Below are 211,258 nucleotides of genomic sequence, written 5' to 3'. Positions count from 1 at the left end.
GTATATACTGTACTCGATACCATCTACTGTATCTTGCCTATGCTGCTCTGTACCATCACTCATTCATATATCCTTATGTACATATTCTTTATCCCCTTACACTGTGTATAAGACAGTAGATTAGGAATTGTTAGTTAGATTACTTGTTGGTTATTACTGCATTGTCGGAACTAGAAGCACAAGCATTTCGCTACACTCGCATTAACATCTGCTAACCATGTGTATGTGACAAATAAAATTTGATTTGATTTGCTATATCTAAACAAGTGCAGACACAAGCAACTAACCATAGACAATAACCCACAAAATACCCAAGGAATATGGCTGCCTAAATATGGTTCCCAATCAGAGACAACGATAAACAGCTGCCTCTAATTGAGAAGCATTTTGTAGCTCTGTGTATCTGCTTTTATCCAATGTAAAAATCACCATTTCAAATGTTGCTACATACGACCAAATCAAGGCGGTCGGTCACATTAATCCGACCCTCTCTGCCTAGTCAACGCCATTTTACCTGCTGTTGTTGTGCTAGCTGATTAGCTGTTGTCTCACCTACTGTTTTAGCTAGCTCTCCCAATCAACAACTGTGATTACTGTATGCCTCGCTGTATGTCTCTCTCAAATGTCAATATGCCTTGTATACTGTTGTTCAGGTTAGTTATCATTGTTTTAGTTTACAATGGAGCCCCTAGTTCCACACTTCATACCCCTGATACCTCCTTTGTCCCACCTCCCACACATGCGGTGACCTCACCCATTACAACCAGCATGTCCAGAGATACAACCTCTCTTATCATCACCCAGTGCCTGGGCTTACCTCCGCTGTACCCGCACCCCACCATACCCCTGTCTGCGCATTATGCCCTGAATATATTCTACCATGCCCAGAAATCTGCTCCTTTTATTCTTTGTCCCCAACGCTCTAGGCGACCAGTTTTGATAGCCTTTAGCCACACCCTCATACTACTCCTCCTCTGTTCCGCGGGTGATGTGGAGGTAAACCCAGGCCCTGCATGTACCCAGGCACCCTCATTTGTTGACTTCTGTGATCAAAAAAGCCTTGGTTTCATGCATGTCAACATCAGAAGCCTCCTCCCTAAATTTGTTTTACTCACTGCTTTAGCACACTCTGCTAACCCTGATGTCCTTGCCGTGTCTGAATCCTGGCTCAGGAAGGCCACCAAAAATTCTGAGATTTCCATACCCAACTATAACATTTTCCGTCAAGATAGAACTGCCAAAGGGGGAGGAGTTGCAGTCTACTGCAGAGATAGCCTGCAAAGTAATGTCATACTTTCCAGGTCCATACCCAAACAGTTCGAACTACTAATTTTAAAAATTACTCTCTCCAGAAATAAGTCTCTCACTGTTACCGCCTGCTACCGACCCCCCCTCAGCTCCCAGCTGTGCCCTGGACACCATTTGTGAATTGATCGCCCCCCATCTAGCTTCAGAGTTTGTTCTGTTAGGTGACCTAAACTGGGATATGCTTAACACCCCGGCAGTCCTACAATCTAAGCTCGATGCCCTCAATATCACACAAATCATCAAGGAACCCACCAGGTACAACCCTTAATCTGTAAACAAGGGCACCCTCATAGACGTCATCCTGACCAACTGGCCCTCCAAATACACCTCCGCTGTCTTCAACCAGGATCTCAGCGATCACTGCCTCATTGCCTGTATCCGCTACGGATCCGCAGTCAAACGACCACACCTCATCACTGTCAAACGCTCCCTAAAACACTTCTGTGAGCAGGCTTTTCTAATCGACCTGGCCCGGGTATCCTGGAAGGACATTGACCTCATCCCGTCAGTTGAGGATGCCTGGTCATTCTTTAAAAGTAACTTCGTCACCATTTTAGATAAGCATGTTCCGTTCAAAAAATGCAGAACTAAGAACAGATATAGCCCTTGGTTCACTCCAGACCTGACTGCCCTCGACCAGCAGAAAAACATCATGTGGCGGACTGAAATAGCATCGAATAGTCCCCGCGATATGCAACTGTTCAGGTAAGTCACGAACCAATACACGCAGTCAGTCGGGAAAGCTAAGGCCAGCTTCTTCAGGCAGAAATTTGCATCCTGTAGCTCCAACTCCAAAAAGTTCTGGGACACTGTGAAGTCCATGGAGAACAAGAGCACCTCCTCCCAGCTGCCCACTGCACTGAGGCTAGGTAACACGGTCACCACCAATAAATCCATAAAAAACATATGAACTCTACCTCAGTAAAATCTTTGAAATTGTTGCAGGTTGCGTTAAAATGTTTGTTCAGTGTAATTTAATTCCATACTCAAAAGATAACAAAAAGAGCAAAGTATTTTTTTAAGTGTTGAACAGAAATAGAACACTTCTTTTTGTTTAGTACTTAAATTTGAGCGCCTCTCGACTCACGGTTGGTCACCTGGTCAGATAAAACAAACCTCTGGAGTCACCCCGAAGGGGGAAGGCAGATAGCCAGGGGCCTCATCTATAACTGTTGCTTGAGTTTTACACAAAATAGGCCTATCTGTGAGTTTTTTCTGTAAAGACTGAGCACCGACAAAAATATTGAGATTCATCAACTTGGCGCACAGCGTACATATGCATGTTTCTTGTTGTAAATAAGACCTGTCGTAAAACTGATTGTGCGAGCGGGTATTATAACTCCGCCTAAATAACATCCATCACTCAGCTATTTTGGTGACAATAACACTCTTTTTTTTCTGTAGCCTATACTTTGGAAGTATTGGAATTAGGCTAATACATTATACCAAAGGAAACAACAATGGCAGAATGTTGTTGTTTTTGCAGTGATATTTGCTGTATCTGACCATTTCTGAAACACAAAAACAATTGCAAATCGTTGTGGACCTGTAAACAGATCTTTTGAATTCAATAATGGTTTGCATTTAGCCTACCTTCTCCCGAACCTAAATATGGCAGTGAATTCTGAAACATTGTCTACTCTGTTAAATCTACTGTATGTCATAGACCACGTTCCCTTTCGGATGTGTAGGGCAAAAACGCTGTATGGTTACTTTGGGAATATGAACTCATCATGGCCAGAAAAGGTGCAATGGTTATGATTTATGTATTATATTTATAAATATTTTCTAGTCTACTCGAGAAACGCGATATTACAGTGTTCAGACCAATTGGCGATTTTAGAATGTAAATCTTGGTGGGGCAAACTCAACTTTTTTTTAGATGCATGCCAGCAAAGCCACTACATTACACAACACGAAACAATACAACAATTGCACGATATCAGTGACAAACGGTGCCTACAAACTGTTAGGGCCTACATAAAGCTGTCCCAAAAGCGGAGCTTTCTTTTCAGCACCACTGAATGAATCCTTACCACAGCTACACCTGGCTATTAGCAGAGCCACGTCTGGCAGCGAAACGGTTCATTCAGCCTCATTTACTGCCTTTTTAAAAACCATAGGATCGAGCCCTTTTTTTCCCAAATTTCTGCCTGTAGCTCAAGAACAGAAGCAAGGATATGCATATTCTTGATAACATTTGAAAGGAAACACTTTGAAGTTTGTGGAAATGTGAAATTAATGGAGGAGAATATAACACATTAGATCTGGTAAAAGATAATACAAAGAAAAAAACATGCACATTTATTTTTTTCATCTTTGAAATGCAAGAGAAAGGCCAAAATGTATAACACCAGGTTAGGCACAATTTAGATTTTGGCCACTAGACGGCAGCAGTGTATGTGCAAAGTTTTAGACTGATTAAATGAAACATTGCATTTATGTTCAAAATGTTATCAAGATTGCCCAAATGTGCCTAATTGGTTTATTAATAAATGTTCAACTTCATAACTGTGCACTCTCCTCAAACAATAGCATTGTATTATTTCAATGTAATACCTACTGTAAATTGGACAGTGCAGTTAGATTAACAAAAATGTAAGTTTTCTGCCAATAGCAGATATGCCTATGTCCTGGGAATGTTCTTGTTACTTACAACCTCTTGCTAATCACATTAGCCTACGTTAGCTCAACCGTCCCACGGGGGGACCAATCCTGTAGAGGTTTAAAAAAAATATGTGACTCTGGTGACTCTTTGTGGATTTCTGTAACTCGATAAGAACCACATTCTCCTTCAATAATAACAAACGCAGACATGAGTTTTGACTTTTGAACCATACGCAAACATTATTACATTTACTGTAAATTCATAAGGTTTGCTCTTACATCATTAACACTTACCCCTATGTATAAGAAAGTGCAAGCAAACGAACTGCAACGAGGGAGGCCTTTGTTCAGCACTTTCAAAATGGACACTGACAGAAATTCAGATCGATCTTAGTTCAGAGGCATTAACTTTGCTCTTCTTAAGTCAGCACACACAGAGAGAGAGAGAGAGAAAGAGACACAGTTAGCCGACCATTTTAAGTATTTTATTTAGCCAATGTGGTTTAAAAAGGAAGGAAAATACAATCACTAGACCACTACAAGGGGCCATTCCCATATTATAAAACTGCATTTTTATCATTGCACTGTGATGCTAAAAGCGGCATGTGTGTGCTTCAGGACCATGCGGACACCTCAGAATGGTGAAGTATGCTGTTTGGCAGTTTCAGCTGGATGAATTTAGAACCACATGGACACCACAGAGCGTGTGAACAGGCTGTGTGAAGGCAAAGCTTCTGAAAGGCACAGACAGTGCTGCTGTCTGGAGCTGCTGTTTCTGTGTGTGTTGTTTCTCAGTTTCAACAGAAGTAATTTAACTTGGCTAGTCAGTTGTTGTACCATTAGAGCTAGCCAAAAGTTGACTAACATTAGCTAGCTAGCTCACTAATTTTAGCTTTTACTTTTGCCTCAATCACACTAGACCTGAATCAAACGATGAAACCATTGGCTAAACGATTGAAGACCAATATTCTGACGTTCTTTGACAGCGCAATGTGAATTTTTATTAGAGTCAGTATAGCAATGTAATGTTATTGATCGGCTAATTTCCTACTTTTCACACTGACACAGTTTAAGAAGCTCAACAGGCCACACTGTCATGGTGCACAGTCAGTACACAACACTATGCTCATCATGTCTTAGCAGGATCAGATGGTGACAGATGTCCCAGCAGGGTCAAACAGCCAGGGAAGACCAGTCTACGCAGCTCAGGTGAATCTTGCAGTATATTATAACAATCAGTGAATGGATAGAAAATTCCATCTTGAGTTGATGGGTAGGCTACAGTCTAGGATCTGTCAATTATGGTCATTTACATTTTTTAACCATTGATTCTATTCTTGGATAATTAAATGTACACCATGGGAATTCTTTGTCATGCCTCATCTGAGCAGGATCAGATGGTGATAGGTCTCAGCAGGGTCAGGCAGCCAGGGAAGACCAGTCTGTGATGGAACTGAGGTGACCTTTTGCAGATGCAACACTTTATTCTCTCTGTGTAGCAAACACTGGACAAGCCAGATGCTTCAAAGATTGAAACTATTTTAAAGCAGTCTGACAAACCTGACGTTGATTTCCAAACTGTATCAAAGGCTGATAAAGGCTTTTCCCAATGACACAAAACATGTCAAACAAAAGTGTGAGGAAGACCTGGGAGACACTATTGATGATGAATGGATACAGATGTGTTTGAATGCCCAGACATGTTCATGTCATTTCAGACATAAATTACTGCAGTTTAAGACCATCCATAGAACATACCTTATGCCAGTGAAACTGAATATCATGCACTCAGAAATGTAATTCCTTTGCTGGAGGTGTAAAACACAAAAGGGAACATATTTGCATGTTATGATCTTGTGAAGGCTGGCTGAATTATGTTATTTTATCTCAGCATGTCTACATTCTCTGATTCTCTGTTCTCCCTGTTTTTGTTTGTTTGGAAATGTTGATACTGGAGACTGTTATATGAAAAAACTGTGTAACCTAGGATTTATAGCAGCTAAGAAATGCACTGCCATTAATTGGAAGGTTGGTTATCCTCCCACAATGGATGGAAGAAATGTCAAGTTGTGTATTTGATTCATTAAAAGATGATGGGTATAGTGTGCAACTTTCATTTGGAATACTATATGACAAAAGGGGTCTGTACTGAAAACATTAGATTTTTTTAGTCCAGCAGTTGCAAATAGTTACATTTTTTTGTGGAATTACATGTCTATTGCTGAACTTTTTGTTGAAAAAATAATAACTGAAAGGGAAGAGTCACTGACAAACATGGTTACAGACCCAACAACATTGTAGGCCTGTAGTATCCCCTCCTCGTATAGAAAAGCATGAGCTAATAATAATACACAAGGGAAGCAAAACAATGAAATAATATAATTCCATAATAACATAATTCCAACATTGTCTAAAATGATGATTAAGATACTAATGAGATATAACTATATTAGCAATATAACCTATGAGATGTACAAACAATGACAAACAATGACATGTACAAACAATGACATGTACATGTCCCTGTACACCAAGTCAGAACTGTTGGATAAATAATGGGGGCATATAAGCAGAAAATGAAATATTCAATGACATTTCAATATTCAATGACATTTCAGGGACGAAATTCTTATGGTGAAACATGTGCTACTACCTAACAGTTTACTACTACACAACATACATGTAGTATTGGTTTCTTAGCTACACAATACATATCCTGGTATATAGCAGCATACAATACATTGTTGGACTCAACGTTGTGCTGTGCTCACATGAACAGGAAGGTGGAGCGGGGGTCTTTCTTGTGGGCAAACTTTGTCATCAACCTTTGTCATCAAAGTCTGGCATTCTCTGGATTTATGGTTCTTTCAAGACAACTGGGAACTCAAAAGAAATGATCATGACATCAGTGATCTTCAAGTCAAAGCTTTAGAAAGAGGACATAGTTCCCAACTTGATATTCCGAGTTGGATGACCGTTCGAAACGTATTTTCCCAGTTGGAGCATGTTTTCCTCCGAGTACCAAGTTGTCTTGAACTCACTGAAGTCAGACGTTGGAAGTTTCCAAGTTCCCGAGTTGTTTTGAATGTGGCACGAGTCATGCTGGATTGATAGAGTGGCCAACGTATTCAACCCTTTCTGGCCCATGGTGTTGTGTGTGAATTATCCTTTCAAGCTTGGAAAAGAGACCCTTTCAGACAGATGTTTTACATTTTTAGACTTAGACCACACACCCTCTCCACCGAAGAGCAAGCAAAATAGTGATTGCTTTGCAACTCTTGCAGTTAACCACTGATTCCTTCCATACCAATCATGGTTGAATTTAGGATTTTGTACATGTGCAATTTTCATGTCCAATGGCCAATGAGCAGCGTTACATTTTATCTATAATTTATCTTCATATTACAAGGATAGAAAAGGATTTGCCAATAGATTGTCGACATAATTAATGATGATGACTGTTCGTCTAGCTAGCTAGCTTGCATGCTAAGATTTTCAAATTATGACGTTGACATGATCAGTCCAATCAAAGCTACAGTAGATATAATGTCCTTTTATCTGTGGCCAATGACCTTGAGCCTTCTTGGACGAGCACTTCTAATGTAAATCTATAGCAGAACCCAAGGGGGCTTGAACTGCCAAGCTCTCATGGTCGATTCTGTGGTGACAGAACCCTGAGCCAATCACAGCGCAACTAGAGCAGATTGCCTACACTCTGAGCTTTCTCTAGCTGCCCCTCCAACACAGAAAGCATTGATCACTGAAACACTTGCATTTTGTAGCAGCCTTACTCAAGAAAGCAAGAGACCATGTTTGTATGCAGATTAATTTTTTAAATACATTGTTTGATACATACTGATACAAACTGATACATACCTTGAATTAATCTAAAAAAAACATGCAGGGTCGCTACTGATTGAGACATAGCATACAAACGTTAATGGAAAAGGTAGAGCAAAATACCGGTAGTTTATCTAGCCTATTCACTAGCGTGAAGTGGGTCCAACCCTAACTTGTAGGCCTATTTGCTATTTCATGAGTATGACACCATCACACCCAGAAAATATGAGGAATGTATTATGCAATGATTATGGAAATGAAATAATCTTATTTTAGAACGCAAAGAAAATAGAGTTTCGCTCTTCTCACTAAGAGCAAATGATTGCATCTTTGCACTGGGACTTTGTAGACTTTTGAGTATGGATTTTAATTGAGACCCCTTTTGTTTCTCATTTTTATGGTTTGTGTGCAAGTACCTGCTGAAATCTATAATTAAATTACAGTTGAAGTCGGAAGTTTACATACACTTAGTTTGGAGTCATTAAAACTAGTTTTTCGACCACAAATTTCTTGTTCAACTATAGTTTTGGCAAGTCGGTAAGGGCATCTACTTTGTGCATGACACAATTTTTCCAACAATTGTTTACAGATTATTCACTTATGATTCACTATATCACAATTCCAGTGGGGCAGAAGTTTACATACACTAAATTGACTGTGCCTTTAAACAGCTTGGAAAATTCCAGAAAATGATGTCATGGCTTTAGAAGCTTCTGATAGGATAACTGACATTATTTGAGTCAATTGGAGGTGTACCTGTGGATGTATTTCAATGCCTGCCTTGCCTCTTTGCTTGACATCATGGGGAAATCAAAAGAAATCAGCCAAAACCTCAGAAAAATAATTGTAGACCTCCACAATTCTGGTTCATCATTGGGAGCCATTTCCAAATGCATGAAGGTACCATGTTCATCTGCACAAACAATAGTACACAAGTATAAACACCATGGGACCACGCAGCCGCCATACCGCTCTGTCTCCTTGAGATGAACGTACTTTGGTGCGAAAAGTGAAAATCAATCCCAAAACAACAGCAAAGTACCTTGTGAAGATGCTGGAGGAAACAGGTACAAAAGTATCTCTATCCACAGTAAAAACGAGTCCTATATCAACATAACCTGAAAGGCCGCTCAGCAAGGAAGAAGCCACTGCTCCAAAACCGCCATAAAAAAGCCAGAATATGGTTAGCAACTGCACATGGGAACAACGATGGTACTTTTTGGAGAAATGTCCTCTGGTCTGATGAAACAAAAATAGAGCTGTTTGGCTATAATGATCATCGTTATGTTTGAAAAAAAAGGGGGAGGCTTGCAAGCCGAAGAACACCATCCCAACCGTGAAGCACGGGGATGGCAGCATCATGTTGTGGGGGTGCTTTGCTGCAGGAGGGACTGGTGAACTTCACAAAATAGATGGCATCATGAGGGAGGAAAATTATGTGGATATATTGAGGCAACATCTCAAGACATCAGTCAGGAAGTTAAAGCTTGGTCGCAAATGGGTCTTCCAAATGGACAATGACCCCAGGCATATTTCCAAAGTTGTGGCAAAATGGCTTAAGGACAACAAAGTCAAGGTATTGGAGTGGCCATCACAAAGCCCTGGCCTCAATCCCATAGAACATTTGTGGGAAGAACTGAAAACACGTGTGTGAGCAAGGAAGCCTACAAACCTGACTCAGTTACACCTGCTCTGTCAAGGAGGAATGGGACAAAATTCACACAACTTATTGTGGGAAGTTTGTGGAAGGCCACCTGAAACGTTTGACCCAAGTTAAACAATGTAAAGGCAATGCTAACAAATACTCATTGAGTGTATATAAACTTCTGACCCACTGGGAATGTGATGAAATTAATAAAAGCTGAAATAAATCATTCTCTCTACTATTATTCTGACATTTCACATTCTTAAAATAAAGTGGTGTTCCTAACTGACCTAAGACTGGGAATTTGTACTAGCATTAAATGTCAGGAATTGTGAAAAACTGAGGGTAAATGTATTTGGCTAAGGTGTATGTAAACTTACGACTTTGCTTATAAATTCACCTGAATTATATTAAGGAAATCCAGAACACAATTGAACAATTCCTTTAAACATGATCAAAAAGTCAAGGCAAAATAAACATTCACAATAATGTAGTGCTTTTTATTAAAAAAAAAAAAAAACCCAAATAGAATATAAAACAAAAAGTAAAAACCAACAGAATTTTCATGACTTTAGAATCATAATTACAAACTTTTAACGAGTGGAAGAAGTTGACAAACTGTACACATCACAAAATGTCTGCCAGTCTGCCCATTTACAATTGCTTGCATCTTATTTTGTGATTGTCTAAAAAATAACTAAACAAATCACACAAAACACACAAATAGCCTACAAGCACAAGCATCATATTTATGACTGCTATCACAAAAACAGAACCAAAAAGGAAGAACTTATTTCGCTGACAGTTATACTTTTGTTTCTGTCATCTTTCATAATATCATAACATTTTTATGTTGGTTTGTTTTTTTAGTGTTCAACACTTTGCAGCAAAAACAAGGAGCATATTTTCTCCTCAAAAGTAAAATTATTGATATTAATTATTACAGCGACAGATGTAATTTCAGAGTCACTTATGTCCCAATGCCTTTTATGAAGTTCGTTTGACATTCTTCCCGCTCATGCAGTACATAGATGAATTTCATTTTTAGGGAACATAAATTCAGTTAAAATTCTTGTCATTCATTTAGGACAGTTGTGGTACATTTTACTGGACAAAAACACCTCTTCTTTCTCCTTCAAGCTTAAGTGTCTCGATTATAGTAATACAAATGGCAGACAATCATTATAATAATACATATGGGTCTGAGTTCTGTACAATACAATAATACACAAAATCTGTTATCAAGATATTGCTTTTGGAGACACTTCTCACATAATCCCAGTCTGTATATACATAACTTGGCACTGTACAACTTTCTGTCCTCTTTCTGTCAGTTTCTTTACTCTCTCGTCCTGTCAGTCCATCTTGATAGGACATTTCGGTCAAAGTCCCATTTTAAACAGAAGTGTTTGGAAAAAAGAAATCTCATCAAATCACACAAATTATTTAAAAGTATTCTCCATGGCAACCAGAACACATTTGAAGAATAAAATGTACAGCTAGAATTCCTCCCTCCCAACAAATACCCCTCACAGAATATATGAAAATATGACCACCACGATACATTTTATGTTTCCATAATTTCCCATAAAATGTTAATTGCCATCAAGCCCTTAATTTTTTTCTTTTTTTCTTCAAGAATTCTGGCAGATTACTGACACATAAATGTGCATACACATACGCACACACTCACGCAAGGCAGTCAGGGATCACGGCGTTCTAAGGCGTTACAGTAAGAGCCAGTGTTCCGCCACCTGACTTAGTTAAGCTGGTGAATCAGGTACTTCAGAAAGAGGGGTGAAGTGGACTGCCTCACAAACCAAACAAGACACTTGACTGACCAAAAGCGCACACTCCATCTTCTCAAAGACCACCAGCCATTCTCCCGTCCTTTCTTCTCTGTTCCTATATATATATATATATAAGATAATATACTTATTAAGTTGCTTTTCAGACTGGATCATCCAATACTGTGTGTTAGTGTGTCTCGTTGATACATTATAGAGCGCCAACAATATCCATGGTACCAAAGTGCAGTTGACCAACCTCGTTCCTGCTGCTTCTCTCCAAGTTCATCGTCAACAGTGTATGCTTACTGTACACTGCATAGCCTCTGAGGATAGTCCTGGTACATTAACCCTACGTTTAGCTTGTCATCACCACTTAGTCCCACTAGGGTGCGCCAGTCTCCAGTGTTCTCATTACCATTTGATGTTGTTTAAAAAATCGAAGTCAATATGAGTCTGTGGCTGCATGCCACAGCCATGTTCAGTACCACTTTGTTCCTTTATTTTGCTCATCAAAAATAATTGACTCAAGGTTGCACTGATGAGCCATGTATGGATAATGTGACACCTATGTAATTGTCTCTCTGTCCCAAGTAACAGGGCTGTCTTTGATGAATATATGTTCAATGCGCATTTTTAAGTGCATGGGGTACATTTTCCTATGTAAAAAAATTAAAAATAAAATATGCATTTGCATCGTACTTCAATAAGTCTGGGTCCACCCTCCTGAGAAGTCCTTGAGTCCCCTACAAAACTGTTATCAATGATCACGACTGCTGAGTGCACTGCTTCAAACCATTCATTTGTTGAGTTGTTTCATCACTTGAGATGAAAGGTTGGGGAAGAGGGGACACCACCTGAAGGGGAGCTAAGAGAAGGGGACCAACCTTTTCACTTTGTGGTGACCTTCTCTTTGTAAATGTCGTCTTCCCTCTTTCCATTTCCCCCCCACCTCTCCCAAGTAAATGAAAGGGGAATGTGCTTGCCAGGTAAGTGGCAACATCATTTTCTACCCACAAAGTCTCCGAATCCAAGTGTCCGTCTACGTAATCGCCGTCCTGACCCCTCCTCTAGAAGATAAGTGACATCTATGGCTGTTGGAAGAAGAGAGAGAAGTTACCAAACACCAATGACACGTTCAGTTAACTGTCTGATATTTCCCCTTCATCAACTCAACAGTTTCCATTCTTCATCAAACCACCCCTCTGTCGTAATACCCATTTCCTCATTGCCTGCTCACCGTTCTTATTGGGTGTTCTGTGTAGCAGATCCAGCAGAATCTTGTTTAGCCGATCCCTTTGCGCCTCCCTCCTGCCCAGTCCGGAGTGATGGAGGGGTGAGGAAGACATGGAGGGGAGGAGCTCCAGCACGTCAACTCCTCTCTCTGCCGTACCTTCCTCCAGCTCCCTATGCTTCTCTACCTCCTGCCCCGCCTCCTCCTCTTCTCCATCCCTTGGCCCATCTGGTCGCGTGGGTTGGACAGCGGTAGGGAGTGTGGGTTCTTCATGGGCAGTGTCCATGTCCCCCTCCACCAGTCTTCGGTTGCCACTCTCCGGACGGAAGTCGTCACCCTGGTCGCATGGGGAAGCGTCGTCCTCACAGGCCTCTCCAACTCCTTTGGGCCGCTCGCTCTTCCAGGCCGAACGCCCTCCGTTCCTCTTGTAGTTGTCAGGAACGTAGTGCGGCTGTGGCGAGGTTGGAAAGGAACAAAGGCTCTTTAAATTGACTTACAAGTTGCTCATACAGGACTTCATTTTTGGGATTATTAACAATTTGTTTTACTAACTGTGTATAAAGCTGGATCCCAATCTTCTCTCTTAGGATAACTAACGGTTTGCAAAAACACCCACGAAAAGTACGGTGAGCACATATCAGTCGTCACTGATGCCCAATCTACCTCTTTGACAAAACAAATTTGATACACTTCTCTAATTGCACTCAATTCAAGCCCATAACGGAACCTTATATCAATACTACCTCATCAAACTAGCCTCACTAAAACTACATACGGACACTTCAATACAAACAACCCCCACCCCTCCTCTTGGACCCTCTTACTGAGAAGTCTCTCTTGGGGGCCAGCCTCTTGGGGAAGTGGTTGAAGGCGTAGGGCTTAGTGCACACGGGGAAGCGGTTGCGGTGGATCTTGTAGAAGAGGTGCGCCGACTTGTCCAGGCGGTAGTCGCAGATGTACACGTCCTGCTCCTTCACTCCTTTCGGCCGCCCTGAGAAAAAAACAAACGCACCACAGGTCAGGTTAGGTAATTATGTGTGTTAGCTCAGTGTGTTTGTTTTGAACTCCCTTACAAAGTGTGTGTGTGTGCGTGCGTGAGTCTCACCTTTGCAGTAGGTGTAGAGATCGAGGACGCAGCAGGTCCCGACCACGGCCTCCAGAGGGATGATCTCGTAGAGTGGCACACGGAACAGCTCGTTGTGGTAGAAGCGGCGCGAGGGCGAGTGGTGCGTCTCGTGGGGCCTGAAGTAATGATGGCCAAAGGCAAACCTCTCACCCCTACAGGGCACCCACACAAAGAGACAAGAGCGTGTCAGAGGCAAAAATACAGCAATGAAATCGCTGAAGTTGCTCAGCGCTGGCTCAATGGGGCGTTCCCTTTTCCCCCTCCCTTACTTTTCACTCTTCCAGAGTTTCTCGATGCGGAAGATGTCTAGCTTGTCTCTGTTGACATGGGACAGGAGACGGTAGGACTGCCTGACTGGCTGGCCCTCTGGGGTGCGTCTGCTGTCCCTCATCAGGTACACACAGTCACCTGGTCAGACAGGTTACATAACATTATCATGATTTTTATTTATACATTTTTTTTTTTTTAAATTACCCTTTTTTTCTCCCCAATTTCGGGATTACGATCTTGTCTCATCGTTGCAACTCCCCAACGGGCTCGGGAAAGGTTGAGTCATGCGTCCTCTGAAACATGACCGACCAAGCCGCACTTCAAGCCGAACACTCGCTCGCTTTACCCGGAAGCCAGCTGCACCAATGTGTCGGAGGAAATACTGTTCAACTGACGACCGAAGTTAGCCTGCCCGCCACAAGGAGTTGCTAGAGCGCGATGGGCCAAGTAAAGCCCCCCCCCCCCCCCTGGGCAAAAGCCTCGCCAAACACGGACAACGCTGGGTCACGGCCGGCTGTGATACAGCCTGCGATCGAACCCCAGGCTGTAGTGATGCCGCAACACTGTGATATAGAGACTTATAGAGTGCTGCGCCACTCGGGAAGCCGGTACAAGGAACATTTATCACACCCCAAGTTGCTATACAACAATTATTCCTCAAGGCAAGCTGTGCAACTGACAAAAAAACTCGTCCGAAATGGCATGCTATTACCTATATAATGCACTACTTTTGACCAGAGCCCTGTACTTCTGAGCAGGGCCCGTTCAAAAGTAGTGCACTATATAGGGCATAGGCTGCCATGGTTATAGTCCCCTTCCATACCTTGGTGCAGCAGCAGTTCGTCTCGCAGCAGACAGATGTAGTAGATTGAGCCAGACTGGGCGTAGCTGGGCTGGGGCAGCATTGGCACCTCCTGGAGCACCAACGGGACAGGATATGACATCAGATCAAACAAGAAGATAAAACAAAAGACAAAGCATTCCTTTGAAATAACCACCTGTAAGGAGTGGAGTATCTGAAACAACAATGGCTATGTCCCAAATGGCACCCTATTCCCTGATACATTTTACAAGGAGCAATCTGCGATTGGTACATCCATTTTTGGACTTGTAAATTACTGATTATATATACCCATTGTTTCTTGAAGAATATAACTTATGAAATGCCTTATGAGCTTAGTTCAACTGTCATTCCCTATCAGAAACCAAAATATAACATTGTCTTACTCCATTGTTGGTAAGCAATGTAATTGTAAACAAATACTGTGTAGCCTCAAAACATGGTTAATACTGTACATTTGATATCATGGATGGTCAGTCCTTGAATCCATAGCTCTGTGTATACATTTGAGATTGGTTGTACACCCCCATCCCTCCACTGTTTTCCAAATCAGTGGCAGGGTGACGCTTTGTTAGTTTCAACTGCATATTGCCCCTTTATTGACACTTTCGGTAAAGTGTGTTGTGACTGTTAAATGCACTTTAAAAAAAAGTGATTTGATTATCTTAGTTTTGGGATGTGCATATCACCTTTTTCGTCACTGACTGAACACATCTCTCATGGGCTGTTTCGCAATATGCATACTACCGTGCTATGAGCACGCAAATTGATGCACAGGAGGGTAGGAGAATGAGTTCCAAATCAAAGATTGAGGCGCAAACGTTTATTGAAATTAATGGCGGACATTATTTGAGCTCAAGAGGAGAAAATAAACTCAGACTTTGGAATGAAATGTTGCCCATTCACATCTCATATGTTGCCTGATTGCAATATTTTATCTTGATACATTAATAAATACATACAGTACTCATTTTGGCATGTTTACCTGCCTACAATACCCACTTTAGTGTGCGTAGATCGCAAGCCCATTGTAAGTCAATAGAGCAAACTGGATCTCAAATGTAATATTTTATCCACACTCGTCCTCACAAGAACGCACTCAAGAGAGCGTCCATAAAGAATGCACTCGGAACATGAGTGTGGAGAATAGTAGTACGCATATTGAGAAACACCCATCGTCTGATAACCCACCTGTGACCTTCCAGTTTCTTTGAGGGGTTGGAATGGAAATAATTTTCCAATTGTTTCATTCTGAATCATTTCGTTTCATTCCATTGTTCTGACCAGCAAAATAAAGTTAGAACCGGTTTGAACACAAAAATAAACTTACGGTTTTATATCATTCCTTTCTGTTCCTTTTTAAACCAAATCATATATATTTTTCAAACATTTAGCTCGACATTGAATTACTTCACCAATCAGTGCAGATAGAGCAGCTTGCTATGGAGTGAGCAAGCTATAGCTGTTAACACACATTGGACAGACAAGGGTGGGGAGCAAGAGAGGGTGGAGGAAGAGGCTTGGCTTGAAGTGCTGGGCATCTTGTTATGACTTGCATTATCTGAATCAGGCCTCTCAGAATTATACCTACGCAGGAGTGGCTTTTATGAAGGAACTTTGAATGTCTTTGGCCTTCCGAGAGTTGGCTTAATTGTTGGACCAGAGCTAGTTAGCTAGCTAACTTGTGTGTGTGCAGAGAGGCACCAGAAATAAAAACATATCTTACCTTTTTGTAGTTAATAAATTCAATGTGAAATGTGATAACTATAGTATCCTTAACTATCATTGAAAAGGTTCATCTCTAATTAAAAATGTCTCTCCCTAATTTCAGAATCACGCTTGTAACGTCAGTAGGCTTACAGTTGTCTATGCTCCGGCGAGGGAGGGGCTGGTAGCCTACACACACACACAGTAGCAAAGATTTTTTGCTGGCAGCAGACACTGGAATTACGTTTCTGAGTGACATAGTGAGGGCTTTGCATAGGTGCTTTGTTTCATTTTTGGTGGGACTTGAAAATGCCCGGAACGTAAAATAACATTATTAACCAGATCCCATGCTTTTAAAATAACGGTTATGTTCCAGAATAGTATAGATCGCTTTCGTTCCCAGTTCTGATTCTGCCCCCCACCCCCTCCCAAAAATTTAGTTTTCTGTTCTGTTCCCTGAACTGGTTCCAACTTCTGGTTCCTATAGACCATGGGGTGTGATTGAGATTAGGTTAAGGGGGACAACACTCACCCTGTCCACAGGTCGGGGGTCGCACTGCTCACACAGGTAGTGTTCCACCTCCGCCTCCAGCCGCATGCAGTCGAAGTGCTGCCACACCTGAGAGACAGACGCATCACCGTTTACCCTGACACTACAATCACAGCCAAAACTAACGCTAACAATATATTAGACTACCACACTTAGTCATCTTTCCCACAATCAACTCGTGCTCTCAAAAACATTTCTTCCACTGACAGGAACACTCACCAGTCACTCAGAATCAACAGGCAGGTATTTGGAATCCAAACTGTATATTGCCTCATGGATTCAGTAAGGAACTGATATTCAGTTATATCCATATTCAGTTAGGCTAACATTCAACAACAGGTTAAACTCGGAGCCTGCAATGTTAGGCTGTGTCCCACGCTTTCTCACCATGCACTTCTCACACTGGATCATCAGGCCCTCGTCCTTGTACATGCCGCAGATGCAGCGGATGATGTCATCGTCCTTGTCGTGAGAGCCCGGCCAGCCCCCTCCGTGGTGGTGGTGATGATGGGCGTGGTCTCGCTCCAGTGAATCCGAACTGTCCGCTTCGCTGGCTGTTTCTCCGACAATTTCGTCAATCTGGACAGCGGCTTCGTGGCGCGCGCCGTAGTAGGCCTTCCTCAGCCGGCACACGTCCCTCCCTACTGACGACTTCCTCCCGTAGTATTTCTGCTAGGATGAAGGGAGCATAGGGCAATGACGTTGAGAATTTGGAAAATACAGTTTGTGTTTTGTAAAGCGAAGTAAAAGACCAGCTTACACCACAGCAACCTAAACAAGTTTGACCAGGCTTCCAGAATCCCACTTAGAATTCTAAACCCCTGCAAAATGATACATTTTCAGACAGATAGCAACTATGGCAAGAAGCTGCCATGTGGGGAATCGTGGCTCGTTTCAGCTTGTTGTTTCTTGTTATTGATACCGTGTCTTCTTTTGAGGCATTTTGATTCATCACGTCGATGCTAATATGGCTAAAATTTGGTAGCTAGCTAACCACCAACTGTAATGGTGTATTTGGGAGACAAGTGCTCATTGTACAAATGTATGTATATTTTCAATAATGATTTGGAGAGGAAATATAGTTTACATGTTGTCAACAATCCTTTGATTGTAAAGCCAAACCCGCCTGTTTTGATCTATGGTTGTGCACACATTGAATTTTGTTGCTAAATAACCCACCTGTCTATAGGGTTGACTACCCTTCAAAGGATTTGAGTGGCACTCACACAAGCCTCCACACAACACAAATGTAAATAAGAGTCCTCTGTGTGTAGGTGTGTGTGTAAAAAAGAGTCCACTGTGTGTAGGTGTGTGTGTAAAAAAGAGTCCTCTGTGTTTAGGTGTGTGTGTAAAAAACAGTCCTCTGTGTTTAGGTGTGTGTGTAAAAAAGAGTCCTCTGTGTTTAGGTGTGTGTGTAAGAAAAGAGTCCTCTGTGTTTAGGTGTGTGTGTAAAAAACAGTCCTCTGTGTGTAGGTGTGTGTGTAAAAAAGAGTCCACTGTGTGTAGGTGTGTGTGTAAAAAAGAGTCCTCTGTGTTTAGGTGTGTGTGTAAAAAACAGTCCTCTGTGTTTAGGTGTGTGTGTAAAAAAGAGTCCTCTGTGTTTAGGTGTGTGTGTAAGAAAAGAGTCCTCTGTGTTTAGGTGTGTGTGTAAAAAACAGTCCTCTGTGTGTAGGTGTGTGTGTAAAAAAGAGTCCTCTGTGTTTAGGTGTGTGTGTAAAAAACAGTCCTCTGTGTTTAGGTGTGTGTGTAAAAAAGAGTCCTCTGTGTGTAGGTGTGTGTGTAAAAAACAGTCCTCTGTGTTTAGGCGTGTGTGTAAAAAAGAGTCCTCTGTGTGAAGGTGTGTGTGTAAAAAACAGTCCTCTGTGTTTAGGTGTGTGTGTAAAGGAACAGTGGCTATGTATATCCAATAAGGAGGAGGGTTGAGGGAGACCCACCTCTGCGTTGCGGAACACTTTGAGCATGTCAGTGTCAAATGCCTCCACGGTCTTGTAGTGCCCTGTGGTGATTTGCTTCTCAATGGTACTCAGGTCCAGCGGGTCTGACACCTTCTCATAGTACTGCGTGTTCCTGGACACACACGCACGCACGCACGCACGCACGCACGCACGCACGCACGCACGCACGCACACACACACACACACACACACACACACACACACACACACACACACACACACACACACACACACACACACACACACACACACACACACACACACACACACACACACACACACACACACACACACACACACACACACACACACACACGAGTCATGGGGTGAGAGTCAAAACTGTGCCTCTTGTCTCATGAATCCAAACATGATCGTAATGGTCGCAAGAAGCGATAAGAACACTGAGGGTGTTGGATAACACACAAAGCGTTGCACAACACACCTACATACAGTAAACATCGGTGAAAGAGCAAGCATGCACACACAAACAAACAAGCAAAAACATACCGCTTTCTTGAGGGTAGGTTTACCAGTGGAGCTGCAAGGGTCTGACCAGCTGAGTCTATGGAAAGAGAGATGTTTCATTATCTTCAGCAGAGTACCTTCTACTTTTATAGTGCATCAATATACTCAGGGAAAAATGAGTCTGCACACTTTAATCAGATCTACAACAGCAGATGTTTGTAGAAGCAAAAGCCAAACAGGTAAGCCAGTAGTAGTGGTCAGTACACGCACATGGACTGAGTCCTGTTGAGACTGTGTTGCGTAACACAGAAGTGTTGACTTTGTCAAGTCTTTGCCATTTGACCCCAGTTTCTCTGAAGGCACCAGGGATGTTTAGAGACTAGGAAGTTCATGGGAAGTGTAACATCTGCGCCCAACTCACACTCCCAACTCACACTTAGATCCCCAGAACGCTGATCGATCACTTTCCAGCTCACTGTCCAGATCCCAATCACCGGAATTCTAATCACTTGTTCACACACCTGCATGTCATCATCCCAGAATATTTAGTTCAGTTCCTTGCACCCCATCACTGTGAGGTATTGTTTGTTTTGAGACACTTCTCTCAGAGCACTGTTTTTTCCCGTCCTTCACTCCTGCCGTGTAGGATAGTTGTTGCCTGCCTCACTCAACACTTTTTGCCAATTCCCTGCCTGTACTGTTGCCATCTTGGACCTACCGTGTATGACCTTCTGCCTGCCCCTGGACCCAGCTACCTGCCTTCTCCCAAGGTCCCTTCCAATAAACACCTGCTGCGCTCTGTGCTTGAAACCAGCTCTCTGTCTCCTATCGTGTTCATTACAGGAAGGAGTTCAGTGTGTGCGCAAGTTTGTGAGTGAGTAATCGAGAGAGTGTGAGTATGCTGGAGGGGTGGTTGGTGTTTACAGGGAAGGCTCACACACCCACACCCGTGTACACACAAAGCTCTGCCATCCCTTACAGCTGGGTTCCCCAACTGGCGGCCCGTGGGCCAAGTCTGCCCCGCCTGCAATATTATTTGGCCACACAAAGCCCCCCAAAATAATGATTAATATTTTTTTCATTTAAAATGATAATAAAAACATCTCGGGCCCGACATGCAAAAATTCCAAAATGCAATGTTCCAAGAAGGAAGTTACACCACCTAAATAATGCAAAAGTTACATATTAACTTAATTCATGAGGAGAGAGAATGCAGGAGACTAATAACTAATAAAGCAGGCAGCGGGCCATTTTGTAGGGAGCCGCTGAAACGCAATTAACAGGAGGTGAACAGCGCCTGGTGCTGAAAATATACAGTACCAGTCAAAAGTTTGGACACACCTACTCGTTTAAGGGTTTTTATTTGTAGAATAATAGTGAAGACGTCAGAACCATGAAAAAACACATATGAAATCATGTAGTAACCAGAAGTGTTAAACAAATCATAATATATTTGAAATTCTTCAAAGTAGCCACCCTTTGCCTTGATGACAGCTTTGCACACTCTTGGCATTCTCTCAACCAGCTTCATGAGGTAGTCACCTGGAATGCATTCCAATTAACAGGATGTGCCTTGTTAAAAATTAATTTGTGAAATTTCTTTCCTTCATAATGCGTTTGAGCCCATCAGTTGTGTTGCGACAAGGTATGGGTAGTATAAAGAAAATCACCCTATTTGGTAAAAGACCAAGTCCATATTATGGCAAGAACAGCTCAAATAAGCAAAGAGAAACAACAGTCCATCATTACTTTAAGACATGAAGGTCAGTAAATCTGGAAAATTTTAAACTTTTAAAGTTTCTACAAGTGCAGTCGCAAAAACCATCAAGCGCAATGATGAAACTGGCTCTCATGAAGACCGGCACAGGAAAGGAAGACCCAGAGTTACCTCTGCGGCTAAGCATAAGTTCACTAGAGTTACCAGCCTCAGAAATTGCAGCCCACATAAATGCTTCACAGAGTTCAAGTAACACACACATCTCAACATCAACTGTTCAGAGGAGACTGCGTGAATCAGGCCTTCATGGTTGAATCGCTGCAAAGAAACCACTACTAAAGGACACCGATAAGAAGAAGTGACTTGCTTGGGCCAAGAAACACGCGCAATGGACATTAGACTGGTGGATATCTGTCCTTTGGTCTGATGAGTCCAAATTTGAGATTTTTGGTTCCAACTGCTGTGTCTTTGTGAAACAGAGTAAGTGAACAGATGATATCTGCATGTGTGGTTCCCACCGCGAAGCATGGAGGAGGAGGTGTGATGGTGTGGAGGTGCTTTGCTGGTGATACTGTCAGTGATTCATTTAGAATTCAAGGCACACTTAACCAGCATGGCTACCACAGCATTCTGCAGCGATACACCATCCCATCTGGTTTGCGCTTAGTTGGACTATCATTTGTTTTTCAACAGGATAATGACCCAACACTCCTCCAGGATGTGTAAGGGCTATTTGACCAAGAAGGAGAGTGATCATCAGAAGACCTGGCCCCCACAATCACCTGACCTCAACCCAATTGAGATGGTTAGGGATGAGTTGGATTGCAGAGTGAAGGAAATGCAGCCAACAAGCGCTCAACATATGCGGAAACTAGTGATGCACCGGTATGACATTGTTTGTACAGTTAAATAGTTAACACACACACACGGACGCAGCGGTCTAAGGCACTGCATCTCAGTGCAAGAGGCATCACTACAGTCCCTGGTTCGAATCCAGGCTGTATCATATCCGGCTGTGATTGGGAGTCCCATAGGGCGGCGCACAATTGGACCAGCGTCGTCCAGGTTTGACCGGGGTAGGTCGTCATTGTAAATAAGAATTTGTTCTTAACTGACTTGCCTAGTTAAATAAAGGTCACACACACACACGCACATACACAATGGCCAAAAAGTTTGTCCCCATTATCAGTCAAATCAAAACCTATTTATTTCACTTACTTGCTCATTGTTAATTTGTTCAGTCGTTTCATTCTCAACCAGGATTTCTATGGAATGCATTTTGGGTCTTTGCGTGTCAAAAAAGATACACATCAAATAACACTATTTGATGTGTGAAATAGATTGGTCAACAATCAGGACCTGAATATGACCTTACGTCACGTAATCATTTTACATAGTTATTACACATTGATTACACTATCCCTCATATTTCATATGCCACAATGATTCATCGATACGTATACTACGATGCTGATAAAGTTGTCTCGCGCACCTTCAGTGCTGGTCATGAATAAATGCCAGCTAGCTCATGGATCCAAACAATGTTCTATGTGAAGCTAGCCATAATATGGATTAGCCACAATAGCAGACTTAGCAGTTAGCCTTCAAAATAAAAAGTATGTAATTGACAGTGAGGCAAATCAATACAAATAGTAGAATTATACCATAATTTAATAGATCATGCTAAACGAGGTTGGAATGTTGTTATATAAAATCAACAAAAGACAATAATTTGTTAATTTGACAAAAATCTGTTGAAATCACACTGGATCTATTATACTTTAAAATTGCATTGGGGACATACTTATTTAACTGTACAGCCTTACCTATGGATTGTGGATCACTGACATGGGGTATCAGTCTACTTAGTGACACCCAGAGAACTTTAACGCCGTAGCTATTATTGCTTGACTCTGAAACAACTGTGAATTGAGCCACATTTATTGTCAACCTATGTGTATTGAACACTATTCCCGAGGAAAAACAATACTGCGTGGATGTTTTGGAGTCTGATAAATATCTTGGGTATTGAGTAGACTGGTACCCCATTTCATTGATCCCCAATCCTTAGGTAAAGCTGTACAGTGCCATATGAATGTCAATACACACAATAGGCTGATTGGGGAGGTGATTTCACACAGTCGCAGTCCCGCGATAACAGCTACAATGTTAATATTTACGTAAACTCTTCAGAGTTGTGTTCTGTAGGTGTCACCGAGTAGACTGATACCTCATTTCATTGCTTCCCATTCCAACCTGGTTTAACATTATCTAGTCTAAATATGGCATGATTCCACCAATTGTAAACTTCTGCATCACGTTCAAAAATGTGATTCAGAAATTAAATTTGTCACTGACCCTTGTAGCTGGTGATCATGTCACAGATCTCCTTGAAGATGTGCGCCAGGCGGGCGGTGCGGGTGACCTCCGTGTTCTCCTCGGCCGCCGCCAGCCTCCGCGTGCGCACCGACCGGGACGTCTGTAGCGCCGAGAACTGTGTCAGGAACACGTCTGCGGAGACAAAGGGACACACGCACAGGGCGATTGAGTCGACAAACACTCCCCTCGACGCCACATACAAAAAACAGCATTCATATTCCGGATTTAACTGGGGTTTCTCCGAAAAGCTTTGTAGCACTAACGTCATCATAAGTCTATTGTAGGGAAGGGATTAAATATTATCTTAGTGCTACAAAGCTTTTGGGAAAACTTACCCCTGGCACATTCCTGCATATAGAAATATACTGAGCAAAAATATAAACGCAACAATTTCAACAATTTTACTGAGTTATATGAACTGTAGGGAAATCAGCCAATTGAAATACATTCATTCGGCCCTAATCTCTGGATTTCACATGATTCGGCATGGGCCAATCAGAATGAGTTACCCCACAAAAGGGCTTTATTACAGACAGAAATACTCCTCAGTTTCATCAGCTGTCCGGGCGGCTGGTCTCAGACGAGCCCACAGGTAATGTGGAGGTCTGATGTGGAGGTCCTGGGCTGGCGTGGTTACACGTGTTCTGTGGTTGTGAGGTTGGTTGGACATACTGCCAAATTCTCAAAAACAATGTTGGAGGCGGCTTATAGTAGAGAAATGAACATTCAATTCTCTGGCAACCACTCTGGTGGACATTCCTGCAGTTAGCATGCCAATTACATGCTCCCTCAACTTGAGGCATCTGTGGCATTGGGTTGTGTGTCAACAGTACAAGGTGCACCTGTGTAATGATCATGCTGTTTAATCAGCTTCTTGATATGCCACACCTGTCAGGTGGATGGATTATCTTGGCAAGGGAGATATGCTCACTAACCGGGATGTAAACTAATTTCTGCACAAAATGTTTAAAATTTTGAGGATCTTTTATTTCAGCTCATGAAACATGGGACCAACACTTTACCTGTTACGTTCATATTTCTGTTCAGTATAGAATGATTATTCTATTCATTCTAGTTCTGTTTTCCTGCACATGTGGGGTCTCACACACCCTTGACGCCTCACACACACACACACACACACACACACACACACACACACACACACACACACACACACACACACACACACACACACACACACACACACACACACACACACACCTGACTTGATGTTTCCATCGTCGCGGATGACTCCTCCCCAGCGTGTGTAGATGGACAGGCCACCACTGGCCTCCCTCTCGCCCTCCCTCTTCAACAGCTCCTGCTTCTCCCTCATCTTCTCCCAGTTCCTCAGTAGGAACACACAGTGCTTCAGCACAAAGTTCCTGAGCCACAGGGAGAGAGTGGTGAGTGTGTGTGTTCTGTTTGCGTGGGTATGTGTGCGTGAAGGGCGGATGGGGTGCGTTTGGCACGTGTGCTGTGTGTGTACCTCTCTCTGTTGGACATGGGTTTCATAAGAAGGTGGGGATAAAACTTGCTGCTGTCACTTGAATCCTCCTCCTTGGGAAAAGAGAAGAGGGAGAGAGTTAGAGATAAAGGAGTACTGATCCTATGCTGTCACTTGAATCCTCCTCCTTGGGAAAGGAGAAGAGGGGGAGAGTTAGAGATAGAGGAGTACTGATCCTATGCTGATGTCACTTGAATCCTTCTCCTTGGGAAAAGAGAAGAGGGGGAGTTAGAGATAAAGGACTACTGATCCTATGCTGCTGTCACTTGAATCCTCCTCCTTGGGAAAGGAGAAGAGGGGGAGAGTGAGAGATAAAGGAGTACTGATCCTATGCTGCTGTTCAGTCCAGCCCTCTCACTATTCAAGTCCATGTCATTTTTTTAATCGAACCTTCCACCCCAGAAAAAGCTCCTTTGAAACAAAGAACTACTCTGTTCTACATGCACAGTGCCCCTTAAAATAAACTTAGCCGCTCTCTAGGTTACAGAGCTAAAGACATGGCAAAATATTGACTGATTTAGGAACAGAATACAATGTCTTTGCTTTTAGGCTCCATAAAAACGCTGTGTTAAAACGTTTGATGACGGTAAATATCAAAGACCCATTGCAGTGGCAGTAGCAAGACACCTGATATAACATTTCTTCTAGTCTCTCTCCCTTACACGCACTCGTTTTTTCAGCTGGTGCTTGGACTTGCGTTTCTCCTTGAGTCGACCCAGCCGCCGTGCCCCGCCTGTCTTTCCAGGCATCCCGTTGATTCGCTGGCTTTTCCCTCCGATGATGCCCCGGCAGCCCTCTGAGCCACATTTACACACTTGCTGTAGAGAGAGTGAGAGCGAGAGAGAGCGAGGGGAGTAGAGAGAGAGAGGGGAGTAGAGAGAGAGAGGGGAGTAGAGAAAGAGAGGGGAGGAGAGAGAGAGAGGGTAGTAGAGAGAGAGTGAGTGGAGTAGAGAAAGAGAGGGGAGTAGAGAGAGAGAGGGGAGTAGAGAGAGAGAGGGGAGTAGAGAGAGAGAGGGGAGTAGAGAAAGAGAGGGGAGGAGAGAGAGAGAGTGGAGTAGAGAGAGAGAGCGAGTGGAGTAGAGAAAGAGAGGCGAGTAGAGAGAGAGAGAGAGAGGGGAGTAGAGAAAGAGAGGGGAGTAGAGAGAGAGGGAGTAGAGGGGAGTAGAGAGAGGGGAATAGAGAAAGAGAGAGACGGAAGTAGAGAGAGAGGGGAGTAGAGAGAGAGAGGGGAGTAAAGAGAGAGAGAGATGGGAGTAGAGAGAGACGGAAGTAGAGAGAGAGGGGAGTAGAGAGAGAGAGAGGGGATTAGAGAGAGAGGGGGGAGTAGAGAGAGCGAGAGAGAGAGGGGAGAGAGCGAGGGGAGTAGAGAGAACAAGGGGAGTAAAGAAAAAGAGGAGGAGAGAGAGAGAGAGGGGAGTAGAGAGAGAGGGGAGTAGAGAGAGAGCGGGGAGGAGAGAGAGAGAGCGAGAGAGAAGAAAAGAAAGAGATGGGAGTAGAGAGAGAGAGGGGAGTAGAGAGAGAGAGGGAGAGATGGGAGTAGAGAGCGGGGAAGACAGAGAGAGATGGGAGTAGAGAGAGAGGGAGAGCGAGAGAGGGAAAGCGAGAGAGAGAGGAGAGTAGAGAGAGAGAGGGGAGTAGAGAGAGGGGGAGAGATGGGAGTAGAGAGCGGGGAGGAGAGAGAGAGGGGAGTAGAGAGAAAGGTGGAGTAGAGAGAGAGAGGGGAGTAGAGAGAGAGAGGGAGAGCGAGAGAGGGAAAGCGAGAGAGAGAGGAGAGTAGAGAGAGAGAGGGAGTAGAGAGAGGGGGAGAGATGGGAGTAGAGAGCGGGGAGGAGAGAGAGAGGGGAGTAGAGAGAAAGGTGGAGTAGAGAGAGAGAGGGGAGTAGAGAGAGAGAGGGAGAGCGAGAGGGGAGTAGGGAGAGAGAGGGAAGTAGAGAGAGACAGGAGTAGAGAGAGAGAGAGGAGTAGAGAGAGAGGGGGAGTAGAGAGAGAGGGGAGTAGAGAGAGACGGAGAGCGAGAGGGGAGCAGAGAGAGAGGGGGAGTAGAAAGAGAAGGGAGTAGAGAGAGGGGAGTAGAGAGAGAGAGAGAGAGAGAGAGGGAGAGGGGAGTATAGTGAGAGAGGGGAGTAGAGAGAGGGGAGTAGAGAGAGGGAGAGCGAGAGGGGAGTAGAGAGAGAGAGAGGGAGAGCGAGAGGGGAGTAGAGAGGGGAGTAGAGAGCGGGGAGTAGAGAGGGGAGTAGCGAGACGGGAGTAGAGAGAGGAGAGTAGAGAGAAGGGAGTAGAGATAGGGGAGTAGAAAGAAGTAAGCAGCAGTAGGAGGGAGAATGTAAGGGGAGAGAAGTTCAAGGTAAGAGGTGACACAGGTAAAGGAATGTGAAGTGTGTGCCAAAAACAGGAAAAGGGAACGGTGTGGAGAGTGGGCTCTTGGATGCTAAAACAACCCAGATAAATTTTTTGCCGCGGCACAAACAGATCTGGAACAAGGCTAAATTGGGGCTGTAACTGGGAGTGGATCAGGGAAAATGGTTGATGTGCCGCCACACCCACCTGCTCTTCAGTGTTGAAGGAGTGGAAGTTGTAGTCGTAGGTGAGCTCCGTGCCACTGCTCATGTCCTTGAGGGCAAAGAGGCCGATCCTGTACACTCCATTCACCGACCTGCAGGAGCAACAGACACAAGGGAAGAAGAGTGAGGGAGAACTCAGATTTGCCCAGGCAGGCTATGAAATGGCTACCCGGACTATTTGCATTGTGTGCCCCCCCCACCCCTCTTTTTACGCTGCTGCTACTCTCCTTTTAGCATATATGCATAGTCACTTTAACTATATCTACTTGTACATGCTACCTCAATTGGACCGACCAACCAGTGCTCCCGCACATTGACTGACCGGGCTATCTGCATTGTGTCCCACCACCTCCCAACCCCTCTTTTTTACGCTACTGCTACTCTCTGTTCATCATATATGCATAGTCACTTTAACCATATCTACTTGTACATACTACCTCAATGAGCCTGATTAACCGGTGTTTTATTTCTTTACTTACCTAATTGTTCACCTAATACCTTTTTTGAACTATTGGTTAGAGCCTGTAAGTAAGCATTTCACTGTAAGGTCTATTCGGCGCATGTGACAAATATACTTTGATTTGAACTTGAGCCTAGGGCACAGCCAGAGCATAGGGCACAGCCAGAGCATAGGACACAGCCAGAGCATAGGGCACAGCCAAAGCATAGGGCACAGTCAGAGCATAGGGCACAGCCAGAGCATAGGGCACAGTCAGAGCATAGGGCACAGTCAGAGCATAGGGCACAGCCAGAGCATAGGGCACAGCCAGAGCATAGGGCACAGCCAAAGCATAGGGCACAGTCAGAGCATAGGACACAGCCAGAGCATAGGGCACAGCCAAAGCATAGGGCACAGTCAGAGCATAGGGCACAGTCAGAGCATAGGGCACAGTCAGAGCATAGGGCATAGTCAGAGCATAGGGCACAGTCAGAGCATAGGGCACAGTCAGAGCATAGGGCAGTCAGAGCATAGGGCACAGTCAGAGCATAGAGCACAGTCAGAGCGTAGGGCACAGTCAGAGCATAGGGCACAGCCAGAGCATAGGGCAGTCAGAGCATAGGGCACAGCCAGTGCATAGGGCACAGTCAGAGCATAGGGTATAGCCAGAGCATAGGGCACAGTCAGAGCATAGGGCTCAGCCAGAGCATAGGGCTCAGCCAGAGCATAGGGCACAGTCAGAGCATAGGGCACAGTCAGAGCATAGGGTTCTGGTAAAAAGTGCACTATACAGGGAATAGGATGCCATTTCGGGAGCAGACTTTTTTAATCTCCCTGCACAGCACAACCGTGTAGGCTGCACTTTGCTGTCTAATGTACTCATTCTGGGAGGACAAAAAGCATTTTCAGCACATTGTCTAGGGGCACTAATACAGCTGTGTCCAAGGCCCCAGCTACAACGTTGTATAATCACTATTCTGTGACAAGATGGAGGACTGGCTTCACGCTGGAAATGCTCTATCCCTGTAGAATGTCTTATTCGAGGCCCACTCCACAACACCCCACAGCACTACAGAGAGACAGTTGTTAGATCGGTGTGTCCTAGTTAACTCACTAGACCTTCAAGAAGGAAAACAGGTATTTTCTCAAAGGTCCTTAACCGTTTTTACGGTCTGTGTTCAGGCCCTTTTGGGGTTAACAAAACCTTAAACAATGGAGAAGCTATTTTATTAACTTCAACTGTCCACCAAGAGTTACTGAAATGCCTCTTAACATTTTAAACACACCGTTTAAGTGGAGGTCCTCCTGTTTTAATTACTTTCAATATCGTAACCTTGGTTTAACTTGTGTTCTACCTTTCATGTATTATTCCTTGTAAAAAATAACAAGCTTTATAGACACTTAGTAAATCGTACCATTGTGTGTTATTAACAGACTGTCTTCTGTACTAGAGGGGGTGTCCTGGACATTAGCCTAATGACTTTCAATGGAGAATATCCATTGAACATGCTTTTTAGTAAGTAGCAAGTGTGCAAACATGTCGGTTGGCTTGGTCTGTGTCCAAGAAACCATTCCTAGGTGAACCTCAAACACTACTAAAGTTGAACTGTGTGGCTAAAGTGATAGAGCATGGTGCTTTCAATGCCAAGGATCGCAGGTTCTATTCCCACTCAGACGGTCTGGATAAAAGCGTCTGTGAAATGGCATGTTGTTGTAGTAGATCGCAGGTTCTATTCCCACTCAGACGGTCTGGATAAAAGCGTCTGTGAAATGGCATGTTGTTGTAGTAGATCGCAGGTTCTATTCCCACTCAGACGGTCTGGATAAAAGCGTCTGTGAAATGGCATGTTGTTGTAGTAGATCGCAGGTTCTATTCCCACTCAGACGGCCTGGATAAAAGCGTCTGTGAAATGGCATGTTGTTGTAGTAGTAGTACTAACTCACCACTTCTGCATCTCACAGTTGGGTTCACAGCTGTGGTTGATGAAGCGGGCCTCGTTGCCCATCCGGTAGCTGTCGATCACCATGCCGCTGTCCAGGTTCAGACAGTATTGGCCGCTGTGGGAGAAGTACTGCTCCATCATGCGACTTCTACAGGACACACAGAGGGGGGAGAGAGAGGGACATTAGAAGACATGGATATGAGAATACAAAGCAGAGTTTAGGAAAACAGATGAACACCACAGAACCATTCAAAAGGCCCACAAAAATAATAATGATTTAACATGAAAGAACAATAGATTTGGTGGCGAATCCTTGCTAACTTCCACTTAAGGGTGTGTTTGTAAATTCGCTCTGGCTATCTACTCCGATTTCAGAGCACTCTCGTCTAAGTGTGCCAGAGCGTAGAATAGCTGATGAATTTACGAACGCTCAACACCCGATGAATATGGCCGGTGTCAGTAAACCTCTGCAAAAAAAGCGTCATTAAATTGTTGCCAGCAGCACAGTTGCAGTCACCAACGCTCTGGATAACATAAAAACTGCCTAACCAGCTCTGCTAGCGTGAGAAAAATGGCCAGAGTGAGGTGTTACGAATGGACAATCTGACAATGCTCTGAATTTACTAATGCCTAGAGCGCACTCTTGCACTCAAGAGTGAATTTACGAACGCACCCTAGTTATAAATTGATGTCAATGGGAGACTAAGGGCTCTATTTTCAACTGGCACTAGGGAGGTGCAAGTGTCAAACGCATGTTACCTGACTTGTCTAAGATCAGTGATCTTGCGTTGAAGTGGGAGGGGTGCCAATATCCTCCTAACAATTCAGTCCTCCACCATATCAACAACAGATTCTTTATAGAGAATGTGTGTGTGTGTGTGGGGGGGGGGGGGGGGGTTAATGGGGGTCTATCAGTCTATATTATATATATAGATGTTTTTTTAAGACACTGCATACAACTGACAGGAGACTCCTATTCTGTATAGAAGTGTGAACATTATGTGTTTAAAAGACATTCAGGCCTACATGTGCACACAGTGCCATGGAAAGCCCAGCCTATCAATAATGGGTTTGGCTCATGAGATTGCTTTGAAATACATATGAATCACCAAAGCTTTATCGAAAGATCAACTTAGGGAGGAGCAAAACAATGAGCCAATATCCCCCTTTTAATTATTATTTTAGCCAACTTCCATTATTATTTTGGATGTGTGTAAAACCCTCCATAGTCTACCTTAATATTATATGCCCACGGGGAGCAATTATGGTGCCTGTAACTGTATTTAAACAGAGCCTATTTAAATCCAGTTGTTTAGTTGTTATTAGAATTTCTGTCACATCTACTCCCGCCACTGGTCCTGGGATCCATCATTACACGCACCTGGCATCATTCATTACGCGGACCTGCACATCATCATCATCAGACACACCTGGACTCCAGTACCTCACTTATACTAGGGATGCACGATATATCGGTGAACATATCGGAATCAGCCGATATTAGCTAAAAATGCAAATATTTAAAGCTGATGTGCAAAACCGATGTCAAAGCTGATGTGCATACTTATATAACGTGCAGTAATGGCGGCACGTAAAATTTGCGCTACACGTGAAACACAGCATTCATAACTTAGCCCACAATGTCTGCTGTGTGGATCGAGCAGTCAACAAGTCGATCAGTCATTTCTGTTGTGGGTGATATTGGCTTTCGCCGACTGGTCAAGCACAGGTACACAATCTCAAGCACGCTATGTTTCAGATGTTGCCCTACCGGAGTTACACAGTAATGGCGTCACTGCTATTAGCTTCAAGACATACATACTATGGAACACTGTTTGAGTCTTTGAGTGTCAAAAAAGATACAGTAGCACTGTCAAAGCTGTACAAAAAAGTCTGCAAACAAACAAACGAACAATGTGTTTATAATACCGCATTGGTAATAAAGCATTATTTATTTGACAACAACTTCTGGGGTAGCTAGCTTTAGCTTGGTACCTAGCTAGCACCAATACAACCAGCCTGAAAACAATGACCAATAGAAACTGCAGTCATTTTCATTCTTAGCAATGATTTAGGAATTCTTGTAGGTAAGTATTAGCTAGGTAACCACTTGTTGTTTGCCGATTTGAAATTGAACTTCAGTTCATGAAAATAAATAGCTATCCAGTTACTTATCCCTGTTGCCCAAAGCTAATGTTATAAGCAGCCAGCTAGCTTCACCTGGCTAGTGAGGCTCCACCGAACCGGGTTATATGTTGTGAAGCTAGCCACAATAAGGATTAGACACAATAGTGGACTTTGCGGTTTGCCTTAAAAAAAAAAATTTCATTTCTGAATCACATTTTTGAACGTGATGTAGACGTTTACAATTGGTGGAATCATGCCATATTTAGACTAGATAATGTTAAACCAGGTTGGAATGTGAAGCAATGAAATGGGGTATCAGTCTACTCGGTGACACCTACAGAACACAACTCTGAAGAGTTTACGTAAATATTAACATTGTGACTGTGTGAAATCACCTCCCCAGTAAGCCTATTGTGTGTATTGACATTCATACAGCTTTACCTAAGGATTGGGGATCAATGAAATGGGGTATCGGTCTACTCAATTAGTCTACTCAATACCCAATATATTTATCAGTATAGTTTTTCCTCAGGAATAGTGTTCAATATACATAGGTTGACAATAAATGTGGCTCAATTCACAGTTGTTTCAGAGTCCAGCAATAAGAGCTACGACGCTGTTCTCTGGGTGTCACTAAGTAGACTGATACCCCATGTCATTGATCCACAATCCATAGGTAGGGCTGTACAGTTAAATAAGTATGCCCCCAATGCAATTCAAAAGTATAATCCATCCAGTGTGATTTCAACAGATTTTTGTCAAATGAACAAATTATTGTCTTTTGTTGATTTTATATAACAACATTCCAACATCGTTCAGCATGATCTGTTAAATTATGGCATAATTCTACTATTTGCATTGATTTGCCTCACAGTCAATGACATACTTTTAATTTTGAAGGCTAACCGCAAAGTCCACTATTGTGGCTAAATCGTTATTGTGGCTAGTCAAATAGTGTTATCTACTGGTCATTGTTTTCTTTTTTGACATGCAAAGACCCAAACGGTGTTCATAGAAATCCTGATGCGACTGAACAACAAAACAGCACAGCAAGTAAATGAGAGAAATAGGTTTTGATTATGTTTTACTGGTAATGGGGACATAATAATAATTTTTGATCAGTGTGGTGTGTGTGTGTGTAACCATTATTTAACTAGGCAAGTTAAGAACAAATTCTTATTTACAATGATGGCCTACCCCGGCCAAACCCGGACGACGCTGGGCCACTTGTGCGCCACCCTATGGGACTCCCAATCACTGCCGGATGTGATACAGCCTGGATTCGAAACAGGGACTGTAGTGACGCCTCTTGCATTGAGATGTCGTGCCTTAGGCCGCTGCGTCCATGTGTGTGTTAAATAGTTAACTGTACTGGAATGCTTAAAAGGCCGCTAAAATGATAAATATCGGTATAGTTTTTTTGTTGTCAAGGAAAATAGCAGATATCGATATCGGCTAAAAATGTCACATCAGTGCATCACTCATTACCATCCCTATATCTGGCACTCCCTTAGGTTCTTTCCCCAGTCAGTATTGTTTATGTTTCATGTCTATACGTTACTTGTGCTTGTTATATTGTTCGAAGTTCCGTTTATTATTAAACTCACCACCTGTACTTGTTTGACTCCCAGCGTATACGTAACTATTTGATTAGAGTTATAGTCTTTTTAAAAATTTGCCATGGATGTAAAGCACTCCGCACATCATCATTGTTAACGGTTGGAAAAATGGCAGAGAGTGAGACAGGGAATTGAGCTAATGGCAGTACAGTTGCAATGCTTAGTCATCTAAACAGAGGCACCGTGAGACTCAAACCGTTGCTGGCAGCAGCGCAGGTCCCTGAAAACAGACATCTGACAGGCTCTTCACACAAAAGAAGTGCAATAATGGACGGTGTGAGAAAATGACACAGTGCTGATTATAGAAATGATTGCAGTTGATATGCAGCGGATGGAGAAATTGTGCAATGACTGCTCTGCAAGTACAAAGCGTGTGCTCTCAAACAGCCCATATGCGACCTTAAACAATAGGGCTGAGACGGTCATGGAATTTTGGATGGCGGTAATTGGCCAGCAAAATGACTGCAGTCACCATAATAACCATTTAAATGGCAACAACAAAACTAACGGGGGAGTTTACGCACATTTTCTCCCCTCCTCTGCTCCTGACTGGATGCGCTGGCATAGAAATAGAATGAATAGAACGAACGCCTCCATTCAAGACAGTGACGGCATAATGGGTGGATTGGCGGCCATTGCAAGTGTACCCATAGGAGCAAAGCAGGAAATAAAATATGTGCTATGATTTGTTAATTCAACAAAAAATACATTCCATTGCATGAGCCACATCAGTTAACATGATTTGAATTACCATTCTACATTACCATGGAAATTATTGCACCACAATACCAGGCAACCATTGTGAGTGTACCCATGAGTTTACCAGTCAAATTGCTATGATTAGAGGTTCCAAGCACGTTCTATTCATTGTATTCCTATGTGCGCTGCTGTTGCATTGTGGGGGGTGTTGCCTAAGCAACCGAATACTTATTTGCTTGTATCAGCAAGGAGCAACAAAGTTTCATCACGTTGTTAAGATTCCATTTTACAGGAGAAATGGACCCAACTGCACAAATGCACAGCAGTCCCATCTTCAGTCAGCTGTTTGTTCCAAACACACACAACAACAAAAATATTTAAAGGGTTATGACAATTATTTTATTTTCATGATGGTCTTCATCCATAACCGTGGGTTACGCGGTTATACAGTAATTGTGCCTGCCCAGGTTAAAAACAGATTGTTAATGTCTATGGACACGCTGTCATACATCCACTGCAAAGAGCCATCACATTGATGAGAAGTGGGACATGAAGACCCATGTACTGACCAATGAGAACATGGAGAGGTGCAACACAGAGACAGCAGTAACGTGAGTGCCGTCTGGTAGTCATGACAGCGGTAGAGTGAACTGCATTGCCCCTAGAGGTTATACGCAGGACCATATCTGCATTGTGAATTCACATGCAACTTTATGATTTTTCTCTCTCTAAATGCACAATTTGAAGCAACCACATTTTTTGCCATGGAGCACGTTCTGATTAGCCAGTGAGGGGGTCAAGCCTCGACACACCTACAACTTGTTTAGTCATCAAAACCCAGCCCTTTCAGGCCACCAACAGCTACTGAGCCCATAATTCCGGTTATGAAAATAACAAAAACATTTCTGACACACCCCCTAACCTATAGCGCTATCGCCAGCGCTAAGATTTACCATTGCGTTAGGTTTGCTAAAATAGAGCCCTAAGTGAAAATGTGACTTATGTTTTGCCCCTTGGTGCATTAAACTCTGCAAAAAAAGAAACGGCCCCTTTTCTGGACCCTGTCTTTCAAAGATAATTAGTAAAAATCCAAATAACTTCACAGATCTTCATTGGAAAGGGTTGAAACACTGTTTCCCATGCTTGTTCAATGAAACATAATCAATTAATGAACATGCACCTGTGGAACGGTCGATAAGACACTAACAGCAGACGGTAGGCAATTAAGGTCACAGTTATGAAAACTTAGGACACCAAAGAAGCCTTTCTACTGATTCTGAAAAACACCAAAAGAAAGATGCCCAGGGTCCCTGCTCATCTGCATGAACGTGTCTTAGGCATACTTGAAGGAGGCATAAGGACTGCAGATGTGGTCAGGGCAATAAATTGCAATGTCCGTACTGTGAGACGCCTAAGACAGCGCTGCAGGGAGACAGGACGGACAGCTGATCGTCCTCGCAATTGCAGACCATGTGTAACAACACCTGAACAAGATCGGTACATCCGAACATCACACCTGCGGGACAGATACAGGATGGCAACAACAACTGCCCAAGTTACACCAGGAACGCACATCCCTCCATCAGTGCTCAGACTGTCCGCAATAGCCTGAGAGAGGCTGGACTGAGGGCTTGTAGGCCCGTTGTAAGGCTGGTCCTCACCAGACATCACCGGCTACAATGTCGCCTATGGGCACAAACCCACCGTAGCTGGACTAGACAGGACTGGCAAAAAGTGCTCTTCACTGACACGTCGCGTTTTTGTCTCACCTGGAGTGAGGGTCGGATTTGCGTTTATCGTCGAAGGAATGAGCATTCCACCGAGGCCTGTACTCTGGAGTGGGATTGATTTGGAGGTGGAGGATCCATCATGGTCTGGGGCGGTGTGTCACAGCATCATCGGACTGAGCTTGTTGTTATTGCAGGCAATGTCAACGCTCTGCGTTACAGGGAAGACATCCTCCTTCCTCATGTGGTACCCTTCCTGCAGGCTCATCCTGAGATGACCCTGGGAACTTGCAGGTGCCTTGGTGGAAGAGTGGGGTAACGTCTCACAGCAAGAACAGGCAAATCTGGTGCAGTCCATGAGGAGATGCACTGTAGCACTTAATGCAGCTGGTGGCCACACCAGATACTGACTGTTACTTTTGATTTTGACCTCCCTTTGTTCAGGGACACATTATTCCATTTCTGTTAGTCACATGTCTGTGGAACTTGTTCAGTTTATGTCTCAGTTGGTGAATCTTGTTATGTTCATACAAATATTTACACATGTTAAGTTTGCTGAAAATAAACACAGTTGTCAGTGAGAGGATGTTTCTTTTTTTGCTGAGTTTATGTAATGTTGTATGAATAACCCACACATCAATACATGCATTCAAATCTATCTCACCTGAACTCGTGCTCGCTGACGACCTCTCCCAGGTACTCGATGATGAACTGGCCTGAGCGGAGGGGCTCCTTGGTGCGGATGCCCCAGCCCTTGCCCTCGGCACGGAAGCGCTCCAGGCACTGCACCCACTCATGCCTCTGGATGTGCTGGTTGTCACACTGCTCCCCGCACGGACAAGTGCCGGGGGAGCACTCGGCAAAGCTCATCCTGAGGGAGTGGGAAAAAAATACTTATATTGCAGCCAAGTGGGAGACACCAAGATGATTTATTCATGTTAAATTAAATTCACATCTTGAGATGCTATTCCAAGGCAGATTTCTGAACATTTATGTAGAATTGAAGACCCAAGCAGGGTCGAAAGCGTTTTCCTTGTAGATAAACATTGCACGCCTGGGAGCATATACCAGTGTGTCGGTCTATTTTAGTCTCCAACACCAGTGTTTATACCTGTTGAGGCATTCGTCAAGGCAGCCTCTGTCGATGGCTTCCCCGGAAGGCCTGCAGTTACAGGTGGTGGCTTCATAACCCGAGACAGGCTTCACATCCACATAGACGTCTACAGTTACACAAGGCAAGGACATATACACAATAGCTTGACCAGACCATGGCAGCTTCCCAAATGGCACCCTGTTCCCTATATAATGCACAACTTTTGACCAGGGGCCAATAGGGCTCTGGTCTAAAGTCGTGCATTATATAGGGAACAGGGTGCCATTTGGGACACAGCATTAAATAGCGTTTGGTTACATTATAATTTAAGCGACTGGATCTTAAGACTGTGTACTCACTTGATCTGATCTTTTTATAAAGGGGGACATCAGGCTTCTCGTAGAGCTAAAACCACCAAGAAATGTAGGTTATTACATCATAAGTAAGTAGCCTTGTCCGAGCTAGAACTGCTCATAGTCCAGATCGCTAGTCTATCGCAGGCCTTACATCATAAAAGAGACAAATCCTTATATAAATTGGACAAATCCCTATTAAAGCTATTATAGCTTGTCGACTCTGAGGGGGAAAACACTTAGCAGTGATCACCTGGTCATGTTTCCACAGCCACAAGATGTCGTAAGGCAACTGAAAATCAATGCGCTTCTGTCTTAGGTACTTTCCTGAAAGGGGGAGAGAGAAATGAAGTAACAAGTCATGACAAAGTGTGTGTGTGTGTGTGTGTGTGTGTATGTGTGTGTGCTTGCAGGCAAGAACACTCACCAACATGGATAGGTGCAGGAAAAAGCCCATACTCGTGTTCCCCAGGTGTGTACTCCAGTTTCTCTTTCTTCATCTGCAGGAGCTGACTACGAGGACTGAAAGAAAAACAGGAACAAAACGAGAGTGAGATGTCCATATATGCCCTTAAATATTCCTGGTTTGACCTTTGGTAAGCAAACGGGTATATCCAGATTTGACATGTCTGTGTTTCTCTCTTATGGGACTCACTCTGCCGTCTTGTACACATCAGAGTAGAGCCCCGCCTTTTGGAACTTCTTCTTTGGAGGCCTGGCTGCTCTCTTTTCCCGTTGGCTGGTTATAGGCATGGGTGGAGCTTGTTCCATGGAGACGGTGCCCGGACATTCCGGGGAGGAGGGGCCATCTGGTTTCCCCTCCAGAGCACTGAAATAGAGCAAAGAGTCAGTTTATAGTGATGACTGGCTTGATAGTCTCTCTCTCTATATATATATATACACACAGCTGCTAAAATCTAAGATTAGCGCTGCCTATGGAAGTAAACTGCAACATAATCACGGTTCTCTACTCTCATCGTTGAGGCTACAATCACGTGTTGGCCTGTAGTGGTGGTGGTTTTACCTGCGAAAGCGGTGCAGCTCCTCTTGGGTGAGCCAACCACTTCCTCCCTCAGCACTGGCCCTCATCCCCAAGCCACCCAGGTTCTCCTCCCTGTCCAGAGCTCGTTCCTCCACCTCCCCACCTTCCTCCTCCTCCTCCTCCCTATCTCTCTCCCAGTGCTTCCTCTTCTGGCCTTTCCTGAACTGGCCCTGGACCACCGACTCGATCGCGTCCGTCACAGTGTCCCCCTTCCACGCTCCTCCTCCACGTTCCCGGTGCCTGGTCTGGGTCACTTCGGCCAGAGGGGGCGGCGACGGGGGCGGGGAGGGCAAGGGATGCTTTCTGGGGCGCCCGGGGCCTCTCTTCTTAACCATGTTGTTGCCTGTCCTCGCCTGTCTCTGAAGCTTCTTTGCACGGAGGATCTTGTTGACGTGGTGCAGGCTGTGTTTAGAGGGCTGGGCCCGGTGGGAGTGGTGTGGCGGGGAGGCATCATCGTCCAGGCAGCAGCCCTGGGAAGGCGAGTTGTGACCACAGTGAGAGAGGCAGGCGGAGGAGGAAGAGTGGAACAGAGGAGGGTGATGGTGGTGCTGCCTGAGGTGGTCCTCAGGGGTAGAGTGGTCGGCTCGGGTCTGGACACTTGATGTACCGCCTGCAAAGAAACAGACAAATAGAGAGAAGAGAGGGGAATTAGATGATGAACATAGGAATAAGCTGCAGCGTGACACTTATGAACGTATATTTATTATCCATTCTAAGCCCTAGCTTAGTTCCACTGTTAGGCCAACATATTTCCTCTGTCGGTCTTGTAATGCTATCTAATAATTATCAAGGCTTAACCTTAAATTGAAAGGAAATTACTACATTTGCCATTGATATCCACTGCCACCAAAATGCATCTCATTATGGATAAACATATAGGCTAAGCCCACCGCAGCAAACTGAAATACTATGTCACGTAATGAACAATGACTTCATACTTTTCAGCTTTTCCTTTCAAGCCATAAAGTATTGCATTAAGTCCATCACATTAGTGAACGGTCCTACTATAAGTAAAGACACCAAGCCACTCCAGCATCCCCCCTGCTGCCTCTCGACTCTTCTGGTTCACACTCCTGTGTGTGGTTTATCCCACCCTCTGCCTCCCTGCCTACTAGGCTACCTCCATGGTGGTGGTGACCGCAGAACGACCCTGTGTCCTGAGCTCTAATCCTGGATTACCCTGGCTGGGTTCAAACTACACCATGCCGCCTCACCAGGAGCCTTCCACCGAGCGAACCTGGCCTTCTCACACATAGAATACATACACACTTATCTCAGTCAATGGCAGCCAGGCAGCTTGATGGAGCTGAATCATTACCCAAATCACCCAGTCTTCCCTGTTCATCTATATTAGCTGAGAGCAGGTGTAGGGTTTACACATTGATCTAAGACAGAGATGCACGCAGTCTTTCAGTTTGATAGCTTTTGATGGGGAAGCCTACCAAATATAGCCTGTAACAAAACGCCCAGCTCAACTATCACGGCGAGTCAACTATTCTTATGGAAATAAAACATCTCGCTGGACATCCTACAAGGATACAATGACAATCACACAAAAGCAGGGCCAGTTTAAGTAATTATGGGGGTTTTGCTGCCAAGCCCTTAATCACTGGCTAGGGCTATCTAATGTCAGGGCCGGTGGAGGGTAGATGTACATACAGGGGATGGCATTGTGTTCCTCCAAGGGATTTCTAAAGGATAAATTTAACCAATGAGGCACAGGGGGGTGTGGTATATGGTCAATATACGACGGCTAAGGACTGTTCTTGGGCACGCCGCAACACAGAGTGCCTGGATACAGCAGTCAGCTGTGGTATATTGGCCATATACAACGAACCCCCGAGGTGCCTAATTGCTATTATAAACTGGTTGCCAACGTAATTAAAACAGTAAAAAGTCATTTTTGGTCCTACCCGTGGTATACGGTCTAATATACAATGGCTTTCAGCCAAATCAGCATTCAGGGCTCGAACCACCCCGTTTATAATGAGTCACTGAACACTGAGATTCAGCAGGGATATCTTGAAATTGGCCTGGTATGCATAACCATGAGTGACAGTATTGATTCCAGGGTTTTGTTTCCATGCAGTGACCACTTTACAAACCACCATATGGCATAGTGAGCACTGAACACGGTGTGTGTCCCAAATGGCACCCTATACCCTTTATAGTGCATTACTTCTGACCAGAGCCCTGGTTAAAAGTAGTGTGCTTTATGGGGAATAGGGTGCCATTTGGGACGCACACCGTGTTCAATGCTCACTATGCCATATGGTGGTTTGTAAAGTGGTCACTGCATGGAAACAAAACCCTGGAATCAATACTGTCACTCATGGTTATGCATACCAGGCCAATTTCACTACTTATTGCCAAGAAATGAAGCTAAGCGGACATCATCCAAACAAAATAGAAAGCTGAATTCTTGAGGCACTAGCAGCAGAACTTTTTTTTAAAGTAAATTTGGTACACAATTCAATAACCTTCACAATGTCAGGTTCAATTTGGGTTCACTTAAAAAGAAGTACAAATAAATATTTTGGTGCAGAAATCACATTCAGAGCAATAGAACAGGGATTTTAATTTGAGGGTATTTTGATCCATATCGGACGAACCGTTAATAAATGACAGTAGTTTCTGTACATCATCCCCCCCATTTTGGGAAAAATTCACTTATATGTGTATTAAAGTAGTCAAGTGTAGTATTTGGTCCCATATTCCTAGCATGCAATTATTACATTGTGACTACAAACTTGTTGGATGCATTTGCTGTTTGTTTTGGTTGTGTTTCAGATTATTTTGTGCCCAACAGAAATTAATAATGTAGTGTCATTTTTAATGTATATTGAACAAAAATAAAATGTAACATGCAACAATTTCAAAGTTTTTACTGAGTTAGAATTCATATAAGGACATAAGTCAATTGGAATGAATTCATTAGGCCCTAATCTATGGATTTCACATGACTGGGCAGGGGAACTTGGTAGCCAGGTCAACCTGGCTATTAATGTGCCCGCAGGTGAAGAAGATGGATGTGGAGGTCCTCGGCTGGCGTGGTTACACGTGGTCTTCGGTTGATGCCAGTTGGACGTACTGCCAAATTTTCTAAAACGACGTTGGAGGTGACTTACGGTAGAGAAATTAACATTAAATTATCTAGCAATAACTCTGGTAGATATTCCTGCAGTCAGCATGCCAATTGCATGCTCTTTCAAAACTTGAGAAATCTGTGGCACTGTGTTGTGTGACAAAAATGCACATTTTACAGTGGTCTTTAATTGTCCCCAGCACAAGCTGCACCTGTGTAATGATCATGCTGATTAATCTGCCTGTCAGGTGGATGGATTATCTTGGCAATGGAAAAATCCTCAATAACAGGGATGTAAACAAATTTGTGCACAAAATTTGAGAGAAATAAGCTTTTGGTGCATATGGAAAATTACTGGGATTTTTCCATTCAGCTCATGAAACATGGGATCCAACACTTTATATGCTGCGTTTATATTTCTGTAAATATAGAGAAATATGCAACACTTTACATGCTGCGTTTATATTTCTGTAAATATACAAAAATATGCAACACTTTACATGCTGCGTTTATATTTCTGTAAATATACAAAAATACGCAACACTTCACATGTTGCGTTTATATTTTTGTTCAGTGTAAATAAGAATAGAGTAGGTTTCTAAACATTTTTACATGAATGTGGATGCTACCATTATGATGGATAATCCTGAATGAATCGTGAATAATGATGAGTGAGAAAGTTATAAAAGTGACTCCAAAATGACACAATACATTATTTACCATTAATTTCTATTGGGAACAAAATAATCTAAAACACAACCAAAACAAACAGAAAATGCATCCAACAAGTTTGTAAATGAAAGCTGACAGTCTACACTAACCTTTAGTCATTGTATCATTTAAAATCCAAAGTGCTGGAGTACAGAGTCAAAACAAACTAAACATTTTCACTGTCCTCATACTTTTGGAGCTCACTGTATTTCAGTATATCGCTCTCTAACAGAAAGCCCTGTCACAATGACTCACCCATCTCTCTCCTCTCTGCTAACGTGGAGTGCTCCTTTCTCAGCATCCGCTCCATCCGGGTGAAGTTAGAACTCTCTGCCGCCCCTCCCTTCCTGACTCGGCCTCCTCTCAGCAAGGTAGGGGTCAGGGCAGTGGCGAAGAGGTTGGTGTGGTGAGGGGGATCCTGGGACTTGGGATCCACCTCGTCTGTGGGTGTGAGGGGCTCCTCGTCTTCCTCCTCGCTGTCTGAGCAGCCAGCTGGATCTTCTCCCTGACCGTCTGTGAACGGACCCTGGCCGACAGCTGTGGGGTTCCGGGAGAGCTTAGCGTAGTCTGCCTCGGAGCTGCCCATCCTGAACCAGGACTCGACGTGTTGGTGGCCCCTGGGCCTGGCACTGCCCTGGGCCAGGCGAGAGGGCCCCAGGAAAGACAGGGATGTCTCCTTGCGCTTGTACCTCTCGGCTGAGGAAGAGGAAGACGAGGAAGGAGAGTTGGCCGAGGTGGCCGTGGCTTGTTTGTTGGCACTGGTGGTAGTAGGGGTGGAGTCTCTTCCAAACCGACAGCGCTGCAGAGATTCGGCCATTCCGGCCCCGCGTTCTCCCCTTCCTGACCCCGGGCTCTCGGAAATTTCGGCTCCGCCTCGGCTCTCACCTCCTCCCTCTTCCCCGTCGTCCTCTGCGCAGCGCTCTTGATGTTTGTGTCTGTGTTTGTGTTTGTGATGCCAGCCGAACGACAGCTCTGAGGACATTGCCGGGTAGAGCACGGGAGACCGGCCCCCGCCCAAGAACTCCTGTCTCAGCAGCTTGTGTTTCTTCTTGTGAAATTTGGAGGGGTTGAGCAGGAGGTGTGACGGGTGGTGGTGGTGCACGTAGGACGGGGGAGGTGGTGGGGGGAAGGAGGGGGAGTGATGGGAGTGGTGGGATGGAGCAGAGTGGGAGTTCTGGTGATGGGGGTACAGGGCACTGGCTGGGGGTATCCTCTGTAGTAGCCCAGACCAAGGGGACCAGAGGAGTATGGAACACTGTAGGATGGGTGGTAGAACCCACCGCTAGATAGCGGGAACCCCAGCCCATGAACAAATGGTACGTCTGACATGGACTCCCGCAGCTTGGGAGGGCGCCCACGTTTCTTCTTCAGGTCTGGCTTGCGGACGTAGTGCAGAGAGTCACAGGGGTACGAGGGGTGGGGGGAGTAGTAGCCGCTGAAGTTTATCCTGAAGATTGTTGGAAGCAGGTCTCTGTGCAGGTAGTGATGCGGAGGGGGGCCGCCAGCGCCTCCTATGGCCCCAGTGGCCCTGCCTACCGACCCTGGTACTCTGCCCGCCCCCGCAGCTCCCGGGGGCATCCCCAGCCCACTGCCCAGCCTGAGCGCAGGGGTGCGGTGCGCTATCCTGATCTCACTCAGCCTCACCACAATCTCATCCAGCTCTGCCAGGAAGTCGGGGTCCTGGCGCCGGGAGCGCAGCTGCAGGTACTTCTTCTTGCGTTTGCGCTTCTGCCTCTTTAGCTTGTCGTAACCCGGGCAGCCGTGGCTCCGGCGCTTGCATTTGTGCTTGTGTTTCTCTTTGTGGCCCACTAGTGCAGAGGGAGGGGTCGCCAGTAGGGGCCTGCGGGGGTCTGGTGAGGACCTCGCCCCCAGTGGTGACGGAGAGGGTGAGGGGTGCTCCAGCAGCACTGACGACGAGTGTCTTAGTCCACTGCGAGGGTTTATCCCAACCCCTACCCCCACGGCTGAGCCCATCACCCCTGGCATTAGCAGTCCACTGGCTATGCCAGGTGGTATCCCCACGCTACCTAGGCCACTTGCCCCACCGGCCTTCTCACCCCGGTCAGAAGTGCTGTTGTTGTCTGTTCCTATGCCACTGTCGCTGGGTACAGTCTCCTCACTGTGAGACTCACTGACAGGAGAGGGGGTGGCTTCCTTCAGCTCACTCAGAGGTGCAGGGGAGGTGGGGTGGAGGGGCCTAGGAGGGGATAGCTTACGGTAGTGGTAGTGCTGCCTGTAATGATGGTGGTGGTGATGGTAGCCACGGCACGACTTCTTCTGGGAGGCCACGGCAGCCGAGGAGCCCAGAGGGCCCAGAGTGCGAGGGGAGGGGGCTGAGAACGTCGGGGGAGGGAAGGGGAATGAGTGGTGGCCGTGGCTGTGGAAGTGCGGGTGCGTCAGGAAGTGCACTGCCCCTGGCGCCACAAAGCAGGAGTCACTGATGGGGCTCTGGCCTCCGCTGGACTGGGAGAGCGAGGGGGAGGGGAACACCTCGGCAGACGGGAGCTGGTGCTGCGGCTGAGACTGATGGTGGTGGAGGGGCGACGTGGTGTTTGGGGACAGGAAAGGCCCCTCAGTGGGTGATGTTGGAGCTGCCAACGAGGGATTTGTTGGCGCTTTAGGTTTGCGCCCTCTCCTTTTCCCCATGTATATCGTCCCCTTTTTGCTAACGTTGATCTGGGGTCCCAGTTTGCCTCCGAAAGAAGCAGCCAAGGAGGATAGAGACTGGGTTGCAGCTGCTACCTGGCCCACCACCCCACTGGCAGTTCCTCTGGGGGGCTCCTGCTCTGGTCCGGACCCTGGTCCTAATAGGATCTGGCTAAGGAACCGTTTGCGTTTGACACTCTTCATCTTATTGATCTTGCCTATGATAGTCTTCATGATGAGCTGCCCGTTGCCCTTGGTCCGGAACTGTTTCCCATCCCCCGCTTCCGGTGCCAGAGTGGGGGGCTGACCCTCCTGCGGCAAGGTCGGGGGCAGGCGTTTGGGTCGCCCCCGCTTCCTGGGCATAGGTTTGGGAGGATTCAGATCTACCTCTGGGTGGAGAACAGGGGGGTCCTGCTCCTCTTTTGACCTGTGTAAAGAAAATACCTTAGAGGGGGCCAGCTTGTGAGGGGGACGTCCCCGAGTGGGGGCATCCAGCCTTGGCATTTTAGACTTGGGCCGTCCCCTTTTCCTGGCTGGCTGAGGAAAGAGTTGAGACATGGCAAGAGGCTTGACCTTATTGGGGTTAGGAGGCCGTCCTACAGGCCTGCGTATGGGCGGGGGAGTATCAAGGCCTGAGGAGGACAAAGGCATGATGGTTTCGCACTGGTCAATGGGGCTGTACTGGCCCACCCTCTGTGTCCGGTTCACTACTCTGGTCCAGCGGGGCTTTCTGCCTCGCCGCTTCTTCAGGGGTTTGTTCTCATGCTCTGGGGGCGAGCCCGGTGACTCGTCTCCAGGGGACTCGTCTCTGAGAGGAGGGGGTGAATGGTTGCCGGCGGGCTCTGGTGGCGAGGCAGTCCGTCTCACAGACTCCGGGGGACTGGAGGTACCACTGGTGTGACCATCTCTTTCCCTGTTGGGACTGCGTTTATTTGGGTTGGGATTGCATTTAATGGGGTTGGGACTGCGTTTACTGGGGCTCAAGCTCTTGCCTCTCTCCCCTCTGAGTGACTGATTAGCCCCCTTGTCCTTGGCCTCCTGCTTGCCTAATGCTGAAGGAAGGGAGCATTTGGTTAAGTCTCTGGGGCCGACCCGGTCACGCTCCTGCTCCCTCTCACTGCTCTCCCTCTCCTCTGCCTGGGAGGGACTGTCTCGGTCTCGGGAGTGGTGTCCTTGAGAGGCAGGGGAGCCCTGGCGACTTGGCCCGCTCCCCGTCCTCTTCTCTGAAGAGGAGCAGGATGACAAACGAGGTGGTGATGAGGAAGAGGAGGAGACAGAGTGAAGCGGTGGGCAGTGAGTAAGACGTGACTGTAGTGGCTTCGCGCCATTACTGTTGCTGTCGTTGTTGTCCTTTGAAATTGTTGCCAGGCGGTTATTGCCGCCACCGTAAGTTAATGTAGGGCTGCTGCTGCGACTGCTGTTGCTGTTGTTGCTGCTGCCAGACTTGCTGGCCCCATCTGCCTCCTCTTTCCCAGGCGGGGTGGATGACTTCTCCAAAACATTGTCTTTATTGTTCCGGGAGCCATAGGGGCGGCCAGGAGGGCGCGAGACGGGAGGGGGTGGAGCTAGGTGGACCGCTCTAGAATAGGTCGCCCTGTTGGCCATAGCGCGGTCTCGCTGCTTTGGGGTGGGGGCCATAAAGTTAGAAGTGGTGTGGGTGGTGGGAGAGGAAGTCGTTTTGGGGGGTTTCACCTTGGTGGACTTTGAGGGAGGGCAGGTGGCGATGAGTTGCGCTAGTTTCTCAGTGACAGTAGGAGCCCCCCAACTTGAAACACCCCGGTCCTTCTCCCTCAAACCCTCACTGCTGTAAGTGTACCCAGGAGGTTTAGTAGCGGCTTCCACGCTGGGTTCCGGTGATGGGGGCGCAGGAGGGGAGGGCGAGGAGGTAGGAGACTTGGTTTGGGGCATGGGCGTCTTCTTCCCAGAGGCATGGTGCGTTTTGCCGTCTGCCAAAGGACGATGAAGATTCAGCGGTCTCTCCATAGAGGCAGCGGATTTCCCGTCCGACTTCGCCTCAGATTTGTCCGACTTGCAGGCCAGTTTTGGAGGACCCTGCGAAAAGAGAATACAAATATTAAAATCTAAAAGGCCATTGATTGCAGATAAGGCCTACCCATTTCCCAGAAAGGTAGTTCCCAGAAAGTTATTGTTGTGTTTCACTAAAAAGCATTTATTTTTTATTTTATTTTTTTTAATGTCTGACTATTTTGACATTTGTAATCTTCTGATATGTATCCAAACCCAGGCAATGCTTTCTGGTAATTATATAAAAGTGAAAACCTAATCGAAACAATTTTGCTCAGAAAGTAGCATTTGAAAACCACATAAAGCATGCTAAAAGCCAACCCTGTCAATAAGGCAACCTAGACAGTCTATATGAAATCCAATCAGGTTAACCCTATGTAAACTGTAGTTCATTGATTTGAATTTCCTGTCCTCTACTGCTTCTCAGTTCTGGCCAGAGGGGAAGATCCTCTAGACCAGGGCTCTCCAACCCTGTTTCTAGAGAGCTACCGTCCTGTAGGTTTTTGCTCTAATCCTAATCTAGCCCACTTCATTCTAATAATTAGCTGGTTGAATAGTTAAATCAGGTTAGCTATAGCTGAGGCTGGATCAAAAACCTACAGGAGGGTAGCTCTCCAGGAACAGAGTTGGAGAGCACTGCTCTAAACTCAAAACGTATTCGGGACAGACAAGGACAGAGCAGAGCAGAAAGAAGAGAAGCAGGGATTGATTGGAAGGGGAGACAAGCCAGAATGGGACACAAAGTGAATACATTCAAAGAAACTGAGATGATTGTTTAAATTATGAAGCAAATCGACTTTACAAGTAACAAATATAATTTGTGAATTCAAACCAGTGAAACAGTGTTGGAAGAATTGGAAATGTTCTCATATGTGTGAACTGGCTGTCAGTATTGCTTTGCCTATTTTTGGCACAGTCCAAAGCCAGACACGTTTTGTGCAATTTCTAATAGTCTCTTTGGATAGGATTCCTTGTTTGACAGGGATATGTTTTTTTTTAATCAACGTCCTAGCATAATACATGCTTTCCTTGCTTACCCGTTTAGCTGGAGTACTCCCATTCACTGGACTGGGTGAAGTGGTGGAAGGAGCAGGAACAGGTAGAGGAGAAGTAGGGGCAGCAGCAGAGGGAGATGAAGACAATGGGATGGATCGGTTCATGCCAGGACTCTGCTCTCTCTCCCTGCCATGTGGAGGACTCTGGGTCTGGTTGCCCCCGTCGCCTGTCCCGACTCCTCCGCGGCTCCCCCGGCCAACTCCGCGCCCGCTTGGTCTCACGGTAGCCCTGAAGGCCGGCCGACACACGTAGTTCTCCAGAATCTTGGGCGGCTTCTTCATGCGTTTTGCCTGCAGGCCAATCTTGAGTTTGACATTGCCCTCATGGAGGCTAGTCTCTTTGACAGAGAACTGTGGTGGCTGCTGCTCACCGGAGCCCCCTCCTCCACCTGCAGCAGAACAGGAGTCCCTCTGCGACCCCTCTCTCTCCTCCTTCTTCTCCTCCTCCTCATCTTTCTTCCCACCTCCTCCTTCATTCTCTCGCTCTCCTGGGGGAGCAGTGGCGAGGAGGGGGGGTGGAGTAGCAGGCCCCCCCTGAGTCCTCTGATCCATCAGAGATTTAGGGGGTGAGGGGTGATTAGGGAGGGATGTTTGGGACGCCAGGTACAGTTTCTAGGGAAAAGCCGTGGTGCAGAAGGAGATGGGATAGGGGTGAAGGGGGATATTGGGGAAGCTGAAAAGCAATCCTTGTTTGGTGGCTTTGCTCCTTTCCTGGCTGCCCAGCCCTCTTTCTCTGTCCTTCAAGCTGTAGAGAGAAAGACGAGTAGAGATGGGAGGGGGTAGGACAGGGTGGGGAATAGTAAAGACAAGAGTTTGATATTAGTCAACAGATAACAGAAGAGATTTTATCAAAAACAAAATACATATCTAAGCACTGCAAGGCATCCTTTACCATAGTGAGGAAGACGAGACAAAGGTGAAATATTTGTATCATCTATATGCTTAGTGGCTGTCCTTCATCTCTAGGTGACTTTTTATGGATGTGTTCGTCCTTACAGCTTACCTCTATCTGTGACCTATTTAGACAAATGGGCATCTATTTGACAAGAGAGGTGTAGTTCTGATGCTCAAGAACTAAATAACTGCCATCCTCCTGTGAACTACAACTCCCAACAGCCCTCCAGGTATGTATGCCACTATCAAGCGTATCAGACTAGGAGTGCTGGTTTAGGATCAGTTTTTACATGGACAGTGGGGACCTGATCCTAGAGCAGCACTGACTTCTGCATTCTGACCCTCAGATATAGTTACAGAGTATTATGGATACTGTAGTACATCATGCTACAGACCACACCACCAGTACCCAGGTTATTTGTGATAAGCTGCTAAATTAACCATCCCCCATGGATCTCTTGTTTGATCGAAAATGTGTCTCATAACGCTCACAGTGTAGTGCTGCGGCAAAGTTCCCATTTGGAGGAGGGAAGTGTCCGTATGAAAGAAATGGTCTGCTACGGCTCCCTACGTCCACTGAGTGATTTAATGCGGGCTCGCCCAAAGCAGGTGCTTTCTCCGAGTGAAGTCATTTGGAGGCGATTCATAACTGTGACCTCAGCACATTGGGCTCTCTGGGGGACAGTGGATGCGGCCGGTGTTCCCAACCACTCTGGAGCAGCCAATGAGAGAGAGCGGGAGAGAGCAGCATGCTAACAGTTTCTGTGTGCCTGCCCTACTGTGGCAGAAAGCACTAACAAATTCACTTAGTGGAGCCAGAGCGTGCGTCGGGTAAGTCATCCGATAAAGCAGTCAGAGAGCTAAAATCGACAATGTTCAGAAGCTTGCGAGACTACTTGTTCTGGATTGTTTTACTAGTAGCTAGTAGGGCTTGGGGGAGACAGACGTTTTCTGCAGAATCACAATAACTGTGGTCCAGAACTTGGAGTCTTGCCTGTGTTTCCCCACACCCACTTCTCTATGTTTACTTCAATTACTCAGTCCATTTCGCCTCAAACTTCCACCACATACACTGCTGCTACTCGCTGTTTATTATCTATGCATAGTCACTTTACCCCTACCTACATGTACAAATTACCTCGACTAACCTGTATTTTGTCTTAACTTTTTATTTTATTTTTTACTTTAGTTTTAGTAAATATTTTCTTAACTCTATTTCTTGAACTGCATTGTTGGTTAAGGGCTTGTAAGTAAGAATTTGTATCAACACGTGACAAATACAATTTGATTTGACATACATTACTCAAATCACACCTCCCTCCTGAGGGCTCCCGAGTGGTGCAGCGGTCTAAGGCACTACATGTCAGTGCTAGAGGGAGGTGTATAATTGGCCCAGCATCGTCCGGGTTTGGCCATCACAGTAAATAAGAATTTGTTCTTAACTGACTTGCCTAGTTAAATAAAGGCTAAATGTCAAAAATAAAACCTTGCTCCCTTTCACTCTAGGAACAGCAGACAAACTTGAGTTGCTGTTTTCCTACTAATCGAAAACACATCTCTTCCCTTTCCCCATGTCCTCTGTGACAATCATTCCCCTTTTTCTTCGATACTCGCTGCTTCAAGAAGTGTTAGTGTGTGTTCACATTCATTTTGCAGCTTCCGCTGATCTGACTGCTGGTATGCCAAAAATAAGCTGCTGTAGTAGCAAGGGATGTAAATGGCTATTGACAAGACTAGAGTAAAGCCTGACAAGTTAGTCAAAACATCTCTCTCACTCAGTCATACAAGGTGTTTTGTTTGAACAGAACTACACTATGCCCATTACCTAGTTTAATATTTCCAAACAGACTGACCAAAGATCATACTTTTTCTCTCTTTCTGCAAATTAGGCCTACATCGCAATATATCAAAATGCTGATGGAGAGCAGCTCTAATGTGTCCTTCTCTGCCCCTACACTAATGGTCATTCTCTGGTCAGTGGGACAGTTATTCTCAGGACAGTGAAATTATGTATTAGCCTACTACTCTAGAGATACAATTAACATTCAGAAAGATTACGTCTACTGATGTTACAGAAGGAAATGTCACATTCTTTCTATTAAGGTACATTTCAACGTAGAGCTAATGTCATATGCACATAGAGATTTAGTAAAGTGATGTGGGGAATATTCATTTTCCTACAAAAAAAAGGAGAAGTTGGAGACCAAAAAATAATTTCCAAACCAGGAAACAGCAGGTGACAAGAGAGCAAAGGGGAGGAATTACAGAATTCACAGGAGAAACTCTTCATAGAATGACAACGACCGAGAAATTTGGTGAAATGGGAACATAGTAAACCATTTGGAAAGCCCCCTCCCCTCCCCTCTCTCCTTCCCTTCTTTAGCACACGTTAATAACTTCTGATTTCCCAATGGCGTAGTATTGAAAGCAGCCCCGATAGCATTCTCAGGACAGGTCCGATCTCTAAAGGTTTTCAATTTGAAATCATCATTGGCCGTTGACTCAGTCAATTATTATACATCTTTCCACACTGTTATTAGTTATTACAATAAATGAGACCAAAGCCTCAACAACAACAGCAGGTGATGTGATCTTTACCTATGTGTTGTTGATAATAGACAGAGTAGCTAGACTGCTTACTTCCTAAATTCACAACAAAACGACGTGACATAACCAAAAAGGCCATGGTTTCTGATTTTTCAGAAGATTCATGATAAATTGGGGTCCCATACCACTGTATCATCATTAGCCTAAAACAAGTTCACTCAAATTATTTTGCCCGAGGTCCTTTGGGTTAGGCAGCGTGCCCCCTATGCCAATCATCCTGTTGGATGCATTTGTTGTAAGTAGCCTACAATAGAAGTGCAGTAAACCATGAATAAAATAAGGCTAACTGAGGATGATACTCTGACTGAATATGTCCAGGTTATGTGAAAAAGTGTGCCTGTATAACATTGTGGACAGGAGCAAATAATAAAGTTGGACAATAGTCTGTAAATCTTTCAGATGATGCATTCACTCACCTCCGTAGGAGTCCAAAAAGTGAGCAGCCTACATCCTTATCTCTTTACAATATGTCCACGTTTTGTACTATACTTCAGCACCCCTAATAACAGACTCTTATTTCATTAAATTAAAAGGAAAGTTCACCACGTTTCAATCTCATTTTCTTTATCTCCAGCACAATACCAGTGTCAACATATGTGCACATTTCAATATTTTGTAGGAAAAAATAATCCACCCTATGATGTAACATAAGCATATTTTTTGGGACCTTTTATATTTTTTTACCACAGATCCGTGCTGTTTTGACATGTAGGCACTGGCTTGGTGCTGGAGATGATGAATTGGAGGTTGAAAGGTTGCGGAATTACCCTTTAACCTCCTAGTAAACTATAGCCTTGCTACACATACTGTAACGGAGTTAAAATTATTAAGATTGTACATTTTCAACATCGCTTGGCCATATCAACACATCCACATCGCAAATGGTCCTTGCTATCCGGGATCATTGAGACTTCCCAACCCCGCTGAAGTTGAAAATGGTTAGGGTTAGATACGGGTTATGGTTCGGGTACGAACGTCCCAAGGATTCTGGATAACATTAATCCTTCGCAAATAGCCCAACACGGTTTCAAAACATATCCTTGTGACGATGTATATCAATTTGATTTACAAATACGTATAATGTAAAAGGGCCGAACACCTCTTTACAATATCAAATCACCTCGTGCAATAACGTTTGATCGTTATGCGCTGTAACGATGGGTGTGGGGGAATTGTGAGCCCAAGAGCTATCCTTCAAAACACATATTGCATAATAAAGATTGACCATATGGATTGACAATATCAACATCTACAATACTCGCTAAATCTTTCACATTATGCATCCACTCACCTCCGTAGGAGTACAACAGTGTTCACATTATGTGGATCAAAATCCTCCCTTCGTGCGTATCAACATGGTCGCCACAGTATTTATGTTCCCAACTGCTGATTTGTCAAAAACGCAGATGACAGAAATGTCAAAATTATACCTCCATTCCGATTTTGGGAGATCAATTATGAATTCAGACATGTACCCATTTCAAACTCTTTGGCATCAACTGCGAACGTTTCGACTTGATAATAGCACTGCTATTACTAAATAGCTAACAAGCTAATATTGTAGTTATAGTTTAGCAGTGACCCCAACCGACGTCCTAACGCATGAGAATGTTGCTTACAAGAGAAAAATAACCAAAAACAGAAAGTTATTAGACAGACGCCAAAAGAAGATACATTATTACCAATTCTAGAAAAAAAAACGTTTTGGAACGAGGTAACAAAATATTGCCGTGCGGTACAGACTTGATACAATGTATACATTCAAAGAGAACGATGTAAATGTTGTAACAAGCTATCTATCGGTCGTCCAATAATAACCTATGTTACATTATACCAATGGTGCTCACTAGCAAGCCATCATCTGGGCTGCCTTGCTATAACTTGGATTTCTAGCAACGTGGCCGTACTTGTTGGAAATGTATCCATCTGACAGTGTTACATCATTTGATAGTCTCCGTTTTGTTTCATAAAGTTCACGAATAAGGAAAAACAAACTAAACCAAATAACTGAATAACCTGTCATTTTCGCTTAGCCACTCGTGCTAGCTTTGTAGCTGAAGCTAAACTATGACGGCTAACGATGCAATTACATTTTGATAACAAGCTAGCAAGTCAGCTAGTTAAGACATGCCTTAGAATAGTAGTCTTCTATCGAAGGAGTAAAGACAAATCCAATAGCAAAGAGGCTAGCAATATTTAAGGAAGCAGATAGATTTAAATAAAATAGATGCAGCGCTGTGTACGTTATAAAAAAAACACGAACTGTCAACAAAATGGCGGCTGCGTTGAATCAAGAGACCCGAAATGGATCTCCCTCTATTTCTTCCCCCTCGACGTTTTTTTTTCCTCACACAGCAATTGGTATCTTTGATATCCCCAAACACGACTGGACTCTTCTCCAACACAACGTTAGCTGAGCCGAGACGTGTCGGAATGGGCCTCGGTCATTAATCGGGCCTCCATGTCTGCTAAGCCCGTATAGTTTATGTCAGTACAACACGGGCATTCTCAGTCACACATGGAGGGAGGGAAGGAGACGGGCAGCGGGGTGAGGGTCGTCACTAGTTAAGACAGACATAAAGTCATGAACCCCGCCAAAAATATAAATTTCTACAATTTATCTTTTTAAAATCGGATTTTAAACCTAAGCCTAACCACACTGCTAGCCTTATGACTAACCCGAAATGAAGACCAAAAAGCACATTTTTGTTTTCAAAGATTTTTACAATATAGCCAATTTACTTTGTGCCTGTGTTATCTAATGCGAACCTGGGAGGGAGGAGGCAGAGGTCGTATGGTAGGCTACTAGACACTTTCTCCAGGCGGTGTTACACAAAATGCCCCTATTATTATTTTATTTTTGTCTTTTGATTCTGAAAGTGAAATGAAGAACTGCTGCAACAACGGCGTATCAATGCACTACGTGAACTGGAAGAAGAGATTCAACTTTCATGTTGTCTCTGTGGAATATAACCTAATTGGCCTATTATTATGCATAATTGACAACCTTGCACGAGAAAACGAAATGCAGTGTTTGTGTGCGCTCTTGGATATGTTTATCCAAAATTAAGCGTCTAGACTCCCGTGGGACTCAAATTTAGAGGCGGGAAGTAAATCTGTCTATTTAGAATTATAATCCAGTTGCCTTTGTTAAAAATTCAGAAAGCGTTTAATCCAATTTTAATTTGTCAATTTAGTTCGATCATGCAAACTCTTGCATATCATTGGTCATTGTCTTAAAATAAGCGGGGCTGGGAGATGGCCTTTACGGACCCTGAGCAAAAGTTGTGCACTGTGTAGAGAATAAAGTGCCATTTGGGACATTATCTGGGACTAGGCGCTCAATGGGTAGAGTGAAGGACGTGTGGTATTCAATGACACTGCTTTTCACTCCTGCTTTATGAATTTGAATTTATTATCTTCAATCTTATCACCTCATTGCCAGTCGGATGTATTCATTAACAAACATATACAGTACCAGTCAAAAGTTTGGACACACCTACTCATTCAAAGAGTTTTCTTTATTTTTTACTATTTTCTACATTGTAAAATAATAGTAAAGACATCCAAACTATGGAATAACACATGGAGTCATGTAGTAACCAAAAACGTGTTAAACAAAGCAACATATATTTTAGATTCTTCAAAGTTGCCATCCTTTGCCTTGATGACAGTTTTGTACACTCTTGGCATTATCTCAACCAGCTTCACATGGAATGATTTTCCAACAGTCTTGAAGGAGTTCCCACATATGCTGAGCACTTGTTGGATGCTTTACCTTCACTCTGTGGTCCAACTCATCCCAAACCATCTCAATTGGGTTGAGGTCAGATGATTGTGGAGGCCAGGTCATCTGATGCAGCACTCCATCACTCTTCTTCTTGGTCAAATAGCCCTTACACAACCTGGAGGTGTGTTGGGTCATTGTCCTGTTGAAAAATAAATGATAGTCCAACTAAGTGAAAACAAGATGGAATGGTGTATCGCTGCAGAATGCTGTGGAAGCCATGGTGGTTAAGTGTGCATTGAATTCTAAATACATCACAGACAGTGTCACCAGCAAAGCAGCCCCACACCATCACACCTCCTCCTCCATGCTTCACGGTGGGAACCACACATGCGGAGATCATCCATTCACCTACTCTGCGTTTCACAAAGACATGGCGGTTGGATCCAATCATTTCAAATTTGAACTCATCAGACCAAGGACAGATTTCCACCAGTTTAATGTCCATTGCTTGTGTTTCTTGGCCCAAGCAAGTCTCTTCTTATTATTGGTGTCCTTTATTAGTGCTTTCTTTGCAGCAATTCAACCATGAAGGCTTGATTAACACAGTTTCCCCTGAACAGTTGATGTTTAGATGTGTCTGTTACTTGAACTCTGTGAAACATTTATTTGAGCTGCAATTTCTGAGGCTGGTAACTCTAATGAACTTATCCTCTGCAGCAGAGGTAACTCTGGATCTTCCTTTCCTGTGGCGGTCCTCATGAGAGCCAGTTTCATCATAGCGCTTGATGGTTTTTGTGACTGCACTTGGAGCTTTTGAAACTTTCAAAGTTGGACTGATGGACTGTCGTTTCTCTTTGTTTATTTGAGCTGTTCTTGCAATAATATGGACTTGGTCTTTTAACAAATAGGTCTATCTTCTGTATATCACCCATAACTTGTCACAACACAACTGATTGGCTTAAACACCAATTTTGAAGGAAAAAAGGTTCCACAAATTAACAAGGCACGCCTGTTAATTGAAATGCATTCCAGGTGACTACCTCATGAAGCTGGTTGAGAGAATGCCAAGGGTGTGCAAAGCTGTCATCAAGGCAAAGGGTGGCTACTTTGAAGAATGTCAAATCTAAAATATATTTGGATTTGTTTAACACTTCTTGGTTACTACTGTCAGGATTTGGCCAGGGTTGTTCCTGTTTTTGGTCACTAGATGCCCCCATTGTGCTTTTTGACCTTTTGCTTTCCCTTGATCCCCATTATTATTTGCACCTGTGCCTCGTTTCCCCTGATTGTATTTAAACCCTTTGTTTCCCTCAGTTCTTTGCTCTGTGTTTGTATGTTAGCACCCAGCCCTAGTATTCTGTGTACTCTTGTTGATCCCGGTGGACGCTCTTGTGGAATTCTGTTTTTTTGTTCTTGTTTATTTTTGAGTATCTTTTGAGGCTTTTTATGCTTTACCTACCACCTTGTGGATTTACCTTTTTGTCTTGGAGGATTACCTTGTGGATTACCTTGTTCTTGTGGAATTCCTTTTGAGGTTGTGGAGTTACATGTTTTCCTGAAGGACTTCACTTTTTACTTTATTAAATACACCGTCTCAAGTACTGCTGTGTCTGCCTCATCTTCTGGGTTCTGCTGACTATTCGTGGCTCAGTTGGTTAAGTGACCGGGTTCGTAACCGGGTCCTGACAACTACATAATTACATGTGTTATTTCATAGTTTTGATGTCTTCACTATTATTCCTAAATGTAGAAAATAGTCAAAATAAAGAAAAACCCTTAAATGAGTAGGTGTGTCCAAACTTTTGACTGGTACTCTACATGTATATATACATATATCATATATACATAGCACCAACTGTCAGAGCAGCTCACAGATTACTGCACCTGTACATAGCCCACCTATATTTTAGCCCAAACAACTACCTCTTTCCCTACTGTATTTAATTTATTTATTTTGCTCCTTTGCACCCCATTATTTTTATTTCTACTTTGCACATTCTTCCGTTGCAAATCTACCATTCCAGTGTTTTACTTGCTATATTGTATTTACTTTGCCACCATGGCCTTTTTTTGCCTTTACCTCCCTTATCTCACCTCATTTGCTCACATCGTATATAGACTTGTTTATACTGTATTATTGACTGTATTTTTGTTTTGCTCCATGTGTAACTCTGTCGTTGTATGTGTCGAACTGCTTTGCTTTATCTTGGCCAGGTCGCAATTGTAAATGAGAACTTGTTCTCAACTTGCCTACCTGGTTAAATAAAGGTGAAATAAAAAAATAAAAACATATATATATATATAGGCCCATTATAATATGTCAAATACTAAAAACATATTTATTATTTTGCTGTGACTTGTACGTATTAAAAACAGAATGATTGAAAGAGGCAAGATACTAATGCATTAGAAAAGTGCATAAAGTTAGAACATGAAGGAGGTGGATAGTGTAAAGGACAAAGTATTAGGGTTTAATAGGGGCCATAAAGAGAGGTGGACATTATTAACAAATACTGCATGTGAGATTAAGAGGAAGCGGGAGACGGGAGAATTTGAATTTCTTCCTACGGAAGTGTGTACTCATTCACTACTCCCCACAAATGTGAAAGCATTGGATTGGTGTAGCATGCATGGACTGGAAGGAGTTTCCATATACCAGTCATTTCCTTTCAAATCCATGAAGTGAACAAGTGTACCCTTCAGGAGAAAGGAGAGATTATTGGGATGCAACCAAAGATGTCGGCGAGAACAGTGGGCAAATGATCTAACCCAGAGCATCAACGCAAGAGAGTGAGTTTAGCTCACCTTTTAGGATTTTCCCCAATTTATCTAATTTCATCACATTTGTCACTTCTCTGTGGCTCAAGGATGTCAGTTCATGTGGTTTGAATACAAAATGAGAGCCAATCAGAACACTGGGGGAAATACCACTACGAAGGGACAAATTGAATCCATAACATTTTGTCAGAAAACAGTTGGAACCATTTGCAGGTGAGGTGATACTGCAGGCATATTGCAACTTTCTAAAGTCAAACAAAGTTCCCTAGTAAATGCATTGTGAAGTGAATTTTTGAGGAGAGTTGAATTTTGACAATGAGGCACAGTTGAATTGAAATATGTCTCTTCAATAAACGCATGGTCAAAGACGAGGCATGAGGATAGAGATGAGCCTCGTTCAGGAGTAAAGGGAAGAAGAGATGCCAGACAGGTCGAAGAGAGGGAGGCCTAATCCTCAAATAGCCTGTCTCTCCTCCTGAGGGTCTGTCCTGATGGAGAGGGGCTCTGGGGTTTCTGGTGGGGGCTGGATGCTCTGGTCGATGCCGTCAAGACTTTTACGACACACAGGACAGGTATCGTGCTGTGGGAGAGATACAAAAACGTAAGACGTGACAAAACATGCTTAACATTACAAGTCAAGTCTCAATACTTCTGGGCACTGTGGGACAGTTTCCCGGACACAGATTAAGCCTTATCCTGGACTAAAAAGTGCTTTCAATGGAGATTTTCCATTGATTTTGCATTTTAGTCCAGGATTAGGCTTAATCTGGGTCCAGGAAACCACCCCTTTGTGTGTGGCACACGGTTACCCCCAGAACAATATAACCAAATACCCTACCTCAAGACAGTATATGTGACCCAAGTGACACTCACTAACCTTCCATGACAAATGAAATACAGTGGTGTTGTAAACCCCACCAGTCAACCATTCCCCTGCTTACCAGTTCAAGCCATGGCACTATGCAGTCACTGTGGAAATAATGGAGGCAGGGCAGCTGTTTGACAGACTCTCCCATGGAGTACTCCTCCCTACATACTGGACACTCCAGTCTGCTATCTGAGAAAGAGGCATGAGGGGGGTTCATTCATTGTGTTCATTTTAGAATAAAGAGAATGAACATTGACTAGTAGTGCCGGCACTACTAAAAGGCTTCTGAATGGGGTGCTTATCTGGGTAAAGACCACCTCACCTTTTATTTTTCAGAATAAAACAAAATATTGTCACAATTTTGAGAATCTATTTTGCAGGTGGTATACTGTACACGACTACTGAGCAAGATCCACACCCTCCATTCCCATAAATGCTGTGAGTGGTAGCCTATGGGTTTGGTGTTGCAGCTTGGTTGGAACACACCTGTCTGTTCTTGAGAGACGTTGACTGTGGGGAGGGATGAGATCATCTCCTTCTCTGCAGGAGGTGGACCTGTGCCCTCAAACTGACCTAACAACTAGAGTGGAGGAATGAAGTTGAGAAATGAAATTGAGAAATGAAGAAACAGAGACAGATTGTGACTCAGCGTGCTGCCATGAATAAAGCATGGATTTTGCGCCTGGTTAGAGCACTGACCTCTGTGATAACTGCGTCTAGACCTCCCTGACCCCAGGCATAGTCCCCTGGATTTGAATGGAGCATGCCAGACCTGAGAGTGAGTGAGTGAGTGAGTGAGTGAGTGAGTGAGTGAGTGAGTGAGTGAGTGAGTGAGTGAGTGAGAGATAGACAGAGAGAGAGAGAGAGATGCTTAACATGCCTTGAAAGAGTCAAAGTAATTAAAATAATAATTATGAGATTTAAAAAATACTTATTTACAGTGCAGCTGGTGCGATGCCTGGATTTCCATTGTTGGCAAACAGACCAGCCAAAAACTGCTGCACAATACTAAAGAAATAGGCAGAGAGATTAAATCTATTTTGCACATACAGTGCCTTAAGAAAGTATTAACACCCCAAGACATTTTCCACATTTTGTGTTACAGACTGAATTTAAAATGGATTAAATTGAGATTGTGTCACTGGACTACAGACAATACCCCATAATGTCAAAGTGGAATTATGTTTTTTTAAATTATTTAAAAATGAAAAGATGAAATGTCTTGATTCAATAAGTATTCAACCCCTTTGTTATGGCAAGCCTAAATAAGCTCAGGAGTAAAAATGTGCTTAACAAGTCACATAAGTTGCATGGACTCACTCTGTGTGCAATAATAGTTTGACATGATTTTTGAATGACTACCTCATCTCTGTACAAATCTAACACATCACTGAGTACCACTCTTCATATTTTCAATATTGGAGGTGCCTGCGTCACGTTATCAAGGACTAGGGAGTTGTTTTTAAATAAAAATAGAGCGAAGCACAAGTAAATTCCTAGAGGAAAACCTGGTTCAGACAATAGGAGACAAATTCACCTTTCAGCAGGGTAATAACCTAAAACACAAGGTCAAATATAGACTGGAGTTGCTTACCAAGACGACATTGAATGTTCCTGAGTGGCCTAGTTGTCGTTTTTATTCAAATCGGCTTGAAACTGTATGGTAAGACTTGAAAATGGCTGTCCAGCAATGATCCACAACCAACTTGACAGAGCTTGAAGAATTTAAAAAAAGAATAATGTGCAAATAAGTCTTAGAGACTTACACAGAAAGGCTCACAGATGTAATCGCTGCCAAAGGTGATTCTAACATGTATTGGCAGGGGTGTGAATACCTATATAAATGAGATACAATAGTTCTGTATTTCATTACAATTGCAAACATTTCTAAAAACATGTTTTCACGGATGGGTTTTGTGTTTAGATGGGTGAGAAAAAAAATCTATATTTAATCCATTTTGAATTCAGGCTGTAACACAACAAAATGGGGAATAATTAAAGGGGTATGAATACTTTCTGAAGGCCCTGTAGAAAGAGAATACCTACTTGATTGTAATAACAATGTAATATAATGTAATAGAATTATGCAGTTACAGTGAAATAACATAATAGCTTCTAGGACCAAATAGTTTAATAATGTTTGAAATATATTGTTGTTAATATGTGAAATGATATTCTGTGATAAACTGAAGGGAAATACTTAATTTTGGACCACTTTGATTATATAACACCATTAGTCTAATCATGTTATAGGATGTTATTATACAACAGTACAATGTCTCAATATCAATACAGGCTCTTGAGTCGAGTGAGAATAGCTTCCTAAAAACTGACATGGAGAGCTAGATAACATTGCAAAATCAGTGGTCGTTGCCACTAAGGTGGCTTGACGTCCAAGTGAAATAAAAGCCATCAGCTATACCTGCCTGGACCTTTTGGCATGGGGCAAACCATGAAAGGTAGCTAATAGAGAGTGAGTGGATAAAGGTAATGACATTAAACTGTAGACAGATCAAGATCAGTGATGAGTAATTGGTCATCTCCACTAACCCCTCCACTGCTGGCGTGTGGGACTGTCGCCTCCCCTGGCTAGGCGGACGAGAGGGGCGTTCCGGTTCAGGCACTAAAGGATCTGTGCCTCCCACAGAGGCCACAGGCACTTCAGAAGGGCCCTCTACGTCTCCCTCCACTGCGGCAGCCTGTAGATGGCTCTGGTCAGACTCAGACTCAGAGGTGGAGGGGTCCGAGAGAAGAGCAGAGTGTTCCATAAACAGCAGCTGCCACAGCTTGGAGGAAGGAGAGCAGATCAGTACATTCAGATTCAAGTTGAAGACAGGGGAAAAGAATAGAAAAAGACAAAGAGATTTTGGGATGACATTCAGGTACCTCTGAAAAGAGTGTGCCTGCATCATCATTGGCCTCTGCAGTGCTGCTGTTCTCCAAGAGACTGAAAGACAAATATATTTCAATTATTGGAAATCAATACATTAAGAGAAATGCAAATACAATATTTTTTTAAGTAAAACTATTTTCATTTAATAAGTCTCATGTACTGTATATTATTATATCAGATATATCAGAAACTGAAATTGCACATAATACTGTACCTAAAATAGTACGATATTGCAAGTCCAGTATAGGCCCCTATACTATAGGCTCCTATAAGCAGAACAGCACGCAAACAAACAGCACAGATTTGAACACTTTACCTGGAGCCTTCTGTCACCTCCTCAATGAAATCGGACTCACACCTGGGGCATGTGAATTCCTTGAGAGAAAAAATGCAATTTATATTTGCCCTATATACACTGGCCACTTTAATAATCACTGGCCACTTTAATAATGGAACACTGGTCACTTTAATAATGTTCAAATAATGTGTACAATACTGCTTTGCTCATCTCATGTTTATTTTCTGATTTCTATTCTACTGTATTTTAGTCAATGCCACTTCGACATTGCTCGCTCTAATATTTATTTATTTATGAATTACATTATTTGACTTTTAGATTTGTGTGTATTGTTGTGAAGCATTTTTAGATACTACTGCACTGTTAAGATACTACCACATTGTTGGATCTAGGAACACAAGCATTTCGCTACACCTGCAATAACATCTGCTAAATATGTGTATGTGACCAATAACATTTGATTCGATATTTTATTTATTTCAAATCATGATGACATAACACAGGGGTGCAACTTTGGTTTTGGAAGTGGGGAGGGCATAATAATTATTATACATTTTTTATCCAGTCGCTCAGGAGCGTCCGCATGGTACTAAAGCACACCATTGTCACGTTTTGTATCACATTCCAATAATAAAACTGGGTGGGACAAAAATGCAATTTCAGAATTTGGGGGGGACATGTCCCCATCCCCAGTTAAAGTTGCGCCCCTTACATAACATGAGAATACAAAAGGAACACACTTGGCGGTATCAAGTGCACTACGTCAAGATGCGCGTTCATGCCAATGTAAAAAAAAAAACACTGTGTCAGCTGCTCGACAAACGCGCTGGTGCGCCTGGTGGTGTGCTGAAAAGAGACACCCTGCTTGCCACAGCACCATCCCCTTCCATGCAAATGTCGCGTTCACATGCTAGTCAGAACTAGAAAAATTAGAAATATCAGACTTGCTAACTGTTTGTAGTAGCCTACATGAGCTGAGTTCAACCAGTTGGCGAATTGGAAATTTCCGAGTTTCATATTTCCGACTATTACTTGAACGCGGCAATAATGTTTTTCGCATGCAGTTGACACTTGCGACTACGAACTGGTGACACAGTAGTGCTTCTAAATATGGCAACGAAGCAAACCCAAAACTTGGATCACCAGATTTCTTCGCAACAATCAATCTATCTAAAGGCGCGCACTCCATGCAACAACACTTATAGCGTTGTATTTTAGTAATGACAATATTATATCAATCACATTCAGTTTCAGATACAAAATGTTTATTTTCTTAGAATGTATATCGGGAGGCGTTGCTAGCTAATACTGATACAGAAACGTCGGTCCAGACCCGGACGGGAAAGGAAGGAAGAAAATCACTTCTGTCAACTCACCGGGAGTTTCGGGTCGATTTCACCTTTACAACAGTGACAGAAAAAACGGTTTTGTGGTGCCGCCGCAGCCTCCGCCATCTTCACGGTAGCATACAGTCACTGACGTCTGTATGGTAGCTCAAGCCGACGGAAGGCGTAGGGACATTTGTCAGAAGGGTCATGTCAGTCCAGTCCATAGGATAGTTTATTTTTTATTTTTTACTATAGGCTACCATTTGTTCAAGGTATTTTCCTAAATTAACATTTGCTAGTGAACATGTTGTTCTGACTGCTCCAATCGTATTTCCCTGAGGTGATACATATCAAATGTATACTGCTCAAATCTCAACCAAGTGTTGTTTATTTGAGATTATTGCAGCTATCTTCGAACCAATGTTGCAATAACCTAGGTTATACATAGGGCTAAGGGTCCCGTCAACATTTACAACCCAAAAATTGTGCCAATAAACACGACATGTTAACTGCTCTAATACAGAACCGATTTCACTTGTTGCACCAATGACCACAAGACTGATTATCGAAAGAAATAGCTGAAGCAAAATCTGCAGTTGTATGCTACATGACAGGCCAACCAATGAGACTATCCAAAACAACAGAATATACTGGTAAAATAAAAACAGTTTTTAACGGTCACAGTTGAAGTTTAGTAGTCGTGGACTAAAAAAAAAAGATTTCAATGAAAATTGTCCATTGAGCATGCTTTTTAGTCCAGGATTTGGTTTCAGGTAAACTGGCCCTTAAAGTACTCTGAACAAAAATAAATGCAACATGCAACAATTTTAAAGATTTGACTGAGTTGCAGTTAATAAGGAAATCAGTTAATTAAAATAAATAAATTAGGCCCTAATCTATGGAATTCACATGACTGGGAATACAGATATGTATACCTTTAAAAAAAGGTAGGGGCATGGATCAGAAAACCAGTCAGTATCTGGTGACCACCATTTGCCTCATGCAGCAAGACATCTCCTTTGAATAGAGTTCATCAGGCTGTTTGTGGCCTGTGGAATTTTGTTCCACTCCTTTTCAATGGCTGTTCGAAGTTTCTGGATATTGGCGGGAACTGGATTATGTTGTAGTACACGTTGATTCAGAGCATCCCTAACATGCTCAATGGATGACATGTCTGGTGATTTCTTCATGGAAGAAATGTTACTTTTTCAGCTTCCAGGAATTGTGTACAGATTCTTGCTACATGAGGTGATGGTCGACGGATGAATGGCAGGACAATGGGTCTCAGGATCTCATCATGGTATCGCTGCATTCAAATTGCCATTGATAAAATGCAATTGTGTTCGTTGTCCGTAGCTTATGACTGCCGATACCATCACCCCACAGGGCACTGTTCACAGCGTTGACATCAGTAAATCACTCGCCCAAATGACGCCATACACGCTGTCTGACATCTGTCCGGTACAGTTGAAACCAGGATTAATCCGTGAAGAACACACTTCTCCAGCATGCCAGTGGCTATCGAAGATCAGCATTTGCCCACTTAAGTTGGTTACTATGCGGGACTGTAGTTAAGTCAAAACCCTGATGAGGAAGACGAGCACACAGATGAGCTTCCATGAGACGGTTTCTGACCGTTTGTGCAGAAATTCTTTGGTTGTGCAAACCCAGTTTCATCAGCTGTCCGGGTGGCTGGTCACAGTCCAAGAAGAAGCCGGATGTGGAGGTCCAGGGCTGGCGTGGTTACACGTGGTCTGCTGTTGTGTGGCCAGGTTGGACGTACTGCCAAAATCTCTAAAATGACATTGGATACAGTTTATGGTAGAGAAATTAACATTAGATTCTGTGGCAACAGCCCTGGTGGACATTCCTGCAGTCAACATGCCAATTGCACACTCCTTCAAAACTGGGAGACATCTGTGGCATTGTGTTACAAGACAAAACTGCACATTTTAGAGTGGCCTTTTTTCCCCACCACAAGGAACACCTATGTAATGATCATGCTGTGTAATCAGCTTCTTGATATGCCACACCTGTCAGGTGGATGGATTGTCTTGGCAAAGGAGAAATGCTCACTTACAGGGATGTAAACAAATGTGCACATTTTAGAGAAATAAGCTTTTTGTGCGAATGGAACATATCTGGAATCTTTTATTTCAGCTCAAGAAACATGGGACCAACAATTTACATGTTGCGTTTATATTTTTGCTCAGTATATTAAACACAAGTTACAGAAATAACAGAAGTGATGACTAAAAGCAAGAAATGCATCATTGATGTAGTTTCCCAGGAGTTTGTAGGGAAGACTAAAGTACATCTTTTAACAGTCCATTGAAGAGGTTTTCAGAAACTCTACATTATATACAACACTGAAAAACCCGCTCTGCCTTTATTAGTCTTAGACGTAATAGGCCTACACAATACACTATTTTAGGTTAGGCTGCTGACATGACTAATGATACTGTATTGGTGAAGTGACCAAAGGGAAGTAGAAAATATTGAGCATATCAACTGATTTTTATTAAAACCAAGAAAGAACAATGGTGACCATGACAACCAAATACAGCATCAACATAATATAATAATAGCAATAATATTACAACCCAAAACATCGTGTTTTTCTCATTTACAGTTGTGATTTTGGGAAAGATAGTGTGTGTAAATAGGTAGGCATTCTCATTTGGGATATCAAGACAATTGACTTTTTAGAGCTCACGTTAGCAACCATAATAGCATTGGCCACAGATAACCGTTCGGCTGTTAAATATGGAGCATCACTTCTGTGCATCCATCACAAACTCAAGTCCCACCCCTTTCCCCTACTTTGACAAAACAATTTATCAAAACACCTGAGTCTTGCCTACTTCTTTTGTACTATACACCCTTATACATGCTGTACCTACCCCTCTCTCGCTCTATAATAGCTCCCTTGCCCTACTTGCTTGCCTTCCCTCTCTCTACCGAGCTGCACCAGTAAAGGCCCCCTGAGCTGCAGAAGCAGTGGCGTTGGCAGCTGCCTGGCGTACAGCCTGATTGGACATCACTCCAGTGGCAAACTCAGCCTGAGCCTTCACGAAGCTAGCACCGGTCTGCCTGTACAGAGAGTGGACCTGGAGGGGAGAGGAAGACAGGCTTTAATACATGATACATATGGGCAATTCCACAGTAACAAGAGTGACACTGAGACTCAGTTTTTCACTTTAATATGTATGTCAAACTAAAGACAATGATTGCAAAGTTAAACAAACCATACTATGAACAAGGACTAGTTTTAACAATTTCCACTAAACATTTTACAAGAACAGCGCAGATGAAAAGTTTGGTAACAGAATGACGGAACAAACAGCTATATTGTTACCAAACTTTGCATCTACACAGTGTTTTATTCAGTGGAAATTGTTAAAAGTAGTCCTAGTGCATATAGTTCCATGGTTGGTTTAACTTTGCAATCATTGTTTTTTGTTTGACATTCCTTTTTAGAGTGAAGAATCGTAGTCTCAGTATCACTGTTGCCGTGGAATTGCCCATACCTCAACATACTACTCACCATCAATCTTAAAACAATACTGTAAATAATACTCTTAAAATTCAAAACAATTACTCTAAGTTCTGTGGACAATTCTAAATGTTCATTGACATACTGGGTCAAGATGAAAAAGATGTGAGAAGCTAGATGTATATGTTGTAGCCTTTTTACCCCCATCCTTTTCCTTGCTCCCCCATGTTGTACCTAATTCCAAGCCATTTTCTACCTACTGTAATTACTCCACACGGTCCTGATTTGCCCTAGCATACAATACCCTTTAGTCTGGTTAAAACTGTCTAAATTCCCCTCCCTCGCCTTCATTTTCATTACCCGCTTGAGCAAGACGACCCCCATGGCAGCCTGGGCAGTGAATAGGATGGCATTGAGCATCATGATCACACCAACAGGCACGCTAGTCTTCAGAGCAGCCAGACTCACAATCCAGCCACTGAGTGGAACAGAGACAGGGAGGGAAGAAGAGAGAGACAGTCACAAAGAAAGAAGACAAATAGAGACAGGGGGAGTGTGAAGGATAGGTGTATGAGGAATGTACTGTATAGGAGATGTAATACAGTAAAGATCTAGTAATTGTAATATGGTTGGCTTGTTTGTGGCACATACCTGAAACCCCAACCAGGAATGCCAATGGTCATGATGACGTAGAAGATCACTTGGACGAAAAAAATGAAGAAGAAGGCGAAGAAGTTGAAGGAGCTGTCACTCCTGAAAGAAAAAAAATGCATTCATAGGTTCACTGTAACCTGATGTCAAGAGGGAACCTAAATATATCATGTCTGTTTTGTAATGACAAGCCCCTAAATTGGAAATGTGCAATAGTACGCACCTGAAGGCTTTGTACACAGGCCTGTACCAGCAGACAAAGGAGCAGGGGGTGAAAAGGAGGACCCAGAGGATGGCCAGGCCCAGCCCAACACCACCAGAAGGCTCCACACAGAACAGACTCAGGCAGGAAATTAAGTTAAACGCCAGTGTGCAGGCTGTGACTAGGAGAGGGGGAGAGAAAGAAGACAAAAGGAAGAGTGTAGGATGGGTGAAGTGAGGGAGTGAGAGAGGGGAGTGGATGAGAGCATGAAAAGTGATGGGGAGAAAGAAAGTGAAGGGGGAAAGGATGAGAAAAGGGGGTAAAGAGAAATGAGAGGGGAGGTGACAGAGATGAAGGGATGGAGATGAAGGGATGGATAGGTATGTAGGCAAAATAAGAAGAGAAAGATAGGGAGGTCAGAACTGTAGTTTGGATACTAGAGCACTTTAGAGTTGCATTGGAAGGGAAAGGGATAAAGAGATAGTTACAATGGTACAATGAACGCACACAGGTACACCTTGTGATTAATGTATCACTTCCAAATTGGTGTAAATTAATTTGAGAAATCTCTACGTTTTAACAGTGTCATTAAGTATTAGATAACATTTTTAAAGTGCTTAACATTGTCATAAAACATTTAATCTAAGCATTATTCTAATCATCATTCTTTCATGGAAGTGTTACAGATGACTTCACCAGACAGACAGCCAGGCACAGACAGGGAAACTTACACATCCAGTAGTAATACATGATGGAGACAGTGTGTTGGAAGCTCTGGCTGATCTCCATGTTGATGTCTTGGTAGAAGCAGGGTCCCACAGGGCAGAAAGTGGGCAGGGGAGGCCAGTTATTCTGACGAGCTGACAGAGAGATGGGGGAAGAGAGTGTTACTTCAAATGATTCAGCAATGGGAGCAGTCTTTGTTTCCCAATGAGACATGTGCAGTTAGGAACCAGTATACAGTAATCTAATCCTTGCTTTATTAACACCCTCCCCCCACCCATCAATCATTTCATATCAGACTCATGGATCCACTTTTTTTTCTCTCAAACCAATCTCTATCATCATCACGACAACCATCTCCCTCTCTTACTGGCTCCAGGGCCGAGGGCGTGTGAGTCCAGCTCCTCTCCCTCCTCTCCAGCTCGCGGGCTTTCTTCTCAAGCTCTTCCTGCTTTCTCAGGAGCTCTGCTGTGGTGGCGTTGACCGCGGTCTGCTAAAGAGAGAGAGAGAGAGAAGGAAAATGTCAGGCTTTAATGCAGAGCTGAATATAGCTCCATGTACCTTAGTAGAAATACAGAAGTTGAACTTGATTTCGTAGAAATTAGTCTGATAAGTTCAGGTGCTCCATGTCAAGCTGGTAAATAAACATCAGGAAATGTAATTATCATACAGAAATATGAGTTGCTTGTCTATGAGTATTATTTCTAGCTGTATGAAGTTAATTCTATAACCTGCACAGGTGACTCCTGATAATTGTCTAATACATATGGAACAAGTACCTGGGGGGTGAAGGAGGTGCCATAGTTGCGGGGCTCTGTGGGTGTAGTCCTGCTGGGTGGGGTTGTTGCAGGAACAACAGGTTGGGGGGCGGATGGTGCAGTTGCTGCATAGGCTGGTGGTGGGGGCTAGAGAGTGGATTACAACAAGAAATCAACCTATATCATTACCAATAACGTTTATAATGACCACAAGCAAAGAGTGGCTATAGAGCCATATATGTCCAAACAACTCTGTATGGGAGTGGAGCATCGTGGCATGTTACCATGTCCAATTATTTGGAATGTAGTGGCATTCCTGCTACTCTAACAAAGCACATCTATGCGGAAAGATGCCACACAGCTAGCCTATATACTCCTGTATGCATTATTACCATACTGCACTGCTATTACTGCATATACTGAATCTCCAAAGCATTCATATTCTGACACAAACACAAAGCTAACTACACATTTCTTACCCCATTTTTATTGTCAAATGGGTTGTAAAGATCCAGTGTGGCATACTCAGTGTTGCTGCTGTGTTGAGTCACTGCAGGATCCTGACATACAGACAAGATAAACATCACTAACAGAACATCATAAAATAAATGCCAGAGATCCTATTACAATTCATATATTAATATTTAATTATAATTTCTAATTATATAGTTGACGTCCTAAATGGCCCTATATGGTGCACTACATTGAACCGTAGAATCAAAATAGTGCTCTACTAGGGAATAGGGGCCCATTTGGGACGTAGTCTTGACCACGTAAGTATCAATATGTTCTATTTCATTCAATGAGCCCTTCGTACACAAAAACATTTTCAGCTACTAGATATATCATTAGAATAGCCTGGGTTAGAGCATGGAGAAAGCAGCAACATCACATGTAATGAGTAACAGCACGTCTGTTACAGTGCAACAGGCGAAACATCATGCATTTTTTCAGCAACATTGTAACGTTAGCTAAAAAATGAATACAATAACACTAGCCAAGTAAAGTATTTTACGATCCCATATATCATATCACCTGGAAAGGGTTGTGGTCGTCGCCTGGTTCCGGAAAACTTGTGTATTTTGACATTTTTCTTTACAGCAATTCTGTATGTCCTGCTTAGTTCAAATAGAAAACCTTTCTACTGACACAACAGTTTGCCAACAACTTGTGTCCCGTTATTGCGGAGGCTGTCTAGCTAACGTTAGCTATATTCTGCGGACTTGGTTCGCTACTAGTAGCAAGCTACAGTAGCTTCCTAGCAACAAAAAAAACAACTGTTATTTATTATGTCTGTATCGGGGTTGTCATTGTCTAGCTAGCCAGTTGTTTATATATTTCAGTTATAGATTTATCGCCAAATATAACACACATGCAACCAGCTAGCAAGCTAATAACGACATAGATAACCGGATATTTATCTGTTATCGACGGAAGACGTTGCCGCAATCTGTCAAGATATTGGCGAAAATGTATATCTATTGATTTAATTGACTTGTCTAGCTATATCCTTGTATTTTATTTAACGCCGTTTCTCCTTCAGTCATATTTTGCTGGAAGACTCCGTTTGTTATTGCCTGCAATAACAATAAAACATGTTTTTGGCCGCTGCACAAACAAACGTGATCCAGGAAGTAATGTCATGTGACTGCGGCTACAGAAGAAGCACGTGCGTAGTTGGGCAGAACCCCTCGAGCAGTGCAGGACAGGACTATATTTTTTTATTTACCAATTCATTTGATGATATCCATGCCACTTTAATAATCACGAAACCGTTGATTTCCCCCGCTTTTAATTATGCCCAATGTGGTAGCCACACATGGGGGTAGCGTAGCAATGAACAGGTCCGTGCGCTCCTCTGATACTGCCCCACAGCCATCATTTTCTCCCCTCTGTATTCCACGCAACTACTCTATTTATTATATAGTTTGAATCATGATAGTGGGAAGGGGAAAATATGGCAGAGGTGAAAAAAGATAGGAGGTAGATTTCCATCCAGGAGAAATTAAGAAAAATGTCTACCACGGGGTGTCACTGTCGCTCCTTGAATTAATAGGTCAGTTCTTGCAGTTCTTTCTCGAGAGTTTTTCCTAGCCACCGTGCATTGCTTGCTGTTTGGGGTTTTAGGCTGTGTTTCTGTACATCACTTGGAGATATCATCTTATGTAAGAAGGGCTATATAAATAAATTTGATTTGATGTTGATGATTTGCCTTAGCCCTGGGGCAAAAGAAAACCACTGTGGGTTCACTCAGAATTGAGCTGGAGCTACCTGGACCCGGGCTCCTGCACCTTGGGTCAAAGAAAGAGGAGTAGGATAAAATTACTAACCCTAATCCTATAGTTGAAATTAGTGCTTGATTTAAAAAAAAGGTGAAATAGGTGCCTTTACTCATGTTGGGTGCCGGTGTGGTGATATTACTTGCGCTCCTAGAACAAGATGTTATAAGTGCAGTTTGCAAAGACGCTCTGTAAAATTTATTTTTTTAAAGCCAATTTATGCGATCTTGAGGCTCCATATGGTGTTTGACGCTATTGTAGATCCTCTGGAGGCTTGCAGAGGCCAAATCGAGCTCTGCAACGCATCGCCTTGCGCCCCCCAGTGTTGTAATAATGTGGAGGGCTCCGCATTGACATGATTGGTTGACTGTAGGTGGGTGCGGGAGGTCCTGTATAAACAAAGTCACTTCCCTGACAACTTCCTTCATAACAGCTGTGCTCCGCTAAGTGCAAGAAGTATGAATGATCAAACTTCTGTGAATGCTGCATCACAATGAATGCTGTATAGCCACTGCAGATGTTGGATTGACCATGCAGAGCCTTTTATGCTTGATCTAGCAATGCGATCCGGAGGGTATGACTCAATTGCAGAGCCTTGTCTTGCAGATGCCAAATCAAGCTCTGTATGGTGATGCCTTGCGCCTCCCAAACGTTGTAAAAACGCGCTGCATGATCAACCTGGGGTCTGCATTGGCCGTGCAGCATTTATAGTGATACAGCCTCTGCAGAATTCAGGGCATTCATACTTCTTGCGCTTCATGCAGTAGCACAGGGCTGTTGTCAAGGGAGCAACATTTGTGTTTATATAGGCTATACAGAGCCCTCCACATTGTTACAACATTTGAGAGACGCAAAGCGATGCAGTTGTGCCTCTGTAGGCTCTGCAATTGCGGCAATGCAGTAGTGCATCAGGAGACTCTGCAATTGCATCACACCCTCCTCCAGATCAAGTATAAATTGGCTTTAACAATGCAGAGAGATCCGCATAGCTCCGCATTGACATGTTTGGTTGACGGTAGGTGTGGGGATGTACATCCTGTATAAACACAATTTCACTTAATTGACAACAAACATGGAGAACGTTGACAAAATCAAATTGTATTTGTCACATACACATGTTTAGCAGATGTTATTGCGGGTGTAGTGAAATGCTTGTGTTTCTAGCTCCAACAGTGCAGTAATATCTAATAATACACACAACCTAAAAGTAAAAGAATGGAATTAAGGAATATATAAATATTAGCATGAGCAATGTCGGAGTGGCATAGGCTAAAATACCGTAGAATAGAATACAGTATATGCATATGAGATGAGTAAAGCAAAAATATGTAAACATTATTAACGTGACTTGTGATTTCAAGTCTATGTATATGGGGCCGCATCCTCTAAGGTGCAGGGTTACGTAACTGTGTGGAAGCCGCCTAGTGATGGCTATTTAACAGTCTGATGGCCTTCAGATAGAAGCTGTTTTTCAGTCTCTCGGTCCCAGCTTTGATGCACCTGTACTGACCTCGCCTTCTGGATGATAGCGGGGTGAACAGGCAGTGGCTCGGGTGGTTGTTGTCCTTGAGGGCCACCATCGTTCCTGTTCCCAAGAAAGCTAAGGTAACTGAGCTAAACGACTACCGCCCCGTAGCACTCACTTCCGTCATCATGAAGTGCTTTGAGAGGCTAGTCAAGGACCATATCACCTCCACCCTACCTGACTCCCTAGACCCACTCCAATTTGCTTACCGCTCAAATAGGTCCACAGACGATGCAATCTCAACCACACTGCACACTGCCCTAACCCATCTGGACAAGAGGAATACCTATGTGAGAATGCTGTTCATCGACTACAGCTCGGCATTCAACACCATAGTACCCTCCAAGCTCGTCATCAAGCTCGAGACCCTGGGTCTCGACCCCGCCCTGTGCAACTGGGTACTGGACTTTCTGACAGGCCGCCCCCAGGTGGTGAGGGTAGGTAACAACATCTCCCCGCTGATCCTCAACACTGGGGCCCCACAAGGGTGCGTTCTGAGCCCTCTCCTGTACTCCCTGTTCACCCACAACTGCGTGGCCACGCACGCCTCCAACTCAATCATCAAGTTTGCGGACGACACAACAGTGGTAGGCTTGATTACCAACAACGACGAGACGGCCTACAGGGAGGAGGTGAGGGCCCTCGGAGTGTGGTGTCAGGAAAATAACCTCACACTCAACGTCAACAAAACTAAGGAGATGATTGTGGACTTCAGGAAACAGCAGAGGGAACACCCCCCTATCCACATCGATGGAACAGTAGTGGAGAGAGTAGCAAGTTTTAAGTTCCTCGGCATACACATCACAGACAAACTGAATTGGTCCACTCACACAGACAGCATCGTGAAGAAGGCGCAGCAACGCCTCTTCAACCTCAGGAGGCTGAAGAAATTCGGCTTGTCACCAAAAGCACTCACAAACTTCTACAGAGGCACAATCGAGAGCATCCTGGCGGGCTGTATCACCGCCTGGTACGGCAACTGCTCCGCCCTCAACCGTAAGGCTCTCCAGAGGGTAGTGAGGTCTGCACAACGCATCATCGGGGGCAAACTACCTGCCCTCCAGGACACCTACACAACCCGATGTTACAGGAAGGCCATAAAGATCATCAAGGACATCTACCACCCGAGCCACTGCCTGTTCACCGCGCTATCATCCAGAAGGCGAGGTCAGTACAGGTGCATCAAAGCTGGGACCGAGAGACTGAAAAACAGCTTCTATCTCAAGGCCATCAGACTGTTAAACAGCCACCACTAACATTGAGTGGCTGCTGCCTACACACTGACACTGACTCAACTCCAGCCACTTTAATAATGGGAATTGATGGGAAATGTTGTAAATATATCACTAGCCACTTTAAACAATGCTACCTTATATAATGTTACTTACCCTACATTATTCATCTCATATGTATACCTATATACTGTACTCTATATCATCGACTGCATCCTTATGTAATACATGTATCACTAGCCTCTTTAACTATGCCACTTTGTTTACATACTCATCTCACATGTATATACTGTACTCGATACCATCTACTGTATCTTGCCTATGCTGCTCTGTACCATCACTCACTCATATATCCTTATGTACATATTCTTTATCCCCTTACACTGTGTATAAGACAGTAGATTAGGAATTGTTAGTTAGATTACTTGTTGGTTATTACTGCATTATCGGAACTAGAAGCACAAGCATTTCGCTTAACTCGCATTAACATCTGCTAACCATGTGTATGTGACAAATAAAATTTGATTTGATTTTTGATTTGATGATCTTTTTGGCCTTCCTCCGCTCTGGAGAGCCATGCAGTTGTGGGCGGTGCAGTTTCTGTACCAGGTGGTGATACAGCCCGACAGAGTGCTCTCAATATTGTGCATCTGAAAACGTTTGTGAGGGTTTTAGGTGCCAAGCAAAATTTCTTCCGCCTCCTGAGATTGAAGAGGCGCTATTGCACCTTATTCACCACACTGTCTGTGTGGGTGGACCATTTCAGATTGTCAGTGATGTGTACACCGATGAACTTGAAGTTTTCCTCCTGCTCTACTGCAGCTATCAGAACAAGTATAAACACAAATATTAACATCTTTATGATACCTCATGTAGGGATTTCGAAGACATGAAAACTAGTTTGAACTCCTGGAAAGAGATTGGGGAGGTAATGGGGATAAATGTGGTAAAGAGGTTAATGGAATGCACACCGTGGGGGATAGAAGGACGCTGGATTGGCGCACATTCAACAAATCTGATCTAACAAAGTGGATATTTATCCAATATGTCATGGCTGATGTATTGTAACAGGTCCACAATGTGGTTACTAAAATCCGATTTTGATATATTTGGCTGTTTTCGCTGCATAACATTTAGAAATTGTCCCTTTTCAGGTTTTGAAAAAGAGACAGCTAAATACTAACTCATGTTCATATGAGATGGTAGCATAGCATAGCAAAAATCACCGAAGCTGGAGACTCATATCTATAGCCCATCCAACTACCTCATCCCCATACTGTTATTTATTGTATTTATTTTGCTCCTTTGCACCCCAGTATCTCTACTTGCACATTCATCTTCTGCACATCTATCACTCCAGTGTTTAATTGCTATATTGTAATTATTTCGCCACTATGGCCTATTTATTGCCTTACCTCCTTTATCCTACCTCATTTGCACACACTGTATATAGACTTTTTCTATTTTATTATTGACTGTATGTTTGTTTATTCCATGTTGCACTGCTTTGCTTTATCTTGGCCAGGTCGCAGTTGTAAATGAGAACTTGTTCTCAACTAGCCTACCTGGTTAAATAAAGGTGAAATAAAATCAAATAAATATATATATTAAAATAGCTAGCATACAGAAACCGGTGGTGGTAGTCAAAGTAGTTTTTAACTGTAACTAATGCATTTGATCATGACATGAACACATATTGGGGTTGACATCCATACAAGCATTATACTCTGACTTTTACCTCAACATAGTGTGAAATACACATATAAACAATATTCTAAATGCAGGCTAATTTTGCTGGGGAGCAATGGGGAGACTCGTGATGGAGATGCAGATGGGAAAATGGTGCAGGCTTTTTACTTCATTCCATCTTGGCAGGGCTCCTATGTCAAGCATTGGGTAATGGACTTGAGCACCTCAGAAGAGGTTGCTTGGTCAGTTGCTTGTGCAAGTGAGCTGGATGGCTATAGCGATTAGCCCTGAATCACTACGAGTGGTGCGGTGTAGACCAATTTATTAGATGCGTGTGACAGCTCCCTGAAGCGCAAGAAGTATGAATGCTCTGACTTCTGTGGAGGCCGCATCACAGTAAATGCTGTATGGCCACTGCAGATATCGGATTGACCATGCAGAGCCTTTTAGCCAGGGTGGAGCGGAGGCATGTTGCTTGTGCAACGGGAAACATTTTAATAGGGAGATGGGCCTCTCATTTTCCGCTGGTCTGTGGTTCTGTGTAGTTATGCACTGAGCATACAAAACGTTAACAACACCTGCGCTTTCCATGACAGACTGACCAGGTGAAAGCTATGATCTCTTAGCAAAGTCACTTGTTAAATTCACTTTAGTCTGTGTAGATGAAGGGGAGGAGACAGGTAAATACATTATTTTTAAGCCTTGAGACAATTGAGACATGGATTGTGTTTGTGTGCCATTCAGAGCGTGAATGGGCAAGACAAAATATTGAAATGCCTTTGAACGGGGTATGGTAGTAGGTGACAGGCGCACTGGTTTGTATCATGAACTGTAACACTGCTGTGTTTTTCACACTCAACAGTTTCCCATGTGTATCAAGAATGGTACACCACCCAGAGGACATCCAGCCAATTTGACACAACTTTGGGAAGCTTTGGAGTCAACATGGGACAGCATCCCCATGGAACGCTTTCGACACCTTGTGGAGTCCATGCAACTTAATATTAGTAAGGTGTTCCTAATGTTTGGTATACTAAGTGCATTTGTAAGTTTATTGCAGGGAATTTGATATGACCTAATGAGTTATCATTGAGTAGCAGCCAGCCAGGGACATGAGTCCCACTCCTTAATATAACACTTTCTGCTTGATGGGGGCATTGTTTACCTGGTGGCATTCGATTATCTAGTAACCAGAGTCACAGATTATCTGTTATATTGGCCAGACACTCAAGTGGCCGCTGTAATAATGAAGATACATGTAATCAAAAATGGAAGGCAGTCGGGAGGAGGCAAGATCAGGTTGGACCATTCTAGCCAATGGGAGGTCAGATACGGGTGTTAACAGGCACAACTCCGATATAAAGTGTTTTTTTTTCTCAAGGGAGTGTACGGTATTTATAATCAGGGTTATATGGACAAAATCGGACCTCTGAAATTAAAATGGATGGCCCTCCCTTCAGCAAAATATATTTGACCTGAACCCTCCCTGAAAACTTTTTTAAAAAGTGACTCTCCCCTATACACAAAATAATAATAAAAATAATAAAAAAGTGGATAGCAGAGAACATGTCTACATGTCTACGTTTACTATCACTTCTTGGACAGACTAGAGCCTTAGATATGCAGGAATAGAAACTGTTCTTCATCTTGTGAGCATTACACGGCAACACGGTATGGCAACGCCGTAATTTTACTAGCACACATGGCTGCGGGCCAGAAGCTTGTGAGTGCACAGACCACCTGGACCAAAGTATGTGAGCGGAGTTTGGAGCAGAGTGAGGAGCTGAGCTTGGCCAATTTGACTGAATCATGGAGCGAGATTCCCAAAGGCTGGAGCTTCGGCCTTCTCGCCCGCTCCAATTTTAGTCCTGTTCGTCTCACTTTAGGAACTCAGGGCATTCCCTCCCCAGCATGCATTTGTAGTCTACTTGTGTGCTACTAATAGCTCCATGCTTTAGCAACTGTCATAGAGTTTGCTAAATATTTTCATAAAGAAACTGATAAAACACACAGGTGCTAAATCAAGGTGACTTACAAAGATGAGGATCAACAGCAAGAGAGGGAGTGCAGTGATGTCGTGTCCACTGTTATGTGTAAGGTTTGGATGCCACCTGCTGGTATGGTACTAAACTGTTAGGTTATAGACCGGATGGCATTGTTCTTACACGCAGGAAATGGCAGTTGTTACACACTGGCGACATAAAAAATCCACAACTAAAGAATCAATGTGAAATCTGAAAATACACTTATCCCAAAAAGTATGATGGTGTACTTACTACGTGCACATGCTAAAAGTAAGGAACGAGGTGGGTAGATGACTAAATGTGTCATCGCAGCAAAGTGTTTATAAACAACAAATCAGATCTCTTAAACGTTTCGTTCATTTTTGTTATATTATCTTTAAAATAGTCCATAATTGATTTTGGCCAAATAGGCCTGCCATATTCCCATGTTCAAGGAGCTTTCCGTTTTGATTGGGTTATTTTGCCAGAAAACCTTTAGGCCTACCTATAGAAAAATAAAAAAAACTACTTTGCATTACTGCCCAGCCTGGCAAGAGTGGCCAAATGCATGTTTAGCATCCCCAGTGGCTCTGCAAGTGTGGAGAGGATATTCTCCACTGCTGGCCTGCTCTTCAGGCCATCTCCAGCTAGCACATTGCATCTGGCCCGATTCCAGCTGAGAGTCGGGGCACTCGGCTGAGAGTCAGACTCAGCTGACATCATGTGGCCCGAGTCTGGGTCGCCTTCGGAGGTATTACTTATGGAAGGGTTTAGGGGAAGGGGATGTCCTTGTCTCATCGCGCTGTAACGACTCCTGTGGCGGGCCAGACACGCTGACACGGTCACCAGGTGTATTGTATTTCCTCCGACACAAAATGTTTTTTTGTGGATGGGTATAATTTGTATGTATAAAATGTATAATAGTAATATTTTAAAATACTAAATAGGGTAATTTTGTATACATTTATTTAAATTTGCATTGGGCCACTTCTGGGGGGATTCTGGTAAGATGCCGGCAAAGTCGGCTGAATTCTGGTAGACTGAAACGGCCCGATGTATTTAGGCCGATTCTGGACAGTTAATCATTTTTATTATCTCGTGCTCGCAAATGCTTCAATGTATTTCTTTGTAGGCTCTAGCCTTGAAATAATATAAATAATATAGCCTAAATAATTCATTTTCGTTCTTTGTTAGGCTCCCTGTCTGGTTCCTGACCTAGTTAGAGTGTTTATATGCTGTTTAATATGACATGTAGTCTGAAATTATGTTCGCTTCTTACATTAACCATTTCATGTTTATTCAAATACTTTTCATTCAAATCCATATGGTTTCGTTTCAATACTTTAAAACCAATTGGCAGGTCCAGGTAGTCACAAAAATAGATGGATGTTGATTCAATTGTGATTTTAATGAATGTAGCGAATTTGGAGCAGGAGTATTGTTCCTGTGAGCTTGGAGTGTTTTTTTTTTATCAGAGTGGTAGTAAAAACATGGAGCACTGGAGCTAAGCACAGCTCCGTGAGTGATGAGAGGGATTTCCAGCCGCTCACATACTCTGCCGTGGACAAGAGCAGTGGAGGAAAGATCTCCTATATAATAAAGGCATTGCATGAAACTATCATCATCTTTTTAGCTTTTTATGAAAATGTCATGCAATTCTACGTAATTCTACATATTAGCGGAATCTCTTTTTAATACATTACCAAAATTAAAGGCTAACAATGGATGGATAAATAGATATGCCTATGTGTTCATCTTAACATATTTCTCCAATGCCAAATCAGTGTGTCTTGTTTGCATCTAAACTGTCCCTGATTGCAAATAATTAAAGACCTCATTAGGAATCTGATCATGGTACTTTCATAAATTAGGCCAACCTTTCCACCCCAGACAGAGTAGGCCAACCAACACAGAAAAATGTCAGCTTTAACTGCTGGCTACTCTTCTTCAATGGCTTACCCCAATGGGGGTAGGTCACAAGTGTTTCACTAAAAGCTGTGTCACACCCTGATCAGTTTCACCTGTCGTTGTTATTGTCTCCACCCCCTCCAGGTGTCACTTGTTATCCCTGGTGTATTTATCGCTGTTTCCTGTCTCTCGGTGCCAGTTCGTCTTGTTTGTTCCAAGTCAACCAGCGTGTTTTTCCCCATGCTCCTGCCTTTTTTCTATTTTCTTTTACTAGTCCTCCTGGTTTTGACCCTTACCTGTTTTCTGGACTCTGTGCCTGCCTGACCATTCTGCATCTAGGTCTCACCTTGTGCCCTTATAAGCTGTCTGGGTTTAAACATCTTCTATTGTACAGAAATTGAATAGCTTAATCAATTGATTTCTGCCCAAGCAAAGTCAGCCTTGGAATATCAAAGAAATTAAACAATGATATCCCCATATCCATCCGAGTCACGTCTTTCCTGGGTATTTTACACTGTGTTTCTAGCATAAAGCATTGCTGACCAAAGCATTGTTATAGATCAATTGATATAATCAGATCCATTTTATTTTTTTCAAAATCTTCTAAGCTAACAAGGGGTAGGCATCTGCTTTTTGTAATTTTCTTTAATAAAAGGAAGGCCTATGGTATACCCCCTCAATTCGAGTTATATTTAACAGCCCTTCACTGACACGGAGGTAGGCTATTTAAAGATTGCATGGTGGGTGGAGGAATTTACCAACAAATCTATGGATACAGCACCCTATAGCCTAATTTCGTCTGTCTAACAGGTAGGCCTACCTCTTATTTCTTAAGTAGGAAGAAATAGGCTACAACACAAAGCCCTCTTGTTGTTAGTAAAGTCTAATTAAAAAGAAGACTGTTCAAATTTTATTAGGCAAGTCAGTTAAGAACAAATTCTTATTTTCAATGACGGCATAGGAACAGTGGGTTAACTGCCTGTTCAGGGGCAGAACGACAGATTTTGTACCTTGTCAGCTCGGGGGATTTGAACTTGCAACCTTTTGGTTACTAGTCCAATGCTCTAACCACTAGGCTACCCTGCTGAATTAGCCTACTCGAATTTGCACACTTTCAGTAGCCTACTATGAGCTGTCCATATCCGATTGATTGTGCGTGGCTGCTCCATCAAGTTTCAGCACCACAATGTAAGTTACTCGAATCTGGCTTATTGTTAAGTTAAACTCTGTTAAATACATCATGGGCAAGAAACATTGTTTTTAATCAATTCAATTATAGTAGTAGCAAGCTATCAAAGTTGACCTCTGGTCCTCCTTATCATCTTTACGCTCTCCTTCTCAAACTTAACCTTTTTTGAACCAGGCCTAATCAAAAATTGTTGCCAAGAAAGCTTTGACTCTCCTCCTGAACTGCCACCATACCCCTACACAGCACAGGCATTGATTAAGCCGCACACAAACACGTTTTTGATCAGGAAGAGCAGAGCAGGAAGGAGCCCAGGGTTGGAATATCCATTGAGCGTGTAATGCAGCCTAGTTTTATTTACATCACTCCAGCAGCTATCTTAGAAATATAACTTTGCTCTGTGCTTCTCCGAGCATGCACTTCATAGCTTATAGGCTATGGATCATTTGATTGAGACCACACTAAATAGCCTATAGGCGCCATTGATATTGGGCGCCCAGTGGAGAATCAGATGGGCTGCATTGGGAACAAATCTATATACAGTTGAAGTAGAAAGTTTACATACACCTTAACCAAATACATTTAAACTCAGTTTTTCACAATTCCTGACATTTAATTCTAGTACAAATTCCCTGTCTTAGGTCAGTTAGGATCACCACTTTATTTTAAGAATGTGAAATGTCAGAATAATAGCAGAGAGAATGATTTATTTCAGATTTTTCTTTCTTTCATCACATTCCCAGTGGGTCAGAAGTTAACATACACTCAATTAGTATTTGGTAGCTGTCACGATCGTTTAGAGATGGATTAGACCAAGGTGCAGAGTGGTAAGCGTACATGATTTTATTAGATGAACGCAAAACAAAAATAACAAACTACAACCAGCTGTGAAGCTACATGCAGTGCAGAAAGTAACTCCACACAAACAAGATCCCACAACTAAAGGTGGAAAAAAGGCTGCTTAAGTGTGATCCCCAATCAGAGACAACGATAGACAGCTGCCTCTGACTGGGAACCATACCCGGCAAACAAAGAAATAGAAAAACTAGAATGCCCACCCAAATCATGACAGTAGCATTGCCTTTACATTGTTTTACTTGGGTCAAACGTTTCAGGTAGCCTTCCACAAGCTTCCCACAATAAGTTGAGTGAATTTTGGCCCATTCCTCCTGACAGAGCTGGTGTAACTGAGTCAGGTTTGTAGGCCTCCTTGCTCGCACACGCTTTTTCAGTTCTGCCCACATATTTTTTACAGGATTGAGGTCAGGGCTTTGTGATGGCCACTCCAATACCTTGACTTTGTTGTCCTTAAGCCATTTTGTCACAACTTTGGAAGTATGTTTGAGTTCATTGTCCATTTGGAAGACCCATTTGCGATCAAGCTTTAACTTCCTGACTGATGTCTTGAGATGTTGCTTCAACATATCCACATAATTTTCCTTCCTTCATGATGCCATCTATTTTGTGAAGTGCACCAATCCCTCCTGCAGCAAAGCACCCCCACAACATGATGCTACCACCCTCGTGCTTCACGGTTGGGATGGTGTTCTTCGGCTTGCAAGCCTCCCCCTTTTTCCTCCAAACATAACAATGGTAATTACGGCCAAACAGTTATAATTTTGTTTCATCAGACCAGAGGTAATTTCTCCAAAAAGTACCATCTTTGTCCCCATGTGCAGTCGTAAACCGTAGTCTGGCTTTTTTATGACGTTTTTGGAGCAGTGGCTTCTTCCTTGTCGAGCGGCCTTTCGGGTTATGTCAATATAGGACTCGGTTTACTGTGGATATAGATACTTTTGTACCTGTTTCCTCCAGCATTTTCACAAGGTCCTTTGCTGTTGTTCTGGGATTGATTTGCACTTTTCTCACCAAAGTACATTAATCTCTAGGAGACAGAAAGCGTCTCCTTCCTGAGTGGTTTGACGGCTGCGTGGTCCCATGGTGTTTATACTTGTGTACTATTGTTGTACAGATGAACGTGGTACCTTCAGACATTTGGAAATTGCTCTCAAGGATGAACCAGACTTGTGGAGGTCTACAATTTTTTTCTGAGGTCTTGGCTGATTTCTTTTGATTTCCCCATGATGTCAAGCAAAGAGACACTGAGTTTGAAGGCAAGCCTTGAAATACATCCACAGGTACACATCCAATTGACTCAAATTATGTCAATTAGCCTATCAGAAGCTTCTAAAGCTATGACATAATTTTCTGGAATTTTCCAAGCTGTTTAAAGGCCCAGTCAATGTATTTATTGTATGTACACTTCTGAACCACTGGAATTGTGACACAGTTAAAAGTGAAATAATCTGTCTGTCCAACAATTGTTGGAAAAATGACTTGTGTCATGCACAAAGTAGATGTCCTAACCGACTTGCCAAAACTGGTTGAAAAACAAGTTTTAATGATTCCAACCTAGTGTATGTAAACGTCCGACTTCAACTGTACATGCAAGGCTATTCCACCAAATTATGTAGGGTGGCAGCAGGTCAAGAAATGCTAGCAAAGACATCATAGGCAATGTCCCAAAAAATATTTAAAAAATCATACATTACTTTATATCTTTCAACACTTTGTGTTTCATAAATTTCCTTCGATTCGCAAGAGGCTGAATGCATCCAGAAAGTATTCAGACCCCTTGACTTTTTCCACATTTTGATACGTTACAGTCTTATTCTAAAATGGATTAAATAAAAAAAATGTCCTCATCCATCTACACACCATAACTGCAAATGTATAAAAAGAATATACCTTATTTACTTAACTATTCAGACACTTTGCTATGAGACTTGAAATTGAGCTCAGGTGCATCCTGTTTCCATTGATCATCCTTGAGATGTTTCTACAACTTGATTCTCGTCCACCTGTAGTAAATTCAATTGATTGGACATGATTTGGAAAGGCACACACCTGTCTATATAAGGCCCCACTATTGACAGTGCATGAGCAAAAACCAAGCCAGGAGGTCAAAATAAATGTTCGTAGAGCTCCGAGACAGGATTGTGTTGAGGAACAGATCTAGGGAAGAGTACCAAAAAAAATCTGCAGCATTGAAGGTCCCCAAGAGCACAGTGGCCTCCATCATTCTTAAATGGAAGAAGTTTGGAATCACCAAGACTCTTCCTAAACCTGGCCGCCCGGCTAAACTGAGCAATTGGAGAAGAAGGGTCTTGGTCGGGGAGGTGACAAAGAACCCGATGGTCACTCTGACAGAGCTACAGAGTACCTCTTTTGAGATGGGAGAACCTTACAGAAGAACAACCATCTCTGCAGCACTCCACTAATCAGTATTTTATGGTAGAGTGGCCAGACGGAAGCCACTCCTCAGTAAAAGGCACATGACAGCCCGCTTGGAGTTTGCCAAAAGGCACCTAAAGGACTCTCAGACCATGAGAAAAAAGATTGAAATCTTTGGCCTGAATGCCAAGCATCAAGTCTGAAGGAAACCTGGCACCATCCTTATGGTCATGGCAGCATCATGCTGTGTGGATGTTTTTCAGCGGCAGGGACTGGGAGACTAGTCAGGATCGAGGGAAAGATAGTCTGCTCCAGAGAGCTCAGGAACTCAGACTGAGGCAAAGGTTCACCTTCCAACAGGACAACGAGCCTAAACACACAGCCAAGACAGCTCACATTGTAAAGGCTTCGGAACAAGTCTCTGAATGTCCTTCAGTGACCCAGCCATATCCAGGACTTGCACCCGATCGAGCATCTCTGGAGAGACCTGAAAATAGCTGTGCAGCGATGCTCCCCATCCAGCCTGACAGAGCTTGAAAGGATCTGCAAAGAAAAATGGAAGAAACTACCCAAAATCAGGTGTACTAAGCTTATCGCATCATACCCAAGAATACTCGAGGTTGTAGTCACTGCCCAAGGTGCTTCAACAAAGTACTGAGTAAAGGGTCTGAATACTTATTTAAATGTGTTTTTTTTTAAAGAAAAAAATACAAAAAAAATAATGTTTTTGCTTTGCCGTTATGAGGTATTTTTGCCCTTATGGGGTATTGTGTGTAGATAGATTGATGAGAGAAAAAAAATATTGAATCCATTTTAGAATAAGGCTGTAAAGTAATAAAATGTGGAAAAAGTCAAGGGGTCTGAATACTTTTCCGAATGCACTGTATCTCACCAGTGAAAGCATCCAAGCGATCAAAAAAGCTGTCTCTGTATGTGTAGCCCATCCTGCTGGTCAAAAAGAGTATGACATTGTTGCCGCCCGTAACATTGAATGCAAGGGAAGCCAGTGAGCATTTGGCCTCCCTTGATAAAACAAATATATAAAATAATAGCCAATCAGCGTTGAGCTAATCTGAGTGAATTCAGCTGTGAATTGTCCTGGCGTACCAAATAAAAGTCAAGGGGAGGCAGTTTGGATTTGGCTTCAGACCAATCACATCACATTAGAAGCCAAACGTCATTGACAGAAAAAACTGAATAGTTGCATCCTATTGTGTCCTTGTCCTCCGGTGGCTAGCTAGCGAGCTAAAATTGTCCCTTTCCTAAATTAGCCATGGATGGAGAGAGGGTTTTGGACTTTTACTGGAATTTTACTTAATTCTCCGCACTGGCCAATGACTATAACGATGATTTTGATCCAACCATAAATTCATACATTGTGCCCCTGGCCTTAGAGGATGGAAATTCAACATTAGGCTAATGTTAAATAGCTGGCCTGTTAACTAATTGACTAGCGAGCTATCATTTTGGGTAGCCGAAGACAACAAAAACTAAAAGCGTGTATTAGAGAATCCGAGACCATTTAGACAACATGAAAGAGGATGGCATTGGCATTTTGTGGGGTGAGTCAACATGTTTTTCCACTTGCACACACACACACACACATACATACATACATACATACATACATAAAGCATCACCATGGACAGCTACATCATGTTTAGCTTATGCTGATTGAACTAAATAGTTTTTGGTATATTTTAGTTGTCACTGTATTAGACTAAGCATAGGTGATTAGATAATGTTGAAATGGTGCTGGAATAGTGGAGGCACTGCCAGTTTTTCCTTTGCGAATTTCGTTAACTCTCCGTGGTTCTAAATCAATAGTAGTTTTGTAGTCCGAAAATGTCTGAAACATTAACTTCCTTGACCATACTGTAGGTCATGTAACTGTTTGTTATATGCAATATGTTTTGTGGACTTCACCGGACTGATGTTGCTCTCCGGTTTTGTGATGAAACAAAGGTGTTGCTGAATTTGTTCTGCCACTGTGTCTTCTTATGGTCTTGGCCTTAGGCCTATATATCACGGTGTCAAGGCATATGAACTAACAGGTTATAAAGCAAACAACGCAATTATCACAACACAGGTTGTAATATGGCTTTTTTTCCCTGGCTTGGCTTCCCCAGTGATTTTACCCACTACTGCCCTATTCCCTATTTAGTGCACTACTTTTGACCAGGACCCATAAGGCTTCCCACTGGGCACACTGGTTGAATCAAAGTTGTTTCAACGTAATTTCAATGAAATGATGTTGGACCAAAATGGAATAGATGTTGAATTTACGTCTGTGCCCAGTGGGTTTAGTTAAAAGTAATGCATTATGTAGGGAATAGGGTGCTATTTTGGACACAGATTTTACAGCGTTAGATCTGTAATTGCTTGTTTGATTCTACTCCCATGTTAATATCCAGTACCTCTGTGTTTGTCCATAGTGATTCATTTGTAATAGTTTGTATGAGTGGTCCAGATGGCTTGTCTAGAGTTGGGACCTATCCCAAATGGCACCCTACTCCCTATATGGTGCACTACTATTGACCAGAGCCTATGGAGTTAGTCAAAGTGCGCTACTAGGGAATAGAGTGCTATTTGGGATGCTGCCTTGGAGTCGGGTGCCTCCAGCCTGGTCTTAAAACCACTGCATTCCATGGTGAATCAAGAGATTTGTGGCTCCATGACATCATAGCCTATGGAATGAGCTGACACAATCGTTGTGTGGAAAGTGACCTCGGTAATGAGGAGAGATTGAGTGATTGAGTGAATTTCTGGTTCCAAAATGGTACTCTATTCCCTACATAGTGCATTACTTTTGGGACCCTTAGCACACCGTCTGCTAATCTGGACAGCAAAATCACTTCCTATTGATCGAGTAAGTGCTCTCTCTCATTGGGAAGTGCATGAGAGACCATGCACTGTATTCTGGAGCTGGATTCTGGAGTCTGTTCAATCCATTCCTCAATCCATTATTTTCTAACACCATCCGTCCTCCCAAGTATGAGTGCTAATTTAGGTGTGACCGTTTGTTTTGGCTGTCCAGTTCAGAGGTGTGTGGGAAAGCAAATTGTCCTCACACAAATCAGAGGCAGTAATTTTACCCTTTGTAAATGGGTGCGGGCCGAGTCCAGGGAAGAGGGGGTGGGGAACCTTTTATTGAGCTCATACTGTAATTAGGTACAGCTGGGAAGGAAAGCTGAGGAAATAGTACCGTTCTCAATATGAAATGGTTTTCTTATAGTCCCTCACTCACTCTTTCCCTACCACTCCCAGTTTTTCCCCTTGTTCTTGCCAAATGTCTTTCAGACACAGTGGTGTTCATAAAATATGGATTCTCTTTGGGAGTTTTAAAATTCTAAATGGATAAATGGTGAGGGATGAGGAAAGAGAGCACATAGAGGACAAGGAGGATTGAGAGGAAAGGGTGTGGAGGAGAGAAGGAGAGGTGGCAAGTTGCCGAGAGGGACGAAAAACAAGGGAGGGATGCATACAAAGATCATAGGCAGGGGGAAAGGAGAAGTAGGAAGGGGGTGGTATGGAGAGAGAAAGCCAGAACAGCGGTGAGGGACAAGGTCTTGGTTTAAATCCGTTTCACAAAGCTAATAAAATCAGGTTTTGGAAATACATGGTCAATTTTAACAACACAGTTTGAGGATGGTTTACAGTTGCTTCGGTAAGACATTTTGAAGATAAATACAGATAGGGTTTTCATGCGGTATACTGAGAATAAATACAGCTTTAGTTGTGGAGGAACAATGATAACATCACAAAGCCATTACATGCTATTACGAGAACATTATACATGAAAATAAACTGGCACAAGGCTTTCACAACAATCAAACTCTGTCTGACAAGACACATACAACTGACGTCTTGTTAACCACAATCTGAATGACTGGAAGATTAAATAAGCAAAAGGAGCAGGTAGAAATATGGGAATGTTTGACAGTCTTAAGTCTTTCATTCTCGTTGATATACTCTGGTGCACACAACATCCCCAGCGCTCATTGTCTGAAAGAAAATTACAACAAAATTAATACAAAACTCAGATATATCAAACACATACTTTCCCCCCAAACACAGTTAAAGGATCACTGTTTGTAGGCAATAAAAATGTATGCTTTACCAAAATGAGTTCACCATCATTGGTCACTTCACGGGTCCAGGCGGTCTTAGGGCCCTCCCCTTTCTGCAAGGTCTGCTCACAGCTGATCTTGCTATCTGTCTCCCAGCGAGGGGTACTCTAGAGGACATAAGAAGAAGGCCATGCAAGGATTTAATAAGTGACACTGCATGTTGTAGTGAAGTGGTTAGATAAACACAGTAGATCTGTGTGTGACCCTGAGGCTTCTCATTTGGTACTAAGTACTGTTGCGGCATGTTACTGCTTCTTCAAGTCTGTTAGGCGTTATGTTTGCTGGCCTCCACAAACCATAAAGAAAATGAGAATACTAAACCATCATATAGAACAAATATCAAGTTACACACTGACTCACACTGAGTCCTAGCAAAATATGCACGTACAGTAATAACCAAAATATTTCATGCAACACATGTAGAGATGAAGAATGTGGAAATGGAGTGTTACGGTGCAAGGGCGTCCGTCCACTGTGTCCTCATTGAAGGGCTGTCCCACGGTGAAGGAGACATGGGTGGTGCGTACGCTGGTGGAGGTCTGGATGGAGAGGCTCTCTCCCTGCTGGGTGATCTCTACTGCAGGTCTGGAGGCTGCAGCCACGGCTATCTTCCTGACAAACACGTTCACACCTGGTCATAGGGATCAATAAGGTATCATGTAGATTGAGAATGGAGACCTTGGGTGTGTCCTAAATGGCACCCTATTCACTCCATAGTGCACTAGTTTTGAACAGGGCCCTATGGGGATTTTGAAAAGTTGTGCATTATATAGGGAATACGGTTCCATTTGGGATGCATCCATTGTGATGAAAAGCCATATCACAGCCATCATTCATAACCATTGATTTATGGTTAGTGGGAACGACATCAGCGGAGAGGGAGGGTTTGATCTCAGACAGAACTCTCATTCATTCAACTTCAAGGGATGATTAGCGTAGACCTGACATACAAATAACAGTATGTTACATCAGACTGACTTTCATTCCTCTCGCCTATTCAAAGTAAAATTCTTATCCTTAAATAAAAATCAGACAAACATTCTCATTGGAGCAAAATGTATCTTTGAAGAGAAATATTGCTGTTGCCCACAGAGAAACCCCTGGAGCGAGTTAGTTGAGGAGTCCCAGGGTACTGAGGGAATGTTAGTCTCACTACCGGCTGACTGAGGGGGCCCATTTTAGGGTTTAGTTCCGTTTATACTGGCTTTAATTACAATCTCATGAGGTTTTGGTTTGAAATGAGGGAAAATATAACATTCCTCCACGGGATATTTGTCTTTACATTTTAATAGATGCCATTGACTGGCCCTCTGGCCTTTCTCTGTGTGTGTGTGTGTGTGTGTTTAGGTGACTGAATGTGTAGGTGGATGGGTGCCTCAAAAAGGGGAACAAAGGACTTTTAAAACAATAAATCAAGCAAGAAAATTAATGAATGAATTCCCCATTAAAACCAAACATGTGCACAGAGAAGTAGAAACACTTGAGTGGTGTCTGTGGCCACAGACCAAGCTGGTTTAACATTTCAACCCATAGCCCAGAGTGGGATGCTTCTCGGGACGCTTTGGTCTTTTCGTGCCTTTGCTCCTTTTTGCAAAATTTCTGACACATTTTTGACATATCCTTGACAAAGGCTAGGGCTCCGTAGATTGAAAAAAGGTCAAATGCATTAATAAGTGTAACTGTGATTTGCAGAATGTATGATGATCTGAGTCTACATCACAGAATCGATATATTTACAGACATGTCTACTACAAACATATTTCTCAATCGGTTGCATTAATATATTCCAATGTTAGTTGTAATACCCAAAATGCTATGTCCATGTTCAAATAGTATGAAAATATATAGCCGCGGGAAGTAGTTTGGGGGTGGGGATGCAGAATTTGTATTTTGCCCGTGCTGATGACGTCTATATGGGTCTGCGAATACAGGACTAGGGGGGGTGTTCAAACTAAATGTATTTCAGTGTTTACCAGCATTTGTAACTTGAGTCTGATAATTATCTGTACAAAATAGTTGATAGTACTTGTGGAATATAAAAATACTTGCTTGATATCAGTGGCGGTCAGTGCCGTTTCAGACTAGGGTGGTACATTTTTTTTAATGAACATGGCCATATTTCTATTACAGCATATTGGATGACTGTCATTCATATTCTACTCACCCTGTTAAATGTAGCAGCGATAGGTTTAGGCTGCAACATGAAACTCAAATTTTCCCGATTCCCATCATGAGGTTGCTACAACCTAGCCTATGAATGAAAGTTTACAACGTAGGTGCACACAGGTCGAGAGACAAATTTGATGTGACAGACAGCGACATTCAATACCGCCTTGCACATTCTTGCCTGCATCTAGCTGATAGTGGGTGTGATCATTACTCCAACAGTTGCAAACAAAAGTTTCTATCGGGTATGTTTATCCCTGTTTTGTTCTGTTTAGTTCTGTTTAAGAAACGTTTTTCAACAGAATCAACGGGCCCGTGGCAATAAATTAGTAAAACCAAAGGCTTACCTTGACTTGGAAGAGTTCCGGGGTTGTGTTGGATAGACATAGCCAGCTAGTGTTTCAGTACTAGATTAATTCTCTGATCTTTTGATTGGGTAGACAACATGTCAGTTCATGCTGCAAGAGCTCTGATAGGTTGGAGGACGTCCTCCGAAAGTTGCCACAGTTACTGTGTAAGTCTATGGAGGACAGAAGGTAGTTGTCCTCTGGCTACACCATGGTGCTACCCTACAGAGTGCTGTTGAGGCGTGCTGTAGGAGTGCTGTAGACCTTCTTTGCAACATAATGTGTTTTAATCAATTATTTGGTGCCGTAATTTTATTTAGGACAGTTAAAAAAAATGAAATGTTTTATTTTTATGAAATTCACTGAGGAGGATGGTCCTCCCCTTCTTTCCCCTTCCTTCTCCGAGGAGCCGCCACTGCTTGATATACACTACTGTTCAAAAGTTTGGAGTCACTTAGAAATGTCCTTGTTTTTGAAAGAAGAGGCTATTTTCTCTGGGATGTGGAAAATGAAGACTTCAGACTAGGTGAATATCTGATGCTCCAGATACTCCCCTAGTCTAAAGAAGGCCAGTTTTATTGCTTCTTTATTCAGGACAACCGTTTTCAGCTATGCTAACATAATTGAAAAAGGGTTTTCTAATGATCAATTAGCCTTTTAAATTATAAACTTGGAATAGCTAACACAACGTGTCATTGGAACACAGGAGTGATGGTTGCTGATAATGGGCCTCTGTACGCCCATGTAGATATTCCATACAAAATCTGCCATTTCCAGCTACAATAGTCATTTACAACATTAACAATGTCTACACTGTATTTCTGATCAATTTGATGTTATTTTAATGGACAAAACAATGTGCCTTTCTCTCAAAAACAAGGGCATTTCTAAGTGACCCCAAACTTTTCAACGGTAGTGTATATTTTCAATTTTCTTGAAATACGTTGCAAATGAAACTTATTTCTATGTGAAAACTGAAATGGTCGATTAATTCCTTTTCAGTAGACACTCTTATCCAGAGCAATTTACAGTAGTGAGTGCATACATTTTCATACTGGTCCCCCATTGGACCCACAATCCTAGCATTGCAAGCTCCATGCTCTACCAACTGAGCCACATCATCACAAACCACTTCATGTCTCAATGTACTCAGTTACTGTTTTGTGCAGTGTTTTTCCTCATTGTGATGGAAAGTATACAGGTACAAGGCTAGATGACCTTTGTACAATACAGTAATGTACAGTACAATTCCATTAAGTGGTTTCTAAGGATGGTAAATTAATACTGCACAAAAAGTGGTTGTTTTCCATGTTATTTGGTCAAGAAAAATATTTAATCTGATGTGGATATTTTGTGTCTTTGCCCATAACTTTGCACCTTTTGATGTAAATGTTTGAGGACAGGGTTTTGTTCTTTCTGGATTCCATTAAATGATAATCGCAGAGAAAGGGACAGGGAAACAACTCTGACAATTCCAGCTATTGAATCCTGCAAGATACTGTCCTTAATTATACAACTACCTTTTTTGCCACAGCCAGATGCTGAATGTTTTTTTTATATCGGTCTGCTAATACTACTAAAAGGCCCAGTGCACTACTTTTGTGATTTTCATTTTATTTTTTAATAACACATTTCATTTTTATTTGTATTTTTAGGCCTAATTCCGATTTTTCAGGGGGTTCTGCAGCACTCTCAGCACCCCTACTTCCCGTGGCTGTGTGAAAATACTCACCCAGCGCTTTCAGGAGTTCTTCAAAGTTTTCAGAAGTCTTCATTTTCCACAACCCAGAGAAGTTTGCAACTTTACGGTCCATTTCCGGTGTAAATAGTTTGTTATAGTAGTCGATCGTTACAGAAAAAAGATATTCAACATGATTATTTTGTTCTCTGCAGACCCATAAAATAAATTGTTTGCAGTTCTTCAGATTTTTTCTGTGTTTTGTCTCTCAGATTGGGCACTGTTGCTTGGTGCTCTCTGTTTGCTCCCTCTGCCTCCTCTCTCTCTCTCATTCAGAGGTTGATTCAATCTGGTCGGCACACTCCCTTTTTTGGCTCATGTTTTGTTTGGCGTAATCGCGACGCCAAACAAGCAAGAATAGCAAGAATCCCACCATGGAACCAAAGACCATGGAACCAATGAGCACGCTCCACCCTGTTCCTTCTTCTCAAGCATTGGTGGAAGAATCTAGAATTTTGACTGTATATTAACGTAAAATAGGTACTGAAATATGTAGACGCTAGATCTATTACTATTACATTTTATAATATTGCTTTTTGTAAGCTAGGTTACATACATTTTTAGTAGGTGTAACCTTTTATATCATGCAAGTTCAATAGAGTGGGCTTTATTGCCAAACAAACTGCAAGAAGATGCCTTATTAAGAAAGTATGCTTGCACTTTGAAGTTGAATGGCGCCATCTGGGTAAATCTGGTTGTGGACCTCAAATCAAGAATTTGGGCAATTGAGTAATGAGATAAGAAAGGAATATAGTAGCTCCTATTAAAAAGGACAAGTTTGTTAAAGAGGATCCCTGTAAAGGGGTGCATAACTGGTGGCAGGGAGGTCAGATGCAGGAGAGCAGAACTAGGTAGTAGCTGGAGCAGTTTAATCCAAAACCCAACGGCATAAAAATACAACAGAATATGGGTACAAAAACCCGACGCGCACCAGTAAACATAGCGTACAAGCACTTACAACAAACAATTCGACACAAAGACATGGGGGGAACAGAGGGTTAAATACACAACAATTAATGAGGGAATTGGAAACCAGGTGTGTAGGAAAACAAGACAAACAAATGGAAAATGAAAAGTGGACCGACAATGCCTAGAAGACCGGTGACGCTGACCGCTACCTGAACAAGGAGAGGAAACGATTTCGGTGGAAGTCGTGACAATCCCATCCTAAAGAAGATTAAGATTTTGGAATGTGAAATCACATGGATTGGGTTGGGTTAGCTCCTGGGTTGGGTTAGCTTCTGTAGAAAGAGGAGAGAAGTGTAGAGGGCAATGAGATGACACCAAGATAAGAAATCCGGAGTTGGGTGATGTCAATCAATGACCCATGGTAATCATCCATATGAGGATATTTCCTATCATGGACTGTCTCTTATCAATGAGCACATTAGAAAAAATGTATATTGACAATAGATCAATAAATCAATCAAAAAATAATATTCTCAAAAATGTTTATGCAATATAGAGCCAATGCGGTACAACTCCTTCACTCCCTTTTACTGATTTAAATATAAATAATAATAAAAACATTTTTTATAAATATTTGTAAACATTACACTCACAAAAAAAATCCTAAAGACTAAAGACATTTCAAATGTCATTTTATGTCTATATACAGTGTTGTAACGATGTGTGCAAATAGTTAAAGTACAAAAGGGAAAATAAATAAAGATAAATATAGGTTGTATATACAATGGTGTTTTCTTCTCTCTCACCCCCCACCCCATCCCTATCCAAATGTCCAGAGGTAATTATGAGACGCCCATTTCTCTCTCTAAATGTCAAGAGATAATTACCAACCAATTCTGTCCCACTGGTTCCTTCTCCTCCACAGCCTCTTACAACCACTCTCCCTCTCCTCTTCTCTTCCTCTCCCTCCTGCCAAGAACATTTCAACAAGTCTGCATCAAAACTGATACCCCTGGAAACCTAACACTGTATATTCAACCAACCAATTAAACCCAAAACATGTGGCTATGTTGTTTGCAGAATATTCTAGTGGTAAATATTCTAGTAAACATCCCTCATGCCCATGTAATTTACTTCTGATTTCCCATTAGAGCAGCTCAATAACATATTATTAGAATTCAAATGAGATGTAAGCACACCCCCCCCCCCTTTTATCTCTACCTCAAGAATACTGTTGAGCCTAAAATCACATAGTGCACTACTTTTAACCACAGCCCTTTGGACACAGTCTATGAAGCTAAGAGGCCCAGCTGAGAAATTAGAGAAAGGAGGTCCTCTGGTAAAAGGGAAATGTGAGGACGTCTAGTCATTGTTGTTATGACGACTGGTATCATTTCAAACTCTTGATTGTTCATGTTTCCCCTGAATGTTGTCTCATTTTACAGGAAATAATCACTGAGGAGCAATTGAGGGAAACAGGCATTCCCAATGTATGATTGTGTGTTTGTGTCCTCATAGGGAAAATTCCATTTAATTTCAGATGACGTGATGATTGACATTCAATTCAAGAGTAAATAAATAAAAGGCAATAAAAAAACGTTTTTTCATAAACTCTAAGGATTTTCATTTGTTCATTAATTTCAGATGGCCGTAACTGATGGAATTAAAACAGAGCTGAGTGTAATGAATATTGTTACATTAATGCACTCCATATTGCCATTTTGAGTTGTGTTGGAAACACAGGTAAGAAATGTAATGGAATAAAAACAACATGATCTAGTACCACCACATTGATATGACTTTTATAAAAACAGAGCTACCTGATTTGTAGTAATTCAATATTTGTTGACATGATTATGAAATATGAATATGGTTCTGTCCAATAAAATAAAGAACATGTATGTTGAGTGCATGATAAATGGAAAGCTTCACCACAGGATAGGATGTTGATGTATTGCCATCTAGTGTTGAATGCGAATCCCACTTTGCCCTTTGAGACTGGGAGAAACGGCCGAGGCCAGGGAAGGGTGTGTCAGGGGTCCTGCCGGGGCCCTCCTCTCTGGCGCACCGAGTGCAGGCACGTCCCTATAGTGGTGACGGCTGACAGGTTGTTGCTCCACCGCAAGCTGTGCCCCTCCCCACTGTTGTCCCTCAGCAAGAAGCGCTGGGGCAAGAGAGGGACCTCACCGTCGTTCGGGTGCAGGTGGGTGGCGACGTCTGTCTGCTTTTTGCCCAGGGCCTGGGGAGGCGGCATGAACCGTCTCAGGGTCGCCCAATCCCTACGAACCTTATTGGTCTAATCCAGAATGTCATCAATCCCTAGGCCAAACATCAGCCCTGGGGTGATGGGGTAGTGGCATATGTGCTCTGGAGAGGAGCTGGCAGATGGGATTGGGCCAGCCAGAGATGGCACCGGGAGGAAACCACCTGCGCCATGGCCCGTCCATTGGTGCGGGCCACATCCCTCTGGAGTAGGGAAAGCAGGCGAGACAACTCCATCGCTTCCCGAAAGAGTTCCTCTGTGCCCTCTTGCAGCCGGGGCAACAGAGTCTGCAGGTAGGCCTGCAGCAGCATGGTCACATTGGTAAGGCGGCCAAGAGAGCAGAGGGACCCATATGTGGCTTTGAAGTCTGCATCAAAGACTCGGGGAGGGGGGGGGTCCTGGCTTCAGTCGCGGATTCTGGCCTAAAATCTCTCAGTCTGGGAGGACCATGGCAGCTGTCATGGTGTCCATGGTCCAGTCTCTGCTGGAAGCGCCCACTGGCAGAGGCCCAGCTCTGCTGCAAGGTCTTGCGGAACTCAGTAGAGATGGGGACAGATGGAGAGTCATCACTGTCCACCAGTTTGATGTCCAGTGCAGTTGCTATCCAACTGAGTAGGCTCCTCATAGCCTCTCGAGCCACTGGGGGGCGATGAAGCCCCGCTGCCAGCTTCTGATGGCCTTTCAGCCTGGTAGCCCCACTCACGGTGGTGAACAGTACCAGCATTGTCCCCCAGGAACAGCCTATCACTGGCCAACGGGGAACAGCTGTCGTCGCCATAGAAGCTATAAACCTCCTGACGCAGGGCATGTGCTCTCCGTTCAAGGCGATTCCAGCGGTCCGACTCATGCCCCCGTTCAGCACTGGCAGCAGATGGGCTCTGCCTAGGGTGGCTCCAGCCACGCTTCCTGGGAAGGGTACTAGGCCCAGTAGAGGGTCTAACAGCTCGCTGGCACACCCCTCCTGAGGGAGGGAGCTCGTCCCCAGCCTGAGCCCGAGCCTGGTCGACCCAGTTGGGCTTGGCCTCCAAATGCACCAGGTGTAGGCGTTCTGAGAACACCACAAAAAAAAACAGGCATCATGTAAGGTGCTCCAACGCCCTGGCAGGCTTTTCTGATGGCGGCTGACCACCTCCAACATAGAAGTGGCGTAAGTCAGAATCAATGATTTTTGAAAGCGGGCAACATATACACAGCCACAGCAAAGTTTGATACTAGCCTACATGAGATTTCATAACGTTTAAAACCATGACCAGAGAAAGACTGTCAAAGAATACAGCAAAGAGATGCTGTTTTTTTGTTTGAGTGACGTCTAATTTTTACTTAGCACTGTCAAGACTGTTTTTATTCAACACTATTACAAAACATAAAACACGCTTCTCTCTACTTCTACTTGCGCTGCAGCTGCAATGAATGAGTAGCCAAGTGTATCAATAGCCCTGCGTTTTTAAAATTATTAGCAGGTCGTCGTGTCTATTTTAATATCAAAGAGTATTTCACTTTCTCTAGTCATAGATACAAATTCATGTAGTTCATGAGGCAGATGTGGTGCGACTCAAGTTTCGCCATCAGGTGGAAGACTATGACCCTCTCTCTGGTCAGTCTCACCAGAGGAAATGAAGGAGAAAGCAGGGACGGTGAGAGGCGCACCCTCTGCTATTCCCTCTCTCCGCTGAGAATAATGCTGTGTTGAAAATCACTGGGAACTCGCGATTCTCCAACTTCCGAGCGTACAAGACAACTGGGAACTCTGAAAAAAAAACTAGATCCGACTGGGGAAAATCGTTTTGAGCGGTCACCCAACTCAGAAAACCTGACAACTTTCTAGAACTGCAACTTTCTGACTTGAAGTTCACTGACGTCATGATTTGACCTTATTTTTTCACAGTACCCTGTTGTCTTGAAAGCACAATGACCATCAGATGCAGGTACACTATATATACAAAAGTATGTGGACACCCCTTAGTGGATTAGGCTATTTACACACTGACAGGTGTATAAAATAGCGCACACAGCCATGCAATCTACGTAGACAAACAGTAGCAGTAGAATGACCCGTACTGAAGAGCTCAGTGACTTTCAATGTGCCACCTTTCCAAGTGCTGTTATTGTGAAGTGGAAACGTCTAGGAGCAACAAGGGCTCAGCCGCGAAGTGGTAGGCCACACAAGCTCACAGGACGGGCCCGCCGAGTGCTGAAGCACGTAGCGTGTAAAAATAGTCTGTCCTCAGTTGCAACACTTACTACGAGTTCCAAACTGCTTCTGGAAGCAACGTCAAAGGGTACAGGAACAATAATTGACATCTTGAAGCAAGTGGGGACACCAGACTGGGGATATGGAGAGATTGAATATGTTCCTAAACACTTTGTAAGAACATTGGAGAAGGACCTCCCAATGAAAATGTAATTGCCTGATTAATTAGGCCTGCTAATTTATAGAGCAAATGATACATGTTTTAGGAATGGTTGGATCATACAAAAAATATCAATAAATGGAAATTATAGGGAATAATTTATCTACACGAATAAAAAAAGATGCACAAAATTCTACATTTTGGGGAGCAATAAGTGCATGGCAGTTTTGGACAAATGCAGAATATGCATGCCCCACTAGAACAACATTGTATTTACTGTCAAGTAGTTGGTCGTCAGCCTAGAACTCTACCATAATCCAGTTATGAATTGTCCCAGTATACATATAGCTTTGGTGCATCAGGCTGATCCAAGTTGATGACATCAGTTGTTGTCCGGTGTTCCCCACGTGGGGTCGAAACCGTTAGCACCTAGACTAGTGACTAGCCAGTCCTACATTACGATAATGCAGGACAAGACACATCAGCCACACTGTATAACCGGTGTCGTTACTGCCTCGTGTTTTTCCTTGTTGACAACTGTAGTATACAGCCACAGCCCTCCACACGTATCACACGTGACAGTGAGAGAGGCATGACAAGTAACAGTTACTGGCCAATCAGTATTTATGTAGTCACTGTGTGGTTATATTCTAAAGCAATGAGAGCGCTTTGTACCATCTGCCAACCAACCACGGCCGAGCACACAGTTCAGCACGTGCAGCGCATGGTAGCGATTCACATGTTACCCCTCGCTGTACTGAGGACTTTGAAAGGTAAACGGAATCTAAAACGAGGGAAAGGAGGAAACAGTACTGAGACGTTGCGAGCAGAGGACTCTACAACTATAGCGCGCCATCAACATCAGTGTTGGTCATTGGTGTTTGAATAAGATCTTCTTACAATTGCAATTGGAGATGAGACGTTGCGAATAGAGGACTCTACAACTATAGCGCGCCATCAACATCCGTGTTGATCATTGGTTTTTGAATAAGATCTTCTTGCAATTGAGAAGGAATACCGGTTGTTCAACTAGTTATCAATTTTACTGTTTTATTGAATTGTCTTCGCATCGACTTCATCCTAAAAGGTAATATATATATCATAGGCTATAGACAACTGTAACGTATGTTTTTCTATACATATCTGCTTCCCCAGATCTATTTTAACTAGCTTTGAACTTTCAACCTGCACTCTTGGCTACAATAATTAAGCCAAAAGTCTAATCATTATTGGTTGTTCCTTATTAAGTATGCGCTGGTTCAGTGTCAGCTTTCCCTGCTCTAGTCTGAAACTTCCATCATGGCTAACGCCTCAAACCTGGAATCAGTTAATGTCTTTACAGTTGTTTCTGTGTATGTTATATATATATGTATATAAGCGCTTCATACAGTATAGACTAAAATTGAAAGTAAAAGCATAGCGAGTTTATGAGAAGCATTCAATGAACATACATAACTTTGTAATGCGTGAAACAATGTAGTGTATAAGGCAGCCGCTGTCATTTTGTTTTAGGATAATCAGTTAGTTTGATGTTACAGTGGTCAGATAAGATGTTTGAAATGTAACTAAGAGCTGATAAAATCCTAGAGCCATACAGTAAAACCCCACATGACCTTCTACGTCACACCCCCACACAGCACATGTTCACATGTATAGCAAAGCAACAGCTGGTGGAGTTTATCCCAAGATCAGTGACTAACAGCATTCCTTCTTGAATATTTATTAGAGGACACACCTACTAGTTTTCTGGAGCATGGTGTGAAAACCATACATTTGCATTGTTATTGTTTTGTATTCATAGTTGTAATTTAAATTGTGATAGATATGACTGTCACTTTGTTAAAGTTTTTTTTCTTTCTACATACAGCACTTGTTATAATGCCTAGGTCAGCATTAACTCTACATCAGTTACTCTGAGGTATTTCTGATATTCCTTGTGACTGATCTCTCTCACTTTCTCTAGGGATGCATTTGTTGAGCATGTCCACCAAATGGCCGACCTATGATTCCCGCTCCTCCACACCCAGCTTCCTCCTCAGCGAGAGCGACGTGACTGAGGATGAGGCAGACATTGATGTCTTCACCTCCGAAAGTGAGGGAGATAGCTCAGGGGGTGGCAAGACCTGCTCAGTACCTAGGTTACACTGGTCCATGGCTGGGAGTGGACAAGCAAAATGCTTTCCTCACACCACCGCCTACCCATCCACGATGGCTTCCCCTGGCAGTGCTGCGTTAAGCACAAAGGGAAGCACAGAGGAGACCATGCAAGGAGACCTGGCCTTCGCTCAGAAAGTGAGTTTTGTTGTTTAAAGACTGCTTTGACTGATTTGAAAATACTGAGTTATTGATTTTTGCATCCAGAGACATTATCAGAGAGTGGATATGTATGTTTTCTGTTTCCTTTCTCTCCTAGTGTTCAGAGCTGCAAAGGTTTATCAGACCCCTGTTGGAGCTTCTGAATGGACTCAAGACAGGGAGATTTGAGAGAGGTCTTAGCAGTTTCCAGTCGAGCGTTGCCATCGATAGACTCCAGAGGATCCTGGGTATTCTTCAGAAACCTGAAATGGGGTAAGCAAACCAAACCATCTTGTGTACGTCTAGCAAAGAGTAATTTATGGCGTAGTTAAAATGTTATTAATGACAGTACTCTTTCCACAGAGAGAAATTCCTCCACACCCTTCTTCAGGTAGAGATGATGCTGAAGATGTGGTTCCCCCATGTGACCCCTGTCGCTGCCACCCAGAACCCCACACCTAGTCTTCCGCCACGATGGCACCAAAATCAGCTGTGCATGCCAGTCAAGGTGGGTCTCTTACTGCTCTAGTTATCGCTGTTTAATATTTTATTGTTATAATGATTCTCACACCATCTATAATATGTAAGACTTGTATTTCATTTGTTTTTCTTCACTTTTGCTCCATCAGAAGCGCAAGCTTAGCTGGTTGGACTCTGACTTCCCAAATGCCGCCCCACCCAGCTGCAAGCGCCTGCAGCGCGAGGACAACTACCAGGAAATGACCTCACAAGACTCTTGCCCATTGAGCACAGACACCTATTACCCATCATGTCTGACTGTCAGCAAGAGAAGAAAGGGAAATAAGAGGCTTGACATTTCACCTTGCTCAGCATGTAGTAGCCAAGCCACACAAGACAGCCGTGTCTCCTCCACCCTCCTGGTCTTTCACTCACATCAGCTCTCCCTCCATGGACATCAGCCACAGAGGTACCACAGCAGGCCTGGAACAGTGAAGACAGAGACAGATACTGCATCAGTGGAAACCCAAAAGAGGGGTCAGTCTATCCCCATATTACTGAGGTCTATGAAACAAGAGCCGGAGTAGTGGATATAAAACTGAACTCGGAAGTCATTGCACCGTTTGACCATCTTTTGTCAGCGTTGGAGAGTTATATAAAAAAAAATGAAATGTACCTGGGAATATTTTTTTATGTTTCATGTGATAAAGCAGTGGTTTAATTTTTCATTTTTTTATTTATTTTTTTATACTGGTTTGAAACAAGATCATTTTGTATTTCTGAATTATCAACAAAAATACAATCACATGAAATACACTATGCAGAAATATAAAAGAAAGTAACATAGGTTAAAAGAGCTAACATAAACTCAGTTAGTTATGATAAAGTTATCAATAGTAGTGAAGCATAAAACATTGACAATACAATTACAAGACCTGTTAATCCTTTAGCGGATCCAGCACAGGGAACAGTGAAATGGGCAGCTGATACAAGTGGCACTATGCTTTCTAACTTCAATGATTTATTTGATAGAATACATTTATCATGCTTTATTTTTTTGTCAGTTTTCTATGGTGTGCCAAAACTATTTTGCACATGAGTATTTTACATTTGATAACAAAGGAAATTGTACCTTATAAATGTTACTATTGTGACGACGCAAAACATAAATAATTTTGAATCTTCTAGGAGTGTTTCTATTGTATTGGGAGAAAATACATAAAAACCTTTCATTAGGTCATTGGGTATTTGAACCACAATGTTTTTGCTTAGCAATTATCATTCATGTTGAATGACTCTATCCCTGGCCACTTTCAGAGAGTCTCTTGAGCTGTAACTACCTAGATGGGGTTAGGGGGAAACCAAGAATAGCTGGATACTGATTTGATCTACAGACTTATGAGATTTATGTTTTAAACGACAATAGTTAAGCCTAATACAAGACAACTGAAACATCATGATCAAAATCAAATCAACATTTTATGAATGTGTGTGGGTTTTGGATGGGTGTCAATGTTGTGTATGTGTGAGTTAGTGTTTGTATGTATAGTCTAGTGAGTGTGCGTAGGGTCAGTGCAGATAGACCTCACGAGTGTCATTAATTGACTATTTAGCAGTCTTAAGGCTTGGGGGTGATTTACCATACTGGTAGTATATGTTATTGTTCTTTATCATGCCAAGGAAAAGCCCAGGTAGAGGACAACCGAGAGATCACTGCAGCAGTAAATATAGGTAACTGTGTTGAGGCAATGCACAACCCTTCCTAAAAACTGTTCAAACAGCCCTTTGGGGAGTTGTTTATTTTTATATTTCCTGTGAGGAAATATTGTAATTTCATGTCATGTTTTTGGTGTATGTAGGGCCTATGTTTTGCACATTTTCTCTGTTTATCAAAAGAGGACAAATGTTTGAGGTAAGAAGGATATTTTGCTGTTTAATGTTGTCTTCCTTTATTCAATCCATTTCCTTTGCCTCCTCTTCCCAACTTTTACTCAACACCCTCCATCACATTTTTGGGTTGGGCATAATATAATAGTGTTTTGGTCATACACCATGTACTTGTGCTTAATATTTTATATATAATTGTTTCAGACCTAAATTGTTTTTGATAAATTGTACCCTTTTTGCTAAAATAAAGTAATGTTTTTGTTAATCAGATCTTGAAATCTGCCACATAAATTCAAATGATTGACTTGACTGTGGCCCTGCGACATGCAAATTCATGTAGGCCTCCAGGCTACAGCAAGAAAGAAGGGGTTATCGACAACGATGACAAAAATCCAACAAAATGGCTTACCAAGAAAAACATTCAAAAGGACTACCGGTAATTCGAGGCAGAAATGAGTTGGCGCACTCAACAAAAAAGGCAGAGATTAATTTCTTATTTGCTCAAGATTTATTCCATTGTTAGGATGAGTACAGGTGACTGATGTCAAGCTGGCAGTCACCTGTACTTGTATTACTTTTTTCAGATGAAGACATCAGCCACCTCTACTCTCATCCTAACAATGGATTAAAGGGGTAATATGCAGATGCTACAATTAATTTAGAATTTACAAGTTAATGATGTATTCGATTCTTGAACAATATAACTTTTCAATGCCTCATGGACTTAGTTCCATTGTCACACTCCCATTGGAACCTATAAAATATAAGCTTGTTTTACTCCAATGTTAGTAAACATTATACATGTATACAAACACTGTATACGGTATATTGTTTCAACTGTGGATATGCCCATTAAAGCCTGAGCAAATATATATTATAACCCACTTGGTTGGAGCCCTGAATGCTGATTGGCTGAAAGCTGTGGTATACCACGAATATGACAAAACATTTATTTTTACAGTTCTAATTATGTTGGTAACCAGTTGATAATAGTAATAAGTCACCTTGGGAGTTTGTGGTATATGGCCAATATACAATGGCTAAGGGCTGTATCCAGGCACATTGCGAACAGTCCTTATCCTTGGTATGGTATATTGGCCATATACCACACCCTCTGGCCTTATTGCTTAAGTATCCAGCTGCAGTCCTATAGCATGGCCTGTCACCAAAAGTGGCCTTTCACAAAAAACGTATACTATACCATCTCATTTCCTTTCCTCCTTTCCTAGTTCCCTTTCCTCCTTTCCCTTCCTAGCTGAATTTCCTCCTTTCCTTTCCTATCTCCTTTCTGATGTTCAATTCCTCCTTTCTTAACTCCCTTTCCTTGCTGCCTTTCCTTTCCTCTTTTCCTAGCTTCCTTTCCTAGTCAATTTTATTCTTTCCTAACTCAATTTTTTTCATTTCCTAGACCTATTTTCCTATGTAAATGTTGTTGTTCCTTTCCTAGCTCCCTCACCTCCTTTCCTAGATTAATTTCCTCTTCTCCTAGCCCCTTTTCCATCTTTCCTTTCCATCTAGCTCATTTCCCTCCTTTCCTAGCTCCCTTTCCTTTCCTAACGTTTTGTTTTGATTTTAAACACAATACAACCACACGTGGATACAGTACAATGCCTTTAAAATCATCGAGGATGACACAAACACTTTCATTTCCATTGTGGTCCTCTTGAAAATAAATGAAAACAAAATATACACAAGATTATAACATAAAAACAAAATACTCGGAAAAGAGCTAGGAAAAGAGGAAAGGAAGCCAGGAATGGAACAAGTCAAAGGCAGTTAGGAAAGGATAGGTGGGAAGGGAGCTAGGAAAGCAAAGGAGGGGAGGAAAGGAAGAAAAGGGATCAAGCAAAGCATGCTAGAATTTTTTTTAAAGGAGGAAAGGAAGATAGGAAAGAAGGAAATGGAGCTAGGATAGGAGGAAAGGAAAGGGAGTGAGGAAAGTGATCTTGGAATGTAAAGGAGGGGAAGAAAGAAAGATGCATGATTTTAGTGACAGGCCATGCTGAGCTGCAGCTATTTAGCCACATAGTGGCGCTACATTCACATTAAATTGTCTGTTTTGAATGAGTTTTCTAGTAACGACCAACCAACTCTATAATAATTACATTCCTTTGTTGCAGAAGTTGTTGAAATAAAACCAATGACATAATATACATAATCGTTAGCAAATACAGTAATAACTGAATGTACTGTTAAAACAATGGCAATTTACTAATGTGTACAGCCAGCGCGGCACCATAACGCACAAGTGCACTCTTGACTAGGTTGATCACAACGCGCGACAGGCAAGAACCAGCTAGCTTGTCAGTGCAAGGCCTGGAAAATGGCTGCAGGATCTGGCGCGTCAAGCGGTCACGGTCCGCCTGCGGCCCTTGAGTCAACTTTGGACCGACGGTTTCAAGGAGTGTCGAACACAATGGAATCAATTCAAGGACTATCAAATTGGTGTATCGAGAACAAGAAATACCACAGTCTTATCGTGCGTTACTGGATGAAATGGTTGAGGAAATGTGAGTTGCTAATCTTAGCTAGCTAACGTTAGCTGGTTTGCCTGGCTAGCTTAGCCTACTTTAGCTAGATAACTGTTAGCTATTTGTTAGTTAACCCTGGTGTGCGCAAAGTAGTACCCTGGAGCTTCTTAAAATCAAATCAAATTTAATTTGTCACATACACATGGTTAGCAGATGTTAATGCGAGTGTAGCGAAATGCTTGTGCATCTAGTTCCGAAAATGCAGTAATAACCAACAAGTAATCTAACTAACAATTCCAAAACTACTGTCTTATACACACAAGTGTAAGGGGATAAAGAATATGTACATAAAGATATATGAATGCGTGATGGTACAGAGCAGTATTAGGCAAGATACAGTAGATGGTATCGAGTACAGTATATACATACATAGCAAGCTAGGTAAATGCTGCCTTGCTAGCTAGGACTTGGAGTCCCAGCAAGACAATGCTGTCACTACAAGCTGTTGACATCTAACTAGCAAATGTTTGTTACAACGTATCTGGTCAGTTGTTGACAAACAATGGCTTTAGTGAACGAGTATTCTCCGCATAGATGTAACGTTAGTGCAAAGCTGTTCGCTATAAATCCTACCCTGGAATAGGTTCTCCTGTTCAGACTATCACATTCCTTGAAGCCATTGCCATCTCTGGTTTTTGTCTGGATGGATGGATGGCTACCTTTCTCTGTTCTTAGTGGTCTTGATGGGATGAAATTAGAATCACAATAATCAGTTTGATTTAGAAGATGTGTCCAAAACAGTAAAATAATCAAGATACATGTTAACCATTTCTCGAGCTAGTTAACTAGTTAGCCTAGCTACATGTTTATAAAAGTTACTAAGTGGTAACGTAACAAGTCGAACACTAGTTAACGATATTGATGTTATTGCTACTGTAACTTACTGTTTACTACATAGTAGTTATTACGCACTAAACATAGGAATGTGTGAGGAGCAGACATGAGTAGGCTAACCTCTCATTTTGGGAGCTTCAGTTGTTGTAGGCCTATAGGGAGTGTATAATGCTTGTGTATAGTACTAGCAATTATTATTGCCAATAATTGAAGATGCCTGGATGTATTGTGTTCTCCCAGAAACTGAAACACGCTGTGCTGCTGCTATAAAGCCCAACAGTGAAGGTATCATAAAACCTAGCGGTCAAACAGGGAAATGTTTCCAATCGTTTTTTCCACCATTCATTTTTCCCATAGGGGATTTTAGAAACACTTAAAATAAGGACTGTGTTTCGTGTAGGCTTACCCTGGCGTAACGTTTTGATAAGCATGTAAATCTCTTGGACAAGGTGACATTTGTCAATATATTCTTCTCTATTTACTCTCTGATTTGAATAGCTAACTAACATCAAAGTAGACATAATGCAAAACTACAAATCCCTGCAAGCTCATCTCTAGCTAAATAAATTTACCCAACTTATTCATTAGTAACTACATTTAGCTAGCATTAGATAGTTAATCGAGAGATTCTTAGCTTTGCCTCGATTCTGCAGTCTTGTCCATATCATGGCATTTGGAGTTCTTTACGATAGCCACCTTAGCAGCTAATTAGCGTTGCATTTTAGTGGGGTAAATGCAGGCAAATATATTGATAAAAGTCACCTTGTCCTAGAGAGATTTACACGGTTATCAAAACATCACGCTAGTGTAAGCCTACATGAAACATAGCCTTTATTTGAAGTGATTCTAAAATCCCCTATGGGAAAAATTAATGGTGAAAAAATTATTGGATTTTTTTTTCTGTTTAACCCGCTAGGTTTTATTGGGTATTATGACTCATAATGTGGTATTATATATGTTTTCCTCTGCATTTTTGTTAATGAGCTTTGGTAGTCCATATTGATCATTTCACTATGTGCCGTGTTTTAGAAACCATGTGTGATTATTGTTGTAGTACTGCTAAAGTATGCCGAACTGTAAATTACTGTTTGATGCTGCTCATGTTTTAGTCCTTAAAGTGGCCAACAGCAGTTGAAACAATAACAAAGCGATCTCCAAGCCTATGTTTCTGTAAAAAGCTGAGAGACGGGGCTGGAGAAATGTAACCACTATCAAATGCATAGACAAAGCTAAGGATGCAAATACTCACCATCCATGATATCAAAATTGTAGTTTCAACTACAGTACCAGTCAAAGGTTTGTACACACATACTCATTCAAGGGTTTTTCTTTATTTTCTACATTGTAGAATAATAGGGAAGACATCAAAACTATGCAATAACACATATGGCATCATGTAGTAACCAAAAAAGTGTTTAATAAATCAAAATATATATTATATTTGAGATTCTTCAAAGTAGCCACCCTTTGCCTTTATGACAGCTTTAAACACTCTTGGCATACTCGAAACCAGTTTCATGAATAATGCTTTTCCAACAGTCTTGAAGGAGTTCCCACATATGCTGAGCACTTGTTGGCTGCTTTTCCTTCACTCTGCGGTCCAACTCATCCCAAACCATCTCAATTGGGTTGAGGTCTGGTGATTGTGGAGGCCAGGTCATCTGATGCAGCACTCCATCACTCTTCTTCTTGGTCAAATAGCCCTTACATGCTGACCACACCGCTCGCATCGCGTGTGGGAGCTTTGCAACATAAATGTACACATACATGTTATTCAATCATTGCAACCAAACTGCTCGTGCGCCTCAGCGAGCATCTGCGTGGCCATGAGCTAAAATAGAAATTGATTCTATTTGTGACGCTCAACACGCTGCAAGTCTGCCTCTTCCATCTCCTCATTGGTTTTTCGAAGCATATACCCACGTGGGAGATTGAAAAATGAACTGACGTCCACACTCCAGTCGGTTGTGGTAATAAAGTTGGTAACACCGGTTGCGAACCGCCATATAAAGTCCAAAGAAGTAAAAAAGAAGCCTGAGGAAGGAGGAGAGATGACATAACGGTAAACCAAATTCCTTTCATCTGTGGATTAATTGTCAGAGTAGAGATTGTCAGAGTAAAGGACCTTGTGTATTTCAACAACAACCCAATGTTTATATCCCAGGATAAATTAGCTAGCATCAGCAAGGTAGATAGCTAAATTGCCATAAATGTTTAATGCTTTTTGACCTGTCCCCAAATGAATATAATTGGTTCAGAGTTTGTTTTGATATTTCAAGCTGCGTGTCCTGATCATGTCTGGTGTGTGAGTACAAAATCAACATGCGTGTGATGGCGCACGCGTGCGTTAGGTTTGGTCAGCATGTTACACAGCCTGGAGGTGTGTTGGGTCATTGTCCTGTTGAAAAACAAATTAAAGTCCCCCTAAGCGCAAACCAGATGGGATGGCTTTCATTGCAGAATGCTGTGGAATCCATGCTCGTTAAGTGTGCCTTGATTCTAAATAAATTACTACATATTCATCCACCAGCAAAGCACCCCAACACCATCACACCTCCTCCTTCACGGCTTCACGGTGGGAACCACACATGCGGAGATCATCCGTTTTCCTGCAAAGCATCTCACAAAGGCACGGCGATTGGAACCAAAAATATTACATTTGGACTCATCACACCAAAGGACAGATTTCCACCTGTCTAATGTCCATTGCTTGTGTTTCTTGGCCCAAGCAAGTCTCTTCTTCTTATTGGTGTCCTTTAGTAGTGGTTTCTTTGCAGCAATTCAACCATGAAGGCCTGATCAGTCATGCAATCTCCGAACAGTCTCTGAACAGTTGATGTGTCTGTTACTTGAACTCAGTGAAGCATTTATTTGGGCTGCAAGTTTTGAGGTTGGTAACTCTAATGAACGTATCCTCTGCAGCAGCGGTAACTCTGGGTCTTCCTTTCCTGTGGCGGTCCTCATGAGAGCCAGTTTCATCACAGCGCTTGATGGTTTTTGTGACTGCAAGTTATTGACATTTTCAAGATTGACTGATCTCCATGTCTTTAGTAGTGGTTTCCTTGCAGCAATTTGACCATAAACACTTTAAAAGTTATAGAAATTTTCCAGATTGACTGACCTTCATATCTTAAAGTAATGATGGACTGTCATTTCTCTTTGCTTATTTGAGCTGTTCTTGCAATAATATGTACTTGGTCTTTTACCAAACAGGGCTATCTTCTGTATACCCCCCTACCTTGTCACAACACAACTGATTGGCTCAAATGCATTAAGAAGGAAATAAATTCCACAAATTATCTTTTTACAATGCACACCTGTTAATTGAAATGCATTCCAGGTGACTACCTCATGAAGCTGTTTGAGAGAATGCCAAGAGTGTGCAAAGCTGTCATCAAGGTAAAGGATGGCTACTTAGAATCTCAAATATAAAATATATTCAGATTTGTTCAACACTTTTTTTTGATTAATACATGATTCCGTATGTGTTATTTCATAGTTGTGCTGTCTTCACTATTATTCAACAATGTAGAAAATAGTAAAAATTAAGAAAAACCCTTGAATGAGTAGGCTTGTCCAAACCTTTGACTGGTACTGTATGTTTTGAAGATGTATAGTGTTTGTTTACATATATAAACATTGGAGCTTATAGGTTTTATTCTTCCAGAGTCAATGGATAGGCCTACATATCATGAATTTATAAGTCCCAACATGGATGTAACAACTGCAGATTGCCCTTTTTAAGGTCATTTTCTGTGAGTGGGAAATTCAGTGATTGTGGTGAAAGAGAGCGGGGAGTGAGAGTGAAAGGCTGGGGGGGGGACAATGACATGCCTGATAATATTGAAATATGTTGTTGGTTGTGAAGGATCCAATGGATGGGTTGGGTCATTATGCTTCATATTTGTCCACATTACTGCACCTCTGTCAATGCTTATATGACTTCTATTCATGCACAGAACTGCACTACACATGCACTATGTTTAAGTATCACTGAAATTCAATGATTGAATTTTCAGTCAGTTGGCAGGCCCTGTGTTTGCAGTGTCAGATGTGACTTTCATTGCTGTGTAATAGCCTAATTAGGCTTATTCTGTGTATGTTGTTGTAAAACAAATGCTGATGGAACCTCAATCGACAGTGATGGGCTTTTATTACGCTGAGTGATCATCCATAGGCTACACTGAAGGGCCAAGCAACAGCTGAGATGTACTAAAGGTGTATTGCCATGCAGCTTGGTGAACGGGTCCATTTACATGATGCCTTTACAGAGCTAGTTTTGGAACAAGTGGTTGCTTTGAAGGCAGAGCTGTCTTAGGTTTTTCAGAAAACCATGACTGTTTGCTGGTGCTCTAGTGTGAGCCCCTGCCTTTCAGCACCAGAAGCTGATGTAGGATATGCTTAAAAATGGTATGATGTAGGCCTTATGTAGAGGTCAAACAATTATGATTTTTCAACGTCGATACCGATTATTGGAGGACCAAAAAAACGCAGATTTTATATATATATATATATATATATATATATATATTTGTAATAATGACAATTACTGAAAGAACACTTATTTTAATTTAATACATCAATAAAATCAATTTAGTAACAAATAATAAAACATGTTCAATTTGGTTTAAATTATATCAAAAACAAAGTGTTGGAGAAGAAAGTATAATTGCAATATGTGCCATGTAAAAAAGCTAACGTTTATGTTCCTTGCTCAGAACATATGAAAGCTGGTGGTTCCTTTAAACATGAGTCTCCAATATTCCCAGGTGAGAAGTTTTAGGTTGTAGTTATAGGAATTATAGGACTATATCTCTCTACCATTTGTATTTCATATACATTTGGCTATTGGATGTTCTTATAGGCACTATAGTATTGCCAGTGTAACAGTATAGCTTCCGTCCCTCTCCTCGCCCCTACCTGGGCTCGAACCAGGGACACATCGACAACAGCTACCCTCGATGCATCGTTACCCATCGCTCCACAAAAGCCGCGGCAAGGGGAACAACTACTTCAAGGTCTCAGAGCGAGTGGCGTCACCGATTGAAACACTATTAGCGCGCACCCCGCTAACTAGCTAGCCATTTCACATTGGTTACACCAGCCTAATCTCGGGAGTTGATAGGCTTGAAAGTCATAAACAGCTCAATGCTTGAAGCACAGCGAAGAGCTGCTGGCAAATGCACGAAAGTGCTGTTTGAATGAATGCTTACGAGCCTGCTGCTGCTTACCACCGCTCAGTCCGACTTCTCTATCAAATATCAAATCATAGATTTAATTATAACATAATTACACAAAGAAATTCGAGCCCTAGGTCATGAAGGGCAAATTTGTTTTTCATGGCCCATTTCCCCGGGTGGGTGAAGATTTCACTTAAGGACTGATGATCTAAAATGTACAAATTTCACCCACCTGGGGCACTGAGCCATGCAAAACGAACTTGCCCAATGTAGGCCTGAAACCTTCTTAGAGTTAGTGTCTGCCTTTTATGGTGTGACATCAGAATAACCGTCTTTATAATGTAGGCTAATGGTGGTTAACTGCCTACCTCTTTAGCCTATATGACTTTCGAACAACTGTGTTGGTGATGTTATAGTGCAGGGGTGTCAAACTCATTCCATGCAGGGCCTAGTGTTGGCAGGTTTTTGTTTTTTCCTTTCAATTAAGCCCTAGGCAACCAGCTGTGGGGAGTTCTTTATTAATTAGTGACCTTAATTCATCAATCAAGTACAAGGGATGAGTGAAAACCCGCAGACATTATCTAGTTAAGCAAAGGTGTCATTTAGCTTGCTTCATCAGAGATTAGGCTTTTGGAAAGGGCTTGACATCGGCAAGTTTTCACCCTGGTAAAGTTGTCAGTATGACTACTGTCGTCACTAAACACTGAGTGTACAAAACATTAAGAATACCTGTTCTTTCCCTGACAGATTGACCAGGTCAATTGAGTTGAAAGCTATGATCCCTTATTGATGACACTTGTTAAATCCACTTCAATCAGTGGAGACAAAGGGGAGGAGACAACTTTTACAAAGGATTTTTAAGCCTTGAGACAATTGAGACATGGATTGTGTATGTGTGCCATTCAATGGGTAAATCAATACTAGGAGGGTGTTTAATGTTTTGTACACTGTTTATCCCCTGAAAGTTAGCTAGTTAACTAGCTAGCCATATTGACGTGATCAGTTATTAGCTAGTTAGCCAATTTGACGTGGTCCATGAATCATGTCTGTCAGCAGCAATCGTGATTAAACACTGTTGAAAAGGGGATACTGTTAGCTTACTTTGCTAGGTAGGCAGGCCTATGTTGGTTGGAGAAAAAAGCATGTTAGGTCTACTTACCACTATGTTTAGCCAACTGTACAAAGTTTCTACCGGTAGCTTACAAATGCACTGTTAGCTGATAATGTTTCATATCGGCAAATGCTTCTGCTGCTTGACAAGCAGAGCCCACAAAGGATGGGGAAATGAACCTAAACCACTCATACTTGTCTGGTATAGTTCACTTTTATATCACTCAAATATCCAATTAATGGTGGCCAATATTGAGAGATATTGTAAGGCTACTCTAACGTATCTGAAAGTACATGATCAATTGATGTTTACTGATCATGAAAAGCATGCAATTACCTGCTGTATAACTCTGATAGAGATAAATGTGTGCAATTGTTTTGTATGGAATAATCAGAAATGTGTAGTTCTGACTATGCTCTTCAAGAGGTGATATTACAATAAATTAACAAATGTATTTATAAAGCCCATTTTACATCAGCCGATGTCACAAAGTGCTGTACAAGAAACCCAGCCTAAAACCCCAAACATCAAGCAATGCAGGTGTAGAAGCACGGTGGCTCGGAAAAACTCCCTAGAAAGGCCAAGAACCTAGGAAGAATATGAGGGGTGGCTATGAGGGGTGGCCAGTCCTCTTCTGGCTCTGCCGAGTGAAGATTATAACAGTACATGACCAAGATTTTCATAGATGACCAGCATGGTCAGATGATAATAATCACAGTGGTTGTAGAGGGTGCAACAGGTCAGCACCTCAGGAGTAAATGTCAGTTGGCTTTTCATAGTTAACATCTATTTAACAATCCCTTAAATGGCATGCAGTTGTCAATGGTTTTAGCGAAGCTGGGGGTGTCCTTGCCCCCCAGCAGGCAAATCGAACTCTGCACCTTATTGTGACTTTTATTGATAATGACCTAGATGTTTTTTATTTTTATTCTTCAATAAAAATATATATATATATATATTTGTTCCCCCCAATTTCGTGGTATCCAATTGTTCGTAATTACAATCTTGTCTCATCGCTACAACTCCCGTACGGGCTCGGGAGAGACGAAGGTCGAAAGCCATGCGTCCTCCGAAACACAACCCAACCAAGCCGCACTGCTTCTTAACACAGCACGCCTCCAACCCGGAAGCCAGCCGCACCAATGTGTCAGAGGAAACACCGTGCACCTGGCTACCTTGGTTAGCGCGCACTGCACCCGGCCCGCCACAGGAGTCGCTGGTGCGTGATGAGACAAGGATATCCCTACCGGCCAAACCCTCCCTAACCCGGGCGACGCTAGGCCAATTGTGCATTGCCCCACGGACCTCCCGGTCACGGCCGGCTGCGACAGAGCCTGGGCGCGAACCCAGAGTCTCCCAGAGTCTCTGGTGGCACCCAGAGCGCCACCAGGGAGGCCGAGAATAACAATGTTGATGTCATAGTGGCTAATAGGGCTGGGAATTGCCAAGGACCTCATGATATGATATTTTCACAATACTTAGGTGCTGATACGATATGTATTACAATTCTATATTTATTGCGATTCAAAACTGTGATTACATTGTGATTTCCATGGTCCAAACATATTGCTCACCATATGCTTGCTGCAGAGGGACAAGAGAGAGCATAAGTAAGCTAGTTTTGATCAGTCAATGGAAATGTGTCCTGAAAACAATTTGGCACCCTATTTAAAAATAAAATGGGGAACAAACTAAACTCAGCAAAAGAAAGAAACATCCTCTCACTGTCAACTGCGTTTATTTTCCGCAAACTTAACATGTGTAATTATTTGTATGAACATAACAAGATTCAACAACTGAGACCTAAACTGAACAAGTTCCACAGACATGTGACGAACAGAAATGGAATAATGTGTCCCTGAACAAAGGAGGGGTCAAAATCAAAAGTAACAGTCAGTATCTGATGTGGCCACCAGCTGCATTAAGTACTGCAGTGCATCTTCTCCTCATGGACTGCACCAGATTTGCCAGTTCTTGCTGTGAGATGTTACCCCACTCTTCCACCAAGGCACCTGCAAGTTCCCGGACATTTCTGGGGGGAATGGCCCTAGCCCTCACCCTCCTATACATCAGGTCCCAGACGTGCTCAATGGAATTGAGATCCGGGCTCTTTGCTGGCCATTGCAGAACACTGACATTCCTGTCTTGCAGGAAATCACACACAGAACGAGCAGTATGGCTGGTGGCATTGTCATGTTGGAGAGTCATGTCAGGATGAGCCTGCAGGAAGGGTACCACATGAGGGAGGAGGATGTCTTCCCTGTAACACACAGCATTGAGATTGCCTGCAATGACAACAAGCTCAGTCCGATGATGCTGTGACCTATCGCTCCAGACCATGATGGACCCTCCACCTCCAAATCGCTCCAGAGTACAGGCCTCGGTGTAATGCTCATTCCTTCGACGATAAACGCAAATCCGACCCTCACCCCTGGTGAGACAAAACCGCGACGCATCAGTGAAGAGCAATTTTTGCCAGTCCTGTCTGGTCCAGCGACGGTGGGTTTGTGCCCATAGGCGACATTGTTGCCGTTGATGTCTGGTGAGGACCTGCCTTACAACAGGCCTACAAGCCCTCAGACCAGCCTCTCAGCCTATTGTGGACAGTCTGGGCACTGATGGAGGGATTGTGCGTTCCTGGTGTAACTCAGGCAGTTGTTGTTGCCATCCTGTAACTGTCCCGCAGGTGTGATGTTCAGGTGTACCGATCCTGTGCAGGTGTTGTTACACATGGTCTGCCACTGCGAGGATGATCAGCTGTGCGTCCTGTCTCCCTGTAGTTCTGTCTTAGGCATCTCACAGTACGGGCATTGCAATTTATTGCCCTGGCCACATCTGCAGTCCTCATGCCTCCTTGTAGCATGCCTAAGGCACATTCATGCAGATGAGCAGGGACCCCGGGACCCTTTCTTTTGGTGTTTTTCAGTGTCCTAAGTTTTCATAACTGTGACCTTAATTGCCTACTGTCTGTAAGCTGTTAGTGTCTTAAAACCAGTTAAGCATTAGGGGGCGCTATTAACATTTTTGGATGAAAAACGTTCCCGTTTTAAACAAGATATCTTGTCACGAAAAGATGCTCGACTATGCATATAATTGACAGCTTTGGAAAGAACACTGACATTTCCAAAACTGCAAAGATATTGTCTGTGGGTGCAACAGAACTGATGTTACAAGCGAAACCCAGATACAAATCCAATCAGGAAGTGCCACATTTTTTGAAACCGCCTCATGCCAATGACTCCTTTATATGGCTGTGAATGAGCTACGAATGAGCTTACGTTTTCCACGTATTCCCCAAGGTGTCTACAGCATTGTGACGTCTTTTTACGCATTTCCATTGAAGAATAGCCGTAAAGGAGCATATTTAGCAAGTGGTCACATGGTGTCTCCCGCAGAAAATCTTGCATAAAATACTGAGGTAGCCATTTTTCCAATCGCTTCTTATGAGAAACCAATTGCCTCGACGGATATATTATCGAAAATATATGTCAAAAACACATCGAGGATGGATCCTAAACGTTTGCCGTGTTTCTGTCGATTATTATGTAGCTAATTTTGAAAAAAGTTTGGCTTTGTAGTGGTAGCATTTTCCGGTCGATTTCTCAGCCAAGCATGATGAACAAACGGGAGCTATTTTGCCTACAAAAATAATATTTTTGGAAAAAAGGAACATTTGCTATCTAACTGGGAGTCTCCTGAGTGAAAGCATCCGAAGTTCTAAAAGGTAAATCATTTAATTTGGTTGCTTTTCTTATTTTGGTGAAAATGTTGCCCGCTGCCAGCAGAACCTAGCATAGCATTATGCCATGATAAACTTACACAAATGCTTGTCTAGCGTTGGCTGTGACGCATATTTTGAAAATCTGAGATGACAGTGGTGTTGTTAACAAAAGGCTAAGCTTGTGTTTGAATATATTTCATTCATTTCATTTGCGATTTTCATGAATAGGAAAAGTTTCTAGGGGTATTTATGTCCGCTGCGTTATGCTAATTCGTTTGAGGCTATGATTACGATCCCGGATCCGGGATTGCTAGTCGCAAAAGGTTAACGTCAGTTCCACAGTTGCATGTTCATTAATTGTTTATGGTTAATTAAACAAGCATGGGAAACAGTGTTTAAACCCTTTACAATGAAAATATGTGAAGTTATTTGAATTATCTTTGAAAGACAGTGTCCTGAAAAGGTGACATTTCTTTTTTTGCAGAGTCTATAAAAGAACTACTGGAGTTAGGTACAGCTAACTAGCGCAAAAATAATATTGTCAAATTGTCAAATATCATCCAAAATTTCCGATATATGACTATCAACCCCCCCCCCCCCCCCTAAAGCCGGGCTTTATAATGTTACTGGACGGGCTTAAGCATCATTGATCACCGCCATTGACCACCGCCTTTCAATTTGTGTTGCATTATGGGTAAACAAATTGTCCGACTTGCGACTACTATACGTCAACTGCATGAGCTTTACCAAAATCGATGCATCACCAAATGCACCATGCTGCCATGACCTGCATTGTGGGAGGTACCATTTGTTTAACCACTCATTAAGGTGTCCAAAGAAGTGGCTGAAACAGGAACCAACTCTGCCATGATTCTAAACAGTCCCTCAAGGATTTCGCAGACATTTTTTTGTGATATGTGCGGGTAAAAATGCTTGATTTTGCAGCTTTTTTTATTTTTTATTTTATTTCACCTTTATTTAACCAGGTAGGCAAGTTGAGAACAAGTTCTCATTTACAATTGCGACCTGGCCAAGATAAAGCAAAGCAGTTCGACACATACAACGACACAGAGTTACACATGGAGTAAAACAAACATACGGTCAATAATACAGTATAAACAAGTCTATATACGATGTTAGCAAATGAGGTCAGATAAGGGAGGTAAAGGCAAAAAAAAGGCCATGGTGGCAAAGTAAATACAATATAGCAAGTAAAACACTGGAATGGTAGATTTGCAGTGGAAGAATGTGCAAAGTAGAAATAAAAAATAATGGGGTGCAAAGGAACAAAATAAATAAAATAAATACAGTAGGGAAAGTTGTTTGTTTGGGCTAAATTATAGGTGGGCTATGTACAGGTGCAGTAATCTGTGAGCTGCTCTGACAGTTGGTGCTTAAAGCTAGTGAGGGAGATAAGTGTTTCCAGTTTCAGAGATTTTTGTAGTTCGTTCCAGTCATTGGCAGCAGAGAACTGGAAGGAGAGGCGGCCAAAGATAGAATTGGTTTTGGGGGTGACCAGTGAGATATACCTGCTGGAGCGCGTGCTACTGGTGGGTGATGCTATGGTGACCAGCGAGCTGAGATAAGGGGGGACTTTACCTAGCAGTGTCTTGTAGATGACATGGAGCCAGTGGGTTTGGCGACGAGTATGAAGCGAGGGCCAGACAACGAGAGCGTGCAGGTCACAATGGTGGGTAGTATATGGGGCTTTGGTGACAAAACGGATTGCACTGTGATAGACTGCATCCAATTTGTTGAGTAGGGTATTGGAGGCTATTTTGTAAATGACTTCGCCGAAGTCGAGGATTGGTAGGATGGTCAGTTTTACAAGGATATGTTTGGCAGCATGAGTGAAGGATGCTTTGTTACGAAATAGGAAGCCAATTCTAGATTTAACTTTGGATTGGAGATGTTTGATGTGGGTCTGGAAGGAGAGTTTACAGTCTAACCAGACACCTAGGTATTTGTAGTTGTCCACGTATTCCAAGTCAGAGCCGTCCAGAGTAGTGATGTTGGACAGGCGGGCAGGTGCAGGCAGCGATCGGTTGAAGAGCATGCATTTAGTTTTACTTGTATTGGAGGGAGCAATTGGAGTCCACGGAAGGAGTGTTGTATGGCATTGAAGCTTGCCTGGAGGGTTGTTAACACAGTTTCCAAAGAAGGTCCAGACGTATACAGAATGGTGTCGTCTGCGTAGAGGTGGATCAGAGACTCACCAGCAGCAAGAGCGACATCATTGATGTATACAGAGAAGAGAGTCGGTCCAAGAATTGAACCCTGTGGCACCTCCATAGACACTGCCAGAGGTCCGGACAGCAGACCCTCCAATTTGACACACTGAACTCTATCAGAGAAGTAGTTGGTGAACCAGGCGAGGCAATCATTTGAGAAACCAAGGCTGTCGAGTCTGCCGATGAGGATGTGGTGATTGACAGAGTCGAAAGCCTTGGCCAGATCAATGAATACGGCTGCACAGTAATGTTTCTTATCGATGGCGGTTAAGATATAATTTAGGACCTTGAGCGTGGCTGAGGTGCACTCATGACCAGCTCTGAAACCAGATTGCATAGCAGAGAAGGTATGGTGAGATTTGAAATGGTCAGTAATCTGTTTGTTGACTTGGCTTTCGAAGACTTTAGAAAGGCAGGGTAGGATAGATATAGGTCTGTCGCAGTTTGGGTCAAGAGTGTCCCCCCCTTTGAAGAGGGGGATGACTGCAGCTGCTTTCCAATCTTTGGGAATCTCAGACAACACGAAAGAGAGGTTGAACAGGCTAGTAATAGGGGTGGCAACAATTTCGGCAGATAATTTTTAGAAAGAAAGGGTCCAGATTGTCTAGCCCGGCTGATTTGTATGGGTCCAGATTTTGCAGCTCTTTCAGAACATCAGCTGACTGGATTTGGGAGAAGGAGAAATGGGGAAGGCTTGGGTGAGTTGCTGTGGGGGGTGCAGTGCTGTTGACCGGGGTAGGGGTAGCCAGGTGGAAAGCATGGCCAGCCTTAATAAAATGCTTATTGAAATTCTCAATTATAGTGGATTTATCAGTGGTGACAGTGTTTCCTATCTTCAGTGCAGTGGGGAGCTGGGAGGAGGTGTTCTTATTCTCCATGGACTTTACAGTGTCCCAGAACTTTTTTGAGTTAGTGTTGCAGGAAGCAAATTTCTGCTTGAAAAAGCTAGCCTTGGCTTTTCTAACTGCCTGTGTATAATGGTTTCTAGCTTCCCTGAACAGCTGCATATCACGGGGGCTGTTCGATGCTAATGCAGAACGCCATAGGGTGTTTTTGTGTTGGTTAAGGGCAGTCAGGTCTGGGGAGAACCAAGGGCTATATCTGTTCCTGGTTCTAAATTTCTTGAATGGGGCATGCTTATTTAAGATGGTTAGGAAGGCATTTAAAAAAACAGGCATCCTCTACTGACGGGATGAGATCAATATCCTTCCAGGATACCCCGGCCAGGTCGATTAGAAAGGCCTGCTCGCTGAAGTGTTTCAGGGAGCATTTGACAGTGATGAGTGCAGGTCGTTTGACCGCTGACCCATTACGGATGCAGGCAATGAGGCAGTGATTGCTGAGATCTTGGTTCAAGACAGCAAAGGTGTATTTAGAGGGCAAGTTGGTTTGGATGATATCTATGAGGGTGCCCGTGTTTAAGGCTTTGGGGAGGTACCTGGTAGGTTCATTGATAATTTGTGTGAGATTGAGGGCATCAAGCTTAGATTGTAGGATGGCTGGGGTGTTAAGCATGTTCCAGTTTAGGTCGCCTAGCAGCACGAGCTCTGAAGATAGATGGGGGGGCAATCAGTTCACATATGGTGTCCAGAGCACAGCTGGGGGCAGAGAGTGGTCTATAGCAGGTGGCAACGGTGAGAGACTTGTTTTTAGAGAGGTGGATTTTTAAAAGTAGAAGTTCAAATTGTTTGGGTACAGACCTGGATAGTAGGACAGAACTCTGCAGGCTATCTTTGCAGTAGATTGTAACACCGCCCCCTTTGGCAGTTCTATCTTGTCTGAAAATGTTGTAGTTTGGGATGAAAATTTCAGAATTTTTGGTGGTCTTCCTAAGCCAGGATTCAGACACAGCTAGAACATCCAGGTTGGCAGAGTGCGCTAAAGCAGTGAATAAAACAAACTTAGGGAGGAGACTTCTAATGTTAACATGCATGAAACCAAGGCTATTACGGTTACAGAAGTCATCAAAAGAGAGCGCCTGGGGAATAGGAGTGGAGCTAGGCACTGCAGGGCCTGGATTCACCTCTACATCGCCAGAGGAACACAGGAGGAGTAGGATAAGGGTACGGCTAAAAGCAATAAGAATTGGTCGTCTAGAACGTCTGGAACAGAGAGTAAAAGGAAGTTTCTGGGGGCAATAAAATAGCTTCAAGGTATAATGTACAGACAAAGGTATGGTAGGATGTGAATACAGTGGAGGTAAACCTAGGTATTGAGTGATGATAAGAGAGATATTGTCTCTAGAAACATCATTGAAACCAGGAGATGTCATCGCATGTGTGGGTGGTGGAACTAATAGGTTGGATAAGGTATAGTGAGCAGGACTAGAGGCTCTACAGTGAAATAAGCTAATAAACACTAACCAGAACAACAATGGACAAGGCATATTGACATTAAGGAGAGGCATGCTTAGTCGAGTGATAGAAAGGGTCCAGTGAGTAGTGAGGTTGGTTGGAGTCACGTCGATTCAGACAGCTAGCCGGACCATCGGTAGCAGGCCAGCATCGGATGGAGGTCTGTTTTTAGCCACCTCGTGTGTTTCCGTCGGTAGGATTAGTGGGGTTCCGCGTGGTAGAGGGGATCAATCCAATTCGCAAAAAAAAACAATAGATAGTTATAGAGGCCCAAGAAAAAATAAATAAATAATTGTTCGATAGGTCTATTCAGATAGCAGCCGACAAGACAGCTAACGATTAGCGGACCGCAGATGCGCGTTCAGGTAACGTCGCGACGGAGGAGCCAGCCGGATAACTCCCTCGGGCAGATAACGTCGGTAGTCCAGTTGTGAAAGCCCGGTGGGGCTCCACGTTGGCAGTAAAACGGGTCCGGATAGGTGATTGTAGCCCAGGAGTTACTGATGGAACTCTTCAGCTGTTCTGTTACCGAAATTTGTATGGCAATATGCAATGATTTTGTCTAATTTGTCACGCATTCACTGAGGGGAAAAGTTTGACATGTGGCTTGTAGTAAATGTGCGGTTATTGGTTGAAATTACAAGCCCTCTTTATATAAGGCGGGAGTGGGTTTTATGCAATAATATTAGGGCTGTCCCTGACAAAAACAAATATTTGCCCGAGAGTCGTCTTTTCCAGCAACCAATCGTTCAATGTTTAAACATATATTTTTCGTTATTAAAGGAAAGGGAAAGGGGGATACCTAGTCAGTTGTACAACTGAATGCATTCTGCTGAAATGCGTCTTCCGCATATAACCCAACCCCTCTGAATCCGAGAGGTGCGGGAAGCTGCCATAATCGACATCCATGTCTTCGGCGCCCGGGAAACAGTGGGTTAACTGCCTTGCTCAGAACGACAGCTCGGGATTCGATTCAGCAACCTTTCGGTTACTGGTCTAACGTTCTAACTATTAGGATGTGTGGCAGCAGATAGCCTATGTGTCTTAATCAAATCAACTATATGCACTGAGCTTGTCTGATACTTTAAGCGCAATGTTTGATTAAATAAATAACACACAAATTATTACACCACAGAACATCACAAATGACACCACAGAACATCAGTGTTTATCGCATTGTCCATGTTGCTGAAGCTGAAAAATAATTAAATCATAATTTCTGACAAAGTTCTGTTACCAAAATTTGTTTAGGAAATCATGCACTCTTTTCGAGATCGGGCCTGAACCCCATAATCGCATCAATCAATTGTTTTAACAAACTCCGAACACCATATCACATGACAGCAAAATGGATGCAAAAGACGTGACACATTAACTTGAATTGGGGGAATGTTTACTGGTTGCTCACGAGGTAAAGGAAGTCAGATGTGTTTTAATACATTTGGCTAGTTGTGTAAAATACTGGAGCTCAAGAAAAATAAGGTAAGGAGCTAGCGCTGCGTGAATATTATGTGTGCCAAACAGGTGCCGTTAGATTACAATATCCTTTTTATGACCGTTTGGGACAAACTACGCTAAATAAATTACAGGCTTACCATAGAGTCTGTTGCAATGTTTTTTAATAAATACTTTATTATAGCAAATAGTAAAAACAGTTGCATTCATTCGGGAATGCAATTTCCAAAATGGATCAGTTTATTTGTTTACCCTAATTATTCAAGGATTGCTTGGTTAGTTTATTTTAAAACTAAAATGCTTGATTGCATTTCAAATCATGAATGACTCGTATGCTGTGTGATGACATGAACAAATTAATGATTGACTGATACTGTAGCGTATATAACTAATGAAATATAGGGCTAAGTAAGTTAGGCTATTATGACTAAATAGGATGCACTCTTAGGCCTACAGCTTGTTGGTGGTTATACAAGACTCCTATACTAAGCCAACTAATGTTAATGACATTACTTATTATTATAATGATGGTTGTAATAATAACAATAAGGAGATCAAGAAAAATGAGGATTTTTCTAAGTATAATTTCTCTGACAATTTGGAACAGTGTAAACAACACTATATCAGTTATAATTACAACCAGAGAGGCTGAGCTAATGAAAAAAAGTGTAAAGCCATTATTACAGCATAGCCAAATTTGTGAAATTCTTTATCCAACGGGTTATGGTTGCGTGCTCACGCAATCAGTAGGCTATTGAACACTCAAACAGGCAACAGAAGCAGGATCTATCTTATATAGATATATGTATGGTTTATAAAGCCAAGAAAATGTAACAGTTAGGCTATTGATTAACCTGTTGCGTCGCGCAATCCCGGATCCGGGATTCTATTTATAGCCTCAAGCTCATTAGCATAACGCAACGTTGACTATTCATGAAAATCGCAAATGAAATGAAATAAATATATTTGCTCTCAAGCTTAGACTTTTGTTAACAACACTGTCATCTCAGATTTTCAAAATACGCTTTTTGATTGCTAACATAGCTATAAGCCTAGAATTCAGCCAGCAACATTTTCACAAAAACAAGAAAATAATTCAAATAAAATCATTTACCTTTGAAGAACTTCAGATGTTTTCAATGAGGAGACTCTCAGTTAGATAGCAAATGTTCAGTTTTTCAAAAAAATATTATTTGTGTAGGACAAATCGCTCCGTTTTGTTCACGTTTGGCTATGAAAAAAACCTGTATACAGTTATAACCTCAAGCTCATTAGCATAATGTAACGTTAACGATTTCTGAAAATCGCAAATAAAATGAAAATAATGCGCCTGCTCTAAAGCTTAGCCTTTTCTTAACAACACTGTCATCTCAGATTTTCAAAATATGCTTTTGAACCATCGCTATTCACTAATTTGTGTAAGAGTATGCTAAGCTAGCTTAGCATTTTGAGTAGCATTTAGCACGCAACATTTTCACAAAAACCAGATCACCAAATAAATAAAATCATTTACCTTTGAAGAGCTTCGGATGTTTTCAATGAGGAGACTCTCAGTTAGATAGCAAATGTTCAGTTTTTCAAAAAAATATTATTTGTGTAGGACAAATCGCTCCGTTTTGTTCACGTTTGGCTATGAAAAAAACCTGTATACAGTTATAACCTCAAGCTCATTAGCATAATGTAACGTTAACGATTTCTGAAAATCGCAAATAAAATGAAAATAATGCGCCTGCTCTAAAGCTTAGCCTTTTCTTAACAACACTGTCATCTCAGATTTTCAAAATATGCTTTTGAACCATCGCTATTCACTAATTTGTGTAAGAGTATGCTAAGCTAGCTTAGCATTTTGAGTAGCATTTAGCACGCAACATTTTCACAAAAACCAGATCACCAAATAAATAAAATCATTTACCTTTGAAGAGCTTCGGATGTTTTCAATGAGGAGACTCTCAGTTACATAGCAAATGTTCAGTTTTTCCTGAAAGCATCTTTGTGTAGGAGAAATCGCTCCGTTTTGTACATCACATTTGGCTACCGAAACTAACCGAAAATTCAGTCACAAACAACGTCAAACTTTTTCCGAATTAACTCCATAATATCGACCGAAACATGGCAAACGTTGTTTGGAATCAATCCTCAAGGTGTTTTTTCACATATCTCTTCATTGATATATCATTCGTGGAAGCCTGCTTTCTTCTCTGAATTCCATGGAAAAATACTTGCAGCTGAGGTTTGCGCACCAATTTCGGCGCAGGACACCTGGCGGACACCTGGTAAATGTGGTCTCTTATGGTCAATCTTCCAATGATATGCCTACAAATACGTCACAATGCTGCAGACACCTTGGGGAAATGACAGAAAGGGCAGACTCATTCCTCTTGCATTCACAGCCATATAAGGAGACAATGGAAAACGGAGCCTCAAAAATCCTGCTCATTTCCTGGATGCCGTTTCATCTTGGTTTTGCCTGTAGCTCACGTTCTAGGGCACGCACAGAAAATATCTTTGCAGTTCTGGAAACGTCAGAGTGTTTTCTTTCCAAAGCTACCAATTATATGCATAGTCGAGCATCTTTTTGTGACAAAATATTGCGCTTAAAACGGGCACGTCTTTTTATCCAAAAATGATATAGCGCCCCTAGAGTTTCAAGAGGTAGACCTAATGAAATTGGGGTTCTCTTTTCTTAGACAATAAGGCAACAGCTTTTTTCTCGTCTCCTAACTCCGCTGCTGCCTGATCTGTGCTGAAATAGTGCGGTGATTGGTCAAATTTGCAAGCGCTCACATAATATGCGGGGAATGCAAAAGAATTGTGATCGCGGAATCCTGAAGGATCAATACCCCTGCCTGTTTAGCTTTTATTTTGGTGCATTAGCATCAAATAGCCACCGCGATATGTAACTTTTCAGGGAAGTCAGGAACCAATATTCTCAGTCAGTTAGGAAAGCTAAGGCTATCTTTTTCAAACAGAAATTGGCTTCCTGTAGCACTAATTCCCAAAAGTTTTGGGACACTGTAAAGTCCATGGAGAATAAGAGCACTTCCTCCCAGCTGCCCGCTGCACTGAGGATAGGAAACACTGTCACCACCGACAAATCTACTATAATCCATCATTTCAATAGGCATTTTTCCACGGCTGGCTATGCTTTCCACCTGGTTACCCCTACCCCGTCCAACATCTCAGCACCCCCTGCAGAAACTTGCCCAACCCCCCCTGCTTCTCCTTCACCCAAATCCAGTCAGCTGATGTTCTGAAAGAGCTGTTAAAAATGTGGATCCCTACAAATCAACTGGGCTAGACAATCTGGACCCTCTCTTTCTAAAATTATCAGCCAACATTTTTGCAACCCCCATTACTAACCTATTCAACCTCTTTTTTGTATCGTCTGAGATCCCCAAAGATTGGAAAGCTGCCTCTTCAAAGGGGGAGAAACTCTAGACCCAAACTGTTATAGACCTTTATCCATTCTGCCCTGCCTTTCTAAAATCTTAGAAAGCCAAGTTAACAAACAGTTCACCGACCATTTTGAATCTCACCGCACTTTCTCCACTATGGAGTCTGGTTTCCTAGCTGGTCATGGGTGCACCGCAGCCACGCTCAAGGTCTTAAAACCTGTTATGGCTAACGTTCCCCTAGGGGACCCCCCCCCCATTCAGCTGAAAAGGTGGCGCGGGAAATTCAAAAAATAAAGATATTCTTGAGAAATATTTAACTTTCACACATTAACAAGTCCAATACAGCAAATGAAAGATAAACATCTTGTTAATCTACCCATCATGTCCGATTTTTAAAATGTTTTACAGCGGAAACACAACATATATTTATGTTAGACCACCACCAAATCCCCCAAAAAACACAGCCATTTTTCCCAGCCACAGATAGTCACAAAAGCAGAATTAAAGATAAAATGAATCACTAACCTTTGATAATCTTCATCAGATGACACTCATATCAGATCATGTTACACAATACATTTATGTTTAGTTCGATAATAGGCATATTTATATCCACAAATCTCGGTTTACATTGACGCCATGTTCAGAAATGCCTCCAAAATATCCGGAGTAATTACAGATAGCTACGCCAGATAACAGAAATACTCATCATAAACTTTGACGAAAGATACATGTTTTACATATAATTAAAGATACAATGGGTCTTAATGCAACCACTGTGTCAGATTGTTTTTAAACGTTATGAAAAAAGCCTACCATGCAATAATCTGAGACGGCGCTAAGACGTAAATATATTTGTCCGCCATGTTGGAGTCAACAGAAATATGAGATTACATCATAAATATTCCCTTACTTTTGATGATCTTTCATCAGAATGCAGTGCAAGGAGTCCTAGTTCCACAATAAATCATTGTTTTGTTCCATAATGTCCATTACTAGTGTCCAATTAGCTGCATTTGCTACCACTTTCAGCTCACGTGCCCAAAAGCTGACGCTGGTCCAGGCGAACTCGGACGAAAACTTCAAAAATATATATTTCAGGTCGAATAAACTGGTCAAACTCAGTAGAGAATCTATCTTCAGGATGTTATTTTCATATATATCCAATAACGTTCCAACCGGAGTATACGTTTTCATCTGCAGCCAAATGGAATGATGGTGATATCAACAGACAAATGCGCAACAGGGAAATTGCATTCTGCCAGGACAGTGACTCATTCCCCTCCCACTCGGTCAAAGTTCTACTAATTCTACTGAATTAAGACATCTAGTGGAAGGCGTAGGAAGTGCTAATAGATCCATATCTTGTTTGGAAGTGAAGAGGCGATGACTTAAAATTAGACCCGCATTCAGAATTTCACTTCCTGTTTGGAAGATTGCCTGCCCTATGAGTTCTGTTATACTCGCAGACATAATTCAAACAGTTTTATAAACTTCAGAGTGTTTTCTATCCAATAGTAATAATAATATGCATATATTAGCAATCTAGGACAGAGTAGGATGCAGTTCACTATGGGCACGCAATTCATCCAAAGTGAAAATACTGCCCCCTATCCCCAACAAGTACGGTATCATAACCGCCATCGATAAAAGACCGTACTGTGCAGCCGTCTTCATCGACCTTGCCAAGACTTTCGACTCTGTCAATCACCACATTCTTATCAGCAGCCTCAATAGCCTTGGCTTCTCAAATGACTGCCTAGCCTGGATCACCAACTACTTCTCAGATGGAGTTCGGTGTGTCAAATCGGAGGGCCTGTTGTCCGTACCTCTGGCAGTCTATGGGGGTGCCACAGGGTTCAATTGTCGAGCCGACTCTTTTCTCTGTATACATCAATTATGTCGCTTGCTCTTGCTGCTGGTGATTCTCTGATCCACCTCTACTTAGACGACATCATTCTGTATACATCTGGCCCTTCTTTGGACATTGTGCTAACAAACCTCCAAACGAGCTTCGATGCCATACAACACTCCTTCCGTGGTCTCCAACTGCTTTTAAATTCTAGTAAAACTAAGTGCATCCTCTTCAACCGATTGCTGTCAGCACCCTCCTGCCGACGAGCATCACTACTCTGGACGGTTCTGACCTAGAATATGTGGACAACTGCAAATACATAGGTGTCTGGGTAGACTGTAAACTCTCCTTCCAGACTCACATTAAGCATCTCCAATCCAAAATAAAATCTAGAATCGGCTTCCTATTTTGCAACAAAGCCTCCTTCACTCATGCTGCCAAACATACCCTCGTAAAACTGACTCTCCTGCCGATACTGGACTTCCGCGATGTCATTTACAAAATAGCCCCCAAACCTCTACTCAGCAAACTTAATTTAGTCTATCACATTGCCATCCGTTTTGTCACCAAAGCCCCATATACTACCCACCACTGCGACCTGTATGCTCTCGTTGGCTGGCCGTCACTACATATCCGTCGCCAAACTCACTGGCTCCACGTCATCTATAAATCTTTGCTATGTAAATCCCTGCCTTATCTCAGCTCACTGGTCACCATTGCAACACCAACCCGTAGCACACGCTGCAGCAGGTATATTTCACTGGTCATCCCCAAAGCCAACACTTCCTTTTCCTTCTTTTCCTTCCAGTACTCTGCTGCCAATGACTGGAACTAATTGCCCCCCCCCCGCAACAGCCAGTGAAAGTGCAGGGCGCCAAATTCAAAACAACAAAAATCTCATAATTAAAATTCCTCAAGCATACAAGTATTTAACACCATTTTAAAGATAAAAGTCTCGTTAATCCAGCCACAGTGGCTGACTTCGAAAAAAGATTTACAGCAACAGCACCACAAATGATTGTTAGGTCATCACCAAGCCACAGAAAAACACAGCCATTTTTCCAGCCAAAGAGATCACTAACCTTTGATGATCTTCATCAGATGACACTTACATGTATTGTGTAACATGAAGTCCTATATGTTTTTTAAAGTTCATATTTATATAAAGAAATCTGAGTTTACATTGGTAGTTCTAAAACATGCGTTGATATTGCAGAGAGCCACATCAATTTACAGAATTACTCTTAAAAAACATTGATAAAGATACGACTATTATACATGGAACTTTAGATAAACCTCTCCTTAACCTCTCTGGGCAACCCGACGCGCTAGCGTCCCACCTTGCCAACAATAAATGCAAATGCGCTACGCCAAATGCTAATAGCACTCGTTAAAACTCAAATGTTCATTAAAACACACATGCAGGGTACTCAACTCAAGCTACACTCGTTGTGAATCTAGCCAACAAGTCAGATTTTTAAAATGCTTTTCGGCAAAAGCATGAGAAGCTATTATCTGATAGCATGCAACACCCCAAAATACCTGAAGGGGATGTAAACAAAAGAATTAGCGTAGCCGGCGCTACACAAAACGCAGAAATAAAATATAAAACATTCATTACCTTTGACGAGCTTCTTTGTTGGCACTCCTATATGTCCCATAAACATCACAATTGGGTCTTTTTTTTGATTAAATTGGTCCTTGTATACCCAAAATGTCCATTTATGAAGACTGTGTGATCCAGGAAAAACACAGTTTATAAACGCAACGTTATTTTTTTAAATTAAAAAAGTTGCCTGTAAACTTTGACAAAACACTTCAAACTACTTCTGTAATCCAACTTTAGGTATTAGTAAACGTTAATAAACGATCAAATTGATCACGGAGCGATCTGTATTCAATAGCAACAAGTTTGGAAAACGTAGTCCACTTTCCCCCTTCCATTTCTTCCTGCTGTGTACCCGACGAAAGGCTGTGCCCATTACTCATATAGCCAAGGATTTAGCTGCATAGAATTCACAACACTGGCGACATCGTGTGGAAGCTGTAGGAACTGTAAGCCCATCGTTATCTATTATACCTTGCAATAGACAATACAGAGACTGGCGGATTGATTTTTTCTTCGTCGATTTTGTGATCAGGTTTCCTTGCGATTTTGACCACGAAACACGTTCTGTTATAGTCACAGACATAATTTAACCAGTTTTAGAAACTTCAGAGTGTTTTCTATGCACACGTACTAATCATATGCATATACTATATTCCTGGCATGAGTAGCAGGACGTTGAAATGTTGCGCGATTTTTAACAGAATGTTGAAAAAAGTAGCCCGATCTCTAACAGGATTTATGCAACTGCTGTGTCAGATTTCAAAAAACTTTACGGAGAAAGCAAACCATGCAATAATCTGAGTACAGCCTTTAGACAACAAAGCAGCAAAAAAGATACCTGACATATTGGGTAGTCAACATTACTCAGAAATAGCATTTTAAATATTCACTTACCTTTGAGGATCTTCATCAGAATGCACTCCCAGGAATCCCAGTTCCACCATAAATGTTTTGATTTGTTCGATAATGTCCATCAGTTATGTCCAAATATCTTCTTTTGTTAGGGCGTTTGGTCAACAAATCCAAAAGCACGTTCAGGTCGCACCGAACGTCTGTCGAAAAGTCCAAAAAGTTCCGTTACAGCCCGCAGAAACATGTCGACCTAAGTATGGAATCAATCTTTAGGATGTTTTTAACATAAAACTTCATTAATGTTCCAACCGGACGATTCCTTTGTCTGTACAAATGAAGTGGAACGTAGCTACCTTTCACGTGAGCGCGCCAGACCAGTCACTCAAAGCGCTCTTTTGAGCCCCTCCTTTGGAGATGAATCCTCAAAACAGGTTCTAAATACTGTTGACGTCTAGTGGAAGCCTTGGGAAGTGAAACATAACTAGTATCACCTTGTATCTTCAATGGGGGGAGTTGAAAAACTACAAACCTCAGATTTCCCACTTCCTGGTTGGATTTGTCTCAGGTTTTCGCCTGCCATATTAGTTCTGTTATACTCACAGACATCATTCAAACAGTTTTAGAAACTCCACAGAGTGGAGAACATCCAATAGTCAAAGGTATATGAAATACAAATGGTATAGAGAGAAATAGTTCTATAATTCCTATAATAACTACAACCTAAAACTTCTTACCTGGGAATACTGAAGACTCATGCTAAAAGGATCCACCAGCTTTCGTATGTTCTCATCCCAGTTGTGAAAGCCCGGTGGGGCTCCATGTTGGCAGTAAAACGGGTCCGGATAGGTGATTGTAGCCCAGGAGTTACTGATGGAACTCTTCAGCTGTTCTGTTACCGAAATTTGTATGGCAATATGCAATGATTTTGTCTAATTTGTCACGCATTCACTGAGGGGAAAAGTTTGACATGTGGCTTGTAGTAAATGTGCGGTTATTGGTTGAAATTACAAGCCCTCTTTATATAAGGCGGGAGTGGGTTTTATGCAATAATATTAGGGCTGTCCCTGACAAAAACAAATATTTGCCCGAGAGTCGTCTTTTCCAGCAACCAATCGTTCAATGTTTAAACATATATTTTTCGTTATTAAAGGAAAGGGAAAGGGGGATACCTAGTCAGTTGTACAACTGAATGCATTCTGCTGAAATGCGTCTTCCGCATATAACCCAACCCCTCTGAATCCGAGAGGTGCGGGAAGCTGCCATAATCGACATCCATGTCTTCGGCGCCCGGGAAACAGTGGGTTAACTGCCTTGCTCAGAACGACAGCTCGGGGATTCGATTCAGCAACCTTTCGGTTACTGGTCTAACGTTCTAACTATTAGGATGTGTGGCAGCAGATAGCCTATGTGTCTTAATCAAATCAACTATATGCACTGAGCTTGTCTGATACTTTAAGCGCAATGTTTGATTAAATAAATAACACACAAATTATTACACCACAGAACATCACAAATGACACCACAGAACATCAGTGTTTATCGCATTGTCCATGTTGCTGAAGCTGAAAAATAATTAAATCATAATTTCTGACAAAGTTCTGTTACCAAAATTTGTTTAGGAAATCATGCACTCTTTTCGAGATCGGGCCTGAACCCCATAATCGCATCAATCAATTGTTTTAACAAACTCCGAACACCATATCACATGACAGCAAAATGGATGCAAAAGACGTGACACATTAACTTGAATTGGGGGAATGTTTACTGGTTGCTCACGAGGTAAAGGAAGTCAGATGTGTTTTAATACATTTGGCTAGTTGTGTAAAATACTGGAGCTCAAGAAAAATAAGGTAAGGAGCTAGCGCTGCGTGAATATTATGTGTGCCAAACAGGTGCCGTTAGATTACAATATCCTTTTTATGACCGTTTGGGACAAACTACGCTAAATAAATTACAGGCTTACCATAGAGTCTGTTGCAATGTTTTTTAATAAATACTTTATTATAGCAAATAGTAAAAACAGTTGCATTCATTCGGGAATGCAATTTCCAAAATGGATCAGTTTATTTGTTTACCCTAATTATTCAAGGATTGCTTGGTTAGTTTATTTTAAAACTAAAATGCTTGATTGCATTTCAAATCATGAATGACTCGTATGCTGTGTGATGACATGAACAAATTAATGATTGACTGATACTGTAGCGTATATAACTAATGAAATATAGGGCTAAGTAAGTTAGGCTATTATGACTAAATAGGATGCACTCTTAGGCCTACAGCTTGTTGGTGGTTATACAAGACTCCTATACTAAGCCAACTAATGTTAATGACATTACTTATTATTATAATGATGGTTGTAATAATAACAATAAGGAGATCAAGAAAAATGAGGATTTTTCTAAGTATAATTTCTCTGACAATTTGGAACAGTGTAAACAACACTATATCAGTTATAATTACAACCAGAGAGGCTGAGCTAATGAAAAAAAGTGTAAAGCCATTATTACAGCATAGCCAAATTTGTGAAATTCTTTATCCAACGGGTTATGGTTGCGTGCTCACGCAATCAGTAGGCTATTGAACACTCAAACAGGCAACAGAAGCAGGATCTATCTTATATAGATATATGTATGGTTTATAAAGCCAAGAAAATGTAACAGTTAGGCTATTGATTAACCTGTTGCGTCGCGCAATCCCGGATCCGGGATTCTATTTATAGCCTCAAGCTCATTAGCATAACGCAACGTTGACTATTCATGAAAATCGCAAATGAAATGAAATAAATATATTTGCTCTCAAGCTTAGACTTTTGTTAACAACACTGTCATCTCAGATTTTCAAAATACGCTTTTTGATTGCTAACATAGCTATAAGCCTAGAATTCAGCCAGCAACATTTTCACAAAAACAAGAAAATAATTCAAATAAAATCATTTACCTTTGAAGAACTTCAGATGTTTTCAATGAGGAGACTCTCAGTTAGATAGCAAATGTTCAGTTTTTCAAAAAAATATTATTTGTGTAGGACAAATCGCTCCGTTTTGTTCACGTTTGGCTATGAAAAAAACCTGTATACAGTTATAACCTCAAGCTCATTAGCATAATGTAACGTTAACGATTTCTGAAAATCGCAAATAAAATGAAAATAATGCGCCTGCTCTAAAGCTTAGCCTTTTCTTAACAACACTGTCATCTCAGATTTTCAAAATATGCTTTTGAACCATCGCTATTCACTAATTTGTGTAAGAGTATGCTAAGCTAGCTTAGCATTTTGAGTAGCATTTAGCACGCAACATTTTCACAAAAACCAGATCACCAAATAAATAAAATCATTTACCTTTGAAGAGCTTCGGATGTTTTCAATGAGGAGACTCTCAGTTACATAGCAAATGTTCAGTTTTTCCTGAAAGCATCTTTGTGTAGGAGAAATCGCTCCGTTTTGTACATCACATTTGGCTACCGAAACTAACCGAAAATTCAGTCACAAACAACGTCAAACTTTTTCCGAATTAACTCCATAATATCGACCGAAACATGGCAAACGTTGTTTGGAATCAATCCTCAAGGTGTTTTTTCACATATCTCTTCATTGATATATCATTCGTGGAAGCCTGCTTTCTTCTCTGAATTCCATGGAAAAATACTTGCAGCTGAGGTTTGCGCACCAATTTCGGCGCAGGACACCTGGCGGACACCTGGTAAATGTGGTCTCTTATGGTCAATCTTCCAATGATATGCCTACAAATACGTCACAATGCTGCAGACACCTTGGGGAAATGACAGAAAGGGCAGACTCATTCCTCTTGCATTCACAGCCATATAAGGAGACAATGGAAAACGGAGCCTCAAAAATCCTGCTCATTTCCTGGATGCCGTTTCATCTTGGTTTTGCCTGTAGCTCACGTTCTAGGGCACGCACAGAAAATATCTTTGCAGTTCTGGAAACGTCAGAGTGTTTTCTTTCCAAAGCTACCAATTATATGCATAGTCGAGCATCTTTTTGTGACAAAATATTGCGCTTAAAACGGGCACGTCTTTTTATCCAAAAATGATATAGCGCCCCTAGAGTTTCAAGAGGTAGACCTAATGAAATTGGGGTTCTCTTTTCTTAGACAATATGGCAACAGCTTTTTTCTCGTCTCCTAACTCCGCTGCTGCCTGATCTGTGCTGAAATAGTGCGGTGATTGGTCAAATTTGCAAGCGCTCACATAATATGCGGGAATGCAAAAGAATTGTGATCGCGGAATCCTGAAGGATCAATACCCCTGCCTGTTTAGCTTTTATTTTGGTGCATTAGCATCAAATAGCCACCGCGATATGTAACTTTTCAGGGAAGTCAGGAACCAATATTCTCAGTCAGTTAGGAAAGCTAAGGCTATCTTTTTCAAACAGAAATTGGCTTCCTGTAGCACTAATTCCCAAAAGTTTTGGGACACTGTAAAGTCCATGGAGAATAAGAGCACTTCCTCCCAGCTGCCCGCTGCACTGAGGATAGGAAACACTGTCACCACCGACAAATCTACTATAATCCATCATTTCAATAGGCATTTTTCCACGGCTGGCTATGCTTTCCACCTGGTTACCCCTACCCCGTCCAACATCTCAGCACCCCCTGCAGAAACTTGCCCAACCCCCCCTGCTTCTCCTTCACCCAAATCCAGTCAGCTGATGTTCTGAAAGAGCTGTTAAAAATGTGGATCCCTACAAATCAACTGGGCTAGACAATCTGGACCCTCTCTTTCTAAAATTATCAGCCAACATTTTTGCAACCCCCATTACTAACCTATTCAACCTCTTTTTGTATCGTCTGAGATCCCCAAAGATTGGAAAGCTGCCTCTTCAAAGGGGGAGAAACTCTAGACCCAAACTGTTATAGACCTTTATCCATTCTGCCCTGCCTTTCTAAAATCTTAGAAAGCCAAGTTAACAAACAGTTCACCGACCATTTTGAATCTCACCGCACTTTCTCCACTATGGAGTCTGGTTTCCTAGCTGGTCATGGGTGCACCGCAGCCACGCTCAAGGTCTTAAAACCTGTTATGGCTAACGTTCCCCTAGGGACCCCCCATTCAGCTGAAAAGGTGGCGCGGAAATTCAAAAATTTAAATATTCTTGAGAAATATTTAACTTTCACACATTAACAAGTCCAATACAGCAAATGAAAGATAAACATCTTGTTAATCTACCCATCATGTCCGATTTTTAAAATGTTTTACAGCGGAAACACAACATATATTTATGTTAGACCACCACCAAATCCCCCAAAAAACACAGCCATTTTTCCCAGCCACAGATAGTCACAAAAGCAGAATTAAAGATAAAATGAATCACTAACCTTTGATAATCTTCATCAGATGACACTCATATCAGATCATGTTACACAATACATTTATGTTTAGTTCGATAATAGGCATATTTATATCCACAAATCTCGGTTTACATTGACGCCATGTTCAGAAATGCCTCCAAAATATCCGGAGTAATTACAGATAGCTACGCCAGATAACAGAAATACTCATCATAAACTTTGACGAAAGATACATGTTTTACATATAATTAAAGATACAATGGGTCTTAATGCAACCACTGTGTCAGATTGTTTTTAAACGTTATGAAAAAAGCCTACCATGCAATAATCTGAGACGGCGCTAAGACGTAAATATATTTGTCCGCCATGTTGGAGTCAACAGAAATATGAGATTACATCATAAATATTCCCTTACTTTTGATGATCTTTCATCAGAATGCAGTGCAAGGAGTCCTAGTTCCACAATAAATCATTGTTTTGTTCCATAATGTCCATTACTAGTGTCCAATTAGCTGCATTTGCTACCACTTTCAGCTCACGTGCCCAAAAGCTGACGCTGGTCCAGGCGAACTCGGACGAAAACTTCAAAAATATATATTTCAGGTCGAATAAACTGGTCAAACTCAGTAGAGAATCTATCTTCAGGATGTTATTTTCATATATATCCAATAACGTTCCAACCGGAGTATACGTTTTCATCTGCAGCCAAATGGAATGATGGTGATATCAACAGACAAATGCGCAACAGGGAAATTGCATTCTGCCAGGACAGTGACTCATTCCCCTCCCACTCGGTCAAAGTTCTACTAATTCTACTGAATTAAGACATCTAGTGGAAGGCGTAGGAAGTGCTAATAGATCCATATCTTGTTTGGAAGTGAAGAGGCGATGACTTAAAATTAGACCCGCATTCAGAATTTCACTTCCTGTTTGGAAGATTGCCTGCCCTATGAGTTCTGTTATACTCGCAGACATAATTCAAACAGTTTTATAAACTTCAGAGTGTTTTCTATCCAATAGTAATAATAATATGCATATATTAGCAATCTAGGACAGAGTAGGATGCAGTTCACTATGGGCACGCAATTCATCCAAAGTGAAAATACTGCCCCCTATCCCCAACAAGTACGGTATCATAACCGCCATCGATAAAAGACCGTACTGTGCAGCCGTCTTCATCGACCTTGCCAAGACTTTCGACTCTGTCAATCACCACATTCTTATCAGCAGCCTCAATAGCCTTGGCTTCTCAAATGACTGCCTAGCCTGGATCACCAACTACTTCTCAGATGGAGTTCGGTGTGTCAAATCGGAGGGCCTGTTGTCCGTACCTCTGGCAGTCTATGGGGGTGCCACAGGGTTCAATTGTCGAGCCGACTCTTTTCTCTGTATACATCAATTATGTCGCTTGCTCTTGCTGCTGGTGATTCTCTGATCCACCTCTACTTAGACGACATCATTCTGTATACATCTGGCCCTTCTTTGGACATTGTGCTAACAAACCTCCAAACGAGCTTCGATGCCATACAACACTCCTTCCGTGGTCTCCAACTGCTTTTAAATTCTAGTAAAACTAAGTGCATCCTCTTCAACCGATTGCTGTCAGCACCCTCCTGCCGACGAGCATCACTACTCTGGACGGTTCTGACCTAGAATATGTGGACAACTGCAAATACATAGGTGTCTGGGTAGACTGTAAACTCTCCTTCCAGACTCACATTAAGCATCTCCAATCCAAAATAAAATCTAGAATCGGCTTACTATTTTGCAACAAAGCCTCCTTCACTCATGCTGCCAAACATACCCTCGTAAAACTGACTCTCCTGCCGATACTGGACTTCCGCGATGTCATTTACAAAATAGCCCCCAAACCTCTACTCAGCAAACTTAATTTAGTCTATCACATTGCCATCCGTTTTGTCACCAAAGCCCCATATACTACCCACCACTGCGACCTGTATGCTCTCGTTGGCTGGCCGTCACTACATATCCGTCGCCAAACTCACTGGCTCCACGTCATCTATAAATCTTTGCTATGTAAATCCCTGCCTTATCTCAGCTCACTGGTCACCATTGCAACACCAACCCGTAGCACACGCTGCAGCAGGTATATTTCACTGGTCATCCCCAAAGCCAACACTTCCTTTTCCTTCTTTTCCTTCCAGTACTCTGCTGCCAATGACTGGAACTAATTGCCCCCCCGCAACAGCCAGTGAAAGTGCAGGGCGCCAAATTCAAAACAACAAAAATCTCATAATTAAAATTCCTCAAGCATACAAGTATTTAACACCATTTTAAAGATAAAAGTCTCGTTAATCCAGCCACAGTGTCTGACTTCGAAAAAAGATTTACAGCAACAGCACCACAAATGATTGTTAGGTCATCACCAAGCCACAGAAAAACACAGCCATTTTTCCAGCCAAAGAGATCACTAACCTTTGATGATCTTCATCAGATGACACTCACATGTATTGTGTAACATGAAGTCCTATATGTTTTTTAAAGTTCATATTTATATAAAAAAATCTGAGTTTACATTGGTAGTTCTAAAACATGCGTTGATATTGCAGAGAGCCACATCAATTTACAGAATTACTCTTAAAAAACATTGATAAAGATACGACTATTATACATGGAACTTTAGATAAACCTCTCCTTAACCTCTCTGGGCAACCCGACGCGCTAGCGTCCCACCTTGCCAACAATAAATGCAAATGCGCTACGCCAAATGCTAATAGCACTCGTTAAAACTCAAATGTTCATTAAAACACACATGCAGGGTACTCAACTCAAGCTACACTCGTTGTGAATCTAGCCAACAAGTCAGATTTTTAAAATGCTTTTCGGCAAAAGCATGAGAAGCTATTATCTGATAGCATGCAACACCCCAAAATACCTGAAGGGGATGTAAACAAAAGAATTAGCGTAGCCGGCGCTACACAAAACGCAGAAATAAAATATAAAACATTCATTACCTTTGACGAGCTTCTTTGTTGGCACTCCTATATGTCCCATAAACATCACAATTGGGTCTTTTTTTCGATTAAATTGGTCCTTGTATACCCAAAATGTCCATTTATGAAGACTGTGTGATCCAGGAAAAACACAGTTTATAAACGCAACGTTATTTTTTTAAATTAAAAAAGTTGCCTGTAAACTTTGACAAAACACTTCAAACTACTTCTGTAATCCAACTTTAGGTATTAGTAAACGTTAATAAACGATCAAATTGATCACGGAGCGATCTGTATTCAATAGCAACAAGTTTGGAAAACGTAGTCCACTTTCCCCCTTCCATTTCTTCCTGCTGTGTACCCGACGAAAGGCTGTGCCCATTACTCATATAACCAAGGATTTAGCTGCATAGAATTCACAACACTGGCGACATCGTGTGGAAGCTGTAGGAACTGTAAGCCCATCGTTATCTATTATACCTTGTAAGGGATTTCACCCCCGTAGTGGACAAAAATGAATGGCAAGTTATTGGCATTGACCGAACCATGCACACATTGGCCAATACCACCCAAAGCGGCGTTGATTCATGCAAAGTTTACTGCTATTGCCATATGGGTATTGCCAGTTGTAACACTTCAAAAATCCAACAGGTGGCGATTGCACTCCACCATGGTTTTTCATATTGGTATTGGACTCCAAGTCAACATCCAAAAGCCAAATTTTGAAAAAACGAATTTTTTGAAAAAAACGTATCACCCCTTAAAAAAGTGCTTTCTGGACCGTTTTTCGAAATTCTTTCGCTTTTTTTGACAATTACACATGTATAAGAACTGTATGAAAATACTTTTGTCCAATTTTATTAACATAATTTTTTTAATTTTTTTACTTGCGCATATTGCATATGTTTTGTCCATTTGCAATATGATTTCATAGGAAGTCAGAAGTCAAAAGTCAAAAATTCTTAAATTTCATAAAAAACTTCACACACCCCTAAAAAAGTGCTTTCTGGACCGTTTTTCGAAATTTTTTCGCATTTTGTGTCAGTTACACACGTATAAGAACTGTATCAACATACTTTAGTCATATTTTATTATCATTATTTTTTTTATTTTTTTTACTTGCGCATATTGCATGTGTTTTGTCCATCTTCAATATGATTTCATAGGAAGTCAGAAGTCAAAAGTCAAAAATTATTAAATTTCATAAAAAACTTCACACACCCCTAAAAAAGTGCTTTCTGGACCGTTTTTCGAAATTTTTTCGCATTTTGTGTCAGTTACACACGTATAAGAACTGTATCAACATACTTTAGTCATATTTTATTATTATAATGTTTTTTTTTTTTTTTGCTTGTGCATAAGGCATATGTTTTGTGGGGGCCAAATGTCATAAGAAATTTGACATGCTCAAAAATCCTTCAGAAATGCAAAATTGACTGGCCTGATGAACTCGGGATGGCCGGGCAGTGATTGTTGTTCCTTTCAATCACTCGTGGTGTTGATTTCATCATGTCCATTTGTTTATGTTTTCTCACTTTTGCAAAGTCACTGTGCATTTGCCATATGGTTAACTGGGCATTCACCATCACCAATTTGTCATGCCATAAAAATCATGCAGGAATGCCAAATTGACTGGCCCGATGAACTCGGGATGGCTGGGCAGTGATTCTGGTACCTCTCCATCGCTCGTTTGGGTTGATTTCAGAATGTCGCTTTTGGTGATGGTACCTCACTGTTAAAACATATTGCAAATGTTCCTTACTTTTTCAAAGTCACTGAAAATTTTTGCAGGAATGCCAAATTGACTGGCCCGATGACCTCGGGATGTCTGGGCAGTGATTATGGTACCTCTCCATCGCTCGTTAGGGTTGATTCCAGAATGTCCATTTGGTGATTTTTCTCACTCTTTCAAAGTCACTGTGCATTTGCCATATGGTTAACTGGGCAGTCACCATCACCAATTTGTCATGCTATAAAAATCATGCAGGAATGCCAAATTGACTGGCCCGATGACCTCAGGATGGCTGGGCAGTGATTTTGGTACCTCTCCATGGCTCGTTTGGGTTGATTTCAGAATGTCGCTTTTGGTGATGGTACCTCACCGCTTAAACATATTGCAAATGTTCCTTACTTTTGCAAAGTCACTGAAAATTTTTGCAGGAATGCCAAATTGACTGGCCCGATGACCTCGGGATGGCTGGGCAGTGATACTGGTACCTCTCCATGGCTCGTTTGGGTTGATTTCAGAATGTCGCTTTTGGTGATGGTACCTCACTGTTAAAACATATTGCAAATGTTCCTTACTTTTGCAAAGTCACTGAAAATTTGTGCAGGAATGCCAAATTGACTGGCCCGATGAACTCGGGATGGCTGGGCAGTGATTCTGGTACCTCTCCATCACTCGTTAGGGTCGATTCCAGAATGTCCATTTGGTGATTTTTCTCACTTTTGCAAAGTCACTGTGCATTTGCCATATGGTTAACTGGGCAGTCACCATCACCAATTTGTCATGCCATAAAAATCATGCAGGAATGCCAAATTGACTGGCCCGATGACCTCAGGATGGCTGGGCAGTGATTTTGGTACCTCTCCATCGCTCGTTTGGGTTGATTTCAGAATGTCGCTTTTGGTGATGGTACCTCACTGTTAAAACATATTGCAAATGTTCCTTACTTTTGCAAAGTCACTGAAAATTTTTGCAGGAATGCCAAATTGACTGGCCCGATGACCTCGGGATGGCTGGGCAGTGATACTGGTACCTCTCCATGGCTCGTTTGGGTTGATTTCAGAATGTCGCTTTTGGTGATGGCACCTCACTGTTAAAACATATTGCAAATGTTCCTTACTTTTGCAAAGTCACTGAAAATTTTTGCAGGAATGCCAAATTGACTGGCCCGATGACCTCGGGATGGCTGGGCAGTGATACTGGTACCTCTCCATGGCTCGTTTGGGTTGATTTCAGAATGTCGCTTTTGGTGATGGTACCTCACTGTTAAAACATATTGCAAATGTTCCTTACTTTTGCAAAGTCACTGAAAATTTTTGCAGGAATGCCAAATTGACTGGCCCGATGACCTCGGGATGGCTTGGCAGTGATTCTGGTACCTCTCCATCGCTCGTTTGGGTTGATTTCAGAATGTCGCTTTTGGTGATGGTACCTCACCGCTTAAACATATTGCTAATGGACAAGAGTCACCTGCAAGTCACTGTCCATCAGTCAATTTGATATCATTCAAAGCTAAATATTGGAGGCACTGTCAGTCTCTACGCACCCCAATGATACGTCCCTCCATCCATGTTGTGTATCTGTGTGATTTAGTTTTCCTTTGAATTTTTATGGGAAAAATGACTGATTTACAGTTCATGGGGGTTGCCTAATCATATATATGAAGTTTTGGAAAGATCTGATATTTTTAACCCCTCCAAACAGCCCATGAGAGACCAATTATGGCACTTCCGGTTGGCACAGGAAGCTGTAACTCAACATACATCCTCATTGGGCTATTCCATTAGAGAATCCTGAGTTTTAAGTCTTTACCATGAAAACTGACTGATTTACACAGGGTTCAATGCACTATGTCCATCAAATTGCAGGCAGTGAATGGGTATACACTTTTAGGGCGATTTGAACCACTTCCGGTTGGTCCAGGAAGCTTAGAATCGACACAGGTAGACCTTATAGTGGTCTGATGGACTGGTACCAAAGACAGGTTCATACAACATTCATAACCCATATAGACTCCAGGTTGTATTTAGTGGAGCAGCCAATATATTCCTATGGGGAGAGAAGTCAATGAACACAGTTTTTATGTAAACACCTTCTTTTGACTGTGAAGGGTTAATGTCACACGGTCAAGGATAGGCTTGGACAGATCAGGAGGACCTTAGGAACAGTCCTGTGGTTGAATTGTCTTTCTAAACCTAACGGTTCCGCCGCTGTCACCCAAAATCAAATGACGTACTGGTGAAGGCTTCATATTGGGCCTATTTTTCTCATGGTCGCCGCGCTCAGACCGAGCGAGCTACGGTCAAGCGGGGCACCTCGTTGGACTCGGCACAGTCTGGACACTATGGTCATGCCATTGTTTGTGTTGATTTCAGAATGTCCATTTGGTCATGTTTTCTCACTTTTGCAAAGTCACTGTGCATTTGCCATATGGTTAACTGGGCAGTCACCATCACCAATTTGTCATGCCATAAAAATCATGCAGGAATGCCAAATTGACTGGCCCGATGACATAGGGATGTCTGGGCAGTGATACTGGTACCTCTCCATGGCTCGTTTGGGTTGATTTCAGAATGTCGCTTTTGGTGATGGTACCTCACTGTTAAAACATATTGCAAATGTTCCTTACTTTTGCAAAGTCACTGAAAATTTTTGCAGGAATGCCAAATTGACTGGCCCGATGACCTCGGGATGGCTGGGCAGTGATACTGGTACCTCTCCATGGCTCGTTTGGGTTGATTTCAGAATGTCGCTTTTGGTGATGGTACCTCACTGTTAAAACATATTGCAAATGTTCCTTACTTTTGCAAAGTCACTGAAAATTTTTGCAGGAATGCCAAATTGACTGGCCCGATGAAGTCGGGATGGCTTGGCAGTGATTCTGGTACCTCTCCATCGCTCGTTTGGGCTGATTTCAGAATGTCCATTTGGTGATGGTACCTCACCGCTTAAACATATTGCAAATGTTACTTACTTTTGCAAAGTCACTGAAAATTTTTGCAGGAATGCCAAATTGACTGGCCCGATGACCTCGGGATGGCTTGGCAGTGATTCTGGTACCTCTCCATGGCTCGTTTGGGTTGATTTCAGAATGTCCATTTGGTGATTTTTCTCACTCTTTCAAAGTCACTGTGCATTTGCCATATGGTTAACTGGGCAGTCACCATCACCAATTTGTCATGCCATAAAAATCATGCAGGAATGCCAAATTGACTGGCCCGATGACCTCGGGATGGCTGGGCAGTGATACTGGTACCTCTCCATCGCTCGTTTGGGTTGATTTCAGAATGTCGCTTTTGGTGATGGTACCTCACCGCTTAAACATATTGCAAATGTTACTTACTTTTGCAAAGTCACTGAAAATTTTTGCAGGAATGCCAAATTGACTGGCCCGATGACCTCGGGATGGCTTGGCAGTGATTCTGGTACCTCTCCATCACTCGTTTGGGTTGATTTCATCATGTCCATTTGGTCATGTTTTCTCACTTTTGCAAAGTCACTGTGCATTTGCCATATGGTTAACTGGGCAGTCACCATCACCAATTTGTCATGCCATAAAAATCATGCAGGAATGCCAAATTGACTGGCCCGATGACATAGGGATGTCTGGGCAGTGATACTGGTACCTCTCCATGGCTCGTTTGGGTTGATTTCAGAATGTCGCTTTTGGTGATGGTACCTCACTGTTAAAACATATTGCAAATGTTCCTTACTTTTTCAAAGTCACTGAAAATTTTTGCAGGAATGCCAAATTGACTGGCCCGATGACCTCGGGATGGCTGGGCAGTGATACTGGTACCTCTCCATGGCTCGTTTGGGTTGATTTCAGAATGTCGCTTTTGGTGATGGTACCTCACTGTTAAAACATATTGCAAATGTTCCTTACTTTTGCAAAGTCACTGAAAATTTGTGCAGGAATGCCAAATTGACTGGCCCGATGAACTCGGGATGGCTTGGCAGTGATTCTGGTACCTCTCCATCACTCGTTAGGGTTGATTTCAGAATGTCCATTTGGTCATGTTTTCTCACTTTTGCAAAGTCACTGTGCATTTGCCATATGGTTAACTGGGCAGTCACCATCACCAATTTGTCATGCCATAAAAATCATGCAGGAATGCCAAATTGACTGGCCCGATGACATAGGGATGTCTGGGCAGTGATACTGGTACCTCTCCATCGCTCGTTTGGGTTGATTTCAGAATGTCGCTTTTGGTGATGGTACCTCACCGCTTAAACATATTGCTAATGGACAAGAGTCACCTGCAAGTCACTGTCCATCAGTCAATTTGATATCATTCAAAGCTAACTATTGGAGGCACTGTCAGTCTCTACGCACCCCAATGATACGTCCCTCCATCCATGTTGTGTCTCTGTGTGATTTAGTTTTCCTTTGAATTTTTATGGGAAAAATGACTGATTTACAGTTCATGGGGGTTGCCTAATCATATATATGAAGTTTTGGAAAGATCTGATTTTTTTAACCCCTCCAAACAGCCCATGAGACACCAATTATGGCACTTCCGGTTGGCACAGGAAGCTGTAACTCAACATACATCCTCATTGGGGTATTCCATTAGAGAATCCTGAGTTTTAAGTCTTTACCATGAAAACTGACTGATTTACACAGGGTTCAATGCACTATGTCCATCAAATTGCAGGCAGTGTATGGGTACACACTTTTAGGGCGATTTGGACCACTTCCGGTTGGTCCAGGAAGCTTAGAATCGACACAGGTAGACCTTATAGTGGTCTGATGGACTGGTACCAAAGACAGGTTCATACAACATTCATAACCCATATAGACTCCAGGTTGTATTTAGTGGAGCAGCCAATATATTCCTATGGGGAGAGAAGTCAATGAACACAGTTTTTATGTAAACACCTTCTTTTGACTGTGAAGGGTTAATGTCACACGGTCAAGGATAGGCTTGGACAGATCAGGAGGACCTTAGGAACAGTCCTGTGGTTGAATTGTCTTTCTAAACCTAACGGTTCCGCCGCTGTCACCCAAAATCAAATGACGTACTGGTAGAGGCTTCATATTGGGCCTATTTTTCTCATGGTCGCCGCGCTCAGACCGAGCGAGCTACGGTCAAGCGGGGCACCTCGTTGGACTCGGCACAGTCTGGACACTATGGTCATGCCATTGTTTGTGTTGATTTCATCATGTCCATTTGGTCATGTTTTCTCACTTTTGCAAAGTCACTGTGCATTTGCCATATGGTTAACTGGGCAGTCACCATCACCAATTTGTCATGCCATAAAAATCATGTAGGAATGCCAAATTGACTGGCCCGATGACATAGGGATGGCTGGGCAGTTATTCTGGTACCTCTCCATGGCTCGTTTGGGTTGATTTCAGAATGTCGCTTTTGGTGATGGTACCTCACCGCTTAAACATATTGCAAATGTTACTTACTTTTGCAAAGTCACTGAAAATTTTTGCAGGAATGCCAAATTGACTGGCCCGATGAAGTCGGGATGGCTTGGCAGTGATTCTGGTACCTCTCCATCGCTCGTTAGGGTTGATTCCAGAATGTCCATTTGGTGATTTTTCTCACTCTTTCAAAGTCACTGTGCATTTGCCATATGGTTAACTGGGCAGTCACCATCACCAATTTGTCATGCCATAAAAATCATGCAGGAATGCCAAATTGACTGGCCCGATGACCTCAGGATGGCTGGGCAGTGATACTGGTACCTCTCCATTGCTCGTTTGGGTTGATTTCAGAATGTCGCTTTTGGTGATGGTACCTCACTGTTAAAACATATTGCAAATGTTCCTTACTTTTTCAAAGTCACTGAAAATTTTTGCAGGAATGCCAAATTGACTGGCCCGATGACCTCGGGATGGCTGGGCAGTGATACTGGTACCTCTCCATGGCTCGTTTGGGTTGATTTCAGAATGTCGCTTTTGGTGATGGTACCTCACTGTTAAAACATATTGCAAATGTTCCTTACTTTTGCAAAGTCACTGAAAATTTTTGCAGGAATGCCAAATTGACTGGCCCGATGACCTCGGGATGGCTGGGCAGTGATACTGGTACCTCTCCATGGCTCGTTTGGGTTGATTTCAGAATGTCGCTTTTGGTGATGGTACCTCACTGTTAAAACATATTGCAAATGTTCCTTACTTTTGCAAAGTCACTGAAAATTTGTGCAGGAATGCCAAATTGACTGGCCCGATGACCTCGGGATGTCTGGGCAGTGATTATGGTACCTCTCCATCACTCGTTAGGGTTGATTCCAGAATGTCCATTTGGTGATTTTTCTCACTCTTTCAAAGTCACTGTGCATTTGCCATATGGTTAACTGGGCAGTCACCATCACCAATTTGTCATGCCATAAAAATCATGCAGGAATGCCAAATTGACTGGCCCGATGACCTCAGGATGGCTGGGCAGTGATACTGGTACCTCTCCATTGCTCGTTTGGGTTGATTTCAGAATGTCGCTTTTGGTGATGGTACCTCACTGTTAAAACATATTGCAAATGTTCCTTACTTTTTCAAAGTCACTGAAAATTTTTGCAGGAATGCCAAATTGACTGGCCCGATGACCTCGGGATGGCTGGGCAGTGATACTGGTACCTCTCCATGGCTCGTTTGGGTTGATTTCAGAATGTCGCTTTTGGTGATGGTACCTCACTGTTAAAACATATTGCAAATGTTCCTTACTTTTTCAAAGTCACTGAAAATTTTTGCAGGAATGCCAAATTGACTGGCCCGATGAACTCGGGATGGCTTGGCAGTGATTCTGGTACCTCTCCATCACTCGTTAGGGTTGATTTCAGAATGTCCATTTGGTCATGTTTTCTCACTTTTGCAAAGTCACTGTGCATTTGCCATATGGTTAACTGGGCAGTCACCATCACCAATTTGTCATGCCATAAAAATCATGCAGGAATGCCAAATTGACTGGCCCGATGACCTCAGGATGGCTGGGCAGTGATACTGGTACCTCTCCATCGCTCATTTGGGTTGATTTCAGAATGTCGCTTTTGGTGATGGTACCTCACCACTTAAACATATTGCTAATGGACAAGAGTCACCTGCAAGTCACCGTCCATCAGTCAATTTGATATCATTCTGACACCAAACTGATACAAACTGACACCAAACCCACTTTTCCCAACTCATTTAGGAGCCAAGTATAACATACTTCAGAGCTGGCCCAAAATTCACAAGGCCTTCGGTACAAAACATTAAAAAACCATAAAACACATAGTTACTTTCTAGCTGCGGGGCCAGTTCGGACATTATGTGTAGTCCTATGTGAGGCGACCCCGAATCCCGAGTTTCGGCCCGATAGGTCATTTGGTGTCCGAGTAAAAGCCTAATTGGTGCTGAAAATCCACTTTTTTCAATGCCTTGCTACGGGGTCCTTGAATGAGCTATCGGACCGAGATGTTGGGTTCTGTCTCTATGGGCCGAGACGGTCACAATGCACCTAGTCTTGTGTCTCTGGGACATTTCTAAATGTCGCCATTTTCGTAATGGTCAAAATGAATTGAAGTCATTGCAAATGTTCGACGCTGTTTCTCGGTCCGAGAACCTCCTAGAGCGCCGTAACTCACCACGCACTATCTACCTGAGGTCTAGAACAGGATTCTAAAGTTTCGGAACTCTAGGTCTGACGGTTCTTTTTTAGCTCGAACAAAGCTAACTATTGGAGGCACTGTCAGTCTCTACACACCCCAATACGTCCCTCCATCCAAGTTGTGTATCTGTGTGATTTATTTTTCCTTTGAATTTTTATGGGAAAAATGACTGATTTACAGTTCATGGGGGTTGTCTAATCACACATATGAAGTTTTGGACAGATCTGATTTTTTAACCCTTCCAAACAGCCCCTGAGACACCAATTATGGCACTTCCGGTTGGCACAGGAAGCTATAAATACACACATGTCTTGACTGACATAGAAACCTAGGGAATCCTGAGTTTTAAGTCTTTAAGTTGAGAATTGACTGATCTACACAGGGTTGAATAATGCAGAGGCCTCGGCACCTTTCGAGGTGATGTACATCCAAATACCTTTTGGGTCAATTTAACCACTTCCGATTGCTCCAGGAAGCTTAGAATCGACACAGGTAGACCTCATAGTGGTCTGATGGAATGTCATAGAAGACAGGTTCATACAGCATTCATAACCCATAAAGACCCCAGGTTGTATTTAGGGGAGCAGGCAATGTATTCCTATGGGGAGAGAAGTCAATGCACACTGTTTTTTTGTAAACACCTTCTTTTAACTGTGAAAGGTTAATGCCACACAGTCAAGGTTAGGCTTGCACAGATCAGGAGGACTTTAGGAACAGTCCTGTGTTTGAATTGTCCTTCTAAACCTAACGGTTCCGCCGCTGTCACCCAAAATCAAATAACATTGTGGTGCAGGCTTCATTGTGGGCCTATTTTTCTCATGGTCGCTGCGCTCAGACCGAGCGAGCTACGGTCAAGCGGGGCACCTCGTTGGACTCGGCACGGCCTTGGGATTATGTTTATGCCATTGCCTGCTCTCTGTGTCTTTAAACACCACGCTTTGTCACTCCATCCTTGCTGTGTGTGTGTGTGAGAGCTTTTCTTTGACATCTGTTGGGAAAAATGACTGATTTACAGTTCATGGGGGTTGTCTAATCACACATATGAAGTTTTGGACAGATCTGATTTTTTAACCCTTCCAAACAGCCCCTGAGTCACCAATTATGGCACTTCCGGTTGGCACAGGAAGCTATAAATACACACATGTCTTGACTGACATAGAAACCTAGGGAATCCTGAGTTTTAAGTCTTTAAGTTGAGAATTGACTGATCTACACAGGGTTGAAAAATGCAGAGGCCTCGGCACCTTTCGAGGTGATGTACATCCAAATACCTTTTGGGTCAATCTAACCACTTCCGGTTGCTCCAGGAAGCTTAGAATCGACACAGGTAGACCTCATAGTGGTCTGATGGAATGTCATAGAAGACAGGTTCATACAGCATTCATAACCCATAAAGACCCCAGGTTGTATTTAGGGAGCAGGCAATGTATTCCTATGGGGAGAGAAGTCAATGCACACTGTTTTTTTGTAAACACCTTCTTTTAACTGTGAAAGGTTAATGCCACACAGTCAAGGTTAGGCTTGCACAGATCGGGAGGACCTTAGGAACAGTCCTGTGTTTGAATTGTCCTTCTAAACCTAACGGTTCCGCCGCTGTCACCCAAAATCAAATGACATTGTGGTGCAGGCTTCATTGTGGGCCTATTTTTCTCATGGTCGCTGCGCTCAGACCGAGTGAGCTACGGTCAAGCGGGGCACCTCGTTGGACTCGGCCCTGCCTTGGGATTATGTTTATGCCATTGCCTGCTCTCTGTGTCTTTAAACACCACGCTTTGTCACTCCATCCTTGCTGTGTGTGTGTGTGTGAGAGCTTTTCTTTGACATCTGTTGGGAAAAATGACTGATTTACAGTTCATGGGGGTTGTCTAATCACACATATGAAGTTTTGGACAGATCTGATTTTTTTAACCCTTCCAAACAGCCCCTGAGACACCAATTATGGCACTTCCGGTTGGCACAGGAAGCTATAAATAAACTCATATCCTCATTGGGGTATGCCTTTACAGAATCCTGAGTTTTAAGTCTTTACGTTAAGAACTGAGTTATTTACGGAGGGTTTAGTGAGTGTGTGTTATTTCAGAAAATCATAGAAAATCACAGAAATGTCGCAGAGCTCCGCAGCACATTTTAAAAATACTCGTATGAACACCCTGCAACTGGATATGTAACCGTTGAAAAAAAAAACACCTATATCTGAACATCACGATCTGGTCAACGTACGATTTCTCGTAAATGACGATAGATAAATGGCCGATTTTTTTTTTTATTGACACCGGAGGCTCCTTGACTTTGACGTGAAGTGAAAAAATCTTTTCTCTATTTTCATTTTGGACCTTTAATCCCAGAAATATGGCCATAACTCAAAAACCGTTGAGGCCTAGACGCCATCTTGTTCGGGGCCATCTTCCCATAATGCCAAACCTACGCCCACCAAGTTTCGGCTTCGAAATATTTTCGGTTTCCGAGATATGGCACGTCGTGATTCGTGATGTTTTGTCCAATAGCAATATGATTGCTTATGCCCTCTTGTGGGATATTTCGGCATTGCGCAAAAATGGGCTAAAATTTGTTTATTTTATTAAACGAAAACCGAATGTCCGACAAAGTTCATTTGATGACTTCCCGGTAGGTCTGGCCCTACCGCTCGGCCCGACGCCGTCCCCGAATTTCTAAAATGTTTTCGGACGTCTAGTAAGGGACCGTACAGTTCCAATAGGAACTTTCTCACTAACTATACGGTGATTGTCGAAATGTTCCCTTAAGGTATGCAATAGACAATACAGAGACTGGCGGATTGATTTTTTCTTCGTCGATTTTGTGATCAGGTTTCCTTGCGATTTTGACCACGAAACACGTTCTGTTATAGTCACAGACATAATTTAACCAGTTTTAGAAACTTCAGAGTGTTTTCTATGCACACGTACTAATCATATGCATATACTATATTCCTGGCATGAGTAGCAGGACGTTGAAATGTTGTGCGATTTTTAACAGAATGTTGAAAAAAGTAGCCCGATCTCTAACAGGATTTATGCAACTGCTGTGTCAGATTTCAAAAAAACTTTACGGAGAAAGCAAACCATGCAATAATCTGAGTACAGCCTTTAGACAACAAAGCAGCAAAAAAGATACCTGACATATTGGGTAGTCAACATTACTCAGAAATAGCATTTTAAATATTCACTTACCTTTGAGGATCTTCATCAGAATGCACTCCCAGGAATCCCAGTTCCACCATAAATGTTTTGATTTGTTCGATAATGTCCATCAGTTATGTCCAAATATCTTCTTTTGTTAGGGCGTTTGGTCAACAAATCCAAAAGCACGTTCAGGTCGCACCGAACGTCTGTCGAAAAGTCCAAAAAGTTCCGTTACAGCCCGCAGAAACATGTCGACCTAAGTATGGAATCAATCTTTAGGATGTTTTTAACATAAAACTTCATTAATGTTCCAACCGGACGATTCCTTTGTCTGTACAAATGAAGTGGAACGTAGCTACCTTTCACGTGAGCGCGCCAGACCAGTCACTCAAAGCGCTCTTTTGAGCCCCTCCTTTGGAGTTGAATCCTCAAAACAGGTTCTAAATACTGTTGACGTCTAGTGGAAGCCTTGGGAAGTGAAACATAACTAGTATCACCTTGTATCTTCAATGGGGGGAGTTGAAAAACTACAAACCTCAGATTTCCCACTTCCTGGTTGGATTTGTCTCAGGTTTTCGCCTGCCATATTAGTTCTGTTATACTCACAGACATCATTCAAACAGTTTTAGAAACTCCACAGAGTGTTTTCTATCTAATACTAATAATATGCATATATTAGCATCTGGGACAGAGTAGGAGGCCTTTCACTCTGGGCACGCTATTCATCCAAAAGTGAAAATGCTGCCCCCTATCTCAAAAAGGTTAAACAGCACTTTAGTGCGTTTTGCCAGCAGCTCTTTGCTGTGCTTCAAGCATTGCGCTGTTTATGACTTCAAGTCCATCAACTCCCAAGATTAGGCTGGTGTAACCAATGTGAAATGGCTAGCTAGTTAGCGGGGTGCGCGCTAATAGCGTTTCAAACGTCACTCGCTCTGAGACTTGGGGTAATTATTCACTTGCTCTGCATGGGTAACGCTGCTTCGAGGGTGGCTGTTGTTGATGAGTTCCTGGTTCGAGCCCAGTTAGGGGCGAGGAGAGGGACGGAAGCTATACTGTTTCACTGGCAATACTATAGTGCCTATAAGAACATCCAATAGTCAAAGGTATATGAAATACAAATGGTATAGAGAGAAATAGTTCTATAATTCCTATAATAACTACAACCTAAAACTTCTTACCTGGGAATACTGAAGACTCATGCTAAAAGGATCCACCAGCTTTCGTATGTTCTCATGTTCTGAGCAAGGAACTAAAAACGTTAGCTTTCTTACATGGCACATATTGCACATTTACTTTCTTTTCCAACACTTTGTTTTTGCATTATTTAAACCAAATTGAACATGTTTTGTTATTTATTTGAGGCTAAATTGATTTCATTGATGTATTATATTAAGTTAAAATAAGTGTTAATTTAATCATATAATCACATAATCATCTGCGCATCTATCACTCCACTATTAATGCTAAATTGTAATTATTTTGTACCTATGGCCTATTTATTGCCTACCTCCCTACTCTTCTACATTTGCACACACTGTACATAGATTTTTCTATTTTTATTTTCTATTGTGTTATTGACTGTACGTTTGTAACTCTGTGTTGTTTTACTTTATCTTGGCCAGGTTGCAGTTGTAAATGAGAACTTGTTCTCAACTGGCCTACCTGGTTAAATAAAGGTGAAATAAAAAAATACTTATGGATATTGGATGGCTAATTGCTGTTCCAATTGTGGAAGCAACATTATAGATCTAAATGATGTTAGTGGAGTTTTAGGTTAAAGCCCACTTATGTAGTTAACTAGTTAGCTTGTTTGACTAACATTAATTTGCCAACGTACCTTTCTTGCAGTTTCTCAGGCAGAAGCGCTCAGGTGATTCATGTGAATTGTGTTATGCTCTGTAGGGCTTCTGTATTGCCTGCTCGTCCCTGGCGTGCCGTTTCTCATGTAGGTGCATTCTGAAGCGATTCAATTGAATTGTGTTTCACGCCGCAGAGCGTCTGTATCGAGCACTGGTCACTGGCACACTGTGTTTCTTGAGTTGCAGGCTGCCTGCCACAGCTCACAGAGCTGTGTTGAACCCAGACAGATTATATATTTACCATTAAAAGCGAATGTGCTCGTTACAGAACTTTATTAAAACTATGTTTTGAAGAAATAGGATGCTTTTTTTTGTGTGGCAGCAATGATTGTCTGCCGTTGCGCATCGCCACACTTAAATGAATGCAGAGGAAACATTGCCTTGACTCATTCCACATTTTGTTGTTACAGCCTGAATTAAACATGTATTAAATATATGTTTTCCTCTCACCCATCTACACACATTACCCCATAATGACAAAGTGAAAACATGTTTTTTTTTCAGGTCTTGCCATAGATTTACATGTAGATTTAAGTCAAAACTGTAACTAGGCCACTCAGGAACGTTAACTGTCTTTTTCGTAAGCAACTCCAGTGTAGATTTGGCCTTTTGTTTTAGGTTATTGTCCTGCTGCAAGGTGAATTAATCTCCCAGTGTCTGGTGGAAAGCAGACTGAACCAGGTTTTGGTCTAGGATTTTGCCTGTGCTTAGCGCCATTGTGTTTCTTTTTTGTCAAGGAAAACTCCTTAACATACCCATAACATGATGCAGCCACCACTATGCTTGAAATTATGGAGCGTGGTACTCAGTAATATGTTGGATTGGATTTGCCCCAAACATAACACTTTGTATTCAGGGGTTAATTGCTTTATCACATTTTTTTGCAGTAGAACTTTAGTGCTTGTTGCAAACAGGATGCATGCTCTGGAATATTTGTATCCTGTACAGTCCTCCTTTTTACTCTGTCAATTAGGCTAGTATTGTGGATTAACTAGAATGTTGTTGATCCATTCTCAGTTTTCTCCTATCACAGCCATTGAACTCTGTTTTAAAGTCACTATTGGCCTCATGGTGAATTCCTTCTTCTCCGGCAACTCCGTTAGGAAGGTCGCCTGTCTCCTTGTGACTGGGTTCATTGATACACCATCCAAATTGTAATTAATAACTTAAGCGTGCTCAAAGGGATATTCAATGTCTTTTTTTTTACCCATCTGCAAATAGGTGCCCTTCTTTGCGAGGCATTGGAAAACCTCCCTGGTTGGTCTTTGTGGTTGAATCTGTGTTTGAAATGTACTCATCGACTCAGGGAACTTACAGCTAATTGTATGTTTGGGGTACAGAGATAAGGTAGTAATTAAAAAATTATGTTAAACCCTATTATTGCACACAGAGGTCATGCAACTTATTATATGACTTGTTAAGCACATTGTTACCCCTGAATTTATTTAGGCTTGCCATAACAAAGGGTGTTGAATACTTATTGACCCAAGACATTTCAACTGTTAATTTTGTATTAATTTGAAAAAAATGTTGAACAACATCATTCCACTTTGACATTAATGGGGTATTGTGTGTAGGCCAGTGACGACAATGTCTAAATGTAATCTATTTCAAATTCAGGCTGTAATGGAACAAAATTTGGAGAAAGTCCAGGGATATGAATACTGTCTGAAGGCACTGTAGGTCCATTATATTTTTTTACCAAATACTTTATATTTGGTTGTAGTCATTTATGTTTAACTGAAAGCATTTTTTCATCCCAATTTTTTTTAAATATTGTTTTTAGTTTGGACTTTGGTGTCCCGAAAAAACGCTTAGGTAGCCCGTCCAATGGTCTCTATGGTAGAAATCACCATGTCAGCCCCCCCAAATGTTAACCTCACTTGTTATTGTAACTTTCTCACTCATCAATATTCAGGATTCATTCAGGATTATCCGTAATCATGGTAGCATCCCCATTAATGTAAAAGTGTTTAGAAACATATTCTATTCATATTTACATTGTATCATTTCATATCCAAAGTGCTGGAGTACAGAGCCAATACATAAAAAAATGGATCACTGTCCCAATACTTTTAAAGCTAACTGTAGTTGTTCAACCGCTTTGGGAGTCTGATTTGAATAATAGCGTGGCTAAATATCATGGTAGCCTATTAAATGCTGCTTTGTTTAGAACGCAGGTGAAATCTTTGAAACCAAATTTTTGGGGAGATGGCTTGTAGATATTTGAAAGCTAATGGGACCCTCGGATAAATGTAATCTTGGTTCTTTTGTAAATCAAATTTGGTTTGGATTTGTTTGGTATTTGCAGTGCTTTGTCTTGGTATTATATAGAACCATAACAGTATCGTTGACAATGATGCCGTCATCACCTGCTAAAGGTATTGAGAGGTTGGGGTTAGTTTGACAACGAGGGGAAAGCAGGGAAAATAAGGGAAAATATATCATTTTTAAATGTAGAGCCTACTTGGCCTTGCGTAAAGCTTTGTGTCACAGCCTTTGAAAGTGGAACAGCCCAGGCTCTAGGCCAGGGTATCTAGGACCCGGTGCAAGGCTTTCGGCCTGCATCTGTTAAACCACCCAAAACATGGTTTCAATCAGTGCAGGACAGGATGAAGAGTAGCCTAGTTTGTATGAAATGCAGGCAAGTTAGCCTTAGGTTACGAGAAGGCAATGTACAGGTAACTACCAAAATAAAGCAAACACTTGAGTAAATGAGGGATACAAAATATATTGAAAGCAGGTGGGGTCCATGGTTTAGGTCCAGTCAACGCCTTAGAGGGCAAGGTAAACACCAATAAATACGCAACCTATGGTGAAGCATTTCTCTCCTGATGGGAGTGGTCTCTTCCAGGATGACAATTCCCTCATCCACAGGGCATGAGTGGTCACTGAATGATTTGATGCGCATGAAAACAATGTAAACCATATGCCATGGCTGTCTGTCACTGGAGCTCAACACAATTGAACACTTACGGAAGATTCAGGAGTGGTGGCTGAGACAGTGTTTTCCATCACTATCAACAAAACACCAAATTATAAAATTGATTGTGAAAGAATGGTGTCGCATCCCTCCAATAGAGTTCCAGACACTTGTTGAATCTAGGACAAGACTCATTAAAGCTGTTATGGTGGCTCGTGGTGGCGCAACGCCCTATTAAGACACTGGTGTTACCTTTTATTTTGGCAGTTACCGATATAAGCCTAATGTAATGTAGTAGTGTCAGTGTCGGGTACTGAAAGGCAAGACAAATAGGATGTTGTATGGTATGTGTTATGTACTTGAGTGAAGACCCAAAAGCGGTTTTAACAGAAAACAGAGTTCTTTTATGAAAAAACAGGAATGGCATAAATCCTCTTCCAACGTAGTCAATGGAACAAAAAGAACGTTAGTATAGTGCAGGATGCTTCAGCCAGGCAGACTCCGACAGGACAGGACAAGGTGGAAGCAAACGAGACGACAGCTTGCTTCTGGCATCAAAAAACACAAACAAGAATCAGACACTGAAAGTAGCAGGAACAGAGAAAGAAATAGAGACCTAATCAGAGGGGGAAGAGAGAACAGGTGTGAAGAGTGAAAGAGCTAGTTAGGGCAGATGTAGAACAGCTGAGGAATGAGAGACAGATAAGGTAACCTAAAAAGACCAGCAGAGAGAGAGAATCAAGAGAAAGGACAGGAACAGACATAACAAGACATGACAGTACCCCCCCCCCACTCACCGAGCGCCTCCTGGCGCACTCGAGGAGGAAACCTGGCGGCAACGGAGGAAATCATCGATCAGCGAACGGTCCAGCACGTCCCGAGAGGGAACCCAACTCCTCTCCTCAGGACCGTACCCCTCCCAATCCACTAGGTACTGATGACCACGGCCCCGAGGGCGCATGTCCAAAATCTTACGAACCCTGTAGATGGGTGCGCCCTCGACAAGGATGGGGGGGGGGGAGGGACGAGCGGGGGCGCGAAGAACAGGCTTAACACAGGAGACATGGAAGACCGGGTGAACGCGACGAAGATAGCGCGGGAGAAGAAGTCGCACTGCGACAGGATTAATGACCTGGGAAATACGGAACGGACCAATGAACCGCGGGGCCAACTTGCGAGAAGCTGTCTTAAGGGGAAGGTTCTGAGTGGAGAGCCATACTCTCTGACCGCAACAATATCTAGGACTCTTGGTCCTACGCTTATTAGCGGCCCTCACAGTCTGCGCCCTATTACGGCAAAGTGCCGACCTGACCCCTTCCAGGTGCGCTCGCAACGCTGGACAAAAGCCTGAGCGGAGGGGACGCAGGACTCGGCGAGCTGAGATGAGAACAGCGGAGGCTGGTACCCGAGGCTACACTGAAAAGGGGATAGACCGGTAGCAGACGAGGGAAGCGAGTTGTGGGCGTACTCTGCCCAGGGGAGCTGTTCTGACCAAGACGCAGGGTTACGAAAAGAAAGACTGCGTAAAATGCGACCAACAGTCTGATTGGCCCGTTCGGCTTGACCGTTAGACTGGGGATGAAAGCCGGACGAGAGACTGACGGAAGCCCCAATCAAACGGCAAAACTCCCTCCAAAATTGAGACGTGAACTGCGGACCTCTGTCGGAAACGACGTCAGACGGAAGGCCATGAATTCGGAAAACATTCTCGATAATGATCTGAGCCGTCTCCTTAGCAGAAGGGAGCTTATCGAGAGGAATGAAATGAGCCGCCTTAGAGAATCTATCGACAACCGTAAGAATAACTGTCTTCCCCGCTGATGAAGGCAGTCCGGTGATAAAATCTAAAGCGATGTGAGACCACGGTCGAGAGGGAATGGGAAGCGGTCTGAGACGGCCGGCAGGAGGAGAGTTCCCAGATTTAGTCTGCGCGCAGACCGAACAAGCGGCGACAAATCGACGCGCGTCACGTTCCCGAGTGGGCCACCAGAAACGCTGGCGAATGGAAGCGAGCGTACCCGAACGCCGGGGTGGCCGGCTAACTTGGCAGAGTGGGCCCACTGAAGAACGGCCGGACGAGTAGGAACGGGAACGAACAGAAGGTTCCTAGGACAAGCTCGCGGCGACGGAGTGTGAGCGAGTGCTTGCTTTACCTGCCTCTCAATTCCCCAGACAGTCAACCCGACAACACGCCCCTCAGGGAGAATCCCATCGGGGTCGGTGGAGACCTCAGAAGAACTGAAGAGACGAGATAAAGCATCAGGTTTGGTGTTTTTTGAGCCCGGACGATAAGAAATAACAAACTCGAAACGAGCGAAAAACAGAGCCCAACGAGCCTGACGCGCATTAAGTCGTTTGGCTGAACGGATGTACTCAAGGTTCCTATGGTCAGTCCAAACGACAAAAGGAACGGTCGCCCCCTCCAACCACTGTCGCCATTCGCCTAGGGCTAAGCGGATGGCGAGCAGTTCGCGATTACCAACATCATAGTTACGTTCTGACGGCGATAAGCGATGAGAGAAAAACGCGCAAGGATGGACCTTGCCGTCAGAGAGAGAGCGCTGAGAAAGAATGGCTCCCACGCCCACCTCTGACGCGTCAACCTCAACAACAAACTGTCTAGAGATGTCAGGTGTAACAAGAATAGGTGCGGATGTAAAACGATTCTTAAGAAGATCAAAAGCTCCCTGGGCGGAAACGGACCACTTAAAGCACGTCTTAACAGAAGTAAGGGCTGTGAGAGGAGCTGCCACCTGACCGAAATTACGGATGAAACGACGGTAGAAATTAGCGAAGCCCAGAAAGCGCTGCAGCTCGACGCGTGACTTAGGAACGGGCCAATCAATGACAGCCTGGACCTTAGCGGGATCCATCTTAATGCCCTCAGCGGAAATAACGGAACCGAGAAAAGGGACAGAGGAGGCATGAAAAGTGCACTTCTCAGCCTTCACATAAAGACAGTTCTCCAAAAGGCGCTGGAGGACGCGTCGCACGTGCTGAACATGAATCGAGAGAGACGGTGAAAAAAATCAGGATATCGTCCATGTAAACGAAAACAAAAATGTTCAGCATGTCTCTCAGGACGTCGTTAACTAGTGCCTGAAAGACAGCTGGAGCGTTAACGAGGCCGAAAGGAAGAACCCGGTATTCAAAGTGCCCTAACGGAGTGTTAAACGCCGTCTTCCACTCGTCCCCCTCCCTGATGCGCACGAGATGGTAGGCGTTACGAAGGTCCAATTTGGTGAAAAACCTGGCTCCCTGCAGGATCTCGAAGGCTGAAGACATAAGAGGAAGCGGATAACGATTCTTAACTGTTATGTCATTCAGCCCTCGATAATCCACGCATGGGCGCAGGGACCCGTCCTTCTTCTGAACAAAAAAAAATCCCGCTCCGGCGGGGGAGGAGGAGGAGACTATGGTACCGGCGTCGAGCGAAACCGACAAATAATCCTCGAGAGCCTTACGTTCGGGAGCCGACAGAGAATATAATCTACCCCGGGGGAGTAGTTCCCGGAAGGAGATCAATACTACAGTCATACGACCGGTGTGGAGGGAGAGAAGTGGCCTTGGAACGACTGAACACCGTGCGCAGATCGTGATACTCCTCCGGCACCCCTGTCAAATCGCCAGGCTCCTCCTGTGAAGAAGAGACAGAGGAAACAGGAGGGATAGCAGACATTAAACAGGTTACATGACAAGAAACATTCCAGGATAGGATAGTATTACTAGACCAATTAATAGAAGGGTTATGGCGCACTAGCCAGGGATGACCCAAAACAACAGGTGTAAAAGGTGAACGAAAAATTAAAAAAGAAATGGTTTCGCTATGATTACCAGAGACAGTGAGGGTTAAAGGCAGCGTCTCACGCTGAATCTTGGGGAGAGAACTACCATCTAAAGCGAACAAGGCCCTGGGCTCCCTAACTGTCTGAGAGGAATATCATGTTCCCGAGCCCAGGTCTCGTCCATAAAACAGCCCTCCGCCCCAGAGTCTATCAAGGCACTGCAGGAAGCAGATGAACCGGGCCAGCGGAGATGGACCGGAAAGGTATTGCGTGATCCAGAAGGAGAGGCCTGAGTAGTTGCGCTCACCAGTAGCCCTCCTCTTACTGATGAGCTCTGGCTTTTACTGGACATGAGGTGACAAAATGACCAGCGGAGCCGCAGTAGAGACAGAGGCGATTGGTGATTCTCCGTTCCCTCTCCTTGGCCGAGATGCGAATACCCCCCCAGCTGCATAGGCTCAGCATCCGAGCCGGCGGAGGAGGGTGGCAGTGAAGCGGCAGGTGGCAGTGATGTGGAGAGGGGAGCAACGGAGAACGTGAGCTCCTTTCCACGAGCTCGGCGACGAAGATCAAACCGTCGCTCTATGCGAATAGCGAGAGCTATTAAGGAGTCCAGACTGGAAGGAACCTCCCGGGAGAGGATCTCATCCTTAACCTCGACGTGGAGACCCTCCAGAAAACGAGCGAGCAAAGCCGGCTCGTTCCAGTCACTAGAGGCAGCGAGAGTGCGAAACACAATAGAATAATCCGTTATGGATCTATTCCCCTGACATAGGGAAGACAGGGCCCTGGAAGCCTCCTCGCCAAAAACAGAACGGTCAAAAACCCGTATCATCTCCTCCTTAAAGTTCTGATACTGGTTAATACACTCAGCCCTCGCCTCCCAGACTGCCGTGCCCCACTCACGCGCCCGTCCGGTAAGGAGAGAAATGACGTAGGCGATGCGGGCTGCGCTCCTGGAGTAGGTGTTGGGCTGGAGAGAGAACACCACATCACACTGAGTGAGGAATGAGCGGCACTCAGTGGGCTCCCCAGAGTAACACGGCGGGTTGTTGATCCTGGGCTCCGGAGACTCGGAAACCCTGGAAGTGGGCGGTGGATCGAGGTGGAGTTGGTGAACCTGTCTTGTGAGGTCGGAGACTTGGACGGCCAGGGTCTCAACGGCATGTTGAGCAGCAGACAATTCCTCCTCATGTCTGCCTAGCATCGCTCCCTGGATCTCGACGGCGGAGTGAAAAGGGTCCGGAGCCGCTGGGTCCATTCTTGGTCTGATTCTTCTGTTATGAACTTGAGTGAAGACCCAAAAGCGGTTTTAACAGAAAACAGAGTTCTTTAATGAAAATACAGGAATGGCATAAATCCTCTTCCAACGTTGTCAGGGGAACAAAAAGAACGTTAGTATAGTGCAGGATGCTTCAGCCAGGCAGACTCCGACAGGACAGGACAAGGTGGAAGCAAACGAGACGACAGCTTGCTTCTGGCATCAAAAAACACAAACAAGAATCAGACACTGAAAGTAGCAGGAACAGAGAAAGAAATAGAGACCTAATCAGAGGGGGAAGAGAGAACAGGTGTGAAGAGTGAAAGAGCTAGTTAGGGCAGATGTAGAACAGCTGAGGAATGAGAGACAGAGAAGGTAACCTAAAAAGACCAGCAGAGAGAGAGAATCAAGAGAAAGGACAGGAACAGACATAACAAGACATGACAGTATGTGTGTGTGTAACACTTGGCATGGTAAATTTTTGTACAGTTCCACCACTTAAGATTTCAATTCAACTATTCTCTCTCTCCCTCCTTTTTCCTGCTCCTTTCTCCTGGCAGCTGAGGCTTCTCACCGTCTCAATTTGTTCTACCTCGCCAACGATGTCATTCAGAACTGTAAGAGGAAAAATGCCATTGTCTACCGTACTGCCTTCGCCGACGTGCTCCCTGAGGCCTTCCAGCTGGTCAAGTGAGTAAATCACACACTGTTTGTGGCCTCTAGATGCTGATCATGGGTCGGTTTAGCATTTCCCCCCACTAATGGTTACGTTTAGGATTGGTGGAGGGTGAGCAGATCATAGATGGGGAATGTATGGGGAAACTTCACCCTGGAGTAAACCACACGGTCAGGGTCAGAGCTAACGTCTACAATACTTTTGTTTATTCACCATACGAGTCAATGACTGTCCCAAATGGCATCCTATTCCTGCTATAATTAGCCGATGCCAATGAGATACATGGACACAGGGTCTCCCGGGTGGTGCAGTGGTCTAAGGCAGTGCTAGCTGTACCATGACAGATTCTGGGTTCAAGCCCAGCCGCGACTTGGCAGCCAACCGCGACCTGGGAGGTCCATGGGGTGACGCACAATTGGCCCAGCTTCGTCCGGGTTTGGCCGGCAGGGATATCCTTGTCTCATCGCGCACTAGCGACGCCTGTGGCGGGATGGGCGCAGTGCACGCTGACCAGGTCGCCAGGTGTACGGTGTTTCCTCCGACATATTGGTGCAGCTGGCTTCCGGGTTGAATGTGCACTAGTGACTCCTGTGGCGGGATGGGCGCAGTGCACGCTGACCAGGTCGCCAGGTGTACAGTGTTTCCTCCGACACATTGGTGCGGCTGGCTTCCGGATTGAATGTGTCAAGAAGCAGTGCGGCTAGGTTGGGTTGGGTTGTGTTTCGGAGGACGCATGGCTCTCGACCTTCGCCTCTGCCGAGTCTGTACGGGAGTTAGTCTTGTCTCATCGCTGCAACTACTACCAATTGGGGAGAAAATAGGGGTAAAAAAAAGAGATACATGGACACTGAAAATGCAACATAAAAGAGGAATGTTTGTCAATAATTATTCTATGGATGTGTTTGTGTGTGTGGGTGCATGTGTCTGTGCATATGAATGTCTGTGCATATGAATGGGTGTGCGGAGGCATAAGGTGTGTGTGAATGAAGAAAAATGGATGAGTAAGTAAAGTGGTGTAAATTAAATTGTACATTGTTACATGGTGGAAAATTGACAATGATTTCATTGTGTATCCCATCAGGGGGCAAATATGGTGTTTTTAGATAGAGTTCAAACTATATTGGATCAAATCCAGACAGGAACTATTATTTTAGCAGATCTCAATCATACATTTGATAAAATTGATAGACAATGAAATAGTAATAGCAATAAAAAAGACAAATTTAGGGAGCCTTCAAGAGGATGAAAAATGTAATCTCAGCAAATAATTTACAGGACACCTGGAGATTACTATTCACAACTGCAAAAGACAATTCATTTTTTTCTCAAAGTAAGAAAATCTATTCAAGAATTGACTACATTTTAATAACAATTTACTGAATTATAAAAATGTATGATATAGTATAATTCTCCGGTATCGTGCTTAATTATATAGAAATACACTTACCGCCAGAATTTGGAGAATGAACTTCTGGACCCAAGATGTATTAAATATTTAAACGAAAAAGAACCTTTAACATTACAAATGTGGACATAAAAGAAGAAAATACAATTTCTGAATTTAAGCAAGTATGAGATCTTTTACTTTTGAAGAGAGCCAACAACTACAGGTTAAACTCAGATAAAGCATACTACTTAATGGCAAATAAAACTGGTAAATATCTTACAGCTGTCACAAAATGAATACATGCTAAACCAGTTATAAGAAACAGATACAAATGCAGTAATTAGAAACAACAATGCTAATAAAGACTATTTTAAAAGCTTCTATGAAGATGTATATAAATCAGAATTAAACAACAGTTGGATGGATCCTATAGCAATTATCAGCAGACAAAAAAAAAAATCACTAAAAACAGAGATCACCCAAAAATAAATATTAAATAGTGTTAAAGTATTCACATGGAGAAAAGCACCAGGAACGAATGGCATTCCCATAGAATTCTATTCAACATTTTGGGACAAAGTAGCGCCCCTATTTACACATGGCAAAACACGTCACTCAATTCAGTACTTCCTAGTTACATGTATCAAACAGTTATTTCAATTATATTAAAACAAGGAAAATCTGGAGTCCCCTGCTTATTATAGACTTCATAAGCTTATAAGCAATAGAATGGAAAAAGACTCACCAAACTTGATACATGTCAGTCAAACAGGGTTTATTAAAAATACACTTACAAAAGAAATGCAAGAATATGTTTCAGTTTAATACAAAACTAGATTTATCAATAATGAATGTTGTCAAAGGTTTTTGGCCGTCTTGAGTGGCCTTTTCTATTAAAAACTTTGTAAGCTTTCAACTTTCCGGCTGAAAAAAATAAATGTAATTAAGATAATTATATAAATGTCCTAAAACAAAAATATACACAAATGATACATTATCTGATATAATCTCTTTAGAAATGGGCACAAGACAGGGATGTCCCATCTCCCTCTCCTGTTTGTACTGGTAATTGAACCGATAGCAGAAAGAATTAGACAGGACCCAAAGGTAACAGGTATCAGTATTGGTAAACATGAATATAAACTAAACTCATTTGCAGATGATCTCCTGATATACCTCACCAATATTGAAAACTCAATACCCCTTTGCTAAACATATTTTCAGAATACACAAAAATCTCAGGATTTAAAATTAATGTGGTCTAATTATATGGAACAATCTTTCCATAAATCTTACAAGTAGAATAAACATTTTCAGAATGGCATGGCTCCCAACGTTTTATGGGCAACTAAAATTCATAGAATAAAAAGGTTTTACATTTTACTAAGTCTGAGGGTGGTTTTAACCTTCCAGACTTGGAATTCTAAGGCTTTTACTTGCAACCCAAGGCTTTTACTTGGAACGAATAGTTAAATGCACTAAAGAGGAACAATGGGTACATATTGAAGATGTGCATGCTCATCCCCAGAATTTTTTCATGTGTCTATTTCCAAAGGATAAAGCTAAGAACATTAACAACTTCATAGTTAAGAACACCATAACAATATGTAAGAAAATAAAACGTATTCTACAAGAACCAATATCACAAGAACACGACCCTACGGAACAATCCTTGGATAGCTTTTTAAAATACACCTAGAAATTTAGCCACATGGAAGACTGAGTCTGTAAATTAACTGTAAATGACTTGGTAACAGGAAATACATTTCCATGTGACATAATTAAAAAGCAATTTTGAACAATGTTGAGGAAGTCTTATCTGAGTCAGAAAAGGATGTTCATATGATAGATAAGATATGCAAAACCTTGCAGAGAGAATATCCTACTGACAATCTCTTAGATTATATATTTTTCTATTGGAACCAAGACTTAAAAAATAACTGATGTTGTCACAAGGTTGATGGGATGTTGGAGCATAACTAATGCAATTACAGTTGTACTCTTCTTCCAGTATAAACTAATGTATAGAATTCACTGTATTATACAAGAGACAACATTCACAAATTTTACAGCACCACGGAAGAGTCATGTGTACAAAATATGATTTTCCCTCTTGTTGCACATGTGACATACTGGTAGAAATGAGGTAAAATGGTTGTAAGTTTTCCTGCATTAAAGGCCCCGGCCACGAGGAGAGACGCTTCTGGGTGTACGTTCTCTTGTTTGCTTAGGACCGTAAAACTTTAGGCTCCGATTCATTAAAGAAAAAATCTTCGTCCAATTCGAGTTCAGTAATCGCTGTTCTGATGTCCAGAAGCTCTTTTCGGTCATAATGTTTTTGCCACCGTATGTTAATGTAAAACAAAAGGTGCAAAAAACCGCACATGAATTATAAACAAATACCACAATTGGTTAGGAGCCTGTAAAACGGCATCAATCGCCATTCTCTCAATCTGCAGCAACTGCGTGATGTCATCATGTCAGCATGGACCAACATCCCTGTGGAATGTTTCTGACACTTTGTATAATCCACACCCGAAGAAATCGGGGTGTTCTGGAGGCAAAGGGCGTTCCGACCCGGTACCTCATTGTGGTTGAAATAAGGAGAGTTTGATCTTCTCATCAGGGCTACTCTATCACTTTACACATCATTGCCATGTCAGTGATGAACTTTTCTGTCTCCTGTCCTGCAGTAATGTGGGAGACTCTAAGGTGATGAAGTCAGTGGACAGGATATTATCCATCTGGGAGGAGAGGAGTGTGTACAAAGAGGAGCTCATAGCTGAGCTGAGGGCCAGTCTGGTCAAAGAGGAGTCACCTGCTGCTTTAGAAACACCTAAAGGTGAGTGAATCAGTTCTAACCATGTACCACCAGCAGAGTGTCTTTCGAAATTGTACAAATGTCATGATAATGAGGCATCATGTTTATTGTTTACTTCACTTTTAATTGTGTGGCATTTTAGCTGTTCTGTTCAATGCTTGTGTGTTATGTTAAGAACTGTCCATGACAAAGTTATGTAATTTCAGCTCCAGTCAACCCTAAAGCTGCTCTTCAATCTAAGATTGTAGCTGAATTTGTTGTAAGTGTCCACTACCCACTATAGGATATATTCTATGTTCTGCTCTGTTTGGCTTCTTTTTTAAAAATCTCAATTGTATATTCAGAATTTTTACTGCATATCCTCTCGAGAAATACCAAATCATACCAAATGAACTGTAACTACTGTACTATGAGAACTATGAGAATACTTCAAGTAAATACTTGTACTACAAAGTTAGTATGTTGAGTTGAACTTGACCTTAACTATTGCCATGTCCTGTGGTTTGGCTCTCTGACGGTGTCCTGTCATGCAGCCCCAGGCATTCATCGATCATATCTCTAAGTACCACAGCTCTGTGGAGGAAGTGGCGCTAAAGGAGAAACAGCTGGCAGCCATGAGGGTGGACGTCTGCAGCACCAAGGACCTCAAGAGACTGAAAGGTAACAAGGTTCAGGCTGACACAGAACCTCCTGCAAAGTCGTCCATGAGCATTGGCCCTGTCTGTGTCCCAAATTGCACCTTATTCCCTAAACAGTGCAACTTTTGACCAGGGCCCACGTCCTCCTGTAATATTGTCAATGAGCATTGGCACAGGAACTGGAAAAGACACGAGGCCGTCTCTTACTACTCAGAAAGAAAAGGCCTTGACCCCTGTCTGGCCCCTCTGACCTAGGAGGAGATGAGGCTTGTTTTTAGCCTGACCAAGTCTTTATTATTTCTCTCTCCAAATCAACCACCCCTTCAGATAAGGCAGGGGGAAAGAGGCACTCCAAGGACTTTGAGGATGGCAGTGCGAAGCTAAAGGAGTTTGTGGCCTTCCTTGACCGGCAGATCAAAGGAGGGTCCCCTCTGTTGAATGCTCTTGGCAACGCAGACATTTTCTACGAGATGCAGTATAAGGAGGTCAAGATAGTCGCCAATGTGAGTAGCTGAACTAGATGGTGTCCGTAATGCCTTTGCATCTGTTGTGAAAGGTTGAAAGCGGTTCTCTTTGGTTTTAGTGGTGGGCTTTAGCAGTAAGACTTGAGTTGCATAGATTTGTAAAAAATAATTGGCCATGTGTTTGAGTCTGAGTGTTTAAAAAAACAACTTATATTTAAGGCCTACAAGACGTTTGCCAACCGGGTGTCCCACCTCAAGCGTAAGCTGGACAGCCTCAAGGCCACCTTACCAGACCTGGATGAGTCGCCCCTCCCCTCGCCCTCGATGGACGCCCCGTCCCCCAATGGCTCAGAGTCCCCCTTCCGTGGCCTGGCCGACCCAGAATCTGACTTGGATGGCCTGGCCATGGATGATGAGGCGGAAATCACTCTGGGGGAAGCACCCAGCCCCCTGTCCTCCCCCGGTGGCTCCCCAAAGCAGGGCTTCACTGTCGGGGAGTCAGACAACCGCGATGTGGAGGACATGGAGCTCTCGGATGAGGAGGAGGCAGAGAGCGTCGGTATCATAGGTGAGGGGGAATGGCAGGTGATGCAGAGCAGGGATTGGGCGCAGGGTGTTAAGGGACAGGATGTATTACTTTTATGTGCCTCATTATAGCTATAAGACTAGATTGTATTGCAACTTGTTTCCTCTGTTTTCACAGTTGAGGAGCAAGTTGAAAGTCCCGTCCCATCTCCAGACTCCATTCCTGTGCCTGTTGTCACACAGCTGCCGCTGGCCACAGAGGCAAAGCCTGTCCCACAGGCTACACCTTTCCCAGCTCTCATGATCCCAGTGACCCCTATAACCAACCTATCAGGCAACCTCGCCAATGTAGACCTGGGTAAAATTAGCTCTATCCTCAGCAGCATCACCTCTGTCATGAAGAAACCAGGTGAGAAACTTCAGTTATTGTAACATCATAAAGGCACTACATGCAGGCAGCCACTATTGCATCAACGGCACAGTTATTCTGATGGCACATCATAAGCACCATTACATCATCAACACTGTTATTCTGATTTTGCAGTCCAAGGTTGGGGTCAATTCAACCCTTTAATTAAAATTGTTTAATTTGAATTAAAAGTATAATTTTATTAAAGTAAATTAAACTATGACGTGAAAGTCTCATTCCAAATATTTTACCAAAAGCATCTGTCAGTTAATTCTTTAAAAAATAGATACAATTTCAAATATTACCTTGATTATAACTCATAGATGTCGAACAGTATTTTTGTGTGCTTTTGTCATGATGTGTTAGGTTGTTCTGGTGTGTTTGATTTGATATAATGCCTTCTGGGGAAATAATTTAATAACATGTAAGTGAAATATACATTATTGAAGACAACCTACAAAATTATTGTTTTAGGGGAATGAGTTAAAAATGAAATGGTTCATCCATGTGTTAAACATAGTATTGGCTACCATACATTATGTATAGTGATGTATGTACAGTTAAATAATAGCCATTTACATTGAACACAAATGAGCTGAAATAAAAGATCCCAGACTCATACTCATTGGCTGGGCCTAGCTCCCCAGTGGGTGGGCCCATGCCCTCCCAGGCCCACCCATGTCTGCACTCCCTGCCCAGTCATGTGAAATCCATAGATTAGGGCCTAAAGAATTTCAATTGAATGATTTTCTTATATGAACTGTAACTCAGCAAAATCTTTGAAATTGTTGCATGTTGCGTTTTTTATATTTGTGTTCAGTATAAATAGCCGTTACCTATTTGAATTTCATTGAATTAAATTCAGTTTCCTTTAATTCAAATTGTGTTTTCTGTGGGGTGTGGTCAATTAAAATGTAATACAATAATTGAATTATAATTCAATTCACAGTTCAATTCAGAATCGACGCTGTTATTCTTATGTCACTTGTAGCTTAGTATTGTTCCTTTAGCTACGGTTACATCCTCAAAACATCCTGTTGATTGTGACAACCATAACATTCTATTACATTGTTAAACAGCATTTGACATCACAACATCTTGTGAAGTCAGTGTAACTGAGAAGCCAGTTTTTAGAGCATTTACCAACTATTCAGTCTGCTGGTCATTAACAAGGTTCCGTCACGGTGATCATCGACAATACATATTCCACTACCCCATGAGAGGATAATAAATGGCCAATTTTAAAATTAAAATCTGTATTTTCCTCCCTCTCCAGGAGTGAGTCCAGGTGCTTCTTTGGTCTGCCCCTCCTCTCCAGCCAAGGCCACCCCTCCTGCCCCAGTAGCCCCCCAGGTAGCCAGCCCTCTGGCCAGCGTCTTATCCAAAGTGGACATGACTCCCGAGGCACTCCTCAGTGCACTGTCTAAAACCCAGGAGCAGGCCAGCGGGCGACATGGTGAGAAACTGGGGTAGAGCAAATGTCAAAGAGCGACTGAATTCATTGATCCCCCATGTTTTTCTGTTGCTCATGAAGAAAAACATGATTTCAGTCTTGAGGGTGTGGTTTGATGTGCGTGTGTTATCATACCCTGGCAGTTACTGATGTTTGTAGCTCTTGACACCGTAGCAACAAACTAGCCTACCACTTCCTCAAAACAGTCAGACGAAATAACTCAGTAAAACATTTGGACTTTTTTGCATAGGAGGTTTTAATCACACAACTATACATCTAGCTAAGGTGTTTGGTGCAGTATTTCTTAAGTAACTAAAAATGTGCCTGGAAACTAGTAATGCTCTGCAGACTATAGAGTCTGCTGCTACTAGAGTATGCATCTGTCTGGCACATCTGTCATGTTTCATAGTGAATCGCGTTACAAAGCAGGTCGCTGTGGGACACAAGATGCTTGCAAATGTGTTTTGAATTTTTTTATTTTTTTAATAAGTGGCAGATGGGATACAAGTAAGTGTGCATCACCTCAATTCTAATTTAGTCTAAAACAGTGGCAGACTCAGTGCTTAACTTGGGCAGGTCATAGAACTAAGTATCGGCACCTCACATTGTCTACTGCTTGAGTTCCTGCACCTCTACAGTGCCTTCAGAAAGTATTCACACCACTTGACTTTTTCCACATTTTGTTACGTCACAGCCTGAATTTAAAATGGATTCAATTGAGATTTTGTGTCACTGGCCTACACACACTAACACATGAAGTCAAAGTGGAATGATGTTTTTAGAGATGTTTACAAATGAATTCAAAATGAGAGGCTGAAATATCTTGTGTTAATCGGTATTCAACCCCTTTGTTATGGCAAGCCCAAATGAATTAAGGAGTAAAAATGTGCTTAACAAGTCACAATGAGTTGGATGAACTCACTCTGTGTGCAGTAATAGTGTTTAACATGATTTTTTATGACTACCTCATCTCTCTACCCCACACATACAATTATCTGTAAGGTCCCTCTGTCGAGCAGTGAATTAAAAAGTGTATTCAACCACAGGGAGGTTTCCCAATGCCTTGCAAAGAAGGGCACCTATTGGTAGATGGGTACAACAAAAGTATTCAGACATTGAATATTCCTTTGAGCATGGTGAAGTTATTAATTACACTTTGATGGTGTATGAATACACCCAGTCACTATAAAGATTCAGGCGTCCTTCCTAACTCAGTCCCTGGAGAAGAAGGAAACCGCTCAGGGATTTCACCATGGGGCCAATGGTGACTTTGTCACACACACCCTGACCTTAGTTTGCTTTGTTTTCTTTATTATTTTGGTTAGGTCAGGGTGTGACAAGGGTGATATATGTGTTTTTGTATTGTCTAGGGTTTTTTGTAAGTCTATGGGTTTTCACAAGTCTAGGTATTTATATGTATGGTTGCCTAGATTGGTTCTCAATTAGAGGCAGCTGTTTATCGTTGTCTCTGATTGAGAACCATATTTAGGCAGCCATATTCCTTGGGTTATTTCGTGGGTCATTGTCTATGTGTTATTTGCCTGTGTCAGCACTATATTTAGCTTCAAGTTCGTTTTGTTGTTTTGTAGTTTAAGTGTTTCTTCGTCTTCATTAAAATAAGATGTATTCATATCACGCTGCGCCTTGGTCTCCTCCATACATCGAACGTGACAGACTTTAAAACAGTTCCAGAATTTAATGGCTGTGATAGAACACTGAGGATGGATCAACAACATTGTAGTTACTCCACAATACTAACATAAATGACAGAGTGATAATAGAATACAAATATTCCAAAACATGCATCTTGTTTGCATTAAAGCACTAAAGTAAAACTGCAAAGAAATTGACATTTGGTCCTGAATATAAAGCGTTATGTTTGGGGCAAATCCAACACATCACTGAGAACCACTCTTCATATTTTCTTTATTTTTTATATATATTTTTAATCCCTTATTCTCTCAATTTTCATGGTATGCAATTGGTAGTTAGTCTTGTCCATTGCTGTGACTCCCGAGAGCTGTGCGTCTCCTGAAACACAACTCAGCCAAGCACTGCTTCTTGACACAATGCCCGCATAACCTGGAAGCCAGCCGCACCAATGTGTCGAAGGAAACACTGTACCACTGGTGATCGTGTCAGCGTGCACTGTGCCCGGCCCTCCACAGGAGTCGCCAGTTGCGCATTGGGACAAGAACATCCCTGCCGGCCAAACCTTCCCCTAACCCGGATGACATTGGGCCAATTGTGTGCTGCCCCATGGGTCTCCCGGTCGCGGCTGGCTGCGACAGAGCCTAGACTCGAACCAGCATCTCTAGTGGCACAGCTAGGCACTCTCGATGCAGTGCCTTAGACCACTGCACCACTCGGGAGGCCCCCTTCATATTTTCAAGCAAGGTGGTGGCTGCATCATGTTATGCTTGTAATTGGCAAGGGAGTTTTTTGGGGTGATAAAAATAAACGGAATAGAGCTAAGCACAAGAAAAGAAGGATACCTGGTTGTCTGCTTTCCAACACACTGCAAAACAAATTCACATTTCAGTGGAAATATACACTGGAGTTGAAGAATTGTAAAGATTATGTGCAAATATTGTACAATCCTGGTGTGCAAAGCCCTTTGGGACTTACCCAGAAAGACTCTCGGCTGTAATTGCTGCTAAAGGTGATTCTAACGTGTATTGTCTCAGGGGTGTGAATACTTGAAATAAATTGTTATATTTCTGTATTTCATTTTATATACATTTGCAAAAATGTCTAAACGTGTTTACACTTTGTCATTGTGGGGTATTTTGTGTGTGTGTGTAGATGGGTGATCGAAAAAACATTATTTAATCCATTTGAATTCAGGCTGTAACATAACAAAATGTGGAATAAGTCAAGTGTTATGAATACTTTCATAAGGCACTGTAAGTGGCCACTCCATAAAGGGCTCATGGACCAAGTGTTCTTTCAACAAATCCAACAAAACTCAGTTTTTCAATATACAGTGCATTTGGAAAGTATTCAGACCCCTCGACTTTTTCCACATTTTGGTATGTTACAGCCTAATTCTAAAATTGATTAAATATATTTGTTTTTCTCTCACCCATCTACAAACACACACACACACACACAGTACCCCTTAATGACATCAATCTACACACGATACCCCATAATGACAAAGCAAAAACAGTTTTTTTTGTGTGCAAATGTATTTATTTTTTATAATGAAAAACCGATACCTTATTTACATAAGTATTCAGATCCTTTGCTATGAGACTCGAAATTGAGTTCAGGTGCATCCTGTTTCCATTGATCATCTTTGAGATTTTTCTACAACTTGATGGAAGTCCACCTGTCTATATAAGGTCTCACTGTTGACATTTCATGTCAGAGGAAAAACCAAGCCATGAGGTCGAAGGAATTGTCCGTAGAGCTCCGAGGCACAGATCTGGGTACCAAAACATTTCTGCAGCATTGAAGGTCTCCAAGAACACAGTGGCCTCCATCATTCTTAAATGGAAGAAGTTTGGAACCACCAAGACTCTTCCTAGAGCTGGCCGCCCAAGCCAAACTGCGCAATCGGGGGAGAAGGGCCTTGGTCAGGGAGGTGACCAAGAACCTGATGTTTACTCTGAAAGAGCTCCAGAGTTCCTCTGTGGAGATGGGAGAATCTTCCCGAAGGACAACAATCTCTGCAGCACTCCACCAATCAGGCCTTTATGGTAGTGGCCAGATGCAAGCCACTCCTCAGTAAAAGGCACATGACAACCCACTTGGAGTTTGCCAACAGGCACCTAAAGGACTCTCAGACCAGGAGAAAAGATTCTCTTGTCTGATGAAACTAAGATTAAACTCTTTGGTCTGAATGCCAAGCGCCACATCTGGAGGAAACCTGGCACCAACTGTATGGTGAAGCATGGTGATGGCAGCATCATACTGCAAGGATTGTTTTCAGTGGCAAGGACTGGGAGACTAGTCAGGATCAAGGGAAAGATTAACAGAGCAAAGTAAAGAGAGATCCTTGATGAAAACCTGCTCCACATCCCTCAGGACCTCAGACTGGGGGCGAAGCCAGAGCCCGGACTTGAACTCGATCAAACATCTCTGGATAGGCCTGAAAATATCTGTGCAGCGACGCTCCCCATCCCAACCAACAGAGCTTGAGAGGAACTACAGAGAAGAAAGGGAGAGACTCTCCAAATACAGGTGTGCCAAGCTTGTAGCGTCATACCCAAGAAGACTCGAGGCTGTAATCGCAGCCAAAGGTGCTTCAACAAAGTACTGAGTAAAGGGTCTGAATACTTATGTAAATGTGATATTTAAGTTAATTTTTTATGGATTTGCTAAAATGTCTAAACCTGTTTTTGCTTAGTCATAAATTCAGAGAACCAGATTGTAATTTTGGTGCGCAAAGAAATGAAATATGAGTTCATTCAGGTGTGGGTGCCAGGCTCATTCTCTTCAGGACAACCCAGAGTATGACACCATGTCATCTTGAAACTACACAAAATATAGTGATTATAAACATTGACACTGTATGACATGAGTTTTATGATATGGAAATGTGAAGTGCACATTTAGACTCAGGTGTTTGGCTTGTTGTATGACATCAAAGCGATATTTATTGTAATACTCAACGTCTCATCTTTCAAAATACATTGAGTCGTCTTATTTCACAGCATTTCCCTCATTCGCAAAAGCTGCCCAATTACCGGAAGGACTAGGGGCAACTTCTAGTGGTCCCATGTGGCTCTGTTGGTAGAGCATGAGGGTTGCGGGTTTGATTCCCACAGGGGACCGGTACGAAATAGTATGATAAATGTAGGCACTCACTACTGTAAGTCCCTCTGGATAAGAGCATCTGCTAAATTACTAAAATGTAAATGTAAAACCGATACAGCACTGTGAAGCGCTGAGCCATAGCTCTGACGTAATGTATGGCATGTTACTGTACAGCCACTACATTCCAAATTTAGGTGCTTATTATTTTCAACCCGTATATGGGTATGAGACAAACACTGATTTCGAGGGTGAAAAAAACATTGTTTCTAATTGACAGAATGTTGCTAATTGAGTAGCAAAAATGGTGACAGACAGAGAGCATAGATCTCTACTCTGTTATCACTTATTGTACTGAATCGTTCAGATTCGTACAATTGGGGTTGCCATTCATAGTTGTCATGTATTTTAACACATTTCCTTTTCTCTCCTTTTTTCCCGCTCCCTCGTAGGCCTCTCCACTCTTCTGAACAGCCCAACGGGAAACCTCTCCTCATACTCCCCCAGTACAGGCAAGCTCCCTCCCTCCGCCTCCACCCCTACAGTACCCTCTCGAGGCCTTTCTCTCACCTCCTCTACGCTCGAACCAACCCCATCAGCCCCTACAGTGGGGAATACCACCACCGTCCTTCAGGCAACATCCCTTACCCAGCCCACACAGCCTCTAGACATCGGCCCTCACAGAGGGCTGGTCCTTGAGCAAGAGAAGGAAGAAAAGCCCTCTGCTTCCAGCCTGGAGTCCAAGATCCACAGCTTCCTGCAGGGTAACCCTGGCTTTAATGCCTTTAACCTGGGCTTGACTAGCGAGACCATGCAAGCGGGAGGCAGCGAAATCAGCCCCTTAGCGGGTACAGAGACCCTAGAGGGCACCCCGGTGCGGGACGAGGCCGGAGGAGGCACCCCCACCCTGGATGAGTTCTTGGACACACCAGGAGGAGCAGAGCCCTTCCTGGCCAAGCAAGGTCAGGTCTCTTCTGGGGGAGTTCTTAAACAACCAGATGGCAGCCTGTCTCAGTCTCCAACTGCCTACCACAGCCAAGCCTGGCAGGATCCCAACAACCCTCATGTCCACTTAGGAACGGTACCAGGTGCTCCGAATGGGCAGGGGTACCACCAGTTGCCTTATGGAGGGAATGAAGAGATGCATGGAATAGGTCCTTCACTCAGAGAGTCTGGGTTGGCCCATTACCAGCCCATCACGACACAGGTGTCAGCCCCAACCCTCGGGGAGGGGTTACCCAGTAACACACCAGGAGGGCCTCCGGCAGGGCCAAACCCCAGTGTGAGTGAAGGAGGATGGTATGGTAATCCCTACCCAGAGGGACGGGTCCTGCATCCTAACAACCACAACATGGCTGCATCAGGGGCAGGAGATGGCAAAACCCCCATGTCAGGACGGTATGCATACCAGGGGGAGGGGCAGACGCAGCCCTACCAAACAAAGGATCCTCAAACTCTGCTTTCCCAACAGGGGGCCAACCCCTCAAGCTTCCTCACCAGCCCTCTGCCCCCCATTCCCCAGCTGCCTCCACCGCCCTTCCCTGGAATACCAGCCCCACCACAGGACTACCAGAGCTCGCCCGCATCTGTCATTGTGCGAGGGGTGATGGTGCCTGTGGAGCAACCCTCACCAAACCCTGAGATGGAGGATGACAGGGCGGGCTTCAGTGCATTGGGCGGTCCAGTGATTATCAGTGATCACCAGCACAAATCTGCTTTCCAACCTGAGGGCCAACCCTATCACCCAGATGACCTTAATCGCCATGCCGATGACCCCCGTCATCACCCTGACAATTTCCCTTGTCACACTGACGACCTCCGCCGCCACCCCAACGATCTACGCCGTCAGCCTGACGACCTGCATCACCTTGACAACTTCCGTCAGCACCCCCACGACCTCCATCGTCACCCAGACGATCACTATTATCACCCAGACGATTTCCACCATCTACCTGTAGACGATCCTCATTATCCTTATAGAGTCAGAGAGCGCCTCACTCCCCCCCTCTCTCCCTCAGAAGACCCTTACTACTATAACTACCCTCCACGCAGCCCTTCCCCTTCATATGGTCACAGACCCCCCCTTCACCCTCACATGGACCTGCACCACCCTGACCACATGCCCCTGCCACCCCGGCCTCCACACCGTCCTCTCCACCCAGTTCACCAGCCACACCTGAGAGGCCTCCCGTGGGGTCCCCCACGCCCAACCCTCTGTGGGCCCATGCTCAGGGGGAAACGGCCAGGGCCTCCTTTCGGGGGACACCCCAGAGGGGGACCAGGTGGTCCGTTTTTTCCTCCCAAAAGACCACACCTACCTCCGCGCTTCTGACTTGTCAACTGACTGGGGTGACATCAAATTACAGTGCTTAGGCTACCAGAATGTCATTGTGGCAGGGGGCGCGACACATCGAGGCTAGAAGAGGAGGAGAGATGAGTTGGGAAGAAGCAGAAGAATTGAGGTGTACTTTTCTCTGCACCCCTTCTTGGTTTAAGAGGCCTGAGAGGAAGAGGGGAATAGATGAGTACAATTGGAGGAGGAGTAAATTGGGAGGATCTAAAGGAATCGAGGAGAGGATGAGTGAAGATGTGGATCTGGAGAAAGAGGGAATGGAGAGGTCGGCCTGAACAACGGAGACACAGCGGAATAGAAGAAAATAAGAGGTGGATATATTATTCAGTTTGATTTTTGTTCTCATATTTGTTCAAATATAAAATGTTAAGTCTGTTATTCATCTCCCCCCCCCTGAATTAGTGCTAAGCGTGCAATATGCTTGTGTGCATGCGTTAGCGTAAGTGAGCTAAATCCAAGACTACTACTGTTCATTATTTAAACTGCATTTTAAGACGTTATTCTTTTGCAAAGTAGGCCTAAGCGTCAGGGATGGGTCGTTTCTCTTGTCGTTTTCCCATTGAAAAGACCTAGCCATGATCCCGTCAATCAGGATAATCTCTACTACGTGGTCTCTTTTTGTTTACGCTACATTTTATGTACGTAGACGCAAAGAGAATCTGAACTTAATATTACGTTATTTCCTTCTACAGTATCCGTTTGTGTAGCTGGGGGGAAACTGATGATAAATTCCATAAATGTTATGATTTTGAATGTTACATTTGTTAAGCAACACTTTGTTCAGTGCGAAAGATTGAACCTTTTACTGGCTGTGTCATCACTTCTCTCATTTCTCAGAGAAAGATGACGCCAGCACAGAGGTAATATTAGAATAAAACAAGGCTTAGGGGTGAGAGGGGGATGGTATTTTTCTTTGCCCCTAAACAACGAAGAAGAAAAGAAGTTCATTTTGGAATTGGATCAAGAAACGTTCTGCCTTCAGCTACCTTTTACTTGTACTGACTTTAATAAAAACCTGATTTGAAAACCGCAATGGAAGGTTTCTTTCTTTCTCAGCCTGCGGAAATGCCTCTCACAGCTGCCTGAGTCATGTTTGCCTAGTCTTCTTCCACCACGATTCTTTCCCATCATCACCTCTTCCACAATAACGTTAAATGCTCATCAGGTTTTGGTCAATTTGAATTTAAAGCAGTCAATTCAAGATGTAAACTGAAGTTCTAATTCAATAATACATTTTTTTTTAAATGGCATTATTGAGAAGCTATTTTCAATGACTTCTCAATAATTTCTTAGGGAGATGGTATTTATCCATTTAGGGATTTAATATTCAAATAATTTCCTGGATTCACTGACTAAAATTCTAATTGACCCCAACCCTGATGCCCATGCACTAAACGGAAGTCGAACAGAGAAATGTAAGTGCTTTCTCGTCTGTTGTACTGTAGGAAGCAATAGCCTAAGTGAATCACATCTGTTGCCATGCAACGTGCTACATAATTAATTTACTTAGAGTTAATTAGCTCGTGACCATATATTAGTTCAGCCAACAAGGTCATACCTTGTAGGTCAGCTTAGAAACACTCGGGGCATACATCTTACGACACAAGACTTAGCAAGTGTATTAGAGGCATATCATTGCATTTCAACAGTAAACACCAAAGAATTAAACTTGATTAGGAAGCTTTTGTCAGACCTGGCATGTTTTTGAAAGTAATTTATTCTGCATGCAGGACCTTGTTATTTCAGACTAGGGCCTCTATTCATAGAGCGTTTGAGTAGGAGTGCTGATCGAGGATCAGTTTTCAGCACTCATACTCTGAGAAGCTTTATGAATATCGGCACAGATTCATACGATGTTGCCAACCATTTTCGTTCGATGGTTAGATGACTGATATTCTCAACTGCTAGTTTTCATGGGGGGAGGATCATAGCCCGCTGGTGCCTGATATAAAATGTTTTGAAACACAAAGTATTCCGTGACGACAGTGCAAACCTCCACTGCCCTGTAACTAAGATATAAAACAACAAGCAATAAAGTACATTATTTACATGATTGGTTAGATTGACAGGTTGATGGGCTTTTAGATCAGGGGCCTTATTCATAAAGCTTCTCGGAATAGGAGTCTGGATTTAGGATCAGTTTTGCAATTTCGATTACAATAAATACGATTTCATGGACAGTTGACCTGATCCTTTGAGACTCTTGATACATATTGCCCCAGGTTAAATTAAATTGAATGGTCTGTCGATCAATTTAGACAGCAAAAGCACAACGGCTGGATCTGCTGTTGATAGGGTATGTTAAATAATGAATGGTTAGTGAAGGACCTCAATTTAAGGTTACCTAAACATTAGGACTAGACTGTCCCCGGCCTTAGGTCAATGTTTTTGCTGCCAGTGCACACTATTCTATCACCGTAGCCTGCATCACTATGCTTCCATGAAAATACTTTCGACATTCAGTTGTAGAAAACCTGTACCTTTCGGCATGGGGTCAACCACTACATGACCAAAAGTATGTGGACACCTGCTCGTCAAACATCTAATTTCAAAGTCACTGGCATTAATATGGAGTTTGTCCCCCCCCCCCCTTTGCTGCTATAACAGCCTCCACTCTTCTGGGAAGGCTTTCCTCTAGATGTTAGAACATTGCTGCGGGACTTCCATTCAGCCACGAGCATTAGTGAGGTCGGACACTGATGTTGGGCGATTAGGCCTGGCTCGTAGTCTGCGTTCCAATTCATCCCTAAGCTGTTCGGTGGGGTTGAGGTCAGGGCTCTGTGCAGGCCAGTCACGTTCTTCCACACAGGTCTTGACAAACCATTTCTGTATGGACCTTGCTTTGTGCATGGGGGACATTGTCATGCTGAAACAGGAAAAGGGGCTGCCCCAAACTGTTAACACAAAGTTGGAAGCACAGAATTGTCTAGAATGTTATTGTATGCTGCAGCCTTAAGATTTCCCTTCACTGAAACTAAGGGGCCTAGCCCGAACCATGAAAAACAGCCCCAAACCATTATGCCTTATCCACCAACCTTTACATTTACCACTATGCATTCTGGCAGGTAGTGTTCTCCTGGTATCCGCCAAACCCAGATTTGTCCGTCGGACTGCCAGATGAAGTGTGATTCATCACTCCAGAGAACGTGTTTCCACTTCTCCAGAGTCAAATTGCGGCAAGGTTTACACCACTCCAGCCGACGCTTGCATTGTGCATGGTGATATTAGGCTTGTGTGTGGCTGCTCGGCCATGGAAACCCATTTCATGAAGCTCCCGACAAACAGTTATTGTGCTGATGTTGCTTCCAGAGGCAATTTGGAACTCGGTAGTGAGTGTTGAAACCGAGGACAGACGATTTTTACGTGCTTCAGCATTCGGCAGTCCCGTTCTGTGAGCTTGTGTGGCCTACCACTTCACAACTGGGCTTGTGTTGCTCTTAGACGTTTCCACTTCACAATAACAGCACTTACAGTTGACCGGGGCAGCTCCAGAAGGACAGAAATCTGATAAACTAACTTGCTGGAAAGGTGGCATCCTATGACGCTGTCACTTTGAAAGTCACCAAGCTCTTCAGTACGGGCCATTTTACTACCAATGTTTGTTTATGGAGATTGCATAGCTGTGTGCTCGATGTTATACACCTGTCAGCAACCGGTATGGTTGAAATAGCCTCATCCACTAATTTGAAGGGGTGTCCACAAACTTGTGGACATGTAGTGTATATTATTCTTTACTAAAAAGATGAGCTTTGATAAATGTTGTAGTTTAAATTAAATGCACTGCTGTTTTGATCAAATTCTGACCTTGACTTTAATATAAAACATTCTCTATGTGATTCTTTACAATATTAACAATACTAGAATAAGAAAAATTTACCAAACACGTAAATGCTGCCAGGGCAAATATGTCTCAAGTAGGCTTTGAATAAGTACTGAGGGAATAACATTTTAAGGAAGGTTGAAATGTCAGTTAAGTGTTGATTGAGCTTAATTGGAAAATAGACAAGATCATTGTAGCATTTTGTGGCTTTTTCAGTAATGGGAAAAGTGCTTGTGAGCTACCCATAAAAAAATAATATTTAGTATTCGGGCGCTAGATGTCAGTAAAGACTCTCAGGCATTTGTATCGCAGTAGGACCATACGATAACATCTGACTGAGCAATGTTTTGAGACACAAGTAAAGTATCACACGGTCATGGTTTACATGCAGCGTAGTATTGCCTATTCATAAGGACCGTGCCGCCTCGCCTCGCCTGGCGAGAGCGTTGGACGTTTCCCCGCCCATTTTAAGAGCCCCGCATTTAAAGGTCTTGACGAATGTTTTAAATTGTGACCCAATCAGTGCCCGGAGCCGTGCATAAAAAATAGCTCCGTGGCCCCATGTTTTGCCCAGGCTCTTTCCCAAGTGCGCGTTTCCGAACTGTGCTGTGTGTAGGCCAGGGGCGTGTTAAGCAGGGCGCAACATTTGGATAGAATTACGGTATGTAGAACAAACATGCCTATAATCCGATATGTAGAATAAAGACTCACGTCGGGCCGATTCATTGAATTTCTATCTGCAACGTTCGAGAACGTTTTGCAACTGAACGTGGCCCAGGTGCAGGCACATTCAGTAAACAGACGCACAAACAGATAATAATTACAGGTCAGAGGCTAATATCCTACAAATTATAACGTTTTTACGAATGTTGAATGGAAAATTCTAGAGTAAAAAAAAATGTCAACATGATGTAAAGAGACTGTTATTTGAATATTAGAGCCACTCTCTACAAGTGTGCATACCATCAACGCACATGCACATTAACAAAGGAGCTAATGCATCCCTTGTAGTTTTCATGTGCAAATATCCGTGTAGTGCTCAAGGAAGGATATTCCATGAATGCAAAATGACTTTAAAATGAAAACATGACTTGCAGCTATAGCCTACCATTTATTTTACAAGGTCTCATGTGGACAAACTAAACAATAGAGTAGCGGCCTTACAGATTGTTTTTAAATGTGTAAACCTTGTGGGATTTTGTTCACATAAAACAACTGTGAAGTGAAGTCTAACTCTGTTCTCTGTGCATTGCCCCTACAAGGATAATTGTTAGCCTAATTTATGATGAAAGTTGTTTTATATGCTTTATTAATTGATTTCCCTCACCTTATCTTACTCTGTTCTAATACCTATTTTCTTTCCATCCTTCCTTTCTCCTTCTGTTAACAGTAAGCTGGATGACTCTGTGATATGGTGACCTGTGCGAGGAGTGGGAAACCGCTGGCGAGAGTGACATACAATACAACAAGGACTGGTGTCATCTCAATGTCCACTAAACCACAGTAATAACACATTTAACACCGCCAAATAAGTATTAAATACAGGGCAGTTTCTCTGACACAGATGTAGCCCTGTGATGGTATCAAATTCAAGATCGAGCAAGAATTTCTATTGAAAATACTTTTGAGTCCAGGATTAGGCATAATCCGTGTCTGGGACAACTCCCCTACATGACAGGCCTTGTGTTGGCCATAATTTAGTTCAGCAAAGTAATTATATTGATCAATTCCATAGGTTTGTGATACAATTTTAGTCAAGGTACATTGTTACTCAAGCACCCTCTAGTGGTGCAATGTGACTTATTTGAGAAGGGCCACAGTGTTATTATCAGGGTGATGGTATGATTCTCTAAGGCTGCGTCGCAAATGGCTCTCTGGTCAAAGTAGTGCACTATATAAATAATCTCGTTCCCTAACACTTCCGGCAAAATAAGAAAGCCAATAAGATTGACGTGAAATTTACAGCGTGATAGGCATTGGCTTAATCGGCTTAATCTACCAACCAATCATCTCCCGCTGCACCTTCCCCCACTTTTCTTGCACACCTCTGTCATATCAGAGAGGAAGAGGTTAAGCAAGAGGGTTTACTTTGCCCAAAATCTGTCCTTGAAAAATAAGCCCACAATTGAGTCATTTTTGTGTCAAATTTGCTACTTGAGGCTTATTTGATCTAATCTAACTTTAGTGATGCTTAGGTTGTTACAAATGCACTGATATAAGTGGTACTTTGTCAACTTTGGAAAAAAAACTAATTTACATCAGAGTATTGTGCCGGAGGGGATGGCAGCCATTTTACGGGCTCCTGACCAATTGTGCTATTTTGTGTTTTCTTGCTCTTTTTTTTGTACATAATGTTTCCGCCATCGCTTCTTATCACAGAAAATAGCTTCTGGACATCAGAACAGAGATTACTCACCTCGAACTGGACGAGGATTTTTTCTTTGGAGTCTGACACAAAGGATATACTGCTCCTCCCGGACCAGGCCCAAATCCCCGTCATTTTGTGTGAAGAGGAGACAGCATTACAGAGGTCACAGAGCCGGATGCATCGCGAGCCCGTGATGATGAGTGGATAATCTGCCTTTACCCTCCATTCTACTGGAGAACTGGAGAATAAACTGGATGAGCTCCATTTGAGACTATCCTATCAACAGGACATAAAAAAACGTAATATCCTGTGTTTCACCGAGTCAAGGTCATGTATAATATACAATTGCTGGATTTTCCGTGCATCGGCAAGACAGAACAGCAGCCTCCGGTAAGATCGGGGGGGGGTGTGTCTCTTTTTCAACAACAGCTGGTGCGTGATCTTTAGTATTATGGAAGTATCAAGGTTTTGCTCACCTGAGTTAGAGTACCTCCTGATAAATTGTAGACCACAGTTCCATCTGTATTCTTCATAGATGTCTATTTACCACCACAAATCGATCCTGGCACTAAGACCGCACTCAACGAGCTGTATAAAGCCATAAGCATACAATACAATTTTTATCCAGAGGCGGCGCTCCTAGTGGCCGGGGACTTAAATCCAGGACAGCTGATATCCTTTTTACCTCATTTCTACCAGCAATGTCACATGTACAACTAGAGTAAAAATAGTCTAGATCAGTTTTACTCCACACACAGAGATGTGTACAAAGCTCGACCTCCATTCATCCGATGGCATTGAGGAGTATACCACATCAGTAACCCGCTTCATTAATTATTAAGTGCATCGACGACATTGTCCCCACAGTAACTGTACGTACATATCCCAACCAGAAGCCATGGATTACAGGCAACATCCACACTGATCTAAAGGCTAGAGCTGCTGCTTTCAATGAACTGGACACTTGTAATGCTCCGGGTGTCGTAGGTGTGGAGTCAAATGCAGGAGACAGAGAGTTCAATGCTGTGCGTCTTTAATAGCACCAAACGCACCACAGGGTGCTCACAATAGTTACGTTCCCAAACACAGGGAATCAAAATGTACAACGGAAAAAATCACGACCAGGCACTAACACGTACCTCTACAACAGAGCCGAAGGTTACACTGAAATAATCCAGCACAACAACCAGGCGGGCCGGCTGTCTAATAAAGACAAACTAATTAAACATAAACAGGTGCTACCACTAAACATACAAGGAGGGGGAGGAAAGACAATCAGTGGCAGCTAATAGGCCGGTGACGATGACCGCCGAGCGCCACCCGCCCGGGAAAGGGAACCACCCTCGGTCGGACTCGTGACAACACTAATCTGGACACTTATAAGAAATCCCACTACGCCCTCCAACAAACCATAAAACAGGCAAAGCATCAATACAGAACTAAGATCGAATCCTACTACACCTGTTCTGACGCCCGTCAAATGTGACAGGGCTTGCAAACTACCAAGGGAAACCCAGCCACGAGCTGCCCAGTGACGCGAGCCCACCAAATGAGCTAAATGCCTTCTATGCGTGTTTCGGGTCAAGCAACACTGAACCATGCATGAGAGCACCAGCTGTTCTGGACAACTGTTTGATCACGCTCTCTGTAGCCGATGGGAGTAAGACCTTAACTTTTTTTAACATTCACAAGGCCGCAGGTCCAGACAGATTACCAGAATGCGTACTCAGAGAATGCACTGACCAGCTGGCAAAGTGTATGTGTATTCACTGACATTTTCAACCTCTCCCTGACCCAGTCTCTGTAATACCTACAGTACCGTTCAAAAGTTTGGGATCACTTAGAAATGTCCTTGTTTTTGAAAGAAAAGCACATTTTTTTGTTCATTAAAATAACATCAGATTGATCAGAAGTACAGTGTAGACATTGTTAATGTTGTAAATGTCTACTATAGCTGGAAACGGCAGATTTTTTTTATGGAATATCTACATAGGCGTACAGAGACCCATTATCAGCGACCATCACTCCTGTGTTCCAATGGCACGTTGTGTTAGCTAATCCAAGTTTATAATTTTAAAAGGCTCATTAGAAAACCCTTTTGCAATTATGTTGGCACAGCTGAAAACTAGTTCTGATTAAAGAAGCAATAAAACTGGCCTTCTTTAGACTAGTTGAGTATCTGGAGCATCAGCATTTGTGGGTTCAATTAGAACTTTCTTCTGAAACTCGTCAAGTCTATTCTTGTTCTTAGAAATTAAGGCTATTCCATGTGAGAAATTGCCAAGAAACTGAAGATCTCGTACAACGCTGGGTACCACTCCCTCCACAGAACAGCACAAACTGGCTCTAACCAGAATAGAAAGAGGAGTGGGAGGCCCCGGTGCACAACTGAGCAAGAGGACAAGTACATTAGAGTGTCTAGTTTGAGAAACAAATGCCTCACAAGTCCTCAACTGGCAGCTTCATTAAATAGTACCCACAAAACACCAGTCTCAACATCAACAGTGAAGAGGCTACTCCGGGATGCTGGCCTTCTAAGTAGAGTTCCTCTGTCCCCGTGTCTGTGTTCTTTTGCCCATCTTAATGTTTTATTTTTATTGGCCAGTCAGAGATATGTCTTTTTCTTTGCAACTCTGCCTAGAAGGCCAGCATCCCGGAGTCACCTCTTCACTGCTGACGTTGAGACTGGTGTTTTGCGGGTACTATTTATTGTGTGCGTCACACACTCACACACACACATCCACACACACACATTCACATTCCTTCACACTCTTCACATATGTTGCTGTTACTCTCTTTTTATTATCTATGCATAGTCACTTTACCCCACCTACATGTACATATTACCTCAACTAACCAGTACCTCTTGTATATAGCCTTGTTATTATTTTATTGTGTTCTATTTTTCCTTTTGGTTTATTTAGCACTTTTTCTTACTCTTTTAAAACTGTGCTAAGGCTTGTGAGTAAGCATTTCACACTGTTGTATTCGGCGCATGTGATAAATACAATTTGATTTGAGTAGTGCCTGTTGTCATAGAAGACTCATCATTAACCCATTTTAACATGGACATTGCCATTGAATGCGTCCACCATTTGAAAGTAGTCAACTGGGTGGGGATTTCTATGTTGGGAGCATTCAGCCAATGAAAAACAAGAACATTTACTACTTTAAATTTGAGATGGCCTCAATGGTGCTGCCCATTCTGTAACAGATCAAAAGATGAGTCCTCTATCTCGCTCTATGGCCTGAGCATCTCCCCTTTCATTGGCTAGAATGGTCCCACCTGATCTCGCCACCTCCTGCCTGCCTCTGTAGGTCACTCCCATAGAATTATATGACCACTCCCACTTGGCCCACTTTGATTCGTTTACATCCCAGACTTATATGCGCCGTGCGCAATAGCCTGGGGGACGCAGAGCAGCCTAATACATACCTACCGAGCTCAACTGGCCAACTGGCTGTATTGTTATGATTTGATTTGCTGTGTGTAACTGTCCCTTCTCTCTTTGAATGTGTCTCTTGAAAAGAGAGGTGAGGACGACAACCCGAGGGGAGCAGAGTGGTTGAGAGACAGCTGAAGGACATGCCACTGCCACTTAGTCAGGGAAAGTAAGTGAAGCCAGAATGAGTGAGCATGGTGCCCCAAACACAAGGCCAGACAGGCTAATCTCTCTGTTACACACACACACACACACACACACACACACACACACACACACACACACACACACACACACACACACACACACACACACAGTATTCTACATGTAAACCATGTACATTTAAACCATGTATTTTACTTCCCAGATTTGATTAAAATAAAAGCAATAATAACATGTTTACTTCCCCTTAAACAACAATAACATATTTATATTATCATAGCAAACTGTTTTTATTGCTCAATTACTTGTATCTTTTGCATAAACTATAGGCTAACATCATGGCCATTGTTGATGCATTATGAGGCACAGTGAGTGACAGTCTAGATACTCCCAGCTGTGTTGATAGGATCATCATATTAATATTTGTGAGATAGATCACACTTTCGAATGTTTATAGAAAGTGCTCTATCTTGAAAATGTCACCGCTGACATGCATCTTTTTTTTAAATATTACTAAATCAACACCAGACAAATGAGCAATTAGTAAAATATCCCTTTTAATGTGATTTTAATATAATGATAACTACAACCTGTAGTTCTCTCAGGCTTCTATTTTGTCAACAGTAAAATTACTACAATATGACAAAAGAGATTATAATTATGTACATAACAAACCCTGGCATTGTAGTGGCTTTCTGGAAATGGTCAACTGATGTCCCCAAATATTTGTATTTTTTCTCTAATTTTTTCATTGAAATGCACCATCTGAAATAATCTCCTGCCAATTAAAAAACAACATCTAAACGTCAGTCATTGTATTTGATCATTACGTTGAGTAAGATGAAGTCAAAAGGTAGTTTAAAGTTCTTGGTCCTTTATCCATGCATGTGCACAGGGATGGAAGATAGGATTTAAGGACGGATGACAGATGGTAATCTCACCATTCGAGGGGAAATGAAGTGGTTTGTGTTGGGTACAAGATTGGCAAAACGAGAAACACCACTGGCTATTTAAAACGGGGATAAACACTTTGTGGTTTTGGCGAGAGCTCATAAATGCTAGTTATTGTGAGAAAATATTGTACAGTATGTGATTCTTTGAAGTGCCATGATTATTTAAATGGACAAATTTTACTTTTTTTTTTTACCCGCATGTCATGTGCAACCAGGGGAGGGGGAATCCTAGACCACCTTTACTCCACACACAGAGATGCATACAAAGCTCTGCCCCGCCCTCCATTTTAAAAAATCTGACCATAATTCTGTCCTCCTGATTCCTGCTTACAAGCAAAAACTCGCTCAATACGGAAGTGGTCAGATGACATGGATGCTACACTACAGGACTGTTTTGCTAGCACAGACTGGGAATATGTTCCGGGATTCATCCAATGGCATTGAGGAGTACACCACCTCAGTCATCAGCTTCATCAATAAGTGTGTCGATGTCGTCGTCCCCACAGTGACTGTACTTACATATCCCAACCAGAATCCATGGATTACAGGCAACATCCGCGTCAAGCTAAAGGCTAGAGCTGCCGCTTTCAAGGAGCGGGAGACTACTCCGGACGCTTATGAGAAATCCTGCTATGCCCTCAGATGAACCATCAAACAAGCAAAGCGTCAATACAGGATTAAGATTGAATCCTACTACACCGGCTCTGATGCGCGTCGGATGTGGCTGTGCTTGAAAACTATTACGGACTACAAAGGGATACCCAGACGCGAGCTACCCAGTGACGCGAGCCTCTCAGACGAGGTAAATGCCTTTTATGCTCGATTCGAGGCAAGTAACACTGAAGCATGAACGATAGCACCAGCTGTTCTGGATGACTGTGTGATCTTGCTCTCGGTAGCCGATGTGAACAAAACCTTTAAACAGGTCAACATTCACAAAGCCACTGGGCCAGACGGATTACCAGGACGTGTACTCAAAGCATGCGTGGACCAATTGTCAAGTGTCTTCACTGACAACCTCTCCCAGAAAGAGTCTAATACCTACAGTTGAAATCGAAAGTTTACATACACTTAGGTTGGAGTCATTAAAACACGTTTTTCAACCACTCTACAAATTTTACTTTGTACATGACACAAGTAATTTTTCCAACAATTGTTTACAGACAGATTATTTCACTTATAATTCACTGTATCATAATTCCAGTGGGTCAGAAGTTTACATGCACTAACTTGACTGTGCATTTAAACAGATTGGAAAATTCCAGGAAAGGATGTCATGGCTTTAAAAGCTTCTGATAGGGTAATTGACATAATTTGAGTCAATTGGAGGTGTACCTGTGGATGTATTTCAAGGCCTACCTTCAAACTCAGTGCCTCTTTGCTTGACATTATGGGAAAATTAAAAGAAATCAGCCAAGACCTCAGAAATAAAATTGTAGAGCTCCTCATCCTTGGGAGCAATTTCCAAACGCCTGAAGGTACCACGTTCATCTATACAAACAATAGTACACAAGTATAAACACCATAGGACCACGCAGCCATCATACCGCTCAGGAAGGAGACGCGTTTTGTCTCCTAGAGATGAATGTACTTTAGTGCGAAAAGTGTAAATCAATTCCAGAACAGCAGAAAATGACCTTGTGAAGATGCTGGAGAAAACAGGTTCAAAAGTATCTACAGTGGGGCAAAAAAGTATTTATTCAGCCACCAATTGTGCAAGTTCTCCCACTTAAAAAGATGAGAGAGGCCTGTAATATTCATCATAGGTACACTTCAACTATGACAGACAAAATGAGAAAAATAATTAAAAAATAAACTGAATTATCACATTTTATATAAGTATTCAGACCCTTTACTCAGTGCTTTATTGAAGCACCTTTGGCAGCGATTACAGCTTTGTCTTCTTGGGTATGACGCTACACGATTGGCACACATGTATTTGTGGCGTTTCTCCCATTCGTCTCTGTAGATCCTCTGTCAAGTTGGATGAGGAGCATCGCTGCACAGCTTTTTTTAGGTCTCTCCAGAGATTTTCGATCGGGTTCAAGTCCGGGCTCTGGCTGGGCCGTTCAAGGACATTCAGAGACTTGTCGCGAAGCCACTCCTGCGTTGTCTTGGCTGTGTGCTTAGGATTGTTGTCCTGTTGGAAGGTGAACCTTCGCCCCAGTCTGAGGTCCTGAGTGCTCTGGTGCAGATTTTTATCAAGGATCTCTCTGTACTTTGCGCAGTTACTTTGTGCAGTTCATCTTTCCCTTGATCCTGACTAGTCTCCCAGTCCCTGCCGCTGAAAAACATCCCCACAGCATGATGCTGCCACCACCATGCTTCACCGTAGGGATGGTGTTACGCCCCTGAAAACAGGGGAGAAATAATCACGAGAGTGATACAGTGTTGTATTCTCAATTCAACGTTTAGTGTAATGAGAAAAGACCGTGATTTTCCCCAGGAATATGGGTGGAGACCAGAGCAATCGATCTCCGGCTCATAGATTAAGAGCATTTCGTAGATCACAGATTAACACTTTTAGGCACAACAAAATAAAGTAATCAATATAACGTTTACACATTACTCTCACAATTCGTACACTTTGACAGATTTGAACTTTAACACAATTATATGAATGTTATCAATCTCTATCAACTAATACTGAATGCATCTTTTTAACCTTAGATGTTTTAAGATCCTCACATACTATGAATTTACTAATACTTTTTAATGTATAACAGGCTATGAATATTTCCTTTAACCTGTCACACTCTCCCCGACAAAATAAATGTTGTCCCAACATTACCAACATTGTCTTCTTCAACAGTCCGTATGCACTGGACCTAGAAAATCCTCTTCTGTAAGGTAGTACTTGAGCAGAGGTCAAGGGTCACGGTTCAAATATAACTAACAAGTTATATTCACAGTCCATATCTGTTGACCAGCTATATAACATAAGCAGTATTTTCTCATACTATTGATCAACAGTCCATCAATTTTAATGATCTATATGCATAGTCTGCAAATTGTCTCTTTTGACAGTCTGTGAAATCAGACAGTAGTCCATGGTCAAACATGTTTGCTGAAACCCATACATGTAAGGTGGCTGAAAGTAACATTGCTGTAGTGATGGCAGCCATGGAACCAGTCCTGGTGCAGAGTAGACAGGGAACAACTGTGGCTGTGGCTGTATACTGTAGCAGGAAGGGATACCAAGCCGATCATAGGTGATCCGTCTTGGAGGGTGTCTCTCTCTTTGTGGCAGCTGGTAGGCTGGTTCCTCAGGTTCAGCAGCATCAGTATATGAAGGAAAGGCACTTGGTGGACGATCATCAGGCAAATTTTCAGCAGGCAAGTTAATCCCCTCAGCAGGCAGGTCTTTAACTGTTGTTGTCTTCTCAAGCCATTTTTCAACAAGAGGCTGTGCTGGTAGCGTTTCAGGGACTGGCACTGCAACTGTCTGTTTCACTGTTGGGGGTCTGTGTTCCCACTCTCTCGCTGGTTCAGCATTCCTCTCCTCAGGTACTGTAGGAGATGTGGGAACCTGTAGCGGCTCATGATGAAGGTCATATTCATCCCCACTCTCTTCATCAGAATCTAGAGGCTGTGATGCAGGCTGGTGTCTCCTCGTTTTCTGACTTTTGTCCACTTTGGTCATTTTTGGTTGTGTCTCAAAAGGTAAGTGGTCACAGGACATGAGCAGGTTTCTGTGCAGGACCCTGGACCGTCCCCTACCCTTTTCTGGTCTCAATTCATAAATCGGCAGGTCTGAACCCATTTGTCTCACCACTGTGTGAATTGTATCTTCCCAATAGTTACAGAGTTTTCCTGGTCCTCCTCTTGGTGTCAGGTTTTTAATCAGAACTCGCTCGCCAGGCTGTAGCACTGAACTCCTAACTTTAGTGTCATAGTACTTCTTACTTCTTTCAGCGGCTTTCTGAGCATTTTCATTTGCAATGGCATATGCTTCTTCCATCCCTCGTTTCCAGTTCTCCACGTATTCTCGCTGGTTACTGGAACCTGCCTCTGTGCACAATCCAAAGAGCATATCAACTGGAAGCCTGGGTGATCTCCCAAACAGAAGATAAAATGGTGAATAGCCAGTCACTTCGCAACGGGTGCAGTTATAGGCATAAACCAGTTTGTTCAGAGACTCCTTCCAATTAGCCTTTTGTGTCTCAGTTAGTGTCTTTAACATTTGCAACAATGTTCTGTTCATGCGTTCCGCTTGACCGTTTCCCATCGGGTGATAGGGTGTTGTCCTGGACCCAGCCATGCCACTGAGTTTCTTTAACTGATGGAACAACTGATTTTCAAATTCTCCCCCTTGGTCATGGTGGATGCGGGACGGGAACCCAAACTTCAGGGCAAAGTCATTGAAGATGAGATTTGCAGCAGTTTTACCTGACTTTGATGTGGTGGCGTAGGCTTGAGTGAAACGTGTAAAATGATCAACAATCACGAGGATGTACTCATATCCCCCTTTGCATTTGTCGAGATGAAGGAAGTCAATACATACCAGTTCAAATGGCTGTGTTGTCACAATGTTTGTCAGAGGAGCTCTTGTTGCATGGGCTGGCTTTTTCTGCTTGACACAGCTACATGTTTTAGTCACATGGTGCTCGATGTCAGATTGCATATATGGCCAGAAGAAGCGGTCACGTACTAGTGATACAGTGCGGTCAGTACCTTGGTGTCCCATGTTATTGTGCAACTCTTCCATCACTTTACCTTTGTACTGCTCTGGTAGAACTAACTGCTTGCGGGCTGTAGTGATTCTGTACAGAATGCCATCACTGTCTATTGTCAATTTGTCCCATTCTCTGAATAGGCATTTTGTCTTTGGACTGAATTTCTTTTGCTCTTTAACTGGCGTTTTGGAACCAGACAGTTTGAAATTGAGCACAGGACTGATGACCGGACCAGATTCTTGTGCTTCTCTTATCCCATCTTTTGGGATGGAGCTGGTTGTTGCAGTGGTTGTCTCACCTTCAGCTGATACTGACATAGATGCAGCTGAAAATGACCAAGGTACACCAGCCTCTTTCTGTACCTCAACTGCTTGTATCGTGGCGGCGATGGTGTCTGGTGGAAGCTCCTCAGAACATTCTCTCATCAGTGACTCTACATCCAGTGGCATCCTTGACAAAGCATCTGCATCACCGTTCTCTCTGCCTGGCCTGTACTTTATTGTAAAGTGGAAATCAGCCAGGTCTGCAACCCACCTGGAAGTGGTTGCGTTCAGTTTTGCAGTAGACAGAATGTAGCAGAGCGGGTTCCGGGTTGGAGCGAGCGGTCGCATCTACACTTCGGTCCGCAGGTAGTATAACCTTTCATTACATCTTCATTACATTTCACTATAGTACAACGGTTTGATTTGTCTAATCTTAGCAATTTCTTCTTAGCTAGCTACATAGCCGTCTTTGTATCAAAGATATTTGCGTAATTATCGTATTTCGTCGTCCTAACGTAGTCTACACTGCTATCTGCCCAGCAGCTAGCTAAGCAACTAGCTAACGTCTAAGACAATTGTGTAGTCTAGAGCGATTTTCTAGGTTAGCTAGCCAGCTATTGTCGTTCTTTTAACGTAACGTAACGCAATCAACACTGCTAGCTAGCCAGCTAGCCCCCGAATAGCAGCACTGTAGAAACTATTACAGTACAACGGTTTGATTTGTTTGATCGTAGCCAGCTAGCTACATAGCCGTCTTTGTATCTAAGACAATTGTGTAGTCTAGAGCGATTTTCTAGGTTAGCTAGCCAGCTATTGTCGTTCTTTTAACGTAACGTAACGCAATCAACACTGCTAGCTAGCCAGCTAGCCCCCGAATAGCAGCACTGTAGAAACTATTACAGTACAACGGTTTGATTTGTTTGATCGTAGCTAGCTAGCTACATAGCCATCTTTGTATCTAAGACAATTGTGTAGTCTAGAGCGATTTTCTAGGTTAGCTAGCCAGCTATTGTCGTTCTTTTAACGTAACGTAACGCAATCATCACTGCTAGCTAGCCAGCTAGCCCCCGAATAGCAGCACTGTAGAAACTATTACAGTACAACGGTTTGATTTGTTTGATCGTAGCTAGCTAGCTACATAGCCGTCTTTGTATCTAAGACAATTGTGTAGTCCACAGCGATTTTCTAGGTTAGCTAGCCAGCTATTGTCGTTCTTTTAACGTAACGTAACGCAATCAACACTGCTAGCTAGCTAGCTAGCCCCAAATAGCAGCACTGTAGAAACTATTACACTCGACGGAACGACTTGATTAGTGTAGTGTCAACATCGCAGCCACTGCCAGCTAGCCTACAAAGTCAACAACGCAGCCACTGCCAGCTAGCCTACTCCAGCAGTACTGTATCATTTCAATCATTTTAGTCAATAAGATTCTTGCTACGTAAGCTTAACTTTCTGAACATTCGAGACGTGTAGTCCACTTGTCATTCCAATCTCCTTTGCATTAGCGTAGCCTCTTCTGTAGCCTGTCAACTATGTGTCTATCTAACCCTGTTCTCTCCTCTCTGCACAGACCATACAAACGCTCCACACCGCGTGGCCGCGGCCACCCTAATCTGGTGGTCCCAGCGCGCACGACCCACGTGGAGTTCCAGGTCTCCGGTAGCCTCTGGAACTGCCGATCTGCGGCCAACTTTACTAGATGCTGTTCTTCCACTAACCTCATTGCAACTCCCCTCCAAGTCTCCGACCACTACCTTGTATCCTTTTCCCTCTCGCTCTCATCCAACACTTCCCACACTGCCCCTACTCGGATGGTATCGCGCCGTCCCAACCTTCGCTCTCTCTCCCCCGCTACTCTCTCCTCTTCCATCCTATCATCTCTTCCCTCTGCTCATACCTTCTCCAACCTATCTCCTGATTCTGCCTCCTCAACCCTCCTCTCTTCCCTTTCTGCATCCTTTGACTCTCTATGTCCCCTATCCTCCAGGCCGGCTCGGTCCTCCCCTCCCGCTCCGTGGCTCGACGACTCATTGCGAGCTCACAGAACAGAGCTCCGGGCAGCCGAGCGGAAATGGAGGAAAACTCGCCTCCCTGCGGACCTGGCATCCTTTCACTCCCTCCTCTCTACATTTTCCTCCTCTGTCTCTGCTGCTAAAGCCACTTTCTACCACTCTAAATTCCAAGCATCTGCCTCTAACCCTAGGAAGCTCTTTGCCACCTTCTCCTCCCTCCTGAATCCTCCTTCCCCTCCCCCCCATCCTCCCTCTCTGCAGATGACTTCGTCAACCATTTTGAAAAGAAGGTCGACGACATCCGATCCTCGTTTGCTAAGTCAAACGACACCGCTGGTTCTGCTCACACTGCCCTACCCTGTGCTCTGACCTCTTTCTCCCCTCTCTCTCCAGATGAAATCTCGTTTCTTCTGAAAAAACCTACACTCGATCCCTCCGATGTCAACAACTACAGACCAGTATCCCTTCTTTCTTTTCTCTCCAAAACTCTTGAACGTGCCGTCCTTGGCCAGCTCTCCCGCTATCTCTCTCAGAATGACCTTCTTGATCCAAATCAGTCGGGTTTCAAGACTAGTCATTCAACTGAGACTGCTCTTCTCTGTATCACGGAGGCGCTCCGCACTGCTAAAGCTAACTCTCTCTCCTCTGCTCTCATCCTTCTAGACCTATCGGCTGCCTTCGATACTGTGAACCATCAGATCCTCCTCTCCACCCTCTCCGAGTTGGGCATCTCCGGCGCGGCCCACGCTTGGATTGCGTCCTACCTGACAGGTCGCTCCTACCAGGTGGCGTGGCGAGAATCTGTCTCCTCACCACGCGCTCTCACCACTGGTGTCCCCCAGGGCTCTGTTCTAGGCCCTCTCCTATTCTCGCTATACACCAAGTCACTTGGCTCTGTCATAACCTCACATGGTCTCTCTTATCATTGCTATGCAGACGACACACAATTAATCTTCTCCTTTCCCCCTTCTGATGACCAGGTGGCGAATCGCATCTCTGCATGTCTGGCAGACATATCAGTGTGGATGACGGATCACCACCTCAAGCTGAACCTCGGCAAGACGGAGCTGCTCTTCCTCCCGGGGAAGGACTGCCCGTTCCATGATCTCGCCATCACGGTTGACAACTCCATTGTGTCCTCCTCCCAGAGCGCTAAGAACCTTGGCGTGATCCTGGACAACACCCTGTCGTTCTCAACCAACATCATGGCGGTGGCCCGTTCCTGTAGGTTCATGCTCTACAACATCCGCAAAGTACGACCCTGCCTCACACAGGAAGCAGCGCAGGTCCTAATCCAGGCACTTGTCATCTCCCGTCTGGATTAATGCAACTCGCTGTTGGCTGGGCTCCCTGCCTGTGCCATTAAACCCCTACAACTCATCCAGAATGCCGCAGCCCGTCTGGTGTTCAACCTTCCCAAGTTCTCTCACGTCACCCCGCTCCTCCGCTCTCTCCACTGGCTTCCAGTTGAAGCTCGCATCCGCTACAAGACCATGGTGCTTGCCTACGGAGCTGTGAGGGGATCGGCACCGCAGTACCTCCAGGCTCTGATCAGGCCCTACACCCAAACAAGGGCACTGTGTTCATCCACCTCTGGCCTGCTCGCCTCCCTACCACTGAGGAAGTACAGTTCCCGCTCAGCCCAGTCAAAACTGTTCGCTGCTCTGGCCCCCCAATGGTGGAACAAACTCCCTCACGACGCCAGGACAGCAGAGTCAATCACCACCTTCCGGAGACACCTGAAACCCCACCTCTTCAAGGAATACCTAGGATAGGATAAGTAATCCTTCTCACCCCCCCCCTTAAATGATTTAGATGCACTATTGTAAAGTGGCTGTTCCACTGGATGTCAGAAGGTGAATTCACCAATTTGTAAGTCGCTCTGGATAAGAGCGTCTGCTAAATGACTTAAATGTAAATGTAAATGTTATCGCTGTATACAGTGAAGGTCGGAGCATAGTACAAATAGTTATGGAACTTATCAGTGATTGCCCATTTTAGAGCTAGAAATTCTAGCTTGCTCGAGTGGTAGTGATAGTTCTTCTCAGCTGCTGTTAAGGTTCGAGAGCCATAAGCAATGACCCTAAGCTTCCCCTCTTGCTTTTGATAAAGAACTGCTCCCAAGCCTTGGTGTGACGCATCAGTGTGTACAACAAATGGCTGAGTGAAATCAGGGAAACCTAAAACTGGTGGGTGAAGCAAACACTCAATCAGCTGTTCAAGTGCATGTTGATGCTGGTCAGTCCACAGGATTGGCTTGTTTGAGGGCACCACATGACTTACTTTCTTTGTTTTTGTTTTCCGTGGGTGGTCAGGTAATTTCTCTGAATCTGCTTTCAGGAGGTCATACAGGCAGCTGGCACTCCTAGAAAAATCTTTGATGTACTGTCTGTATTAAGTGAGTAAACCAAGCATGGCCCACAGTCTCTGAGCTGGCCCACAGTCTCTGGTCTGATTTCTTTCAATGCTCTTACTGCTTCAAAATCGGCTGGGTCAACTCGGCTGCCCTCTGCAGACACTATTCTGCCCAAATAACAGACCTGGGGTTTAAAGAGATCACACTTACTTGGTTTGAGTTTAATGCCATACTCTCTGAGACGCTGCAAAACTTTTCGCACATCATTCACATGGCTGTTGAATGTTTTACTGAAAACTAGCGTGTCGTCCAGATAAGGAATGCAGATGTTATCCCGGAGCCCTTCCAAACACTCCTCCATACACCGCTGAAAAGCTGCAGGAGCGTTCATGAGGCCGAATGGCATACGTATCCACTCATAGAGTCCCCACGGTGTCACAAATGCTGTCAGTGGTCTGCTTTCTTCAGAGATGAACCCCTGGTGATACGCTTTCCCCTGATCTAAGAGGGAGAACCAGGAATTACCACCTAAACTGTCCATGATGTCTTGGACCCGAGGGATTGGCTGGCGGTCAGGATGTGTCTTTTTGTTCAGGTCTCTGTAATCTATACACAACAGGAGGGTCCCGTCCTTCTTACGAATGCACACGACAGGTGAAGAATATGAAGAGTTTGACTTCCTAACCCAGCCCTGGACTATGAGGTCATAAATGTAACCCTTCATCTCCTGATACAGTGGCCTGGGCACTGACATGTATGTGCGCTTTACTGGTTCAGAGTCCTTTAGAGAAATAGTCATTTTCAATCGTTCAATGCAGCCAATGTCATTGTCTGATCTGGAGAAGGAGTGACACTCTTCTCTAAGCATTTGCCTAACAACCTCTCTCTGCTCTTCGGTTAGGTGAGTTAAACCTACTGGTGGATCCCACTCTTCAGTAGCAGTACATGGGGTTTGAACGCTGGTGTGATTCACTGTGGCTGAGGTGACAGTTTTTTCAAAGACTTGGGCAGGTAACACAGTCATAATGGTTTGTACTGTACCGATTATTGTGCGTCCTAGCAGGTCAATGTCGTGGTCAGTGGGGTTAGAGACATCAAGCAGGATAACTGGAAAAACACCTTTCCTGACTCTGACTAGTGTGTCAAAGAACTCAAGGTCGTCTGGCCACTGCGGGTTCAGGTCTGGCTGGAAAAGCATTGTCATGTCATCTTTGAAAGGCTGGGAAGCTACACGGCACTCAAACTGAATGCTACTGTGTTTTGGTACAGCAACCTTCTCTTTCTTGGTTTTCACTGCGTATTCATCTGTCTGTTCTGTGCTAACAGCCTGTATAAAAGCTCTCACCTTGTTTCTTTTGAGGCTTGGGAAAGCTGTTCTTACTGTACTGTATCGTTTAGTCTTTTCGGTCATTGTCAGGATGTGCTCGATAACATTGAAACCTATGATGGGATGGGATAGGTGACAGCCTTTCATTACCAGCACCGGGATGATCAGTTCCTTTGTTTGGTCAGTTTCAGAGGCTAGCCGAAAAGTTGTTTCAATCCATCCCAGGTACGGCATTTCAGTCCCATTTGCTGCAGTCAACCTTAGATCATCAGGTGAGTCCAGGATTTCTGAAACATCTCTCAGCCTTGCGTTTGGGAGAGATTCCTCTTTCCATCGTTCATCAATGACCGATACCTGAGAGCCTGTATCCCATAGAGCTTGGAGGTGGTGGCGATTCAGGTAACACTCAATAAGGCACTGTCTGCCGACTAGCGAGGTGACCTTACGGGGGTGGCAACCTTGAGCTAGGGATGGTAAGGAGTGGGCATTTTCCTCTGTGCAGGAAAACCTTTCACTGGTAGAGTCAATTTTCAGGTGAGTGCATTTTTCCTTATGTTTAGTCCAATGTTGGTTTTGACATACTTTGGAACAGTACAGTGTCTCTTTACATGATGAAAATTGTTTCAGGTTCTCAAATGAATCTTCTCTGGCACAATTTGCACATTTCTGGGACTTTTTGGTAGCTACGGTTAACACTCGTCCCTCAGCGGTAACCCGTTTCCGTTTAAAGGGGCCTCCCTTGATGGTCTGGCTCCCCGGATTTTACACCCAGCTTGAAAATGTTCTCCACTCCCACATCGGAAGCAGTGTGTGCAGCGTGCATCTGTTCTGGCCTGCTGGCAGACAAAACACCTCCTTGGAGCTTGAGCAGAGTGGTTGGTATACCGGTTAGGTGCATATTGATGCTGCGCAGGGTCAGGTGCTTGGGACCGACTGTAGTTGCTGTAATGCTGCTACTGGGAAACAGGTGGCTGGGGGTCCCTATCTGGCCTCCTAACTGGGGGTGGGGCATAGGCACAAGGCTGTGACTGAAACATAGGCTGCTGTAATGTCTCCTTAATCTGAGCAATCTCTGCACTGAGACCTTTTAGAGAAGCTACACCTGTCTTAAGTTCAGCTAACTCTGTTAACAGTCCTGCAGGTATCTTAGCTTTGGCTTCCTTCACAGGACACTTTTCAGATGGCGTATCTTCTAACTGGACTACACTTACAGTTGTAGCAGGCTGTGGGGCATTAAACCGCTTTTTGTTTCGTCTTTCTATCTCATTAGCACAAGCAATGGTAACCTGTTGAAACTCCCCATCCCGGATCCGGGATCGTGACTAAAGCCTCAGGCTCATTAGCATAACGCAACGTTAACGATTTCTGAAAATCGCAAATAAAATGAAAATAATGCGTCTGCTCTCAAGCTTAGCCTTTTCTTAACAACACTGTCATCTCAGATTTTCAAAATATGCTTTTGAACCATAGAAATTGACTAATTTGTGTAAGAGTATGCTAAGCTAGCTTAGCATTTTGAGTAGCATTTAGCACGCAACATTTTCACAAAAACCAGATAACCAAATAAATAAAATCATTTACCTTTGAAGAGCTTCGGATGTTTTCAATGAGGAGACTCTCAGTTACATACCAAATGCTCAGTTTTTCCTGAAAGCGTCTGTGTGTAGAAGAAATCGTTCCGTTCTGTACATCGCATTTGGCTACCGAAACGAACCGAAAATTCAGTCACCTACAACGTCAAACTTTTTCCGAATTAACTCCATAATATCGACCGAAACATGGCAAACGTTGTTTGGAATCAATCCTCAAGGTGTTTTTTCACATATCTCTTCATTGATATATCGTTCGTGGAAGCTTGCATTCTTCTCTAAATTCCATGGAAAAATACTTGCAGCTGACTTTTGCGCACCAATTTCGGCGCAGGACACCGGGCGGACACCTGGTAAATGTGGTCTCTTATGGTCAATCTTCCAATGATATGGCTACAAATACGTCACAATGCTGCAGACACCTTGGGGAAACGACAGAAAGGGCAGACTTACTCCTCTCGCATTCACAGCCATATAAGGAGACAATGGAAAACAGAGCCTCAAAAATCCTGCTCATTTCCTGGATGCCGTCTCATCTTGGTTTTGCCTGAAGTTCACTTTCTAGGGCACGCACAGAAAATATCTTGGTAGTTCTGGACACGTCAGAGTGTTTTCTTTCGAAATCTATCAATTATATGCATAGTCGAGCATCTTTTTGTGACAAAATATCTTGTTTAAAACGGGAACGTTTTTCATCCAAAAATGAAATAGCGCCCCTAGAGTTTCAACAGGTTAAGCTTCTCTAGCAAAACCTCATCTGATGTTTTGCTCTCTAGTAGGAGAGGCTGCATGTCTATCCTGATACTGTCACTCTGGAGACCCGTAAGGACTGTGTGAAAACACATGCTCTGGACTAGAGCAGGGTCATACTTAAGCCCTGATTCTGACACCTGGGATGCAAACAGTACTTTCTGCCTCAAATCTAAAATGCGCATCAGGAAGCTTTGAGGGGTCTCCTTGCTATGCTGTTCTTCTGAAGCTAGCTGTTTGTAAAGCTCTGTTGCGCTCTTCTCTTGGAAGTGGGAACGCAGGATACATCTAAGTGTGGGAAGAGTTAGCTGGGGTTTACCTTCCAAGTAGCTGCGTAGCTGTGAGCCTGGAGAAATAGCACTGACTACTGCGTCTACTATTTCTACCTCAGGATAGCCTCTGTTAAATCCATTTTCAATCTGATGGGCAAGGCTGGAAAAAATCAGTTTTTCTTTCTGGCCCGGTTCACCTATCTGACCAGAAATTTTAAACTCTTTGCGCCAGTATGAGCTGGGCTGTGCATTGGGTGAGAGCGGCACGCTCCCCTGAAGATTGGCATGGAGTTGGGGCTGACGCAGAGAATCACTGGCTTTGGCTGCAGTAATCTGCTCAGTTCCCACCCCTTGTTGTGGGGTTACAGTTCTCAGTTCCTCTATTCTGTGATGTGTTCCGGCTGGTTCAATATCATGGTCAATTTGCCCTGTTTTGTTATCTCTGCCACTGATCATCTCTGTCATTTCGTCTTTAAGTAGCAACAATTCCGACATGCCGCCATCTTCTAACTCTGCGACTTCCTCTCTTCCAAGGAACATCATAATGCGAGTCATTAATGATATGCGGGATTTATCTTTAACATCTCTTCTCTGTTCGCCTGATATTTCAAGGAAATCACATATCTCTAGTAATTTGTCTTTAGTCAGGGTGTGCAATTCTCCTACTATCTCTTCCTGTAGTTCTTCCAAGGTGCTTGTCATGTTGACAGAACAGGAGGAACTTTTACTGTGCAGGAGTTGACTCTGAATTAGATGGTCCTTACTGTCTCTGATGGTCGATCAATGGCCTCAGTTGACACGTACTTAACCACTAACTTCCAACTTCCCTCGAACAGCAACACTTTCCTCACTGCAGCCTGCCTGAGTTGTTATGTGGAGATTTAACTGGCTCGGAATTCAGCGACCAGGGTGTGGAAACTGGACATCTGAGCAGCAATCTCAGCGGAGCCTGCAAAATGTTACGCCCCTGAAAACAGGGGAGAAATAATCACGAGAGTGATACGGTGTTGTATTCTCAATTCAACGTTTAGTGTAATGAGAAAAGACCACGATTTTCCCCAGGAATATGGGTGGAGACCAGAGCAATCGATCTCCGGCTCATAGATTAAGAGCATTTCGTAGATCACAGATTAACACTTTTAGGCACTACAAAATAAAGTAATCAATATAACGTTTACACATTACTCTCACAATTCGTACACTTTGACAGATTTGAACTTTAACACAATTATATGAATGTTATCAATCTCTATCAACTAATACTGAATGCATCTTTTTAACCTTAGATGTTTTAAGATCCTCACATACTATGAATTTACTAATACTTTTTAATATATAACAGGCTATGAATATTTCCTTTAACCTGTCACAATGGTGCCAGGTTTCCTCCAGACGTGACGCTTGGCATTCAGGCCAAAGAGTTCAATATTGCTTTCATCAGACCAGAGAATATTGTTTCTCATGGTCTGAGAGTCTTTAGGTGCCTTTTGGCAAACTCCAAGTGGGCTGTCATGTGCCTTTTACTGGGAGTGGCTTCCGTCTGACCACTACCATATAGGCCTGATTGGTGGGGTAATGCAGAGATGGTTGTCCTTCTGGAAGGTTCTCCCAACTCTGGAGCGCTGTCAGTGACCAATGCCCTTCTCCCCCGATTGCTCAGTTTGGCCGGGCGGCCATCTCAAGGAAGAGTCTTGGTGGTTCCAAACTTCTTCCATTTAAGAATGATGGAGGCCACTGTGTTATTGGGGACCTTCAATGCTGCAGACATTTTTTGGTTCCCTTCCCCAGAACTGTGCCTCTTCTTTTTTTTTCTACTCTTTTTTCTTATTTATTTTTTAGCTTTGCCATTATGGTGTATTGTGTGTAGCTTGCTGAGGAATATGTTTTATTTAATCAATTTTAGAATAAGGCTGTAACTTAATTTAATGTGGGAAAAGTCAAGGGGTCTCAATACTCTCCGAAGGCACTGTATACATATTCTACATTGTAATACACTACCCCTACATGCCATTGTGTGCTGGAGCAATGGGTTTATTTTTCCACTGTCATGTAGGCCTACACATTCATACCCTATGCATAACTACTTTTCCCTGATGGAGGGAAACGAGGGAAAACATACAACTTCAGTTGAAGACTTAAAATCATGCAACTTCAGTTGAAGACTTAAAATCATGCCTGACAAGACCAATGAAATCATAAGCGTATCCTATTATAGTGTGGATACAGGAGTAGCCTATTCTATAATAATGGTGCTGTATGTGGTGCTAGTATTATTTATCTAATTGATAAATGAAAGTGTAAATGTGGATGGTACACTGCTTACAGTACTGATTACAGTATTGTATAAGCAGTGGTGTAAAGTACTTAGGTAAAAAATACTTTAAAGTACTACTTAAGTATTTTTGGGGGGGTATCTGTACTCTAATATTTATATATTTTTTAAACTTTTACTTTTACTCCACTACATTCCTAAAGAAAATAATGTAGTTATTACTCCATACACTTTCCCTGACACTCAAAATTACTCCTTATTTGAATGCTTATCAAGACAGGAAATGGTCCAATTCACACACTAATCAAGAGAACATCCCTGGTCATCCCTACTGATGATCTGGTGGACACACTAAACACACATGCTTTGTTTGTAAATTATGTCTTGAGGATTGGAGTGTGCCCCTATCTATCAGTAAAGAAAAAAAGAAAATGGTGCCTTCTGGTTAGCTTAATATAAGGAATTTGAAATGATTTATAGTTTTACATTTGATGCTTATTTGAGGAATTACATTTACATTTGATGCTTTTGATAAAATCAAATACTTTTAGACTTATTCAAATATTATTTTACTGGGTGACTTTCACTTTTACATGTCATTTTCTATTAGTTATCTTTACTTTTACTCAAGTATGACAATTGGGTACTTTTTCCTCCACTGTGTATAAGGTACATACAGGAGTAGCCTATAGTCTTCAATATTAACTTAATTGAATGTGCTGTAGTATAATTGATTTAATGAATGAATTTGATTGTATATGGGCATGGGTAGGTTTTTAGCTGTTAAACTATGGCAATGTCGAACTAATTTCTAAATCGATCTTTCTTTTAGTCAAAAAGATGTGGGTGAGCCAGGGCAACCAATCATCCACCACCCCCACTGCTCTCCCTCCACAAGCAAACACATCCTCTCCTCCTGTTCAACTACATACATACCCCTGTACAGGACTGTACATGTGCTCATCTCAGTGCAACATGATCCATCCAAGCCCTCCGCTGAACACCTAAAATGTAAGAAATGTAAGCAAAATACTATGTGTGTGTGTGTGGATGGATGGAGCTTGAAGAAAAGACGTGTGATGTGCCCCTCTGTCAATGTTGAAATGCCATAAATGGAAGATGGCAAAGGAGATAGTAATGTGTGAGAGAGCATATGAAAATAAAGACCCCATGGGATCTAAAATGAATGTGGGGTGCCCTCTTGTCTCTTTTTTTTTTTTTTTTTTTTTTTTTTTTTTTTTTTTTTTTTTGAGGATGCTCCAGTAACCCTGGAACACTGCTATTTAGATCTGATCAGAGGTTGATGAAAACCTTCAAAGGTGATGGTGCTATGTTGCGTGTTATCTTGAATACCAGGCAGGTGTTTGAGTACAGAATGAAATGGTGTAAACTGAAAAGGTTGAACTTGAGTACACTCTTTGAAAAAGGGGTTTCAACAGGGTTCTTTGGCTGTCACCAAATGATAACCATTTTTGGTTCCAGGTAGAAGTCTTTTTTGGTTCCAATAAGAACCCAGTTCTACCTAGGCACAGAAGCGGTTCTACCTGGAACCAAAAAGGGTTATCCTAAAGGGACAGCGGAAGAATCATTTTAGGTTTTAGAAAACACTTTTTTTCTGAGTGTAGGCCTATAATGCAGTGGTGGTTCCATGGCTGTCTGGGGAAAAAATGTGTGTTGGTGGTGGTGAGTGAAGATCATCAGAAATACTATGAAACATCCCCCCTTTTCGCACACATTTGCAAGCAGGCAAAGTAGCCTTCTATGTGTGCGGAAGCATGTGTGATCACAAAACATTAACAAGACCGACAAAAAAAAACAATGAAGAAAATGTTATGAAATAACACAAAACTTGTTGATCAGTTTGAATTGCATTAACATAAATTACAGTAAATCAACATTGTAGAGTATAAAATGTGAATTAATGGTCAACATTTACCGGTGGTGATATAACGGGGAATTGATCAACATTAATAAAGGGTAGCCTAAACAATTCACACAATGACACAATAAATGTGCACGATTTGTCGGGAGACAGAAAATGCCTTTTAGTGTCTTCGCCACACACACATTCCCTCCTTTCTAGACATTTTTTAATTAATATACTCACATAGCATGATCTTTACAAGGAATAGGCCTAAACCTAACCTTAAAAAATGTGGTGAGTTATAAAGCCCCCATCGACTGATTGCGGGTCACCATTATGTAGTTTGATGGAAATAATGCAACCATTATGTAGAAGTTATGTTCAATATAATAAAACTAAAGTTCTCCATCTGACTCCATAATTATGTGAATAAATGCTTGATCAGATCAGAGATGTCAAGGTGAGTACCCAAGAATATGTTATGTGTATAGTGTAAATAACTACCAATAGAGCTAAATTATAAGCGGTTAGTCAAATAATTACGCTTTAAAATGAGGAATGCAGCTATTCTATTCAACTAATAGGATGAATTAGTCATGGAAGAATTAAACCAAACAATTACATGACGCATTATAGAATCCAGGCTATAATCCAGGCTGAATCACATCCGGCCATGATTGGGAGTCCCATAGGGCACCGCACAATTGGCCCAGCGTCGTCAGGGTTTGGCCGGGGTAGGCCGTCAAAGTAAATGAGAATGTGTTCTTAACTGATTTGCCTAGTTAGGCAAAATGTAGTAATATTAATACGTTTAGAATGTTTTCCTATTAATTTGCATAGGCTAACCATTGTGATTATTATGATTTACTATCTTCTGCTTTTATGAATAAACAGGCATCGGTTTAAAAAAAAATATATATATATATACACACTGCTCAAAAAAATAAAGGGAACACTAAAATAACACATCCTAGATCTGAATGAATGAAATATTCTTATGAAATACTTTTTTCTTTACATAGTTGAATGTGCTGACAACAGAATCACACAAAAATTATCAATGGAAATCAAATTTATCAACCCATGGAGGTCTGGATTTGGAGTCACACTCAAAATTAAAGTGGAAAACCACACTACAGGCTGATCCAACTTAGATGTAATGTCCTTAAAACAAGTCAAAATGAGGCTCAGTAGTGTGTGTGGCCTCCACGTGCCTGTATGACCTCCCTACAACGCCTGGGCATGCGTCTGATGAGGTGGCGGATGGTCTCCTGAGGGATCTCCTCCCAGACCTGGACTAAAGCATCCGCCAACTCCTGGACAGTCTGTGGTGCAACGGATGGAGTGAGACATGATGTCCCAGATGTGCTCAATTGGATTCAGGTCTGGGGAACGGGCGGGCCAGTCCATAGCATCAATGCCTTCCTCTTGCAGGAACTGCTGACACACTTCAGCCACAGGAGGTCTAGCATTGTCTTGCATTAGGAGGAACCCAGGGCCAGCACCAGCATATGGTCTCACAAGGGGTCTGAGGATCTCATCTCGGTACCTAATGGCAGTCAGGCTACCTCTGGCGAGCACATGGAGGGCTGTGCGGCCCCCCAAAGAAATGCCACCCCACACCATGACTGACCCACCGCCAAACCGGTCATGCTGGAGGATGTTGCAGGCATCAAAACGTTCTCCACTGCGTCTCCAGACTGTCACGTCTGTCACATGTGCTCAGTGTGAACCTGCTTTCATCTGTGAAGAGCATAGGGCGCCAGTGGCGAATTTGCCAATATTGGTGTTCTCTGGCAAATGCCAAACGTCCTGCACGGTGTTGGGCTGTAAGCACAACCCCCACCTGTGGACGTCGGGCCCTCATACCACCCTCATGGGGTCTGTTAGAGCAGACACATGCACATTTGTGGCCTGCTGGAGGTCATTTTGCAGGGCTCTGGCAGTGCTCCTCCTGCTCCTCCTTGCACAAAGGCGGAGGTAGCGGTCTTGCTGCTGGGTTGTTGCCCTCCTACGGCCTCCTCCACATCTCCTGATGTACTGTCCTGTCTCCTGGTAGCGCCTCCATGCTCTGGACACTACGCTGGCAGACACAGCAAACCTTCTTGCCACAGCTCGCATTGATGTACCATCCTGGATGAGCTGCACTACCTGAGCCACTTGCGTGGGTTGTAGACTCCGTCTCATGCTACCACTAGAGTGAAAGCACCGCCAGCATTCAAAAGTGACCAAAACATCAGCCAGGAAGCATAGGAACTGAGAAGTGGTCTGTGGTCCCCACCTGCAGAACCACTCCTTTATTGGGGGTGTCTTGCTAATTGCCTATAATTTCCACCTGTTGTCTATTCCATTTGCACAACAGCATGTGACATTTATTGTCAATCAGTGTTGCTTCCTAAGTGGACAGTTTAATTTCACAGAAGTGTGATTGACTTAGAGTTACATTGTGTTGTTTAAGTGTTCCCTTTATTTTTTTGACCAGTGTATATGTTTTGATGATCCACATGGGAATTTTATTTTTAATTTGTTTTCCCTAAATAACTGCTGTAGTGGAAGAATGAGAGACTGATAGATATACTCGCGACTGATGACTGGCTGGCGTGCGAGGCCCAGCATGATGACTCAATCGTGATTTATGACATTGTCCGGATGACATGCCATCTGTGGGCTATTGCAACGTTCAAACATACCTTATCTGTGGTAATCTCTGAGAAGATACATTCCCATCGAAGTCCTGGATTCACTGACGCCAGGAAAGGTGTGAAGACAGATGAAAACGTGAATCAATTAAATTAATTTTACTGTGTGATTTAAATTGTCATGTTTGGATTGTTCAAGAGTTCATTAAGACTTATGTATTTTGTAATATGTTATTGTACTGCAAGTGCTATGGATTTATTGTTACAGGACAGCGGATAGTTCAGAGTTGATTAGATTAGAATCTGCCTGTGTTTCCCAGTCTTTTGTTTTAACTACCTCTAAATGCAAAGAAATGTTAATTCAGGTTTGGCATGAGTTTCTGCTTGAATTTGGTTAAAATGGAAGTGACTTTGAGAACTAGCTACCAAGCTCCTGTGTGTATCAGACACACATTTTTTCCTCTTAGAGATTATTCTGAATTGAAGACATGTGTAACCACACTGTTTTAGCCTATTGGTGACAGTCATATACTCTGTGTTATTATTTTTTATTTAATTAACCTTTATTTAAATTAGGAACACATATGGCGTGGGGAGAAGTCAAAGGATCCTAGTCAGGCTGTTTGTCAAATCCAGATTAAATATAGACCTAAGTGTGTATCAAATCTGTAGGCAATAGTGGGCTAAATCAATGAAAAATGTAGTTGAAATGTTCAGGCATTGTCATGATCTGTTATCAAAATATGTTGGGATGTTTTCGGTTCGGTGTAGGCTAAGGTTATGCTTAAGAACGCAACTGCACTGAGAAAAATACCCTGATTCAATGCGATTCTCCTGAATAAAAAATAAAAAATAAATAATGTTTATCTGTTTAGAGGGGGGGCGATTTTGAGGTTTATAAAGTCAGAAAGACTGTTTTTCATGAACGCGCTGAAGTCGGAGATTGCTGAGTTCCCAGGTGTTTTGAACGCACCACTAGAGACCTAGGCGACCTCTTATTTCTGAATAGGGCTCCCTCCAACAAAGAAGCCTTTGTGTCCATATTGATTTGACAAATAGGCATATCTACACAGTGGAGAGGTCTTTCATAATAAATTTACACGCAAACTGACACGTGGCACAGACGTCACGTGTACACAACGTGAACACTACGTCTACATGACGTGTACTGTCACGTGACATGAATGTGACGTGTTGGCAGTTTGAGGCCTTAAAAAAACACTTGTCTGCATTGACAGTCCATGTTAATTCATGGAAGAAGTTAAGGAACATGGCGAGAGATATCACTAGCTTCAAAAGGCTGAATTCTGGCCTGAATCACTCCCCAAATGTGTGTGTGTTGAGTCAGCGCTGCAGCAGACATCTGAGTCACGTGAGTGAGAGGAGACGGAGCAGTACGAGCGCAAGTCATGATAACTTTTTACCAGTTGTAGGTAGGCTATTTAGATTGGCATTATGAAGACAGCTATTTCCAACCTTTTTCCATCGAACGTATTAACGCGCTGGAACTGATGCACATCAAGAAATAAGGCGACAATGCACAGAAATACGACTTTATTAGATACATTTGCTCGGAGGTGGTTTAAACTGCATTCTAATGTCGACTTTGCTTATGGAAAACCATATCCAGCGAAGGGTTTTACGCACGCTCAGTTCTTAGGTCTCGAGCACTGCGCAGGTGGACATTTTAAATGGAATTTTTGGAACTCCCTTGCGTGCTTCTGATATGGTGAAAAGTCCACAATGAAGCGGACATTGAATATGGAGAGTGTATTGATTTCTACGCATATGTAGAATACTGTAGCCCTCCATTTCATACAATAAAAAATATTATGACATTATGATACCACTGGAGTCATTGCAAATCAATTTGTGCCACTTGTGTAGCCTCCCTTTTTTTCTATTGACTATGTTTGTTTATTCCATGTGTAACTCTGTGTTGTTTGTGTCGCACTGCTTTGCTTTATCTTGGCCAGGTAGCAGTTGTAAATGAGAACTTGTTCTCAACTGGCCTACCTGGTTAAATAAAGGTGAAATGAAAAATACATTTAAAAAAACCTGGAGCTGTCAGGCAGATTTAATAAATAGCCTATAACTTCAGTTTATTGTTGTTGTAGCCTTGAGTTATTATGCAATTATTAATGGCCATATTTAGTTAATGAAATTGGAAGTTATCAATTGTGAACATGGTCACAGTTATATCTCAATTGCCGATCAGCTGTTGTTAGAATGCTTTAGATTGAAGGTAACGGTCAATCAGATTAGGCTATGGGTAAAATAAAAATGGCTGTTGTTGACAAGCATAGGCCTATTCAGTTCATATTCATATTATTAATATATGATTGAGTGATTGAAATTACGACCCCATCCTCAGTAGCCTATTCCAGCAGGGTATTGGGCAGCAGAAGCGCTTACCTCGAAATCACCTCTCTGTTCATGTTAAATAAGCAAGCTGCTAAATCATTAATTTGACTTCTTACCTAGGCTATCAAGATCTATAGGCTACCTGCATCTCGCTAACCAAACCATGACAAAGTTGAATTACAATCCTAAACCCAGATTCTAGTCTGTAAGCCTAGCCCAGGTATTCCAAAACTGGGGTACACCAAATAAAAATGTTATTCACATTTTTTTTAATGTATGTTTTCACAGTTTCAAACAGTACATTTATATTTTCCAATGGCGCTATACATTTGGGTGAGTATTTTTGTCTCGCCTGAGTAGCCTCGTTTCACTGCCAAAAATAAAATTAAACCATTTAATGTTCAAGCGAAATAACAACACAATGTTAAATACAGGTAGCCTAGTCAAATAATTCACATGAACCGTTACTCTCTCGTGGGAAACCTTCACTCTTGAGCAGACATTTAGAAACAAAACATGACAATTTGAAAAATAAGCCACCAGAGTTTGAGCGAGAATAAAGACGACTCTCGAGTAGTATAAAAGCAACAGATACCATTAATTAGAAGGGGCTAAAAGGCTATCTTATATGGTGAGCTACCGAGTGGCCAGGACAGGCAAGCCCTATACTATTGTGGAGGACTTAATTATTCCTACTGCAGCAGATCTGGCTGGGACAATGCTGGGGGAAAAGGCCCCAAAAAACTATACAGACAGTGCCTTCATTAACACTGTTTCACGAGGCATCAGTGACATGACAGGAGATGTTTTGAAACAATTACTGCTTCGCATACAAGCCAGTGAATTATATGCGTTACAGCTGGATGAGTCAACGGATGAGGTGGGTCTGGCACAGCTACTGGTATATGTCCGTTACGTTTATGGGGGGTCAATTACCACTGGAAACCAGGACAACATGAAAGGATATTTTTAAAGTACTGGGTGGCTTTGTGGCATCAAGATGTTGGTATCTACTGATAGTGCAAAAGCCATGACAGGGAGACATGGTGGGGTGGTAATACACGTGCAAGCAGTTGTTACCAACACCACTTGGGTGAACTGCAGCATCTACCGAGAAGCTCTTGCTTCCAAGGGAATAACTGACAGCTTGAAAGACGTTTTGGACACTACAGTGAAAATGGCAGATTACACTACAGTGAAAACGACAGATTTGTACCATGTCAGCTCAGGGGTTTGAACTTGCAACCTTCCAGCTACTAGTCCAACGCTCTAACCACTAGGCTACCCTGCCTCCCCTCTTCTTTGTATGCCATTTTAATATGAGAATTAACCAATGATATTAGGCCACACTTGGCCATGATTACAGACTCCTGTGTGTCTTTTGACACTATATAAACGAGTCACCCTGCAGCGTTTGTGATTATACCCTGATGAAGACAGCTTGGCTGTCGAAACGTTGGTAATAACATTTTTGCATCTGAGCTCCTAGAGTGTGCCGCTCTCCTTTATTTTCAAGTAGCTAACATTGCCCATGAAAGGAAGTTAGGCTAGCGAGCAAGCATTTTAGCCAGGTAGCCTAGGACAGCAAAAAATAAAAGTGTGTACTGTATAACAGTCATAGACCGATGACATTGGCATTTCTCTAGATGTACTGTAGGGTGAGTCAACATGTTTTTTCTTTTTGCACAAATGCATGCATGCATGCACACACACACACACATACATAAATCAGAACCATGGACAGCTACATCCTATTTAGCTTACATTGGACTTAATTGTTTTTGGTATATTTTAGTTGTCATTGTATTAGACTAAACATAGGTGATTTGATTATGTTGAAATGATGATGTTGAAATGGTGCTGGAATTGCAGCTCCTGTTTTCTTTGTGAATTCCGTTAACTCTCCGTGGTTCTAAATCAATAGCTGTTTAGTAGTCTGAAAATGTCTGAAACATTAACTTGCTTGACCATGCTGTAGGTCATGTAACTGTTTGTTACCTGCAATATGCTTTATGGATGTCACTGAACAGAGGTTGCTCTCCGGTTTTGTGATGAAACAAATGTGTG

General features: G+C 42.8%; 5 protein-coding genes and 1 pseudogene across 7 annotated transcripts; 2 read left to right on the top strand and 4 right to left on the bottom strand.

The window, feature by feature from the left end:
- Positions 1 to 9,873: 9,873 nt before the first annotated feature.
- Positions 9,874 to 54,076, bottom strand: LOC135552420 (histone-lysine N-methyltransferase ASH1L-like). The gene is given in 28 exon segments (XM_064984015.1): positions 9,874 to 12,281; positions 12,428 to 12,872; positions 13,246 to 13,412; positions 13,527 to 13,699; positions 13,817 to 13,955; positions 14,641 to 14,731; positions 16,898 to 16,984; positions 17,303 to 17,584; positions 18,850 to 18,982; positions 19,378 to 19,432; positions 23,411 to 23,563; positions 24,653 to 24,816; positions 24,921 to 24,991; positions 25,601 to 25,756; positions 27,483 to 27,591; positions 29,883 to 30,029; positions 36,718 to 36,924; positions 37,165 to 37,273; positions 37,506 to 37,551; positions 37,753 to 37,826; positions 37,927 to 38,021; positions 38,155 to 38,328; positions 38,524 to 39,151; positions 42,593 to 43,543; positions 43,546 to 47,035; positions 48,046 to 48,808; positions 52,856 to 52,950; positions 53,828 to 54,076. Coding segments are annotated over 26 exon segments (8,808 nt in total). The 5' UTR covers positions 48,616 to 48,808; positions 52,856 to 52,950; positions 53,828 to 54,076; the 3' UTR covers positions 9,874 to 12,189.
- Positions 54,077 to 57,614: 3,538 nt separating this feature from the next.
- LOC135552419 (E3 ubiquitin-protein ligase RNF115-like) lies at positions 57,615 to 63,624 on the bottom strand. The gene is made up of 9 exons (XM_064984014.1): positions 63,508 to 63,624; positions 62,150 to 62,208; positions 61,827 to 61,887; positions 61,491 to 61,726; positions 59,880 to 59,948; positions 59,640 to 59,712; positions 59,427 to 59,520; positions 59,014 to 59,129; positions 57,615 to 58,652 (listed from the first exon to the last, which is right to left on the bottom strand). The coding sequence occupies exons 1-9, from the start codon at positions 63,583 to 63,585 to the stop codon at positions 58,527 to 58,529; spliced, it is 912 nt and encodes a 303-aa protein (XP_064840086.1). The 5' UTR covers positions 63,586 to 63,624; the 3' UTR covers positions 57,615 to 58,526.
- Positions 63,625 to 65,594: 1,970 nt separating this feature from the next.
- LOC135552418 (secretory carrier-associated membrane protein 3-like) lies at positions 65,595 to 70,964 on the bottom strand (annotated as a pseudogene).
- A 16,510-nt stretch (positions 70,965 to 87,474) lies between these two features.
- On the bottom strand, positions 87,475 to 93,130 carry LOC135551451 (cellular retinoic acid-binding protein 2-like). 2 transcript variants are annotated; one of them, XM_064982665.1, is made up of 4 exons: positions 92,721 to 93,130; positions 88,928 to 89,106; positions 88,466 to 88,582; positions 87,475 to 88,350 (listed from the first exon to the last, which is right to left on the bottom strand). In XM_064982665.1, the coding sequence occupies exons 1-4, from the start codon at positions 92,800 to 92,802 to the stop codon at positions 88,300 to 88,302; spliced, it is 429 nt and encodes a 142-aa protein (XP_064838737.1). In that variant the 5' UTR covers positions 92,803 to 93,130; the 3' UTR covers positions 87,475 to 88,299. The 2 variants fall into 2 exon arrangements, with proteins under 2 accessions (XP_064838737.1, XP_064838738.1); XM_064982666.1 differs by lacking the exon at positions 92,721 to 93,130 and adding an exon at positions 90,989 to 91,046.
- A 5,812-nt stretch (positions 93,131 to 98,942) lies between these two features.
- LOC135552416 (uncharacterized) lies at positions 98,943 to 103,160 on the top strand. Its single transcript, XM_064984013.1, has 5 exons — positions 98,943 to 99,336; positions 100,213 to 100,541; positions 100,663 to 100,817; positions 100,908 to 101,052; positions 101,174 to 103,160. The coding sequence occupies exons 2-5, from the start codon at positions 100,215 to 100,217 to the stop codon at positions 101,588 to 101,590; spliced, it is 1,044 nt and encodes a 347-aa protein (XP_064840085.1). The 5' UTR covers positions 98,943 to 99,336; positions 100,213 to 100,214; the 3' UTR covers positions 101,591 to 103,160.
- Positions 103,161 to 105,064: 1,904 nt separating this feature from the next.
- Positions 105,065 to 203,500, top strand: LOC135552415 (regulation of nuclear pre-mRNA domain-containing protein 2-like). 2 transcript variants are annotated; one of them, XR_010457430.1, is made up of 13 exons: positions 105,065 to 105,400; positions 161,134 to 161,263; positions 165,330 to 165,478; positions 165,664 to 165,716; positions 165,991 to 166,117; positions 166,423 to 166,598; positions 166,779 to 167,127; positions 167,263 to 167,493; positions 168,770 to 168,949; positions 174,160 to 176,371; positions 181,271 to 181,383; positions 185,779 to 185,860; positions 203,157 to 203,500. XR_010457430.1 is itself a non-coding variant. In XM_064984012.1 (10 exons), the coding sequence occupies exons 1-10, from the start codon at positions 105,214 to 105,216 to the stop codon at positions 176,037 to 176,039; spliced, it is 3,462 nt and encodes a 1,153-aa protein (XP_064840084.1). In that variant the 5' UTR covers positions 105,065 to 105,213; the 3' UTR covers positions 176,040 to 177,087. The 2 variants fall into 2 exon arrangements, 1 of the variants encoding a protein (XP_064840084.1); XM_064984012.1 differs by lacking the exons at positions 181,271 to 181,383; positions 185,779 to 185,860; positions 203,157 to 203,500 and having other exon boundaries at positions 174,160 to 177,087.
- Positions 203,501 to 211,258: the final 7,758 nt, after the last annotated feature.

This window comes from Oncorhynchus masou, chromosome 13 (genome assembly GCF_036934945.1).
Source record: "Oncorhynchus masou masou isolate Uvic2021 chromosome 13, UVic_Omas_1.1, whole genome shotgun sequence".
Lineage (NCBI taxonomy): Eukaryota > Metazoa > Chordata > Actinopteri > Salmoniformes > Salmonidae > Oncorhynchus > Oncorhynchus masou.
Note: the sequence above shows the minus strand (reverse complement) of the source record. Positions and strands in the feature narration are given on the sequence as shown.

Excerpts from the sequence above, each read along its gene's own strand:
- LOC135552419 (XM_064984014.1), bottom strand. The coding sequence starts at position 63,585 with ATGGCGGAGGCTGCGGCGGCACCACAAAACCGTTTTTTCTGTCACTGT. Across the intron at positions 59,521-59,639 it reads TAGACGCAGTTATCACAGAG|TTGTTAGGTCAGTTTGAGGG; the intron begins GTCAGTGCTCTA and ends CCTCCACTCTAG. Across the intron at positions 58,653-59,013 it reads TAGTGCCATGGCTTGAACTG|CACGATACCTGTCCTGTGTG; the intron begins GTAAGCAGGGGA and ends TCTCTCCCACAG.
- LOC135551451 (XM_064982665.1), bottom strand. The coding sequence starts at position 92,802 with ATGGACCGTAAAGTTGCAAACTTCTCTGGGTTGTGGAAAATGAAGACT. Across the intron at positions 89,107-92,720 it reads AGAACTCCTGAAAGCGCTGG|GTGTGAACGTGTTTGTCAGG; the intron begins GTGAGTATTTTC and ends CCCTATGACCAG. Across the intron at positions 88,351-88,465 it reads ATGATGGTGAACTCATTTTG|ACAATGAGCGCTGGGGATGT; the intron begins GTAAAGCATACA and ends ATTTTCTTTCAG.
- LOC135552416 (XM_064984013.1), top strand. The coding sequence starts at position 100,215 with ATGCATTTGTTGAGCATGTCCACCAAATGGCCGACCTATGATTCCCGC. Across the intron at positions 100,818-100,907 it reads CTTCAGAAACCTGAAATGGG|AGAGAAATTCCTCCACACCC; the intron begins GTAAGCAAACCA and ends CTCTTTCCACAG. Across the intron at positions 101,053-101,173 it reads AGCTGTGCATGCCAGTCAAG|AAGCGCAAGCTTAGCTGGTT; the intron begins GTGGGTCTCTTA and ends TTGCTCCATCAG.
- LOC135552415 (XM_064984012.1), top strand. The coding sequence starts at position 105,214 with ATGGCTGCAGGATCTGGCGCGTCAAGCGGTCACGGTCCGCCTGCGGCC. Across the intron at positions 167,128-167,262 it reads AGAGAGCGTCGGTATCATAG|TTGAGGAGCAAGTTGAAAGT; the intron begins GTGAGGGGGAAT and ends CTGTTTTCACAG. Across the intron at positions 168,950-174,159 it reads GCAGGCCAGCGGGCGACATG|GCCTCTCCACTCTTCTGAAC; the intron begins GTGAGAAACTGG and ends GCTCCCTCGTAG.